Source organism: Salvelinus alpinus, chromosome 20, assembly GCF_045679555.1.
Source record: "Salvelinus alpinus chromosome 20, SLU_Salpinus.1, whole genome shotgun sequence".
Lineage (NCBI taxonomy): Eukaryota > Metazoa > Chordata > Actinopteri > Salmoniformes > Salmonidae > Salvelinus > Salvelinus alpinus.
The window spans coordinates 43,783,069-44,071,426 of NC_092105.1; the positions used below are offsets into that span (position 1 = coordinate 43,783,069).

At 42.5% G+C, this 288,358-nt stretch overlaps 3 protein-coding genes across 4 annotated transcripts; 1 reads left to right on the plus strand and 2 right to left on the minus strand.

Annotated features, from left to right (window-relative positions):
• Nucleotides 1-9,721: 9,721 nt before the first annotated feature.
• Nucleotides 9,722-38,411, minus strand: LOC139546952 (protein Wnt-6-like). Its single transcript, XM_071355943.1, has 4 exons — nucleotides 37,802-38,411; nucleotides 30,486-30,706; nucleotides 14,534-14,844; nucleotides 9,722-13,392 (listed from the first exon to the last, which is right to left on the minus strand). The coding sequence occupies exons 1-4, from the start codon at nucleotides 37,879-37,881 to the stop codon at nucleotides 12,931-12,933; spliced, it is 1,074 nt and encodes a 357-aa protein (XP_071212044.1). The 5' UTR covers nucleotides 37,882-38,411; the 3' UTR covers nucleotides 9,722-12,930.
• Nucleotides 38,412-45,544: 7,133 nt separating this feature from the next.
• LOC139546953 (chondroitin sulfate synthase 2-like) lies at nucleotides 45,545-57,281 on the plus strand. Its single transcript, XM_071355945.1, has 4 exons — nucleotides 45,545-45,995; nucleotides 51,427-51,991; nucleotides 54,513-54,695; nucleotides 55,311-57,281. Exons 1-4 carry the CDS (start codon nucleotides 45,715-45,717, stop codon nucleotides 56,571-56,573), a joined length of 2,292 nt encoding a protein of 763 aa, XP_071212046.1. The 5' UTR covers nucleotides 45,545-45,714; the 3' UTR covers nucleotides 56,574-57,281.
• A 6,413-nt stretch (nucleotides 57,282-63,694) lies between these two features.
• LOC139546954 (acid-sensing ion channel 4-A) lies at nucleotides 63,695-169,523 on the minus strand. Of its 2 annotated transcripts, XM_071355946.1 has the most exons (11): nucleotides 168,372-169,523; nucleotides 76,889-77,033; nucleotides 76,268-76,395; nucleotides 76,009-76,162; nucleotides 75,166-75,219; nucleotides 70,922-71,075; nucleotides 70,317-70,408; nucleotides 70,006-70,085; nucleotides 69,436-69,543; nucleotides 68,309-68,462; nucleotides 67,143-67,274 (listed from the first exon to the last, which is right to left on the minus strand). In XM_071355946.1, exons 1-10 carry the CDS (start codon nucleotides 168,945-168,947, stop codon nucleotides 68,331-68,333), a joined length of 1,623 nt encoding a protein of 540 aa, XP_071212047.1. In that variant the 5' UTR covers nucleotides 168,948-169,523; the 3' UTR covers nucleotides 67,143-67,274; nucleotides 68,309-68,330. The 2 variants fall into 2 exon arrangements, with proteins under 2 accessions (XP_071212048.1, XP_071212047.1); XM_071355947.1 differs by lacking the exon at nucleotides 68,309-68,462 and having other exon boundaries at nucleotides 63,695-67,274; nucleotides 168,372-169,517.
• Nucleotides 169,524-288,358: the final 118,835 nt, after the last annotated feature.

Here is a 288,358-nt window from a genome sequence, read left to right on the forward strand (position 1 = left end):
ACAGGCTCTGCGTAATCAATGGAACGCTCTTCTGGCAGAAGCCTCCATGGTGGCAAATGAAATGGGTGTAACTACTCAGTTTCACAGTGAACAGAGGAGCCGCCAGAAAAAAATAAAACGTTTCCCTGATGAGACTGAAGATGACGTAGCAAATTAACAGTCAGACACGGGATTTCGCAACACAGTGTTTTATGTGGCTTTGGATAGTATAATCAGTCATTTGGATGTGCGGTTCCACACGATTACAGCTATATGCGAGGAGTTTTCACCAAAACTTACATTTAGGAAAATGACTGAAAACCAAATTTGTGTATCTTGCCACAAATTGAGAAACAAGTACTCCAAAGATCTCACAGATGGATTTGAAAATGAAGTGCGACGTCTAAAGGCAAATTATGGTGCCACTTTTTCAGATGGTCTTTCTCCTGTAGAGCTCCTAAATGCCATCCACAAGATGCAGCTACAGAGCATTTTTGCAGAGGTGTGCATTGCGCTGTGAATCTTCTGCACAATGCCTGTAACAGTTGCTGGAGGTGAACGTGCCTTCAGTAAGCTGAAACGTATAATGAACTATCTAAGATCTACAATGTGCCAAGACAGGTTGAAAAGGCCTTGCTATCCTTACAATTGAAAACCAGTTAGCTAGAAAATGTAACTTTAAAGACATTATGAGTTTGCTCACAAGAAGGCTCGACGCTGGGCTCTTGGTGCAGTGTAACCTCTGAGTTTTGTTTACAGGGAACAAACGCAAGGACAAATGCCTTAATTTAACCTGTTCTACCCAAGCCTGCCCAGGGATGGGCAAAATACTGTTTCAGAGTATTTTCTGCTATGGTTTATCTCCTGTTGAACTTACTCAGGAATGCCCACACAATGTCTTGACACTACAGTTGCAGTTTCATAGATGCTTGTCCTCTGTAGGTACCACATGTATGCCTGCAGTCCACAAAGTTCAGGATTTATTTATTTATTCTGGGTATGTTATTTAGGCATATATTTATGAATTATGCGTAGGGAAGAAGAGGGTTAGCCTTGTTTATAAGAATTGGTAATCGATTCTTTAATCTGTGTAACGGCTCTCTTTCGGTGAGTGAGTAGACCAAGGCGCAGCGGGTGATGAATACATAATGACTTTATTGTAAGACGAAGACAGACACGAAATACACTTGACTAAATATACAAAATAACAAAACGAACTAGACAGACCTAAACTACGAACTTACATGAAACGAAGAACACATGAACAGGAACGACCGAGACGAGACAGTACCATGTGGTGCAACAAACACAGACACAGCGACAATCACCCACAAACAAACAGTGAGAACAACCTACCTTAATATGACTCTCAATTAGAGGAAAACGCAAAACACCTGCCTCTAATTAAGAGCCATACCAGGCAACCCAAAACCAACATAGAAACAGCAAACATAGACTGCCCACCCAAAACTCACGCCCTGACCATCACACACATACAAAACAGAAAACAGGTCAGGAACGTGACAGAACCCCCCCCTCAAGGTGCGAACGCCGGGCGCACCAGCACAAAGTCCAGGGGAGGGTCTGGGTGGGCATCTGACCACGGTGGTGGCTCAGGCTCCGGACGCTGTCCCCACACCACCATAGTCACTCCCCGCTTCTGTATCCCCCTCCCAATGACCACCCTCCAACTAAAACCACCTAAATGAAGGGGCAGCACCGGGATAAGGGGCAGCACCGGGATAAGGGGCGGCAGGTCCTGGCTGAGGGACTCTGGCAGGTCCTGGCTGAGGGACTCTGGCAGGTCCTGGCTGAGGGACTCTGGCAGGTCCGGGCTGAGGGACTCTGGCAGGTCCGGGCTGAGGGACTCTGGCAGGTCCGGGCTGAGGGACTCTGGCAGGTCCGGGCTGAGGGACTCTGGCAGGTCCGGGCTGAGGGACTCTGGCAGGTCCGGGCTGTAGGGCAGCTCATGACTGTAGGGCAGCTCACGACTGTAGGACAGCTCACGACTGTAGGGCAGCTCACGACTGTAGGGCAGCTCACGACTGTAGGGCAGCTCACGACTGTAGGGCAGCTCACGACTGGCTGGCGGCTCTGGCAGCTCCTGACTGGCGGCTCTGGCAGCTCCTGACTGGCTGGCGGCTCTGGCAGCTCCTGACTGGCTGGCGGCTCTGGCGGCTCCTGACTGGCTGGCCGCTCTGGCGGCTCCTGACTGACGGACGGCTCTAGCGGCTCGGGACAGACGGGCGGCTCTAATGGCTCGGGACAGACGGGCGGCTCTAATGGCTCGGGACAGACGGATGGCTCAGAAGGCGCTGGGCAGACAGATGGCTCAGACGGCGCTGGGCAGACAGATGGCTCAGACGGCGCTGGGCAGACAGATGGCTCAGACGGCGCTGGGCAGACAGATGGCTCAGACGGCGCTGGGCAGACAGATGGCTCAGACGGCGCTGGGCAGACAGATGGCTCAGACGGCGCTGGGCAGACAGATGGCTCAGACGGCGCTGGGCAGACAGATGGCTCAGACGGCGCTGGGCAGACAGATGGCTCAGACGGCGCTGGGCAGACAGATGGCTCAGACGGCGCTGGGCAGACAGGCAGTGCAGAAGGCGTTGGGCAGACGGCCGACTCTGCCCTGCTGAGGTGCACAGTAGGCCTGGTGCGTGGTGCCGGAACTGGAGGTACCGGGATGACGGCACGCACTTCAAGGCTAGTGCGGGGAGCAGGGACAGGGCACACTGACCTCTCGAAGCGCACTATAGGCCTGGTGCGTGGTACCGGAACTGGAGGTACCGGGCTGAGGGCACGCACCTCAGGGCGAGTGCGGGGAGAAGGAACAGTGCGTACAGGGCTCTGGAGACGCACAGATGGCTTAGTGCGTGGTGCCGGAACTGGAGGCACTGGGCTGGAGACACGCACCATAGGGAGAGTGCGTGGAGGAGGAACAGGGCTCTGGAGACGCACAGGTGGCTTAGTGCGTGGTGCCGGAACTGGTGGTACTGGGCTGGGGCGAGGAGGTAGCGCCGGAAATACCGGACCGTGTAGGCGTACTGGCTCCCTTGAGCACCGAGCCTGCCCAACCTTACCTGGCTGAATGCTCCCCGTCGCCCGACCAGTGCGGGGAGGTGGAATAACCCGCACCGGGCTATGTAGGCGAACCGGGGACACCATGCGTAAGGCTGGTGCCATGTAAGCCGGCCCAAGGAGACGTACTGGTGGCCAGATATGTAGAGCCGGCCTCATGGCACTTGGCTCAATGCTCAATCTAGCCCTACCAGTGCGGGGAGGTGGAATAACCCGCACTGGGCTATGCACCCGTACAGGAGACACCGTGCGCTCTACTGCGTAACACGGCGTCTGCCCGTACTCCCGCTCTCCACGGTTAGCCTGGGAAGTGGGCGCAGGTCTCCTACCTGCCCTCGGCCCACTACCTCTTAGCCCCCCCCCAAGAAATTTTAGGGTAGTACTTGCGGGCTTCCAGCCTTGCTTCCGTGCTGCCTCCTCATAACGTCGCCTCTCCGCTTTCGCTGCCTCCAGCTCCGCTTTGGGGCGGCGACACTCCACTGGCTCTGCCCAGGGTCCTTTACCGTCCAGGATCTCTTCCCATGTCCAATCCTCCTTTTCCCACTGCTGCTGTCGTGGCTGTCCGTTAACCCGCTGCTTGATCTGGGTTTGGTGGGTGATTCTGTAACGGCTCTCTTTCGGTGAGTGAGTAGACCAAGGCGCAGCGGGTGATGAATACATAATGACTTTATTGTAAGACGAAGACAGACACGAAATACACTTGACTAAATATACAAAATAACAAAACGAACTAGACAGACCTAAACTACGAACTTACATGAAACGAAGAACACATGAACAGGAACGACCGAGACGAGACAGTACCATGTGGTGCAACAGACACAGACACAGCGACAATCACCCACAAACAAACAGTGAGAACAACCTACCTTAATATGACTCTCAATTAGAGGAAAACGCAAAACACCTGCCTCTAATTAAGAGCCATACCAGGCAACCCAAAACCAACATAGAAACAGCAAACATAGACTGCCCACCCAAAACTCACGCCCTGACCATCACACACATACAAAACAGAAAACAGGTCAGGAACGTGACAATCTGAAACAGGATCATTGGTAATTTCTTCATTAAAACTGACTACAATAACATTCTATATTAGAACATAAGTCACCAATTGTGTAGTTATTTATAATAAAGCATCATAAAAATGACATGACAGACAGGTTTTGTTAGGAACCAAAAATTAGGTTTTATTAGGAACCAAAAATGTTTGCAGTACTGTTAATATAGGCAAAGGACGAAGGCGGAAACTAGAATCTGCACAATTGTAGTATAGAGCAGCAGAAGCTTATAGTTAGTACATTTAATAACACATATTGTTCGGTATGTTATTTTAATCTGAAACATTCTGATTTCTATGTTAGGGGCTCTGTAGTTTTTTTTCTTCAATTCTGGCAACGCCCCTATGGATCCTAATAAAAATAATAAATTGCAGATGTCCTCCAGAACAGATAGTCTCCAATGAAGACTGACGTCAATAAAGGTCTGTTGGCTGTACAGTTTAAATTAGGGTCTTATTCAAAGTTGGCTTAATATCTATCAATATGCTCTATTTCATAAAAAGGTAAATAGTACTCGAGACATTGGAATCATTTACAAATGTCAATAACTTGAATGAACATTTATTTCACAGTATAATTTCAATGTGATGGTGAAAGCGTACTAAAAAGGTTCACACCAAGTGTGATGTTGATTTTTTAAATTCAGAATTAAATTGTAAGGAGGATCAGCTATCAGCCAAACAACAATCAGCTAGCTTGTCTAACTATCTTAGCTGGCATACCTTCTGGCAAGGTTGGTAGACTTTAGAAAAACAAGCAATTACTAAATGTACTGAATATGACTCACATTCCTTTCAATCTTTTACCCAGATTTGAGCTGAGATGAAGAGAAGCATATTTCATTTCTTTAAAAACTAGTCAGGAGGATACAGACAGTTCGAGAGGTATGCTTAGATACGCGGAAAAATAAACATAGCATTAAGCATAATGATTATGGCGCTAGATTGCAGATTTTTTTTTTTTTTTCATGTCTTTGAAACATTTAAAATTATCCAACTTCCTGAAAGAGGGACCACGGACCACCTCCAGCCATCCTCACGTACTGTGTGCCACTTCAGATATTTGCGTTGCATGACGCTCCTGCTCCACTGTATCATGTCTTGTATGGAATGGATTTTCATGCTGGTAAAGTAAAATTCTCTTAAAAACAAAAAAGCTAAAATGTCCACTATTCTATTCCATCATTTATATTCTACCGCATTCTATTATATTCCGTTCTATTCTATACTGTCTGGGTATCCTCAGTTATTCCCAGATATTCCGTGACCAAGTAGTTTATGGTTTGAACTAAGCATTGGATGTGTTATTAATTCCTGGAAGGCAATATGCAGGGAATCTTCTGTGCTGGTGTTTACCTATCAGCTGGCTCAGGCTCTCCAGAGCCCATTGAGGAAAATCAGAACATCGCTTATTTTCGTTACCGCTTGAATTACTCCTGAGTATCCCTAATTGGGCATAATTACATGTTTGTTTGATATTGTTATTGTGTAATTCTGGAGATACGACCAGAGAAGTATGTAAGACAGAAAACATCTCAGCAAACATGACCCCATTGGCCCCATGTGGGTATTTGGTAGGCAGGGTGGGCACGGGCTAGCACACACCAGGCCCACAGCAATACTGCATCAGCCCAACAGGTCTAGCCCACACCAGTACCAACACAGGCTAGCCCACACCAGCCCAACACAGGCTAGCCCACACCAGTCCAACACAGGCTAGCCCACACCAAGCCCGCACCAGCCCAACACAGGCTAGCCCGCACCAGCCCAACACAGGTCTAGCCCACACCAGTCCAACACAGGTCTAGCCCACACCAGCCCAACACATGATAGCTCACACCAACCCCAACACAGGATAGCCCACACCAAGCCCAACACAGGATAGCCCATACCAAGCCCAACATAGGATAGCCCATACTAAGCCCAGCTAGAGAAGGGGGCTCATTCGATTATTGTGTGGTGTGCACACAATTATTTTTATGCAACCGTTACTGAGAGTGTCGTTCCAGTTTAAACATTATGTTGTGCGATGCCCAATTTTTGGGATCTTGTACACAGCCAATAATGAAGTCTTTAAAAAGACTTCAAAAAGTGCATGTGACATGAGAAACTTAATAGTTTCTCTTGTAAAAAAATATATGTATGATAGTAACAACTTGGTTGTCTTTCTGATACAATAATGTATCACATTCAAAAAATACCTTTAACGCTTGGAAATTATGCAATTTATGCATTGAATTAAATTCCTAATAAATGGCAAAGATGCATTGGTCCAATGTGGGCAGCCTACACGGGGACAATATTTTAGCCTGCATTGGGCCCACATTGTGCCAATTTGGAAATATTTGCTAGTATTTCTTTTTTGATTATTTCAGGCAAAGTGAGGGCTGCCTTCATCAGATATGGGCTACTCACATAGGGCCACACGTGGCAAATGCCTTGGGGGCTAATGTCCAGCCAATGAGCAAAGGTGCATTGGCCCAATGTTGGCAGCCTATATGGGGCCAATATTTTTGCCTGCATGGGGCCCAAATCGAGCCAATGTGGTCATGTTTGCTGGGATAGAATAAGAATTTTTAAATCTCTGCTGTTTGTTGCTGTGCAATTATGCAAATAATTGCAGTTGCTGGCTAATTGCATAAGTATCGTAAATGAAATTACAAACACAAACACATGCAAGCACACACGGCCAGTCTCTCCGAGCTTTGCTCTACTGTGGGAATATTGTAGTGGGATCTTACTCTCTCTCTCTCTGCTATAGATGGTGGTCTCTCTCTCTCTCTCTCTCTCAGCTATAGACAGTGGGCAGTGCTTACCCAACCATCTGGACTGTCTCTCTCTGTGGCCTCCTGTGAATCATCTACCAATGTCTTGTTTATCAAGACAAAGGATCACAACAAATTACGGAGCGGAACTTTTACAGCTTTACGTAAACTGAACATAAACCGCAGAAAGGAGGAGAAAGGAGTGGCTCGAGGCATTATCGATGAACAATCTGAGGAGAGAAATGGGGTGAAGATAGAGATCTGAAGATATGCTGGGCCTGGGCATCCTTCAAAACCTTTAAGTGGAGTGATCTCAGGTGACAGAGATGAAGATAAGGATGAGAAAGCAGGGATTTCAGTCTGTTGAAGCACCTGGCCCACTAGGTCTGGTCAGCTCAGTGCACTAGTGTCTCCATCCCAAATGGCACCCTATTCCCTTTATAGTGCACTACATCTGACCAGGGCCCATAGGGCTCCTCTGTTCAATGTAGTGCACCATATAAGGAAATAGGGTGCCATTTGGGACGGAGCCATTCGTGCACTGGGCTGACCAGGCAAAAAAGAAACTACAGATTACTATGGCTGGCCAGTGGCCTTGAACAGAGAGTTATACTGAGTGGAGGATTTGAAAGCCACACAACAGTCAACAAAAAGCTCCAAACCCATACGTATTGGTGTTGCAAGCCATCCATCGCAATTCACCAGCTATTTCACGACACAACATTTCGAGTTGTCTTTGAAGCATGGCTCAGATGGGAGAGGAAAAAAACACCCTGTTCAAACAGCGCCATCTTGTGTCAAAAGATCATACTGTCCTCTAAATTGGCCCTGAATCTCAGTGCCGATTTTAGGTCAGTTTTGCCTTTTCGATCACAATGAATAAGATTGCATAGACAGGGGGACCTGATCCTAGATCAGCACTACTGCTCTGAGACGCATGACACATACGGCCCCAGGACTCCATACAACTGAACCATATACTGTATCATAAATACTCAACAAGAGGGATGTACTCAAACAGTGAAATCAACATTTGATTCCGGACAGAGACAACTACATTAGGGAATTCCCGTATGGAGTGTTCCCAAACAACATTGTTTATTGACACAGTCCTGGAGTGACTGTCCTGAAGCCTGTTTTCTTTTGAACAGGCATTGCCAAGTCAACCTAAAACAGCAGGTTCCTCAATCACCCCCCGACCAAGCAGCAATGTTTTTACTGCAAAGGATAACAAGGAGGTCTACTTTTACTAAACAAAGAGTGCTCAATTGTATGTTCATCCAGCCAAAGTAATGATACAATGTAGGTAATTGTGTTACTCACATAGTATAATGCCATGGACCATGATGGGCCCCTCTCAGTCAGTCCACCAGGCAGACAACAGCTGAACTTCCAGCTCCAGCGGGACGTCTCGCTCGCGAATATCATTGTTTCATCCAAAAACAGCGCTCACACACTGCTAGAACGGAGGTTTACACTCTGTGGGTTATAATTAGATTGGTTAGGATCAGATCAAATCTCACACAACGTTTGTGAGTAGATTTATAGTCGATAGCATCTCAGTGAAGAGAAATTGACAAAAGTTCACCGAACATTATGGAGTTATGTTGTAACAGTTACTCTAGCTCTCACTCTACTCCTTTGTTCTTAGCAACGGTTCGAGCTGCCTGACAACAGAGAAAGATCTCCCTGATGAAAGGAGCGAACAAGAAGAGATTCACATTTAAGTCAATTTAACTGGCTTTGAGAGGATTCCATGTTGACAGCTACTCTCTGTGACAAACATGTTTCCCAAATGACACCCTGTTCCCTATTTAGTGCACTCACTACTTTTGACCGGAGCCATATTGATCCTGATCAAAAGGTAGTGCACTAGATAGGGAACAGGGTGCCATTTGGGACACGGACAAAAGTTCTAGTATCTAAAGACCTATGCACCTTTAATGATAACCTCTAAGCTCAGTGACTAGACCACCGGGAGTTCATTCATTGCCCTTACGATAAGCAGACGCTGCCCCAGGAGGACTCCTATTGGTCTGATTGATCCAAGGAAATGACTGTCTGCCTCATGACATATATCCACTTACAGTGGCAGGCCTTCATTAATGTCTCTGTGTGTTTTACAATCAGCGGGCAAAGACAGACAGATCTCCGAATACACTGCATTCCTCAGGGCACTGTTTGGAGGGGGACATGTGGAAAAGTACACCTCTTCATTGAAACACGGCAGGGAGAGCGAGAGAGGCAGCCACATTAATACCAGAGCTTCTATAAATCTATCCACTGTCTACGCAGTTCCTCTGACTTTACCATTGCTGAGCCGTGGCAGCTTGAGGAGAGAGCGCCCCTGGCGCTTTCCATGTCTGTGGCCTACCTCTGCCTTCAACACTGCTGGCTCCGCTGCAATGTGAATTCCTGGAAAATATGAACTTGTGTCGACTTGCACGGCTCAAACTAATACAGCGGGAGTTTTTTCCCCAACACCATAAATAACTAACAACAACACCTTTGTTGCTGAGTGGCAAAAGGATATAGTTGAAGCAGAAGTGTCGAACGTATCTTTTAGAGAATGGTCATTGGGAGTGAGGTGAAACCCTCAACCCTGACCCAGTATGAAGCCAGTTAGAATAACACTTACACGATGTGTTGAAGGTCAATGGAAGGAAAAAGTGACATACGTTTCTATAAATCTACCAGTTTATACAAGGGTAATGAATCTCAAGCTCTGCTTTATCTGGGTCTAAAAAAGTTAGTTGATGTTGTAGTTCACATCAAATACAACAAAAATATATTTTTTAAATGAAATACCCCAAAAATCAAGAGCAGAGAGAACAGTTGACTTTTTATTTGTATAGGAAGTGCAGAAACTCACTTGTCAATTCATTCCAATTTCTACACATACTGTAACTGGAAAATAACAACATGGTTATGAAATTAACTTTGTAGAATACAAAAGTTTAATCAATGAACAAGCAATTATGAAAGTCAAAATTCTGTCTCTGAATCCAAACAAATGCGGACGAATTCTCTTGAGATCATTCAACGTGCCCTGACAAAAGTCACGTTTTCAAAACTTGGAAATTGGGTCTTGCCTTGAATCAAGAAAACGTCAAAGCAGCTTTCGTCCAGTTTGACAAGGGCTGTTTAAACATACATACAGTAACAACGAAAAACTCCTGGCAGCCCAACAAGTCCTAAAGTAGTTCTATGAGGAAAATATAATGGCCAGTGTTTTAGGTACACCCATCTAGTACTGGGTCAGACCCCCTTTGCCTCCAGAACAGTGTGAGTTCTTCGGGGCATGGATTCTACAAGGTGTGGTGTTCAAACGTTGCTAGGAAAACATTTCACACACCATTACACCACTGCCACCAGCATGTACCGTTAACACCAGGCAAGGATGGACCATGGACTCATAATGCTAACGGCAAATCCTGACGCCTCAACAGGAAACGGGATTCGTCGGAACAGGCAATGTTTTCCCACCCTCAGTTGTCCAGTGTTGGTGATCGCATGCACACCGGAGCCGCTTCTTGTAGTTTTTGACTGATAGGAGTGGAATCTACTGCAATAGCCCATCCGTGACAAGTTGTACGTTACGTGATGCTGTTCTGCACACCACTGTTCTACTGCGCCGTTATTTGCCTGTTTGTGGCCCCCCTGTTAGCTTGCACGATTCTTGGCATTCTCCTTCGACCTTTCTCATCAACAAGCTATTTTACCCAACAGGACTGACGCTGACTGGGTGGTTTTTTGTTTGTCGCACCATTCTCAGTAAACCCTAGATACTGTTGCGCGTGAAAAACCCAGGCCGGCAATTTCTGAGGTACTGGAACTGGTGTGTCTGGCACCAACAATCATGCCACACTCAAAGTCGCTTAGGTCACTCGTTTTTGCCCATTCTAACGTTCAATCGAACAGTAACTGAATGCCTCAATGCCCGTCTGCCTGATTTATATAGCAAGCCACGGCCACGTGACTCACTGTCTGTAGGAGCGAACCATTTTCGTGAACGGGGCGTACCTAATAAGCTGGCCACTGAGTGTATCTCACATAGGAATAGCCGCATTTGGTCTGATTTCCTGATTTGGTAGACTGCAACCCAAACTTAACGTGGTAAAGTGGTCAATTCTACTGCTTATGTAAAGAATGCCTAATATTGTTGCAGAGCTCAGTCAGAATAGTTCCATTATACCAACTTTTTCTCCCTTAACGTGATATGCTTTTGTACAAAAACTACATTTAGGTAAATGAAAAATCTAATGGTGCTGACTCCACAGACAGGACTAGTAGCTCCGAGGACAGAGTAATCCTGTGCAGTGTGTATCCACTGTCATGGTAACAATATTAACGATGAACCCTCTGGCAAGGAATAATCTGGTCATAAACCATGACATATTGGCAATAAATTGTAGCGATGTCATCCCTCATTGTACTCTCTCTCTCTCTCTCTCTCTCTCTTTTGCCCAACAAAAGATCTTAAGGATCCCTGAAAGGTAAGTAGCAACAAAATCACACTCTAAAAGAAGGGTAAGACACAGTACACTTGAATACCTTCGACCTATACACGTAAAAAGTGAAAATGTACAGCGCGTTTGGGTATAACACGCTTCGTAAGTAATTGTTATTATTAATGACGGTGAAGATAGGTTTTGTCCCCCCCCCATCCCCCCCCCAAAAAAATAAGCAGAGATCTGATCTGCCTATTCCGAAGAACGTAGGCAGAGAGTCAAAAGAAATGGGCTTCCTGACATCCAACTCACTTCAGCGAGTTGACTTATCAAAGAGACAAATGGATGGATTCGTTGTCAGCATTGTATGTGATTGTGGAATGGCCATTCTGCACAACATGACTAAATGTAACAAGTCTATACGCAACAAATGCTTTAATTGAAAGTGCATTACAAAAGCCCTGTATATTAAACAGATAAACCTAATATTATACTTTCTCGATACTGCACCTCATACGAGAAAAAGTCGTCACACGTTTCCCCATTTGCAAACGACTCAAACAACAACCAATGTAACATATGGTTTACATAGATTGCTCCCATATCCAAAGTGCTTTTCAGAGAGATGGTAGGCACGTTCCTCACCGTATCACTATGAGTAGTCTTGTCATAAAATGTTCATAAATAATAGTCTCGGGTGTCAGTTCAGCTCCTCACCATGAAACATGATGGGGTTCGTCCTCCAAACAAATAACCCCCACATTTCCCTTTTTTCATACGTTTTGTGCTTGATACCTGTATTCCACGTTGTGCATGTCCATTTTCCTTTTTCAGAACATTCCAGTTACTGTATATAGAAACGTAGCATGCTGATGTGCTTACTATCTTATTACCAAGACCATCGTCTTATTTCCCACACTCAGACGTCATTATGCTTTTGTTACAATAGTCCCCACTTGTAGTTACATGGTTAACTGACTATGAAGAGTGTTTCCCTAATTGTGGGTTGTAGCATGTTCCTAGACGGTATTGGCATTGGGTTTGAGGCTAGAAACAGTTGCTGTGCTATTTTCTGGTTCAATGGCTAAAGGCTTGAGGTGGGTCACTGTGCAAACACGTTTGGGAACCACTGCTTTAGAGGCAACGACCTCCGTACCGACGACGGAGAATGGTACCAAGCTATCTGATTGTCTTCTATGAGATGGGACCAAGCGTTCTGTTCTAGAGTGTTCTCGGAGCTGAAATTGAACTTTTAACCTCAGATGTGACCTTCAATATTCCACTCTGGAGAGCTGGAACAGTTGTTGGGTAAGTTCCTCCAGTGGGTTTCTAGAAAAAGAGCCGAAAAGAGCCAGTGTTTCAGGGTCATAGAGCTCTATGTGGTGAGCACTGGAGTAGTGGCCATTCTGGACTGTTCTGCAGCTTGAGAGAAGAGTCACTGCAGCTGTCTGTCCAAGATGATCCTAGATAAGACACTAATCTCTCAGTGTGCTCCTGAATTGAACTGTGGGAGCATGATCTCAGTGCATCTTTCGTGTGAGGCAGAAGAGGCCAGGCCTGAAACCAACCCAGCTTCACTGTGGTAATGCTAGTGACAGAGACTGAGCTCTTTCCTCACCGAGCACTTCTTACACTGCACCACGCAGCACCAGTGGAAGCGGCAGAGGCAGTTCTCCTCGAACACCACCGTCTCGTCCCGGTAGCCACGCTCACAGCACAGCAGGTCACAGCCGCTCACGTCCATGGCTGTGCTGTTGCACATGCGGCCCCGCGTGCCCAGTGAGCCCGTCTTCCTATTGGGCGAGCAGAAGTCGGGCGACTCGGCCGAGTAGATCAGGTCCTGTTTGTCCGGAGGCTTGATGTTCTGGCCTACGGGAACCAGGGTCTTGCCATCGTTGCCTCCCATCACCTTGGAAGCTCCATTGAACCGCTCCAGCAGGCGATCACCCACCTCGCGAAAGTGAGGCATCTTTTTCCAACAGGTCCGGAGTGTGCAAGACCCGGACAGGCCATGACATTTACATTCAGTCCTCATATAATTCCTCACCGCCTGTAGTAAAGACACAGAGATAGATAGGTGAGATTAAAGCAGACACTATTCAGAAGGAATTTATCCCCTCCCCCACCGGCCTCTGGCCTTCCCAGAGATCACAGGCCTTGACATCAGAACAGAGATCATTGAGTTACAATTGAGGTAATTAACCCATTTTGCATGCAGAGTTCCAAGTCTTTAACCTCACTTTGTTGTTATTCTACATGTGTGCAACCTTTTCTTCTTCTTGTTTAATTCAAAACCTGTCTTCCTGAGACTATAATTGGCCCAACTACACAGCCACTCCTCCCCATTTACCTGTCTCTGACCCCTTGGGAAAGGTTTTGGCTTGTGTGCCAATGTAACATACTGTGATGAAGCAATACTGACAGGGGTGAGCAAAGTCCCAGGAAATTCAAAGCAATAACCTGTAATTAGCTTCTCAAAAGAGCAGACAACCTCCTAACTGAGTGCAATGCACCTCTCTTCCTATCAACAAGGAGGCCATTGTGAATCCAATATTTTACGTTTTTAACATACATGTACTGTATTGAGTCTGTAACAAAGACCTGAAAACGTTAAAGTTTTACAAGGAGCAGCTACTTGCCTTAAAGCCTTGAAAACAAACTGTGAAGCTCACACTTGTTTTCTTTTATCCGAAATATGATTCTTGTTAAAATATCAGTTTACATTGTTACAGAACTATAGCTAGAGGCTGTCTTGGATGATGCATTTGACGAAAAGAGGAACATTCAGCTACACAATGAATACTTTCAGCACTTAGGCCTAATTTTCAACTTTGTTTCTAAAGAAAGCCATACAAATAAATGAAAGAATTTCACTTGATGATAGTGAGCATAATAAAAAACATTTCCCATGTATGCTTGCTTGTACTTTTGCTTAAAATCAGCACAGGTAAAATAAAAGATTGAAGATGAGTGTGTTTGGGGGGAATTATAAAAAGTTAATTCACAGCCTGGGATGGTCTAGTGTTCTAAGCTGCTGCCTCTGGAGCACGTGTACTGTACATTGTACCGCTGGCAGCAAGGGGCCCTTTCAGCTTAATTTCCTTTCTATCTCTACCCTTTGTAATAAAGGATTAAAAAGTACAAAAGGAGTGCAACAATCCTTATTAAAAAAAGAAAAGTTAATTCACTACCAGTCGTCCTGCTTCGTTGTTGTGGAGATCGATCAACGTCCTGATGTCACTCTTGCCCTTTTTCCTCTTGGCATCCATGAACTGCTTGGACTTCTCGTAGCCAAACTCCACGTCGTCTCCGCAGCCACCCCACTCCCACTTGACTCCCTCGCCAGAGGTGGTGGTGGAGGAGGAGGCTGGCCGGGGGGGAGCCCTGCTCCTGGTTGCCTCACAGCCACACTGCAGCAGCTCCCCCATACTGCAGGCCTGAGTCACCGTGTGGGTCACCCCAGCCGCTGTGATGGCGTACACAAACGCTGTCTCCCGGATGTCTGAAAGACACACACACACACACACACACACACACACACACACACACACACACACACACACACACACACACACACACACACACACACACACACACACACACACACACACACACACACACACACACACACACACACACACACCCACACACACAGGGGTGTCATCAGAGGAGTGAACAGAACAGTGACCCAGGTCACATACCGTGCTGATACCACTGGTATCTGAGATAGTGGGGGCTAGTACACAGCTGCAGGACTATTTGTGTAGTAGGGGAGTTTACCACTCTAGCCCAGAGGGATGTACGGCTGCAACTGCAGATTGATCCTCTGTCTTTATCTTAGGGACCACAACATCATTCTAGTTTGTATTGTCCTTTGTTGCTTTGGAAAAGACATGTCTATGCCGTGTTCCTAGCTGCTATAAGGGAGAAGAGGAGGTAGGCAGTTAGCGGTCCATTGTGTCGAAGCTGAAATGAATGACATTTATTTTCTGGAGCTGGAAGACATGAGCGTGTAGTCACCGCTTAGCCCTGTGCCAATTCCATATCGCATGATTCAGTGAATGGGATTCATTAAATCTAGTGAAACGGAATCGGTGCCGTGCGAGGGCCCTTCAGACCAGCACCCTGTGATATTAATACCAGCTGTCCGTCTGCACACCCACTGATGGCTCCATACAGGCCGGTTCTGTGTGTGTGGCGTCTCCCTGCCAGCCCAGACCCAGCCTCATCCCCAGCCCAGCTTGGACCAGCACCTGAACACACAGTCCTCCTCACATACTGCTCCAATAAAGCCCTTCCCTGCCTGCCTGTCGTGCGCATTGTGAAGGCCCTTCCCCATCACACACCATCCCTGTTTCATCTCAGGTTTAGACTGCAATAGATCTGGGGGGGGAACAAATGTTCTCCTCCCAGGACAATTGAGTGTACAGAAGGGACAGAGCTGACTAACTCAATAACTTCTGTTGAGACTTCTCTTAGACAGGCCAGTCATGTCTGCTTTTGCAGGAAGTTTCATATAGTCTGCGTCCTAAATAGCACAATATTCCCTTTATAGTGCACTACTTTTGACCAGGGTCCACTGAGTGTACAGAACATTAAGAACACCTTCCTAATATTAAATTGCGTTCACCCTCTGAATGGCACGCGTACACAATCCACGTCTCAATTGTCTCAAGGCTTAACAAATTCCTTCTTTAACCTGTCTCCTCCCTTTCATCTGAGAAGTTCATTTAACAAGTGACATCAGTAAGGGATCATAGCTTTCATCTGGATTCACCGGGTCAGTATGTGTCATTAAAAGAGCAAGTGTTCTTAATGGTTTTGTACAGTCAGTGGATATGGGTCATTCTACAGAAGTGATGCAAATTGGTGGTTAAATGTTTTTCGTTCACATTTGTATCCTATTTCTCCAAAACTTTAAGCACGTCTTACAACACACTGTGTGTCAGATAGACATATCTACCAGTGGAGGCTGCTGAGGGGAGGACGGCTCATAATAATGGCTAAAACGGAGCCAATGGAATGGCATCAAACACATAAACAATGTGTTTGATGTATTTGATACCATTCCACTTATTCCGCTCCATCCCTTGACATGAGCCCGTCCTACACAATTAAGGTGCCACCAACCTCCTGTGATCTCTACCACTCACACACTTTGTTTGTATTGCATATTTGGAATAATGTACTGAATTCCAGCCCACTGAATTTGTCACTACCGAAACATAGTGATAGTTGCAGCAAAGGGAGAACCACGCACAGTAGTGATCATTTTGATTAACCTTCTATTACAGAATCATTTTTTAAACGTTATTTTCAGACAACATTTACTAAACAGGGAAAAAAATGATTTTTAACCAGATTTTCAAAACCTTTCAATTTCATTTATAGAAATATAATCTCTATTATTCTCTGTAAAAGGTTCAATGTCGATTTTATGAATCTGAAACCTATTGATTGATTGAATTACTTATGCATCTAATTAGTTATGTCGTTAGATGTTTAAATTGTCACTTTGTCTCTATTGTGGAAAAATATCAGCCGTTTCGGTAGTGACCAGGCGTATACATTCGGAACATAATTGCTTACTTAATTGATACCATATCAAATGTCATACACATACATTTCACTCAATAAATGTCTTTCTGTTTCTTTCTGCATTTTCACTGCTGCCCTGCACAGTAAAAATAAAAGTATTAATTTAACTCCGATAGAGTTGAATTCAACACTGTTTCAGATAACATTTGGTCCCAGTCCACATAGTGTTAAAGTTACTCTACAGGTAGTGTCACACTTTCAAAATTTATTTGACTCACAATGGTGTTAAAATTCACACATAAATGTGTAATATGTGTAATAATATTTAACACTGGTTTAACATCAATAGGCTATCACTCTATAATTAAGTAAATGTCAAAGTGAAAACTTTGCTATTAGTTGTTGATCTTACTTACCTGATTATTTGAGGATGTGCAGGAGCAATTGTGTTGACAAGTAAGTTGAAATAATGATCATCCACAACCACAGCAGAGGATTGGCATGTTTTTTCATTCCACTGAATTGAGTTGAATTACACTGCAATGACTGCATAATTTTACACTCCGACACTATAGCTCATTGACTCCTCATAATGTTGAAAATACTCATCCCGGGTTAAAATAAGTCAACGCGAATTTTTACACCCACTTTTTTACTGTGTAAGAATGTTGTTCATCGACTACAGCTCAGCCTTCAACACAATAATGCCCTCCAAGCTCATCACTAAGCTCAGGGCCCTGGGTCTGAACCCCTCCCTGTGCAACTGGGTCCTTGACTTCCTGGCGGGCCGACCCCAATTGGTGAAGGTTGGCAACAACACCTCCGCCACACTAATCCTCAAACACGGAGGCCCCACATGGGTGCGTGATCAGACCCCTCCTGTACTCCCTGTTCACCTATGACTGCGTGGCCACACACGTCTCCAACTCAATCATCAAGTTTTCTGACGACAACAGTGGTAGGCCTGATTACCAACAACAATGAAACAGCCTACAGGGAGGAGGTGAGAGACCTGGCGGAGTGACACCAGGAAAATAATCTCTCCCTTAACGTCAACAAAATGAAGTAGTTGATCGTGGACTACAGGAGACAGCAGAGAGAGCACCCCCCCATCCACATCAACAAGGGCTTCAAGTTCCTCTGCGTGCACATCACTGACAACCTAAAATGTTTTTTTCACACAAACAGCTTGGTAAGAAGGCGCACTACGCCTCTTCAACCTCAGGAGGCTTGGTCCCTAAGACCTTCACAAACTTCTACAGGTGCACCATTGAGATCATTCTGTCGGGCTGTACCACCGTCTGGTACGGCATTGCACTGTCCGCAACCGCAGGGCTCTCCAGAGGGTGGTGTGGTCAGCCCAACGCATCACCGGGGGCACACTGCCTGCCCTCCAGGACATCTACAGCACCCAGTGTCACAGGAAGGTCAAGAAGATTATCAAGGACCTCAGCCACAATAGCCATAGCCTGTTCACCCCGCTACCATCTATAAGGTGGAGACCGTACAGACGCATCAAAGCTGAGACCAAGAGACTGAGAAACAGCTTCTATCTCCAGGCCATCAGACACCGCTAGCCTGCCTCCAGTACCCTGCCCGCCTCCAGTACCCTGCCCGCCTCCAGTACCCTGCCCGCCTCCAGTACCCTGCCCGCCTCCAGTACCCTGCCCGCCTCCAGTACCCGGTACTCTATTCTGCACCGGTACTCTGCTGCCCTATGTACATAGTCATTAAACACTGGTCAATTGAATAATGTTTTACCAACTTTATATGTATACACTATATTCTAGTCATAGCTCATCCTATATAACTACTGCTGTACACACCTTTTCTATTCATATACTGTCCATACGGTCTTTACACACAATTATACTGTATGTATATATTTATATTCCGGTCTCTGACATTGCTTGTTCTGATATTTCTTAATTCCTTCAAAAAACATATTTATTATTTTATTCTGGATTATGTGTATTGTTTTTTAATTGCTAGATATATTACTGCTCTGTTTCGCTAGCGTCCCACTAGCGAAACGCTAGCGTCCCACCTGGCCAACATCCAGTGAGATTGTAGAGCGCCAAATTCAAATACAGAAATACTCATTATAAAAATTCAGAAAACAAAACATATTTGACATAGGTTTAAAGATTAACTTCTTGTGAATCCAAACACGGTGTCAGATTTTAAAAATGCTTTAAGGCGAAAGCATACCTTACGATTATTTGAGAACATAGCCCAGCAGACAAATCATTACAAACAGTAACCAGCCAAGTAGAAGAGTTACACAAATCAGAAATAGAGATACAATTAATCCCTTACCTTTGATGATCTTCATATGGTTGCACTCAGAAGACATTCATTTACTCAATAAATGTTCCTTTTGTTCGATAAAGTCTCTCTTTATATCCAAAAACCTCAGTTTTGTTCGCGCGTTTTCTTCAGTAATCCACAGGCTAAACACAGTCACAGCAGGCAGACAAAAAATCCAAATTGTATCCGCAAAGTTCATAGAAACATATCAAACGATGTTTATATTCAATCCTCAGGTTGTTTTTAGCCTAAATAATCGATAATATTTAAACCGGACAATAACGTCGTCAATATAACAGGTAAACATGAAAGACACTCTCTCGGTCATGCGCATGAAAAAGCTCTGTGACACGGCAGGGTCCACTCATTCAGAATGCTCTTCCATATTTTTCAGAATACAAGCCTGAAACAATTTCTAACGACTGTTGCCATCTAGTGGAAGGCATAGGAACTGCAATTTGAGTCCTAAGTCAATGGATACTGTAATGGCATTGAATAGAAAACTACAAAACCAAAAATAAAACTATTTCCTGAATGGATTTTTCTCAGGTTTTCGCCTGCCAAATCAGTTCTGTTATACTCACAGACACTATTGTAACAGTTTTGGAAACTTTAGAGTGTTTTCTATCCAAATCTACCAGTTATATGCATATCATATCTTCTGAGCCCGAGTAGCAGGCAGTTTAATTTGGGCATGCTTTTCATCCAAAATTCCAAATGCTGCCCCCTACCCTAGTTGTTTAAGGTAGATTATTATTTATTTGTATAAGTGTAAAAAAAATACAGTGGACTTTTTTAATGTATTTTTATTTCACCTTTATTTAACCAGGTAGGCCAGTTGAGAACAAGTTCTCATTTACAACTGCGACCTGGCCAAGATAAAGGCTGTAGTGGCGAAGTAATAACAATTTAGAGGTGGATCAGAGAATCACCAGCAGCAAGAGCGACATCACTGACGTATACAGAGAAAAGAGTCGGCCCGAGAATTGAACCCTGTGGCACCCCCATAGAGACTGCCAGAGGTCCAGACAACAGGCCCTCCGATTTGACACACTGAACTCTGTCTGAGAAGTAGTTGGTGAAACCGGCGAGGCAGTCATTTGAGAAACCAAGGCTGTTGAGTCTGCCCATAAGAATGTGGTGATTGACAGAGTCGAAAGCCTTGGCCAGGTCGATGAATACGGCTGCACAGTACTGTCTTTTATCGATGGCGGTTTTGATATCGTTTAAGACCTTGAGCGTGGCTGAGGTACACCCATGACCAGCTCGGAAACCAGACTACATAGCAGAGAAAGGTACGGTGGGATTCGAAATGGTCGGTGATCTGTTTGTTAACTTGGCTTTCGAAAGGCAGGGTAGGATAGATATAGGTCTGTAACAGTTTGGGTCTAGAGTGTCTCCCCCTTTGAAGAGGGGGATGACTGTGGCAGCTTTCCAATCTTTGAGGATCTCAGACGATACGAAAGAGAGGTTGAACAGGCTAGTAATAGGGGTTGCAACAATTGCGTCGGATAATTTTAGAAAGAGAGGATCCAGATTGTCTAGCCCAGCTGTTTTGTAGGGGTCCAGGTTTTGCGATGCTTTCAGAACATCAGCTATCTGGATTTGGGTGAAGGAGAAATGGAGGAGGCTTGGGCAAGTTGCAGGGCTGCTGACCGGGGTAGGGGTAGCCAGGTGGAAAGCATGGCCAGCCATGGTTATTGAAATTCTCAATTATCGTGGATTTATCGGTGGTGACAGTGTTTCCTATCCTCAGTGCAGTGGGCAGCTGGGAGGTGGTGCTCTTATTCTCCATGGACTTTACAGTGTCCCAGAACTTTTTGGACTTTGTGCTACAGGATGAACATTCTTGTTTGAAAAAGCTGGCCTTTGCTTTCCTAACTGCCTGTGTATATTGGTTCCTAACTTCCCTGAAAAGTTGCATATCGCGGGGGCTATTCGATGCTAATGCGGGACGACACAGGATGTTTTTGTGCTGGTTAAGGGCAGTCAGGTCTGGAGTGAACCAAGAGCTATATCTGTTCCTGGTTCAAAGTTTTTTGAATGGGGCATGCTTATTTAAGATGGTGAGGAAAGCACTTTTAAAGAATAACCAGGCATCCTCTACTGACGGAATGAGGTCAATATCCTTCCAGGATACCCGGGCCAGTTCGATTAGAAAGGCCTGCTCGCTGAAGTGTTTTAGGGAGCGTTTGACAGTGATGATGGGTGGTCGTTTGACCACAGACCCATTACGGACTAACAATCAAGTGTCAATCATAGAGATAAATAGAGGACTCTTGATGGATATGACCCATTTAAGTATGGACATTGCAATTGAGGGCTTCCACCATTTTAAAGAATTTCAAAGTTAGTTAAATACTGTGACTTACTAAGACATTTCGTAGAAAGAAATCCCATCTTCAGCTAGGAATCAACTCTTAAGATTCAGTATTTTTTTAAGAGACTGATCAGTTACTGTACTTCCGAGAACACACGCATCTTTCATAGCGAGCTAGTGAGGGACGGAGTGAGAGGGGAGCGGCACAGTATAGGCAGGTCGCCACCAGGCAGACGGAGTCAGAACCGTGTACTAGGCCTATCCATCGGCAATCAAAAGCTGTATCACACAATGGAATACTGTATTTCTCAATTTCTTGGCTTGTAATGTTTCTCAACTTCAGTAAAAACAGGGCCTATCATCAATGATTATGCTCGGATATTCTACACGCAACAGACCCAAGACTGAACACACACTTGCTTCATTAGCGAAGAGAAAGAGCAGGCGAGCCAGCTGCACAGTGATTTTAATATTGTGAAAGAAAAAAACTAAAAACATTGTTTTTCCATTAGGGATTTTTCTTAACGTTAAGGATCCCAATTGAATTGAAAGTTTTAACATTTAAACGTTCACACCCCTACCCAAAACCATACTTTACATATCTATTGAAATATTAGATGTTTCGGTAGTGACATTTCTTAAAAATACATGAAGATTTACCAATTTTTCTCACAAATTTTCTCTAAAATGTTTGCACATAACTACTCACCATGTGGCCATGCTGGAAAGGGGTGCGATCCCATCACCTGGTGATATTTGTAGGGGTGAGGCTTAAGGCACATTATACAAATGGTGGGTCTAATCCTGAATGCTGATTGGTTAAAACAGCATTCCAGCCGGTGTCTATTCCACAAGTTACCACCAGCTAAATCTATGACGTTAAAATGCCTATTTACTCTGTTCTATCTGACTGCGCAATTCACTGTCTCATCAGCCCAGCCAAGCAATTTATAAACTTGATCTCGACATTATCTCACATTTCTTTTAGACTAACATTTCGTTTTCAACAGCAGAGATTTGTATAAACCTTGCTGTCTGTCTCAAAGACATTTGCAACATTGTTTCAATATTCAAATTTGATCTCCAGCTGTCCTATAGTAATGAAAGTGTCAGTGGTTGGGACGATTGTGTTAGCTGTGTTGTTGGCTAGCTCCTCTGAACAACAGTGACCTGACTAAAGAGCAAATGTTCTATGCCAGGTGAAATCGTGCCTCATTAGCTCATTGTTATGGATGTATCCAATTAAATGTCAATAGAAAACAGCTTAAACAAATGCAAATGCAGCTAATTTCCTGTTATTCTGGCTGCACTTTTTTGACGTGGCTGTAAATTAGCCGTCGTTGGCTAGCTAGCAAGCAAGAGATAAGAACGTTGCCAGCCAGTATGGCAATGGAACATTTAGAATGAACGACTGGGTCGCGTCCATAGATACAGAACAAAAAGACTGAATGACTGGGTCGTGTCTCTGGCAACTGAAACAATAGAACGAATGACCAGCCGGCTTGGGTAACAACCCTAGATTTGTGTCGGGACTATATATTGAGGAAGGATGAAATAGTATGAAGAAATGAATCAAAATAACGTTTTTAATGAAAATATGTCAATCATTATTTGAATGTGTTGTATAAAAGTGATAATGCCCCTTGAAGCCAGTGTTTGGAGGATATATTGGCACTTCGTCTCGGGCCTAACAACACCCATGCCAATATCCTCCAAACACCGGCTTCTCGGGCATTATCACTTAATTCATTCTGCAGTCTTTTAATGTGTATGTTTCGGTAGTGTCATCAAAAGGTGGGACGGCATTTTTTGGGGGGAAAGATCTTTAAAAAACAAACAAAACTACTGATTAGATCAGCATCTTTCAATGTAATTATAGAACTACTCAACATGTTCTTTTGAAATAATAGCTGGTAAAAAAAAATCATAAATCATGATTTGCTTTATTTTCAAACATGAAGTTTAGGAGTCAGGGTGTGGGACAGCCACCTCTCAATAGACATAGGTGTAGACACAATGACTTTATACTATATTAATGTAACAATATGTTTGTTATTGCCTTGGAATGAATTAAAGCATTCCAAGGCATAACTTTCTTTTTAAATAGTTGTTTTTGGGGTGGGACAGCAATGTACCCCTCTCCTGTAGAATCACCCATTTATGGGATAGGATGCCATTTGCGACGCAAATGGAGGGATTATGGGTAATGTCTAACAGTCATGCCTGTTTACTGTTTCAGTTGGAGAGGCGGAGATTAGAACGATGCAAAGAGAAAAGAACCGTAGACAACTAATCAGCCTCCACAGAATCTCAGAGGAGGTCGATGTCTAGACGAGCTACAGTAATAGGTGTTTCAATAATGTCCCTCGGGCTCGCTCGTCTTTATCATGAGCAATGCAATCATCGTGTCTATATTGGACAGAAGACATTCAATTCATAGAGGTGAAGTGAAAAATTATAACACAATCAAAAGGTATTTCTGTTCAGTTGTATAATGTGACCCATCCCCTTGACTAAGATAATAAAAACACGCTTACATGACTAAGAGAGAAGAGGTTATGTAAAAATATTTAAAAAAATATCTTGTTTTGAATGAACACCATTTTCTATTTTCCTCAGAGACACAAATTCCCCAGAATTCTCCAGCAGCCTACGCCTGGGCCTGCCTGGGAGATAACTTGGTGCCAGAAGGGGCTTCGCAAGGAATTAGACCATCTTTTTTTAATACTCAATCTTTGAGTCAATGATGCATGCATTCAGGTTAAAAAGAATCGAGGAAACCCAGGGCCCCTCTATGTAGCAGTACATGTGACACAGCCTGATGAGTGTGAATCATTTTGATGATTGATTTTGCTGCCCTGTGCCACAGTCCAGGAGAAGTTCAAGTCTTGTACAGCACATGTCCATTCTATTACCTTGAGACGTACAGAACAGCGAGTACACCAGGTAATCCCTAAACATGCATCAAACAGACAAACACACTTACTCAAAACGACACACATTCCACCTTAAAAATGATGCGTAGCCTTATATCGCACAGATTTGACTATAATCCGATAATTGACGAAATGCAGCTGCTCTGTTGATCTCTGAATCAACACATACAGTATTTCTTTCATCATGCAGAGTTCAAGGCCATATGACCCACTCAAGCCCTCAACTTACAACCAGAGGAATGTTTAAGGGTGCATAGATTGTAGCTGAACATTGGTGTTCAACGGACGCACACTACTGTGCCTTAATGCAGGTGTGAATAAAAAGATGACATTGAGGAAACAAGAGAGACGATTAGCTACAGTAGCTTAACTCGTGGAGCAACTGTCTGCCCCAGTGGACTCGTGAGAGTGTAATCTAAAGATTGACGGTGTTACCTGATACAACAAAGCCATTACACCCTCTTTATCTGAGTTTAGAACAGAGGGAAGAAGCAACATCTCCACTTTGATGGTATCAGTGTCAGGGCCTGACACAGGATCAGGATCAGCCCTGTGTAATTAACACTTCAGGGCTAATCGGTTCTAACATAACAGAGATTAAGGCAATTACGGTGTTAGATCATTACCAAGAAAAGTAATTGCCTAAAAATAAGTGGATAGTACATGACTTTAATGTTCGCAGTGGTATGTAACGTTTTGTTATATTCATATTTGTCCACATTGTAATTTTTTTTTATCTAGGTGTTTTAACTAATTATTATTAAGTAACTGGTTCCACAGCCTTTTTTAATTTACTGAACGTTTCGGTCCAAGTCTTACCTGAACTAAAACATTTAGTTGGCCCAAATTTAGCTCCAACTTGAGAAAACTGGCAAAAATGGTGTTTGTTAAACTTGTTTTTGGGGGGCAGCTTAACTAAAAAAGGGTGTGCAACTGGTTACACACAGTGCTTTTAACATACAATGTTTTCAATGTACATATTTGACACACGTTGACATACATTTCGCATGTTCATTCATACACTAATTACGATTTGAACTCACAGCCTCTTGGTTGATGGCATTCCGATCCTCCTGCTACACCACCATGTCTTTGTGAATTATCACTTAATCTGACTATTCTCTCATCGTTGTTTCGATTGACTTATTTAAGTGATTTTTCTTTTTTTCGGTATTGTTGTCTGACGTTGGCGGAACATATTACTCTGTTTTAATGTTACTCCTTAATCACTATGATAAATGTAATAGTTTTTCTTGAGTGTACTTTTAACAGAGCTGAGATTTACTCTGAAGTGCAAAGTGTAGCAGTACAGGTGAAATCAGTCGTTGACACAGACATGATGGTGTAGCAGGAAGATTGTAATGCTGTGAACCAAGAGGTTCTGAGTTCAAATACCAGGTTGAGGACATGTTGAATACTAATTACTGTATACGTGCACAATGTAATCAAGTACGGCAATGTGTGTCAAATCTGTACGTTGAAAACATTGTATGTTAAAAGCACTGTGTGTAACTAGTTCCACAGCCTTTTTTAAGGTAAGATGTCCAAATAATAGTTTCTAGTTCAAATCAAATGTTATTTGTCACCGAATTTGTCACCGAATGTGCCGAATATAACGGTGGTAGACCTTTCAGTGAAATGCTTACTTACAAGCCCTTACAAGCCCTTAACCAGTTTTAAGAAAAATACCCCCCCCCCCCCCCCAAAAAAAAGAAATAAAAGTAACAAATAATTAAAGAGCAGCAGTAAAATAGCAATAGTGAGGCTATATACAGAGGGTACCGGTACAGAGTCAATGGGTGGGGGCACCGGTTAGTCGAGGTAATATGTACATGTAGGTAGAGTTAAAGTGACTATGCATAGATAATAAACAGAGAGTAGCAGCAGCGTAAAAGAGGGGGGCAATGCAAATAGTCTGGGTAGCCATTTGATGAGATGTTCAGGAGTCTTATGGCTTGGGGGTAGAAGCTGTTAAAAATTATTTTGGACCTAGACTTGGCACTCCGGTACCGCTTGCCGTGCGGTAGCAGAGAGAACAGTCTAGGGTGGCTGGAGTCTTTGACAATTTTTAGGACCTTCCTCTGAAAAATTGTCAAAGACTCCAGCTACCCTAGTTGAATGAACATATGAGACAATTTGAGCAAACACATCACTTTAAGTTGACTGAATTCTTGCCTATGTTTTCTCATGCTGGAGCCAAATTTGTTAAGTTCAGGTAACACTTTGACCAAGAAGTTGAGTAAACAAAAAAAAAAGACAGCGGAACAAGTTACTTAATCATATTTAATTGAAACAACAATTAATTTTTTACAGTGCAATTTATCCCATGTCTAACTGGGATCATTTCATTGACATCATGACATTATGCCGCAGTGTCTCACCTCATCCAGAGAGTTTGGCCAGAGTCCTATGGGTCCTGATCAAATGTGTTACACCATATAGGGAATAGGGTGCTATTTGGGACATAGACTAAGTGTGTCACATTCATAAAAAAGGACAGATACTGAAAGACCTAAAATGTGTGGTGTTTGTTTTCTCTCCAGGAGTCTGGAGAAAACCTCTCCGCCCCCCTCCGGCCAGACGATGCAGAGCTCCCAAATGATGATTGACAGAGAAGCAGACAGAAGCAGGACCATTTTAACAGAGCTAATAACAAGCTGCATTCCTGAGGTGGCAGAAGAATTATGATTATTCTATCTTGTCACAACTGCATACTGTCTCCGAGCACGTCTAATTACTTCATTACAACCATGAGACAACATGTCGAAGCAGCCAGCATAGCGCACAGCAAACCCCTGGCAACCCCTGGCATTGATAAGTCAACACAACAACAGCTCTGGTTTATGTTTGAATATAGGAAGAAAAAGGCCTCCAGTTATTTTTGCAAAGGGAGAAAGATTTAAGCTACTTTGAGCAGCACCCCCAGCCCGCCGCGTGCATGTGAGGAAGTGAACCTGTCCTTGCAGATCTTCCTGCACTGACAAATGGTCATTAGAGCTACATCTTGGTAATTGTTCGGAATGCTTCAAAACATAGGAGCACTTAAGCCATACCTATAGACATGGAGGAATTTATGATTAATTGCCATTTTGGCAAGGAGTTTCACTGAGTTCTCCAGTTCTCCGGTGAAAGGAGTAGCTAACGTTGTAATCCTTATACTGACAGCAAAAACTCTTCACTAAATTTACACTCAACTAAAGCTACGAAGATGCTACTTAGATCCGTCTGTCTGGGAACAAATCAGAGCCTGGGTTCCCAAAAGCATCTTAAAACCTCTTAGATGTAAAGTTCCCTGTTTAGGGGTCTGCGTTGTTCCGCTACCGCTTCCAATCAAATTTTTGGCTTACGAATTGATCTGTGGACACTGTCGATCAACATGGCTTGCATTGAGCGATAGCCCTGGTTCCTACAGACACAGTAGTATATTTTGTCTGCCTGTGTGACAATGTGTAGGATGTGAAATATGAAACCACTTGAAGCTGGGATGTCCCTCCTACCATTTCATTCGCTCTTCCGACTGTCCATCAACTCCTGGCTGAACCCTACGTCGCAGCCACTGACAAAGCACATGACTGCAATCCTTACATCGTAGTGCAGCAGGAGAGATTTCGTCACAACAGCACATTCAGAGATCAAAATAGCCATTAATCAAAAAATAATTCATAGATTTTAAACAAAAAACACGTTCTGTTTTCTTAGATGAGATGAACTCCTAAGGAGTCCAGGAAGCCAAGCTAGAGCTCGGTGAGACGTTCACAGCCGGGGAGGCAGATGTTTTGATCTCTAACACTAAACACACAAATATGTATTTTACAGTTATTAGAATGGTGAAATCTTATAGTTAGTCATTTTATAATTTCATTATACTATATTTAGAAAGCATTTAAGTCATTTTGAGCCTTATTCATACAGTTTTGTTGAATACAAAATAGATACATATTTTTATCGTATTTGTACTGTGCTTGAGCTTGTGTCCTCAAAATTGGCTACACCTCAGCAATTTATAACTATTTTTACCAGAAAGGTGAGATATTAAATTTTTTGGGGAGTATGCAGCATTACTAGTTATTGTTTATGGCTCTCTCGTGATAAATAATTACTTTTGGAGATTACGTAAATTACATTTTCGATTACATTTAGTTACATGTAACTGGTTTTCGTTAGAACCTTCGTAGGAGCATCGTTAAATATCCGAGTTGTTTCCCAAAACCATCATAAGTAAAGTTGCACTTGAAAACACTTGTTATTTACTGACTGTCTCAGACCACTCATAGAACAGCTAAGGTAGGTGTTAGATAATTTTTTGCCGTTCCGCATCACTTTATACACAGAAGATCTCTGCTAAACATAGAATCAAGCTGTTTACAATACACATTTGTCTTCGCAATTTAACAAGCGAAGAATAAAAAGATGATTCAAATGAAAATGAGATGACTGCATAAAAAACAAATACAGCAGGGCTATAGGCAACATAGGCCTATATATATATATACATATATATTTATTGTTCAGTCAATTGAGTTCTATTTGTAGGCTACACAGTCTGTAACACCTCAGTATATTTCATGATGTGTAACAACATGTGCAATGAAGTGCCAAAGTAATCTGTGATTTAGTGCATTATTATAGGGTAAGCATTAGAATAAGCCACCTCAATATTTGCAGCCATATGGTGATATCTCTCTAGGAGCTGATCTGTTGTCAGTATTGTGGAATAATTAGAATGTTAAGGTAAGATTTGAATGGAGAAAGCTGATCAGAGAGCTGCGCTGCCGTTCTTTCCTTCCTCCCAGTGTCAACAAATGGTCCAACGATGCACCTCGCGAACGTTCTTTCTGCCTGGTGTTTTGGGAAAGTCATGTTACATCTTCGGCCGTTGTAGGAAAGATGCATCGTTAAAACACTTTTGTAAGCATCATTTCCATCGCTATCGGGAAACCGGGCCCAGTCCAATAAGAGCGGTCACATAAAACCAGGTCAAATCAATGTTCTAGCTGTTCATCTGACGGTTGGATTCACATCTGACCAGAGGAGACCAACCGCACCACAGGCACTCTGCCCTCTGCTGACTCTCAGCAACAAAACAGGAACGTTGCAAACCACAGTTTAAAGGAAGAGGATGTATATAATCTAGCACTATAGAAGGTATCGTCTTAATACCCACATATTCCTCACCCGAGCGAACAAAATAACTTTAAAGCGCCTGCAGAATACTTAGCTTTGCCTCAAGAGATTAAAGGCTTCATCTGTAATGACTTATTAAATGGCTATGGCGAGAGATAGTTTCTACTCAGGTTCTTCGAGACAAAATCTTTCAGGGAAAGTTAGAATGGACACTTCTCGTGTCAGATTAATGACGGTAAAGGACAGGAATTCTGTCAACGCCAGCAGGATGCTTGTAACGGTACTCTAATTGCTTTGAATATGAAAGACCTGCTCAAAAGGTTCTTCAAACAACTGAGGGCACGCATTAGCTAGATAGTAGAAGATAAAAACCAATAATGGATACACTATATTGGAGCTAAACGGTGGTTTGTTGACAAAACACTTCCTTGTTGGTACACACTGAACGGTCTCTATTAACCAAGCATAGAAAAGTGCCACGGGAGGAGACAACGTACAAAAAGCAAGACAATAATTGCATAGTAGCAGGGCCTACATTCGTTTTATTACTCAGTTCAGAGCCCCGGCCATGTTGGAGATCAATGGTTATATGAGAAGCAATTTAGGAGATCATTTTGAGTTTGCAATTTGATGCAAAAGAGGAGCAGTCGAGTGTAAATCTGTCTTGTTAACATACAACAGCTGGCCTTGTTCTCCACTGCACTTTGGATCAGAGTAAAGTTGAAGTGAGGCCATTGGCTGTGCACTCAAAGGTCAAGGGGTCACGTCTTAAGTGAGACACTGTTAAACCATTTGAAAGGCACTTAGATTATTATTTTCTATGTCAGGCAGGCAGTGTGTATGTAGAGTTATTGGGAAAATTAGGGGGAAATTATCATAGGGTCCTATTTTCCATAATGACAAGTCCTCACTCACCTTGTTGGAGTATTTTGCCAAAGTACTTGTTCTGACTGGTGCAGTTCCAGCGGCGAAAACGAAACTGGTACTGGCACTCCCGCACACCCAGCTTGGCACCCTTGGCGACCTCGTGGACGATCTCTGGCTGGTTCTGGCACAGCTCAGCCTGCTTGCCCGCTAGTCGCTTGGTCTTCCGACAGATACTATTGGGGTCCATGACCAGAGGGCTCCCCACTGCCCTACAGGGAAGCATACAACAGATAGACTGTGACTACAAATCACACTACAGTGGCATAACATGATGATGTGTTCGTGTCTTACTCTTACTACATATAAGTATCACTGAAGCTAAATGTATGTGTTCTTCCATTAGGCAGTTTGATTACTTGACATCGGGTGTGGAGAGAAATAGTAAAGCTGCAGTGATGCGGAAACATGAAAAGGAGCTAGAGAGCTGCATCTTAATTCCCGGGTTTCTTACCTAGCGTTGACAGATGTATGTTTACCCTTAGGAAAATTGTTTATTTCAATTCCTAATGGGAGTACGGGCCTCAGGTTCAACACTGTGAACTCTTGCCAGTACTTCTCGTGACAGTTGCTATGACATAATGTGAGAACAGCCCTATCCCCCTGTTCCCTCTATTCAATAACCCTGCATCTGACTCCAGTTGAGCTGGTGTGATCCGTAAAGCTCGAGTCAGTTTTTATCATTATGTGGGAGTAGGAGTGTGTGAGAATACCTCCTTGCTTTTCACTCACCCTTGTCACAGCTAATCTTCCTGACTAATAACGTTCATCTGCCTTGTGAGTTTGTTTTAACAAGTCCAACAAGCACTCTTGCCAATCCCTAGCATTTGCGGTCTGATAAGAAGCATGAGACACAGGACCGTTGCTCTTAAAATGGAATGCATCCCATCTCCAGTAAATCAATTACATTATTAAGTCGAAACCATTTATATACCAATGTCCGAAATGTCACTGTATATCTGTGATTCAATCAAAATACCAATTATTTGTACAGTTAGATGCACCTTTTTATTTAGCCATAGCGTCATGGAAAACTAAAACTGAACTGCCAACATACTGTACACAAAATAGCATAATGGCTGCACAGATTAAGTATCGAAAAATGATTGAAAGCCTAATAATTCACACTGTCCTAAAAGCGGGGAGTGAACAGTAGCTTAATGCCCACAATGTGAGCTATCTTCACTAAAGTGTGAGAACTTGACTCCGACAGTCCGGCGTCACCGACTTCCGGGATCCTGACATCCTTCTGCCAGCTACTGATGATGTATTGACGACGTCTCTATAGAAACGGATCACAGGGGAACACATCTCCGGCGCGCTATAGTATACCCACACAGATCTGACTCCAATGATTCCACACCCCTGTGTAAGTAACATGGGCAGATACAGAACTTAGCAGACACACCAAGTCTTTACAACCCCTGATTGTCTGATGTGTCATGGCCTTCAAACCTGGGGGAATCTGTGAGCCAGGATCATAGCTTTGAAATTGGCTCAGCACGCTGCTCACAAAAAAAGGGACCAGGTTTTACAGCAGGAGGTGTAGACTCGTAAAAAAAAGAAAGAAGAAGCAGACCATGTTTCAGAGTTTCTTCTCCAAGTCCTGTGTCGTTGTCAAAGTGAAAGGCAAACCCTCCTCGCCCAATTCAAAAGCCAGGCTTTTATATCACACGAGCAGCCGAAGCAGCTCGAACACTGGCCAGGACGAATCGTGTGGTCTGAATACGGCTCCGGCAATATGTAGATGAAGACATTTCTCTGTCTTGAACACCATGCTGTGTTCCAGTGTCAATACAAACCAGGACTGACCTGAACAAAACACTCACTATGAGGAACACAGTGTTATCAGTGTTGAATATAAAGGATAGGAATCTCTGTAAAAGCACACTTATATAGGAACTACAAAATCAGATAAGCAATCAATCTTCCACGTCCATGCAATGTGTCATTATTCCTCTCCTTTATCAGTCACAGTAATGCTCCTGGACACGATAATGGTGAAACAGAGTCTAATCATAAGAGAAAGGAGGATGCACTACCATCTACGCAATCAAGAGCCCTCCGAACAGTGCCTCGCATGAAACATCACAGAGATAACCAGAGACCAAAATAGAAAGGGAAACACTGATAAAGGACATGTATCCAAATAGTCAGTCTCCATGTAGGCCATCATGATCTTTTGGAGATAAGCTGTTCTTCTAGCTTTGTGTGGACCTCAAGTGACATTATGAAGTGCATGGCCATAGATATATGGGCTTTTTTGTCACTTTGCAAACAATGCATTTCATCCTCCTAATTCTCTATTCCGGCTATGGTGGATATGAAGTCAGTCATGACAAGGCTGGAACGCTAGCTAGAGAGTGGCTTGTGTTCAGCTCTCTGGTCCGTGTCGCCAGGACCAGAGAGCTGTCTGTCACATGTTTGTCTTGCAATAAGTGAGGACAACATGAGGTCTACGCGCGCACTGAAAAATCTCAATGTCTGGAAATTGGTGGAGGCCACATGCTCTGTGGTGAAACAGTGTACATAGTAGCCCCGGCCATGCCCTGTCATTGGATCTTTATCTGATCCTTCTGGCCTTGAATGGAAATCATGCGAAATTCCAGAAATATGCATGGCTTTGAAATGGGAGTGAGAAATGTCACAAACATGTGACAGACAGCAGCGGTGCATCAGTGTTGTGCACGATTTGATTTAATGCTGTGATGGCGCCAGAGGGGAAGGCTGCCGTCTTATCAGATCTTAACCAACCATGCTATTTTGTTTGTTTTGTACATAATGTTGCTGATATAGTCTATTATGACTGAAAAGAGCTTCTGGACATCAGCACTGGGATTGCTCAACTCAAACTGGACGAAGAGTTCATCTCAATGAGTCGGACGGGAGGAATATAATACAGACACCCGACCAGGCCCAGATCCCCGTTATTCGATGGAGAAGGAAACTGAGATTTCGCGGAAAGAGATCAGGGTGCCTTGTGAGGATCAGGCGACGAGTGTCTAATCTGCCCATGCCTTCCGTCCTGCTAGCTAACGTTCAATCGCTGGAAAAATAAATGGGACGAACTGAAAGCACGTTTATCATACCAACGGGATATTAAAAACTGTAATATCTTACGTTTCACTGAGTCATGGCTGAACGACGACATTAAGAACATAAAGATGGTGGGTTATACACTCTATCGGCAGGACAGAACAGCAGCCTCTGGCAAGACATGGGGCGGGGGCCTATGCATTCATGTAAGCAACAGCTGGTGCACAATATCTAAGGAAGTCTTGAGGTTTTGCTCGCCTGAGGTAGAGTATATCATGATAAGCTGTAGACCACATGTATCTACCAAGAGAGTTTTCATCTGTATTTTTTTATAGCTGTCTACATACCACCACAGACCAATGCTGGCACTAAAACCGCACTCAATGAGCTGTATACCGCCATAAGCAAACAGGAAAACGCTCATCCAGAGGCTGCGCTCCTGGACTTTAATGCAGGGAAACTTAAATCAGTTTTACCTCATTTCTATCAGCAAGTTAAATGTGTAACCAGACCACTAGACCACCTTTACTTCAAATACAGAGATGCGTACAAAGCTCTCCTTCGCCCTCCATTTGGCAATTCTGACCATAATTCCATCCTTCTGATTCCTGCTTACAAGCAAAAATTCCAGCAGGAAGCACCAGTGACTCGGTCTATAAAAAAGTGGTCAGATGAAACTGATGCTAAGCTACAGGACTGTTTTGCTAGCACAGACTGGAATATGTTCTGGGATTCTTTCGATGGCATTGAGGAGTACACCACATCAGTCACTGGCTTTATCAATAAGTGCATCGAGGACGTCGTCCCCACAGTGACCGTAAGTACATACCCCAACCAGAAGCCATGGACTACAGGCAACATCCGCACTGAGCTAAAGGCTAGAGCTGCCGCTTTCAAGGAGCGGGACTCTAACCTAGAAGCTTATAAAAAATCCCGCTATTCCCTCCGACGAACCATCAAACAGGCAAAGCATCAATTCAGGACTAAGATCGAATCGTACTACACCGGCTCTGATGCTCGTCGGATGTGGCAGGGCCTGCAAACTATTACAGACTACAAAGGGAAGCACAGCCGAGAGCTTCCCAGTGACACGAGCCTACCAGACGAACTAAGCTCTATGCTCGCTTTGAGGCAAGCAACACAAACATGCATGAGAAGATCAGCTGTTCCGGATGACTGTACGATCACCCTCTCCGCAGCCGATGTGAGTAAGACCTTTAAACAGGTCAACATTCACAAGGCCACAGGCCCAGACGGATTACCAGGACGTGTACTCCAAGCATGCGCTGACCAACTGGCAAGTGTCTTCACTGACATTTTCAACCTCTCCCTGTCTGAGTCTGTAATACCAACATGTTGCAAGCAGACCACCATAGTTCCTGTGCCCAAGAAAGAACACTAAGGCAACCTGCCTAAATGAATACCAACCCGTAGCACTCATGTCTGTAGCCATGAAATGCTTAAAAAGGCTGGTCATGGCTCACATCAACACCATTATCCCAGAAACTCTAGATCCACTTTAATTTGCATACCGCACCAACAGATCCACAGATGATGCAATCTCTATTGCACTCCACACTGCCCTTTCACACCTGGACAAAAGGAACACCTATGTGAGAATGCTATTCATTGACTACAGCTCAGCGTTCAACACCATAGTGCCCTCAAAGGTCATCACTAAGCTAAGGACCCTGGGACTAAACACCTCCTTCTGCAACTGGATCCTGGACTTTATGACGGCCGCCCCTAGGTGGGAAGGGTAGATAACAACACATCCGCCACACTGATCCTCAACACAGGGGCCCCTCAGGGGTGCGTGCTCAGTCCCCTTCTGTACTCCCTGTTCACTCATGACTGCACGGCCAGGCACGACTCCAACACCATCATTAAGTTTGCTGATGACTCAACAGTGGTAGGCTTGATCACCGACAACGATGAAACAGCCTATAGGGAGGAGGTCAGAGACCTGACCGTGTGGTTCAAGGACAACAACCTCTCCCTCACCGTGATCAAGACAAAGGAGATGATTGTGGACTACAGGAAAAGGAGGACCGAGCACACCCCCATTCACATCGACGGGGCTGTAGTGGAGCAGCTTGAGAGCTTCGAGTACCTTGGGTCCACATCACCAACAAACTAACATGGTCCAAGCACACCAAGACAGTCATGAAGAGGGTATGACAAAACCTATTCATGCTCAGGAGACTGAAAAGATTTGGCATGGGTCCTCAGATCCTCAAAAGGTTTTACAGCTGCACCATTGAGAGCATTCCGACTGGTTGCATCACTGCCTGGTATGGCAACTGCTCGGCCTCCGACCGCAAGGCACTACAGAGGGTAGTGCGTACGGCCCAGTACATCACTGGGGCCAAGCTTCCTGCCATCCAGGACCTCTATACCAGGCGGTATCAGAGGAAGGCCCTAAAAATTGTCAAAGACACCAGCCACCCTAGTCATTGACTGTTCTCTCTGCTACTGCACGGCAAGCGGTACCGGAGCGCCAAGTCTAGGTCCAAGAGGCATCTAAACAGCATCTACCCCCAAGCCATAAAGCTCCTGAACAGCTAATCAAATGGCTACCCAGACTATTTGCTTTGCCCCTCCCCCCCCCCCCTTCTACGCTGCTGCTACTCTCTGTTATTATCTATGCATAGTCACTTTAATAACTCTACCTACATGTACATATTACCTCAATTACCTCGACACCGGTGCCCCTGCACATTGACTCTGTACCGGTACCCCCTGTATATAGCCACGCTATTGTTATTTACTGCTGATCTTTAATCATTTGTTATTCTTATCTCTTACTTTTTGGGGGGTATTTTCTTAAAACTGCATTGTTGGTTAAGGGCTTGTAAGTAAGCATTTCACTGTAAATACCTGTTGTATTCGGGGCATTGTGACAAATAAAATGTGATGTTTGATTTGATAACGATAAAGATCTGGTATAATGAAGTGCTTCTCTACAGATGATGCAGAGCTGAAGCTTGGCCCAGGACCCATTCCAGGAGCAGATGAGTGGAAATGGCACACGCTATATGCACACCTGTGGGCCACACTCCTGGCTGCCTGCCAGACTATGACCCACACACAGCCAGGAGGACCGGGAGTTTACTTGTCCTGAAACTTGCAAAGGCATTCCAAATTCTCTGGTCTCACTGCTCTCTGCCAAAATGATTAGAGCCTAATCAAAGAAGCTCTGAAAGAAGAGGTTTATCTCAGGGACGTTTCATCTACCCCCACAAATGGCATCCTGTCTGTCTGGTCAGGCTGACAACCATTTGCTTTAAAAGACAAGGGGCAGAGAGACAGGAGTGAGATGGCATGCACAGCTCTCAACAGAAAGCATCTTTGTCCTGTCAAACTGCAGGACCTCCAGGTGTGCTCACCTGAGTACCCCAATTTAGTCTTTGGGGAGAGAGGTTCACAGTTTAGCAGTACTAATAGCTGGCCTTCAAACTTGAAAAGGTTTGATTTAGTTAAACATCCCTCTTCAAATGTACGTGTCTCAAATTAATTGTGGAAATTACTTCAGGAAAAAAAATCTGTCTGTGTCTTTTTAAGTCTCATACATCTCAGAGTACTGAACAAATAATTGTTTTATGATGACATATCCACTGCCTCAAGGTCCACAGGAAAAAATTCCAACTCTGACCTCCCTAATATCTCTGTTTTTACAACAGGCAATTGCAGACCTCCACAAACTGAGGCTGAATCTTTTTTGGCTAGCTGAGTCATAACATTCGGGACTTTAGTTTTTTATTGTTGATTTCATTGAGTTACTTAACCACATTTTAGATATGAGTTTGTGACCAACAATAAAAATGCTGTATTGAAAATAAATGTTGTGGTTCGTTAAGACATTTTTAGAGATAGTTTGATCGGTCATTCCAATTGTTTTGAGTGAGTTTGCAGTAGGAAGGTGGTGATAGATAAAGAACACCAAAACGTTTAATTAGTATGTAATTGTAGTCTAAGTAGTACCAAATGCTTCACAATGCGGTCAAGGTCATCAAAAGTGTTACCATGTTATTACACTTGTCAATACGAGGCTCTTTGAATAGAGTTATATCAATAGAGTCAAATGCAGAATTGCATATATGTTAGTACATCCTGACATCATGCCAATCTTTAGCCAGATATCAACATGGATGCGTGCAAGGTTTAACCTACATAACATCAGATGACAAAAACCACCGTATTCTAAGAAACTTTATTTACATTAGCAACTAAACTTGACGCACTTTTGAATTGTTTGTTGCATGACTTACCACCATAACCCAATGATATTGACCGGACACAAGAGGATGAAAAACAGGGCTAGTTGAGTCCGAGATAATGGAATCGTCATGATGAGAGTGTCCTTCAAAAAAAAAAACGTTAAATTAAAAAGTGAGAGCCGCCAATCCCCAATTCAATTAAGGTGTTGTTGTTTTCATTGGATGTCCTGCAGAGTTCGTAATCTGCAGGATTCAGCACACCCACTAAATGCTCAAGAAGTCCTTTGAAACCCTCTTTGGATGCACCACTAAAGTTCGATTACACGGTCAGGAGGGAAGAGACATCGTGATGAAATTTGTTAACCTCTTCATAGTCGTCTCTCTGGCAGACAGATTCAAGACTGAAATACCAGAGGCAGAGGTGACAAGCACGTCCTAACTAAAACACCCAAATTCCAATAGCACAGCGATTTTAATCTGGCAGCAAGGTACTACAGCCCGGGGGTGATGGAATGTAGCCAGACCTTGGGCAGAAAAGTAAACCCAAGGACCAGCAGATTCCGTGAGGACAATCAATGCTAACGTTTTAGTGCCAAAGTAATACAATCTATTGGCCTTGGTAACAACCGTAAAATTTTACTCGGCATCGAAGTGTCGGTACTTTTCGATTCACAGGTAGGCGCAAAGCCCACACATTTATCCGGGTGTCGGAGCTCTAATGCACTTTTCAAGTGGGAATGTACTTCCTTTGCATAAGATATGGGCTCATCTCCCACCTGGTATGATGTCGCTTCGGGCCAAGTGAAAACCTATTTTGTCACTCAGAAAAACGGGATAATTTGTTGGAAGAACCTGCAAAAATATATTTTACATCAGAATGGCAGAAAAAGGGAAACATTTTCCCCTGCGTGTTTATAGTGAAGAAATAAGAGCTTTCAGGTGTTGCATACCTTTGTCATATTTGCATTATCTGTTGATAATGTGAACATGCATACTTCTGGGGAAACGATGTAGACCCAAAGTTGTTTTTCCGAAATAAAGTAGACCAATAGACCAGTAAAGCCAACTTTCATTGCAACTCTAACAGTTGTGGAAAGGCAATAACTTATTCATCAAAAATATTTATTGAGTGAGAGATAATATATTTCTGCTCATCCATTCATCTATATTTGTATTTATTTATTCAGGACAAATAGTCTAAGGTAATCTTTGGGCTATTACCTCCATCTGTGCTGAAATATATTTTATGATTTGTTTACATTATACTGTATGGAAAAACCTTCTCAGTGCTTTTTCTTTGCTGAGCTCACATTCTATTTTTTCATATTAGTCGTTATTAAATTATTTACAATCTTTTCACACTTTGTGCCCGTGTGTCATACATGTTTTAGATAGGATTACCATCTACTTATCTCCTTTTAGAGTTGCCAAGGGCATCCCACTTGAAATTCAAGATCTCTGTCTTCATGTAGCCCATCAAAGATTCACCCCTGCATTCCAATACAGTGTTCCAATCAATCACAATATAAACACAAGCAAACAGGTAATTTCACTCGTCTCATTTGCATTTTTCATTTCTCTCTCTTATGGCCCTGAGCGGCTAAGAGGAAATAAGAGGAGCTTTGTCTGCTATCTCATGTCCGGGTCTCTTTGATTCATACCTTTTGTTTTCCCTCCAACTTCAAAGGTGAGATATGGAAGAGTTTTGTCTAAGCCGCAGGCATGTCACGGTAATGATAGTTCAATTTATCATTAGATAAAAAATAAGTGATATCTGGCTTAGCCTCAATGTATCATCATTGGGTCATCATTGGGTCATGTGACAAAGCAGACATTGAATCTAAAGTTTTTTGTTGTTGTTGTGTGACCTACAGTAAACTCAAGATCACATGTAAGGACACAATTCAAAGTAGACTGAACTGTGTATTTTTTTTGTGCACTTTTGTATCAAGTTTGAAGTCTCTCTTTATTAACCACATGCAGACAGTTCATGTTCCAGCTTTGAGTGCAATACCCTTACAATACCCTTACATTACCGTTACTACCCTTACATTTTTGGAATTCCTGCAAAAAAAATGCTCTGCTATTTATATGAATTGCACTCATAATCATATAAGAAAGTTATGAAGATTAAGTTATCACTCCTCGTCTATATTTAACTGAGGCATAATTGCAAGCATGACTACTCCCCTTGTAGTCCCCCCCCCTCTCTCTCTCTGTATGGGTGAGTGTTTTTGTTAGGGAAGACTGATTCTTCATACTTGGCTTAAACTTTATGGACAATAAAGATCCCATTTCAAAGTACAGCAGGGTGTTGAGCCTGGGGCCTTGGCTGAGTGTTCCTGCGAACAGCCCTAAGCAGAACTAGTGTATGTCTTTAGCTGACAGTGCTTCAACAATCCCTTGTACTGCTAGCATGTGCTTCATACTTCGCCCTTGCAACGTGGTTCAGCGTACTCACCTTTTCACACTGCCTTCATCCAACCATGAAATGGCTACCTACTCTCTGCCATGGGATTGCACCTCCTATCTCTGGTTGCCAGAGCTTCATCTTTCTACCACACATTAGCCCTTTGTTTCTCAAATCTTAAAATCCCCTTAATCTGGCAAAAAGTCAGTCAATACATTCCCCTACGATTGTCATCCAAAATGATTCGAAATCCCATCACACATCATATTTGATATTACATTTCAAATTAAATTTGCCGCTAAGTCAAAAACACATGATGTATATGTGCATTAACCTTTTTTAAACAAACCACAGTCCTTTTTTTCACAACCGGAAAGGAAATTGTATTAGAAAACATCGATATTGCCACATGATACCACATATCTGTAAACACTACGTCTGTTTGGATAAAATAAATTGTGTTATGTCATATGATATGATGCCCTGACTACAGCAAATGAGGGAGACGGATGCAATATTTTCATCAAAATTGTGTAAATGTTTTAGGAAAACAGTAAATTGCTCAGAGAAAAAAAAGTATTGTCTCGTATTCTCACATAGGCAAGGCCCGTTGGTGTTGACACCTACAAATCAATGTCACTTGTCTGCACTGTCACCTATGACCCTTTGCGGTGAGTCCAGACCGCATGCTTCCTCAACACAAACCTAATTCCCGTGCAGATTACGCATTCTGACTGTAAAAACTTGTTACATTTTTTACTGATCATGAGATCACCCCCTCAGCAGCAAATTGTCCCCTTAGAATCGGGCCAGCCTATTAGAAACATAAGTAATTCCAGCAGTTTTCGCATCTTCCAAGTGCGTCACTTTTAATACTCCATAATAGCATCACTGTTGAACTTTTGTTTATTAGATTAGGTTTGGTCCAATCAATTGCGTGAAAGTGAGACCCACTGTCTCTCAGATAGTGTCTATCTGATAGTGTGTCTATCACTTATATGCACAGCTGCTTTTATATCACCAAGATCTGTCCTATTGGGCAGGGTCATTTTACACGAAGCCATGGAACTACAGATGTGTTCTTATCTTGGGCCTGTGTTTTAAAAGACAAAGAGACAAAAGGAGATAAGTGGCGCTGCTTCTGAATTTCCGTTCACTGAACATGTGTCTCCATGTGCTGCCTTGCATCAACGGTGTCGGTGTCTTACAAAGGAAATACAGTATTTATGTACTACTAGTGAATCTCTCCTGGGAGAGAATACTCAGAGGTCTTTTGTTGTGTTGCACATTTTGCAGGGAGGTGATCAGAAGTTGACAGGCCACACACTGATCACTGGAATGATAAATCCAGTTCATGCACAGTGCTCACAATGAGATGTACAGTAGTAAAACATTGTCGTCCACAGTGTGCAACCATGGGAGAAATGCATTCCCTAGCATGTACAACAACATTGATGATAATAGTTTCTTTACTTTTGAAAAAACATTTCCTTTATTACTTTTCTTTTCATTACCTTCACTACATTATTGTTCATTATGATACCTCATGATGGTATGTACAGTAGGTACACTACATAGTCAAGCCCTGCTACTTTGGAAATATTCGTTTTGACTGATTTGTAGGCCTGTTGAATGAAAAGAAAACTTGAGAAGAAATGTGTTCCTATATGAAAAACACTGATATGGTTTATTAGTATATAGCGCCACATTGTGGAAATATATGTAAAGAACGCTTCAGAGAGAAGAGAGGAAAGAATTCATGACCAGCCTTGGCTACACTGTAGTGTGAGCTTTGATGTCATCAATTATTTAATGAGATGTGCCATGAATTTATAAACATAGAGATCATATTAAAACACTATACGATTCGATTCCATGCAGTATTACAGTATTCTACATTAAGGATCATGTGGATGCTACAATAATTTCCAATATGCTACATGTAATCTCTCTGAACGTTCTGCGCCCCCTGAACCGGTCTCTGGTGTCACAGGTCTGAATCAGAATGAAAACCAGTAGCCTACTGCTGCGGCCGTCCAGGGGACCATAATTCATGTGATGATCGTTGCTTGCGAGTGCGACTTTGTTAATCAGCGGTTGAGTAGTTGAGCAGCCTCAGTGGCGAAGCGAAGCCCCACTCCCGTCAAAATCTATCCACGCGAGAATATAGCGATAATCAGACCATGTGGGGATTTTTTTGGCATGGAGGTATTTGAGTGTCGGATTTGGTCAACAAAAATATGTGATGGACGCACGTGGCATTTTGGCAACTTTGAGAAAAACGACTTTATATTTGAGTTGTGTCTGTCGTTCACACACGAGTATCTGCCCTCTCATTGGCTACAATGTTCCCACCTGATCTCACCTCCTTTTCCTGTCTTTGCAACGACTCCCATTGTTAGAGCGGAAACAAGACCATCTCGTCATTATATATATATATATATCATTTTATTTAACCTTTTTTTAACTAGGCAAGTCAGTTAAGAATTTTTTAGATTTTACAATGACGGCCTGCCCCGGCCCAACCCCCCCTAACCCGGACAAAGCTAGGCCAATTGTGTGCCTCCCTATGGGACTCCAGACAACAGGCTGGTTGTGATACAGCCCGGGATCAAACCAGGGTCAGTAGTGACACCTCTAGCACAGAGATGCAGTGCCTTAGACCGCTGTGCCACTCGGGAGCCTAAACACATTATATAGAGTATCTCTGATAGCATACTCAAAATATGTTAGTGCCGGAAGACACATTTCAGTTGAAGGCATTCAGTTGTACAACTGATTAGGTATCCCCATTTCCCTTTTCCTATTCAGAATCCTACCCTAAACCCTTACCCTAACCCTTACAATAGCCTTAAAGGCCCATTGCAGTCAAAAACATGATTTTCTGAATTGTATATATATTTCCACACTATGTGGTTGGAATAATACTGTGAAATGTTGAAATGTATGATGCCCTTTTTAGTTTAAGAGATGTTTGAAAAGACTGCCTGACATTTCTGCCTGTTTTGGTGGGATGGAGTTTTGGCCTGTCTGGTGACATCACTAGGCAGAAAATGTGTTAACCAATAAGGAGAGTTTCAAACCTCTCTGCCAGTAACAGCTACTTTTCAGTGTTCATCTCCCCACTCAGACCACTCCCACTCAGACCACTCCCACTCAGACCACTCCCACTCAGACCACTCCCAGACAGTCCTAGTAAAAAGCTCTTTTTGTATATTTTTATTGAGAAAATTCACAGTAAGGTACTTAATTGTTACCCAGAAATATTGATATTGAGATAAAAACGGCTGCATTGAGCCTTTAACCACAACCATAACCCTTACCTAACCCTAACCTTAACCCTTACCGTAACCATTTAAATTTCAAATTCAATTGGGTAAGGGCGTCCCAAGGATCCCGATAGCAAGGAACACTCAAAATAGGTTGACCTTCCGGTGATTTGGTGCACGTCTGCCTCGTGAGAATGTTCTTGATTTAATTTGCATACCGCATCACAGATGCATTTGGAAATCTTCACGAGCAATGCATGTATGCAAAGTAGCCAAGGTTACTACCTGTGCTATCTGCTGCTTCAACGGGGAAGTGAAGGGCAAAAAGTGAAAATATGTGTCAAATGACATTGTGCATTTGGTCGCATGTTGGATCTTGCCAAGAGGTGGACCATAAACAGCTATTGGGAGAGGGTGAAGCAGATCATTTTGCACAACCCAAAACCTCTAATTTCTTATATCCTAAAACAAATGCACCAAGTGGTTAACAAGGTCCATTCATGTATAGGCTCATGTATAGGCCGGTGACTTTTATCAGCACCTCCCAAGCTGAACACTTCACTCCCCATCCCCCACGACCCAGAGCCCGAGGGTCTAGGCTACCTTATAAACCAGCCTCTCAAACTCTCTCTGACCTGTGTGCCCTGGCCCTGATTGGTGGTTGCTGATAGGTTATTAGGGGGCAGGTAGGTTATTAGGGGGCAGGACACCTGGCAGCTCTTCAGACTGTGCAGGCCACAGTCTCCTCACTTCTTCTCTGAGTGGACTTGTGGGATGGGGGTGCGTGGAGTAGTGAGTTGTTACTGTTATTATAACTTGGTGTGTTTATTGTTACTGTTGGGTGTAGTTGCTGATAGATGCTTCCATATTTAGCTCTATTATACAGTCCTTTGCTATGAGTGTTATTATTGCTCCAGTTGTCCTATTGTTGTTCGTAGTCCATTGCGTTCTGTGTTATTCTGGATCCATGAGCTTATCCTGTGTCACAGAACCACATCCTTTCCACGCCCCTATCTGTTGTTTGTGTGTCTATATGGCAATAAAGTGTTCTTGCGTCTAACTTTGAGGTTTCCTTATTCCCCTCTGACCGGGGGAGGTACTAGTGGGTCACAGATCAGCCCAAACGGAGAGTCGCTCTCGTTCAGGTAGGTTAATGCTACCCCAAGTTGATATGTTTGATATTATTTTAAATGGGCCTATTACAATAATATATTGGAAATATGGCCTATTTTGCAGTGTACCATCTACAAGTTTGTTTTGTAGTGTCAGATCTAACTGAGTGTCCACTATCACCGTTTATGTGCCCTAGTTCCCATAGCCTCTAGTAAGGTGTCAGGGCTTATAGGACAGTGACCTGGAGAAAGATATGCAGTGTCATTCTAAACACACGTAACGATTTCTTTCTAATCTAGGGCCTTTTTAGGGCCATTTTTGCAAGGTAAAAAAAAAGTGACAATCAGAGAGCATTATCCTCTAAAATTGCACATATCCTCATAGTCCTCTATTTAGTCTCTTAGGGACAGTTTCTCAGACACATATTATGAAAAATACATACATAATCATTATTCTATTATTTAATTAGCATTTGTAGGCCTGTGACACCCCAGGCCCTTCATAAAACCAGGCCAAGGTTTCCAAGTCAAGAAGACAACAACAATATTCTTCTTGTGGGGCATGTTTGAACAGTCATGCAGCTGAATATTTGTTTTATTTCACACACTAACCGTGTATCATGAATTCATAGTAACCGTGAATCATTATTATTTGATTTTGTCTTAACCCGCAAATCTGGGCTTTGTGTTTGATTGAATGTGACTCTAGGATGCCCTCTAGTGTGACAGCGCACCTCTGTAAATAGGCTTTTCAGCTGAAGCAAGGATTTACTTAAAAACAGCTCCTTTTTTTTTGAACCAACATTTATCTAGGCCACAGTATTTTGATCTATTTAGCCATGGGCGAGGTCGGTGGATTTTATTTGACCAATTCTGCGATTCAGAAGGCTACAGAAAGAGTGCTGGAAACGCCTATGCTAATGTATTTCTGACGTTGGTGTGTTTTATTGGGGCGGAGCTAGAGACCACTGACACGTAAGGATCCTGCATTAATTCCAAGGGAGAAGCTACATAGGCCTACATCTTTTTAGTCGAGAAGGATGTCCTTTTTAAATATAACCAGCTGCTAATATTTTCTATTTGGATTGATGTATATAATTACCCAAAGAGTCACACATTAGGGTGGGTGTAGGCTGGCGAGAGGACCGACGTAGTCTATAGTCAACGTTGAAAATGAGATTTGCAATGTTTATTTCTCTGCTGAGGCCGATCGGGCCGGTTATTATCGGTGTTTCTTTGGGATTTACCTTAAGTTTACTTAGTGTGAATTGGGTAGAGGAAACTTGTGTCCTCGACGGGAAAGCGAGTGAAGAAATACGTTTGGCCCAAAATGGGAATTCAAAAGGAGCGAGGAGACCCAATTCGATATCGACTGTGGATGCCGAGGAAGATTTTGAGCCAAGAATAGTGCCATATAAACCAGTCCAACAAAGCCAAACAAAGCAACTTTTTCGGTAAGCATTCAAAAGAGATGTTTAAAACCCGAAAAGGTCAAATGTGTTATTATAAACATGCTTCAACAGTGTAGCCTACTTAGATCTTATTTTTCCAGTTGATTTCTACAGTCTGTTTTACTGTCTGACGCTATTGCCCCACAACTTTTTTCAGAATGGATATTTTATTGTAAGTTTTCCCAGAAACTCCTTACAATGTTGCCAATTGTCCTTCAGCGGTATATTACGAGCCTAGGTTAATTTAGGCATGTGGTTGTTTTCACCTCTTTCTTCGTCAGTTGTTTTTTTTTTGCATTATTTTCAACTCATAGATGTCAAGCACACTTAAACAACATCAGTTAGCAATTGATGAACAATATAACATTACATTGGAAATCAGTCCGTCTTGGAGTCTACTTTTATTATGCCCACTAAAACAGAAACATCTGTGAAAGGCCAACATTCCTGAAACTAAGTCACAAATTTTACAACCTTCACCATATCTGTGCCCTTCAGTCTCCAGCTACCAGACTACAGTATTTTTGGCCATAACAAATTATAGTAAAGTTGTATTGATGTAGTCTACCTACTGTATGTGAAAGAATATTTGGAGAATAGCTTTTAATATGGTGTCATGTGCTTGCCTAACCTTGTGTAGCATGCACAGTCAAGTTTTGCACCATGGTGTAGTTGTGTATTACCCTGGATGTAGAAAATAGTCAAGTTTAACAAAAACCCTTGAATGAGTAGGTGTGACCAAACTTTTGACTGGTAAATATATATATATATATTTAGTGAAGACATCAAAACGATGAAATAACACATGGAATCATGTAGTAAATGATTTTTGAATGAATAACCCTTCATCTGTGCCCCATACATACTACATCTGTATGGTCCCTCAGTGAAGTATTGAATTTCAAGCACAGATTTAACTACCAAGACACGGGAGCTTTTGATAAGCCTCATAAAGAAGGGCAGTGATTGTTAGATGGGTAACAATAACAAATCAGACATTGAATATCTCTAAGCATGGTCAAGTTAATAATTGTGTGGGGTTTATATATTAAACCACCCAGACACATCAAAGATAATCGTCCTTCTGCTCAGGGATGTTACCATGAGGCCATTGGTGATTTTAGAACAGCTACATTGTTCAATGTCTGTGATGGTAGAAAACTGAGGATGAATAAACAACATTGTAGTGACTCCACAATAATGACCTAAATATTCCAAAACTTTCATCTTGTATGCAACGAGGCACTAAAGTAATCCTGTAAAGGAATAAAAAAAAATGCCAAAATGCAAAGCCTTATGCTTGGTGCAAATCCGGCACATCAGAGGAACTGCCTCTTTATTTTTGAGCATGGTGGTTGCTGCATCATGGTATGGGTATGCTTGCCATTGGCAAATACTGAGGTGTTTTTTAAAGGATAAAAATAAATGGAATGGCGCTAAGCACATGCTAAATCCTAGAGGAAAACCTGCTTCAGTCTGCTTTACACCAGAGACTGGGAGAAGAATGTACCTTTCAGCAGGCCAATCGCCTACAACACAAGGCCAAATCTACACTGGGATTTCCAAGTCGACAGCGAATGTTCCTGAGTGGCCAAGTTACGGTTTTGGCTTAGTCATGTGAAAAAGTAGGCACAGCCCCTGATTTTCAATATTTTTTTAACATATTTGGCAGATGAATATGTAATCTTCACTTCAACACTATTGACAGATAAAGGTAACCTAATTTACAAAATACACCGAAAGATTATACTTTGCAATCATCTATTCATCAAAAATCAACAAATGTACACCCCTAGCTTCAATAGCTTGTGTTTCCCCCTTTGGCTGAAATAACTTAATGTAGCTGTTTCTTTTAACTGTCTATCAGTCTCTTACATTGCCTAGGAGGAATTTTTGTCCACTCTCCTACAGTACTGCTTCAACTGTCATGTTCCGAGGGCTTTCTTGCAAGCATGGCCCGCTTCAAGTCCCCCTACAGCATTTCGATAGCATTGAGATCTAGGTTTTGCCATTCCAAACCCCTCAATTTCTTATTTTTGAGCCATTCTGTTGCAGCTTTGCTTCTGTGTTTTGGATCATTGTCCTGTTGCAAGATCCATGTTCGGTTCAGCTTCAGCTTTTTGACAGATGGCCCAACATTCTCCTCAAGAATTCTCTGGTACAATCTAGAATTCATTGTTGACTCAATTAGAGGTCGACCGATTAATCGGAATGGCCGATTTAATTAGGGCGACTTCAAGTTTTCATAACAATCGGAAATCTTTTTTTTTTTTTTACACCTATTTAACTAGGCAAGTCAGTTAAGAACACATTCTTATTTTCAATGACTGCCTAGGAACGGTGGGTTAACTGCCTTGTTCAGGGGCAGAACGACAGATTTTTACCTTGTCAGCTCAGGGATTCAATCTTGCAACCTTACGGTTAACTAGTCCAACGCTCTAACCACCTGCCTCACGAGAAGCCCTCCTGTTACGCGAATGCAGTAAGAAGTCAAGGTAAGTTGCTAGCTAGCATTAAACTTATCTTATAAAAAACAATCAATCAATCATAATCACTAGTTATAACTACACATGGTTGATGATATTACTAGTTTATCTAGCGTGTCCTGCGTTGCATATAATCGATGCAGTGCACATTCGCGAAAAAGTACATTCTCTTGCGGTCATTGTACGCAGAGTCAGAGTATATGCAACAGTTTGGGCCGCCTGGCTCATTGCAAACTAATTTGCCAGAATTTTACGTAATTATGACATAACATTGAAGGTTGTGCAATGTAACAGGAATATTTAGACTTATGGATGCCACCCGTTAGATAAAATACGTAACGGTTCCGTATTTCACTGAAAGAATAAACGTTTTGTTTTCAAGATGATAGTTTTCGGATTCGACCATATTAATGACCTACGGCTCGTATTTCTGTGTGTTATAATTAAGTCTATGATTTGATAGAACAGTCTGACTGAGCGATGGTAGGCACCAGCAGGCTCGTAAGCATTCATTCAAACAGTACTTTCGTGCGTTTTGCCAGCAGCTCTTCACAATGCTTCAAGCATTGCGCTGTTTATGACTGCAAGCCTATCAACTCCCGAGATTAGGCTGGTGTAACCAATGTGAAATGGCTAGCTAGTTAGCGGGGTGCGCGCTAATAGCGTTTCAAACGTCACTCGCTCTGAGACTTGGAGTAGTTGTTCCCCTTGCTCTGCATGGGTAACGCTGCTTCGAGGGTGGCTGTTGTCGATGTGTTCCTGGTTCGAGCCCAGGTAGCGGTGAGGAGAGGGATGGAAGCTATACTGTTACACTGGCAATACTAAAGTGCCTATAAGAACATCCAATAGTCAAAGGTATATGAAATACAAATCGTATAGAGAAATAGTCCTATAATTCCTATAATAACTACAACTTAAAACTTCTTACCTGTGAATATTGAAGACTCATGTTAAAAGGAACCACCAGCTTTCATATGTTCTCATGTTCTGAGCAAGGAACTTAAACGTTAGCTTTCTTACATGGCACATATTGCACTTTTACTTTCTTCTCCAACACTTTGTTTTTGCATTATTTAAACCAAATTGAACATGTTTCATTATTTATTTGAGGCTAAATTGATTTTATTGATGTATTATATTAAGTTAAAATAAGTGTTCATTCAGTATTGTTGTAATTGTCATTATTATAAATAAATAAAAATCGGCCGATTTTAAACGGTATCGGCTTTTTTGGCCCTCCAATAATCGGTATCGGCGTTGAAAAATCCTAATCGGTCGACCTCTAGACTCAATGATGGCAAGTTGGCCAGGCCCTGAGGCAGCAAAGCAGCCCCAAACCATAATGCCACCGCCTCCATGCTTTATGGTTAGTATGAGGTTCTTTCGTTTTTGCCAAACGTGGTGTCTGGCATTGCGGCCAAACAACTTCACCTTTACCTCATCTGTCCAGAGCACATTGTTCCAGTAGTTTTGGTCTTTACCCAGGTGTTGTTTGGCAAACGTCAGTCGTGTCTTGAGGCTTCTTCCTTCCTGAACTCCCATGTCAGCTCTTGGGCTGAATTTGGTGGGATGACCTGTCCTAGGTAGATTGCCAGTAGCCTGGAGTTTTCTCCATTTGTAGATGAGCCGTCGGACAGAGGAATGATGTACTTCAAATTGCTTGGAAATGCATTTGTAACCCCTCCCAGACTCATGGGCATTAATTATTATTATTTTGAGGGCCTCGGATAGTTATTTTGCTTTTGGCATGATGTGTTACCACACACCCATATGGTTATGACCGAACCAGACCAAGTTTCTAATCTTAATGGAAGGCTGGACCCTCCTAAATTTCTCTCCAATGATTTTCTAATCACTTGCACCTGGTTCTAATTTTAGCTATTTTATATGATGGTAAAGGTAGGGGTGTACTAACTGTTTCTGCATAAGGAAAATGCATTTGTGTATTTTAATTGCGTAACATTTTCAAAGTGAATTTTCTTGTGTGTGGTTTGTTAAATTGGGTTACCTGTCAACGAATGTGGTGGGAATTTAGCTCAAATATGCATGTGTCCAATTATGTAAAAGAAAAATATCTATATACTTTCTAGGGCGTGTACGTACTTTTCACATGACTGTATATCTGCTTAAATCTTTGATAAGACTTGAAATTGACTGTCTAGCCATGATCCCCAAAATTCTGCCAGCTTGAATAATTTAGAAAATAATAATGGGCTAATATTGTACAATCCAGGTGTGCAAAGCTCATACAGTATAGACTTACCCAAGTTGACTCGCAGCTGTAATCGATGCCAAATGTGTTTCTAACATGTATTGACATAGGGAGCTGGATGCTTATGCAACGACTATATATTTGCTATTTAATTTCTATTAATATATTAAATGTTCAAGTTTTTCCTTCCACTTGGACATTAGTATTTTGTATAAATTGTTGCCAAAAAAGAACAAATCAATTGTAATCTCACTTTGTAACACACAATGTGAAGAAATCAATGGTTCTGAATACTTTTGCGAGGAACTCTTAAAAATATGTACAAAATCTCTATATAGTATGTTTTTTTTGTACTTGATTCTCTAGATTGAACTTTTCCCATTGAAAATAGTAGCAATCGCTTAACGTACCGATTCATTGTTGCACATACATTTTTGGATTGATATGTCCCATCTGATTCTTGAAGAATATAACGTAAATGCCTCATGAGCTTAGTACAACTGTCGTACCCCAAAAAATAAACTCCAATGTTTTGTAAACAAAGTAAATGTAAACGACTGCTGTTTTAAATCCATTTTGATATCATGGATGATTGGTCCTTGCATCCATAGCCTAGGTTCCATTTCTCCAGTCTCATCCCTCAACTTTTTCCTGAAACTGTGTTTTGGAATGACACTTAATGTTTTCAATTTAAGGATCGCGTCTTCTTTTTTTAATGAGTGTGTATGCTTTCCAGGGCTAAGTACATCAGTACAGAGCTGGGGATCCGGGAGCGCCTCTTTGTAGGGATCCTGACGTCCAAAAGCACCATCAACACAATGGGAGTGGCCGTGAACCGCACCATCAGCCACCACCTGGACACTGTGGTCTTCTTCACCGGCATGCGCAACCGCAAAGTGCCCCACGGCATGTTCGTGGTCACCCATGGGGACGAGAGGCTCATATGGAACATTTTCCAGACCATCAAGTACATCTTGGAGCACTATGTCCATGAGTATGACTGGTTCTATCTGGCCCAGGACGACACCTACACAGAGGCAGACCGGATCAAACAGCTGGTGGATCACCTGAGCATAGACCGGGAGCTTTACATGGGCAGCCCTGAGGAGTTTATAGGTGGGGAGATGGAGGGGAGGTACTGCTACGGTGGGTTCGGATACCTCCTGTCCCGTACCCTGCTGCTCCGGCTCAAACCCTTCCTGGAGAACTGTAGGAATGACATCCTGAGCGCCAGGCCTGACGAGTGGCTGGGCAGATGCATCATTGATTATGCCAACACCAACTGTGTGGATGAGCATGAGGTAGGCTATGTATTGCTACTGTCTTGTACAGACGAGTTCCATGAAGAGAGTTCTGTTCCATGGGTTTATGATCCCTTTGTCCAAGAGAATGTTTCCCGTAGATAGATTAGGCCTAGTCCTAGAAAAATAAGCATGTTTAAAGGAGATTCTCTATTCAGTAAGGAGATTCTCTATTCAGTGTTTTTTTTAGGCCCCGACTAGGCTTAATCTGTGCCCGAAAAAGCATCCCCAAGTGTTTCTCAGTAAGTGAATGTTTCTTGTGTCAACAAACCAGACCCGTGTTGAATACATAATATGTCAAATACTTGCGCTGCGCTTCATTTAGTTCGTCCAGTCCAATAGAACCAATGTATAGTCACAAAAGTGGACGTTCAAGAATTGAACATGTGTATTTGGCCCAGGTCTGCTCTGAATAGAAACTACAAGTCAACTGCCTCTCACTGGCATCTCCCCCCCCAAAAAGATGAAACGGAGCCTGACTTTATGAAGCCTCATAAACTTGACTCATTATCTGTCGGTGTAGTCGGCTGGTTCCTGCTCCGTAAACGCTTGAGACACACGCACACCATATAGTAAAGATTGAAGGCCATCTACTACAACATCAAAACATAAGAGCCATCTTTCAAGATCCACCAGCCTCACGTTAGAACACTTTCTTTCCAAACTACATCTGTAGTTAAAAAGTAGCCTCCGTAAAGTGTATACTAGTGACATCTATAGAATAAAGCATGTTGCACCATATTAGTGCTAAAACAGAGTTATAACACCAGTGTTTTAGCACTGCATTCTCTGTAGAGACAGAATTGCCTGTCTTCACACTGTGGCCCCTGAGGGTACTTGTCCCCTCTGCTGTGACGGGGAGCTTTGCTTCTCCTGTTCTGCACTGACAGTCAGGGACCCAGTGGAGCCCTGTCACAGTCACACTGCTTGTCCAAGTGACAGTTTAAAGACTGTGCACCTTAGATAACTACATTGATTTAATCTGTTTGTATATGTTACCAGTTTTGGCCCATAGTGTGGCCGCATGCACATTACACCTGCATTTGTTCCAACAATATCACCAGTTATATATACACCATTCTACCACAATACTATTTAGAATATTTTTTTACATAATGAGTAGTTAATGCAAGACAGTTTGAGTTTGCCTAAACTTTTTTCTGTGGCATGTTACGTTCTATACCCTCTTTAATTGGGCTTCCATTTTTATTTTATTTTCTCCTGTGGTCTGGCATTTGAGCAGGAAACCATCTTGTTTAAGAGTCTGTATTGGAACAGAAACGGAGGGCCTATTTCACTGCTGCGTGGTCATCTTGCCTCAGGGCCAGCACAACTCCAGGAGGGAGAAAGGAGAAGTAGGGGAAAAGTCAGATGAAATAACATGGGAGAGTGTTATGTGGAAGTACAACTCACATCGTGAGACTGCTTTGAAATGAACTTTAAATCACCCAAAGCTTTACTAAAAGATCAAATTTGGAAGCAGCAAAACAGTGAGTGGATACCTTATTTCAGCCAGCTCACATTATTATTTTGGACGTGCATAAAACCTCCTATGTCCATATGCCCATAAGAAATGTGCCGGTCGGTGATCCTCGTATTTATATATCTTAAAAAATATATATATATATATTTTATTAGGATGATTCAACGTCCTTGGCTTCATGGTGAGAGCGTCCAAGGCTCGCATGCAATTTAGGAGCGGTCTGCTATTTCTGGAGAAGTGCGAATACGATCTGTGGAGCGGATGTGATTTATAAAACATAATATTTGGTAGCAGCAGCCTATAATGATGAGGGGACATCACCCCCTCTTTATATTGAATTTGAATCTTTGCTTGGATCTCCTGTGAAAAGTTTGGAAGTGCGTAAAACCCTCCAGTCTACATTGCCTATTATGTCCTCACAGGGAGCGGTTGTTGTGGCTGTAACTATATTTAGACAGCCTATTTAAAACGAGCTGTTTTGATTTTTATAATCATTCACTCGCTTTTTAAGCCGTATCAATAGTGACTTTAATCTTGCTTATTGACAATGTTTGGCATGTCCGTCGTTCAGACATGGCAGACAATGCAATTTTACAGTTGGCCTAGGCCCATATATCAATGAAAAATGCTATGGTAAACAATACATCTCCATATTGAAGCCGTCGCAATTACTACTTAGAACAATATGCCTTGCAAACATGTTCAACATATTTAGCAAATATGGGACAGGCCTACATACATTTTGTTATTTTGTTTCTGTAGGCTATAACAAACTACATTCAAATCAGCGTTGATGACAACGCAATACATAAAAGACCGTAAATACACAACTTGAAGCAACCACATATTTAGCCATGGAGCAGGTTCTGATTGGCCAGTGAGGGGTCAAGTCTCCACCTACACCTGATTCCATGCGTTATTTCATAGTTGATGTCCTCACTATTATTCTACAATGTAAAAAATAAAGAAACTCTAGAATGAGTAGGTGTGTCCAAACCTTTGACTGGTACTGTATGTACATTTTTGTTTTGTTTTCAGGGGCTGCAGTACTACCATTACGAGATGGGCAAGAACTCGGATCCGAGTAAGGTGGAGAATGTGCAGTTTAAGAATGCCTTGACTGTCCACCCGGTATCTGACCCTGAGCAGATGTACAGACTACACAAACACTTCACTGAAATCGAACTTCAGAGGACATACGATGAGATCGAGAAGCTGCAGGTAAACGATCTGATCCTGAACACCACAAAACATCCTTTGTTCAGTGAACACCGACGGTCAGTCTCCCCTGTCTGTTTTCATTTAACATCAAGCGCTGAAGGCTTATTTCAGTTGAATATTTGTTTTGTGAATGACTGTTTTCTTGGTTGGACATAAGGGGCAGTTAAAGATATGCTTGGGAACTTTGCCAACTAGTATTTTTTAAACCTCCTGCTTTGGGCTGGATGAGTTGTGTAGTTCATTCATGCAGAATTCCCTAGTCTGAAAGTTTTCTGGAAGCCTTGCGGTGCCATTTTCCCCAAAATGTTCCCCACGTGGGCCAGCTCCCTAGCAATTTGAGTTCATGCCAATGAGATTCAGCCCCTCGCCATTTGAGTGACAGCTAACAAGATGTACACACAGCAGAGGGAGAGAGATGATGTTGTGCAAATATCTGCATGTGACGTGGTATGCAATTTTCTGAGACCACTTTTGGCTCGTGAGCACTACTTTCAGAACTACTGGCTGAAACATATACGAAAGTACTGGAGAATCTCTTCAATTGTAGCCGTACAGTATCACTGTCAGTATGACTTTAGAGGTATTTTTATATCTGTACATCTCATGTGTCCACAGGCAGAGATAAAGAATGTGAGCAAAGTGGCTTTTGATGGCAACCGGAGCGCCCAGTGGCCCATTGGGATCAATCCTATGTTTGAGCCGAAGTCTCGTTTTGAGGTCCTCCGATGGGACTACTTCACAGAGGAGCAGGTGTATTCATGCATTGACGGCTCCCCCAAGTGTGAACTGCGTGGCATTGATCGGTTGGATGTTGCCGACGTCATCGAGATAGCCATGGGGGAGCTGAACAAGAAGTACAAGCCTGTCCTCCACCTGAAGAAGCAGCAGCTGATCAACGGTTACCGCCGCTTTGACCCCACTCGGGGCATGGAGTACACCCTGGACCTACAGCTGGAGGTAGTCAACCAGAAGGGCCACAGTCGCTCCATCACCAAGAGGGTCCACCTGGTGCGTCCTCTGAGTCGCATCGAGATCATCCCCATGCCTTATGTCACAGAGGCCACCAGGGTTCATATCATCTTACCGTTGACTTTTCAGGAACGGGGTGCCGTCAACCATTTTCTAGAAGTGTTTGCCACCAATTTGTTTGAGACCAGTGAAAACGCCATCTTGACTTTACTGTTTATCTACGACCCATTCGAGGCCCAGCAGGTCAACCAGAATGACATATTCACCGGTGTTAAAGCGCAGATCAATGCATACGAACGCAAGTATCCGGCAGTGAAGATCCTGTGGATAAGTGTCAAGACAGAAACCCCTTCTCAAATCAAATTCATGGACATCATTTCCAAGAAGCACCCAGTAGACACGCTGTTCTTCATCACCAACGTCAACACCAACGTCAACTCCGAGTTCCTCAACCGTTGTCGCATGAACTCCATCAACAACTGGCAGGTGTTCTTCCCAATCCACTTCCAGGACTACAACCCAGACATCGCCTTCCACAACCAGGAGCCCCCACCCACAGTAGACCTGGTCAAGGACGCCGGACACTTTGACCGCAGTTCTTTCGAGGAGGCGTGCTTCTACAACTCCGACTACATGGTGACGCGCACGCGCATGGCCTCCGACGTGCAGGAGAACGAGGAGATCATGGAGACCTTGGATATCTACGACATGTTTGTCAAGTACTCCATCCTGCATGTGTTCAGGGCTGTGGAGCCGGCTCTGCACCAGAAGTACCGCCACCAGGCCTGTAACCCGCAGCTCAGTGAGGGCATCTACCACAGGTGTGTCCAGAGCAACCTGGATGGCCTGGGATCCCGTTCCCAGCTCGCCATGCTGTTATTTGAACAAGAGCAAGGAAATAGCACTTGATCACCACCCTCCTTAGAAACTTTACCTAGTATGTGTGCGATTGTGTGTTTGCGTGAGTGTGATTTGTGTGTATGCGTGCTTGTTTGTTTTAAAACCAATGCAGTACATTCCTAAGCGGGAAACCTTTTTTACTAAATGTTTACAATAAAAATGTGCTGTCCGTACAGAAAACGACGATGGAACCAAATGTGGTTTAAACCTTCGGATTTGGTGGTCATGTTGGTCATCTCATTATTTTAACATGTTACAAAAGTTCTACATACCTTGGTGGCTCTTGAGGGTATGGCTTCAAACCTGCACAACTTTTGATACTTGCTCATTTTGCAGTTTAGTAATCACTACTAAAGCACATCTGTGTGCCTTTTTTTAAATGTCTGTCAGTCCTCTTGTATTTTCATGTCTGTTATCATATCAAGCAAAATAAGTAGAGATTTTTTACATTGTATACATTTGATCAATATTTGAGTCCCTTACTTTCACATAACACTTCTCACATTTGAATGAATGAGCTGGCATCTGCAATATAGATTCACTCTACTCTAAGCTTTATGTCACTGACGTCATCAGATGCAGAATGAGATTACTGTTGGGTTGGGAGGATTGGATGGTATGTGTTTGTACTGTAGGTCCCCATAGGTGACATCACAAACACGCCTGTAGATGTAGAGCCTCTTCAGGGGGTAAAAAAAAAAAAAAACGATATGATTGTCTCATACTTAGAATAGGGAATTATGTCATCTTTATCCATTACATTTATATCTGCTACGTTCTGAATGTTTTAACTCGGAATACACCCCTGGTCAGATACGTTTTGTCTGAAGATATTTTTGGGAGAGTCCTTGTTGAGGCTAACGCACAGTTCAGACTCTGAATTTTTTGGTTAATCGAACTGAATAGAAATTAAGAGGTTGAGAGTTTTTGCTTGACATACTGATTGGTATCACTTCCACCCGCTTTCAACACTGCAGACTTCCTTGTAGGCTTTGGGTTGAATTCAGGCACAACACCTCTTGTTTTAAAGAAGTTCATTGCACTAAAAGGACAAAGACAGACGAATCCCACACCTATGCAGCGCGGAAGTTAATGTTTGAAACGGTGAATATGATCGGTTTAATGTGTATGTTATAGGGATGGGCATTTTACAATTGAATGTTCGTGGACCCCTTTTTTTCGAGTACTCAAATAACCCAAATCCTAATTGACCAAAATGTATAGTAAAACAAAAATGCAAGTGCCATTTTAAAATGAATTTATTGAAGCCGTAATATTAACTGGTTATATTATGGAACACAATCTTCAAAAAGGCAGTAACCTCGGCAGTGGGCTTGCTTGTAGAACGCTGTGGCTGTTCAATGGCTTAGCCTTTTGTTAATTTAGCAGACAATACGCTCTTATTTCCCGAGCCCTTATCACAGTCAAAACACCTATTTCATAGTTTAAAAAAAAAACATGTTGTAATATAACAGAATAAAATGGAACGGAATATTTTTCCAAGTGAAAAAAAGTTGCCAGTGCAAAGTGATGCGCATTGCATGTCGAACAGTTATCATCAGTGATCATTTGAAACGTTTCTAAATGGATGAACACTCACATTGAACACTGCATGGTGATGAATTATGGCCACATCTGTTTGTTGAGTAGGCATATACTTATTTATTCAGATGAAAATACGCTCTTTGTCTTCATCAAACTAATGTTTTTGCATATGTTAAGTGTGGAACCTGTATGTTTATGGGGGTTATGGCCTAGGCTAACCAATTCTAAATGGCACTAACAGTTCGCAAAGTAACTTTAGCGGAAATAGTCAGGACACAATTATTCTAAAACTGCAGCTCGTTGCTGGAACACATTTTCCAACTTCAATCAACCAGTCCATTTTGAATTTAACTGTATTCATTTGGCATGGAATGTAGCTTGTGTATCCAATCCGTTAGATACGTGTTTATAGGCATTTGTTTCTGTAGGCCCAACGGGAGCTTGTGTGTGCACGTAGCACTTGTGTGGAGGGATCGGTCAGAACGCAATTGCGTGAATGAGACATGGAGGGGAAAGGGAATTTGGAGAAGAAAGGTGTGATGCTTGGTTTCTTTCTCCCCCCCCCCCCCCCCCCAGCAAATGCACATGTTCAAGAACGCAATTGCGTGAATGAGACATGGAGGGGAAAGGGAATTTGGAGAAGAAAGGTGTGATGCTTGGTTTCTTTCTCCCCCCCCCCCCAGCAAATGCACATGTTCATATGGAACACAGGGGTCGAGGCAAATTTGAACGTTGTCCAATAGACAAAATGTCACTTGCCCGTTTGGGCAGCCACAAAGCACATTCCACCAAATAGTTTTACAGTGGGCTATTTGGAGGAGAAAAAAAAGTGATCTCTGGTTAAAGATTGAGCTTTTACGTCCGTTGGAGTACTAATTTACTCATGCCTACTCGGTTAACGCAACGTGTCTTCAGATGTCCTGTCTCATCAAACTTAAAATAAACAATGATGTTGGCGTTAGCGATATTACTGTGCAACGTATGTTATATTTTTTCCCCAGATATTGCAAATAAATCTGTACGTTGCAGTGCCCATCGGTTATGAATGTTTCAACCTCTGTGTTGAGAAGGGACACACTCTAAAGTGATTTTCGTACCAGGTTAGGAGAGTATTTTCGCTAACCCTTTTCCTCAGGCTCCTAACTTGCTGCGTAAATTCTCCTAACCTGCTACGAAAAAGTAATCTAAGTGGCGTGAGAAGAATGTCCAGTGTTGAGAAGTTGTGTTTTTGCCGTCTGTTCCGGGTTTCAAAGATCACCAAAAACTACTAACCATGAGCCTTAGCGTTTCTGCCGCCACAGAAACAGACCCTGGATCTGTTCTAACGTGACCAACAACCTGTGAATCAGAGGCCATGATTGTGCTTTTGTTGTGCGTGGTAGCGAAGCAACCTTTTTATTTGCATGCAATTAACATATGAATATGCGTGCCCATTTCTCCCGATAGGGGAATAATTGCTCTTGCGCTCCATGAGACGAATACGCTCTTCACCCGCTCCGCGCAGAAAGAGAGGCAGAAAAGTCAGACGGAGCGGCAGGTAGCCTAGTGGTTAGAGCGTTGGGCCAGTAACCAAAAGGTTGCTCGATCGAATCCCAGAGCTGACAAGGTAAAAATCTGTCGTTCTGCCCCAGTTAACCCACTGTTCATAGGCCGTCATTGTAAATGAGAATTTGTTCTAGTTTTCAGATGGCACTCCATACCCGCTCTTCCAAAGAGAAAGTGATGTATTTTTTTGTTTTGTGCAGCGATAGAGCAGTATTTGAACTTGGGCTAGCTGTGACTGGACTAGTTCACAGTAGTTGTTGGTTTCGGTGTGTTACACATGTAATCTCAATATATTAAAGTGCGTATTTGAAATCAGTTGAACAAGACTGCAGTTATTAAAGGCAAACATGATTGTGGTATGTACTGTATTACATCAGAATATACCTGAATATACACTACCGGTCAAATGTTTTAGAACACCTACTAATTTTTACTATTGTCTACGTTGTAGAATAATAGTGAACACCAACTATGAAGTAACACACGTGTTAAACAAATCACAATATATTTGAGATTCTTCAAATAGCCACCCTTTGCCTTGACAGTGTTGCACACTTGACTTTCTCTCAACCAGCTTCACGAGGTAGTCACCTGGAATGCATTTCAGTTAACAGGTGTGCCTTTGTTAATTTGTGGAATTTCTTTCCTTAATGCATTTGAGCCAATCAGTTGTGTTGTGACAAGGGAGGGGGGTATACAGAAGGTGGCCCTATTTGGTAAAAGATCAAGTCCATATTATGACATATTATGACAAGAACAGCTCAAATAAGAAAAAACTCCATCATTGACTGACCTTTTGTGTCTGAAAGTAATCTGGAAAAGAACTTTGAAAGTTTCTTCAAGTCCAGTTGCAATAACCATCAAGCACTATGATGAAACTGGCTCATGAGGACCGCCAAAGGAATGTAAGACCCAGAGTCTGCTGCAGTGTATAAGTTCATTAGTTACTAGCCTCAGAAATTGCAGCCCAAATAAATGCTTCTGAGTTCAAGTAACAGACACATCTCAACATCAGCTGTTCAGAGGAGACTGTGAATCAGGCCTTTCATGGTCGAATTGCTGCAATGAAACCACTACTAAAGCACACCAGTAAGAAGAGACTTGCTTGGGCCAAGAAACACAAGCAATGGACATTAGACCGATGGAAATTGGTCCTTTGGTCTGGAGTCCAAATTGGATAATTTGAGTTCCAACCGCCTTGTCTTTGTGATGCATGGTGTGGGTGAACGAATGATCTCAGCATGTGTATTTCCCACCATAAAGCATGATGGAGGTGTTATGGTGTGGGAGTGCTTTGCAGGTGACACTGTCTGATTTATTTAGAATTCAAGGCACACTTAACGAGCATGGCTCCCACAGCATTCTGCAGTGATACACCATCCCATCTGCTTTGCGCTTAGTGGGACTATAATTTCGTTTTTCAACAGGACAATGACTCAACAAACCTCCAGGCTGTGTAAGGGCTATTTGACCAAGAAGGAGAGTGATGGAGTGCTGCATCAGATGACCTGGCTTCCACAATCCCCCAACCTCAAACAAGTTGAGATGGTTTGGGATGAGTTGCACCGCAGAGTGAAGGAAAAGCAGCCAACAAATGCTCAGCATATGTGGGAACTCCTTCAAGACTGTTGGAAAATCATTCCAGGTGAAGCTGGTTGAGAGAATGCCAATAGTGTGCAAAGCTGTCATCAAGGAAAAGGGTGGCTACTTTGAAGAATCTCAAATATTGTTTAACACTTTTTTGGGGGGTTACTACGTGATTCCATATGTGTTATTTCATAGTTGTGATGTCTTCACTATTATTCTACAATGTAGAAAATAGTAAAAATAAAGAAAAACCCTTGAATGATTAGGTGTTCTAAAATGTTTGACCGGTAGTGTACATAGTTTGAAATTACATTTGATATTGACATTTCCCTGCAACATTTATGGAAGTTTTATTTTATTTTGATAAGTATTATTATGTATTTAAATGGTAACACATTGTAGCCCTCTATCTAATGGTTTGCTATCAAACATAGCTGCACACCCCAATTCCCGCTCAGTATTGTGCAACCAGAGGCCTTTTGAGCGGATGCAGCAGGTACGAGAAAAATATGTGCAATACTGTATAGATTATAACAAAAATGTACTCCAATCAAGAACAAGGATTACATTTTTGTGCCGTGTTGCAAGTTGAATACATGCTCTAAATTATATTTATTTAAAACTTATACCAAGGAAATATCCTGTGTAACAACACTGAATGTGACAAGAACTACATTAAGACTTAACTTGCATTACTGTTTTGTGTGTTAATACACCACATTAGATTTATATTGTATTATACTGACAAACAAAATGGACACAATCTATCATGACATGAAAACCTACTTAAAATAAATAACTTTATTCCCTTAAGTCTTGAATTTTAAATCTATGTCCTGATTTTTTCCAAGTGGTTTTGTAATTGCATCCACAATTCTTAATGCGTGTCTACTTCACCAGTGACTATGAGGTTACATTATGCAAATTCAGAAGGCTGAAGCTCAAATAGAGATTCCAATTTGTTTGCTTTGTATCTCTGTGTGTGATATATTTGTTCTGTTATTAGCTTTGTTTACACATGGTAATAGTGTGCGTGATAGACGTTTCCTATTTTTGTATTTTACACAATGTATTTTCTTTTTACTACCACTGTAATTCCATGTATTGGATTCAGAGTTTGATCAATCATTTTATTTACCAGTAATTTGAAGTGTCCGGTGCACTGTATTATGTTTCTAATGGTAGTGTTAACCAAAGCCATTACTCATTGAATTGAGAAACCGTGGCAGGTTAGAAATTCAAACCATATCCTCCCTTTTTTAAAGCAGCTGGCCCAAGGCTATCCAGATATATATGAAAAGGTCCTGTATACAGTACAAACTGATGTTTTGCCCCCATCTTAGGACATTTGTTACACAAATGCAGAACAGTTCTTCTCTACCAACAGAAAGCCAAAATACTATATTGGTAAGTCTTCTGTTACAAAGATTTTGCATGTCATGTTAATCCAAATGAGTTATGTAGATAAAACACTCAATGGTATACTGAAATCTTCAATGAACTGTGAATTATTGTAATAAACTATTTCAGTATGAACATTTTGTCTTAGTTCCTTTTTTTCAAATGTGTAGTTTGGTGATGAACTAGCGTGGAGAAATGGTGAGCGGAACATTACATTGAGGCAGTGGAGCCAACAAAGCCAACGTTGTCCTTTAGGTGTCAGCAAAACAGCACATAACCATTCAGCCACGGCCAAACGTTGGCTGTTTGTCAATATTGCCAAAAGTATGTACGACGACCAAGTTTCTTCTGTTAAGTGTTTTAAAACCACACACTTTCAAACTTTCAAACCCAGTACGCTATATTTGGTATATTCTCAATCTTATTTTTACTTTGTCTTGTATCAAATGTTCTTTTCAAATTTGGTTGGGGAAAAATGAGAAACGCTAAATGATATGTATAGCGGGTGTATTTCAAGGGCCCAATACATACTACCCCCAGGCATGCTGTGAAACCACCTAACTATATGGCAGCTGGGATCAAATTGTATGTCATTATTTTGCACTCCATTTTGGACTTTCTCCTCCCACAAGGGAGGGTTCATCTGTAGAATTCAGACTTGAGGGTTGTGTCCCAAATGGCAACCTATTACCTATATAGTTAATTACTTTTGACCAGAGCCCTATGGGTAGTGCAATACATGGGGAATAGGTTGGCCATTTGGGATGCACCCTTTTAGGTGAGCTGAATTACTAAACTTTTGCTGTTCAACTTTCACATTAGTTACACCAACTTGTTATCGAAAACGCTCGTGTTTTGTTCCTGTTGATGCTCTGCAGAGAAACGGTTGAGTCACACTCAACCTGTTGTAAATGTATGAGCAACGTAAGTTGTCTTCTCCTTTTATCTCTGAAATGATTTTGACGACAGTCGCAGTGAGTATTAATGAAAACACCTGACGGCTAAGCTTCTTAAAGCTCGAGAACAAAGTGAAGAAGGCAAGAAAGAAGAAGTGAATTTACAATAGACCATATAGGAGGCATTTTAATGTACCAATCTAAACTTTAATATTTGTACTTACCATAACATTTATAAAATGTGTTCTAACAGAAGAAACAGTTACAATAGCAGACTTCTGAACAAAATGTCTTCAGCATTCTCCTGTAAATCTTAGTGAATTTCCATTGGTGTCATACTGTTTGATAGAATTGCTCTGATCCGTTTTTCATCTTGAGCTGTCGACAGTGTGACGGTGCATGCTGCATTGCCATTTCACTCAATGAAACCCCTATTGCTGTCATGTGGAACATTCAGACCAAAATGAGAAATTCGCAATACACATTGTTATTACAGAGAATTGATTTTGATTGTGTGAATATACAATATGTCAACAGTATTTGCGAAACTGAACAAGCAGAGAAGAGTGAAATTCAGGGAAAGAACGAGCAGTGGCAAATTTAGTAATGGTAATGTACAGAATGTTGTCAACTGGGGAAATCAAGCAAGGTCAACTCCAGCTCCACAGCCACCATTTAGTTCCACTGTAATATGCACAGATGTAATATTACATACCAAATTATTTCAGAATTCTATGGACACATTCTCAGACAAGCCAAACATGTATGCTATACACACAGGAAATCACAGGCCGACTCTGAGGCTTTCCTGTATCTATACATGCATGACCGCCTGTACATGACTGTAACAAGTGAAGTCAAGCTTTACATTGATCATTTGACCCCACATTCACCCTAGTACAGCATCTCCTCAGTGTGTGACCTGTCCTTCAGTGTTATTGATGACAGAGGAGAAACTTGGTATAGGGTACCATCAGAGACCATGATTGGGAACTTTTGAAAATGTCATAGTGACACATGATTATGAATATTTTAAAAGCCATGTATGGCCCATGATTACTTGACATGGGCAAGAGTAGATTCTATTTACGCTGATGAATGGGTCATTTCATTGTGGACTTGTCAAACAAAGCACAGCTCGGAGCACTCAGCAGGGTTACCGATATTAAAGGCCCAGTGGGGTCAAAAATTAGAGTTTCCTGTGTTTTATATTTCCACACGGAGGCTGGAATAATACTGTGAAATTGTGAAAATGATGATAGTGCCCTTTTAGTGTAATGGCTGTTTGGAAAGACCGCCTGAAATTTCAGCCTGTTTTGGTGGGATGGAGTTTTGCCCTGCCTGGTGACATCAATTACTTCATAGACTAATAAGAAAGAGTTCCAAATCTCTCTGCCAATAACAGCTAGTTTTCCCCTCTCCACTCCCAAATTCTTGATTGAGAAATTCCTATTTGCTAAGAACCTTTTTCTTTATTTTTGACCATTTTAATTTAAAGCAATCACAGGATGGTACTTAATTGTTATCCAAATTATTTGATATTGAGATAAAAACTGCTGCATTGGACCTTTTTAAGATCACAAGCAAAAAAAATAAAAGAATAGTTATATTCAAACATCTTTATCTATTTATGTGATCATGTGCTGTAATGTGAGGTATAAATAAATAACCCAGCAAAATACAAAATTGTATACCTACAGTCGATTTTCAGATAGTAGTCAAAGTGATAGGCCTTTCACTGAGGCTGTTCTACACGGGAGTGGACAGCAGTTTTAGTCCAGGATAAACCTTTACTGTAACAAATTCACTATCTAAGCCAAGAGATTGTGCAGGAGACATAAAACTATTATTTTGGAAACAACTTTGCTTCCAACAGGTATTTATGGGAAAGGACTCTTCTGGCCCTTTCTTTAAATAGAGGCGCTCAGCTACTACAGACTGTGGAATGTGCTCAATTATGTGTATTATGATTCATCCATGTCAAGGGGATTCACAGCACAGCTTGTTGCTTGCTATTCATTGCCTTTTTGAATGCTGACCTAATATGGACACCGTAATTGTTGTAAGAACTTCACTCATGCCCAAGTCAGTAAATAAAATTAAAATAATGACAGTAATATTAACCATATCTATGTGCATTTTGTTGCTTGGAGCTAGACAATTCCAATCATCTTTCTGACTGGTTTCGCTAATAAACAAAAATACGTCAGTGTGATTACTACAATCATAACGGCTATATATATATATATTTTATCATTTTCTCTAAAATATATAAATCAATTACAAAAAATAGTATTAGTGTTATATTAAATTAATCATTATCCATTTAAAACAGTGCTTTCTCTTTGTGTTCAGGTTAAACCTATGTAAATGTATAATGCTACTCTCTAAAACACCTTTCCCATAAACCAGACATGTCAATCTCTCCTGGCTCAAATTAGAGGAGAGATTGACTTCCTCACTGCTTGCCTTTGTGAGAGGTATTGACGTGTTGAAAGCACCGAACTGTCTGTTCAAACATCTAATACACAGCTCAGACACCCATACATACCCCACAAGAAATGCCACCAGGGGTCTCTTCACAGTCCCAAAGTCGAGAACAGACTCTGGGAAACTCACAGTACTACATAGAGCCGTGACAACATGGAACTCTCTTCCACACCAAATAACTCAAGCGAACACTAAAATCAGATAAAACAACACCTCATGGCACAACGCGGACTGTGAAGAGACACAAACACGTACACACAATCTAACACACTCACTCTATACACACACACACATATTTGTAGTGGTGTTGTGGATTTTATATTGTACATTTGTAATAAAAGAGTAATAATGTAATATATTGTATGATGTGTTTTATTTATGATTTAGGCTGTTGTGTTTGGTTGTGATGTAATTGTTTTAACCCTGCTTGGACCCCAGGAAGAGTAGCTGCTACCTTGGCAGCAGCTAATGGGGATCCTAATAAATACTAAATAGTGTATAGCTGGTACGCAGTATGGGCCCTATCATCAAAGCGAGGGTAGTATGGTTTTAACACGCTAAAAGATCAATGTAATTCCTCTGATTTTGTTTGATATCTCAGTATAATGGTTCGATTGAATATGACCACCTGTCTCATACTCATCTTGTATACAATATAAAGGGGAAATTAAATTAATTAAATAATTACATATTTTACAATGATTCAAAACAGTGAGCTGAGTGAGAACTTATTAAGAAAAGTACAGAAATCAAGATACTGGAGTTGAGTATAAATGAATCAAGATGGCTCAAAATGACATGCAGTCCTTGTCTTGTTCCCATGTGGTGACCATGTACCAAAATAACCAGTATAGAAATCGCAGAAAGGCCAGCTGTCAATTGGAGGAAGATCGAAGGTGGACGTCTCCAGCTGGACAGTAATGTGGGGTCCAATCTGTGCCTACATACAAGTGGTCTGTTTGCAGCACAGGTTTGGTGTTCAACTTTGGCTGTAGCTTTTTCACTGGTGACAGCAAGAAATATATAGAACTGAGGTCCCAGGGTCTGTTTTGATGCCCGATCCAGCCCAGAGAGGACAACTTTTGTTGTCATCAGGATGGAAAGATGGCCACTGGCTTTAGCAGGCAAAGTCCTCAAACACTCCATGTGGCTGTCCTTGGTGGTGGGGGAGATGGTGGTTCGGTAGAATCGTATTGGCGTAGGCTCCTTCAGGATGACTTCTGGTCATGGTCATATCACTGGACTCCTGGTGGCCACAAAGACCACAACACAATAAGATATACAAAATGGGCCAGTTTCCCAGACACAGATAAATATTAGTCTTGGACTAAGGGCTCTATTCAATTCGTATCGCGGAAGATCCACGTATACATTTTAAGGTAATTTCCAATTGAGCCAAAATATGCAGCGCTTACTGTGAATGCAGTCTCAGCGACCGCGAGTACATTAAGCATCTCTACTGATCGGTGTCCCACCCACGAGACGGTTGAGCTAATGTGCGCTAATGCAATTAGCATGAGGTTGTAAGTAACAAGAACATTTCCCAGGACATAGACATATCTGATATTGGCAGAAAGATTAAATTATTTTGAAACTCACTGAACTGTTCAATTTACAGTAGCTATTACAGTGAAAGAATACCATTATATTGTTTGAGGAGAGTGCACAGTTATGAACATGAAAAGTTATTCATATTCCAATTAGGCACATTTGGGCAGTCTTGATCCAAAATGTTGAACAGAAATACAATGTTTCATTGGATCAGTCTAAAACTTTGCACATACATTGCTGCCAATAAGTGGCCAAAAACTAAATTGTGCTTGGGCTAGGATAATACATTATAGCCTTTCTCTTGCATTTAAAAAATGATGGTACAAAAAAATACTAAAAAACTGTTTTTTTTCTCCTTTATATATATATTTTTTTACCAGATCTAATGTGTTATATTCTCCTACATTAATTTCACATTTCCACAAACTGCAAAGTGTTTCCTTTCAAATAGTATCAAGAATATGCATATCCTTGCTTCAGGTCCTGAGCTACAGGCAGTTAGATTTGGGTATGTCATTTTAGGCAAAAATTGAAAAAAGGGGCGGATCCTTAAGAGTATCAATGGCGCTCTAAAGCAGATCTTCAGCGCTACGGATTGAATAGAGCCCTAAGAATGTTCAATGGAGGCTTAGTCTGTGTCCGGGAAACTGGCCCTAACTGATGTACAGTTTAACATTGGCTCAATAAACCAAAATTACAATGCCTTTGAATAAACCAAAATGATAATACCTTTGATGTAATGGTAGATATTTCATGTAGATGATTTTTTTACATCAAGGGAAAATGGAGGATTTTGGATGATTTTATATGAACTCGAGAAGTAAATTTGTTCCTCATGAGAGAGGGACCTGGGTATTGGAGTTGCCTCTGGGGGGATGTAATCCTGTACAATGGGATAAAACAATATTTTTAACAGGAGACTAACCTGATGTCCTTGAGAAAGACATGCAGTGATATAGCTTGTAGTGATATATACAGATGTATAGTGATATAGCTTGTAGTGATATATACAGATGTATAGTGATATAGCTTGTAGTGATATATACAGATGTATAGTGATATAGCTTGTAGTGATATATACAGATGTATAGTGATATAGCTTGTAGTGATATATACAGATGTATAGTGATATAGCTTGTAGTGATATATAAAGATGTATAGTGATATAGCTTGTAGTGATATATACAGATGTATAGTGATATAGCTTGTAGTGATATATAAAGATGTATAGTGATATAGCTTATAGTGATATATAAAGATTTGTAGTGATACATAAAGATGTATAGTGATATAGCTTATAGTGATATATAAAGATGATATATAAAGATTTGTAGTGATATATAAAGATTCATAGTGATATAGCTGGTAGTGATACATAAAGATTTATAGTGATATATAAAAGATTTATAGTGATATAGCTTTAAGTGATATATAATGATGTATAGTGATATATATAGATTTATAGTGATATATAAAGATTTATAATGATATAGCTTGTAGTGATACATACATATTTATAGTGATTTATAAATATTTATATTGATACATAAAGATTTATAGTGATATGTAAAGATTTATAGTGATATAGCTTATAATGATATTTAAAGATGTATAGTGATATATAAAGATGTATAGTGATATAGCTTGTAGTGATATATAAAGATGTATAATGAAATAGCTTGTAGTGATATTTAGATTGACAACCGTTGTGCCAAATTGTCGTACATCACGGCTAGAGTGAACTGAACCACCCCATTTTTAGGAGGTTCATTCTCCCTTCATGCACATACTGTAGATGTGTAGGCCCACAACATGCCTGATGCATCATGCCTACCCTCCACAAGCAACACACTCACCTTACTGGCTTTCATATCTTGCAAATCCACAGTTGCAACAGTGGTCGTCTGTTGTTTCTTCTCGTCCTTCGGTGGCCTCAGCAGACGCTGCAGCCTGTGCTTGATCACCTGCATGAAGGGATAGAAGAGAGAACGTCAGGAGTTCACTCCATCGGCACATCTGACATATCCCAGTGCTCAGCGAGCGGAGGCTATCCATATCATTAGCCTCGTATAACACGAGTGAATACATTCACGCTCATAATTGACACATTAGCAGGGATCGGAGTCCTCACGTAAGAGTTGAAAAGGTCAAAGTCCCACTGACACTGATTAAGGCTGCCATTTTAGAATGGTGTCCTTGGGGTTTACAGACTAAGAACAGCTGGAATGTGTGTAGGGTTGTAAAATTCCGGTAACTTTCCCGAAATGTACAGCATTTCCAGAAATCCCGGTTGGAGTCAGGTGGGTATAAAGCAGGAAATCCGGAATCCTCCAACCAGAATTTCTGGGAAAAGTAACAGAATTTTGCAACCCCGAATGTGTCATCTTTTGTGAGCTTCATGCATATACACATATAAGACAATGTACCTCGTAAACATAATCCAAAATTTCTAAGATTGTCAAAATACTGGCTCCAATGAACAAGCCCATCTGGCCTCCAATGTCACCTGAAAAGGAAGACATCGTATTAAGATTCCTCCTTCTGGTATGGTTCCAGGTGATACCAATGATTAACTCATATTTCAAAACCCATTATCTGATTCCAAATTCCATTTATTACTAGAGTCAAAGTTCTATATTAAGACTCATCTTAAACCACATGAAACACCAATTGTTGAAAACTTTGAATAAAACAATGGCGAGAGAGAAAGGGGTCATGGCAGAAAAGAGAAACTCACCTAGTAAACCTGCAACATCGTATGCTTTTTTTTGTTCAATTGTTTCATAGTTAAGAGCCTCAAAGAAGATGTCCAACACCAGAAAGTTGTCTCTGGAGACGGAGAACATTTTAACATTAAGAAAAGATAACTGCATATGTTTATTATACGTTGTTATAACCAATAGTGAAGTGTTATGAAAAATAATACAACTTGCGCTTTCTTTTTAACCTCAACCACAGCACTATAATATTAACAGGATAATACGTCAAAACATATACTGTACCATGTCATTTTTATGGCCATCATAAATTGTCACGGTGGCACTTTCATGCCTTAAAGCAATTAAAAGTAATCAAGTTAATGACTGTCAGATTATGCGGTCTTTAAGATTTTAACAGCATTGAGCAGTGAACATGAAAAGCATGGGCTGCGTCTGAAATAGCAACCTAGTACCCTACTTTCGACCAGGGTCCATAGGTCTCTGGTCAAAAGTAGTGCACTATATATGAATAGGGCGACATTTAAGATACACATGATCTGTAGCCAACCCCTGGGGATATCTCCAATTTCCAGCGCTGATCTCTTCCAGGTCTTAGTAATATAAATCGTCAAGTTAGATCTACCTGATATATTCCTCAGACTTGTCGTATTTCCTGGACAGGTAGCGAGCGGAGCCTTTGCTGGGGATCTTAACCATGGAGAGCTCCTTGCCGTAGCGGGTCAGGTTACATGGTGTCTCACAGGGACAGGTGTCCCCAGTGCTCTTCTGGAGAAGGGCTGAAACACAGAGCAGATTGTTACATCCTGGGTTTGAGACATAGCCTGGAACACAGAGCAGAGTGTTATAGCCTGGGTCTGGAACATAGCCTCGAACACAGAGCAGTGTGTTAGCCTGGCTCTAGGATATAGCTTGGGTCAGTAGGCCAGTCTAAAGCCAGGTGATCCTAAATGAGCTATAGGCTCCAGTGACGATAGAACAGCTGCCATGCACAAAGTGAGGCCCTTGTTCTCCTGCATGGGCACCATCAAATAGGATGCAGGTGTGTTTGGGTTCCATCTTTGCCTCCCTAATAACCACTGTTGATGTATTTCAGTTAGCAAGTTAAAGGGGAATTCTGTTACTTTTTATCCTCATATTCATTATCTCCAGTGTCTATGTGCTGGAGATAATGAATATGAAAATTGGTGGGATTTCCATTTCATATAATTCAATGTCTACTAGTTTCAAGTTTTTATTGTCACATGTACTGTACTAGTACTGTGAAATGCCTTTCATGCTCTCTCTTTCCCAACAATGCAGTAGTTCTATTAAAAAAATGAAGTAGACCAAAAAAAGAAGAACACGAAAGAGTAACTCATCTATATACAGGGTTAGTTCCAGGGTCAGTGCTAATATCATATTTACAATGGGCAGGGGTACTGGAGTGATACGATTAGATATGTATAGGGGTAAGGTGACTAGGCATCAGCATATATGATAAACGGAGTAGCAGCAGCGTGTATGATATTTGAACGTGAGCGTGTGTGCGTATGTAGAGTCAGTATGAATATGTGTGTGTGTGTGTGAGTGTGTAGAATGTGCATAGAGTGAGCGTGCATAGAGACAGTGCAAAAATAAAAGATTTTGTTAGCTATTTAGCAGTCTCATGGCTTGGGGATAGAAAGCTGTTCACGAGCCTGTTGGTGTCATACTTGATGTTCTGATACTGCTTGTCGTGCGGAAGCAGAGAGAACAGTATATGGTTGGGGTGGCTGGAGTCTTTAACAATTTTCCGGGACTTCCTTTCAACACTGCCTGATATAGAGGTCATGGATGTCAGGGAGGTCAGCCCCAGTGATGTACTGCCTGTCCGCACCACCCCTTGTAGCTCCATGCGATCGAGGGAAAGGTGCCGTTGCCATACCAAGCAGCGACGCAGCCAGTCAAGATGCTCTCAATGGTGCAGCTGTTGAACTTTTTAAGTATTTGATGGCCCATGCCAAATCTTTTCAAACTACTGAGGTGAAAGAGGCGTCTTCTTCATGACTGCTTGTATGTGGTATGTGGACCATTTTAAGTCCTTAGTGATTTGGACACAGAGGAACTTGAAGCGCTTGACCCACTCCACTGCAGCCCTGTCGATGTGAATGGGGGTGTGTTCGCTCCACTCCTGTTTCCTGTAGTACACGATCAGCTCCTTGGTCTTACTGACGTTGAGGTAGAGGTTGTCTTCCTGGCACCACACTGCCTGGTCACTGACTTCCACACTGCCAGGTCACTGACTCATTGTCGCTGAGGATCAGGCCTACCACCGTTGTGTTATCAGCAAACTTGATGGTATTGGAGTCGTGCGTGGCCATGCAGTCATGGGTGAACAGGGAGTAAAGGAGGAGACTAAGCACACATTCCTGTGGGGCCCCCGTGTTCAGGGTCAGTGTGGCAGAGGTAATGTTACTACATGCTTAATATACTTACTGAAATCATGGCTATTTCATTGGGTGCACACGCTAACACATACAGTGCATTGACTCTTTCCACATTTTGTTACATTACAGCCTTATTCTAAAATGGATTAAATTGTTTTTTCCCCCCTCGTCAATCTACACACAATACCCCATAATGACGAAGCAAAAACAGTTTTTTAGAAATATCATATTTACATTTGTATTCAGACCCTTTACTTAGTACTTTGTTGAAGCAGTCTTGGCAGTGATTACAGCCTCAAGTCTTCTTGCTTGGCACACCTGTATTTGGGGAGTTTCTCCCATTCTTCTCTGCAGATCCTCTCAAGCTCTGTCAGGTTGGATGGGGAGCGTCACTGCACAGCTATTTCAGGTCTCTCCAGAGATGTTCGATCGGGTTGAAATCCGGGCTCTGGCTGGGCCACTCAATGACAATCAGAGACTTGACCCGAAGCCAATCCTGCGTTGTCTTGGCTGTGTGCTTAGGGGTTGTTGTCCTGTTGGAAGGTGAACCTCCGCCCCAGTCTGAGGTCCTGAGCGCTCTGGAGCAGGTTTTCATCAAGGAACTCTCTGTACTTTGCTCTGTTCATTTTTCCCTCGATCCTGACTAGTCTCCCAGTCCCTGCCGCTAAAAAACATCCCCACAGCATGATGCTGCCACCACCATGCTTCACCGTAGGGATGGTGCCAGGTTTCCCCCCTATGTGACTCTTGGCATTCAGGCCAAAAAATTCAATCTTGGTTTCATCAGACCAGAGAATCTTGTTTCCTATGGTCTGAGAGTCATTGCCTTTTGGCAAACTCCAAGCGGGCTGTCATGTGCCTTTTACTGAGGAGTGGCTTCCGTCTGACCACTCCACCATAAAGGCTTGATGGTGGAGTGCTGCAGAGATGATTGTCCTTCTGGATGGTTCTCCCATCTCCACAGAGGAACTCTGGAGCTCTGTCAGAGTGACCATCAGGTTCTTGGTCACCTCCTTGACCAAGGCCCTTCTCCCCCGATTGCTTAGTTTGGCCAGGCAGTCAGCTCTAGGAAGAGTCTTGGTGGTTCCAAACATTTTCAATGTAAGAATGGCTATTGTGTTCTTGGGGACTTTTTTTTGGTACCCTTCACCAGGTCCGGTATCGGAGATCTACGGACCATTCAATCAACCTCATGTCTTGGTTTTTGCTCTGACATTTACTGTCAACTGTGGGACCCTATATAGACAGGTTTGTGCCTTTCCAAATCATGTCCAATCAATTGAAATGACCACAGATGATGATCATTGGAAATAGGATACACCTGAGCTCAATTTCGAGTCTCATAGCAAAAGGGTCTGAATAGTTATGTAAATAAGGTATTTCTGTTTTTCTTTTTTAATACATTTGCACACAAAAAATATTTGACCTGTGTTTGCTTTGTCTTTATCGGTTATTATGTGTAGATGGATGAGAAAAAATTATAATTTAATCCATTTTAGAATAAGGCTGTAATGTAACAAAATGTGGAAAAAGTCAAGGGGTCTGAATACTTTCCGAATGCACTGTACATTCAAGAACATTTTCTCATTCACAGCGATAAAAGCAAATATTTGCACAATCAGAAAGAAACTCACATGCTACATAAACATAGACCACAATACATGGCTTACTCAAGCATCCCTCTTTTCAAGACAAAATTAAATTCAGTTGGACAAAATGGCCAGTGTCTATGACCTGATAACAGTAATTCCAATTTTATAACTCTTATAATGAGGTTATTTGTATGCAGGGGCAACACATAATCTATTCTTGGACTGAGGCACACAAAAAAATCAACTATACAATACAAATATATAAATAATGTTTTAAGTTATTACCTTTCACAATGGGTGAATTTATTCAGATTATTTGAGTGGAGAATATAACCGATATAAATATGAACAGTTCTTGTAAGATATATCTAGATTTAGCTCACCCACCCATTAAATGGGCTTGGATTCTTTTTGAAGAAGATGATAATTAAATGTCTGGCTTATTAGGCTTGAAAATCCTAATTGTACTAATATATCTCTCATCACACAATAAAGCGTCTCTTTTATGACCGCCATAATATCTTTGAGACAAGGCACCTCTGCACAGAGATAACCCGCACCAGCCAGTGGGGAGTCGGCCGCACCGTATGGAGTTGGTTCGGTGAAGGAATATCAATGTATTGTGAAAGCTCCAACGTGAAGTTGAGTAAGGAGTTGGGTAACATCGGTGTCACTCACAGCTTGCGCATTTCCTTCTCCTACAATTGACATATCAACATGGAGGCAATTTCATTTTGAAATCTTTACCCAGGCTATCTCCACCCATACACTGAAACCCAATATTTCCTTATAAAGTGAGTCAACATTCTGAGTTACTGATTTCACTGTCGTTGTACTCTATTATATTAGAAAATAAAAACATTTCTTACCAAGCGCCTTGTCAACACACTTGATGTTACTGGGAGTGCAGATATCGGCAGTTCCTGGAGTACAAAACATGAAATGAGTTTGATCAATCAAAAACAAAATGGTCGCCACCCGTATCTCTGCCAACATGGAAGATTCTCATTGAGAACAGAACACTAGCTTATCATTCATCTACGAACGCAGACATGGGAAGATGAGTTCCAGGGATAGGGTGTCCGCCTCTGATTGCATCGAGAAATGGAGCACCGGGGCCCCACCCCAAAGGCATATTTAGAAAGTCCAAAAACCAATCAACGATTTACCTTCTCACCGTGACAAACACAGCGCAGGGGGCACTAACGATAGGAATTCATCAGGAGCACAATTAATCGCGGGAAATATGTGTGGCAACGCAGATGACAAAATGTTCTTTGAGTTAATGTTTTGAGAACAGTCGCCTTTCCAATTTGCATTAGGGAAGATTGATTTGGTGACATTAAAGTCGGGGGCACAGAGGAGCAGAGTCGTCATTATGATCAGGGTAGCAGGAATGCACAGGAAATCTTTTCACCATATTTTCAATGGAGAGAGGTCAGGTGTGTCTGTACAGGGGATTTTCATCAAGGAATTAAAAGAAGCAGATTGGTATACCACATAGGACTCTAGTCATGCCTAGACATACATATTGACACAGTGTGTGAACATGAAATGGTTAACAGGGGAAAATATCTAATATCAGTGACCCACTGGTTGAATCAACGTTGTTTCCATGTAATTCCAATGAAATTAGGTTGAACCAACGTGGAATAGATGTTGGATGGATGTCTGTGCCATGTAGGGAGTGAAGTTTACAGTAGACTACTTACCGGGCATGTGCACCATCCTGCAGTTGCACTCCCGGAGCACCTCCTTAGTTTCGCAGCGCAGGCGGCAGGCACTGATGCTGTAGGTGTCGTATCCCGGGATCATCTGGTCACTGGTGGAGCGGCAGTTCCCCCAGGGCTGGGGCAGGTAGGTCAGCTAAGCACAGAGTGATTGATTAGAGCCGTGTCTGAGCCACAAGGAGGAGAAGTGGGTAAAGTACTGAGGGGTGGTAATCTGGGAGAAAGCAGTGCCGGGGCCTACCCTTTGTTCCTGACATGAAACAAAGGTCTGGAATCCCGGGGAGACTCCGAAGCCCAGCTGGTGGATGTAGGGAGGCTCATCCTGGCTGTGGATCTGCACGCGGATCCCTGCCTCTAACGACGTCTCATCTTTCGGGATAAAAGAGGCACGCGCAGGCAGTACAAAGACACACATACAGGGTGGATTCATTCAGCCTTTTATTCATCAATCCTAGGGGAGGGCTAATTTTCACTACGCCTATCTCAGTCATGAGAAAAATGAGACACTGACAATGTGTGTGTGTGTGTGCGTGTGCGCCTGTGTGTGTGTGTGCGTGTGCGCCTGTGTGTGTGTGTGTGTGTGTGTGTGTGTGTGTGTGTGTGTGTGTGTGTGTGTGTGTGTGTGTGTGTGTGTGTGTGTGTGTGTGTGTGTGTGTGTGTGTGTGTGTGTGTGTGTGTATAGTATATGACTAACAGCGCTGTCAACAGATGTATCCCTTCGAGTAATCATTTTACGAAAACATTATTCAGGATGGTGGTGCCATTGCAAGAATGTATCGCTAGGGTCCCATACAAACATGATTCAGAGATTTATGACAACAGAAACAGGATCCCGCAACATCACATAAGATTTATGGCTTACTTGTCTCTTTCCAGATGGGGAGATACTCGTCCTGTTGAATATCCAACATAATCTCCAGGCCATTTCCCATTCCACCTTGCTTGGTTTTCCTGGACGTCGACTTGTTCCCGTTGAAAGTATAACATTTTCCATATCTGGTGTAGACCTACAGGAGAATATGTTCATATCAGAAATGTCACAATAAACGTGCCAATATCCATCTCTACTATGACAGACATACTCGTGAGGTGTCGTAATGAAGTTGAAGATATGGCCTGGAAAATGAACAAGATTGTCTACGTGGTTTACATTCTCTGTCTGTAATAAACCTAGGAGATGTGTTTTGAGGGGAGAGTTATATACCAACAGTCTTGATCTTTACTGATAAAAACATATCAAAAACACAAATTGTAACTTGTACCTATATTTTACATACTTACTGTATGACTACGATAAAATTATCCATTCAGGATTCCACAGAAATCCACAAAAATCCTTTTAATCTACGTGAATAAGAAAATATAAAAAAAACAGAAGCATTTGAAACTGATATACAATATCATTCGAAGGCTTGACAGCAGCCTTTTAAGAAGTGAATTTTCTTTGTTTATGGGCCTCATCTCACTACAGTACAAGCCAAAGTGACACATGTCTATTATTTTGACTTGACACCATAAACCTTGTGAAATGAAAGAATGACAGATGAGAAAATCACATGACAAACAAGATGAGCAGATGAGACAGCGGGGTTGACAGTAAAATAACAACGGTGTCAAATCCAGAATGTTTCTGTAAAAACAAGCCTGTTTTTACTTCAATATCACCCCACTTAGAGTTGCATAATTCCAGTAACTTTCTCAAAATGCCCTGGTTTTCCAGAAATAGCAGATGGAAGATTCCCGGAACAGGAGGGAATAAACAGGAATTCCAGAAATCCTGGGAATTATCAGAATTTTGCAACCCTAAGCACAAGCCTTATAATGACTGGTGTGACGACTAAATTAGGGACAAAAATGAGACAACACTGATAGTTACACACAAATTAAAGCCACGGTTGAGCTATAAAACCTGTACACTGTCATCTGGCTCTGCAGCTGGCTGTTGTACACCATCCATAACAGTCATTAAGACCAGTTTTGTTGTTGTTTGACTCCCAGATTGCCCCTTTAAGCACAAATCAAAGTTTATTGGTCGCCTACACAGATTTGCAGATGTTATCGCGGGTGCAGCGAAATGCTTATACAGGCGCTTACAGTTGAAGTCGGTAGTTTACATACACTTTAGGTTGGAGTCATTAAAGCTCATTTTTCAACCACTCCACAAATGTCTTGTTAACAAACTATAGTTTTGGCAAGTCGGTTAGGACATCTACTTTGTGCATGACACAAGTCATTTTTCCAGCAATTGTTAACAGACAGATTATTTCACTTATAAATCACTGTATCACAATTCCAGTGGGTCAGAAGTTTACATACACTAAGTTGACTGCGCCTTTAAACAGCTTGGAAAATTCCAGAAAATGAAATACATCAACAGGTACACCTCCAATTGACTCAAATTATGTCAATTAGCCTATCAGAAGCTTCTAAAGCCATGACATAATTTGAGTCAATTGGAGGTGTACCTGTTGATGTATTTCAAGGCCTACCTTCAAACTCAGTGCCTCTTTGCTTGACATCATGGGAAAATCAAAAGAAATCAGCCAATACCTCAGAAAATAATTGGAGATCTCCACATGTCTGGTTCATCCTTGGGAGCAATTTCCAAACGCCTGAAAGGTACCACGTTCATCTGAACAAACAATAATACGCAAGTATAAACACCATGGGACCACGCAGCCGTCATACCGCTCAGGAAGGAGACGCGTTCTGTCTCCTAGAGATCAACATACTTTGGTGCGAAAAGTGCAAATCAATCCTAGAACAAAAGCAAATGACCTTGTGAAGATGCTGGAGGAAATAGGTACAAAAGTATCTATATCCAGAGTAATACGGGTCCTATATCGACATAACCTGAAAGGACGCACAGCAAGGAAGAAACCCACTGCTCCAAAACTGCCATAAAAAGCCAGACTACGGTTTGCAACTGCACATGGGGACAAAGATTGTACTTTTTGGAGAAATGTCCTCTGGTCTGATGAAACAAAAATAGAACTGTTTGGCCATAATGACCATCGTTATGTTTGGACGAAAAAGGGGGAGGCTTGCAAGCCAAAGAACACCATCCCAACCGTGACGCATGGGGGTGGCAGCATCATGTTGTGGGGGTGCTTTGCTGCAGGAGGGACTGGTGCACTTCACAAAATAGATGGCATCATGAGGCAGGAAAATGTGGATATTTTGAAGCAACATCTCAAGACATCAGTTAGGAAGTTAAAGCTTGGTCGCAAATGGGTTTTCCAAATGGACAATGACCCCAAGCATACTTCCAAAGTTGTGGCAAAATGGCTTCAGGACAACAAAGTCAAGGTATTGGAGTGGCCATCAAAGCCTTGACCTCAATCCTATAGACAATGTGTGGGCAGAACTGAAAAAGCATGTGCGAGCAAGGAGGGCTACAAACCTGACTCATTTACACCAGCAGCTCTGTCAGGAAGAATGGGACCAAATTCACCCAATTTATTTTGGGAAGCTTGTGGAAGGCTACCCGAAACGTTTGACCAAGTTAAACAATTTAAAGGCAATGCTACCAAATACTATTTGAGTGTATGTAAACTTCTTCCCCACTGGGAATGTGATGAAAGAAATACACGCTGAAATAAATCATTCTCTGTACTATTATTCTGACATTTCACATTCTTAAAATAAAGTGGGGATCCTAACTGACCTAAAACAGGGAACTTTTACTAGGATTAAATGTCAGGAATTATGAAAAACTGAGATGTAAACTTCCGACTTCAACTGTATTACCAAACTGGGATGTTTACTAAAACATAGTACACACCTACCATACGGTTCCTTTGACAGAAAAAAGTCAACATTTCAAATCTACTGTATGATCGTTCAGTAAATGGGTACACATATAGAATATGTAGCCTAGTATGTAGGAACAAAACAATGTTGTCAAATGATTCAAAGGCATACAGTATAATTGTGGCTAAACCAATAGTGTATGAAGAGAACAATGGTGTGCAAGCCGCCCTCTTTGACTGACGTGCTGTTAGTGTAAATTGGTTTAATCTGTGGAAGGCTGGCACAGAGCAAGCAGAGAAGGTAAGCTGTACCTATCATTGATTTAGCCTGCTTCATTGACATACTTAAGCCTCCACCGCTGCACTCAATCTGATCCAGCAGGCTACAGCGGTAGAGGGATTCAAGTTTAGAAATGTAAAAAAAAAAAGGGGGAAAAAAGTAAGAATACTCTCTTACAGAGAGTCCCCGAGTTCTGCTCTAAAACTTTGGCTGTTTTGAGAATGCCGGGGTGTTCACAAATGATGTCCCCAGAGAGCAGGGGAAGTTTTCCCATCATCTCAGCCTGGAAATCGTTGCTGGCAGAGCCTCCACTGATTCATTTCTCAGCTTTAGAGCCTCTCTCTCGTCGCTCCAGGAGTCTGTGTGATTGATGGTGCATTTTCTCCGTGTTACATCTCGCACCAAATTTAGCAAAGTAACAGCTCTGACTTTGTCAATTCCAAGGAGGAACAAAGTATCCTCAAATCACACTGAGGGAGTTCTAAAAGAATCCCTCAAAGGCATCTATAGCTATACACCTTTAAGGTAAACCATGCTGTGGACTAGTGTTCTTGGTAACTTTTAATGAATGTAATAGATAGGTACATTCATGACAAAACTTCTACAATGTTCTCTGTCAAGGTATTGGTTATATTTAACAGATAACCCTGTAAGCCAGATGTCCAGTGACACAAATTTCCTAGGTGGCAAAGGTCCGGATGGATATCGTCCTTTATCAGCGTTGTGGTACAGCGTAGGAACAAACACAGTCGTCTACGACTTAGGGAACATGTTGTTATATAAAATGTACATTTAAAAACATTAAATCAGACAAGACACATTTGAATTAATTACAACTTTTTTCTTCAGAATGTAAACATGTGCATCATTGCATCAACTTTGCTGAAGAACAAAAGTGATAATTGAAAACGTGGCATAATTGTCTATGCAAAAAAAGTGTACTGTGAACCATTGTAGATGGGCTTTGAATAAAAAACAAACACATTTAAATAAAATAAAATGCATGTTTTCTGGAGAACAAAGGAGAGTTTAACACAAATAACAATTTGAATGTCTCTGTGGGCCGTGCAAACTTAATGTAGAAGTCACTCTGGGCCTTGCATCAATGAGAGAAATGACACTTTCTGTCTCTGTCTCCTTTGGCACAAATGGTGTGAGAGCAACTCTGAGACACTGGTGCCGTTGTTCATTGCTGAACATAGAGCGGTATTTGTTTTAATAAAGTTCATTGTGGAGAAAGCTGATTCACAGCTGTATGTGGAGCCAAACATGGTCAGGATGTATAGTGCCAGTTTCTTGAGAACAGGGACATCAGCTGCAGGCACCATCTTTCCCCAGAAAGTAACAGGGTCACAGTCACCAGTCTGCTCCTTCAAAGACACATTTTCTTGCAGCTCAATCAACTCCATTTGCAGTGAGGCAACATCTACCCATCTGAAGATCTGTTTTGCTTCTTCTGACAACTTTGTCACATTTGTGACCAAGAAGGGGTTCTGGATGAGCAGCAGCAGTTCTCTTCCAACAGTGAAGTCATCAAAGCAAGCCTTGAAGTTTTCCATCAGCTTCTGGATGAAATCAACATGGTTTGGGAACATCTTTGTCTCCCTGCATTTGCACCAGAAGATTGGGGATGTGGACAAGTTCTCCCTGGAGATCATTCTTGAAAAGCTCCAATTTCTTCTGGAAAACCCGGGACTGCTGTTATCATATCACACACTGTGTTGTGCCATCCCTGCAGTTTAACATTCAGTTAATTAAGGTGTGCTGTAATGTCTGTCAAAAATGCAACTGTTCCCATCTTCTCCTTATCTTCCAAAAACTCAAAAAACTGAGTTGCCTTGTCACTCTTTTGCTCTGATAAGAAAGCTTTGATTTCTTCCTGAATGGCCCAAAAGTGTTCCAAAACCCTGCCTTTGCTGAGAAATCTTACATTGTTGTGCAGTAGTAAGTCAGCAAAATTGGCGTTGACCTCTGTCAGAAAGCCTTGTAGAAGGCGGTGTTGTAGGGATGATGTTGCTCTCAAAAAAATTGATAAGTTTCATTATCGTTGTCATGACCTCAGGATACTCTTTTCCCAGACTGGCACACAGAACAGATTGATGGATGATGCAGTGGTATGATGTCAGGTCAGGGTGGTCCTCTTTCAAATGTGCAACCAGTCCCCTCCCTCTTCTTATCATGGCTGGAACTCCATCTGTGATGATGGAGACCACAGACTTCAGATCTATCCTGCTTTTTGTCAGCCTCCCTTTGATGGCCTCATGGGATATCCTCTCCCCGTGTGTGTGTGTGCTTCTAGATTTGTTAAGCCCAACAGCTCCCCACAGAATTCCTTCCTTGTTTCATTATAAAATATGAGAAACACCAGAAGCTGGGCATTATTAGTGTTATCTGTTGATTCATCCACAGCTAATGAAATGCATGGTGAATTCTGAATGGCCTCATCAAGTTGTGAAGTTATTAAATCTTCAGCTAATATTTCAGTTCCCCTCATTGCTGTGGAATCTGACAGTGAGCTCTGTTTGATATTTTCCCTGAGCTCATGTTTTTGTTAACCTTCAAGCAGAGTGTCAGCAACTTCACACATGCCTTCTTTAACCATCTCAGCATTAGATATTTTTTGGGGGTGGGGGTTCCCAAAACCCAAGATATTCCTCAGTGAACACTCCATTGCATGTTGTTGGTCTGTCAGGCAATTGACAAGGACTTTGGTGGGCCTCTCATATTGGGATTTGAGTTGATTAATCTGGTTTGTTCTCACCTTCGTGTTCAGTGGATACGTCTCATCCAAATTTCTTGGGGTCATAATCGCGCTTAACATTGGCACAACATTGGGCTACGGACTCGCTGCAAATCAGGCACATTGGTTTTGTGCTAGTTGCGGTGAGAGTTAGTATATACTTTTCCGTCCACTCATCTTTGAATATACAGTTTTCAGCGTCAACTATTTTATTATTTATTAAAAAAGATACTGGTAACTAAGCTCCTGCTATCTGTGCATTAACAGTTGAACCTCGGTCAAATCTTTCTGTTTCTTTCTGCCTGCTTATCCCAAGTTTCTGCAGAGGATATTTGCATTGAAGTTATTGGGTAAGACGCGGCCTCTTGTATTTGCATTTAACCATGCGATTGGATTAGACAGGGTTGTGAGTTAGAGAGGCCGGGTTGATTTTTAAAAGCTGTCTAAAAATTATTTATTTAATTTTATATAACAAAATGCAATGTTGTCCAGTCCGTATTGACCCGTCTCTGGGTCCGGACCCACACCACGGTCCGCCAGTTGAGTTTGCCTGCTGTAAGCCAATCATAGACAAGTACATAAACAGATGTAAGGGACATACTGCACGTGTAATCCAGAAGGTGCTGAATTACTGACCTATGCAGCTGCTGCTGCGCTATGCATGATGTGACATGTCTATTTTCTCAATGAACAAGTGAACCTTATCCAGGTCGTTGGTTCATTTGACATGCTGTCAGAAGCAGTACGGTAAAAGGGGAAGAAGCTGGACAAAATAACAGAATCCGGAGTTTAACCTGCTATAAAAAGTTGACTGAGTGTCCAGCGGACTGGCCCACGTGGCGCCAGCAATTTCACGTGTTACAGAATATCTACCAAGCTAAGTGAAGAAAACAGTGACATCTAAGTGAGCAGACTCATGTACTCTATGCGCCCAGAGGCCAAAAATATTTTGAAGACATTCACATTTGACGAAAATGAAAAAGAGGACTGCAATATAAATGCCAGCTAGGTTTGAAGAGAACTTAGTGGCTAAGAAAAATGTCATCCATGAGAAGGCATGCTTCTACTAGCGAGTCCAGAAACTGGGGGAAACGCTGAAATGTTCATCAGAGCACTCTACAATTTCACAAAGAACTGTGACTTCGGTGAGCAGAGAAATGAACACATCAGGGAACATACAGCGTGCAGGAGGTATTCCACCGACGTTCGGCACGGAGGAATGACACACTTCTGTAAAGAAAGAGACACGACAGAGGCAATAGGAGAGAGAATGCCTAGTCAAAGCACACAAGCAGCAGATGCGTAAAATGTGGTAAAGCTCAGCACAAGGTGGCATCTAGGTGCCCAATGGCAGTTTCGATGTGCAGGAGATGCAACAACAAGGGACACTGGGAGCCACTGGGACGTTACAAACGATTACGAGAGTGAGAATGCATACTACCTAAGTGCCGTTGATACAGAAAATAATGGAAGAAAACAACATAATTGAGAAAGTGACACAACCCACAGACTTGTTCGCACCAATGGTGACAGTGATGAAACCGAACGGTGAAGTATACATTGGTCTGCAGAAACTTAATGAGAATGTGAAAAGAGAGCGATTCATATTTCCTACTACTGAGGAAACACTAGCCAAACTAACAGGTGCCATTGTGTTCTCATGAAAACCACGCAGCAAGTGGTTTTTGGCAAATACCATTACACAGCGAGAGTAGCCTTCTGACGACGTTCCTAACGCCATTCAGACGATACGGTTTTAAACATCTCCCTGTTGGAATTAGTATAGCACCAGAGACAATCCAATGCACAATGACTGAACTATTGATTCTGTAGGGCTGGAGGGCGTTTCAGTGTAAATGGACAATGTCATTGTTTATGGAAGTAGCATGACAGAGCATGATGAGCGACTGAAGCCTGTCCTGGAATTCATCGAACAGACTGGTTTGAAGTTGAACAAGGACAAGTGCGTGTTTAGGAAAAGTGAGCTACACTTCCTGGGACACATCGTTAACAAGAATGGGATCCGGACAGATCCAGAAAAGGTATGAGCCATCTCCGATCGACCCAACAACAAATGAGCAGGAGCTGAAAAGAGTCCTGGGCATGATAAAATACATGGGGAAATACATTCCAGACCTGTGGACAGTTGGAGGTTGACTGCGGTGTCAGCTGATGCGAGCAGTTATAGAGTAGACGGAGTAATGCTACAGCTCAATGGGGACAGCTGGAAACCTGTTGCACACTGTTTGGAGTTTGGGCATGTGAACATTTCCAAAAGTTGGCATTGACACATTCAGTCTAATAACAGGCCGTAAACCCCTAATTCCATTGATAGATAGCAAAGACTTAGATGCAGTGCCGATAAGATGTCAGAAACTTTTACTGAGATTGATGCAATTCGGGGCAACAGCAGAATATACACCCGGTAAAACATTGGTAGTGGCAGACACTATCACGCAGCCCACTGTGTCACTGGTCACGACAAAACACTGTGATTGACAGCCTACCCTGTACAGAGACTAATAAATCAAGGCTGTCCAGAACATTCTACAAGTATACCAGCAACAGTGTTAGACTACTATCCTATGAAAGATGCTTTATCAGTCATAACTAATGCAATGAGACTACTAGATTCTATTCATGATAGGCATGAGGGACTAAATGAAGAGAAAGAGCAAGAACATCAGTGTGGTGGCCAGGTTTATCATCGGATTTCAAAAGCAGAGTACTGTCATGCAAGTTTTGTTGTGAGACACGCAAAACACAGCAGAAAGAGACACTCAGTCCGACCCCACTCCCAGAGCGACCAGGCAGCGTATAGGCCCAGACTTGTGTGAGTATAAAGGTCAAAACTACCTCGTAGTGTCAGACTATTATTCACGCTACTTAGAGATACGACATCTGCCTACTACAACAACAGGGCAGGTTATAGCTAAACTGAAAGTGACATTCGGCAGGTTCGAGGTTCCGACCCAAATAGTCAGTGATAATGGACCCTGGTAAACCAGTGAAGCCTGGATAGTTTATTAAACAGTAAAACTTTGAGCACAACCTCACAAGCTGCATTGGAATGGACATGCTGAACTTGTGGTCCAGACAGCAAAACAGATCTTACAGCAATATGACCCACTGTTGGTTCTCATGAGATAGAGCGACACCAGCTACATCTACAGGTGCGAGCCCGGCAGAGCTGCTGATGGGACGGAAAATCCGCACAACACTACCTACACTGGAAAATAACTGGAATCCGAAATGGCAAAACAGAGCTGTTATCAGGCAATGAGATGCGGCAGCAAAACAACATGCTTTCTCCTCTAACAGACGTCACGGAGTACGAGACCTATCCACTTTGAGACCGGGGAATCCGGTACTGGTCAAGCTGGAAGGGGGAAAAGATATGGAAAGGCCCAGCTTTGGTAGTGAGAGAGAATGTGACCCAACGTTCTTACCTTCTGAGGACTCCGGTTGTGGGAGAGAAGAGGACAAATCGCCGGCATCTTCAAGCACTGCCTGTGTCAGGTTCCCAAGAAATGGAACAGAGACTAGCTAGCCCTGAGCTAGATTCGCAAGAGAGGGTGGTGCGGTCAGCCCAACGCTTCACCGGGGGCACACTGCCTAGCCTCCAGGACATCTACAGCACCAGGTGTCACATATTGGCCAAAAAGATCATTAAGGACCTCAGCCACCTGAGCCACGGCCTGTTCACCCATCTAGAAGGCGAAGACTGTACATGTGCATCAAAGCTAGAGACTGAAAAACAGCTTCTATTTCAGGACATCAGACTGTTAAATAGTCACCACTAGCCGGCCTCCGCGCAGTACCCTGCCTTGAACTTTACTCTGCCCTGCACCTTAGAAACTGCTGCCCTATGTACAGTGCCTTCGGAAAGTATTCAGACCCCTTAACTTTTCCACATACATTTTTCTTACGCCTTATTGTAAAATTGATTAAATATATTTTTTCCTCATCAATCTACACACAATACCGCATAATGTCAAAGCAAAAAAAGTTTTTTAGACATTTTTGCTAATTTATAACAAACAAAACAACTTAAATATTACATTTACATAAGTATACCCTTTACTCAGTACTTTGTTGAAGCACATTTTGGTAGTGATTACAGCCTCGAATCTTCTTGGGTTTGATGCTACAAGCTTGGCAAACTTGTATTTGGAGAGTTTCTCCCATTCTTCTCTGTAGATCCTCTCATGCTCTGTCAGGTTGGATGGGAGTGTCGCTGCACAGCTATTTTCAGGTCTTTCCAGAGATGTTCGATCGGGTTCAAGTTTGTGCTCTGGCTGGGCCACTCAAGGACATTCAGAGACTTGTCTCGAAGCCACTCCTGCGTTGTCTTGGCTGTGTGCTTAGGGTTGTTTTCCTGTTAACAATTTTTTGGTTACTACATGATTCCATGTGTTATTTCATCGTTTTGATGTCTTCACTATTATTCTACAATGTAGAAAATATAAAAAATAAAGAAAAACCCTGGAATGAGTAGGTGTTTCCAAACGTTTGACTGGTACTGTATATAATGGTGTGTATAGACAGTATGGACAGTATATTTATAGAAAAGGTGAGTACAGCAGTAGTTATATGGGATATGTCATGACTAGAATACAGCATATATATACAAAGTGGGTAAAACAGTATGTAAACATTATCAAAGTGACCAGTGTTCAATTACTTTATGTACATAGGGAAAAGCAGCCTCTAAGGTGCAGGCTAGAGTACCGGGTGGTAGCCAGCTAGTAACAGTGACTAAGGTTCAGGGCAGGGTACAGGGCGGAGGTTGACTAGTGGGGACTGTTTAACAGTCTGAATAATAGTCTGAAGAATTGTGGAGCTACAAGCAGGCAATGCAAACAAACAATGTACAAGAATGTTTATTGTGTTACAGTTGTTCAAGTTGTGTTAAACGAATGATCAGCAGAGTACGGAGAGGTCGGTTAAACGAATAGAAAGGATGTCTAATGCTGATAGACTTGCTTATTTTGGAAGTCACTATAAGCAACTTGAAGTTCGAGTTGAAGTGATACCTTAATGTTGACATTACAGATTGCATAGTACGCTTGACAAAGCAGGAAAAGGGTCATTATCTTCAAGGAGGAGGTGTCAAGGTATTAGCCATATCTATTAACAGACAACCCTGTAAGCCAATCATAGACAAGTATGTGAACCAATGTAAGTAACACACTGCACCGTGTAAACCAGAAGGTGCTGGACACTGATCTATGCAGCTGCTAGGGTGCTATGCATGATGTGACATGATCTATTTTCTTAATAAACAAGTGAACCTTATCCCGGTCGTTGGTTCATTTGACATTCTCATCCTCTGCGGAGGGACATAGGTTAGAAAGTAAAAAAGGATACACATTCATAGGGAAACACCCACATGAACAGCTGGATAGTTACATGTTGTCCACATTAAAATGCAACCCAAGTCCGCTGCAGTATCTTTGCTTTGGAAAGATGCCTAGCTACGTCTCATTTGCATAAATCTATCCTGTTCTAGCACCCAACTTAATTGGGCTTAATGTCAGGCCATTAACAGTGTTTTGGCATTGTTTTATCCTTAAATTGCTTTCTTTCTCCCCTTGTCTCTCCATTTTAAATACATTAAGAGGCTCACCACTTGCTTTATGACAGTCCCGGGCACTTTCCTTTTAAATAACCCCAAAACAATCGCTTGCGCGCATCTCCAGAGGACATCCATTTCCTAGCATGTGGCCGTGTGTCAGCGGCCTCTTTTCGTGTGTGGATGAGGAGGAGGATTGGAATTAATTTCAGAGGGTAGTGGAACATGCTGCATGGCTGATTGGCAGTTGAGTCCCATTAAAGGCAGCTCACGCAGGTTTAAGGGTGAGACAGAACGTTTTCTCGTTTAATGGCTTCATTACAGACCTCTGGCAAAGTGCTAGGGATCACACAGTGGCATACATTTATGGAATATTTACATGAGTGCTGCACAACCCTTGGATACATATCTTGTCTTTTGGTTGGTTGCTCTCGTGTTAAGTTGCAAATAGGGTTGCAAAACACTGGTAACCTCCCAAAACTTTCCCAGGTTTTCCAGAAATCCCGCTCGGAAGATTCACGGAATCAAGAGGGAATAAGCAGGAAATCTGGAATCCTCCAACCAGGATTTCTGCGTAACCTGGGAATTTTGGGAAAGTTTGTGGAATTTTGCAACCCTATTTGGAGACATGTCTTGGTTGGTAGCTTTTGTGTTAAATTGCAAGGCAGGGATGATTAAGTAAGGACTATCTATGAAATCTCACAACCGCCTGAATAGCACATACAGTAGCTAGGTGCCAGAGGAATTAAGGAACTAAGGGAGGCGGTTCTACCTCACTGCTTAAGGTGCAGTGGCTGCTAGACTGCAGTTTAATCACTTAATTCTCAAATAATCCAGAATCAAAGTATGCTATTAGAGTCTATCAGAGGCAACATGAAACATATGAGATTTGTCATGGGTCAGACACCCAGACACTGGTTAAAAAGGAGGAGACATCGAAACATAAAGTCTAAACAGTGTGGATAGGAATGTGAGGCACGCAAGGTTCTGCACCATTAGCTCCTGTCTCAGGGGTAAGCCACTCAACTCGGTGTCTAGGGCACACTTTGGCACACTATCAAACACATTACATTTATTGTATAGCAATTCCTAACTTCCTTAAACAACTGACTGGCAGCATCTCTTGAGTGGTGGCCTATCCCTCTCGCATACACCGCAGTAAGTAAAGGCTTGTCATCAAGGACTTGTTTGCACCACTTTAAAATCAGAGTGGATTATGACGGTATTATAAATCATTATTTTAATTGGATATTTGTAGTAAATGATGTAGTTTAAGGACAGACGCCACAGCGGTGAGATTATCCTTTATCAAACTATCGAGTCTATAATCACTGTTGAAGAGAACCAAGAGGAAGAACCATCTATATTTTCAAACGTTTCGTTATATTTTCTTTTCACAGTTTGGTTTATCATCAATATCCTGGTAAATATACAGTATATTGGGGGGGGGGGGGGGGGGGGGGGTTGGAGGTGGGTAATTACAAATATATATATGTACTGAAATATCAATTACTGTATTGTTCAACAACAACAAAAATTCTGGGACTTTTATTTTTCTTCTTATCTCCTTCACTCAATCCCAGAAATAGGAATGAAGGGGGAAAAAATGCACTATACTCCTTAGAATACACATATTGTCAAAGGGCTACTTCAGGATTTTAGTAATATTTGGCCCTTTACCTACTTCCCCAGAGTCAGATAAACTTGTGGATACCCTTTTTATGTCTCTCTGTCCAGTATGAACAAATTTAGAGGTAGTTTTGCGAGCCAATGCTAACTAGCGTTTAGAGCAATGACTGGAAGTCTACGGGTATCTGCTAGCATGTTAGCACATACCCAGACTTCAGTTAGCAACTGCACTAGCACTAGTTAGCAACTTCCGTCAAACTGCACGCGGAGACATTAAAATGGTATCCACAACTTCATCAGGAACTAGCAGGCTGTATAGCACTTCTCCCTCTCCTCATGTTGGATTATAACAGGCTAATGGAGCAGCACATGAGCACTTGACAAAGCTTGCGTCCCAAATGGCACCATAATGCTCTGATCAAAAGTAGTGCTCTGTGTAGGGAACAGGAGGTCATTTTGGACGCAAGCAACAGCTCAGACAGATGGGGGGGAAATCTACCTTGACAGTGTTGACAGAGTGTGCCAACATCCAACAGCGTATACACGGGCACACAAATGAGCCATTTGGAAATGTGATTAGATACCACTAATATAACGGAGATCTATTAATTTCTATAACCAGAGGCATACAATTCTCTAAGCAGTCTTTGCCGGTAATGGAAATGAGTCCTCCCTTGCTTGTAAAGCTTTGTTAAATGTCTTGGAGGACTGAAACAACTGATTGGCCACCGAAACGATGCCCCCTGATCTCCTCTATAAATCAAATGATTAAATCTTCCCATTTTTAAAACACCCAAAGGCTTCTATACATGTATCATTGGGAAACATTTGATGCAGTATGTGCTTCATTTTTATGTACTTCTGTAGTCATATCATTCCTTCAGATCTGTATTCAAATTAGCACATTTGTTTACTGGATTATGCATCATGTGTCTAAACTACACTAACCATTTGTGACAGTTGACTTATGTGCCTTTTCTTGCCCATGGCATTATAGCTACAATCTCTGGCTCTTTTTTCCACTTGAATGGTCAGGATCATAGAGTGGATGAAAGGACTGGGGAAGATTAGTACAACAGCACTGCTGACTGCATGTTATCGTAGGTCACAAGGGTCCTCACCAATTTATAGAATCCACGTTTATCAAATATGTGCCAGGCTATTCCCTTTGGGTCAATTTGCTCTTTGTTCTTATCAGTGATTCTGTTTGGTAATATTTGATAGAGCTTGAAGGGGAGAGGAGAAATCGGCCCTGGGCATAGTGCGCAGAAACAGCCCTGCCTGAGGCATTTGTCTAACTGTCGACCTTGTTTTCTTGCTGCCGTTTAGATTTTTCTATTTTAATTAAGGCACCTCTCTCGTTAACATAGACCTTCATTTCCCCAGCTCTCAATCTTCCACCTCTCTCTCCTCCAGACTCCCTGGTGCCAACGCTAGAAAGCTACTCCCACCGTCGTCACCGGCGTAGCCGGGCTCCACTTTTTTGCCTGGCAAACATTTTATTTGGTATTAATCAGGTGTGAGACACTGTCGCGGTTGTTTTAATTTCTCTGGGAAGGAAGTCTGGGAAAACAATATTTGTTAAGTGTCACGTTCCTGACCTGTTGTCTGTTATTTTTGTATGTGTTTAGTTGGTCAGGGCGTGAGTTGGGGTGGGCATTCTATGTTTTGTGTTTCTATGTTTAGGGTTTGTAATTAGCCTTATATGGTTCTCAATCAGAGACAGGTGTTTGACGTTTCCTCTGATTGGGAACCATATAAAGGTAGGGTGTTCACACTGTTTGTTTGTGGGTGGTTGTCTTCCGTGTCTGTGTCTATGCACCACACGGGACTGTTTCGGTTTGTTCGTTCGTTAGTTGTAGTCTGTACCTGTTCGTGCGTTCTTCATGTTATATGTAAGTTCTCATGTTTTAGGTCAGTCTACGTCGTTTTGTTGTTTTGTAATTTTCCAAGTGTTTTTCGTGTTCGTCTTCGTCTTTAAATAAATTCATGATGTATTCACAACCCGCTGCATTTTGGTCCTCCAATCCTTCTCTCCTCTCCTCGTCCGAGGAGGAGGAAGATCTAGACACCCGTTACATTAAGACTGACAATTCCATGTTGGAAGAACAGCAACTATCAAATTACCACCACATAACTCATCAGTATAATCAGTATATCAGCATAAACATCATATACATCAGTATAAAATATATGGTGTTCATTGGTTTAGTGTTTTTTTCCGTTCACCAGTCAATGGTCCTTTTAGAGTCTAGACCTAGACTGAACACATTAACTATAAACGTAAGGATTATGGTCATTTGGGAAAATGCCCTCACCCAGCATTATTACACATCTATTACAAATGTTGTTAAATAAGTTATACATATAATACTTATAGATCACCATAGCCCATGTTATGATATTCCAAATGAGACATGCAACACTACCTTTATTCACAAGGTGGTGCAATAAGCGCAACATATCAGGCTTACCCAAACCTCTTGTTTTGGTGGGCTTAACACAAACAAGGAAACAATGTTTACCTTGTAATATTGATGAATCTGGGGACCAGTGTGGTACATGGTCTGTGAGTCAGCAGACTGTGCCTCCGAGCAGCATCTTTACTCGGGCCTATACACTTGTTCTTAGAACGTGTGGAAGTTAGTGGATGACACATTTTGCACACTTGAATTACTTTCTTTGGTTAGCATGATTGTGGGGATCTAGTGCTAGCCACCACTGTGATCTTTGTGAACACCATAGAGTTAGATGGAGGGTGCACTTTCCACAAAGCCCAATCCCAAATGGACCCCTAGACCCTAAGAGGATTTGATTGGTATAAGCAATATGGTGGAACTTCAACCTATCAGAGGACAAGTTGGAGCTATTACCATATTGATTGCACCGGTCAAATCCTCTCAGATCTCCACAAGTGCATAGGGCGAAAGGTCTAGGGGTCCATTTGGGATTGGGTTCCTCTTTTAGCATGGCCAGCGCCATTGATTACTTTCACCATTTTGAAGTAGACAGCTGGGTGGGACTTCCTCTGGGTTAAGCCATAAAGCGAAAGATGCAAAGACATGCTCTCTATCCAACTCTATGGTCAACATATCAAAGAGTGGTGGAGGAGCTGTCCAATCCAACCAGGTCCAGATATATGATGGGCTATTAGCAGCAGCGCCGGGTGCCATCCTCACAGATGTTTGGCATGTGGACTCTTGAGCTGCCAAATTGGGTCATGAGACACAAGGATATTCTCCAAGAGGCCTGTGATGCTCCCAAGATGCTCCCATCAAGGGCAAGTCTGTGGTCAGTCAATAACACCCCAAGGTGGCTAACATTCTGGGAAAAAGGATACTACTTCTTACATGTCAAGTCTCAGAAAGCTCACCCCAAAGCTGTTGGACTTAAATATAACCAATGCTGTTTGGTTTTCTGTGCCAGACTTCTCTGAGAGGATTAGTAAGGTAAATATGTGTGAACACTGTATATTTTGTTCTAATGGCAACCCCATACTGGTATGAATGTTGTGAGGTGAGTAGACTACTAATGTCAGGTGAAGGACTCGTTTGGTATACACAGGTCTACACATATTAGAAGGGCTCCTGCAGTTACAGCGCTAACTGTCAATGTGGATTTGATCTCGCTGGTGTTGAGCAATGATGACACACATTTGCTTTTATTTACAGCCAAACTCAGAGCTAGCGCTGATGTTGTTCTGCTCTTGGGGGAAGATGAGTTGGAGGTCAAACTGATGCCAGTGCACGGGTCAAGTGAGGGGAAATTACTTCTGAGTGAAAAGGATCCACTGTGTTGTACCAACACCAGAGATGATGATCAATGATGATGATACAAACACATAAGCAGTGAGACCCTGCATATAAGCAACAATTCTTTTTACAGTTTTTTAGTTCCCTCAAGGTAAATGGGTGTAACATTTTCTGTCAAATCCATTTTAAACTGGATATTAGGGTAGAACATTTTTGGTGAGCAGTGGAGATGCTATCAAATCCCATACAGGGAATAAAACAAAATAGCCTTGTCAGAATAAGCATTCAAAACAAAAATTTCAATGATTTTGTATTATTTACAGTATAATGTCATTGACAAATCGATTTGTACGCGGTTAACCTCTGACTTAGACTACGTCCTGTGGATTCAGACTGTTGAAGTTACATGAATTCCCTAGGAAATGCGAGTAGTCCAAATCACTGCAATTTATTGTCCTATAATAGACACCAAGGCGAGAAGGACGTTACTAAATAACACTAGCGCAATTGCTAACTAGCGTTAGTGCAATGATTGAAAGTCTATGGGTATGTGTTGCTACCTCTACCTTCCTTCGTACTGGACACAGAGACATACAAATGATATCCACAAGTTCATCTGACTCTGGGGAAGTAGATAAAGGGCCTCATTGGCAAAATCCCAAAGTATCCCATCTCCCTCTCCATCCCTCTCTTCCCTTTACTATAATCACATTGCTAGTCACCATAGGTTGAAAAGCCAAGTCAAACATTTTTGTTGTTGCTAACATTGACCTACTATATGACCAATTTGGGCCCTGTCAGCCACCTCGGAAATGTCCCAAACACTTTCCTTTAGTCTGAGGAAATCTACAATCACTCATTTACAGTGTTTGTTTTTTTCAAGATCATTTTTAAAGATGGAATGAAGGAGCCAGAACAAAGACAAATGACTTATGTTGGCCTTGACGCCTTGATGCCCAGCAAGGATTCATACGGGGATGGAAAGTCTTCCGCTGAACTTGTCTGAATAGCAGACATCTGATATTGAGGTTTGAAGGGTGCCTGGTGTTAAGAAAGACCCTTAGAAATGCAATGGTAATGGATTATGTAAGCAACCATGCCCCTCTGCTCAGTGAAACACTCCGGCTTCCTCCTTTGGCCTTGTTAAAACAAGGGTAAACATGCCGTCTCCCAGACGCATCATTCACCCAAGTTTCGTCAAAATCGGGCCAGTGCTGTCTAAGATATCGTGTGACTAACAAAAAAACGTACTAACTGACGGAGGCAGATCCACGGTCCCCATCGTCGACAACAAAGCAAGGGATGGACAAACAAGCGGAAGAGCTGTCAATGACCAGTCGTTAAACTCACACTTTTTCCCCAGGCGCTCTATCTACTGGAAAGCAGTATGAGCTACACGTAGTGTATCTTAATTGTGTGTGATCAAGCATAAAAAACGACTATTATAATTCAAGGAAAAAAGAGCCACAACTTCACAATGCAGATATAGGGACCGATTTTCAAAATGGCTACCGTACATTCAACCGATTTGCTGCACTTCAAGGCACGTTTTTGAATGTTGCCTTATTTCCTCTATTAAATGAGAATAAGTGTTGTGTAATGGCTGATTAACAGGTGTCAGGTTAATAAAGTAATATTAATGCTTAGCGTAGGGTAAAGGCAGACATTCATTATTTAGAGTTCAAAATGCTTAATAAATCAATGAATCAACCACGTCGGCCATGTGCAGTAGATCACCTGTTGGGTTTCAACCAACGTGTAGAATCGTCAGGAAATGAAGATAAAATGAGGGCCGATGTTCTGTCGTTACTGGCGATATAGGACATACCCACTGTGTATGGCTGATGTTTGTGTTGGTCCTTCGTGACCCTAAAATCAACCGTGAACGCATGCTTCACAGCAAACATACTGTAGACATCAAGAGGATAATTATGAGTACCTGATTATACAGTATGTAATTATTCCACACACACTTTCATCCCACTATCATTCAAGTATTACCCTGAATGTTTTCCCACTTTTTGTGCTACATTTTTTTGTAACTACCCACAAGCTTATTGTCTAACTTCTGCTCCAAATGTTTAAACTTTGCCTAAGAATGAAGAGGTACCTGTGAAATGAGATGATGAAGTCCGACGTCGATGTCCCACGGACCAAAATATTAAATTAGCTGGGAATCCTTTGTGATGCAAGATATCAAAGAGAAAGGACAATGTGCCCCCCCCAAAATATTTGTCCGAACCTTTGTATGCTTTATTTTTTACTGTATCATCTTTCTTCATCTTATCACCTGACGTTATTGCAACACACAAATCACTTATTGCGCAATCCATGGGGGGTGACCAGTCCCCAAAGTGGTGACCCTAAAAGTCTGAACATGCTTTAGGAGTTCTAACAAAGAACATAAACAGATAGATATGAGAGCTTGACCCGTCCAAATTCCCAGTTTAATTAAAGACAAGTCCCCTGTTCAGTCATTTGAAGTCTCCTTTATTAGAAAATGTAAAAAGTCTCCTCCCCAGAGAGTCTCCAAGTCATAGGGAAACTGTGCACAATATGATTTTAATTTCCCAGGAGACCACAGCGCGGTAACTATTTAACGATGGGAGGTGCGGCTCTACTGAGCGAAACAAAACGGGGGCGCTTTCTTTTCTTTGTCATCAAATGTGTCCTCCTCTTCATGAAATATTTGACTGATTCAGTTGACATTCAATTGCCCTTTAACTATCATTCAACTCCAACCTGGGCCTCATTGCACTCATCACCTAACTCAGATATAGTACAGTGTTGGGTGGCGGTGGGCACTGGGTTTGGCACTGTAGGCCTATTACTGGAAGATCAAATGGACAAACCTTATCTGTCACCATAAACGTTTGTCTAAAAAAATATATAATTTGCCATTCCTCCAGAAATAATCCATGAATTACTCTTCTTGCGGGACTAAAATGTCCATTGAAGTGTAGCATGTAGGAAAAATGCTGGAGGGTGGAGGCATAGAAGACCAGCAGTCTGCCAGTGGTACCAGGGATTCATTTTCCGATAAGAAAAGTTGTGGGACTGATAAAGCAATCACCAGCATTGTACATCTAACTGTTAAGCGCCTGGAGAAGACTGTTATTTGTTGATTTCAGTTCAGCATTTAACTCGCTACAGCCACATGTCCTACTCAGTCAGTTAAAGCAAATGGGTGTTAAGCCGTACACCATTAGCTGGTACCACTCATTCCTGATTAGCCAAACTCAGCAGGTTAGAGTTAACGGTACACTTGCTGAGTATAGAGACATTAGCACTGGTGGCCCCGCAGGGTTCTGTGAGTTATCCCATCTTATTCATACCTTTTACACAAATTAATGCACCAGCAGTAATCCTGATAAGTATATTGTCAAGTTTTCAGATGATCCCGCCATTCTTGGTCTGCTGTATAATGATGCTGATACTATCGTGTACAGGTCAGAGATCCAGAGGTTTGTCCAGTGGTGTGATGAACACCATCTCGTCCTTAATGTAAAGAAAACGACAACGCGCCTGTGGTTGTCCACTATTCCAACACAGCACAGGTTTGTCCAACAACGCCGCTATTTCCTACGTAAACTCAGGGTTTTTGGAGTTGACCAGAAAAGCATGCTACTGTTCAACCATGTGGTCATTGAGAGATATGACATCACAGTCTGGTTTGGTAGTGTATCCGTCCAACTAAAATCTCAAATTGCCCACCTGACACAAACTGCCATGAAGGTTATGGGTGTCAGGCAGGAGTGGAGGATCCTCAGAGGAGGAAGTGGACGACCAGCCTCCCCAGTGAATTTCAAGAAAAAAATGCAATAAGTGAAAAATTAAAAAAAGTTATCCTTTTTAAATAAAACTATACTAATTATATTCACGTAACTACATAATTGATTAAAACAGATTGTTTTGCAATGAAGGTCTACAATAGCCTCAGCAGCACTCTGTAGGGTAGCTGGATGACAGCTAACTTCTGTCCTCCTCTGGGTACATTGACTTCAATACAAAACCTAGGAGGCTCATGGTTCTCACTGACTTCCATAGACTTACACATTAATTATGACATCCTCCAATTTATCAGAGCTCTTGCAGCATGAACTGACATGTTGTCCACCCAGCACTGCAGAGCATAAAATGTGCTAAGTAGTTGAATCAAAGAGAGAGATAGAAAGTAGTTAATGCCAGAGAGGGAGACATCTAGCTATATTTCGTAGTAAATATACTTTCATGTACTTAGCTAGCGTCGAATGCAGCTAGCTAGGTTAGCCTACTCAAACACCCGGCTCAAATAGAGAGGAAGCCAATGTTAGCTAGCTGGCTATAGCTATCCAACACTGGAACTCTTCCAAGTCAAGGTAAGCTTTTGGTCTTATTCATTTATTGCCATTGTGGGGCCCTCCGGTGTAACTGCTAAACTGCTTGCTGCTGGCTGTACACTGTATGGCATGATTGTAGCGGGATTGCTAAAGCGTTAGTTCTAGTAACTACACTACATGACCAAAGGTATGTGGACACGCCTTCAAATGAGTGAATTCGGCTATTTCAGCCACACCCTTTGCTGGCAGGTGTATAAAATTGAGTACACAACCATGCAATCTCCACAGACAAACATTGGCAGTAGAATGGCCCGTACTGACTTTCAACGTGGCACCGTCATAGGATGCCACCTTTCCAACAACTCAGTTCGTCAAGTTTCTGCCCTGATCAACTGTGCTGTTGTTGTGAAGTGGAAACGTCTAGGAGCAACAACGGCTCAGCCGTGAAGTGGTATGCCACACAAGCTCACAGAACGGGACCGCTGAGTGCTGATGTGAATAGAGCTTAAAAATCATCTGTCCTCAGTTGCAACACTCAAATGCTCCGAATACAACAGGTACAACAGGTAACAACCTTAGTGAAATGCTTACTTACGAGCCCCAACCAACAATGCAGTTTTAAATATGGATAAGAATAAGAAATAAAAGTAGCAAGTAATTAAAGAGCAGCAGTAAAATAACAATAGCGAGACTGTATACAGGGGGGTACCAGTACAGAGTCAATGTGCGTGGGCACCGGTTAGTTGAGGTAATATGTACATGTACTGTAGGTAGAGTTATTAAAGTGACTATGCATAGATGATAACAACAGAGATTGGCAGCGGTGTAAAAGAGTGGGAGGGGGGCAATGCAAATAGTCTGGGTAGCCATTTGAGTAGGTATTCAGGAGTCTTATGGCTTTGGAGTAGAAGCTGTTTAGAAGCCTATTGGACCTAGACTTGACGCTCCGTTGACGCTTTCCGTGTGGTAACAGACAAAACGGTCTATGAATAGGGTGGCTGGAGTCTTTGACAGTTTTTAGGGCCTTCCTCTGACACCACCTGGTATAGACGTCCTGGATGGCAGGAAGCTTGGCCCCAGTGATGTACTGAGTTGTTCGCACTACCCTCTCTAGTGCCTTGCGGTCGGAGGCTGAGCAGTTGCCATACCAGGCAGTGATGCAACCAGTCAGGGTGCTCTCGATGGTGCAGCTGTAGAAACTTTTAAGTATCTGAGGACCCATAACAAATCTTTTCAGTCTTGTTAGTTTGTTGGTGATGTGGACACCAAGGAACTTGAAGCTCTCAACCTGCTCCACTGCAGCCCCATCTATGAGAATGCAAGGATGCTCGGTCCTCTTTTTCCTGTAGTCCACAATCATCTCCTTGTCTTGATCATGTTGAGGGAGAGGTTGTTGTCCTGGCACCACACGGCCAGGTCTCTGACCTCCTCCCTATAGGCTATCTCATCGTTGTCGGTGATCAGGCCTACAACTGTTGTGTCATCTGCAAACTTAATGATGGTGTTGGAGTCGTGCCTGGCCGTGCAGTCATGCGTGGACAGGGAGTACAGGACGGGAATGAGTACAGGACGGGAATGAGCACCCACCCCTGAGGGGCACCCACCCCTGAGGGGCATCTGTGTTGAAGAACAGCATAGCTGTAGTCAATGAATAGCATCCTTTTGTCCAGGTGGGAAAGGGCAGTATGGAGTGCAATAGAGATTGCATCATCTGTGGATCTGTTGGGGCGATACGCAAATTGGAGTGGGTCTAGGGTTTCTGGGATAATGGAATGACCAGCCTTTCAAAGCACTTCATGGCTACAGATGTGAGCGCTACGGGTCGGTAGTCATTTAGGCAGGTTACCTTAGTGTTCTCGGGCACAGGCACTATGGTGGTCTGCTTAAAACATGTTAGTATTTCAGACTCGGACAGGGAGATGTTGAAAAACTCAGTGAAGACAATTGCCAGCGCATGCTCGCAGTACACGTCCTGGTAATCTGTCTGGCCCTGCGGCCTTGTGAATGATGACCTTTTTAAAGGTCTTACTCACATCGGCTGCGGAAAGCGTGATCACACAGTCTTCCGGAACAGCTGGGGCTCTCATGCATGTTTCAGTGTTATTTGCCTTGAATTTCTGCTTGTAAGCAGGAATCAGGAGGATAGAATTATGGTCAGATTTGCCAAGTGGAGGGTGAGGGAGACCTTTGTATACGAAAATTTTGACTTTTTGGCCTAAAAACTACAGGTTTGGGTCAAATCCAAAACAACACATCACAGAGTGAAACCCTCTGTATTTTCAAGTATTGTGGTGGCATAATCAGGTTATGGATATGCTTATCACCGGCAGGGACTGGGGAGTTTGTCAGGAGACCCAGGCGACCCTGAGTCTTCTGAAAACCTAACCCTGGGATAGATTTTTAAAAATTCAACGGGACAATTACACATATTGTAATGCCAAAGACACAGCAGAATGGCCTTCCAAGAGGTGTTGAGCGTTCCAGTCTCAGTCCCGACTTACATTTGCTTGAAAATCAGAGACGAGGTTTGAATAAAAATTCAATTGAATCCCTTTGTAGATTTCATTTTAAGGAAAAAACATGTGAAGACTGTGCAAGGGGTGTGTAGACTTTCACTAGGCAATGTATGTACCACGTTGCATGTGTAATATATAGCAGTGTTTAGACCACCTGAAACGAGACCGATTCAAGACCAACCCTGGAGCATTTCGACTATTTTGCAGCGGCTGCGGCAGGTGTTATCAAAGAGGATGTTGTTGCTCATTTGTTAGCATCTCCCTTTTCAAGAATACCTTTCAACAAGAAGTTCAAATGATCACCATCTGGTGAGTGGAACTGCGGTTTTATTGCAGCGCGCTTGCTGTTGTTAGCCATCTCTTTGAAAATAACTTATGTGTGTGAAACATTGTTGCATTTAAAGTGGAACTGACAGCATTATAGAAACATGAAATCGTATTCAAATCTGTTCATTTAGACCCCCAGGAAGTATATTACACTTAGATATGGTAATTTTCACGTTTTCATGAATTCTTAGTATGTTTGGGAATTACGCATACTAAGGCATTTGCTGGGGAAGCGGCCGTGTGTTTGGACAATTAATAGACATTGCAGTAAATAAAACAGAATAAAAACATCTGTCTTGTCCAGGACCGGAGTCTACACAGACCGGTGCACTATAGCCAATCAGAGCTACAGTACGCCTTTATACAAACAGCCAATCAGAGCTACAGTAGGCCTTTATACAAACAAGCCATTTGCCACACAGGCCTAACATCATTCACTTTGAACTGGACTGTGTGTTTACAGGCAGTTGTGACAGCGCGACTTTAGATCATTAGAAGTCATTCGCCAAAAGCCACAAAATATTATACAATCCTATTGATCAAACAACCATGAAAAGGTAGTTTTAGTTTAGTTTATTAATTCGACCATTTAAAAAAACAAGCACACATAAAACTTAAAAGCCATACATTCACATGAATAAAATCATCGAGGATAACACAAATAACGTATTTTCATTGTGGTCCTCTTGAGACAAGATGGCTATACAAGATCAAACACAGTATGGCAGTGAAATAATAAAACAAAAACATAGAAGAAGAACATCTATCTCATCATTCCAGTTACATCATATGGGTTATTCATATGGGCACAGAGGACATCAAACATATTTTTACTTTATTTTTAAAGCTGTCCAGAGAGGACGTTGTTTTTATAGGCAGAGGCAACTCATTCCATTCTGAGGCTCCAGTATTCTAGAAAGTACCTTTCCTAGCATTACTCCTGAACCTGTATAAGCACACATCAGCAACACCTGATCTGGTGCTGTGATTGTGTGCATCCCTATCACGAGGAAAGTAATCACTTTGGTAGGCTCTCTCCCCCGCAGTTATGCACATCAACAACAAAAAGATCAACAACTAGCCAGAGCAAGATGAGCTAAAATCTAACAAAGAAACATTAGATAAACGCTCTCAAACTTTTTCAGATAGTTGGCTGTCAAATTTGCACTGATAATTGATGGGGAATTATAGTGTCATCGACCTTCTGCAGCTTGCCTGCCAATGCATGCTTGTATCAACCAAGCACCCAAGCTGACTGGCTAAAGTTGGCTAGCTTGCTAGCTTGCTACTTCCAGACACAAATGAGAGAACACCTCACTCTGAATATTTTTTGCCTACGTTTACTGACACGGGTCACATTCAGCGAGTGTTGCGCGTTCGTAAATTCATCAGTTGTTCTGCGCTCTGGCCCAGTCAGAGGAGAGTGCTCTGAAATAGGAGTAGATAGCCAGAGTGAATTTGCGAACGCAAGAGATACAGTGCCTTCGGGAAAGTATTCAGACCCCTTGACTTTTTCCACATTTTGTTACGTTGCAGCCTTATTCTAAAATTGATTCAAATACATCCTCAACGATCTACACGCGATAACCCATAATGACAAGGCAAAAACATTTTTGGGGATGTGCATATTTATAAAACATTAAAAACAGAAATACCTTATTTACATAAGTATCCAGACCATTTGCTATGAGACTCGATATTGAGGTCAGGTGCATCCTGTTTCCGTTGATCATCCTTGAGATGTTTCTACAACTTCATTGGAGTCCACCTGTGGAACATTCAATATATTGGACATGATTTGGAAAGGCACACACCTGTCTATATAAGGTCCCACAGTTGACAGTGCAAACCATGAGGTCAAAGCAATTGTCCGTAGAGCTCCGAGACAGGACTGTGTCAATACACAGATCTGGGCAAAGGTACCATAACATTTCTGCAGCACTGAAATTCCCCAAGAACACAGTGGCCTCCATCATTCTTGAAGGGAAGACATTTGGAACCACCAAGACTCTTCCTAGAGCTGCCCGGGCAAACTGAGCCATCGGGGGAGAAGGGTCTTGGTCAGGGAGGTGACCAAGAACCTGATGGTCACTCTGACAGAGCTCTAGAGTTCCTCTGTGGAGATGGGAGAACCTTCCAGAAGGACAACCATCTCGGCAGCACTCCACCAATCCGGCCGGAAGCAACCACTCGCTTGGAGTTTGCCAAAAGGCACCTAAAGACTCTCAGACCATGAGAAACAAGATTCTCTGGTCTGATGAAACCAAGATTGAACTCTTTGGCCTGAATGCCAAGCATCACGTCTGGAGGAAACCTGGCACCATCCCTACGGCGAAGCATGGTGGTGGCAGCATCAGGCTGTGGGTATGTTTTTCAGCGGCAGGGACTGGAAGACTCCTCAGGATCGAGGCAAAGATGAACGGAGCAAAGTGCAGAGAGATCCTTGATGAAAACCTGCTCCAGAGTGCTCAGGACCTCAGACTGGGGCGAAGGCTCACCTTCCAACAGGACAACAACACTAAGCAGACAGTCAAGACAACGCAGGGTTGGCTTCGGGACAAGTCTCTGAATGTCCTTGAGTGGCCCAGCCAGAGCCCGTCTTGAACCCGATCGAACATCACTGGAGAGACCTGAAAATAGCTGTGCAGCGAAGCTCCCCATCCAACCTGGCAGAGCTTGAGAAGATCTGCAGAGAAGAATGGGAGAAACTCCTCAAATACAGGTGTGCCAAGCTTGTAGCGTCATACCCAAAAAGACTCGAGGCTGTAATTCAACAAAGTACTGAGTAAAGGGTCTGAATACTTATGTAAATGTAATATTTCATTTATTATTTACTGGTAGATATCATAAGTTGAAACGTCTTTCCTACCGATGTCATTCGTCTGTGAGCTGCTCCATTCCAAAACCAGTTGAGAGCTGCACGCTCTTGCTGCCTGCAGATGATATTCTGCTGAAACTAGGCTTTCTGTGCGACGTGCATGTGAATATATGTCACGTATTTTGTGCATGATTTCTCTATTGTACTACATAATTGATAAGTCGTATACCTCCACGACACTACTTTGATACAAATCAGTAGGGATTAAGAAGTGAGTACACGCAATCCTCACTGAAAAAAAACTGGGTATACGGTTTATACCTGCGTAAACCCTACACCACTGGCCCTTTGTGTTTGACAAAAAGTGCACTCTCCTACAGGAGTGCGCTGGTAATTTGGTTGCTGTCCTTTCAGAATCAGAAACCTGTCACACACTGAAAGCCTATAGGTTCGCCACTGCGCAAAAATGTCTAGAATAGATAATGCTGTTAAGATATTCATATTTCAAGAAAGAAGTGTATATATTTGGCCTGGCAAAGCAGTTTTCTGCGATGACTGAATGGAAGCTGAAAATTATGAATTTTTTACTCCGCTGGTCTCGGCTGGTCTCAGGAAGAAATTATGAGTCCTCACTGTCTGAGTCAAGACCGAGACACTCAATATGTGGTCTCGAGTACTACACACTGATATATAGTGTCTACTTTGTATACAGCAGTACTGTGTGTCTAAGACAATTTTCCCCTTGGGGACGTTAAAGTTCATCCTATCCAATCCTATCCTATCAAATGCATCATGGTAGTCTACCTTTGATCCTGTTTGGCATGTGTGGCATCTGTACTGCGCTTCACTGAGACAGACGGACGGACCTGAGAACGCCTTGGCCGGTCTGCATGGGACAAGTTGTCAGCACTTTGTCAGGCCTCATGATTTCCAATCCCCTACAGGGCCACGGAGAGGACACAAAGTGTGCTGGGGTCTCCAGGACAGGTGGGACTCCATTTGAAGTCAAATCACCCTGACAATTATTGTCATGCATTTCTCATTTCAAAGAGCTTGTGCAAAACCAGCCTACTAGGAAAAGGCCGAATGACTTTCAATATGTAGTGTCATGAGGGAGAGTGTCAAGTTTTTGATCTTTGCTTACGAAACGAAGTGGGAAATTCCAATTCGATTTTGTAAATCGCAGAGCCTATTAGAGATCTGTGAAATCGGTCAATGTAAATGTATAACAACAAAACACTGTTTAATTAATGCCCAATTTCCTTTATAAAGAAACAATTTCAGATCCCTGTTCATACAACTGCAATAACATTTACATTTACATTTAAGTCATTTAGCAGATCTGCTCAGAGGCAATACATCTCAGAGTAGAAGATATTTAGCATTGCCCTGGATTTACCCATGTTTTTTTCTGTAGGGCAAGGTCAGGTGGGGGCAAATCTACCCCCTGACTTCCAAGAAGCCTCCTGTTTGAAGCAGCTGTTTGAGAGACATGCAAGTCCTTGACCACCCTCTTTGCCTTTCATTTAAATGTTGACAGATACTGTCTAACTAATCTGCCTATAATACACTGCATGTAGCTGGTGATGACAGAAATCAATAGACACTTAAAGGACGTTCTAATCCTATTGTATCCAGTCAGGCAGTCTTTTATCCTTAAGGATTTTCACACACTAACTTAAAATCTGTTGAGTGGTCTTCAGGGCGGAATTCTTATTCCTGTCAGCGATGGGGGGATTATGGGTAAGATTTAAAGCTTCTCCCTCCAACTTTTGCCAGGAAAGGTGGGCGAAAAAACAAAGGAGAAAGGAGTTTTACATTTTGAGTGAGCCGACACCCCGTTGCATGGCGTAAAGAAACAAACAAAAATCACCCATCAAAGTGGCAGATGAAAAGCCATCTGCTATCCTTTATCCCAGACATTGTTCGACATCAGTCATGAAAATATAAAACTGTTCTCCGTGGAGAAGAAGCTCTGTTTCAGGATTCACAACAATCTACAGCGGAATATACCTTTGACAATAAAATGGAACACCTGCCTTTTTCCCAAGGATCGCTTGATACAACATATGCACGTTTGATAGTGCCAGTGTGATCTACTGGTGTGTTTGCATTATTCTTAAGCAATTCAGTTAGCCCCAGTCCCCATTACACCTGGCTAATAGCAAGATTCTGCATGCAGGTGATTATCTGGAAAGGCTTTAGAATGCTCAGTCAATTTGGACAATTACAGAGTGCAAGCTATAAATGTGGGAGTGTGGCTTTATGTTAAAATCATAATTTTCCGTTACATTTTCATTGTATTACGATAAATGTTCCCACTTCCCATTAAATAGTGGGCAAAATTCTTTATGCAGGGGGGCTACTTTGATTTGTTTAACACTTTTTTTTGGTTACTACATGATTCCATATGTGTTATTTCATAGTTTTGATGTCTTCACTATTACTCTACAATGTAGAAAATAGTAGATATAAAGAAAAACCCTGGAATGAGTAGGTGTGTCCAAACTTTCTACAGGTACTGTATGCTGAGACCTTCTTTCTGCTCTTTAATGGAATGATAATAATACGTAATAATTACAGAATATGTGTGGTATAATCCACTACTGTGTTTGCCCTAGTGATCCTCTTAGCTAGACTTACTCCACATTAGGGCTATTGTTGTGTCAAAATGTCCCTGCCTGCTCCCTCTTCACATCAATCTCCAGCTCAAACGCTGGTCTTTGCTGCTATTTTTAGGATGAAGCAAACTGGGTAAAAAAAAATAAACATGATTGACGTTAAATTATTCCCCAATCCTTGAACTGTGTAGCAAGGCATGGAGTTATGACTCAAATCACAACTAAGAGAGGATCAGATTGGCACAGTGGAAAGTGTTGGTGGGTAATTGAATTGAAAAGCACAAAGCCGCTGCAGATCACACTCAAAATTCCTCAAGCCCTCGAATTCAAAACCAAGTCACGACCCTGGTCGCCATAAGTGCAATCCAAGTCAAATCCCAGTTGGTTGCATGTGTGTCTCTCTGTCACGAGCAATCCAAATTCCCCCATCAATCGGGCAGCGGAAGACACGATCCCTGACAACTTTTCACATCAGCCAGGGATTAGGAAGAGGGGTTTACGCTAGCCTTGCCAGAAACACGGATAACATTTTTTGAATCAGCAATTTAAACTAATTTCAAGGCTGGCTCCGCAGCAATTTTCTGGATCAATGGAACGTCATAGCTCACTTGGTCACTAGCCCTCTTATCACAGGTACCTACAGCAACGGGTTGTAGGGGGGCCTATGCTAATCACGGAGTCTGGAGGGGTGCAGGGGGCATGTTCCTCCAACAGGGCATCTCTGCCCCTTTCCTGCCCAGTTCAAAATCCTAAACACATTTGATGTTTCTGTAATTCAAAGTTAACAGTTATTTTATCCTAAAAAGTGACTTTTAGGGACAGAAATATAAACATTTTGCAAACACTAAATGTATAAATGAAATGTACAAATTCATTTGCTTTATTTTGAACAAGAAATGTGTGCATTTGATCTTTCATTGAAATGAAGGTACTCTTAAATGAGACTTATAAGAACATTACAGCTACCACTCTCCTTAACAATCTTTGTGAGTCAAAAGTCAAACAATCAGATTACACTACAACAGTGGGTATTGGTCAAAGCCTCCAAGGGCCATCTCAGAATATAAATGATGTAAATACAAACCATTCCATTTTAACAGGACGCATTTAACATATATTATTGTGATTGCCATTCAGTGGTCATGAAACTAAGCACATCTGAGGGCTGGAGACATACTGTATACTTTTGTAGAATATGGTTATGGGGGGGGGGGGTAAAGTAAGTATCTACAAATAATTTCTGTTGTGTGGCTTCAGGGTGGCACAGCTGAGGACAGCATTATCACAGCCACTATTTATTGGTGCTGCTGGCAACCCTATTCCATTGAACACGAATAAGTCAGATGTGCGACTGAATTCCCAAAGTTATTAAATCTGGCAGAGTGAAAAAGAAAATCATCAAAGATCATTCCATTGTAATCTGTGGATTACTCTGCAGTGCTTGCACTTTTTCCAATGTCCCCATGCTTGCTCATGTCAAGTCTGGGACAACGGGAGGGAATACGGGGAAATAAAACACAATGAAAGATACTTTGAACTCTCCAAGACTAACACACCATGCTACTTTTGTGTTTAGTCAGTGTCAGTTCCATTTGTTTTTATGCTTCAATTACCAGAGAGGGAGTGCCGCAAGGGGTTAAAAAGCAATTTCCCCCATCATGACATCTGTACAAATAATGGTGCCAAATGTTGGAGGAAAAAGGGGGCCAGATAAGGGGTGAAAAAGCAGTGGTGTTGGAGGAGAGAGGTTAATCCGCCTGTTTAATCTGTGGAGGTATGGGGAGGCCTTATCTCTGCCTCCTGCTGCCTCTGCACACTCCTTCAGCACCCAGGCAGTCTGACTGTCTGAGATCACTCAGTACTGAGAGGCGGGCGGGCCGGGGAGAGCTAGGGGGGAACCAGGGACAGCATCCGGGGTACTGCCATCCCAGCCCTGCCTAACTCAGCCCAGACATCCCCCATTCAGCTTTGTAAGGGACATAGAGAGGGAGCGGAGAGTACCATACCACTGATTCTATCGGACACCCAGGGGTTGGCCACTCATTCTTTCCTTCCTCTCACTGTTTGTTTTATAGAGGGTGTGATGAATCTGGGCCACCGGAGCCTTGGCACTACACTCCAGCTCATTCGCCTGGTTCAGTGGGCTGCAAAAAGACTGCAAATTGTGTTTGTAAACTCAGCAGCTGTCAACTACCAAGAGGCTTAGTACAATGTGGGAAAATCCAACAAACATAAATATCACTACAGTGATAAAAAAGGCTATGGACTATATTTTAACAAACCTAACACAATGGTAAATCTTATACAGTGAGGGAAAAAAGTATTTGATCCCCTGCTGATTTTGTACGTTTGCCCACTGACAAAGAAATGATCAGTCTATAATTTTAATGGTAGGTTTATTTGAACAGTGAGAGACAGAATAACAACAAAAATATCCAGAAAAACGCATGTCAAAAATGTTATAAATTGATTTGCATTTTAATGAGGGAAATAAGTATTTGACCCCCTCTCAATCAGAAAGATTTCTGGCTCCCACGTGTCTTTCATACAGGTAACGAGCTGAGATTAGGAGCACACTCTTAAAGGGAGTGCTCCTAATCTCAGTTTGTTACCTGTATAAAAGACACCTGTCCACAGAAGCAATCAATCAATCAGATTCCAAACTCTCCACCATGGCCAAGACCAAAGAGCTCTCCAAGGATGTCAGGGACAAGATTGTAGATCTACACAAGGCTGGAATGGGCTACAAGACCATTGCCAAGCAGTTTGGTGAGTAGGTGACAACAGTTGGTGCGATTATTCGCAAATGGAAGAAACAAAAAAGAACTGTCAAACTCCCTTGGCCTGGGGCTCCATGCAAGATCTCACCTCGTGGAGTTGCAATGATCATGAGAATGGTGAGGAATCAGCCCAGAACTACACAGGAGGATCTTGTCAATGATCTCAAGGCAGCTGGGACCATAGTCACCAAGAAAACAATTGGTAACACACTACGCCGTGAAGGACTGAAATCCTGCAGCGCCCGCAAGGTCCCCCTGCTCAAGAAAGCACATATACATGCCCGTCTGAAGTTTGCCAATGAACATCTGAATGATTCAGAGGACAACTGGGTGAACGTGTTGTGGTCAGACGAGACCAAAATGGAGTTCTTTGGCATCAACTCAACTTGCCGTGTTTGGAGGAGGAGGAATGCTGCCTATGACCCCAAGAAACCATCCCCACCATCAAACATGGAGGTGGAAACATTATGCTTTGGGGGTGTTTTTCTGCTAAGGGGACAGGACAACTTCACCGCATCAACGGGACGATGGACGGGGCCATGTACCGTCAAATCTTGGGTGAAAACCTCCTTCCCTCAGCCAGGGTATTGAAAATGGGTCGTGGATGGGTATTCCAGCATGACAATGACCCAAAACACACGGCCAAGGCAACAAAGGAGTGGCTCAAGAAAAAGCACATTAAGGTCCTGGAGTGGCCTAGCCAGTCTCCAGACCTTAATCCCATAGAAAATCTGTGGAGGGAGCTGAAGGTTCGAGTTGCCAAACGTCAGCCTCGAAACCTTAATGACTTGAAGAAGATCTGCAAAGAGGAGTGGGACAAAATCCCTCCTGAGATGTGTGCAAACCTGGTGGCCAACTACAAGAAGCATCTGACCTCTGTGATTGCCAACAAGGGTTTTGCCACCAAGTACTAAGTCATGTTTTGCAGAGGGGTCAAATACTTATTTCCCTCATTAAAATGCAAATAAATTTATAAAATTTTTGACATGCGTTTTTCTGGATTTTTTTGTTGATATTCTGTCTCTCACTGTTCAAATAAACCTACCATTAAAATTACAGACTGACCATTTCAATGTCAGTGGGCAAACGAACAAAATCAGCAGGGGATCAAATACTTTTTTCCCTCACTGTAGTGGTAGCTATACTGTAGGCCCGGGGGTGTGTCAGAAATATTTTAGCTATTTTCACAGTGAGAATTGTGTGTGCAATAGTTGACGGTGGTGTTAAAAAAAACGGGGTTTTGATGAATAAATAAGTTGTAGGTATGACGAGGGCTTGACCGTTCACTGGCCAATCAGCGTGTTCCATGACTTAATACTTGATGATGTTGTCTCGATGCGTTGTCATCAACTCCAATTCGGCTTGGGGGGCACAAAATATTTGCGTCCTAGTCCATTGTATATTGTTACCGTTTATTAAATACGTTATAGTGACAAATAAGTGACAAATCAAATTGTTTTTGTCACATGCTTCGTAAACTATAGGTGTAGACTAACAGTGAAATGCCTACTTTCGGGTCCTTTTCCAACAATGCAGAATTAACTCATTACCAAGGTGTTCCTAATGTTTGTAGGTAGGGGTAAAGTGACTAAGCAACAGGATAGATAATAGACAGAAGCAGCAGCGTATGTGGTGAGTGTGTGTGTGTGTGTGTGTGTGTGTGTGTGTGTGTGTGTGTGTGTGTGTGTGTGTGTGTGTGTGTGTGTGTGTGTGTGTGTGTGTGTGTGTGTGTGTGTGTGTGTGTGTGTGTGTGTGTGTGTGTGTGTGTGTGTGTGTGTGGCGCCAGTATGCATGTGTGCACATGTTATGTGTAGGTGTAGGTGTAGGTGTGTGTGTGTGTGTGTGTGTGTGTGTGTCAAGATGATCTCAATGGTGCAGCTGGATAACTTTTTGAGGATCTGAGGGTCCACGCCAAATATTTTCAGCCTCCTCAGGGGCTGTCGTGGACCATGTTAATTCCTTAGTGATGTAGACACCGAGGAAGTTGAAGCTCTCGACCCGCTCTGCTATGGCCCCATCGATGTGGATGGGGGAGTGCTCGCAATAGTAAAATACATGCATTTTTTTCGAAAGATGTTTGGAGTGTTGGTAGTCAACATTGTTGTCGTTGCTTTAGTTGTAGTTGCTATACATGTCTTTACGCATCGCACTTCTCCTAAAATAAAAATGACTGGGCTCCCCTTAAAATGTAATGTGTTGTATGTGTGAGGCACGTTTGCAATATCCACTGTAGATATTATTATAGGACTAAATCATTCAAATATGTTTGGAGGAGCACGTCTTTGGTAACCGGACAAGAGGTGCTCTTTGGAAATGGGGATGGATACAAGCGAAATTGGTTGGCATATGTGAACTGTGAATAATGCAAAAGCATGACGGCAAAAGCCTCACAAGTAGACCATTTAGAAAACCTTTTACAGGTAGGCTACTTTGCTAATGCATAGCCAGGATTAGACTCATTGCATAGCCAGGATTAGACAACCAAAGCACTGCTGTTAAACTAACTTTAGTTATATTAACGTAAGCTACTGAGGGCTTGGTTTTTAATAGAATAAAATGGAAAACAACCAATTGTTACAGAAAAATGACTTAAATGTTTCTAGATATGAGGGTCACAGGCATCATGTCATCTGTCGTTCCATGTAGCCTACATGGAGGGGGTTTTACACAACATCCAAAATAATAACAGGAGCTGGCTAAAATAATGTTCAATACATAGATACGAGGTTCAGGGGCACAAAAAGCACATATTTTGTTCCTGTGCAAATGGACACTGTGCGTCACGGCTAGATAAGCTGCACTTTCACTGTCAAAATCTATGGCTTAACCAACCGCGTTACCGCTAAGAGCTGCTTTTGGAGAGTCTTACATCTCCCTATTTGCACTGAATGAAATTGACACTTTTGCACTTGTTTTAAGGACACACCTGAAATATTAACACCCCTCCCACTTCAGCTCAAGTAAGTTGACGTTAGACAGATACATTCCCGAACCTGTCGCAAGGGGTGGAGCGCCAGTTTTAACATGCCGAAATTGACAACTAACGTGCATTTGACACTTGCGCCGCCTTATCGCCAGCCGAAAAATAGAGCCTCACGTCTATTCACAGCCTTTGCATTTATTTTGTGTTTTTTATTACAGTCAGGCTCGGTCTTCATTTGTCAAGCATTGACTTTTGAAAAGAGATACATTGTCAAAAGTAGTGCACTATGTAGGGAATAGGGTGCCATTTGGAATGAATGCTAGATCTGCCCTCACTCAGAAAAAGCCCAGCCCACTGAATCAGGAACAGGACTAATGACTATATGATTTAAAAACCTTTGTTTCTTGTCGTACCTCACTTGACCTTACCATGAGCACTTTGTTTTAGCCTTGGATCGAATGGGTCTTTCTAGTGGCATATTTGCTAAGTGTCATGTCAAAATGCTCCGTATAGCACTGAATGGGGAGGCACAGCTTGAGACTGACTTCGCTTACTGCACAGCTGGGAAAACTAGTCAACTGCCACAAATAACAGGAAACCTAAAATGTTTATCCCAATTATTTTGCTAATGCTCTGAACAGCAAAATGATTGTGCAGACATTGATCATAACATCTTATTAAACAAACTAGTCCGCGGGTTATCCATGATGAAACCATACACAGAATGGCATCACTTCTAGGTAGACATTAATTTAATTAATCAATAGTGTAGATATTTACTAGCTAGGTTCTCTGCTGTTTTATGAGCTGTATCCCAATTGTTCATCAAAGTCTTATAACAACCAAAGGCTAAGTGATCAGCCGTAGAATTGACTGAGCATGACACTGCATCGGGATGGGCTGTATTTGAAATATGTCATTAATATTTGAAAGGCTTGGAAAATGGGTTTGTTGTTTTGAAGATGCAGTCTGCCCATCCCTGACCAAGCAAGAGCAGAGGAGAGAAAAAGAGGTGACAGAAAATTATTGACAGGTGTTCCTTCTTCCAAAGAGAAGGATAGGCTGTGTTTCCGCTGTCAAATTCCATGCCTTAACCAACCGCGTTACCGCTAAGACCGACTTTTGGTGACTCTTATATCTACCTATTTGCACTGAATGAAATTGTCACTTTTGCGCTTGTTTTTAAGGACAAATCTCAACTATTGCCACCGCTCCCACTTCAGTGCAAGTGAGTTGATGTCGGCCAGGTACATTTCCGAACCTGTCGGAAGGGGTGTAGAGCCAGTTTTAACATGCCGAAATTGACAACTAACGTACATTTGACCGGTGCCGCCTTATCGCCTTCCGAAGAATAGAGCCTCACGTCTATTCACAGCCTTTGCATTTATTTTTTATTACAGTCAGGCTCAGTCTTCATTTGTCAAACATTGACTTTTGAAAAGAGATAAATTGTCGAATGTAGTGCACTATGTAGGGAATAGGGTGCCATTTGGAATGAATACTAGATCTGCCCTCACTCAGAAAAAGCCCAGCCCACTGAATCAGGAACAGGACTAATGACTATATGATTTAAAAACCTTTGTTTCTTGTCGTCCCTCACTTGACCTTACCATGAGCACTTTGTTTTAGCCTTGGATCGAATGGGTCTTTCTAGTGGCATATTTGCTAAGTGTCATGTCAAAATGCTCCGTATAGCACTGAATGGGGAGGCACAGCTTGAGACTGACTTCGCTTACTGCACAGCAGGGAAAACTAGTCAATTACCAAAAATGTTTATCCCAATTATTTTGTAAATGCTCAGAACAGCAAAATGATTGTGCAGACATTGATGATAACATCTTATTAAACAATCTAGTCTGTGCGTTATCCATGATGAAACCATACACAGAATGGCATCACTTCTAGGTAGACATTAATTTAATTAATCAATAGTGTAGATATTTACTAGCTAGGTTCTCTGTTGTTTTATGAGCTGTATCCCAATTGTTCATCAAAGTCTTATAACAACCAAAGGCTAAGTGATCAGCCATAAAATTGACTGAGCATGACACTGCATCGGGATGGGCTGTACAGTACAATCGGAAAGTATTCAGACGCCTTCCAATTTTTCCACATTTTGTTACGTTACAGCCTTGTTCTAAAATGTACTTAATCGTTTTTTCCCCCTCATCAATCTACACACAATACCCCATAATGACATCACAATACCCCATAATGACATCACAATACCCCATAATGACAACTGGTTTTTTGATTTTTTTGCAGAAAAAGTACTTTCTTGAAGCACGTTTGGCAGCGATTACAGCCTTGAGTCTTCTTGGGTTTGATGCTACAAGCTTGGCACACCTGTATTTGAGGAGTTTCTCCCATTCCTCTCTTCAGATACTCTCAAGCTCTGTCAGGTTGGACGGGGAGCATCGCTGCACAGCTATTTTCACTTCTCTCCAGAGATGTTTGATCGGGTTCAAGTCCGGGTTCTGGCTGGGCCACTCAAGGACATTCAGAGACTTGTCCCGAAGCCACTCCTGCGTTGTCTTGGCTGTGTGCTTAAGGTTGTTGTCCCGTTGGAAGGTGAACCTTCGCCCCAGTCTGAGGTCCTGAGCACTCTATTCAGGTTTTCATCAAGGATCTCTGTACTTTGCTCCGTTCATCTTTGCCTCTATCCTGGCTAGTCTCCCAGTCCCTGTCGCTGAAAAACATCCCCAACTACCACCATGCTTCACCGTAGGGATGGTATTGGCCAGGTGATGAGTGGTGCCTGCTTTCCTCCAGACGTGACGCTTGGCATTCAGGCCAAAGAGTTCATACTTGGTTTCATCAGACCAGACAATGTTGTTTCTCATGGTCTGAGAGTCCTTAGGTGCCTTTTGGCAAACTCTAAGCGGGCTTCAATGCTGCAGACTTTTTTTGGTAAACTTCCCCAGATCTGTGCCTCAACACAATCCTGTCTCGGAGCTCTACGGACCATTCCTTTGACCTCATGACTTTGTTTTTGCTCTGACATGCACTGTCAGACCTTATATACTGTTGATAGGTGTGTATGCCAAATCATGTCCAATCAATAAAATTTACAACGGGTGGACTCCAATCAAGTTGTAGAAACATCTCAAGGATGATCAATGGGAACATGATGCACCAATTTTGAGTCTCATAGCAAAGGGTCTGAATAATTATGTAAATAAGGTATTTCTGTGTTTTATTTTTAATAATTTGCAAACATTCTCAAAACCTGTTTTCACTCTGTCATTATGGGGTATTGTGTGTAGATTGATGAGGATTTTTTTTTATTTCATCCATTTTAGAACAAGGCTGTAACACAACAAAATGTGGAAAAAGTGAAGGGGTCTGAATACTTTCTGAAAGCACTGTATATGAAATATGTAATGTGTTTGTTGTTTTGAAGATGCGGTTTGTCCATCCCTGAACAAGCAGAGCAGAGGAGAGGAAATGAGGTGACAGAAAAGGATTGACGTGCTCCTTCGTCCAAAGAGTAACTTCACATTTCAGTTTGGTCTAGTCTAATTAAAGTGGCAGAAGGAACCGGTCTTTTCGAACGATATGTTGAAATGGGCTACCTTTCTCTTTGATATTCAGAGAAATAAACAGTCCTACTAAACGATTCCGCATCTCTGGCCTCCAGCTACAAAAACAATTACCAGAAAATCAATTTCTACATACAGCTACCTATTTTTTTATGAGTCTGTTAATGAGAACATTCCATTGACTTGCTATGGTCCTAACAACACCGACCACCATTTTTAGTTTTTTTGTTTATTGTCCTTAGCTTCAAAGTTGTTCAGAAGAAAATTGATTTTTGTCTTGCCAAAGGTAAGTGTGAGATCCTTAAAAGAAACATTTTCATTTCCCATTTATTCACACATTGCCTTTACTTGCCTCAAAGTTTCTAACATATTGTAATAACAATCTGAGGTGTGGCCTATTGTGTTGGATCTCTGAAGCAGGCTTTTGAGGCGGCGGGTGCGTCCCAATACCATCTTCTTTCTCCTAAGATGTACACACGTGCACTACTTACCACACTTTTAAACACATTGGATTGGTGGAGGCATGGGCTAGCTAGAGGGAGTTTTCACCTTATTTCTTACACCAGTAACTTCCTTTAAAATCAGTGAAGGGAAGTGAACAAGTGCACACTTTGGGAGGAAGGAGAGATAATTGGGATGTAGCCGAGGTTTCTATTAAGTTCTGTATTCTCCTGGAGCAAGGGCCCGATGATTTGCACTGTTAATGGACAGCCGATGGCTAATGACAGGTGTATTAAGTGATCATAGGATTTTAATGGGCACTTAGCCCCGACCCTTGAAGACAGAGTCAACACAGAGCTGCCGAGAACCATCAGAGCAGCTGTCGCACTGTCAAACATAAAGGGAGCTCACTCAAATGATCTACTTCCACTCTCTTTCTATTCGTCTTTTGCACTCTTTTCGCTCTAGACTCAAACTTCAAACATGACGCAACGTGACATTTGTTTCAAAACAAATGTGGCATTTAACAACATGACTGCATCATGTATCTACTGTATCTACGGAGGTTCATTTTACAACTGCAAATGTCATTGGCGTCATCTTGGATGTCGCACAACTAGAGGATGGGAGTAATATGAATTTATATTCCATTTTGACTCTACTGCCAATCACTGTGTAATATAAGGTCTGTCAAAATGGACGTCCAAAAAGGTAATGGATCTACTGTATACCTTTTTACGTTCACAATCTCGCTCCTCTAAGATGAATCATTTTTATCTGATGCAAACATCCGGGGTGAAATTCCAACGTGATAACAGAACAGAATGGGCAGAGTTGAACACTTTTTACTTTTCACATATTACAATTCAAACAAAGAACATGTTGTGCCTGAATATGAATTTGTTTCTCACATAAACATTGAGAACAAACGTTGTGGGCACGCAACAGAAAGAGATTCACAGTAAACATTATTTCCTCTTTGATTGAGTTCTCACACATTTGTATTGAAATTGTCACGTCTACCCCCGCTCCGGCGCTCGACGTCACTGGTTTACTAACCAGCGGTCCTGGAAACTCATCATGAAGCACACCTGGCAACCCTCATGACTCTCGTTCAAATATTTTTTATTGAACACATACAAGAATGGTGTATCGGTATAAAAGCCAGGTATACAGTTCTTATCTATACATAAAATAGCAGACAGAAACAAAAAGACCCAGGGTTCCGGGTACAAAACAAATATTACAAAACAAGACATACAGAACATGGACAGGTATAAAGAAAGAGGGTAGGTGTCCCCCCTTACCCCTCCCCCCCTTTATCCCTCCCCCCCTTCTTCCCCCCCTTTATCCCTACCCCTTATTACCCTCCCCACTGCTCGGGTGGCGGTGCCAGCACACGCTGACCAAGGGTGGATTAAAATATTACAGTTGAGAGTGCGTTAAAAAGTACAAATTCAAAGCGCCACATGGTCTAAGTAGTAGAGGAAAGGCTGCCAGATTTGATCAAATGTTGATAATTTATTGTTCAGAATATATCTAATTCTTTCTAAGTGTACAGTGTTTGCCAATTCGCTGAGCCATAATTTGGTAGTGGGCGCTTCCCTCTTTTTCCAAAACAACAAGATTAATTTTTTTGCTGAAATGAGACTGTAAGAGATGAGTTGTTTTTGGGGGTTGGTTAATCCGTTTAGGGAATCCGACACTCCCAGGATTATCAGAAGCGGGTCTGGATCAATTGAAGTCTCCAAAACTTCCGAGAGGATCCTAAAAATTCCACTCCAGTACCCATACAAGCTAGAGCATAGGGCAAAGCAGTGGAGTAGTGTACCCTGTGCAGCCTGACATTTATCACACATAGGGGATGTATCAGGAAATATCCTATGCAGTTTGGTTTTGGAATAGTGTAATCTGTGTAATACCTTGAATTGTATGAGACGGTGTCTGGAGTTAATGGAGCAGGTGTGGATGTACTCCAAGCTATCTTCCCAGTCTGACACTGAGATGTCAGTCCCTAGTTCTTCCTCCCATTTTGCCTTAATGGCATCTGTAGAAGGTGTGCTAACAGATTGAAAAGCATCATATAAACGAGATATCAGTTTGTCTGAGGTGGGGGATGTTTTTAGGCATCCGTCAAACATGGAAGGCTTAGCGTTCCCGAATGTTGGGAGGTGTTTTCTAACATAGTCTCTGATTTGTAGGTATCTGAAGAAGTTACTTCTGGGAAGATTATAAGTTTCCCTCAGCAACTCAAAGGAAGCAAAGGTCCCTTCTATATATAAATCCCCTATGGTACTTATCCCCAACTCTCCCCATTGCTCAAAGGTGTTATCAAGGTTAGAGGGGGCAAAGGAGGGGTTCCTGGCAACAGGGAGCATGAATGACATTGGTCTAAGCTCGAAGTGGGTTTTGATTTGCTTCCAGATTCGGACTGTGCTATGTATAATAGGATTGTTACGATAAAGTGACCTCACCAGATTGACAGGCGACAAAATCACAGCACCGATAGAGAAGGGGTGACACTCCTCACGTTCCATACTAAGCCAGCTGGGTGACGGACGTGCGTCATCCAGCAAAAACGTAACTGCGCGGAGGTTAGCGGCCCAGTAATAAAATATAAAATTTGGGAGAGACAATCCTCCTTCCATCTTGGATTTGCAGAGGTGTTTTTTACCTATCCTGTGTGTTTTATAATCCCAGATGAAAGGATTGATAATTGAGTCCAGTTGTTTATGAAATGATTTAGGTATGAATACTGGGATGTTCTGGTATAGGTAGAGTAGTTGTGGGAGGAAGACCATTTTAATGGCGTTAATTCTTCCGAGCAGGGAAATTGGGAGAGTTCTCCAAAATTGTATGTTTGTCTTGAGTTTTTGCATCAGAGGGGGGAAATTCTCTTTAAATAGTAAGGAGTATTGTTTGGTAACTACAATTCCTAGATAGGTAAATTTTTCTGAAGATAACTTAACTGGAAGATGTTCTAGCCAGGAGGTGTTTTGTAACCGTATGGGCATTAATTCACTCTTGTTCCAATTTATTCTGTATCCCGAGAAGGTACCAAACAAATTAATCACATCAAGAATAGCTGGAATACTAGCTTGGGGTTCTGTTACATAGAGGAGAATGTCATCTGCGTATAGGGAGATCTTATTTAGAGTATCTTTAGTATTATAGCCGTGTATTGCTGGATCAGATCTAATCGCCTGAGCGAGAGGTTCAATGATTAGGGCGAAGAGCATAGGCGACAGCGCACAACCCTGCCTTGTCCCTCTGTAAAGGTTAAATCGGGGCGACAGTGATTGGTTAGTGAGTATTCTCGCACAGGGGTTCCTATATAAAAGCTGGATCCAATTTATGAACCCATCTCCAATATTAAATTTCTGTAAGACTTTGAACAGATAGGACCACTCAACTTGGTCAAAAGCCTTCTCGGCGTCAAGAGATATCACGGCAAGGTCCATGTTGGTTAACCTCTGAGAATACATAATGTTGAAGAGGCGCCTGAGATTGAAGTATGAGTTTCTGTTCGGGATAAAGCCGGTCTGGTCCGAGTGGACCAATTTGCCAATTAAAGTGCTAAGCCTGTTAGCCAGGGTTTTTGCTAAAATCTTTTGGTCTGTATTAAGGAGGGATATTGGTCTGTATGACCCTACCTCTTCCGGATCTTTACCCTTCTTATGTATAACTGTAATGAATGCTTCATCCAAAGTAGACGGGAGAGCTCCCTCCTCCTTGGCCTGAACCAACATTTTGTGCAGGTAGGGAGAGAGCATGTTGCTGAATGTTTTATAGAATTCACCAGGGTATCCATCTGGGCCCGGGGTCTTGCCACTCTTTAGAGATTTAATTGTTTCTCGAATTTCTGCTAGAGAAATTTCCTTATTCAGGAAGTTAGAATCTTCCTGGTTCAGGGCAGGAAGATTACAGTCCTCCAAAAAGTTTTGCATAATTAAGGGGTTAGGATCTGCTTTAGATGTATATAGAGTCTCATAAAACTGTCGGAATCTGTCATTGATGTCTTTGGGGGAAGAGAGTAATTCCCCAGAAGTCGATTTAACTTTGTGAATCATTCGGTCACTCACATTTTTTCGAAGTTGTCTGGCGAGTAATTTGTGTGGTTTGTCACCAAACTCAAAATATTTTTGCTTGGCGTAGAGAAAGGATTTAGCAATTTTAGCTGAGAGAATCTGATTATATTCAAATTTTAAAGAGGTAATTTTTTTATGTTTCTCCATAGATGGATGTCTAGCATTCTCCCTATCCAGTAAGTGAATTTGTCCCTCCAGTTCTACCAATTTTCCCCTGTTTTGCCTACTCCTGGTAGTCTGAAAGGAGATGATACAGCCTCTCAAATAAGCCTTCAGTGTTTCCCACAATAATGTTGGGGAAGTCTCTGTGTTGTCGTTGGTATCAAAGAAAAATGCAATTTGGTCTTTAAGATGTTCACAGAATGTTGGTTCTGTGAGGAGCTGAGGATTCAACCTCCAGACCCTCTCGTTTGGTACGATGTCAGCCAATCTCAGGGAGAAGGTGAGTGGACTGTGGTCCGAGATTATAATATCATGATACCTCACATTACAGGTATAGGGGAGTAGTTTAGCATCAACCAAAAAGTAGTCAATTCGAGTATAAACATTGTGAACATGAGAGTAAAAGGAGTATTCCCTACCCGTAGGGTTAGTGATCCTCCATATATCAAATAAGTTAGAATTCTTTATGTAGGTATTCAAGAATTCACTTGAATAGGAGGTGGGGGTTCGCCGGGTAGAGGATCTGTCCAAGTATTGGTCTAGCACACAGTTAAGGTCCCCTCCGATGACCAGGTTAGTGTGGGAGACATCTGGAATCAGGGCAAGGACTCTTTTGAAAAAAGAGGGGTTATCAATGTTTGGCCCATAGATATTTAGTAGAGTTACAGAAGTAGAGTGGATCTCTCCTATTACGATCACATAACGACCCTCTTTATCCACAATAGTGGTTTTATGTAGAAAGGGAATTCCTTTCCGTACCAGAATCGCTGTGCCTCTCGTTTTGGCAGAGAAGTTAGAGTGATACACTTGCCCCACCCACCTACATTTAAGTCTGCTATGAGAATTATTTTTCAGATGGGTTTCTTGCAAAAATATAATATCAGACGAGAGTGCTTTCAAGTGGGCTAGGACCTTGCCTCTCTTAATTGGTTCGTTTAAACCCTTGACATTCCAGGAAGTGAATGTGAGCCCCGCCCCCCTCTCATTTGTAGTTCCTATGGTGGCCTGCATAACATGTAACTCAGTAAAAAGGTAAGCAAGCGCACCAAACCGTCACGATCAGCATATGTAGCACCTACACCCGAGCAGTGTCCAACCAGCCCCCCCCCCCTACAAGCACCTTTACTTCCCACCCTGTTCCCCTACTTTCCCCACCATTTACCCCCCCGATCAACCCACCTTTAACAGGCATACACAAATAGGAGACAAAAAAATATAAAAATAAAAATAATAAACACATTGTCTGGCCGATGCCAAAAAAGCACGGCGCGACCTCGAACAAGAGGTGAAACAAAAATAAAATCCCAACTATACGTTCACCTCTCACTATCCTAGAACTTCTACTAACATATGAACTGAGGAGGCTCCCGCGAGTAAAGTGTTCAATTAACATCTAATAAACCTAAAGAGGATAAGTTGCAACTTAAACATATTGCGCACTTAAGCGTCATCTTGGGTCAATCCCTGAGATAAGCAAGATATAGCAGCACAAGATTATATTGCTAAGCAATGCCGGTCTAAACATGAACCATCAGCAACCGACAGACAGCAGAACATTTACATATTGTGGGTTAGATAGGAAACAAGAATTTTTCTAAATTAAACGTACCCCCAACCAGAAAATAAAATAAAAAATAAAAAGGTTATATATATATATATATATATACATACATACACACATACATACACACATATACACATATATATACAGTGGGGAGAACAAGTATTTGATACACTGCCGATTTTGCAGGTTTTCCTACTTACAAAGCATGTAGAGGTCTGTAATTTTTATCATAGGTACACTTCAACTGTGAGAGACGGAATCTAAAACAAAAATCCAGAAAATCACATTGTATGATTTTTAAATAATTAATTTGCATTTTATTGCATGACATAAGTATTTGATCACCTACCAACCAGTAAGAATTCCGGCTCTCACAGACCTGTTAGTTTTTCTTTAAGAAGCCCTCCTGTTCTCCACTCATTACCTGTATTAACTGCACCTGTTTGAACTTGTTACCTGTATAAAAGACACCTGTCCACACACAATCAAACAGATTCCAACCTCTCCACAATGGCCAAGACCAGAGAGCTGTGTAAGGACATCAGGGATAAAATTGTAGACCTGCACAAGGCTGGGATGGGCTACAGGACAATAGGCAAGCAGCTTGGTGAGAAGGAAACAACTGTTGGCGCAATTATTAGAAAATGGAAGAAGTTCAAGATGACGGTCAATCACCCTCGGTCTGGGGCTCCATGCAAGATTTCACCTCGTGGGGCATCAATGATCATGAGGAAGGTGAGGGATCAGCCCAGAACTACACGGCAGGACCTGGTCAATGACCTGAAGAGAGCTGGGACCACAGTCTCAAAGAAAACCATTAGTAACACACTACGCCGTCATGGATTAAAATCCTGCAGCTCACGCAAGGTCCCCCTGCTTAAGCCAGTGCATGTCCAGGCCTGTCTGAAGTTTGCCAATGACCATCTGGATGATCCAGAGGAGGAATGGGAGAAGGTCATGTGGTCTGATGAGACAAAAATAGAGCTTTTTGGTCTAAACTCCACTCGCTGTGTTTGGAGGAAGAAGAAGGATGAGTACAACCCCAAGAACCCATCCCAACCATGAAGCATGGAGGTGGAAACATCATTCTTTGGGGCTGCTTTTCTGCAAAGGGGACAGGACGACTGCACCGTATTGAGGGGAGGATGGATGGGGCCATGTATCGCGAGATCTTGGCCAACAACCTCCTTCCCTCAGTAAGAGCATTGAAGATGGGTCGTGGCTGGGTCTTCCAGCATGACAACGACCTGAAAGACACAGCCAGGGCAACTAAGGAGTGACTCCGTAAGAACCATCTCAAGGTCCTGGAGTGGCCTAGCCAGTCTCCAGACCTGAACCCAATAGAAAATCTTTGGAGGGAGCTGAAAGTCCGTATCGCCCAGCGACAGCCCCGAAACCTGAAGGATCTGGAGAAGATCTGTATGGAGGAGTGGGCCAAAATCCCTGCTGCAGTGTGTGCAAACCTGGTCAAGAACTACAGGAAACGTATGATCTCTGTAATTGCAAACAAAGGTTTCTGTACCAAATATTAAGTTCTGCTTTTCTGATGTATCAAATACTTATGTCATTCAATAAAATGCAAATTAATTACTTAAAAATCATACAATGTGATTTTCTGGATTTTTGTTTTAGATTCCGTCTCTCACAATTGAAGTGTACCTATGATAAAAATTACAGACCTCTACATGCTTTGTAAGTAGGAAAACCTGCAAAATCGGCAGTGTATCAAATACTTGTTCTCCCCACTGTATATATATACATACACACACACACACACCACACCCAAAATACATGTAAAAGAATATATAAAAAAAAATATATACATATATATATGCATACATACACATACCTACACAAACATTCATGCCCCAGAATAATAATCTACACTAGTTTAAAATATACACATACATTATGGTAACATGCTAAGAGAAAATAATTATAAAGTACGAATAGTAATTATATGTACACACACCTATACAGACACTACCGAGGGCTGGTGGGGGTCTAAATCGGGAGAGCGGCCCTCGGCTAAGACAGAGGCAGAACGGCACAAAACTTCAACTTGCTATCCAGGTGTCTGTGTCTGCCCCTTCCCAACCGTCACCCCCAGTCCCATGCAAGCAGTAAATAAATGGTATTGTAATAACAATAAATGTAAGAATTGAAAAATAAATAACGAAACCAAACAGCAACAAAAAATGGGGGAATATAAGTATGTTCAACCGAAAGTGTCAATGGTCAAACCTGGAAGGCATCGCTCTGAACACAGCCAGAATGAAAGTGACTTTAACTGACCGCCCTCCACAGCATCTTACATGTTCGGTAGCCCTCGTTGAGACCGTTCATTACGGTTTCACCCGTTATGGTATAGTATGGATTCGATTCCATGAGCAGACCCTAACACACAATGACAATGCACTCTAACCTGTACGGGGGATTGGCGTATGTTCCCGGATAAACTTCTCTGCGTCCAAAACCGAGGAGAGCCAGATCTTCTCACCGGAAGGCGGGGTAATTCTTAGTCTTGCAGGGAAGAGCAAGGCTGGGCGAAGATGGAGTTTGTAGAGCTTGGTCATGACATCTCTGTAGGCGCCGCGGTCCTTTGCCACATCGGGCGCATAATCATCATAGACACGGAAGGGGTGCCCTTTATGTAACAGGTTGCCCCTCATTCGGGCCTCGCGCAGGACAAGATCCTTGGTCTTGAAACTGTGACAACAGATGATGACTGGGCGAGGACGTTGGCCCGGTCCAGGCACCGGAACAAGGGCGCGATGTGCACGGTCCAGCTGGGGGTCCGAAGCCAAAACATCCGATCCCATTGCATCCTTCAGTAGCTTGGCGAAGAAGTCGGTGGGGCGAGAGCCCGCCTCTACCCCCTCTGCCAGACCAACAACGCGAAGATTATTACGTCTGGAACGGCCCTCCAGGTCGACCACTTTCACAGAGAGCCTCTGCACCCTACCCTGCAGTGACGAGCACAGCTTCTCTAACTCGTCGATCCTACCAGCGTTGAATTCAGAAGCCCTCTCAAGGTCCACAATACTCTGGCCCTGCGACGCGACAGTTCGAATGGTGCCCTCGATTTTGGTGTCCAGTTCAGCAATAGTAGCCTTAAGATCCTCAGCTAAAGCAACACGTAGTTCTCCCAACGCCCGGGTAAGTTCTGTAAGTGTCACGTTTTTGCCTGTGCCTTCCGCCATGTCTGTCTCGTTGTTTGGTGAGGAGTAGGCCTCCGATAAGGATTTATTGTCCTTTGGTCGCTTATTACTCGGCATTTTTACACAGAAAGTTACAATGTTGTATTAGAAAGAAACGTTTGTTGTAAAAAGTGTCATAAAGTAGGTTAAGTTAGATTATTTCACAAAAAAGTTGCAGGAGCCTCTCACACACAGCCGTTCACTCCAACATGCTAGCTCCGCCAACCCTCATGACTCACACCTGCGCCCCATCATGAGGCACACCTGGCAACCCTCATCATGCACACCGACACACCTGGACTTCACCACTACCCTGATTACTTCCCCTTTATCTAGCACTCCCTATTATCACTCTTCAGGCAGTATTGGTTCAGCTCATGTCCAGACGCTTCTCTTGTTTTGTAACTCTTCATGTTCGTTATTATTAAACTCACCATCTGCACCTGCTTCCTGACTCCCTGCGTCTACGTTACAGAAACATGATGAATACATTCACCAGAAACGAACACTCTAGGCAATCTACCCTAAGTTACCAGGGCATTTTGGCATTGATAGGAAGAGGTAGACATTTCCTATCATCATTTATTCATTTGTACTGGAAATTTCAGCTCCTACGAGTGGCACAGCTAGAGACAGCACATGTATTAAGACATTACAGGAGCAGGCTGCTTTAGACTAGACTGTAGTAGCGTCATTTGGAGACTTAAACCTGCACCTATCAATCATATTAAAACTTGATTTATACCGTCTGCAAAAAAACTGCACCTCAGGGAAACTACAGGATCCTCCCTCGGCGAATGCTGTTACCACAGCCAAAGGGGATCTCAGTCAGAAAGGTAAACAGTTTAATACCCTGCCATAAACAAACAGCTAGATTGACATTGCAACACGTCGGCCTGTACTTTATACAATAGTTATCAAATGGGGGAAGGTCATTTGCATTGAATTGTATGCTTGAGAGAACAGAGGTAAACTGTGTCGCTTGTCACTCTCTATCCCTCTTCTTGCACTGCGTCACTGGCAGACAGTATTATGTGATTGTAATTTGTCTTAATATAGTGCATCCATCTTCTAAGGTTTTAGCCAGGCGCCTTAGGGCAGTGTCCCAAATGGGACCCTATTCGCTTTATATTTACCTACTTTTGTAGTCAAAAGTAGTGCATTATATAAGGAATAGGGTGGCAAAAGTAGTGCACTAGATAGGACAATAGAGTGCCATTTGGGATGCAAACCAGGTTCCCTTGGACAACAGTGAGGTAAAGCCTAGGTCACAGAATCAGGAGTCCCACAGAGTAAGCACAACAAGCAGGGGCGCACTGTGACGTTCAGCCGTCAGTGTGCTTACTCTCCTGATCATTTAATTTCCTTTTCTCTTGGCCACTTCACACATTTCATCAAGCCACATTTTAAATGCCAGCGGTTTCATTGATTTCCATTAGAGCAGCTCACATCTCTTGGCTGAGGCCACGGCAGGGATATTTTAGCATTCCACTTTAACACACTCCGCTGCCTCTGGATATCATTTGCCACAGCCTTCTCCTCCGCCTTACTGAACAATGTAAGTTGTGTTTAATTGAACAGCTGAAAATGTTCAAATCACATGAAATAGGGTGGAGGGCAACAAAAATGGAACAATTGGATACAGGAGAATAATGACCTGTGTTCATGTTTCGTTCCCCCGTTGACATTTTCACACACCTTTCAGTGCACTCCTCCGCTGAGGTTTTAGCAGTACTCGGGCCCTCTGTCTCGCCCCAGGGCTCACCCTGAGACCAGCAGACCACTGGTTCAATCCCTGTCTGACGGGCTGTAGCACAGACCAGAGAGAGATGCATCTCTGTTCCCAAACAGGCACTAAGAGCAGGCCTTCGATCCAGGGGACATACTTGAATGTCACCTTAGATCCCATCACAAAAATCTGCAGAAAAGGTCAGCATCCATGAGCTATTATTGAGAATCCCTTACAAGCAGAGCTGGAAATAACATGAGGGTGCATTAGGAACACGGAGGATATGTGCCAAATGGCACACTATTCCCGATCTAGTGCACTACTTTTGACCATATGGACCCTGGTCAAAAGTAGTGCACTCGTTAGGGAATTGGGGCTCTGATCAAAATGAGTGCACCATCTAAGTAATAAGTAATAGGGTGCAATTTGAGATGCAGGCAGTGACAGAGGCACCCCATTTGTTCCAGTATGCTTTGCAGGGAGGGAAATGTGTGTACTTGACTACAGAGGCCACCCAAGCAGAGGCGAACTCAGCCTGTGCCACTAGTGTAATTCTCAGAGTGAGGGCTTTACCATAATTGGCCTTGGCATTAATAACAAAACAAAAAACGAATCAGAACTGGTGATTAACATGGCACGGTCAAATGTATTCCTCCGCCATGAGTGACCGAAATACTCTCCGACGCAACACCGTCTCCATGGCAACGGACAAAACAGGGCGATAGTGGCCAGCCTCACAAGTCTAGTTTTAATGGGATCAATATATAGAATATATTACTCGGCTCGGAATTTGACAAATAATTGCTCATAGCATTGGCCTGATGAGAACATGAACATAGTGAAGGAGCAAATGTTTGTCACACAGAAAACACAAATGTATAATCATTTCCCAATCAATGTCTTATTCAGATCGAGTTCTGAACATGTCCGAATCCTAATTCAAGTTAGGAGTTGACCGTAAAAAAAAAAAGAAAAAAAAAAAGATTTTCTTTGGCCTATATCAATGTTGACAGGGGAAAGCAAGCATTGATGTACACCTTAGGTTTCACCCAGTCTCTGCCGAGCAACGTTATTCAACTGGTTAAAAAAAAACGTGCTATGTCAACATAAAACCCAACTCCCTGTTGGATGCCTTTATCTCACCTGCGAGCTCCCACTGACCGCTCAGGTGACAGCATTTGTGATGATGCCTCAGAGCTGCACAGATCAAGGGAAACCTTGCCTTGGCTGTGCTACCTTACCATCCCTATATGTTCCCTATATAGTGCACTACTTTTGACCAGAGCCCTATGGCCCCCTGTTAAAAAAATAGTGCACTACATAGGAAATAGGTTGTGCCATTTGTGATGCAGACCGTTTTTACAAAATGTCAGCTAACAAAGCTGTTTTCAGTGGACATGCACAATCTCAAAACAAGCTCATTAAGGTGTGCTGTGCTCAAGTATTATCTCTCGGCCCTGCTGCATGCCTCCAGGTCTATCAGTAGATATTGTTATTGGAAGAATTTGGACGTTCGTGAGCGAGAAGGTCAATGAGCTGATGATGAAAATGAGTCCCCTGCTGCAGCTGATAAACTGCTATTGATTTGACCATGAGAAATGGCAAACGGAGGGAAAAACATGGCTGCCTGTGTGAGAGAAACTGTCTAAGGTATGGGCCAGGTACATTTCCAGATGACAAATATAGGAAAACCTTTATTCCGTTTTAAGCTCTGATATCATACAGTATATTTTGAAAAAGGAACTCCGGTGCACAGGTATTCTGATGGAGCAAAACGCTGAACACAACATTGTAGAGACTGAGAAAAATTCTAGGCTAAACTTAAAGGATATTATAGACCATCCAAAAAAGACCTAGGCGTTGCATCCATGTAGGAAGATTGAGACATTGTAGAGAATTGCCACTTCCAGCGTGTGTTTACTGGTAACACTGAGGCTCTACCCGCTTTAAGTTACAGTTTTAACAGTGGCCAAGTAGGCTACTGTGGCTATTTGATCATAATATAGTCCTACCAGAGTGTTGCCTACCATCAAAAACAATGGAGAAAATGCATCCCATATCATTTTAACATGGAAATAGCTGTTCTACCATTCAGCCACAGTAGCAGCCAATGTGTGGTGTTCAATATAGGCCTACATTCCATGAGACTTTTGAAAATAAACATGCAGGGCTTGATATTAACCTATTTATCCATTTGACTGAACATATTGTGGTGTTGATTGATGCAAGAAACCACTTTACAAAATAAAATGCATTATTATTCCAATACCATTATTACAGAGAATCAGACAAATGATGCTACCCTCTGCCTATTGGCTACTTAGCTTATTCAAGCCTGTCTCAAAATACAACACTGCCCCTTTAAGAAGAAAAAAAGCTCTTTACCTGACTCACTTTTCAAAGAGGTCAATAAATGTACATGTTCTGTGCTCTTGTAGGAAGCAATCAGTCCCCTATTGCTGACTACAAATTATGCATAACTGGGCTAATAACTCACTAACTAGCAAAGGATAGAAACAAAATGTGCCCACGTGGCTACATGAAGCTCTCGCTTTGATCTCAAAACAAGCGCATCTACTCACAACCACTCATGCTGTAAACAAAGTCCAGTTCAAAGTAAATGGCACAGATCCATATATGGTAATGGTCTATTTGCATATAGGCCTACTGCAGCTCTGATTGTTTATGCCGCATTGGTCTGTGTAGAGTTGTCGTGCGTGTCAATGCAATAGAATCCTAATCCAATGCATTCTTCCTACAACAAAATCTCTTGCATAGTTCATTTTGTTTTGGTATGTTGCATTGAAATTGGATAATATTGCGTTGATTAGATCACAGTTGCCAGAGTAAAGGGAAACGTTGATAGTGTTAACAGGGAAAACTCGAGAACATTGGTCACCAACCTTTTCTAAGTCAAGATTACTTTCTAAGTCAAAATGCAAACCAAGATCTACCTCACAGACTCAAAAAAAACATGAGCCTATGCAACATTAACCAATTAAAAACAGCACTGTAGCAATGAGGTTTGTGCATTAAGCTATAGGCCCAAAACATTATCACCGCATATTGGTTTTGTTTGAATTGCACTGCCAATGCATTGTTGTTCGGGCCATTATATATTTTTAAATGTGAGGTAAGCTGTACAGTATGATCACACAGGTAAAATATCCATTGTTGTATTACTTGTGAGACACAGCAGAGTGAGCATTCATTTAAAAAAAAAAAAGCTTTATTTTTATTTTACTGGGCTGATGGTGCCTGCATCTGATGGTCAGTCTCAGCCTGGGGGTCTGCCTCTCAACATCCCTCCATTCTCCCTTTCCTCCACTGACACTGACTAGAAAGGGACACCGTCTTCCAGCTGATGGTGAAACTCGAGGTGCACCACATTATTTCTGCCTCATGTTGTTAATCCTATGAACACAGAAAGTGAAATATTCCTTGATATTAAAAAAGACCCAAGCCGCTAATAATAACAACAACGCAAGCCTATAGATACACTTTCCTACTCATTCATTACTGCTGCCGTGCTTGTTGTAGCGCTGAGTGAAAATAGGAAGAACGCTCATTTTATGGCTTATAAAAGTGTTGACTACAGAGTGTTGACAGCGCTGAGTAAGAACTTAAACATGAACTCACTCATAAAAACAGCAGCTCTTTGCTGTATTCATTGACAGTCTCTCTCTAGTCATGGTTTTAAACATTTGTAAATCTCACAGCATGAACTCTGCTGTAGCTTCCTTTTATGTCTGCTACATTACTGCACACACGGTAATCGGAGTCTTCCGATTGGCCAGCTGTAGGCCTACAGTGCACTTGATTTGCTCTCCGGGGGAATGTAGATTTTGTACCTTCAGACACATAAATTCAAAATGGCAACAGTTGCCTTCCCGGTTGTTTTTTACAGGAATGTTTGGCGATCGACTAGGAATGACCTGTTGATGGCCACTGCTCTTGGTCTGTTGAACTTCTGCACGGCTGCACGGAAGTCTCGGGCGCAGCATAGAGGCAACTACCACCCCTGCAACATCAAGAAATACCGTACATTTGAGTCATTTAGCAGACGCTCTTATCCAGAGCGACTTACAGTAGTGAATACATACTGGTCCCCCGTGGGAATCCACAACCCTGGCGTTGCACGCACTACGCTCTACCAACTGAGCTACACAGGACTAGAGAGCTGAACCACTCTCCATATTTAGTAATATGTATGAGCAGCTGGCCAGTTCATTTTTCACAAGAGTAGGAAAAAGAGAGGGCTGAGACCGGGGTGTTAGCAGATGAACTGATGGCCTTTGCTGTGTTCTACAGGACCTCAGTCAGTTCGCTAGCATTGTTTACCTCCTCCCAGAAGACACCGGTCCATTGCTGCTGCAGGCTAATATTAATTAGTGCTTGTCAGCAGAGCACTCCTTTAAAGCAGGTCATGCGCAAGGTCAATGTGTTATATTATAATTACCTTACATGTTGGAACAAGATCTTCCCTTTGAAATTGGCTGGTACACATAACTGATCTGATATTCCCCTTTTTCTCTCTGCTATCAGCAGTGAAGTGTTACTGAATTCCAGTGGTGTGTATCTGTGGATGTCAAGGGAAGCCAGGCTTCCCCAAATATTTGACCAATCAATTTTTTTAAATGACAAAATAATGTATATTTTTGTCTCTGTTTTTGTCTTTTACACTTTTTAAATCAATTTTATGATTTTATAATTTTATTTTAAACTATGCTCACATGCCCCTCCATCACTTCCATTGATTGTTAGCTTGTGGTGCCTAAGGTTAGCTGAAGTTTGTAGTGGCTGTTTAAAGAAAACTGAACCATGGATTAGAGTTTCTCTTTGCACATCACGTTGTAAAATAGTGAACTACTCCTTTAAGAGCATTGGGCCAGTAACCGAAAGGTCGCTGGTTCGAAACCCCGAGCCTACTAGTTGAAAAATCGGGCAATATGGCCTTGAGAAAAGCACTTAACCCTCATTGCGCCTAAATGACTGAAATGTAAATGTAAAATATCTCTACATTACAGCAAAGTTACAGTGTATTACCATGTCTGATCTCTAAGGTATACAGTATGACAGCAGTGGTACATCCTGTGGCTGTGGAGGCTGCTGTGGCCTACACCCTAGTGGCACACAACTGCCTGTCCCTGTATTGACCTTCTAAATGTGTGTGTGTCCCTGATCTAGTTCATCTTCCCTTGCAGTGGCAGACACAACTCTCCAGAGGCCAAACACCGAGCAACGAGTGCATCCGCCCCGTCTCTGATCAAACATCCCTCCTAATGTAACCATCTGAAACCACAGCTTTCTCTTCTTCCCTCTGGTAAAGCCCCACAGACAGGTAGACAGGTAGGATGTGTGTCCCGCTGCAGGACATTCATCACATTTGCTGTGGATCTGCTAAACAAAAGTCCAAGAAAATAAAGCATTTGTGTCCTCACCATCATTGTGACATTTTGTTACGCCTCAGAGGGACAGGCGCTGATCCAGCCCATGTTTCAACATCACGTCTGTAATCTGTGTAAATGAGTCAAAGGCCAGTGTGGTTTAGGAGTGGTGAAGGGGCATTACTCAGAGAAAGACACAGAGGGGAATTGGGGAATATAGTGTATTCTGGAGATGATAGTGTATTGCCATATCAACAGGAAGCAAAACAGTCCTGCCCTCTATTTACATGTACCTCTACTGAGGGTGCATCCCAAATGGCACCTTATTCCCTATGTAGTGCACTACTAAGGGTATAGAATGACATTTGGGACTTGGTCTAAGCCTTGACAATGCATAATCCAAGACGAGAGTCCTTCTGAAACGAGAAGAGCCCAGCTCAGATCCTCAATCATGGGCCATATATCGCGAAACAGTGTGTGACGTTTGAAAATGACATTTTTAATCTGCAGTCCGTTGCCCCCTGATGTGATCTACAGTACCATCGCCAAGGACTAAGACAAGCCCCGTAAATCTGACATATATTTTACACAGCATCAAGACACCAGATCGATTTGTATCCCTTCCCCTTGAAACCAATAATGAATTCCTGATAACTCATTACCGGTTGGTGGCAATTTACAGCACAAATATCAAAGTGGAAGTTCAATTCAAAGTTACTGTATATTAACGACACATCACAGGCCGCTGGTTGTAATTTCAAGATGTAAGAGACAACACGCAACTCTCTACGGTTCAATCATACAATTGCACAGCTGTTAGGAAAAGACAGAGAAAAACAGTGAAAGGGTCTGTGAAAAATAGGTACATAAGTAATCTGACTCCATTTCTCTGGAGACTTCCAAGGCGTAATTTATTTAAATCAAACTCAAAATTGTTTAATCATCCATGCACGGCTTAATTGAATAATTACGAATGTGCCTAAATGGACAAAAATAACCTTCAAAAATAAATGTTTCCACAGACATTTCAACGTGCAGTAGAGATGTATTTATACAACTTCATACTAAGACTTAGGCACGCACGCTAACAAAACAGCAAAAACATCCAAGCATGATGTCCAAGTTACAGTTGTTCGTATTTCTTTGTCCAGACTGAGAAAATATTGACATGCATAATAGTATATTCTCTGTACTGCGCTTTCAGAAGTGCGTTTGATTTGTGCGGGCCGGACAAAAACACCATCTAACAATATTGAATTCTGAGTTGAAACAGCTTTGCCAGTGCAGAAAGAAGGGGCGTTTGTTGTCCTTACTGCACATGATGTGCCAATGCTGTTCTCAAAATATGAGCATAACGAGGTTGTCGGAAACTTCGTGTTCTTATACGCAGAGGGAGACGGAAGAGTCGAGGTAAAAATCCCCGAGGGCTTTAACATGAAAGTCATTCCCTCCCACACCTCAACCTCTACCGCGCGGGAGAAGAACACACACACACACAAGCTGCATCTCTTCTTCAAAAGCAGTCTTCAAAAGCAGTCCACGTGATCTTGTCGCATAGCCCGATCACAATGAGTTCGTCCTGAATGGCCCAAACTAGCTACTTTTAGCGATCTTATTGAGCTCTTATGAAGTACTCTTCCAAAAGCACAAAAAAATGCCTTCGCCCAGAGAGGAAAATACAACATGCACACAACTTCTCTCTTTTGAGACAGAATTTATGAGCTGCAATATTATTTGCGTGGTTTGCAAAGGTCAGGGAACCTACATTTACGAAGTCTCTTTGGCAACCGTTGTTCAAAATGGCCTAATTATGATGATGACAACATCAAGTGTCCCCCTGAGCCCAATGTCCATTCCTCCTGAATTGTGTGAGCACCCTACTTATGCAGAGTCACAGTTGTCCACCGCTGGGCGTGTTAGATCAGATGGGAGACATAGGTCACAGAACACTGGAGCTTAGCCTTGACAGTGAGCTTCTTAATTAATCTCAATCCTCTCCAGGTCCAACATTTCCATGATGACAACAACAGGTTATAGGTCATACAAGTCTACAGGTCTCCACAGTGCAATAGCCAGGGCGGATGTAGTTTTATGGGATACTTCTCCATTGAGAGGTGATGCATGGACCTCATATTGGTCCATGCATCACAAATCAAATCAATCAAATCAAAAATCTTCGTAAAACAACAGGTGTAGACTGACAGCTAAACGCTTACTTAGGGATCCTTTTCCAAAAATTCAGAGTTAAAGATAAAGATACAACAATTTAAATATAAAGAGTGACACGAGGAACAAATACACACGAATAACAATAATGGGTAAAAAAATAACCCGGCTATATACAGGAAGTAACAGTACAGAGTTAATGTGCAAGGGTATGAGGTAATTGAGGCAGCTATGTACACTGCGGGAAAAAATAGAAACGGAGCATGCAACAATGTCGACGATTTTAATGAGTTACAGTTCATACAAGGAAATCAGTGGATTGAAATGGATTCATTGTGCCCTAATCTATGGATTCCACATGACTGGGAATACAGATATGCATCTGATGGTCACAGATACCTTAAAAAAAGGTAGGGGCGTGGATCAGAAAACCAGTCAGTATTTGGTGTGACCACTGTCTGCCTCATGCAGCGCAACACATATCCTTCACATAAATTTTACCAGGCTGTTGACTGTGGCCTGTGAAATGTTGCCCCACTCCTCTTCAATGACTGTGAAAAGTGGCTTGATATTGTCAGGAACTGGAACACACTGTCGTACACGTCAATCCAGAGCATCCCAAACATGCTTAATGGGTGACATGTCTGGTGAGTATGCAGGCCATAGAAGATCTGGGACATTTTCAGATTCCAGGAATTGTGTACAGATCATTGCGACAAGGGGCCCTGCATTATCATGCTGAAACGTGACAGGTGATGGTGATGGCGGCGGATGAATGGCACAACAATGGGCCTTAGGATCTCGTCACGGTATCTCTGTGCATTTAATCGGCTACAGAGAGCGAGATGACACAGTCATCCAGAACAGCTGGTGCTCTCATGCATGGTTCAGTGTTGCTTGCCCCGAAGGTAGCTTTTCTGTTAGGCTCACATCGCTGGGCAGCTCGCGGCTGAGTTTTCCTTTGTAATCCGTGATAGTTTGCCAGCCCTTCCACATCCGTCGAGAGTCAGAGCTGGCGTAGTAGGATTCAAACATAGTCCTGCATTTACGCTTTGCCTGTTTAATGATTCGTCGTAGGTCGTAGCGGGATTTGTTATAAGGGTGGATTTCAGTTTCCCTGCATTAAAATCACTGGCCACAAGAAATGCCACCTCTGAATGTGAATGTGTGAATGCGTGAATGCCACCTCTTTTCTTGTTCGCTTATGGCCCTATAAAGCTCATTGAGTGCGATCTTAGTGCAGCTTCGGTTTGTCGTGGTAAATAGCGAGTTACGGAACATATAGGTGAAAACTCTCTTAATAAATAGTATGGTCTGCAGCTTATCATGAGGTATTCTAACTCAGGTGAGCAAAAACTTGACACTTCCTTAACATTGAGACTTCATTAACATTAGAGATCGATAAGACCCCCCCCCCCCCCCCTCGTCTTACCCGTGTCTGCCGTCCGGTCTTGATGATGCATAGAAAAACCAACGAGATGTACAGTATATTCATGTCCTCGTTCCTCGACTCTGAGAAACATAGGATATTTCAGTTTTTCAGGTCTCGTTGGTAGGATAGTCTCGAAAAGAGCTAATCCAGTTTGTTCTCCAGTGACTGCACGTTCGCCAACAGAACAGAGGGTAATGGTGGTCCGTTTGTTCGCCGACGTAATCTCGTCAGGATTCCGCCTTGCCTGACTCTTTCGCATCCCGGGGATTAGGGCCTGGTCTGGAGTAAGCAGAACGTCCGGAGCTTCCGACTCGTTGAAGTAGAAATTGTCATCCACACTAAGGTTAGTGTTCACTGTTCTAATGTTCAGAAGCTGTTTTCGGTCATTGGAAATGATGGCAGAGACATTATGTACAAAAACATTTAAGATCAGATAAAAATAAAACGCAATACAGAACAATTGGTCAGGAGCCCGTAAAACAGCTGCTATCCACTGCAGCGCCATCTTGGAAAACACGTTGGATATGCTGAGATAGGTTGTTATGAAGATGAGTAATAATCAGAACCCCATGAGATCATGTCATATAGATTACCCATGTAGTTTGCCTGGTAAGGAGATTCAAAAGTGTTTTACAAATAGGACAACAAAAAAATCGGAACAAAAACATCAAGTGTTGCTAATTCCAATTTTCTCTCTCTATATATATAAACTTTTCATTAGATGTATTTGCCACGTATGTGCTGTGCTCTGGTTGGTTAAAGACAAATCACGTACCGTTTTGAGTGTGGTGCGGAATGATTCAGGACACTGTTCAATCAGTTTGAATTGGTTATTGCCTGCATCGATCTGAGTCATTTCTGCTCTACGAGAAAATGTGCCACTCACTGAACATTTAAGTGCCCAAAGGTCTCATTGATTCTAAAACAACAAAAGATCAGGCAACTCAAAGCTTTTGATAAAAATGAGCAGCGATACATCTTATTAATGACATTTTATTATGAAGCTCAGACCAAAAACATCTCTAAGATTTGTCACATTAATGTGTCATTCGTGGGTGGCAGGTTTACAACAAGTAAACATTAGATCTTTTGTGTGTCTCTTCTTAATAGGGTCTCATACCAGGGCAAGAGGAAGAAAATATGCACTTGACAAGCACAAGGCGGCCAGGGCCACAGAGAGCTAATCATATGCACACAGTGTACAAACACTAATTACACAGTGCAGTTAAAGCAGCAGCTAAAACCAATACGGGTCCTGGAAGTTATCAGTGTATGTTGATAACCACCCAGACAATTCCGACCATCATTAACCTCTCGACGACCCTAATTCAGCTCCACAATCCCTGGGATTCTGGGGGATTAATGCTACATTTACATAATTAGGGTCAGGAACGGACAAACCGCGTATTATTAACAACTGGGCTGACATGATCCTCATTGAACTTAATAGAAGTCTCCCGCTACAATAAGCTGTCATCATAATACAAAGCTGGTTCGGAACAATGTGATAATAACCTCAACAAGCAGCCGACATCGTTGATTATGTAGAGAGGCACGTGATATGACGCGGGAATAAAACATGCAGCGCTATTTAGATACACATTTGATCAACTGTGTACATACAGTACACTGTGGACATTGCAGCAACACAACCAATACTACAGTTTTTACCACCGAAGAACACGTAGAGAATACAAAATCCAACGCATCATTAATTGTAGCACCACAAATGTCATATACATTCTCAAATGTGTCTGCAGGGTTGCTTACATTGGTCAAACTAAACAAGCATTGCAACTCTGCATCGCAGAACATAAGGCTGCTATTTGTAGTAAAAACACGGACTATGCTATTGCGCGCCACTGCATAGAAGCCACTGGCGTAATACAGTTTCTCTGGTCACCCGCAGAGTCAGAGTTGCAGACACCCAATTATCACCTATGTATATACTTTATTTGGATATGGCCTATAGATTAATGAGAAAGATGGTTAATCTTATTATTAGTATTATTTTGTGCTATAATATGCCATTTACCTTAACATTATTATTATTTTCTTACATCGGTGTGTCTCAATGGGCTACTAGGCTATAAATAGGAGCTAAGTGCAATGGTCAGGTCACTGAGGAAGATGTCAGCTTGGAGTTGAAACGTCAGTCACCTGTTGTAACCCTGTACAATGGATTAAAGTGAGCTAAAAGAAATCAATCTCTGCCTTTTTTGTTGAGTGCTCTTACTCCTTTCTGCCTCGAATAAGTCCTTTTTGAAGTTCTTCTTGGAAAGCCCTTCTCAGGACTTTTGTCATTGTTGTTGAGCACCCCTCCTTTCCTTTGTTTGCTGAAGTGCCTGACCTGAACTCTGTGCATAAGTATATTGAATTTGAACTTTAGCGAAGGGAGTGCAAGACAAAAAAAAAAATATGAGTAATTTAAACCCAGGATTTTATTAAATTGTGTTACTTGACTGGCTAATGGCCAAAAGTCCTGCGTTAGATGTACTTTTTTGAACATGAAATCACAGCACCTGCTTATGCAAGTCATGTCACTTTTCTTCGCCACACCTCTGGTGTTTCTTTACGCTGCATCTGTTTAACACCTGCCAGTCCCACATTGGCAAGGCATTAGTCAAATTAGAAATGTCAACATTCATATCAAGCCTGAGGCCCTATCCCTGCTTGCAAATGAAGTGCTATTCTTCTTACTAAATTGCCTATTTAGCCAAAAAGGATGGAAAGTGTAGGGTAATTCCACGGTAACGGAATTGTGCTGTAACTCCGATTTTTCACTTGATTAACATGTATGCCAAACAAAAACTATTGATTTCAAAGTTTAAGTCCAGGCACCACTTACTAATAGGGATTTTCCCCCCTTAATTATATCACAATCAACTTTTACCGGTTGACGTAGACACAAATATAATACTGTTTTGTATTACAATTTTTCTAAAATATTGTATACAAATATCAAAATGAGGCTATATCTCATTAAATATAGGCACATTTGCAAATCACACAAATACATTTTTCAGGACACTGGATTATGTCAGCCTAAATGTTTTGGTTGTATTTTAAGACAGACCAGGACTGAATTTACTCAGAAATATTTAAAAAGTATTTATCCACAATCTTCTATCTGTATTTTGGCAAATTTTTCTAAAGAAAATGTTATCTAGAATTAAAAAAATTACAACATATCAACAATTCCCTCTGGGCATGTCTAGAGAATATATCTAAAGATAATCACCCCAAATTTGATGAATGTGGCTGCTTCTGAAGCTAAGGAAAATTAGTTGGCAAGTGAGAAGAATCTGACTTTTGGGAAATGGCAGTTAAAGATCCTGAAGTACACTGAATTTAGATTACCAAATGCCAAACACCTATTTTGACCCAATCACAATCTCTTCAGAGTAAAGTTACTACATATAGTCCAGTTTGTTACATTTTCTATGAAATGGCCTTTAAAATGATGTGTAATTCAATATAGTGAGCTTTGAAATTATGGATGTAATGTATGTCCATTTTAAAGGGGTAAAATTAATGAAATTTTGATGACGGTAGTATGACAAACTAATAAAATACATTTTACATTTTGACGTTTACTTTTTTTAAATACTAATATTAATGGACCAAACGTTTTGTTTTTTGCCCTAGCACTACACAGCTGATTCAAATAACAATCTCATCACCAAGCTTGGATTATTTGAATCAGCTGTGGAGTGCTGGAGTAAAAACCAAAACATGCACCCAGAAATGCATAATTATGGATATGAATGTCATTCTCTTCATGGTGATGTATCCTAAATAGGTCCACAAAGGTCGAAATGTGCAATACCCTCCAACCATAGTTGGGTATTATTCTACACACTGGCTATTCTTTTAATGAGCTCTGCCACCAAACAAGACCAAATACTTTTCTTTACTGTACTCTACTGTATTGTACTGTATAGTTCTGTATAGAACTATACTCTATTTTTTTTTTTTACTGTTGGCACTGTGCTGTCCAAACATGTGAAACATAGACATCTACGATTGGTTCAGATTTGATCCTGTCCAGACAATTGTGGCCTGGACCAAATCTGAACCAATCATGGACGTCTATGTGTGGGCTAAATTAAGTCCAGTCCAGACGTTTGGGGACATTGAAATCAAGGCTGGTCTGGACCAAAAAATGATGTTGTGGACGTTGAAATCAAGGCCAGGCCGGACTGACCACATTTCAACTACTTTTCAACACCCATTGACATCAGGTGTCATTCAGTGCTCGGTGGTTGAGGATGCTGGTTACAGTAAATGGAAATAGAAGGGGCGAGAGAGAAGAGAGAGAGAGGGGGAAGGGAGGGAGGGGTTTTCCAGACTTTTCACACTCTTGCTTTGACCACCAGATGACAGAAAGAGAAAGAAAACAGTTATGAGCTGAACATAACAGCATGCCAGTGGAAGGGAGGACAGTAGCAGGTGACCACTCTGTGGTTTATGACTATTATGATTTCCCATTGTAGAAATTCCGTTACCAATTGTTCGGAAATTCTGTTACCGATTTGGTAACAGCATTTTGAGTTTTAATCACTTAATAATTCATAAACAAAATTGATATAAGTAAAAACACTACTTTACTACCTTTACTTGTTACTTCTGTGAACTTTCATTATCCTCCCTCCTCATGAGGGAGAGAAATTTGGAAATATCTTACAGATATGTGTTTTTTTTTGGTCATGGTATATTAAGGCACATGTCACGCCCTGACCTTAGAGATCCTGTTTATGTCTCTATTTTGGTTTGGTTGGTGTGAGTTGGGGTGGGTATTCTATATTCTATTATTTGTATTTCTATGTTTTGGCCGGGTAGGGTTCTCAATCAGGGACAGCTGTCTATCGTTGTCTCTGATTGAGAACCATACTTAGGTAGCCCTTTTTACACCTGTCTATGTGGGAAATTGACTTTGTTTATGGCACTTAGCTTTTAGCTTCACAGTTTGTTTTGTAGTGTCTATTGTTTTGTTCGGCGTCTTTTCTAAATAAAAGAACATGTACGCTCACCACGCTGCGCCTTGGTCCTGTTCACTCAACAGCCGTGACAGCCTCAACAGCCGTGACAGCACAAGGCAATGTTTCTTCAATTTACAAAAATGTGCAAAAGCATGAGATGAGCTATACAACAGCAACAAAAAAATCTCGACACCATGGCAAAAAGTGTAGAATTGCAGGAAATTAGCTTTAAATCTGCAACATTTTCTCTTAGCCTCATGACAAATTGTGTAGAATAGAATTATAAAACATATCTTTTTTTTCTCTCTGCACATTGCCAAAATTTGTTCAAATATAGGAAGTTAGCTGATTTACCCAAAATAAAAAACTCCTGAAGCCCTAAATACAGTAGTCCGGTCCTGAATACAAAAACTCCTCTCTTTGCTTAATAATTGAATAATTGATCTGCTTAATGTGGACAGATTTTGGGCGGAGTAAGCCCTCTCGCTTCGCCTCTTCCTCTCTGCCTGTAGTAATCTGTTGTTGGGTTAAGACAAAATGATAGCCGGTGCAAAATAAGATAAGAAAGATAAGTTATACAGTGCCTTCGGAAAGTATTCAGACCCCTTGACTTTTTCCACATTTTGTTACGTTAAAGCCTTATTCTAAAATGGATTTAAACAAATGTAAATCCTCAGCAATCTACACACAATACCCCATAATGACAAAGCAAAAATAAGTTTAGACGTTTTTGCTAATTTATTAAAAATAAGAAATCAGAAATACCTTATTTACATAGGTATTCAGACCCTTTGCTATGAGAATTGAAATTTAGCTCAGGTGCATCCTGTTTCCATTGAACATCCTTGAGATGTTTCTACAACTTGATTGGAGTCCACCTGTGGTAAATTCAATTGATTGGACATGATTTGGTAAGGCACACACCGATCTATAAGGTTGCACAGTTGACAGTGCATGTCAGATCAAAATCCCAGTGTATCAAGGCACAGATCTAGGGAAGGATACCAAAAAATATTCTGCAGCATTGAAGATGCCAAAGAACACAGTGCCCTCCATCATTCTTAAATGGAAGAAGTTTGGAACCACCAAGACTCTTCCTACAGCTGGCTGCCCTGCCAAACTCAGCAATCGGGGGAGAAGGACCTTGGTCAGGGATGTGAATGGTCACTCTGACAGAGCTCCAAATGGTCACTCTGACAGAGCTCCAGAGTTCCTCTGTGGAGATGGGAGAACCTTCCAGAAGGACAACCATCTCTGCAGCACTCCACCAATCAGGTCTTTATGGTAGTGGCCAGATGGAAGCCACTCCTCAATAAAAGGCACTTGACAGCCGGCTTGGAGTTTGCCAAAAGGCACCTAAAAACTCTCAGACCATGGGAAACAAGATTCTGGTCTGATGAAACCAAGATTGAACTGTTGAATGCCATGCGTCATGTCTGGAGGCGAAACATGGTGGTGGCAGCATCATGCTGTGGGGATGTTTTTCAGCGGTAGGGACATGGAGACTAGTCAGGATAGAGACAAAGATGAACGGAGCAAAGTACAAAGAGATCCTTGATGAAATCCTGCTCCAGAGCGCACAAGACCTCAGACTGGGGAGCAGGTTCACCTTCCAACAGGACATTGACCCTAAGCACACACCCGAGACAACGCAGGGGTGGCTTCGGGACAAGTCTCTGAATTTCCTTGAGTGGCCCAGCCAGAGTCCGGACCTGAACCCGATCTAACATCTCTGGAGAGACCTGAAAATAGCTGTGCAGCGATGCTCCCCATCCAACCTGACAGAGCTTTAGAGTATCTTCATAGAATAACGGAAGAAACTCCCCAAATACAGGTGTGCCAAGCTTGTTGCATCATACCCAAGAAGACATGAGGCTGTAATCGCTGCCAAAGGTGCTTCAAGAAAGTACTGAGTAAAGGGTCTGAATACTTATGTAAATGTGATATTTCCATTTGTTTTTTAGTTTTTTTTGCAAAAAAAACTTTTTTTGCTTTGTCATTATGCGGTATTGTGTGTGGATTGATGAAGAAAAAATACTATTTAATCAATTTTAGAATAAGGCTTTAAATGTGGAAAAAGTCAAGGGGTCTGAATATTTTCCGAAGGTACTGTATATACAGTATATCACAAAAGTGAGTACACCCCTCACATTTTTGTAAATATTTGAGTATATATTTTCATGTAACAACACTGAAGAAATGACACTTTGCTACAATGTAAAGTAGTGAGTGTACAGCTTGTATAACAGTGTAAATTTGCTGGCCCCTCAAAATAACTCAACACAGCCATTAATGTCTAAACTGCTGGCAACAAAAGTGAGTACACCCCTAAGTGAAAATGTCCAAATTGGGCCCAAAGTGTCAATATTTTGTGTGGCCTCCATCATTTTCCAGCACTGCCTTAACCATCTTGGGCATGGAGTTCACCAGAGCTTCACAGGTTGCCACTGGAGTCCTCTTCCACTCCTCCATGACGACATCACGGAGCTGGTGGATGTTAGAGACCTTGCACTCCTCCACCTTCCGTTTGAGGATGCCCCACAGATGCTCAATAGGGTTTAGGTCTGGAGACATGCTTGGCCAGTCCATCACCTTTACCCTCAGCTTCTTTAGCAAGGCAGTGGTCGTCTTGGAGGTGTGTTTGGGGTCATGTTGGAATACTGCCCTGCGGCCCAGTCTCCGAAGGGAGGGGATCATGCTCTGCTTCGTATGTCACAGTACATGTTGGCATTCATGGTTCCCTCAATGAACTGTAGCTCCCCAGTGCCAGCAGCACTCATGCAGCCCCAGACCATGACACTCCCACCACCATGCTTGACTGTAGGCAAGACACACTTGTCTTTGTACTCCTCACCTGGTTGCCGCCACACACGCTTGACACCATCTGAACCAAATAAGTTTATCTTGGTCTCATCAGACCACAGGACATGGTTCCAGTAATCAATGTCCTTAGTCTGCTTGTCTTCAGCAAACTGTTTGTGGGCTTTCTTGTGCATCATCTTTAGAAGAGGCTTCCTTCTGGGACGACAGCCATGCAGACCAATTTGATGCAGTGTACGGCGTATGGTCTGAGCACTGACAGGCTGACCCCCCACCCCTTCAACCTCTGTAGCAATTCTGGCAGCACTCATACGTCTATTTCCCAAAGACAACCTCTGGTTTGAGTGCACGCTGAGCATCGTGCACTCAACTTCTTTGGTCGACCATGGCGAGGCCTGTTCTGAGTGGAACCTGTCCAGTTAAACCGTTGTATGGTCTTGGCCACCGTGCTGCAGCTCAGTTTCAGGGTCTTGGCAATCTTCTTATAGCCCAGGCCATCTTCATGTAGAGCAACAATTCTTTTTTTCAGATCCTCAGAGAGTTCTTTGCCATGAGGTGCCATGTTGAACTTCCAGTGACCAGTCAGTATGAGGGACTGTGAGAGCGATGACACCAAATTTAACACACCTGCTCCCCATTCACACCTGAGACCTTGTAACACTAATGAGTCACATGACACCGGGGAGGGAAAATGGCTAATTGGGCCCAATTTGGACATTTTCACTTAGGGGTGTACTCACTTTTGTTGCCAGCAGTTTAGACATTAATGGCTGTGTGTTGAGTTATTTTGAGGGGACAGCAAATTTACACTGTTATACAAGCTGTACACTCACTACTTTACATTGCAGCAAAGTGTCATTTCTTCAGTGTTGTCATATGAAAAGATATACTCAAATATTTACAAAAATGTGAGGGGTGTACTCACTTTTGTGATATACTGTATATATTTTTACTCCGGACGCTGACATTGCTCGTCCTAATATTTCTATATTTCTTAATCCCTTCTTTAACAAAAAAAATTTTTTGTGTGTATTGTTGTGCATTGTTAGATCTTACTGCACTGCTGGAGCTACATAGGAAGACAAGCATTTCGCAACACCCGCAATAACATCTGCTAAATCTGCTAAATCTGCATCTGCTGTATGCGACCAATAAGACTTGATTTGAATCATACACTTTTTTCCAGGGGAGATTACTTTCATAAACTGACTGGCTGAATACTTCTGAATACTTTCATAATACTTTCATAAACTGACTGGCTGAATACTTCTGAATACTTTCATAATACTTTCATAAACTGACTGGCTGAATACTTCTGAATACTTTCACAATACTTTCATAAAGTGACTGGCTGAATACTTCTGAATACTTTCATAATACTTTCATAAACTGACTGGCTGAATACTTCATAATACTTTCATAATACTTTCATAAACTGACTGGCTGAATAATTCTGAATACTTTCATAATACTTTCATAAACTGACTGGCTGAATACTTCTGAATACTTTCATAAACTGACTGGCTGAGCTGTGGGACAGTGGCTGTGCATTGATCAAATATAAAGGAACTCTTAACAGGCATTACCCGGAAAATGTGCGTATTGTGGTGAATAATTCCCTGCTATCAACCAATTGGCATCCAGGATCTAAAAAAACTGATTCATAAATATATACAGTATATCTACACAGTATATAAGTAGGCAACAAAAAAAATCAAGATAGCAAGTTTTCACGTCTTCCTAAAGACCACGGTGGATACTGCTGATGCACAGCAAAAATAAGCAGTGGGAAGCAGTGGGATAGGGCTGAACCTACACATGTCCCTGGGAGACTCAGGAGCCTTCATTAGCAAGTTACAGGGTGAGAGTTACTGTAGCGTTATTAAGTAAGACACTTCAAACAGCCAATTGATCAGTGAGGTTGAAAATATAATCTCAAACTCTGATGACTACTTTGGGATGCTTCAGATGTGCTAATTAGGATTATCGATCCCATTTCATGTCACAGTTTAAGATGATAAAGAAAAACTCCCACATAATTTACTGGGAGTGCGAGGTGTGAACCTTGCAACTTTCACGAAGGGCACAATCTAAAAAAAAATATTTATCCGATAGATGCATTTTAATGGCTCGAGAGGAAACAATGAGAGAGAAAAAATACTCTCACTGTAGGAGAACCTTGTATCATTGGGAGTGGAGGCAATGAGTGAAAAAATGATCATGATAGGAGAACCTTACATCCTTTATTTTTAGGGAGATAGTATGGCCACTGAAGAAGTGTTTGAGGTTTATAATTAGGGCTGCCTCCTAACTTCAGTGCCAAGTGAGTGACAGAGCAGTGACAGAATACAAATGTGAACCTTCATTGCACTGGGCATCCACATAAACATTCGCAACCCCCGGGCCCCACTTTGAATTGCTAATGTAGTTGTGATGAAGCTGACGGGAATGTGTTTTGAGAGGGAACCATGGGTTATACAAGTGGTCCCGCCTCCCTTTACAAAGTCATCCATTTAGTCCGTTTTTCACTTCCCCACTGCTCCCAGACAGAATGGACAGTCCACTATTTTCAACAACATTGATCAGCCGGGTGTGAAGCCGGGCCTGGGATATTAGAGGGAAAATGATCAGTTAGGGCCGGAGAAATAACTTACTGCAGGGAGACTTTGATTGACTTCCCTCCGGGAAGACACTGCGTTAGGACTCCATTGGGGTGGGAGGCGGTGGTTTACAAGGCTGTTGAATGGACAGCAGGAGAGTGGAGCTAAGTTAAGTAGAGGGATGTTGTTGTTGTTGAAAAGAGAGTGAAGTCACAAAAGAGAGCAACAAAGGACAACGCCAAAGAGGGAAAGGTGAAGATATGTCTAACCGTGTCTGTTTGAGATGCACAGGGTTGGAATAATGTATTACATTTCCATACACCCAGATATGACCTGTCACCCTCTCGAAGGAGGCAGCATGAAGGCTTATGTTAGAGCTGGTCACATAAAGACATGTCTAAGGGGTTAACAGATAGTCAACTCCTTGGCATACTTAATCCACGCAATTACATCCGTCTCTTTTTAAGTAGACTTACACAATCAATGCCATGCAATGCTCTTACAAAATGATGCAGATAATAAGAGAGGAAAGTGTTTGTTCATTTGGTGAAAGTTCTAATGCAACACATCGATAATGAGATATGAACCGCGAATGCAATCAAGGACAACAAAATCCAATTCTGCTGAAGTTATCCATTATCACATTGACTTTTTTTCCCATTCTGGAGGACGTAGTTCGAGGAAATAAGCCTGTGCCTTTAGTTGCACGGCCACATGTCCGACCGCAAACCAATCAATTTCTACACATCTCCTTTCGCATTCTGCGCTAATGTTAGAGGATCCCTTGAGGTTGAATGTCTTTTCCATCTCTTGGCCAATTGTGTAGAATATCGTTCACATCTTCTGTACTGCCAGTGTCCCTTATGAGTTGTTGAGGCAAGCTTACTAAATGTGTGTGGATCTCCAGATAGGTCCCAGAACACACTTCTTATGTGGAAAATCTGGTCTGTTGTCTGTATAGAATTTTATATTTCTTGTGCTAAAAGATTTGAATATTAAAAGGACTAGAACTGTTGATGTTATGTTGATGGATGGAATATTAAATACATATCCATCTGTTCATTTAAGGAGATTTTCTGTGTTCTGCATTGGTCACTATCAACACGACATAATATGAAAGCTTGGTTGAATTTGGGGGGTGGACTGTATTCCTGTAAACATATATAATATTCCTGCAAATGCACAAGTACAGTGAAATGCCTTTCTTGCAAGCGCTAAACCCAACAATGCAGTAATCAAGGTAGCCAGGTGGTTAGAGCGTTGGGCCAGTAACCGAAGGTTGTTAGATTGAATCCCCGAGCTGACAATGTAAAAATCTGTCGTTCTGCCTCTGAACAAGGCAGTTAACCCACTGTTCCTAGGCCCGAAGAATTTGTTCTGACTTGCCTAGTTAAATAAAGTTTAAAAATATCAATTCAGAATTATACTGCATGACTCATTTTTACATATTTGGTGTAAAACCCAAGAAGCTTAATAGTACATGCATTAAAATAATGGGGGGTTTTTGTACTATTTTTTACCAGTATTTTACCTCCACCGCCCTCAAAATGCCATAATAGCCTGTCGAAAGAAGTATTCCTTTTTGCAGAGGGCTTCTCAGTAGAGAACAACATTGCCCTGAATCTTCTAGATCTCATTACCAATGGAGATTATGGGAATGTGGCCAGGCTGATGTGGTAAAAAGCAATAGAGGTACCCGAGGATGGAGTAGAACGCTACGTTAAAGAGATTCCGACAGGCATTTCAAGTCTTCTAAGCAACTCCAGGCATGGTGGGGAGAACCAAACAGAATGCTAAATAATCAACTATCCACCCTCTTTCTAATCTCCATGACTTTCCATGCCAAAGCTGCTAAATAGCTTTAGACTGAACTTAATACATTGAGACCTGACACAGGCACAGCCAGCATGCAGCCTCTGAGGTTCAGGCGTTGCAGTTTACCCCAAACAAAGGTGAAAGGAGGAACTGAACTCTAAAGATGGGCGGAACACACCGATCAGGTAGTTCTATAACATAGGGTGAATTCCGAAAGAAGTGTGATGTCATATAAACTGGGACAGCTTAATCCTGATGTGTTCAGTTCTTGATCTGACGAGGGAAAATCAAAACTATTGTTACTAACCCTTGCAGAGAAATCACATGATAAAAATCACATTACTTCATTGGTGTGACATCATAGAGGTGGGCAGAGCAAGCTTCTAACAGGGAGCTCACCCTGCGAAGCACACGAATAGGTCAGTGACATAGTTTCATAGAACATCAAAACAGAACAAAGCTGTCATAAATAATGCACAATGCTAAATTGTGATGTAAATGTACATATGTACTACATATGTACTGGTGCATCAAAATAAAACATTTAAAAGATACAATTTTATAAATGCATTTTGTAATTCAGTCATTTTTTTGTTGTTGTCCCACTTCATAGCTACAGTTGAAGTCGAAAGTGTACATACAACTTCGCCGAATACATTTAAACTCAGTTTCAGAATTCCTGACATTTAATCCTAGTAAAAATTCCCCATCTTATGTCAGTTAGGATCACCACTTTATTTTAAGAATGTGAAATGTCAGAATAATAGTAGAGAGAATGATTTATTTCAGATTGTATTTCTTTCATCACATTCCCAGTGGGGCAAAAGTTTACATACACTCAATTCATATTTGGTAGCATTGCCTTTAAATTGTTTAACTTGGGTCAAACGTTTCGTGTAGCCTTCCACAAGCTTCCCACAATAAGTTGGGTGAATTTTGGCTCATTCCTCCTGACAGAGCTGGTGTAACTGAGTCAGGTTTGTATGCCTCCTTGCTCGCACACGATTTTTCAGTTCTGCCCACAAATGTTATATAGGATTGAGGTCAGGGCTTTGTGATGGCCACGCCAATACCTTGACTTCGTTGTCCTTAAGCCATTTTGCCACAACTTTGGAAGTATGCTTGGGGTCATTGTCCATTTGGAAGACCAATTTGTGACCAATCTTTAACTTCCTGACTGATGTCTTGAGATGTTGCTTCAATATATCCACATAATTTTCCTGCCTCATGATGCCATCTATTTTGTGAAGTGCACCAGTCCCTCCTGCAGCAAAGCATCCTCACAACATGATGCTGCCACCCCCGTGCTTCACGGTTGGGATGGTGTTCTTCGGCTTGCAAGCATCCCCCTTTTTCCTCCAAACATAACGATGGTCATTATGGCCAAACAGTTCTATTTTTGTTTTGTCAGACCAGAGGACATTTCTCCAAAAAGTATGACCTTTGTCCCCATGTGCAGTTGCAACCCGTAGTCTGGCTTTTTATTGGCGGTTTTGGAGCAGTGGCTGAGGGGCCTTTCAGGTTATGTCGATATAGGACTCGTTTTAGTGTGGATATAGATACTTTTGTACCTGTTTCCTCCAGCATCTTCACAAGGTCCTTTGCTGTTGTTCTGGGATTGATTTGCACTTTTCGCACCAAAGTACGTTCATCTTTAGGAGACAGAAGGTGTCTCCTTCCTGAGCGGTATGACGGCTGCGTGGTCCCATGGTGATTTTACTTGCGTACTATTGTTTGTGCAGATGAATGTGGTACCTTCAATCATTTGGAAATTCCTCCCAAGGATGAACCAGACCTGTGGAGGTCTACAAAACTTTTTCTGAGGTCTTGGCTGATTTCTTTTGATTTTCCCATGATGTCAAGCAAAGAGGCACTGAGTTTGAAGGTAGGCCTTGAGATACATCAACAGGTACACCTCCAATTGACTAAAAGTATGTAAATTTGCCTATCAGAAGCTTCTAAAGCCATGCCATAATTTTCTGGAATTTTCCAAGCTTTTTAAAGGCACAACTTAGTGTATGTAATCTTCTGACCCACTGAAATTGTGATAGAGTGAATTATAAGTGGAATAATCTGTCTGTTAACAATTGTTGGAAAAATGACTTGTGTCATGCACAAAGTAGACGTCCTAACCGACTTGCCAAAACTATAGTTTGTTAACAAGAAATTTGTGGAGTGGTTGAAAAATGATTTTTAATGACTCCAACCTAAGTGTATGTAAACTTCTGACTCAACTGTAGCTTAAGTAGGACATCACTGAGTAGCTAAAGTGGTGATAATCTTATAGGTTTTTCCAATGGAAAGAGATCCAGTTTACATTAAGGACCCCCTGTACTTAGGTTAGGCAGGGCTCTGGTTATTTTAGTACTGTTATCATGTTCATTTTTGGCACCAATGGCACCAAGCATAACTTTTTGCACTTTTGTCTTCTGTAACCTCTTTCAACATCCATCCAACATATTAGCCCAACACATGATCAAGATGTTTCCTAATCACACACAATGTAATTGAATTATCGTTAGGGTACAATTAAGACTATCCCATTTTATCTAACCTGCTGTCCCAGTTAACCAAATGCAAACTGAAAATATGGTTTTGGCTCAGTGTACCCAAATGGGTGTGAATATAATATCAACATTAGTCCTTTTTGTGTGATTAGGAAAAAATCTTGAGGATTTCAGAAATGTATCATGTGTTGGGCTAATATGCTGGATAGATGTCGTAAGAGGTTACAGAAGAATGAAATGCAAAAAGTGTCCCACTTTTTCCTAATTCACCCTACTCTATTTGACATTCAGATCAATTAATATCCCTTCCACTAACAAGAGACTACCTTTCTGTCTATTCCATCTTCATTTCTGCCATTGATTCAAAGTGTACGTTATATGAGTCATAAAATATTCTAAAAAACCAAAGAGAAGAGTTCTGACATAATATAAAAATGCAACATGGAAAAAATGTGCAAAATATAAACAAATGAATAATACGGATGAATTCAAAACATGCATTCACAGGGGTGTAATCCCTGTGTAATTCAAAGTATGTCTCTCCCACTAGTTACTACCTGGAGTTGAGCGGGACTCTGGTTAACATTCAAATCATGAGGCTGCTGGCTAGTTTAAAAAAAATAAATGTCAGGTCATTATAGATTGCAATTTTTGCCAGAGTAAAATGAATACATTAAATCTTTATTACCCGCAAGACGATGTGAGAGAGGCAGGAAAGACACCTTCAGAATATTTCAGACTTTTCCTGGTTTACCCGTCAGATCAGAAGAAATGGGTTTTTTTCCTTCTTTTTTTTCTTCTTTTAAAAGTTTCTGGGGCCTGTCATGTCAGGGTCAGCGTCTAATCACATAAGGGTTTGATCAAAGTTCCAGTATCTAGAGGGAGAACACAATACCTAATTTCTCAGTGTGGGAGATTAATCTACCATCAACTAAACCAGCAGCACCAGCAGCACCCCGCCCACACTACCCACCTCTGCAACCCACCCACCCCCACAAAGCCTTCTGCTGACTGCTAGCAAGGCAAGACAGACAGCGCCTGAACCTGTTGTAATCAGGAAGATAGAATAAACAGGCAGAATCCAGACTCCATATCCTAGCATAAGATAGATGATCGTAGGGATAAAAAAAGAAGGGTAAATCACGGGTTGGACGTCTCCTAGGTGGGTGATCAAAAGATCTTAAAGTTGAGAGCGTGGGGAGAATGCTGGAGTAATATTCCTCACAAATCCCATCGTCAATATTTTAAAAGGAGCAGTTGCCAGTCTTTCATACCTCATCGGTCTTTGGGATCTAAAGCCCTCGTCGTCGAAATCTAGTCTAGACCAAACCAGGGCTGTAACTACATATGAAGAACCCTCTGTAATTTAAAATATATATATATTTTATATATATATATATACACTGAACCCAAATATAGATGCAACATGCAACATTTAAAAGATTTTACTGAGTTACAGTTATATATAAATCTGTCAATTTAAATACATTAATTAGGCCCTAATCTATGGATTTCACATGATTGGGAAAACAGATATGCATCAGAAAACCAGTCAGTATCTGGTATGACCACCATTTACCTCACGCAGCACGACATCTCCTACAGATAGAGTTGATCAGGCTGTTGTTTGTGGCCTGTGAAATGTTGTCCCACTCCTCTTCAATGGGTGTGCGAAGTTGATGGATATTGGCGAAAATTGGAACATGATGTTATACGCGTCGATCCAGAGCATCCCAAACATACTCAATGGGTGACATGTCTGGTGAGTATGCAGGCCGTGGAAGAACTGGGACATTTTCAGCTTCCAGGAAGTGTGTACAGATCCTTGCGACATGGGGCAGTGCATTACCTTGCTGAAACATGAGGTGAATGGCGGCAGATGAATGGCATGACAATGGGCCTCTTGTCACGGTATCTCTGTGCATTCAAATTGCCATCAATAAAATTAAATTGTGTTCGTTGTCTGTAGCTTATGCTTGCCCATACCATAACCCCACTGTCATCATGGGGCAGTCTGTTACAAACATTGACATCAGCAAACCACTCTCCAGCACGACGCCTTACATGCTGTCTGCCATCTGCCCGGTACAGTTGAAACCGGAATTCATCCGTGAAGAGCACACTTCTCCAGTGTGCCAGTGGGCATTGGAGGTGAGCATTTGCCCACTGAAGTCGGTTACGATGCCAAACTGCAGTCAGGTCAAGACCCTGGAGAGGACAACGAGCACACAGATGAGCTTCCATGAGACGGTTTCTGACAGTTTGTGTCGAAATTTTAGGTTGTGCAAACCCACAGTTTCATCAGCTGTCCGGGTGGCTGGTCTCAAACAATCCCGCAGGTGAAGAAGCCGGATGTGGAGGTCCTAGGCTAATGTGGTTACATGCGGTCTGTGGTTGTGAGGCCGGTTGAACTTACTGCCAAATTCTCTAAAACAACGTTAGAGGCTGCTCTGGTGGACATTCCTGCAGTCAGCATGCCAAGTGTACACTCCCCAAAAACTTGAGACATCTGTGGCATTGTGTTGTGTGACAAAACTGTACATTTTGGAGTGGACTTTTATTGTCCCCAGCACAATGTGCATCTATGTAATGATCATGCTATTTAATCAGCTTCTTGATATGCCAAACCTGTCAGGTGGATTATCTTGGCAAAGGAGAAATGCTCACTAACAGGGATGTAAACAAATTGATGCTCCAAATTTGAGAGAAATAAGCTTTATGTGCGTATGAAAAACACTTTACATGTTGCATTCATAATTTTTGTCCAGTCTATATATATATATATAGATTGATTTTCTTTATTTTGTACTATATATATATATATATATATACACTGTATATATAAATAGTACAAAATAAAGAAAATCAATTAGCCTATGGGTCAACATCTAAATAGTGCTCCCAGCGTTGATCAATGCTCAGAATGTTTATATTCTTGATCTAATCGCATATGCCTCTTTGTGAACGAGTGGAATCATGAACAGTGGTTTGTTCGTTACGTTCGCCTGCGTCCCCTGGATTTGCCTCCCAGATTTGCCTTTTTAGCAGCACTTTCACCACTCTCTCAAATGGCTAACTCCACCCTTTCGTGGCGCAGACCTCGAGGGCCTGAGATATGAAATACGAACTACCAGCTCGGAGCGGGCTCAAGTAGGCAACTAGAGACGCTGACAGTTTGCGAGACGTCGGACAAAAAGCAATTTTTAAACCGTCCCTCGACTTCCTCCTTGTCTACAGCCATTCCTTAAAACAAACAAAAAATACTTTTGGAGAAGGAGTGCACAACTAGTAAATAGTCGCTTACAGTCAGGTGGCTATCAGCCAGCAGAGACTTCTATTGCAATAACTTTGAAGGGCTCTGGCTAGTATTACTTAGGCTCTGACTTCCTCCTTCTAGCTGGCTCATGTTAAACAAAGCCTACAGACATGAATGTGGCGCTCAGTGGTGAGGCTGAGGCAGGCTGCATGCAGCAGGAAGCAGAGGAGACAGATATCCCTTTCATACACCGACCAAAATCCCACTAATGTACTATGCCTGCTTTCATTTTGCCTGTTTTTATTTTTATATCTGAAAGGGGAAGGTGGTAAAAAAAAAAACATTGAAAATAAAACCAACCTAAAGACCTAGTCATGATTCATGCATTTTCACAGACCCTTTAACCAAAATACTGGTTTCAGGTCTATGTGAATGGTTCTCTGCTTTTTTTTGCAGGTAAATTCATTAACACTTCCATTGTTTCTCCCTAATTTGAAATGCAAACACCCCTCTTGGTTAAACAACGCCCCCCTGCCCCCACCAATCCCAGTGTGCCTGTTACCTACTGATATGTATAAAAGAAAGTGATAAATAAGGGGCTGTTTGAAAGGGGATCATTTAGACATTGCCTTAAAAAAATTTTACAGGTAATAATCCCACATCTTCTGTTCGAAATGGGTAATAGAGAGAGAGGAACCAAGCAGAGAGAGAGAACGGTGGTTCCCAAACTTGGGGTCAGGGCCCTCCTGTGGGGTCCTCAGAGAAAATCTGTAGGCCTACTAATCTTATAAAACAAGTTAGGAACAATTTTTTGTTGTTGTTGATGCTTCAATATGAACATCTCCACATGTTCCCTTTAGGCCTACATTAAAATGCAAACAATACAGTTGTAAAAATGTCATACGTTTTTGTTTATATCAGTGGTTGTTTGTCTCATCTCAATCGTACACTGGAGTTTATAATTTACCCATTACCCAGCTTTTACTACTACATCCCTTCATTTGAGCTCCCGAGTGACGCAGCGGTCTAAGGCACTGCATCTCAGTGCAAGGGGCGTCACTACAGTCCCTGTTTGGAATCCAGGCTGAATCTCATCCGGCCGTGATTGAGAGTCTCATAGGGCGCCGCACAACTGGCCTAGCGTCGTCCGGGTTTGGCCGGGGTAGGCCGCCATTGTAAGTAAGAATTTATTCTTAACTGACTTGCCTAGTTAAATGAAAGTTAAACTAAAACCAAATATATATACTATATATATATATATTAATACAGAATTGTAAGTCATATTCTAATAGTTCATGCGAATGTGATAATAGGACAATCTGTGTACTCCATTAATTAGTAATGCCTAGGAATACAAATGTGAATGCTATGTAATTTGACAAAATAGATATCTATGTAAAGAGTTGAGGATTTTATGCAATTCATCACTACAACTGACTGAACAGTAGCTGATGCTACGTGCCCGTGTGAATAATTTCTCATATTTCCCATCTTTCAGGGGTATAACATTACAACTGTATAGCTAATAGGTTATGTGTTTGTAGATTGACCGAGGTGAATGAACCTACAGCAGCCAAGGTGATAATGGCTGGGGTCATTTAAATAATAAAATCTCGACCGACTAAAGCAATATTAATAAAAAAGTGTATCCTGTCAGTGTTTACCAAGGTCATCACCAATATTCTGCATTCCCACCTGTAATCCTACACACTAAATGCTAGTGAATTGTCGGGGGATTAAGGAATTATCCACCCCTGCAGGTAAACATGTTGCTAGAATGGGAGTTGCTGTGGGGAGGAAATTTAAGAAGTACAGTGCCTTCGGAAAGTATTCAGACCCATTGACTTTTTCCACATTTTGTTAGGTTACAGCCTTATTCTAAAATTGATTAAATTGTTTTTTCCCTCATCAAACTACATACAATACCCCATAATGACAAAGCAAAAACAGTTTTTTTTAAACATTTTTGCTAATTAATAAAATATAAAAAACGGAAATATCATATTTACATAAGTATTCAGGCCCTTTACTTTGTTGAAGCACCTTTAGCAGCGATTACAGCCTCAAGTCTTCTTGGGTATGACACTATAAGCTTGGCACACCTGTATTTGGGGAGTTTCAGGTTGGCTGGGGAGCGTCGCTGCACAGTTATTTTCAGGTTTCTCCCGAGATGCTCGATCTGGTTCAAGTCCGGGCTCTGGCTGGGCCACTCAAGGACATTCAGAGACTCCTGCGTTGACTTGGCTGTGTGCTTAGAGTCGTTGGTCTGTTGGAAGGTGAACCGTCAACCCAGTCTGAGGTCCTGAGCACTCTGGAGCAGGTTTTCATCAAGGATCTCTCTGCACTTTGCTCTGTTCATCTTTCCCTCTATCCTGACTAGTCTCCCAGTCCCTGCCGCTGAAGAACATCCCCACAGCATGATGCTGCCACCACCATGCTTCACCATAGGGATGGTAATGGTCAAGTGATGAGTGGTGCCTTGTTTCCTCCAGACATGACGCTTGGCATTCAAGCCAAAGAGGTCAATCTTGGTTTCATCAGACCAGAGAATCTTGTTTCTCGTGGTCTGAGAGTCTTTAAGTACCTTTTGGCAAACTTCAAGCGGGCTTTCATCTGCCTTTTACTGAGAATTGGCTTCCGTCTGTCCACATTACCATAAAGTCCTGATTGGTGGAGTGCTGCAGAGATGGATGTACTTCTGGAAGGTTCTCACATCTCCACAGAGGAACTCTAGATCTCTGTCAGAGTGACCATCGGGTTCTTGGTCACCTCCCTGACCAAGGCCCTTCTCTCCCGATTGCACTCTATACAACAGCAGATAAGTACAGCAAGGTAAGCCATCATAGGGAGAAGACAGACACGGACATATTCCTACATCTCCAATTCTGCAGCTTTGTGGAAGAAAACTCACCCTCACTCTAGTGGTGTATTCTGATCCATACATTATAATTGATGTATCACAGTTACTGATATACCCTGGTTCCATTGTGTACTGGTCAACACAACTCACTCCCCATTCAATGGTGAATTTTTTTTTGCTTAGAGTCTCTCAGATGCAAGTGTAACGTCACGTGACCATGCAATTTAACTCACTTTGTGAAGTTCCTGTTTGTATCACTTGAAGTGGTGCAATGGGACGCCGTCTGTCACTGAGGCCATCTAGGATTTCACTCCTACCCTTCCCACACACTGCCCTGAGACATCTGCCTACCAAATTAGCCAGGATACAGGATAGTGTGGCCCTCGTGGGGAGTGGAGCAGCGGAGTCTGAGTAGACCCACTTCCAAGTTTCATCAAACAGTTGAGAGGAATACAGACTGGAGGTTTTCCCATAAGCAACTTGAAAATAAGATAGAACTGCATCATCGCGCTGCTTTATCCATGTAACTATAAACACAACACACTACAATATCCAAATTAGGGAGAGCGTATTCGTTGTCCTTCAGAATCAGATGCAGCGTAGCTACTGTCAATGAGTCGCTTGTCTACCGTGGTTTGCTGCACGACTGAGCATGTACACTTATCAGTGGGGAGTGGAATCAAGGGCATTTCCATGTTCATGGCACAGAACGCAGACTGGCCAGCAGCAGAAGACTTGTAGCTTTTGCCAAAATATCTCTGTGGCAAACTGTCTCGCCCAACGTCTCAAGAGTAGTGTTGACTCAAACAGCTCACACAGTTTAGGTTGGGAGACATTGCTGTGAAATATCCAACCTGGATGCACCACCTCGGACGGAACTAAGCAGGGAGTGTAATCATGTCTCACAGCAAGTTTGCCGCAATAACAGAACCATTTTTGGCACATTTTCTCTGTTGCGCTGTCAATCCATAGTCAATGCATGTTTATCCAGCACTCCCGGGAGGAACCCAGCGTCCACGACCTCTTTCATATTCAGAGAGGGAACTCTCCCAGTCCCTCTTTTGCTCCCTCACACCCCTTTGTCCACAATTCACAGCACTCCTTTGTAACGAGATGCTAATCCTCTGCAACTTATTCCAGTGTTTGGGAGAAAGAAGGCTTTTTATTTATTCAGTGTCTATCTGTATACATGTTTCGTGTAAAGAGGTCTCAGGTCTACATCCGACATTATCTGCATTTGAACGAGGCGCGTGGTTAAAGGTGACTTCTCCTGAGCATCATTTTACCTACTTGGTACGTTGCTGGTTTCAGATTTAGTTTCCTTCCTTAACTCAATTTATCCAGCAGGACGTTTAATTATTCAAGCAAAAAGTACATGATATTAATCTTGTGGACGGCAGAATAATTCATTTGTGATTCGTTGTTCATTTGCGATCCAAATCTAAAATAAATATTATGCTCCCAAATGTATAGTTAAAAAAAAATGCCACATGCCACAAACAGGCCCGGTTTTTCCTGAAAGATGCCATGCACCTTAACATAGAGATAGAGAGCAGTGACTGGCAGTGACTGGCAGTCCAGTTCTGTCGGTGCCGTGTGATTTCTACCTACTAAAGGGTGAATCCATTGTGTAAAAGGTGCTCTTTCTGAGTAGGAAATCTGCTTGACTTCATTACAAGCTGAGTCAGAGGGGCAGGAAAGGAGGCAGATAACGCCCCCGTTTGGAACACTCCAATAGCATACGGAACGTTGGCACACGGGGTGGCTCCAATTTAGCCCCCGAACCAACTGGTCCAGCACAGAAGTGGACAGCAAGGGACAGACGCAATCTCGCTGACCACTCTGTTTCCCACTGAGCTCACTGAGTACCACTTTGGGAAGAAAAAGCTGTGCCAAGGGGCGTGGCGCTCATTCAAATCCGCCTTTCTCCTCTCCTTTATACTATAGCTGGAGTGTATAGTCATAATATAGTCATGTATAGTACTCTGCTGATATCGATCCATAGCTGTTGCGCTTCCCCAGGAGCTGTCAAGTAATACCCCAAGCTCTGTTCAGAAAGTATGATAATACCTAATAGATCATCAATATTCCAGAATAAAATGGATTCACGAGCATAAATGATATTGTCAGGCCTCTTTCGGCACAAGGAGCAGACAATTTTTTTCTATAATGACAAGTCTCGTTCAATATATCTCCATCTCACTCCTTTATCTCAGGTCCTCTTGCACATTATCTTCCCTGATGTCCCTCAATGTCGTGGTGATTATTTATATATTAGCGTATTACCTCAACTTGCTAATTAATTGTCAGTTAAGAGGCATTATAGCTAATATGGAAAAAGTATACAAGCAGTCTCAGGGGAGAACTTTCATTATGGTACACATACTAATGAAACATTAGCATCCTGTTAATTTCCCGTAGAACTGAGTCGACGGTGAAGGTCAAAGACGAAGGGAAAAAGCGTGGTGATTTGTGAGTGAAGCGGCGTGACATTTATTTCTTCCCTGGACATTGGAGATCTGTTTCGATGCATGCTATTATACCTTCCTTCCTTTACTCTAAAGCTCTGTAACCAAATGGCAACCTATTCCATGTATAGTGCACTACTTTTGACTACAGCCCTATGGCAAAGGCCATGAGCCCTGGTCAAAAGTAGTGCACTACCATATAGGGAATATGGTGCTATTTGGGATGCAGCCTCAGAGAGAATGTCAAGGACACACGTAAACATGGACAGGAAGGGATGCCATACCTCATTAATGGCCATATTTATTCTAAGTGATGCCCTTATCACTGTGTTTGTAATGAAATGGATGAGATCACAAATTTGAAAGGATCTATCTTTTTTTTTGGTGTGTCCCGAGGGCATTTAGAGGAAAAGCGATTTACATTCTTCTCCCAGGAATGGACATGTAATCTTAACTTATCTTTAGATGAGAAAATCACAAACGGAGAAGCTCTAATTAGAGTATTTACATTCAAGTGCTCCGATCAGCTGCACACGCGCACACACACTCACGCACGCACGCACACACACGCACACACACACTCTGTGCTGATCATCAAAAGTGCTGTGAATTTTGCTGTTAAAATAAGTGCTTCGTTTTATGCATCTCACCGTCAACAAAATACAAGGTGCTTCTTCTCAGAATCTGCTCTGATCTTTTAAAAGAATAGTCAGGCAGTCATGGGTATTGGATTTCACCTACAGTATCTAACTGGTGTGATGTTGATGTTAAAAGTAGAAAAATATATGATAAAGATATGAGCAGAGACTAACCAGTAAGCTCTTCACTTGGCATACGTTTTCAGCAACAGTGTTTGGTGGTGGGCAGGACTCTCCCATGTCCAAGTATCTCTTTACCCCCTTTTAGACTTCCAACTTAGGTCCTCATGAAGAAGAATGTTCCTATGATCATGAGGGGAACCCAGGACATGAGGACAGTGTTGCTATCAATGGCCAAAGGGACTTCCCTCTAGGGACAGCAGTGTTAATCGGAGCCACTAGGTCCTCTCCCCACTGGATCAATGTCAGCAGACATTTCCTGATGCGTGCCAAGTTATCTGTGTTTCAACTTTAATAGGTTATTGAACGGAGACGTCATTTAGGGAGCAGGGCCGTATTTCACGTTATTGACAATGAAATGCACAAAACCTTCTCAACAGCATGCATTAGGATTAACAGAATAAATCTTGACAACACTGTTAGGGAGGAGGAGTACAATCCCAAAGACAACGAATAAAACTCTAGCAACATCAAACACTGCTATTAAAGCGAGGAATGCCGCGTCTCTGACTCATTAAGACAACAAAAAAAAAACATGTACAATCAGAAAAATGTGGTATAATTAGTTTAGGTAATAACATATGGGGAGGTTGATTAGCAGAACTGAATAACTATTTCTGAAGGACATGTCCTCCTACTTCAGCCGGGTTCATATGAGTTCAATCTAAATCATTTCTGAACGTCAACACTGAATTAAAGACCATCCTCCTAAATGCTGCTGGATGCCCTTGCTCCATCACACACGGTCACAACCTTGGATCCAGTCATGATCAACAGCATATCAACAAATGTCACTTCAAAGCTCGAGACGGTAATCCAGGAGCAGCGTCCTAAATGACACACTATTTCCTATATACTGCACTTTTTTGGACCAGGGCCCATAGGGACCTATAGGGCTCTTGTCAAATGTAGAGCACAATACAGGGAACATGGTGCCAGTTGAGACGCAGACAAGGTGAAAGCCCTGTGTCAGGCAGAAGACAAAAGGACAGGAAGAGTAGATCAGACCATCCCACCACAGCCCAGAGGGACACAGTCCGGCCCTGTCCGGCCCACCCAGGAACCAACCAAGCACAGTTATGGTCTAGGCTCCAGTCGTGTAATCTGCTGCAGCACCAGAATTAAACGGTTTCACAATGTTTACTTTAAGTTGTGTAAATGTGTGTATATCCACAAAATGCATTTATTAATATCATATTGGAATCTAATAGGAAGTAATTTGGTTGCTTTTTAGTGCAGTTCATTACACTGTAATGTATTTCCTGCACCTCAAGCACTTCATAAGTGAAATGTACTAGCAGGATGACAAAATGAGAGGTGGCAAATCAAGCACTGGGAGATAAATCAGATGGCATTTTTGTGCGTCTGAAGGTCGGGTGGTTTGTCAACATCACATCTCCACATCTGGCACATGAGGAAATTGTCTGTCTGGAAAGATTAGCCAATGTACAGAAATAGAAATATATCAACGATCATGAAAATGGTCTTGGCATAACTTTATTCAAGGTACTGTAAAACCTTGTTCAAGTAACTACCTTCAGAAATTCTCTCTTTACTTTGTTTGAATATATTCAATCCCTTTTAAAAAAATTATTGTTAGGTATTAGAAACTAAAGTACCTTCAAAGGTTATTTCCATCTTTACCTTGTTTAAATATAATCCCTCTTTTTCCACTCAACGTAACAGATATCAATTTACAGTTACCGTGCACCACCACATAAATCTGGTGTTCTAAGTGAGGGGAGGAGGGGACAAAGCTAAATCGTCACTATGTTTCATTCCCTTCTGAAACTAAAAAGGGGCAAACTTTGCACTATAGTGCAAATGCTTATTAAATCAGGCCAAATGGTTTCTAGAGTCTAGCCTATATTGCACGATACGTAATTGTAGGAATATTTCAGGCACACATTTGATCACATCTCTTAGCAAAGGATTGCTACGATGGAAACTGGGGGGCATCCGCATTACCGTAAGGCATTCTCCATTACACTACGTCCTATATCATTCAGAGAGCTTTAACATGACTTAAAAGGGATTTCTATGATCACACAAGACATCTGTGGGGGTGTCAACCTAAGGCAGTGTGTTTGCAGTTGGCTCAAATGTAACCGTCATGAACCATTCCACAATTCGTTACAGCCATTTCAAATGTAGCCACGACACAACGCTTTACCAAACCTCTCTCACGGGGAAAGAGGTTCTAGGTTCTGTGTCGTCTTCAGGACACTGTTAGGATTTAATAGATCAAGACAGAATACCACACCTGACACCCAATGGCACTGTGCGTCAATAGAGGTCATACCTGGTTTGCGTCAATCTTTTGAGCAATAGCGGCAAATATGCAAAGAATGATATAAAATTGGCACAGCAATTGAAATCCCGCTCGATAATGTATTGCAAGTGTGGGGCCAGGCCACACTCGAAAGATCAGCAAGGGGCCGAGCCAAGTGACATTAGACATAATTCAGGATGCAAGCCAATTCTCCAGCCAAGCAGATACACCAGGCACAGGCAGTTCCTCGTGCAGATACAGATAACGCTGGGGGTAGATATGCTACCGTGACATTTGTGCTCCTTGTTATTTCCTGCCGCTGAATGGTAGTCCAAGTGATCAATGACATTTCCATGCAAATCTCAGCCACAATGGCTTCTACAATTGGAATCTCTTTGAAATGTTCAAATATGCGGTCTCCTTCAAGGTAATTAAGTGATACTGGTAAAAGGAAACGAGAGGCACACATCCATTATCTGGTGTGGTCTAAAAGCAGGCTTGATTCATTTTTCACAAGCATTTCCACTAATGTGTTCGGGGACTCTCACGGCTTGCTCCCCGGGAAGAAAGGAAAGAGTTTACAGTGCACCTTTGGTCAGCAGCTTTCGTCATCATCACCTAGGCTGCGACCCAAATGACACCCTATTCTCTACATCGCGCATTACTTAGTGCACTATTCCCTATAGAGTGGACTACTGCTCACACAAAGGGAATAGGGAGCAACTTGGAATGCAGTCCTACTGTATTCCAATGGAGACTGTAAACACAGTTTTTGAAAACATACATAGAGAATGCAGAGTGTATTTTCAGCCCACTATTGTATGAGGTGTGGAAATGGCTGCTCGTGGTTCAATACGTAGCAGTACTAGACCATTGGAGCACCCTTTACATGTAAATGAGGAAAGGTCTGACATATTGACCGAGTTCGGCCAACAACTCTGTGTTTCTTCTAATAGAAATGTTCAAATCTAACTCGAACCCTGGGCTCTGGCAGCACTAACAAATGCAGCAGAGACTCGGCCCAAAACACAGCAACCAGATAATTAGTCACACCAGGCTTAAGGGCTGGGAAGCAATCTGACTGAGGGATTTATCGATCCATTGGAAGGGGGAGGGGCCACAAAGTTAGGGGTTATTATCAATCTTGTTGAATCAAGTCCTTCAGCCTGTGATGAAACACACACACACACACACACGCACACACCACCAACAGCTTGGTGTACTAGTTATCAAAAGAAGACATATGTGTATGTGAGTAAAGACTCCCAGGGGTTAGCGGGGGTTAACTGCACCAGAGCATTAGAAGCCTTTATCGCGGAGTTAAAAGCCATCCCTAAGCTCTAGCTTCATCTCATATACAGCCTAGTGCTACGAACATTGCAGAGGTAAGACATTTTAAATGTGATCAGAAATGATTAAAAAAATGCCAAATCCCCCCCCAAAAATAAACTGTTTGGTTTTGTATTATACAGTAACTGGTCACAGGTGGGATTTATCTGATTAGATGTTCATGATGCATATCGAGTAAAGCAGCCGACCAATTTTACTGTAATTCATCTCCAGTGAGCGTGGCAGCGTGGAGGAGGAGGACAGTGTGTGGGACAGGGCTGGGAAAGGTTCCACAGCCAGTACTCTTCACATATCCCCCATCAGAGCAGCATGATGTGGGATCAACTGGGGTATTCTTTACACGTGTAGGAGCAATAAATATACAGACTGTGCATTGGTCTGGCGAGCTGCTCATATCCTAACCGAAGATGGGCTCTGAATTCAGAGTGAATCTGTACATCAAATGTGGAGTAGCATGGTAAGCTGTGAAGACTGGAGGGAAAGAGGCCCACCGCAGTGGAACTGTATGGCTAATTGACAGGCTGTTTCAGATGGAGCTCCAGAAAAGCGGTCACTTTCACGGTCCCCAGTCCTCTGTCTCTATCAGGGGGCTGGAGGGATGCGGGGAGGGAGGGGGGGCAGATGCTGAACCCACTGGGGGAACTGTCATTCACATACTCCTGCGCTCATGTGCAGCACTCACTCCAAGACAAAAGAGACATGCCACCCCGGGAGAGGGTGGGTGCCAGCCACACAGAGACACAACACAGAGCACCTGTTCATGGGAAAACTTTTCACAGGACGACACAAAGGAATCAGATCTAGAGAGTGCCTTTTGTTGTTGACTGGGAGTTTTTGCCTATAGGAAATTCACTGGAGCTTGTATGAACAAAGCCCCAGATCTCTAGTTAGGCAGTTGTCAGCCTCGGTAAGGATCAACAACAGCATCACCATACATGCTTGCCGAAACCTTCTGCATACTATTGAGTTGCATCATCCTTGTTCCAACACAACACATATGATCAAAATAGATGAGGTGGAGATCAGGAATAGTCAACCATTCAGGTTCACGTCGTTAAATTTTAAATGATCTACTAAAACACAGCAGCCTCTCAGCAAAGACTTAACACGCAGAAATGACAAACTGCAGACGGGGGACCTTTGATGGCGACTGCGTTAACCCAGGTTTCATAGGTTGCTGCACACCATTACAAGTCCAACGCCACTTAGTTAACCCCATGAATATATGCAGAAGGGTTCTGTCCCGGCTGAGAGATAAATCTGAGAATGCAGCTGCAAACAGAGCCGACAGAGAGCAAACAAATCCAAAATATCCTGTTTAAAAAGCCAAAGGCTCTCTGCCAGATCTACACGATAGCGCCACACAATGAATGAACAATTATCCTGAGGTTACAAAAAATGAACAACAAATAAAATGTGGATATTTTTTCAAGGCATGTCGAGTTAGCTCTATCTGGTGCTGATTAATTCAGTCAATAATATGACTTTTTTATTATTAAAAATTGCATAAAATGCTAGTCAAACAATGCTACCAATCAGCAAAGGTATTAAAGAGAAACAAATCATTTTGATGCATAATTATGTACGATCGCATCCTAAAATAGATCATCTATTTGTTTTTCTATTTGTTGACCAGTCAACACATTCTTAGATTCAATATGAAACAACAAGACCTCTATGGAAAACAGGTTGGTGAATTGAATATGGACTGGGAATGGCTAACATTGGGTATCTGTACAAATAAAACAAAACGACTATGCTGGTAGCTGCCTTTTTCTTTGCATGTTCTTTTCAGTGCAGAAGAACCGCTCCTAAAAATACAACTATCAATCTTCTGAAAAATAACAACAGGTCTTTGATAGTCCACTTTCATCAGAGGTGTTTCTGACGATACGGTTCCATGGAGCTACTGTGTTTGGATGACAAAGACACAGGTTTAGAACTATGTCTATTTCCCTTCAACAATCATTTCACCAGACTGTATAATAAATTGCTATGTATCTCTATCTTGGTAGGGTCTTGAGTGCCTCGAGCGCAAATGCATGGTTTGAATTCCTTTTTCCCTTTCCAATTATTGCATTTCAAAGCACACGATTCAGACGCACAGTGACACACTTATTTTTCAATAAAATGTTGTGTTGTGTCTAACTTGAGACCATTCAAGTGTTGTGAGAGACCATTTCTTAAAAACAGTAGAAAAATATTTTTTTTAAATGGCAGTTTCAAGGTACTATCTCTTTCCTGCAATCAAATGACCTAGTGGCTTCATGGGTGGAATGTATTCATATTTTTCATAATTTCATAATTAATCAACATTATTTCAAAAATTGCGCTGAAAATCCGATGTTTCTATGTCAAACGGTTTTGTTATATTTCAGTCTTCTTTGATGTATATACTGTAAAGTGTAATATTGGGATGCAAACTCAAAATTGAATACATTTCAACTCCATATCTGACATGGTACAGATTAGCCCATGTGAGTTGAGTACACTTGTTTCAAAGTAGATTTGTTCAAGACTACCAAGAAACACTCTACGTGACCCTGATTTACCCGACTGCAGTAAAAGGATAAAGACAGACGGAATGTTTCTTGAGGTAAAAAAAATGAAACGACAAGGGCCTTGCGATGAGACCATTCATCAGACACTTCTCCTGAGCACCATCTTAGTCATTACCTGAACAAAACATCTGGAGTCCTCCAAACCATCCATTGAATCTCACGACGCTGTGCAACAAGGCAATCCCGATAAATGCGAATCAATGAGAAGAAGAAGAAGAATGAATGTGTGTACAGAGAGAGCCGGAGAGCGCACGTGTGTGTGTGTGTGTGTGTGTGTGTGTGTGTGTGTGTGTGTGTGTGTGTGTGTGTGTGTGTGTGTGTGTGTGTGTGTGTGTGTGTGTGTGTGTGTGTGTGTGTGTGTGTGTTAGTGTATTAGTGTGTGTGATTGATAGCATTTCAACTGTAATAACCATGCTTCTATTGAGTTAGATTAGTATTCAGCCTCAGCTACTGTGGTGCACACTTCTGTTGCTCCACGCACCTCAGAGGCACGCACACATGAAAAGTAGAGTAAATGCCGTGTGAAAGAGACTCTGTGGCTGGGCTTAACATCTGTTAGCTAGCTAGAGCACATCCCTCACATCCCATCCCTGTCTGCCCTCACTCAGAGCTCCCAACCCAGGCTGGCTGGCTCCTCACACGGACGCTCCCTCCAAGTTCTGCTGCCCTTGGGGGTGCAGTAAATGACATGTCATGCGTGGAGGCAGTAGGAAGCCTGTAACAAATCTAACTGACAGCCCCCCCCCCCCCCCCCCCTTCCCAAAATGCAGACCACAGAGCTATACAGAGAGAAAACAGCAACTTAAGGATCTTTCTACGGGATCTTCATCTGTGCTGAAGTCACTCCCCATCCAAGAGAACTAGCGAGGTTTCAACAGCTGACACGGGACAGTTCCCCGTTCCTGGGCGTCCACGATCCTCCCCTAATTAACGGACCGCGAGAGAAGTGACTGTCAATGTGTCAGAGGACATTCTCATCAGCTGGTGTAGAAATACTGTAGCTTGAACCTGAGTGCATAACAAACTTTTGGAATCACATCTCCACAGCTGCCAGTGTTTTGCCATCTCTTTGCCCATCTTTTTGGTCCCCTAGGATGCATGGCATTTTCCTTGGCATGTTAAAATAAAAAATGTAAATCTTACTAAATGTACATGTCAGGGTTAGTAAAATGTCTATGTGTGTGATTCTTTAGGATCAGAATTACTACAAAGAGGAAAAAGCTGCCTATACATTGCAACAGCCAGAGAAATCAGGGAGGACACGTCATTATTACTTCCTTGGTCTGTAACTTGGCATATCAAAGGTTAAAACTGTGTAATACCACGATAACAGAGAATCCCTGGGTCTCAGGAAGGTGAGCATATCAATGTTCAACAGACCCTATTAACACTTGACACCAGTACTTTATCATCACTAAAGCAATTGCATATTCCTGTTCCTCCTTGAGAGAGGGAGAAAAAAATCCATCTCCTATCAGGACTGTGGCTTTAATAAATAGTGCACAACACACACACAGAGAGAGAGAGAGAGAGAGAACATTCCTGACTGGATGTGAGAGAAGCTTATGGAAATGGTTTAATTCCTTTTAGTCAATCTGGCTAATGCAAAAATCATGTATGTCTGTCTATAAATATTTAATCTTAACAGCAGCGAGATTGAAATACAACATTGGTGGAACATTACTCCTTCCCTCCTGAAAGGTACAAGAGCTGTGAGAGCTAGGGAGCCACAATCCCAGACAGAGAAAGAGCGAGAGGGCGTGAGGGAGAGAGAAGTTAGCTTTTAAAAGGTGATTTTGTGGCCGTGTACTCTCTCAGTTGCAAACAATTTTTCTCTTAAGAGCAGCCAGAGCCGTTGTTCCATGCCGTTACATTCTCAAACGCTAGGAAATCATCAGAGAACTGTTGCTCCCCTGTATATGATGAAAGATAACAGAGACACAGAGCTCTGAATCCTATTTATTTAAGCTTTTCCCAGTAAAAAGCACATGGCTCTTGAAGTAACACTAAAACACAGAGAATTTAAATTACACTGCCTTTAAAGTATATAGCCGACTCCAACATTATCTTTCATGCATCCAGGTGTTTTGCAAACACAAGAAAAGTGTCCAAGGATCTATGTTTTTGATCAAATGCAGAATATTTAACTTCCAAACATATGTGTACTTATTTTTCTAATGCCCTGTGTTTTCAGTGTCTGTAATGTTTTAGTTCAGAAGAACACTGAATTAAATGTTTTTTCTCAGAACAAGAAACAGGTATGTCAGCTACTTTGGGAAACTTTTCAACTTACCACAGAGAAGTCCTCAGCAGAGCAGTTCTGTCCACTGAAGTTGCAGCTCTTCAGCATCTCTTCCAGCTGATGTCCTGTCCGGTTGAAGATGTCCTGCATGTCCGGTGCAGGATAGTCCAAATCAGTGGGCTTGTGGCCATCCCGGTTTTTTGGCGGTAGACCTGTGAGGTTAGCCAGGTGGTAGATGTCGGCGTCGGTGAGAGCGGAGAAGCGGAAGCGGTTGATGTTGCAGATGGTCACAGCGGGAAAGACCATCTCAGGGCTCGCTTCCTCATTCAGAGCGGTGACGTGGGGATGCTCCAGGTAAGAGATGGCACACTTTGCTGCCTGGTACAGGAAGAGTGCCAGAGAAGCCAAAAAGGCAAGTGCCCAGAGGGTCTGCCTAATGCCCAGGCGCCCCGAGACAAAGATGTGGTTAATCCCGTGGAGAGAGCTGGATTTGGCGAAGCCGACCAGGTCCTTAGCTGGAGGTGTGCAGCTCTCCTCAATCAGGCTCTCCTTGTCCCCATCCTGCTTGCCTTTCTGCTTCTCATCCTCCTCTGCAAATTTGATTTTGCAAACAAATTCGATCGGCATGTGGGCAGCCAGCTCTGCGTTTGGGGTTGTTTTGATGACAGCTGTCAGCCCTGATCCACTTGTCCCGTCTTCTCTGGCTGTTGTCCTCAGAACAGATTACAACTCCACAAAGAAGAAGAAAAAGGCACGAGAGAGTTGCTGTTGCTGCTGCTGCTGCTGCTGTTAGTGCTGCTACTGCTCCTGCTGCTGCTACTGACTGCCACCGCTCGTAGTGAATAGTGCTGCTGTGCTGCTGTTCTGGATGCGTGTCTCAGTACTTGATCATCTCGCAGAGTCTTGCTTATCAGCAGTAATACAGCTGTCAAAGAAACACCCTTGCTCTCCGCTTCAGACCCACAGATGAAAATGCAGCATTTTGAGTCAAGCTAAAAGAGGCAGGGGGCTACTTAATAATTAATGAGAAGGCAACATTGTGATTATTTCCTCCTCACTGGCGCGAGCCGCAACTTCCCCCGTTGTACGTCCCTGTGCTTCCCACAGCCCGCTCCTGCTTAATCCACTTGTTTGAAACAGTCTTACTCCTTGACCGTAATACGTTAGGGTCAAAGGTTGTTCTGCCAAACATCCGGTGCTCTATGTGAATTGCAGGGTGTCACTAATTTTGAACCCCCCCCCCAGAGAATGCCTAATTGGAACAATAATGAGGAGTGAGAGAAGTGGAAAGGAGGACCAGGCAACTCCTAGCAATCAATCTCCTCTTTGGAACAAAAAAAAAGTAAAAGACTATCGATCCGGCTGAAGCGTCCGTCAGAGATTAAGGAAGGCAGTACAACGGTCCTTTCTTATCAGGAATTAATGGTAGCGTCACAGGCTCCAGCACGAATTTGAATTAGTGGACGCCTTCTGATCTGGGACCATGATGACGCTGGAGATGTTGAAATAAAGTATTGATTTCCCCCACTTCACCCCCACTCCTCCTCTTTTACAGTGTGCGCCTTCATGTTATTAATGGCCAAACAAAATGATGTAAATAGGAGGCACAAAAGTGGGCTCCCTAATGCATGTTATTCCCCTTTAAATTGGATTAGTCATGTGATTCACATCACACAGGGCTGGGACCTGTAGAGGAAAAAGGCATATTTGAAGATGAATTAAAACGCTTTCAACACACGTGCCAAGTCCTCTCAAGTGGAGATGGTGAGTGGGTAGAGAAATAGGATAATTACAGATTGAACAAGGAACTACTGGGACAATGAGGCTTTTAAAAGCTTCATAAAATACATATTTCCGCTGACCCTCCCCTTTCTTACTCACTCACTATATAGACTGGGGGGACTAAATAAAACTGAAACAGCAGGAAAGTTATTTTTGACTTTTGAAAGTTAATAACCGAATAGCATGAAATCTTGTCAAATTATAGAAAGAAGAAATTATCAAGAATTCAGATATTGATTGAAAAGACAAGAACAATCAATATACGCTTAGTTTGTGCGAGCCAAGGAAATTCCCACCCACAGTGAGAGCTGACAAAGTGCCCTCGAGTAACTGCTGAAGCCATATCCTTGACCCTTCTCCCTTGATCAATGTCATGGTAGTCACTTCAACAAGGGGTTGTACTCCTTAAAGGGATGGACCGTTGATCATAATTCCGTACAGATACATTGAGATACTGTATCTAAGGAATATTACATTCACTTGGTGGGAATGATGTTTAGATGGATTAACCATGCTTCTGGCAGTGAGGTCTGCCGGACATGAAGTATTTTGTTTAGAAATACCCCGAAGATGCTGAGGTTCTTTACAACAGCCACACGGACGACTGGGCAGATCATCATCCCGGGGGAGGGGTACAGCCCTCATTCTTGCCTACAAAAAATATAGCAGCCACATCTGGCAAATTCAACAATTTCACATACTGTATTGGAGAGAGTTATATTTGTATTCAGCCAAGACAGTTTTTTTCATCTTACAACCCAAAAAAACACAGTCCACTAACTGATTTTTTTTCATAAAGCTCAACAATTTCAACGATGTTAAAACTTCTCTGGGATATGTGGGACGCTAACGTCCTACTTGGCCAAAAGCCAGTAAAAATGCAGAGCGCCAAATTCAAATAAATTACTATAAAAATCAAACTTTCATGAAATCACACATAAAAGACACCAAATTAAAGCTACACTTGTTGTGAATCCAGCCAACATGTCTGATTTCAAAAAGGATTTACGGTGAAAGCACACCTTGCGATTATGTTAGGTCAGTACATAGCCACAGAAAAACACAGCCATTTTTCCAGCCAAAGAGAGGAGTAACAAAAAGCAGAAATAGAGATAAAATTAATCACTAACCTTTGATGATCTTCATCAGATGACACTCATAGGACTTCATGTTACACAATACATGTATGTTTTGTTCGGTAAAGTTCATATCTATATCCAAAAATCTGAGTTTAGGCGGGACGCTACTGTCTCACTTGGCCAAAAGCCAGAGAAAATGCAGCGCGCCAAATTCAAATAAATTACTATAAAAATCAAACTTTCATTAAATCACACATGAAAGATACCAAATTAAAGCCGCACTGGTTGTGAATCCAGCCAACATGTCAGAATTCAAATAGGCTTTTCGGCGAAAGCAAACGATGCTATTATCTGAGTTAGCACCATAGTAAACAAAGACAGATAAGCATATTTCAACCCTGCAGGCGCGACACAAAACGCAGAAATAAAAATATAATTCATGCCTTACCTTTGACGAGCTTCTGTTGTTGGCACTCCAATATGTCCCATAAACATCACAAATGGTCCTTTTGTTCGATTAATTCCGTCGATATATATCCAAAATGTCAATTTATTTGTTGCGTTTGATCCAGAAAAACACCGGTTCCAACTTGTGAAACGTGACAAAATATCTCAAAAGTTACCTGTAAACTTTGCCAAAACATTTCAAACTACTTTTGTAATACAACTTTAGGTATTTTTTTACGTAAATAATCGATAAAATTGAAGACGGAATGATCTGTGTTCAATACAGGATTAAAACAAACTGTAGCTAGCTTTCTGGTCATGCGCCTCTAACTAACAGGACACTTCCAGTGACCCTCGTTCAAGATGGCCATACTTCTTCATTACACAAAGGAAAAAACCTCAACCAATTTCTAAAGACTGTTGACATCCAGTGGAAGTGGTAGGAACTGCAAGAAGGTCAATTAGAAATCTGGATTCCCAAAGAAAATCCATTGAAAAGAGAGTGACTTAAAAAAAAAAAAATCTGAATGGTTTGTCCTCGGGGTTTTGCCTGCTAAATAAGGTCTGCTATACTCACAAACATGATTCAAACAGTTTTAGAAACTTCAGAGTGTTTCCTATTCCTATTTCCTACTAATAATATGCATATCTTATCTTCTGGGGATGAGTAGCTGGCAGTTGAATTTGGATGTGCTTTTCATCCAAACGTGAAAATGCTGCCCCCTATCCAAGAGAAGTTTTAATGAGTTACAGTTCATACAAGGAAATTACGCACAAATCTATGGATTTCACGACTGGGAATACAGATATGCATCTGTTGGTCACAGATACCTTAAAAAAAGGTAGGGGCATGGATCAGAAAACCAGTCAGTATTTGGTGTGACCACCGTTTGCTGTTGATTGTGGCCTGTGGAATGTCGTCCCACTCCTCTTCAATGGCTGTGCGAAGTTGCCGGATATTTGCGGTAACTGGAACATGCTGTCGTACACATTGATCCAGAGCATCCCTAACATGCTCAATGGGTGACACGTCTGATGAGTATGCAGGTCATGGAAGAACTTGGACATTTTCAGCATCCAGGAAGTGTGTACAGATCCTTGCGACATGGGGCTGTGCATTTTCATGCTGAAACATGAGTTGATGGCGGCGGATGAATGGCACAACAATGGGTCTCAGGATCTCATCACAGTATCTCTGTGCATTGAAATTGCCATCGATTTAATTAAATTGTGTTCGTTGTCTGTAGCTTATGCCTGCCCATACCATAACCACACCACCACCATGGGGCACTCTGTTCACAACGTTGACATCAGCAAACCGCTCACCCACACGGCGACATACACGCTGTCTGCCATATGCCCGGTACAGTTGAAAAAGTGATTCATCCGTGAGGACCACACTTCTCCAGTGTGCCAGTGGACATCAAAGATGAGCATTTACCCACTGTAGTCGGTTACGACGCCAAACTGCAGTCAGGTCAAGACCCTGTTGAAGATGACAACCACGCAGATGAGCTTTCCTGTTTCTCACAGTTTGTGCAGAAATGCTTTGCTTGTGCAAACCCACAGTTTCATCACCTGTCGGGGTGGCTGGTCTCAGACGATCCCGCAGGTGAAGAAGCCGGATTTGGAGGTCCTGGGCTGGAGTGGTTACACGTGATCTGCGTTTGTGAGGCTGGTTGGAGCTATTGCCAAATTCTCTAAAACGACATTGAAGGCGGCTTATGGTAGAGAAATGAATATGAAATGATCTGGCAACAGCTCTGGTGGACATTCCTGCAGTCAGCATGCACAACATTTTAGGAAAATAAGCTTTTTGTGCGTATGTAAAATGTCTGGGATCATTTCATCTCATTAAACATGGGACCTTTACATGGGACCTTTACATGTTGAATAGAATTTTTGTTGAGCATAGATTATAAACAGCCTTTTTGCTGTTTTTATCACATTATTAAAATATTTTGAGAGCTCAAAAATAAGGAGGAATGGGTACATCCAGCGGTACTGTAGCTCTAGTATTTGATAGCAGCTAGTAGCTGTAGTCTTTTTATCCCAGTAAAAAGGAAAATGGTGCTACTGATAAGCTGTGAAAGGAAGCACCTGCCACTCCCAGCAGCATGGTAATTCCCTGCCGTGTGTTGTACCTTAGTTCAGCAACTTTGTGCTTTTTGTCAGACCCTTCTTTATGTTGAGATGCAAAAACTACAAACCTTTCAGCAGCCATTGTTCACGCACAAATCAAACATGGAATATAGGGTGTTTCTGATTGGTTGGTGTATTTCAAAGACGTGGGGTAAAAATCATAAAATCTTAAAGAAAGTTATTGTGATGATAGGATTCAATAGAACTCCAGTGAAGTGACTGAGTGAACCTTAGAGACTATGGTAAATATTAGGGATTAGGGAAAAAATCTATACATTAAGACATCACAATATTATTTTTGGACGATATTATATCGATTCTTTGACTCCAAGTATCAATTTGTTTAGATAGCATTAGCTAGCGCTAGTCAGCTGTATCTGTCCCAAAACGCCGGTGTTTTTCATTCTATAACTTGTTCTCCAACTACTTTTTAAATAGTGAGCCGACACTATTTCATAGTGTCTTTCATTTCCATGACTGATCAAATCCCATTTTGTCATACGCTCTCTGCAGCAGACATAAAGTGAACAATATGATTGGAACATCAAATATCAATAAAATAAAATCGAATCGCAATACATATAGAATCGTACGAATCACAGTACATACCGCATCGGCACTTAAGTATCATGATAAGATGGTATCGTGAGGTTCCTGGCAATTCTCAGCCCTAGTAAATATCATATTACATTTAATATATTTTGGTAGCAGCAGCCGAGCAAATGCCACTCGTTGGCTTCAGGCTATTCAACACCTCTGTCAATTTAAAAAACTATTGTGATGGAAGGAATTACTTGATACTGTATGCAACATACAAAATCAACAACATGTAAGTATACTGAACAAAAATATGAACACAACATGTAGAGTGTTAGTTCCATGTTTCATGAGCTGAAATAAAACATCCCGGAAATTTTTCTACACCTGCTGGATCATCTGAGACCATCCAAATCAAATCAAATGTTATTTGTCACATACACATGGTTAGCAGATGTTAATGCGATTGTAGCGAAATGCTTGTGCTTCTAGTTCCAACCATGCAGTAATATATAACAAGTAATCTAATAATTTCACAACAACTACCTTATACACACAAGTGTAAAGGAATGAATAAGAATATGTACATAAAAAATATATGGATGAGCGATGGCCGAACGGCATAGGCAAGATGCAGTAGATGGTATAGAGTACAGTATATACATATGAGATGAGTAAAGTAGGGTATGTAAACATTATATAAAGTGGCATTGTTTAAATTGGCTAGTGATACATTTATTACGTCCAATTTTTAATTATTAAAGTGGCTAGAGATTTGAGTCAGTATGTTGGCAGCATCCACTCAGTTTTTGGTGACAAGCCGAATTTCTTCAGCCTCCTGAGGTTGAAGAGGCGCCACTGCGCCTTCTTCACCACGCTGTCTGTGTGGGTGGACCATTTAAGTTTGTCCGTGATGTGTACGCCGAGGAACTTAAAACTTTCCACCTTCTCCACTACTGTCCCGTCGATGTGGATAGGGGGTGCTCCCTCTGCTGTTTCCTGAAGTCCACGATCATCTCCTTTGTTTTGTTGACATTGATTGTGAGGTTATTTTCCTGACATCATACTCCGAGGGCCCTCACCTCCTCCCTTTAGGCCGTCTTGTCGTTGTTGGTAATCAAGCCTACCACTGTAGTGTCGTCGGCAAACTTGATGATTGAGTTGGAGGCCTGCATGGCCATGCAGTCATGGGTGAACAGGAAGTACAGGAGAGGGCTGAGAATGCACCCTTATGGGGCCCCAGTGTTGAGGATCAGCGGGGTGGAGATGTTCTTTCCTACTTTCACCACCTGGGGCGGCCCGTCAGGAAGTCCAGGACCCAGTTGAACAGGGCGGGGTCGAGACCCAGGGTCTTGAGCTTAATGACGGGTTTGGAGGGTATTATGGTGTTAAATGCTGAGCTGTAGTTGATGAACAGCATTCTTACATAGGTATTCCTCTTGTCCAGATGGGTTAGGGTAGTGTGCAGTGTGATTGCGATTGCATCGTCTGTGGACCTATTGGGGCGGTAAGCAAATTGAAGTGGGTCTAGGGTGTCAGGTAGGGTGGAGGTGATATGTTCCTTGACTAGTCTCTCAAAGCACTTTATGATGACAGAAGTGAGTGCAACGGGGCGACAGTCATTTAGTTCAGTTACCCTAGCTTTCTTGGGAACAGGAACAATGGTGGCCCTCTTGAAGCATGTGGGAACAGCAGACTGGGATAAGGATTGATTGAATATGTCCGTAAACACACCAGCCAGCTGGTCTGCGCATGCTCTGAGGATGCGGCTAGGGATGCCGTCTGGGCCGGCAGCCTTGCGAGGGTTAACACATTTAAATGTTTTACTTACGTTGGCTGCAGTGAAGGAGAGCCCGCAGGTTTTGGTAGCGGGCCGTGTCGGTGGCACTGCATTGTCCTCAAAGCGAGCAAAGAAGTTGTCCACCCAGACAGCTGATGGAACTGTGAGCATGCACAACCGAAGAATTTCTGCATAAACTGTCAAAAAAACGTCTCAGGGAAGCCCATCTGCATGCTCGTCATCCTCACCAGGGTCTTGACCCGACTGCAGTTCGGCGTTGTAACTGACTTCAGTGGGCAAGTGCTCACCTCCGATGGCCACTGGCATGCTGGAGAAGCGCGCTCTTCATAGATGAATCCTGGTTTCAACTGTACCGGGCAGGTGGAAGACAGCGTGTATGGCGTCGTGAGGGCTAGCAGTTTGCTGAGGTCAACGTTGTGAACAGAGTGCCCCATGGTGGTGGTGGGGTTATGGTATGGACAGTCATAATCTACGGACAACAAACACAATTGCATTTTATCAATGGCAATTTGAATGCACAGATATACCGTGACGAGATCATGAGGCCCATTTTCGTGCCATTCATCCGCCGCCATCACCTCATGTTTCAGCATGATAACGCACGGCACCATGTCGCAAGGATCTGTACACACTTCCTGGATGCTGAAAATGTCCCAGTTCTTCCATTGCCTGCATACTCATCAGACGTGTCCCCCATCAAGCATGTTTGGGATGCTCTGGATCGATGTGTATGACAACGTGTTCCAGTTCCCACCAATATCCAGCAACTTCACACAGCCATTGAAGAAGAGTGGGACAACATTCCACAGGCCACAATCAACAGCCTGATTAACTCTATGCAAAGGAGATGTGTCGCGCTGCATGAGGCAAGTGGTCATCACACCAGATACTGACTGGTTTTCTGATCCACACCTCTACCTTTTTATATGGTATCTCTTACCAACAGATGCATTTATATATTCCCAGTCATGTGAAAAATCTTAAAAATTGCTGAATGTTGCGTTTTTATCTCTGTTCGGTGTAGAACTGGAGAATTATCTTCACTTTTCAGTTTTGTGCTACATAATAAATCCAGAATGTTGCGCTTCCGTTTTGCAGTTCAATATATTTTTGATTTATCTTGGGAAGAAATATATTTTCTTTTATCTCTGTTGAATAAACTTTTCCTTGGGGTGAATGTTTTCCACACAGGCATTTCTATTCATTCCCAAGAGTGCAACTATGAGATATGAAGTTTGACATTCTGACAGACCCTAGCCAGCCTTGCTGCTACACAAGCAAATTAACTTTGAGACTCTGAGGCTATGTAATTGTTGATAGAGAGGTATTAATTCTCTGACAGTTGTTAAAAATGTTCCTTGAATGCAGGTGAGGTAACAAGCAGTAACAAAGGTGTTTATCTGCACCAAACAGACAATCCAACTGCCTGAAACCGGCCAGGGAAATGTCAGATTTACATTTCATCAAAACAATATTGTATTTCTAGTTGGTTTTCCTCATTTGAGGATAGGAGACTGTGAGAAATGGAAGGATGTGTTGATATTTACCATTCTTTAAGGAATAAATAGCATAGATCCCAGTTTGGGAGATTAAGGTGTTAAATTAAGGTAAGATAACAACAACAACGAAAAGATGTCACTAAAGCTGTGTTTACACATACAGCCCAATTCTGATACTTTTTCCACTAATTGGTCTTTTGACAAATCACGTCAGATCTTTTCACATCAGATCTTTTTCAGAGCTGATCTGATTGGTCAAAATAACTGTCTGTCCTATATCTGAGAGAGTTAGAAAGATCAGGAAATTATATATTTTTTTACATGTATTTGACCCCTCCATATATCCTTCCATAAACTTTTTAAACTGGTACTGGGGAACCTTCAGACAAGTCTTGTGAGGTTTGTGGTTGTCCTAGAGCAAAACAACCGACGTGTACCTGTTTGGAGCCCAAACAGTTCCGACGCTACAGACAGAAGTTGTCAGTACAGCTGATCTGCCGAGTCCCAAGACGCTTGTGGGGGTCGTAGCAAAACGTCTCATCTTTCCATAGAGGGGTCATAGTAGTTTGTATACCAAACTGTTCAGACGCTACAGATGGTTTCGTGAGAAAACCAATTTTCACGATGTCTCATGGTCTGACAAACGCTGCTCTACCTCTGCCACCTTTCACACAAGATGCAGATGTGGAACTTTGGTGGATGGGGCGTATTGAGAAGCATCCATTGCAAAAAACGACGGATATCTCTAGTTTAAACTGACGGATCGTTGTGGGGATTTCTTTCTTCGTCTTTATTTCATTTGAGAGATTACATCATGCATCGCAGTGCTTGAGGCGTCGCTACAGATCCGGGTTCAATCCCGGGCTGTGTCGCAGCCGGCCGAGACCGGGAGACCCATGAGGCCGGCTGGGATATCCTTGTCCCATCGCGCTCTAGCGACTCCTGTGGCGGGCCGGGCACAGTGCACGCTGCCACGGTTGCCAGTTGTACGGTGTTTCCTCCAACACAATGGTGCGGCAGGCTTCCGGGTTAAGCGAGTATTGTGTCAAGAAGCAGTGTGGCTTGGCAGGGTCATGTTTCGGAGGACGAATGGCTCTCAACCTTTGCCTCTCCCGAGTCCGTACGGGAGTTACAGAGAAGGGACAAGACTGTAACTACCAATTGTATATCACGAAATTGGGGAGAAAAAGGGGTAAAAATTATATATATAAATAAAAGAGGTAATATTGTTACATCAGGTAATAATGGAACAGCGGGAGGGGACACACACAAACAGACACACTAACACACTATTATTTTGTTGTATTGTTTGTATAACGTTGTATTTTATATTTCTGTGACTGTCCTTGTCTAGCAGTGTATTAGTGTTTTGTTATATGTCATGTTTTGTGTTTTTTGTGGACCCCAGGAAGAGTAGATACTGCTGGGGATCCAAATAAAAAAAGACATACACTGCAGTGAATGTATTAACATATTGCCCTGATATTTGTACTGAGGCCAACCTTGCTGCTAAGTATAGAATTGGAATTTCGGCTTTACATCCGGTTCACAATTCATTACAGATTGAGACTTTTTTTCCTTTTAATTCCTCTGAAATTGCTAAAATAACTGGTATGACATTGAAAGCCACACACCAGACTTTTCCCCACATTTATGCTGAGATTGGACACGGTACGGATCAGTCGCATAGTTCAGCCTTGGCCAGCACAAATCCTGCTACCATGGTCTAATACAACATGAAAGTCCAAAGTGCCAGGGCCTAGTGAGAGCTCTCATTATTAAGGTTAGACTATCTACTGAAGGACCATATGGATACTCATTTTGCTGTATGTATGAATGGAGCCCATTGCCCAAGGGAGAAAAAGAAAGAGTGTAACCAACGCAGTGGACTGAGGAATTGACATGCTCTGCACACATGAGCAGAAAGCTCAAGGTTCACTGATTATTTTCAGAGCCCCGAGGATCATTTTTATTCAAGAAGCAGTACACTGCTTTATTTAAAAATGCACAATGTCTTACTCATGTACACTACTGTTCAAAAGTTTGGGGTACTTAGAAATGGCTTTGTTTTCCATGAACACATACATGAAATGAGTTGCAAAATGAATAGGAAATATAGTCAAGACGTTGACAAAGGTCATAAATAATGATTTTTAATTGAAATAATAATTCTGTCCTTCAAACTTTGCTTTCGTCAAAGAATCCTCCATTTGCAGCAATTACAGCCTTGCAGACCTTTGGCAATCCAGTTGTCAATTTGTTGAGGTAAACTGAAGAGATTTCACCCCATGCTTCCTGAAGCACCTCCCACAAGTTGGATTGGCTTGATGGGCACTTCTTACTTATCTGAAACTGCTCCCACAACAGCTCAATAGGGTTGAGATCCGGTGACTGTGCTGGCCACTCCATTATAGACAGAATACCAGCTGACTGCTTCTTCCCTAAATAGTTCTTGCATAGTTTGGAGCTGTGCTTTGGATCATTGTCCTGTTGTAGGAGGAAATTGGCTCCAATTAAGCACTGTCTAGAGCAGGGGTGGGCAAACTTTTTGACTCGCGGGCCACAATGGGTTCTAAAATTTGACAGAGGGGCCGGGCCAGGAGCATTTGGAGGGAGTGTTTGGGCCGGATATACTAAAGCATTAAATGTAGTGTGTGCAAACCTCATAGCACAGTAAGAACACTACAACCCAATTTATTAACTGTCTTTCAAATGTGAAAAATAGCCCTTATCAGTTAATAAACGTGAAACGAAGTGAAAATTAAAGTGAAATAAAGAGAAATACGCGCCACTCCAACAACGGTCAATGTGTTTTGAGTGCGCCATCTATTGGGGAAACGTGGGCATTGCAGGGAAAGGGGAAAAAAAGGAGGTTTTTACTATAATTTGGACAAGTTCGGCGGGCCGGATTAAAAAGCCTAACGGGCCGTATGTGGCCCGCGGGCCGTAGTTTGCCCATGTCTGGTCTAGAGGGTATGGCATGGTGTTGTAAAATGGAGTGACAGCCTTCCTTCTTCAGTATCCCTTTACCCTGTACAAATCTCCCACTTTACCACCACCAAAGCACCCCCAGACCATCACATTGCCTCCACCATGCTTGACAGATGGCATCAAGCACTCCTCCAGCATCTTTTCATTTTTTCTGCATCTCACGAATGTTATTTTTTGTGATCCGAACACCTCAAACTTAGATACGTCTGTCCATAACACTTTTTTCCAATCTTCCTCTGTCCAGTGTCTGTGTTCTTTTGCCCATCTTAATCTTTTCATTTTATTGGCCAGTCTGAGATATGGCTTTTTCTTTGCAACTTTGCCTAGAAGGCCAGCATCCCGGAGTCGCCTCTTCACTGTTGACGTTGAAACTGGTGTTTTGCTTGTACTATTTAATGAAGCTGCCAGTTGAGGACTTGTGAGGCGTCTGTTTCTCAAACTAGACACGAATGTACTTGTCCTCTCGCTCAGTTGTGCACCGGGGCCTCCCACTCCTCTTTTTATTCTGGTTAGAGCCAGTTTGCGTTGTTCTGTGAAGGGAGTAGTACACAGCGATGTACGAGATCTTCAGTTTCTTGCCAATTTCTTGCATGGAATAGCCTTCATTTCTCAGAGCAAGAATAGACTGACGAGTTTCAGAAGAAAGTTATTTGTTTATGGCCATTTTGAGCCTGTAATCGAACCCATAAATGCTGATGCTCCAGATACTCAACTAGTATAATGAAAGCCAGTTTTATTGCTTCTTTAATCAGAACAACAGTTTTCAGCTGGGCTAACATAATTGCAAAAGGGTTTTCTAATGATCAATTAGCCTTTTAAAATTATAAACTTGGATTAGCTAACACAACGTGCCATTGGAACACAGGAGTGATGGTTGCTGATAATGGGCCTCCGTACGCCTATGTAGAAATACCATAAAAAATCTGCCATTTCCAGCTACAATAGGCGGCAGGTAGCCTAGTGGTTAGAGCGTTGGACTAGTAACCAAATGGTTGCAAGATTGAATCTCCCAGCTGAAAAGGTAAAAAATATGTTGTTCTGCACCTGAACAAGGCAGTTAACCCACTGTTCCTAGGCTGTCATTGAAAATAAGAGTTTGTTCTTAACTGACTTACCTACTTAAATAAAGGTAAAATCAAAAATGTACAACATTAACAATGTCTACACTGTATTTCTGATCAATTTGATGTTATTTTAATGGACAAGAAAGGTGCTTTTCTTTCAAAAACAAGGACACTTCTAAGTGACCCCAAACTTTTGAACGGTACTGTATATCTTCAATGTTTCAGTCCATAAAATCCATGGATATGTGAATAACATGGGGAGAGATCACGGAAAGTGCACATCCCTTCCTAGTAGTGCTCTCACAGAGAATGTTGAGGACCACAGTATATTAGTTCCCTGGCAGTGTATTGCTGCCAATCTGCTGCTCTCAGCTACAGTTCAGATGAAAGACTACTATTCTTAAGGGAACCAAAACTAGACCAAGGCTAACAAATGCAACATTATTGACAAAACCTCAAATAAAAAAACAGAGGTTATTGACAATATGCAGGGTTTTCAAGTCTTGACAACCAAAATGGCAGAGCTCTGCATCTACAGTTAGTGAAGGACACAGCCAGAGTAGAGCAGACTAACTTCCCAACAGTATGATATTTTGTGTCCTCACCCCTTCCCCTCCCTACACCCTTCCCCCAAGAAAGAAAGGCACTCTCTCCCATAAGCAAGTGGAACAAAAGCTAAATGTCACAGGCTGAATCTCCTTTCACAAAAATCATTCATGCGCAATTTCTACAACACATAGCTTTTTGTAAATAATACATGCACTTTCTTTTTAAGAGCTTCTTAATAAAAATCCCTCTCCCTCTTCGAGAGTTCATGGGAGTGTCAGGTTTTCTGTGGAGGCCGGCCAAAATAGCGATGGCCTGTAATGCCAGGGGAGAACGTTGACTGACTGACCCTGATACGTTTGCATCCGACACACAGAATAACAGTCCAGTTGAAAACAATGGATGACAGAAGACAGCAGGAGGAAAAACATGATACATGTGAGGGGGGGGGGGACATATATTTACAAATGAAAGATTTTTGGGGGTTTACAAAGCAAAGTTTACACTGATAAAGCCAAGTTGTGTGTGTTGTAAAATGAATAGCAAGGAGCTCCGAGCCATCTTGTGATAATTGCTTACTTTGTACTTGGAGACATTGTGATTAAGTGGACTGATACGGCTATATTTCACATGGGACACCTCTCCCCCTGCCTTGATTATCTATATGTTTGTGTTTGATGTCTTGATGCAGAGTGGGAAGCCTCATTAGAGGACAGATGCTGACTTGTTATTGGGCTCACAGGCTGTCAGTGCAGGACAGATGGGATGTGGAGGGAAGCCTGGGAGGGACCGCTGACCCTCTTCCCCTCCCCATCAGCATTACAAACAAGACGGGCATCACACACCCAATCTTTCCCCTGCTCTGACAGAGCCTCACCTGCCCTCCAGCCCAAACAACAACAGGGCATGTTCTGCCGCCAGCTGTGTACCTCACCACCACACATGCCTCGGTAGAGTCTGTGTAAACTCACTCCAGCCCTGTGAGGCTCACTAGGATTTCACACAACAGAGAGTCAGTGACGATGATAATGATTCTATTCTGTTTTGGGGGAGGTTGGTGGTGGTGGGAAGAGAGTTAAAAGTTGAAAACTGTCTCTCTGGCTGGATCTTATCGCTAATCCAGTTATTTTGAGAGGTAGAATCATTGTGTTTGTTTGTGCCGTCTTGGCTTTCAGAGGTGGGGAAACAGCTCATTAAATTGCCTTAACATAGCAACTACCGAATGCAAGACAAACAAACGGCTGTAAGAGAAGGGGAGAAGAAGAAAAAACAGTCCTAGAACAATAACTTATTAAATATAAATGACGACAATTTCGAGACGGTGTAAAAATTCATCAAAACAGCCCGGGCTCCCCGCTAAGTGAAGAGTGTCACAGCCACATCCTGCGAGAAAAGTTGAGGTTGCATTTTGTAAAGAGGTTCTGATCCTCCCGATGATGAAAGAACAACATGCTTGGAGAACAGCATCCTCAGGGAGAGGCCCTGACACAGGGTATTAGAGGCAGAATAAATCATGTAATGTTGCTGTATCATCTCTGGCCTGATCAATCTACTCCAATCAATGAGCCCGTCTCCAGCCATGATATCTGAGGGACAGGAGAGCAGGCACCTAAGCTGCTCATTAGCATTGGGGAGTGATTGGATAGCTGAAGGAGGTACAAGGGGAGCATGGATGGATCAGCCAGGGGGCAGAGAGGGGTGAACTGAATAAATATTGCAGAAGAGTCACCCGATAATGGGATCCTCACAAAGGCAATGAAAGACAGATCAATTTTACACAATTTGGCAAGGTCTTGCTTCAAACATCTGTTGGGCACAAATGTGTTGATGTAGTTGTAAGCTGTAGACGTTTATTACTTTCCAGAACAAGACACCCTTCTGGTTCAAATGTGTTCAGTTGTTCCAAACTAAATTGGATTGACGGTACACTTGAGCCATTCAGAACATGCTGGTGTGATCTTACATGAGCCAGAACTTCATATTGTTCAGTCGCTATGAATGGGAGTCGGTTTTATTTCTTCTGAATGAAAACAGGAAGTTAGAACCCACTCGATTGAAAGTATATCAACGGCTTTGAGTACTTCAAAAGGAAAATGTAATACAGTATAAGAGTACAATGTGCAGCTAGCTACTTGTTGATTACCGTTATTCACATTGTACGTGACTTTCATTCTCACCAAGGAAAGTCCCGTTCTGCCCAAACAGATCCAAAATGTCTTTATCATCAGCGGGGGCAGGAATCTATTGTGATGTGAAAATGTACTGCAATGCTCTGTCATTTGATCTCTTCATAGGTGCATTTTGGTAAATTACCAAGGTTGCAAATGAAAGAAGTCCAATGTGAATCAGGCATCAGTGTAAAACGTAACCAAGGTGTGAACATTAGGTAACCTTCGTGGCTCTGAGATGACCTTTTGCATCTGATCATAACACAGAGAATTCAAACATTAGCATGAGAGAAAAGCAACGAATCAAGTCTGCATGGCATTGCTATGGATACGATGTAATTTATGTCTTCAAAAACTATGACAAAACAGCAATTCACCACAATAAAGCAGTTTGTTTATTATGCATAGACATTAAAATACAGAATATGCCAACAAGGGCTAGGGCTACATAAAAATACATTTTCAAACAGAGACCAAAATAGCTGCTTTCAGGTGACACATTAACTCACTTTTTTTTAAAGAGAGAATTTGTTTCACTTAAAAAAAAAGGTTTTCGACAGAGTAAAACAAATAATATGACTACATCCAAGAAATATTTTGGAATTTGAATTAATGGAGTCCTTGTGAGGGATGGTAGCAATAATTAGATCAGCAGCGGAACACATAATGGTGTCTGACCTTTCCTAGTGCTCCTGGCTTCAACCTCCAGATTGGGACATTTAGCTGTCGCTGTGGACAATTATCTCTCAGGTACTTCCTGCTGTGTTGGATAATAATACTTAATTAGCCAAAGAGCAGAAAACATGGGGAGGACTCTCTCGATCTGTTAGAACTGCAACTCTCGGCCAGAGTGTGCAGCATAGTCAATCATGTCCACTCTATTGCCTCCTCTCTCACCTGCACAGTGGGTTTTCCAGGCCCCATGCAGGCTGCACTGGTCTTAATCAGAGCCCTTGGTGGTATCATGCTTTCAGGGGACGCAGAGGTCAGGCCATCAGTGGAGAGGGAAAGATGAGGGCCCATCTGCCTCTCCAGCCCCAAAACCACTCTCATCCCCTAACATGGGTGGAAAAGGAGCATCCTTGCCAAAAGCTATTGAAATACGCGTGTTCTCTACTGAGAAACGGTGAGAAAGGTGACTTTCAACAACTCTGATGCATATGCATGCATGCGGTACACGTGACATGAACAGGGAATGGAAGATTATCACCACGGTTTTAGGAGATTATGCAGTTTTATTTAGATCTATATCTTGTCATTAAATTAATTGATCAATTAAAATGCTTGCTATTACATGCTACTTACGGTAGTTAACATAGCTTGAGGCATATTTGCACATTGTTTGGGCCATCCCATTCTGTCCATGATGAGCATAAGACAGAGCAGAATTCAATTGCTTCTTCCCTTATGGAGGATAGAGTGTACTGCTCTCCTTTGTAGCATATTGTCCAAGATACCAAAATAACATGAGTGAAAGTACTTTTAGATTCGTTTGTGTTCCATACCCACTTTCCCATATCTTAGAAAAACATATTAACCACTATCTCTGGCCATATCTGTACTACTGTACTACTGTCCCCATGTACTGTCCAAATGTACATGCATCTGCATGCATCAAATAAAGATCTCACAACTGGTTGTGAAAGCTGCAATCAGTGGAAAATGTTCCCCCGAAGTATAAAAGGGGAGTTACAAAAAGAAGAGTCCAGAGGAATGGCTGACAACACATAATTTCATGTGAATACATATCATTCATAGAGCTTTTTAAAAGGTCAGGGAGTCCACGCTTCAATATGATGTAGGCATTTGTGCAACAAAAATGACATTTGTCATCCATCTCCTGCCTCCATATTTGTTCCAAGATGTTGCCGGGGAGTCTATCATATCTGTACGGCCATACTGGATAAAGAAATACAGAATATACTTTAAATTAAGCACAAAAACACCCTTTTAAGTGAGAAGTTAGGCTGGTCTGACAAGCAACGCGAGGTCTAACTTCACACATGCACAACTTAGGTTTAATAGACTCACAGCTTTGACCTACTACAATAGCTATGTTAGTCTATTGTACTTCAAACAACATGTACTGTAGGCTTCTCACCACAAGGCAGACTCAAACCTTCTAGCTGTATCTAGCTGGCTTACCTTAGCTACCCCAAGATTGTTTGATTATGGAGTAGATAGCTATCAAGTAGCTACATATGTAGCAAGCTAGTAAGTTAAGTAATACACGTGAGAGTTAGCAGTGCTGCAGTTTCCCAAAGTTTGCTTTTAGCTTTGAACTTAGCTGCTATCTGCAGTATATTTTGTGGAAAATGTGGGATATCGTCAACATTTAGTTATGGTGCACAACATGTCCATATATACAGTCGTGGCCAAAAGTTTTGAGAATGACACAAATATTAATTTTCACAAAGTCTGCTGCCTCAGTTTGTATGATGGCAATTTGCAGATACTCCAGAATGTTATGAAGAGTGAGCAGATGAATTGCAATTAATTGCAAAGTCCCTCTTTGCCATGGAAATGAACTGAATCTCCAAAAAACAATTCCACTGCATTTCAGCCCTGCCACAAAAGGACCAGCTGACATCATGTCAGTGATTCTCTCATTAACACAGATGTGAGTGTTGACGAGGACAAGGCTGGAGATCACTCTGTCATGCTGATTGAGTTCGAATAACAGACTGGAAGCTTCAAAAGGAGGGTGGTGCTTGGAATCATTGTTCTTCCTCTGTCAACCATGGTTACCTGCAAGGAAACACGTGTCATCATCATTGCTTTGCACAAAAAGGGCTTCACAGGCAAGGATATTGCTGCCAGTAAGATTGCACCTAAATCAACCATTTATCAGATCATCAAGAACTTCAAGGAGAGCAGTTCAATTGTTGTGAAAAAGGCTTCAGGGCGCCCAAGAAAGTCCAGCAAGCGCCAGGACCGTCTCCTAAAGTTGATTCAGCTGCGGGATCGGGGCACCACCAGTACAGAGCTTGCTCAGGAATGGCAACAGGCAGGTTGGCCTGGTGTCAAGAAGGGCAGCAAAGAAGCCACTTCTCTCCAGGAAAAATATCAGGGACAGATGGATATTCTGCAAAAGGTACAGGGATTGGACTGCTGAGGACTGGGGTAAAGTCATTTTCTCTGATGAATCCCCTTTCTGATTGTTTGGGGCATCCGGAAAAAAGCTTGTCCGGAGAAGACAAGGTGAGCGCTACCATCAGTCCTGTGTCATGCCAACAGTAAAGCATCCTGAGACCATTCATGTGTGGGGTTGCTTCTCAGCCAAGGGAGTGGGCTCACTCACAATTTTGCCTAAGAACACAGCCATGAATAAAGAATGGTACCAACACATCCTCCCGAGAGCAACTTCTCCCAACCATCCAGGAACAGTTTGGTGACGAACAATGCCTTTTCCAGCTTGATGGAGCACCTTGCCATAAGGCAAAAGTGATAATTAAGTGGCTCGGGGAACAAAACATCGATATTTCGGGTCCATGGCCAGGAAACTCCCCAGACCTTAATCCCATTGAGAACTTGTGGTCAATCCTCAAGAGGCGGGTGGACAAACAAAAACCCACAAAGTCTGACAAACTCCAAGCATTGATTATGCAAGAATGGGCTGCCATCAGTCAGGATGTGGCCCAGAAGTTAATTGACAGCATGCCAGGGCGGATTGCAGAGGTCTTGAAAAAGAAAGGTCAACACTGCAAATATTGACTCTTTGCATCAACTTCATGTAATTGTCAATAAAAGCCTTTGACACTTATGAAATGCTTGTAATTATACTTCAATATTCCATAGTAACATCTGACAAAAAAATTTAAAGACACTGAAGCAGCAACCTTTGTGGAAATTAATATTTGTGTCATTCTCAAGACTTTTGGCCACGACTGCACTCTTGTTTGGGTCATTTTGGCTAGCTAGCATTACGAGATGCAGAGAGTTGATTGTGGACCTCCATCCAAGTAGATTTGCTGAGTTTTATCGAAATTGGTTATACTGGCTTAGATGTGATAGTAGGTCGATTTGGTTTTAACATTAATTCATGCGTAACTAGGAATATTGCAGAATTCTTAATATATACTATTATAGAACAGAATATAGATAAACTCCTCATGTGACACAAAATTTTCCAACACAATATGAGCCCAAATTCAGAGCATAAAGGAGGAGTGAAATAGCGAATTGCTGTGTTTGCAATCAATCACTGTAAAATGGCATATGCCACTGCCTGGAATCAGAACAATAGCACAGACACACACTAAATAGCTTCAGTCACTCATCAATTACTAGGGGACAGTGCGGAACATTACAAAAGCTCCCTAATTACATTTAATCTTCACTCTAGATGTAGAACAGGAGGTTAACATAATATCACTTAACCAATCTTCATGGTTCAATAGCTCTAAATGACTGATATAATGAAAGCCAGTCTGCTTCACTAACACTTTCTGACGGGTCATTTTTTTAGCAAGACAAGGCATTCTCTAAAATCCAATTTTCTCCAAGCTTGGTTTCTTTTTTATGTCTGTTAACTTGACATGTCTTATGTCTGGGAGATTTCCAATTTTTTTTGTTGCCATTTTGTCAAATCTCTCCAAATCTATTATTTACTGCAGGTACAATGGTTGGATAGGGTAAATCCCTTCTGCATGAGCTCCCCTCTGTGCCAAGGACTTGAAAAGGGATTCTAGTTCAGAATGAGTGAGTTCTGGGATTTAAATATGTCATTTGGCTTCCTATTCTCAAGAGGTGGAGTAGAGTAAACTTTGACATTTAAGTGTCTAATGCTGCATTTCAAATGGCAACCTATACCCTACCTATACCCTACTGCACAACTTTTAACTACTCTGTTTAAAAGTCGTGCATTATATAAGAAATATGGTGCCATGTGGGATGCAGGCTAAATTATTGGGAATAGTAAACCATTTGCAAAACACTTTGAGGAAGGTAACAAACAGATCCCCCAGCCAGATGGGACCTCAATTTACCCCCAGCCCTCGGAACTACAGTTGAAGTCGGAAGTTTACATACACTTAGGTTGGAGTCATTAAAACTCGTTTTTCAACCACTCCACAAATTTCTTGTTAACAAACTATGGTTTTGGCAAGTCGGTTAGGACATCTACTTTGTGCATGACACAAGTAATTTTCTCAACAATTGTTAACAGACAGATTATTCCACTTATAATTCACTGTATCACAATTCCAGTGGGTCAGAAGTTTACATACACAAAGTTGACTGTGCCTTTAAACAGTTTGGAAAATTACAGGAAATTATGTCATGGCTTTAGAAGCTTTTGATAGGCTAATTGACATAATTTGAGTCAATTGGAGGTGTACCTGTGGATGTATTTCAAGGCCTACCTTCCAACTCAATGCCTCTTTGCTTGACATCATGGGAAAATCAAAAGAAATCAGCCAAGACCTTAGAAAAAAAATTGTAGACCTCCACTAGTCTGGTTCATCCTTTCCAAACGCCTGAAGGTACCACGTTCATCTGAACAAACAATAGTACGCAAGTATAAACACCATGGGACCACGCATCCATCATACCGCTCAGGAAGAAGACGTGTTCTGTCTCCTAGAGATGAACGTACTTTGGTGCGTAAAAGTGCAAATCAATCCCAGAACAACAGCAAAGAACCTTGTGAAGATGCTGGAGGAAACAGGTACAAAAGTATCTATATCCATAGTAAGTTGAGTCATATGTCGACATAACCTGAAAAGCTGCTCAACAAGAAAGAAGCCACTGCTCCAAAACCGCCATAAAAATGCCAGACTATGGTTTGCAACTGCACATGGGGACAAAGATCATACTTTTTAGAGAAATGTCTTCTGGTCTGATGAAACAAAAATAGAACTGTTTGGCCATAATGGCCATCGATATGTTTGGAGGAAAAATGAGGAGGCTTGCAAGCCGAAGAACACCATCCCAACCGTGAAGCACTGGGGTGGCAGCATCATGTTTTGGGGGTGCTTTGCTGCAGGAGGGACTGGTGCACTTCACAAAATAGATGGCATCATGAGGTATGAAAATTATGTGGATATATTGAAGCAACATCTCAAGACACCAGTCAGGAAGTTAAAGCTTGGTCGCAAATGGGTTTTCCAAATGGATAATGACCTCAAGCATACTTCCAAAGTTGTGGCAAAACAACAAGGTAGGTTGGTATGAATTAACTTTTTGCTCTAAATGTGGTTCTCTCAGAGTTCTTTAGGTACCTCAGCTGGGTTAATGGCTCCATCTCCTCCTTGACTCACGGTAGGACAGGTAAGTCTATTGATTAGCGTGGTAGACCTACTGTATGTATACATCTCACTGTGGATGACATTTCAAGTGGAGTCATGAAAGTTTCACTCTTGTCAAAGAAATCACGAAAACGATTTTCATAAAAATAAAAAAATAATATGAATATATTTTTTACATGCACTACCGTAAAACTGGCCTTCCTTAGACTAGTTGAGTATCTGGAGCATCAGCATTTCTGGGATCGATTACTGGCTCAAAATGGCTAGAAACAAGAACTTTCTTCTGAAACTCGTCAGTCTATTCTTGTTCTGAGAAATTAAGGCTATTCCATGTGAGAAATTGGCAAGAAACTGAAGATCTGGTACAACGCTGTGTACTACTCCCTTCATAGAACGCCTACAGAACGCCTACAGAACTCCCTTCACAGAACGCCTACAGAACTCCCTTCACAGAACGCCTACAGAACGCCTACAGAACTCCCTTCACAGAACGCCTACAGAACTCCCTTCACAGAACGCCTACAGAACTCCCTTCACAGAACACCTACAGAACTCCCTTCACAGAACGCCTACAGAACTCCCTTCACAGAACGCCTACAGAACGCCCACAGAACTCCCTTCACAGAACGCCTACAGAACGCCCACAGAACTCCCTTCACAGAACGCCTACAGAACGCCTACAGAACTCCCTTCACAGAATGCCTACAGAACGCCTACAGAACTCCCTTCACAGAACGCCTACAGAACGCCTACAGAACGCCTACAGAACTCCCTTCACAGAACGCCTACAGAACTCCCTTCACAGAACACCTACAGAACTCCCTTCACAGAACGCCTATAGAACTCCCTTCACAGAACGCCTACAGAACGCCCACAGAACTCCCTTCACAGAACGCCTACAGAACGCCCACAGAACTCCATTCACAGAACGCCTACAGAACTCCCTTCACAGAATGCCTACAGAACGCCTACAGAACTCCCTTCACAGAACGCCTACAGAACGCCTACAGAACGCCTACAGAACTCCCTTCACAGAACGCCTACAGAACTCCCTTCACAGAACGCCTACAGAACTCCCTTCATAGAACGCCTACAGAACTCCCTTCACAGAATGCCTACAGAACGCCTACAGAACTCCCTTCACAGAATGCCTACAGAACTCCCTTCACAGAACGCCTACAGAACTCCCTTCACAGAATGCCTACAGAACTCCCTTCACAGAACGCCTACAGAACTCCCTTCACAGAACGCCTACAGAACTCCCTTCACAGAACGCCTACGCCTATGTAGATATTCAATTTAAAATCTGCCGTTTCCAGCTATAATAGTCATTTACAACATCAATAATGTCTACACCTTATTTCTGATCAAGTTGATATTATTTTAAAGGACAATTTTTTTTGCTTTTCTTTAAAAAACAAGGACATTTCTAAGTTACCCCAAACTTTGAACGGTCGTGTATATTTTTGCAGCCGCCCTGCAATACCTCTGTGGCCCCTTATGGGACGCCCAGTTGAATACCCCTGGGCTAGATAGTTCCTTGTAATGGTTCAGCTCGGTTAATGGTGGAAGGGGTAGAATGTGACAAACAAATGGGCCACTTTCTCTCAGGTCATATCAGACCCACCACTGTCCAATATGCTGTGTACACTCATGAGAGACATTGCAAAATATTTTGTTTTTGTTTTGGACAGTACATTTACAGTATAGGCAACCATATTGATAGAGAGAATACTGTTAAAGACCAACTCTGACATTTTTATAAAAACTACATAGAAAGAAGACGAGTAGGTGGCCGGTACTTTGCAATAAACTTTAGTGAACTATTAACAGAAAATATTTACAAAAGGATACATACGTATATATTGGAGCAGTCAGCATAGTACATCAGGAAGCACAACTGCAGTCTTCCTCAGGCAGCGTTGTGAAAAAATACATAAAACTGAAGAAAGCAGTCTGCATATAATAACTCTCAAAGGACAAACATATCAAGCTATATGATACACATGACGATTTTTTGACAGAAGTATAAACGCCGAACACCACAACAACAAAATCAAATAAGTAACGTGCTGACAAGAAGTTTTCCACTTGACCCAGTTGTCATCACTTTATTATATACTAACGTACACCTATACATACTGCCATGATTACTCCCTTTAATGCGGTCTTCCATTGTCGGGGTTCTCTAAACAATGGCTAGCCAAACTGACAGAATCCCACTTCCTGATGATTCCTGTTTGAGTTAAGGGATTTTTATTTTATTTTACTTGGGCTAGTCAGTTAAGAACAAATTCTTATTTCCAATGACAGCCTACCCCGGCCAATGCTGGGCCAATTGTGCACCGCCCTATGGGACTCTTATCACGGTGGATGTGATACAGCCTGGATTTGAACCAGGGACTGTACTGATGCCTCTTGCACAGAGATGCAGTGCTTTAGACCGCTGCGCCACTCAGGAGCCCAAGTGGATAAAAGAGGGGTCATTTAGGTCACCTTGTTTCAATACAATTCAAAGTCAATTCTACATTAGCTGCTGGCCAGGGTTTATTTAAGCTGTTGGGGCTGAGCTGGTATTTATTCAAATGAAATAAAAACTTTTTTTATTTGTCACATGCACCAAATACAACAGGTGTAGACCTTACAGTGAAATGCTTACTTACAAGCCCTTAACCAACAGTGCAGTTTTAATAAAATACCTATAAAAAAAGTAAGAGATAAGAATAACAAATAATTAAAGAGCAGCAGTAAATAACAATAGCGGGGCTATATACAGGGGGTACCGGTGTCGAGGTAATTGAGGTAATATGTACAGAGTTATTAAAGTGACTATACATAGATAATAACAGAGAGTAGCAGCAGCTTAGAAGGGTGGTGGGGCAATGCAAATAGTCTGGGTAGCCATTTGATTAGCTGTTCAGGAGCTTATGGCTTGGGGGAAGAAGCTTATTAGAAGCCTCTTGGACATAGACTTGGCGCTCCGGTACCGCTTGCCGTGCGGTAGCAGAGAGAACAGTCTATGACTAGGGTGGCTGGAGTCTTTAACAATTTATAGGGCCTTCCTCTGACGCTGCCTGGTATAGAGGTCCTGGATGGCAAGAAGCTTGGCCCCGGTGATGTACTGGGCCATACGCACTGTACTCTGTAGTGCCATGTGGTCGGAGGCCGAGCAGTTGCCATACCAGGCAGTGATGCAACGCGTCAGGATGCTCTCAATGGTGCAGCTGTAAAACCTGTTGAGGATCTGAGGACCCATGTAAAATCTTTTCAGTTTCCCTTGTGGGGTAATAGGTTTTGTCGTGCCCTCTTCATGACTGTCTTGGTGTGCTTGGACCATGTTAGTTTGTTGGTGATGTGGACGCCAAAGAACTTGAAGCTCTCAACCTGCTCCACTACAGCCCCGTTGATGAGAATGGGGAAGTGCTCGGTTCTCCTTTTCCTGTATTCCACAATCATCTCATTTATTGTAAAACACATTGAGTTGATTTCCTCTTAAAGGGATACTTTGTGATTTTGGCAATTAAGCCCTTTTCTACTTTCCCAGAGTCAGATGAACTTGTCGATAACATTTTTAAGTCTCTGTCTGCAGTTTGAAGGAAGTTGCTAACTAGCAATAGCGCAATTGCTAACTAATGCTAGCTGCTACCATAGACTTCCATTTTAGCTGTTACCATAGACTACAAGTCATTGTGCTCGCTAGTTAGCATTGGTTCACAAAACGACCTCTAACTTCCTTCAAACTGGACACAGAGACAGAAAAATTGTATCCATGATTTCATCTGACTCTGCGGTAGATAAAGGGCCAAAAACCCAAAGTATCCCTCAAACGCAACAGCCCCCTTAAGTAATCTATTGTTCTTTCCCAAATGATTGAATACCATTATTTGACTACTTCATAGATAATGATAGGTTATTATTGCAGTGAGACTGCTCTAAGACAGATGTGTTAAGACAAATGTGTTATTACATTCTAGTAAATGTTTGTTTCAATAAATTATTCATTAAAGGTAGTAAAGACATTTGAATTACAAGTATACAGTGCATCCGGAAAAGTAATCAGACCCCTTGACTTTTTCCACATTTTGTTACGTTACAGCCTTATTCAAAAATGTATTTAAAAAAAATCCCTCATCAACCTACACACTATACACCACAATGACAAAGCAAAAACCGTCTTTACACAGTACTTTGTTGAAGTGCATTTGACAGCGATTACAGACTCAAGTCTTCTTGGGTATGACGCTACAAGCTTGGCACACCTGTATTTGGGGAGTTTATCCCATTCTTCTCTGCAAATCCTCTCAAGCTCTGTCAGGTTGGATGGGGAGCGTCGCTGCACAGCTATTTTCAGGTCTCTCCAGAGATGTTCGATTGGGTTCAAGTCTGGGCTCTGGCTGGGCCTCTCAAGGACATTCAGAGACTCCTGCATTGACTTGGCTGTTTGCTTAGAGTCGTTGGTCTGTTGGAAGGTGAACCATCGACCCAGTCTGAGGTCCTGAGCGCTCTGGAGCAGGTTTTCATCAAAGATCTCTCTGTACTTTGCTCTGTTCATCTTTCCCTCGATCCTGCCTAGTCTCCCAGTCCCTGCCGCTGAAAAACATCCCCACAGCATGATGCTGCCACCACCGTGCTTCACCGTAGGGATGGTGTCAGGTTTCTTCCAGACGTGACACTTTGCATTCAGGCCAAAGAGTTCAATCTGGGTTACATCACACCAGAGCATCTTGTTGCTCATGATCTGAGAGTCTTTAGGTGCCTTTTGGCAAACCCCAATTGGGCTGTCATGTGCCTTTTACTGAGGAGTGGCATCCTTCTGGCCACTCTACCATGAAGGCTTAATTGGTGGTTTGCTGCAAAGATGGTTGTGCTTCTGGATGGTTCTCCCATCTCCACAGAGGAACTATGGAGCTCTGTCAGAGTGACCATTGGGTTCTTGGTTACATCCCTGACCAAGGTCCTTCTCCACCGATTGCAGAGTTTGGCCGGGCAGCCAGCTGTAGGAAGAGTCTTGGTGGTTCCAAACGTATTCAATTTAGGAATGATGAAGGCCACTGTTTTCTTGGGGACCTTCAATGCTGCAGACATTTTTTGGTACCCTTCCCCAGATCTGTGCCTCGACACAATCCTGTCTTTGAGCTCTACAGACAATTCCTTCAACCTCATGGCTTGGTTTTTGTTCTGACATGTACTGTCAACTGTTTCTAAAAAAAATCTTCTAAAAACCTGTTTTCCTTTTGTCATTATGGGGTATTGTGTGTAGATTGATGAGGAAATGGTTTTATTTAATCCTTTTTAGGCTGTAACGTAACAAAATGTGGAAAAAGTCAAGGGGTCTGAATACTTTCCGAATGCACTGTACATAAATCATGCACGTGAATGTAATGTCAACTTATATTCACTGAGAGCATTTACTAAGCCACAGTAAAATAGATCGCAAAAACAAAAATGTAATTACCCACAGATAAGTATTTTGCCATTTTATCCTATTTTACATGTTGTGGCCTTATATGTTAAGTTGTGTTTACTGTTGCCTAATCCTTCCTCCATCAGTTGTTGTGCCACAGTATCGACAGATAATGAAAGAGTAATGTGTTCTCTGGCCTTACCTACAGCATAAACCTCTCCTATAATTCAACCTCCATAGTTTACGGCCATGTGTTCATGTGAAGGGAATACTAATCTTATTCTGAAGGCCTAATGGCTTTGAAGTGGGCTCTAGAGCTAAGAAAAAAGTGCAAAACCCTCATACTGACATTTTCTGCCTGGCCTAAATGGACATAAACAGGTTTTGTGAAATACAAAACTGATATTGTGGGCAGAGTGTGTCTTTCTGACAGTCTAAACCTATATGGATTTGGTTATTGTTCAACCCTATCACTCATTCCTGATTGAATAATCTACAGGAAATAATGATGACAATTAGACATTAGTATATAGGAAATGCCTTTTCGTCTCTTTTGAAAATAAATGACTCATATCCTCATCAAAATGCAACTATGTTAATAATTGGATCATTTATCTACTTTAACCCGGGCAAAATTGCGACTGTGGTTTTGCCATTTCTCTAATTCCTGAATTATGGTCGTTCTATAATTACTACATTGATTCCTGCCAATCTCCCAGATGGGGTTTATTTAGCTATAATCCAGTAGAGTAGAAAGGCATTTTCCCTTCACCCAAGGAATCCCCTTGCCATTCAGAGGCTCTAGCAGTGTGTCTTGGGAGGATAGTCCCAGTAGGAATTAGATAGAACACCTGCCACCTGTGGGGAAAACAACCCAATTGGCACACAGCAAAAACTTCACCTTTTTTTCCGTGTCCTCTTATTATTATTTTCAACATTGCCATCTCCCGAGCATTCTCACTACTTAGAAAAATGGCATATTGTCGGGCTTCCCACATGCCTGTATTCTTGACAATGCTAGCAGCCACGTGAGTGCTAGCCAACTACTGACCGGAACATCAAGCTAGCCAAGATCAACAACACAAACAAGCGGACTATGCTGGGGAAAAATATCGATGCAACGTGCAACAATTTCAAAGATTTTACAGTTCATAAAGGTTCATAAAAGGAAATGAGTCCATTGCAATTAATTCATTAGGCCCTAATCTATGGATTTCACATGACTGGGAATACAGATATGCATCTGATGGTCACAGACCCCTTTAAAAAAGGTAGGGGCGTGGATCAAAAAAATCTGTCAGTATTTGGTGTGACCACAATTTGCTTCATGCAGTGTGACACATCTTCTTCACATAGAGTTGATCAGGCTGTCGATTGTGGCCTGTGGAATGTTGTCCCAATCCTCTTCAATGGCTTAGCAAAGTTGCTGGATACTAGCGGGAACTGGAACATGCTGTCGTACACGTCGATCCAGAGCATCCCAAATATGCTCAATGAGTGACATGGCTGGTGAGTATGCCGTCCATGGAAGAACAGGAAAAAATGTTAGCTTCCAGGAATTGCGTATTATCATGCTGAAACATGAGGTGATGGCGGTGGATGAATGGTACGACAATTTCTTTGTAAAAATCATTTCAACTTTATTTAACCAGGTAGGCCAGTTGAGAACAAGTTCTCATTTACAACTGTGACCTGGCCAAGATAAAGCAAAGCAGTGTGACAAAAACAACACAGAGCTACACATGGGATAAACAATCGTACAGTCAATAACACAATGTACCTCAGGATCTCATCACGATATCTCTGTGCATTCAAATTGCCATTGATAAAATGCAACTGTGTTCGTTGTCTGTAGTTTATGCCTTGACCATACCATAACCCCACCGCCACTGTGGGGCACAACGTTGACATCAGAGAACCGCTCGCCCACACGACGCCATACACATGGTCTGCAGTTGTGAGGCCAGTTGGAGGTACTGCCAAATTCTCTAAAACAACATTGGAGGCGGCTTACGGTAGAGAAATGAACATGAAATTCTTTGTGCACTAAATTTGAGATGAATTAGCTTTTTGGGCGTATGGAACATTTATGGGATCTTTTATTTCAGCTCATGAAACATGGGGCCAACACTTTACATGTTGCATTTATATTTTTGTTCAGTGTAGCTACTTGTAGCCTGCTTGGACACCGGGTCCCCACATTTCCGATGCCGAAAAGCCTGAAGCCACAGGGCTGTTCTCGCAGGCTCTATTTCCCAAAGTCTGAGCATTGTGAACCATAGGTCGGGATTTATTACTGGTTTCGTGTATATTAAACAACTATTAAACAACTTTTGCTATTTCTGTATAACAAAAAAATCGACAAAGTTGGTTCTTTTACAATGGGAAAGAATGATTGATTTCCCCAATCCTCAATTTGTGGTTGAGGGGAATTCCTTCTTATGACATGAATATCAACTCAGAGCATAGGAGCATCATAGAGATCCTTTCATTTATTATATATGTAATTATATGGGGAGCATTAAACATGGTAGAACCTACATTCTATGAAGTAACAGGGTTGTGTGTATGAGTGTTCCTGGTAAGGTGTGCCTGTAATTCAAGTCATTCTAAGTACAGGGATGTCAAACGTTGAGATTGCTGCATGAACACTATGGATGCTCTAGTCTAGAGCGCATGGTTACATTGTTTGAGAGCATTTAACTCTGGTTAAATGCTGAGAAATAGATGCCTTTGTTGCAATAGTTTGAGTGGGCAACATACAGCGTATTTGAAAGTATTCAACCCCTTGACTTTTTCCACATTCTGTTACGTTACAGCCTTATTCTAAAATGTATTAAAAAGTCATTTTTCCTCATCAATCTACACACAATATCCCATAATGACAAAGCAAAGACAGGTTTTTTTAAATGTTTGCTGAAATATCACATTTACATAAGTATTCAGACCCTTTACTCAGTATTTTGTTGAAGCACCTTTGGCAGCGATTACAGCCTCGAGTCTTCTTGGGTTTGACGCTACAAGCTTGGCATAACTTTATTTGGGGAGTTTCTCCCATTCTTCTCTACAGATCCTCTCAAGCTCAGTCAGGTTGGATGGGGAGCGTTGCTGCACAGCTCATTTCAGGTCTCTCCAGAGATGTCCAATTGGGTTCAATTCTGGGATCTGGCTGGGCCACTCAAGGACATTCAGAGACTTGTCCCGAAGCCACTCCTGCGTTGTCTTGGCTGTGTGCTTAGGGTCGTTGGCCTGTTGGAAGGTGAACTGTCTCCCCAGTCTGAGGTCCTGAGCGCTCTGGAGCAGGATCTCTCTGTACTTTGCTCTGTCATCGTTCCCTCGATTCTGACTAGTCTCCCAGTCCCTGCAGTTGAAAAACATCCCCACAACATGATGCTGCCCCTACCATGCTTCACCATAGGGATGGTGCCAGGTTTCCTCCAGACATGATGCTTTGCATTCAAGCCAAAGAGTTCAATCTTGGTTTCATCAGACCAGAAAATCTTGTTTCTCATGGTCTGAGAGTTCTTTGGGTGCCTTTTGGCAAACTACAAGTGGGCTGTCATTTGCCTTTTACTGACGAATGGCTTCCGTCTGGCCACTCTACCATAAAGGCCTGATTGGTGGAGTGCTGCAGAGATGGATGTCCTTCTGGAAGGTTCTCCCATCCCCACAGAGGAACTCTAGAGCTCTATCAGAGTGACCATCAGGTTTTTGGTCACCTCTAGGAAGAATCTTGGTGGTTCCAAACTTCTTCAATTTAAGAATGATGGAGGCCACTGTGTTCTTGGGGACCTTCAATGCTGCATCCAATTTTTGGTACCCTTCCCCAGATCTGTGCCTCAACACAATCCTGTCTCGGAGCTCCACGGACAATTCCTTTGATCTCATGGCTTGGTTTTTGCTCTGACATGCACTGTCAACTGTGGGACCTTATATAGACAGGTGTGTGCCTTTCCAAGTCATGTCCAATCAATTGAATTTACCACAGGTGGACTCCAATACAGTTGTAGAACATCTCCAGGATGATGAATGGAAACAGGATGCACCTGAGCTCAATTTCGAGTCTCATTGCAAAGGGTCTGAATACGGTATTTGGTATTTCAGTTTTGTATTTTTTATAAATTAGCAAAATAAAAATGAAACTTGTTCTCACTTTGTCATGATAGGGTATTGTGTGTAGATTGATGAGGAAAAAAATTTATGTAATCCATTTCAGAATAAGGCTGTAGCATAACAAACTGTGGAAAAAGTCAAATGGTCTGAATAGTTTTCGAATGCACTGTATATCATTATCTTAAATTGACATGTTTAATTATTTTGCTGTATTAAATTAAAGTATATTGTGCTAATTTACCTAATGTGGACAGTTTGTGTTACTACCTTACACAAGCTTGCATTTTCACCCATAAAATTTAGTGGAATTACACATCCTTTTTATCTCAGATTGGTGGTTTTAGTATAAAAGTTTATAGTCATTAAGATGACTTAAGACTGATTGCTTCAAACAGTTCAATATCTTTGGTTTTGTACCGTTGATTTTGTCACATGCTCCCGGATGCACAGGACTTCAGGGTGGTCTCTCTATGAAAGTCATTGACCACACACCAATACATGGGCTTGACAGTCAAACTATCACTTAAATAGCAGCCAACCGTTCTCACTGTTGATATCTTATGCCGCGTTGTGATTCGTTTAAGTTAACTAACAGAAAAAGCAGTCTGTTCCCGAAATCAACATCTGACATTGCAAAATATAGATATAAGCCTTCTACAAGTCATGAGTGACGTTCATGTGCTTCACTGGCCACACTAAAGGGTGACATAGCAACCACTTGCCCCCTGCTCTATTGATTTCAGCGTGATATCGATGGAAGTTATTAACTAAAAAACGTTGCTTTACACTTACCGCGTTGGCGACCCACTTGAATCAAAATGTAACACTTCAAAATGTGGCTATCTGTCTTCTACAAATTGTCCTCTAACCGGTGATGAACACATTATTCCCAGATTCCGTGTGGTTTTTGAGCTGTGTTCGTTTTAGCAAGACGTGCAACCTCATCTTCCACCTCTAGGACAATTGATTTCAACATGATATCGATACGAGTGATTGACAAATAAGTCTTGCTTTTCTCTTTCTGTTTTGCTAACCCCTAAATCAAAATGCATCACTTCAAAATGTAGCTGACTGTCATCGGCAGGTTGTTCTCTAACCAGTGATGTAAAAAAAGATATCCAGTTTCCATGTGTTTTTTTGTTTTGTTAGTTTCATCAGCACCTACGACCCTAATCGATATCAGTGATTTATTGCCACTTGTCAAAACAACAGGGTTTTGGTGCTTGTGCAGTTTATAAGGTGCTTGTTTTAAAAATACAAAGTAATATGATTACTATTGTGGCACATGCACAGTATGTATAGATAGTACATTGTATGTTTACGTTCTCAACATATCACAAACTGTTTCTGCATATCGGTTATTGATTTGGACACGTTAAAACTGTGTTTTGACATTGGGCTATTTATCAAAATGTCTAGTCAACGGGAATCAGCGACGACATTTTCAAGTTCTAGGAATATGAGCGGAACTTTTCAACATTCATTTCCAATGGTAGTGTACTTAATCAGGTAAAAACTGCTGAATGAGTCCAAAAATGTGCTGCGATGGATTTATTTTGAAGATATACCAGAAATCACCAAAACGGGTTTGCCCTGCCTACTAAGTACACCGACATGAATAGGGCTCTGATTTGACCTCATGACCATGGGACCCCAATCAACTTCCATTGACCGGAGGAGCACTGTGGCCTACACAATCTCCTAGCACGCTTCTAGAACTCTGCTGATCATCAGGGATTCTTTCTCGCACCAGTGTAGGAGTTATAAATGCCATTTCTCCACAAGTCACATCACAGAAGGAGAGTGCGGTAAGATAGTGGAACGTGCAGAATAGGAATGAGCCAGGCAGAGGTTCACATACACATGCAACCATTAGCAATAATGCATCCCATGCATGCACACACAAGCAAGGGTTATGACACCATTCTTATGTGCACAACTCGATACCTTGAACTTGGGCACAGTCCATTACACTCACTATCCTACAGGAAATATTACATTGGGACTGGATGTAGTGTAATTTGCCTCCTGCATCACAGGTCACTAGCATTACAAGGAAATACTGTGTTGTGCCCTTACTGGACTAGCATTGTTGACTAAGATTATTAAGTGGAACAGAATATAAATAACGTGGGCAAACTTAGGCAGCTATGCCACTCAATCTCACCGCAGCCAATGTCCTCTCCCTTTAGCCGCAACCTCCAAAGATCTGCTCTCAGTCCAACTTGAACATGCTGACACATCGAAGAGTGATTCACCTCCCCTTGCCATATTGTTCAGCACAGAATGCATGTGTCACTAGCCGTGTATTTCTTTCTTTTATAGACACAGACTTTGAAGAGAGAACACTTAAATCCCCGTCTCTGAAATAGTTCTTCTGCATTCTCATTAGCACACAAAGGAGCACTAGTAAAAAAGCTGACCTTGGCACCGTGGTTTGAGGGGAACCTGTGATTTGAAAGTCAAGGTCTTTAAAGGAAGATAAGCAGCAGTGCATTTTAATCCCCTCTCTGCTGAGTGGGGCATCTGGTTAAATAACTGCCTTTTTGCCCCTTTCCTTATAGTGGGGATTTCTGTTACATCTGTGCTTTCCACCGCAGATTTCCCAAGACTTCAGATCCATCTATTGTATGGCCACATTGTGTCAGACTTAAGCCCTTATCCTGAATCGCCGTCCCTAGACTAGAGCAGCATATTCCTGTACATGTCAGGAATGGAGTCCTTATTTTCTGTGAGGCCTCAGATTATAAAACTTTCGAGAGGTTTTCTTTTCCTCTCACAACAGCAACTCTTGGTCAGTTATGGTTCAATCTCCAAAACCAATTAACTTTTTTTTCGCCCTGTGCTGATGCTCCTTTGAACATCCAACTTTGCCCAGTGCTTGGTGCTTAAAATCCAAGGTTTCCAAGGCAACCAGCAAGATGCTGCCGCTTTACCCATCTTGGATAACTCCACCAGCTGCTCTTCAGCCAGGTTAATTAAGTATTAAAGATAACAAGTTGAAGCGGTAATGGTCAAGACGTATCGTGACAAGTGGGTGGATTCCTATAATGAAGCTCATTATTCTTCCCTCACTATGTCCTCGCATCTTGATACAATGTGAGAAAAAAAGAGTGCAACTTTTTAAAAAAGGCCTGCGCTGAACGTTTGACTAGACTAATGGAAGAGATCACAAGAGGGTTGTCTATCTGTGACAGCTTCTTTTCTCCTTACTTTGGTGAGGATGTCATCCGGATTCCCTTCAGGTATGGGATATCTGCTCATATGGACATGTGGGCAGAGTGACAGACTAGCGGACACCTCCTTGTACAACTAATATATCCTCGTAATTAGGTTGACTCACGATGGGAAAGCCTTTTCACCAAACTGGAATCCCCATAAATATAAGGTGCAGAAACACCATCCTGCCAAGCTCTCATCAGTTCCATTTCATTGTGAAGGAGGGGAAAAACCGTCTATGCCGTCCAGACAAGTCGGTTAATCTGCATCATAGCCAGGACTGTGATGAGGGGGCATATGGAGAGTTAATACAGGGCATGTTTATGCAGCCAAGGCATTCACATGGACGCTTTAAATACCTCCCCTACCGCATTTTGATGCCGAATCGTCTGGAAGACGAGATACATCACTGAGTTTGGGGATTATATAAACCCTGAAATGTGTTTTTTTTTAACCCCCAAGTCTTGTGCTGGGATCAGCCTGTTTTGACCTTTCTGCCAGATGGCATTACAGTAGGAGAGGACTGGAGCGATGTTGACGACGTGAGGTGCAAAGCCCCGGGCCCTGACGATTGGCATACTCATCTTCCTCTCTGCAATGAGTTTGACACCCAGCACCCCAGATGGATCTGCGGAGAAACATGCTTATAACAAAGAGCACTGCAGAGGTCTGTCCGTTACTGTTCTCCCAAACCCTTTCAATTCCAGACCAACGGGCTGGAGGGAAATGTCTAAAAAGGAATGTCAAAGTTGTTTACGGATGTATGCGTTGTGATTACAAAAGAAAAACACAATGACAAACTAGAGGGACATTTATAATGCGAGCAACATTCTGAACGTTATCAAACTGAAGCAATTACTGTTGTGTATCAAAATCCTGTTTGGGGATTTGGTTAAGGAAAGGAAATGTTGGGAGAGATGAAGTACGTTACTGTTCATAATTGATATAGCCATTACTATTAGAGTATTACACCGGTAACAAATGCTATTCCATAAATGTTACATTTCAACCACACGAACTGCATAAAAATATTAAAGATTGCATCATGTAGGGTCACTTTGGTAACAATTGGAACACCTAAATGAAACAAAAATGACATACTTCCCAAGTCGGTTAACGCTGCTCATCGTAAGAAACATTGAATATGCACACAATTCTTATTTTGAACATTTTACCCATACAAGTGAATAATGATTCATTTGGCTCAATATGGAACGCTGATCTTTAACAGTGTAGCTAGTCCTATGCATTATGCAGTAGCCGAGTGGGTGAGCTGAGAGCAGATATGGCATATAGACAGCAAGCATCCCTGTACCAACCTAATGAGCGCATACACTACACTCCACAATGCATGTCGTCATTCATGATGCTGGCACATTCTGTTTATTTCGCTCAAACTTGGCTGAACAATCATGTGCGGGGCAATTCCTTTTCGTTCATGGCAAATTTGTGATGGGAATATAACTATGTGGATCTCCAATGCCATTCTGGAGAATAAATTAGAACACTTTCACTGGAGCTTACAGCACATCATTTAGAATGGGTGTAATGAGAAAGCATGAGGGAAGGCAATTAACATTTAAAAGAGGGGCCCGGCTCATTCGTAATGGGGATGATCCCATGGCTTCTGTGTGCCTTGGCACTCTGCAAATATTTAACAAGGCCCTGCCTAAAATGGATGAAGGTAAAGGGGGAGACAGATATCTTATGTCTACGACTAAGGGGACAGCCTGTCTATATTCCAAACTGTGTATTTTGCTTGTAAGTAGCAACATGAATGCGTATCTTCTCAAATGAAAGCTATGTTTATAAGGAAAAGAGGCAAGGGAGTCTTGTCACTTTTAGATTACCATAGTTTGCTTCCAAAATAGAAATGAACGACAACTGTTTTCATGATTGTGGCAGGAGAGGATTTTACTATGACATAATTACATGTTCACATAAACTAGGTGTAATCAAACAAGTCTACTAATGTACAACATGATAAATGGTGGAGCTGAGGGGAGTATTGGCAGTTCCATGTAGGCTCCATGGACCACATTACTCTGAGTAAATGGGTTTTGATAGCCCTGAGGAACAGCTTGGGCCAAAGAGAATCCGTCACTACTGCTGGAGAACTACAGGGAACTAGAGGAACACAAGGGGTAAGAAAAAGACACCACAATATTGTTCAGTACAGTCCTTGCCCCCAAATTTGTTTTATTATTCATATACCCGAGAGGTTGTTATATTGTCAATGCTGAATTACATTATGTAGTCAATTTCTACATAAAAATTATCTGGGGAAAAATATATAACGAAACACTTCAATATTTAATACTAAATTGACTTAACAAGACTGAACTAAAGTCACTGTACTGTGTGCACACCGACTAGGCCAACTGTAGGTGTGGCCCATATGCGTTTTGTATCCTGCCTTTGTTTCTGCCAAGTTCCTACAGAGACATTTTGCTTGCTGTCCTTCGCTGGCCATTGTGAAGGACATTCCTATGGTCGTGACTGCCCATTCAATCAGACTCCAGCAGCGAGAGGGAGGATCCCCATCCTTGTCAGGACGAGTCATTGCAGTGCACTACTGACGTCACACTCTCAACAAGCCATACTATTCCCCCTCAAACTAAACTGTCTCTAAAGTCATGACAGTACCAAGGAGAGATATTTAGTGGGAGAAATATTTAGTGGGAATGGTGGAAAACCCTGTTGATTGAACGATATGGAATTTCCATACCTATATATATTTTTTAAATCCCTGCTATTTGACAAGCTATGTGACAGGCGACATGAATCTTGTTGCTATACCACTTTATAAAAGCAGTTTTTCAAAACAATACATTTATGCAGGAATCAATGTGACAGCCCTTGGTCTATAGGGGCATGGTCCCAGAATCTCAGGGTTTAAAACGTCTAGGTGGGAGAACCACCAGTCAGTGATGTGGCGAAATCTCTTGAGAGATAAGCCATGGGATTTTCAGCCATAGAAGTGATGCAAGAGACAGAGCAACAAAGAAACATTTACAAAGTGAGAGGGTGCTTTTAGTGCTATTTCGGTCCTGCCTGGATCCAGGTGAGCAGTGTGAGGCTGTGGCTGGCTTGTCTGCACCACTAAACCTCAGTCTCTCTTCTCCTTTTCTTCCCAGTAACAGTAAGAATTGTCAAATGAGGCGCTTTGTTAGAAACAGGTCCTTTTGTTATTTAAGTTCAAACTAAATAATTTTCTGAAAATACTGTGCTTAAAAGTCAGGGAATATGAGTGTCTTGAAATGTATGGGGGGGGGTATAAATGAGGAGAAAAAATACTATTTCAAATGTAAATGTTCCTGTTCTGCAGCTACGAGAGTCACTTTCAATGCATTATGTCTGTGAGTGTCTAAGTGTCATTAAAGTTCTGAAGTTTCCCTGCAGAAACCCAATTATTAGCATGTTATTCCATGACAACCATGGAGAGGCAACACAGATAGAGTACTTGGAGATTGAACTTATTTATGACACCCATATTGACTTCTGGTTGTTCCCCTCAATACATTTTCCTGAATATATGCTGTTTCCCTTTTTTAAAGACGTCAACAAAAAAAACAGGCAAAAAGAGAGCCACCCCAGTAAGAACCACAGAGGCATTGGGGAACACTACAGTAGACTGCGGAGAGAGAAAGAGAATTATGATCACATCAGTACTGTTCTTGTTTACTGGCGGTCCAGTGAAAGCCGAAATGAGTTTTCGGGCTGAACTATTTTCTTCTTTTGGCTGGCTTTGCATGTCATACAAGAGGCATCGCTAAGTTCTAGGTAACCTTGATTGCATATCAGCCGAGAAATCCTCCTTTATCACAAGTAATATTTCCTCTGAGGCTGTAATAATAGTAGAATGGCTTCGGATCTTGGCCGTGATAGATTTTTCTTTGGCGCTGTGCAAAGAAAATGTCCTCACTATCAGGATTCCATCTGTAAGCGCAAACAATGCCAAGATGGGTCGGCGTCTGGTTTATTTGTTTCACGTTTGTTCTCCATTCCCGGTGGGTAATAGTTTGTAGAGAAGTGTCATTGACTAAAACAGACAAACATTTAAGCTGAGAGGTGCCCTGACTGTAAAATAGTCTCTGAAGCCGGCAGTATCGATTTCTTGTCCTGGGTACACAAACAGAGGAGCAGGGGAGAGTACCATCGTTACCTCTCCTTTCCATCGCTATTGTTTCTGATAAGCTTGCAGAGAAGCTGGACCCGTAACATTGTCCTCCTCTCACGCCGTGCCTGCCCACGGAACCTGTACTTAAAGTCTGGAACAAATGGACTGATGCTATCTGGTCCTGCAATACAGTGACTTCAACAAAAAGCAATTCAGAGGGACATTCGACATTTATAAATGTCAACTTAAGTAAAAAAAAAATAAGGTTCCAGGTCATGAACGTTTTGTAATTAAAGGTCAACATCCATGATAAAACAGTTGTATTCTGAGATTCTTCAGGGGGATTTGTCCTCAAAGAAAGGGGGTGGGGGGGGGGGCAGCAAAATTAAACAAGGGAAGATAAAGAGGGAATGCTCTGAAAATCTCCGTAGCAGGAATTGAGGAGAGGAGTTTAGTGAAAGATGCAGGCTGGACTGTAAATCAATACAGGCAAGATGGATGACAGATCTGCTATGGACTCTGAGATCTGACAGGAATATTAAGAAAATGTAGACAAGAAAAAAATGCATACTAAAATAATCTCTCTCAAATGTAAATATCCCACTATCCAACTACCAGTGGAGGCTCCTCAGAGGAGGAAGGGGAGGACCATCCTCCTCAGTGAATTTCATAAAAATAAAATAGTGAAACATTAAAAAAGTTATCCTTTTTAGATAAAACTACACAAAATATATTCACGTCACCAAATAATTGATTAAAACATTGTTTTGCAAAGGTCTACAGTAGCCTCAACAACACTCTTTAGGGTAGCACCATGGTGTAGCCGGAGGACAGATAGTTTGTCCTCTGGGCACATTGGCTTCAATACAAAACCCAGGAGTCTCATGGTTCTCACCCCCTTCCATAGACTTACACAATAATTATAACAACTTCCGGAGGACGTCCTCCAACATATCAGAGCTCTTACAGCATGAACTGACATATTGTCCACCCAATCAAAGTTTCAAAGAATGAATCTAGTGCTGAAAGCATAAGCTACAGCTAGCTAGCACTGCAGTGATTAACATGTGGTGAGTAGTTGACTGAAAGAGAGAGAAAGACAATAGTTGAACAGTTTGATCAAAAACATTTATTAAAAATGAAGGAGAAGCAAAAGAGAGAGGGAGATAGCTATTTTTCGTAGTATTTTTTTCTTTCACTTACTTAGCTAGCTAGATTAGCCTACTCAGAAACTTTCTGTCCAAAAATGATGCAGAAAAATGTATCAATGCTTTTGTTACTTCTAGGTTAGACTACTGCAATCCTCTACTTTCCGTCTATACGGATAAAGCACTAAATAAACTTCAGTTAGTGCTAAATACGGCTGCTAGAATCCTGACTAGAACAAAATAATTTGATCATATTACTCCAGTGCTAGCCTCCCTACACTGGCTTCCTGTTAAGGCAAGGGCTGATTTCAAGGTTTTACTGCTAACCTACAAAGCATTACATGGGCTTGCTCCTACCTATCTTTCCGATTTGGTCCTGCCGTACATACCTACACGTACGCTACGGTCACAAGACGCAGGCCTCCTAATTGTCCCTAGAATTTCTAAGCAAACAGCAGGAGGCAGGGATTTCTCCTATAGAGCTCCATTTTTATGGAATGGTCTGCCTACCCATGTGAGAGACGCAGACTTGGTCTCAACCTTTAAGTCTTTACTGAAGATTCATCTATTCAGTAGGTCATATGATTGAGTGTAGTCTGGCCCAGGAGTGTGAAGGTGAAAGGAAAGGTTCTGGAGCAACGAACTGCCCTTGCTGTCTCTGTCTGGCCGGTTCCCCTCTCTCCACTGCGATTCTCTGCCTCTAACCCTATTACAGGGGCTGAGTCACTGGCTTACTGGTGCTCTTCCATGCCGTCCCTAGGAGGGGTGCGTCACTTGAGTGGGTTGAGTCACTGACGTGATCTTCCTGTCTGGGTTGGCGCCCCCCCTTGGGTTGTACCGTGGCGGAGATCTTTGTAGGCTATACTCGGCCTTGTCTCAGGATGGTAAGTTGGTGGTTGAAGTTATCCCTCTAGTGGTGTGGGGGCTGTGCTTTGGCAAAGTGGGTGGGGTTATATCCTGCCTGTTTGGCCCTGTCCGGAGGTATCATCGGATGGGGCCACAATGTCTCCTGACCCCTCCTGTCTCAGCCTCCAGTATTTATGCTGCAGTAGTTTATGTGTCGGGGGGCTAGGGTCAGTCTGTTATATCTGGAGTACTTCTCCTGTCTTATCCGGTGTCCTGTGTGAATTTAAGTATGCTCTCTCTAATTCTCTCTTTCTTTCTTTCTTTCTCTCTCTCGGAGGACCTGAGCCCTAGGACCATGCCTCAGGACAACCTGGCATGATGACTCCTTGCTGTCCCCAGTCCACCTGGCCATGCTGCTGCTCCAGTTTCAACTGTTCTGCCTGCGGCTATGGAACCCTGACCTGTTCACCGGACGTGCTACCTGTCCCAGACCTGCTGTTTTCAACTCTCTAGAGACAGCAGGAGCGGTAGAGATACTCTTAACCTTTCTAGCCCAGGGGTTCCGCTAGCGGAACACCCACAACATTCCGCTGAAAAGGCAGCGCGCGAAATTTAAAAATATTTTTTTGAAATCTGTAACTTTCACACATTAACAAGTCCAATACAGCAAATGAAAGATAAACATCTTGTTAATCAACCATCGTGTCCGATTTTTTAAATGTTTTACAGCGAAAACACAACATATATTTATGTTAGATCACCACCAAATCCCAAAAACACACAGCCATTTTTCCCAGCCAAAGATAGTCACACAAAAGCAGAAATAGAGATAAAATGAATCACTAACCTTCACTAACCTATCACTAACCTTTGATAATCTTCATCAGATGACACTCATAGGACATCATGTTACACAATACATTTATGTTTTGTTCGATAATGTGCATATTTATATCCACAAATCTCGGTTTACATTGGCGCCATGTTCAGAAATGCCTCCAAAATATCCTGAGTAATTACAGAGAGCCTCGTCAAATAACAGAAATACTCATCATAAACTTTGATGAAAGATACATGTTTTACATATAATTAAAGATACACTGGTTCTTAATGCAACCGCTGTGTCAGATTTTTTTTTTACTTTAGGAAAAAGCATACCATGCAATAATCTGAGACGGCGCTCAGAAATACACAACATTTCTCCGCCATGTTGGAGTCAACAGAAATACGAAATCACATCATAAATATTCCCTTACCTTTGATGATCTTTCATCAGAATGCAGTGCCAGGAATCCTAGTTCCACAATAAATCGTTGTTTTGTTCGATAATGTCCATTACTAGTGTCCAATTAGCTACTTTTGCTAGCACTTTTAGTGCTACGTGTCCAAACGCTAGCGCCGGTCCAGGCAAACTCGGGCGAAAACTTCAAAAAGTTATATTCCAGGTCGAATAAACTGGTCAAATTAAGTAGAGAATCAATCTTCAGGATGTTGTTATCATATATATCCAATAACGTTCCAACCGGAGCATTTCTTCATGTCTGTATAAGTAATGGAAGACATGGCCATATCATGACTAGCGCGCATGACCAGGAACTAGCATTCTGCCAGACCACTGACTCAAATAGCTGCCATCCGGCCCCACATCACACTAGAGGCTTCATTCCACGTTCTACAGACTGTTGACATCTAGTGGAAGGCGTAGGAAGTGCAAACAGATATATTACAGGGAATTGAATAGGCGATGACTTTAACATCGACCCTTCTCAGAATTCTCAATTCCTGTTTGGAAGTTTGTCTGTATTCGTTCCTCCGATTCTGTTGAAAAACTTTTTTTAAACAGAAGCAAAGGGAATGAAACGGGAATAAACATACCTGAATTTGTCCAATAGAAACTCTCGTTTGCAACTGTTGGACGAATGATTAAGCCCTAGATCAGCTAGATGCAGGCAAGAGTGTTCAAGGCGGTATTGAATTTGTCACTGTCTGTCACCTTGATTACAAAAAAAATTCTCGGCCTGTTGTAAACTAGGGCTAGGCGTCCTGCTAGCTGGACAACTTCCGGTGAAACTGGAGGGCGCACAATTCAAATAAATAATCATAAAAATGATGGATATTAAACATTTAGGTACATACAAGTGTCTTATATCAGTTGAAAACGTATATTCTTGTTAATCTAACTGCACTGTCTGATTTACAGTAGCTATTACAGCGAAAGCATGCCATGTGATTGTTTAAGGACGGCGCCCCACATCAAAATATTTTTCCACCAGAACAGGTTTCATAAATTCACAAATAGCGATTAAATATTCACTTATTTTTTGAAAATCTTCCTCTGATTTGTCATCCAAAGGGTTCCAGCTGTAACATTTAGTGTTGTTTTGTTAGATAAAATCCTTCGTTATAGCCCAAAAAGTCTGTTTAGTTGGCGCTATCGATTTGAGTAATCCACTCGTTCAACATGCAGAGAAAGGAATTAGAAAATCTACCCCTAAACTTTGTTTCAACAAGTCAAAATACGTTTCTATTTACTCCTCAGATAACCTAAAATGTAAAGAAAGAAGTATGTTCAATAGGAATCCGATTTTAGCAGGTGCGTCTTGTCTTCATGGCACGCGCAAAACACAAATTTCCAAGACTGTGTCCCTGTACTAAAACTGATATTTCTTATTCGTTTCTTATTCGTTATTCGTTACAAGCCTGAAAGCTTGAACATAGACTGCTGACACCCTGTTGAAGCCATAGGAATTGCATCATGGGAGCTAGAATTGAGTATGCCCTTATAAGAGCATGGTCTCTCAACAACAAAACAATCTTTCTTTGGATTTTCTCCTACCATATCTATTGTGTTATATTCTCCTACATTATTTTAACATTTCTACAAACTTGAAAGTGTTTTCTTTCCAATGATACCAATTATATGCATATCCTGGCTTCAGGGCCTGAGCAACAGGCAGTTTACTTTGGGCATGCCAATCAGGCAGAAATTGAGAAAATAGAGGCCTAGCCCTAAGAAGTTTTAATTCATAGACTAGGTTGTAGCAACCTCATGATGGGTATAGGGAAATTCGAGTATCATGTAGTAGCCTAAATCTATTGATGTTACATTGAGCTGGGTGAATAGAATATGAATGACCAATATGATGTAATAGAAATAAGGCCGTACTCATAACAAAAATATATTGTCCTCCTTCACCAAATGCCACTGCCAACTACCCCTTTAAAAATGAACACGACAATAACTAACTCTGAGAAAGCAGGCCTACTCGAACTTGTCCCAATCCTCTGGGTGTGTGAAACCATGTCTAATACCGATCAAAGCATCCCCAGGACCTCTCAAGAGCTGTCAGACATTTCCTGTAAACCAGCAGTGGGGGGGGGGGGGACAACTCCATTTGCAAACCAGGACCATCAGGAGAATTTAAATAAATAAAGAAGGTTACTGGGGAGCTGGAGAGCATCGAATGAGACACCTGTTTCCACTTAACACAGTGACAGGTAAAGAGGGGTGGCCTCCCTCGGTGGGACAAGGCCTTTAGATTGGGCACATCATGACAGAGACAGTGACAGCTTGGCTGCAACAGGAACCCGTCTTGGTGGTTCCGATGCCGTTCCACACCACCAATACACGACTGCTCATGAATTAGCCATCACGCTGGCTCTAAGTTGGACAAGTTAATTGTTCTGAACACACATCGCTGAGAGGTTCATGTTTTACAGCTTGTAAAAATCAACAGTAACATTACACTATCATGACAAATGGACCCTCAGCTATGTGAAATAGTGTCTTCCCCGTGGCTGGAGTGGAGTTGATAAAGAAAAAGAAAAAAAGTGTCTCCTGTCGCATAATAAAGAGACTCCGATCTGTTCACTCTGCCTAATTGCACGTGAAATGACGTCTACTATTCACTGTTCTACAAGCATCGCCGAGTGTGACATTAAGTCTCATAATTGTTGGTACTGTGCTATCGACATACCTGAATACTCTGATAGACTGACTACTTTGCAACTATGATATGGAATTACTCAATTAAACGTACCGATTTTAAAAAAGGCGGGCGAATTGATTATGTAACCATTTTTTAGTCATGTTTCATGAGATCGATTTATTTACTGTAGCGTGCACCATTCCCCCATGAAATGTGAAAACATGAAAGAATTGTCCGGAGGAATCAATATTAATAAACAAAAACAAAAATACATTAATTACTGCCTACAAAAGAGCAAGATAATCCATAGTGGGAACTCAGTATAACCTCAGTTCCCGATATTTAATATTCATAAAATATTCACCCTAATAGATTGTAATGAGTTAAACTAGACAAACGAGTGCCTTGGGAGAAAGCCTTTGTTTTCATTCAAGGTAAACGGCGCCAATGGGGCTTACGACAGATAGCTCTTCACAACCGGAGTCAAATCTACGGGTTATACACTTACCACAACAATGTCGGGTTTGTTATTACTCCAAGCCAAAAGACTCTGATTAATCATAATATTCATGAGTGTGCGGCTGGCGACAGAGTGGGAGTGACCTTGACTTCTTTGCTCAACGCGCTTATGCACGCCCCGGAGTCAGGGAATATCAAAGGGGACACACTCCCGGAGATCTGGGCCAGAGACATCGCACTCATCCGTCACAGGCCCACAGGCTAAACCAACACTTAGAAAGAAGGCTGCTTTGCACTGCAATGCTCTGCTCTCTGGAGAAGAAACTAGACATTACTGGGCCTTCTTACTGGGTCTTCTTGACTCCGGGTATAATCCTGAGTGACTAAAGCTGTTGCATAAACAAGTGAAAAACTTCAAGAAAAAAACTGTCCAAAAACTATAATGGCAGTATAGCTCAACTTCACATAGCGAGGACTTCCAGAATATCTGTGAAACAAAGCGTAGAAACAAAGCAGTAACTGCTAAAGACGTTGCGAGACAAATGGTCTTGTCTTAAATGTTTTTTTGAAATAAAATCAAGACGTGAGTAAGAACTCCTTTTAATGATGGGTAACTGTCACTAAAGCTCTCCTACATAACCCTTGCTCACTAGGCTTTGAGGGAAGAGGAAAAGAGAGGTGAGGGTTTCTCTGTGACTGGTAGAGGTTTGATATGGTGAAGCTGGTGCTGCGGGACATGGGCCTACTGTACAACACGCCAAACAGACAGCGACTAGTATTGAATAGTGTGGCAATACTTTGTCAGTTCTGCTGTTGATATGTACATAGCACAAAAGAAGAGCTCGTATCAGTTATTATTGGTTTCAGAGAGAGGGATTTGTTACCCATCATCAATACCATCATCTGTTTTCAGGTTTATCAATATGATCAAACGGGATTGATAAAGACCATCTATTCTGAAGCCATAAATTAGTTCTAAAATGTATTCTGGACAGATCTGAGGAGGTAAAAAGATTGTTTTGTGTGATGTGGTAACTCATTTATTTCTCAACCCTCCTGTAGGCTATCAGATCTCCCCGTTGGACACATTATTAGGGAACGTTTGTCACTCAAGCCATCCCATTTATTCTGCACTGTCTCCCATTCCTGTCAATTTATGGCACTCCAAGGAGTCCACCTGACCAGACAGACCAGCTCAGCCTTTCCTAGGGCAACCTTTCTGCAGCGCCAGCATTGGCTGTCAGGGACATTTAACGCCAAATTTACATTATTTATGAGCGTACCTTTGAAACGCTTTCCTTAATTATTTTCCAAATTTCCATAAAATACTCTTGCAGGCCCACTTGCAACATTGCAGATACATAAACGTAATATGGGGAATACAGAAATAGGGCACAGTGTTCAAACATATTGAGCTGTGCCTCATCACTGATTGATCATGTTTACTTCACCAATGTTGCAACTCGGATTGCAGTTAAATGGCTTTAAACCAATTCAGGACACGTTAAGCACTGTTGTTTCCTTGGTTACTTTTTCTCATCCAATCACAAAGCAGAGTGCCTATTGCTTTCCTCGCTCTCACTTTCCTCTACCTCTCAGCCTATAAATGGAAGATTCAGTTAGAAGACTTAAATAGACCCATTCAAAATAGCCTTGGGTAACACGACAACAAGCACAATAAGGAAGTAAGTAAATTACGTTTGTTTGTGCCTGAGCATGATAAATCAAAGACACCTCCGATGCCCAACAAGCAGACATAAATCAAGCCTCAACTCAGACGCCATCTTACTTATGTGAAAATCATGCCGTTGTCTTGAGAACCCAAATCAAGGGTGTCTTAAACGTAGTACGTTAACACCGCCAGATCTCTTTAGTCAGAAAACAAACAACCCATCGTCTCTGCAGCACCAAATACTCAGTAGCCTAATCAAACTAAAAGGGAGCAACAACCTGCATGTTGGAGGAAAAGAAAAACAAAGAGACAGCCCAGCCATCCATGGATGGGCTGCAAAAACTTGGTTCGAAAAGTGATACATGTGCATTAGTAAAATTGACTCTGGGGGCTGTAGATAGACAATCATCGCTCATAGAACTAGAACAGCATCATCCAAGATATTTGCCATTCAACCATTTCCCTTGAAACATATTTCCTGACTCTCCAAAAGGCAACTGCTGTGTATCTTATGAAAAATAATGCTCTTTATCATATATAATCATTGTCAATTCTACTTTCTGTCTATTCTACTGAAGCAGTGATACACAGGATAAGTGACCTTGATGGTCATTTCTATGCCAGTGCCAAAGTCATTATATTGTAGGTACTCTTTAGCAGAGCAGTAAACTGACTAGCCTAATTTTTAAGCATTTATGCATCAAAATGTGATATGGTGATTCTTACCAAGGACCCCATTAAAATGGAGGATATATAACTTTTATACGGTCTTAAAGCTGTGGCTGCGCTGTGAACCCTTCCCCACTTAACTTATAAATGGCATGAATCCAAGCCATGCCCTTGACTGTATAGGGCTGTTCCATGTGATTTCAATCACTTTCTGACCGGACACCTTTTGATTTGAACAAAACCTTCCATACATGTTTTCTCATGGTAGAAGTGGTCGGAAAGTTACTTTGTGGACCTGAATGCACATTCAGGCGATAGGGGTGGTCAAAGTTGATCCGTTTTGCATACCCCACCCTGCCGTGAGACTTCCATGTCTTCATCACTGAAAAAGATAAAACATTTGAGTTTGATATCATTTGAAAGCTTGCAAACATAGTTGTCAAACTGTTTAATGATTTATTGAAATAAATTTTTTTAAATTATAAAGTTGTCTTTTTTTTTTTTAGCTTTTACGCCAATTATAAAAATAAAAAAAAGTTAAATCAGATTTTTTTCATGTTTATATATGTTGCATTTTAGACCCTATTTTACATAATCTGATGTGTTTGTGTTGTGCCCACTATCTTGTTTTGCACACTTTGTACAAAATAATAAAATGCAGTACTACAGGATGTTTCTTAACGTAGCTCTTTATTAGCTAGCTATAACTGGCATGTTCACGTATCGCCAACCAGGATCAAACTGACCATCACCTAACCATTTGGGTGGTCTTAACCAATCATAGCACAGTATGATATGGCGGTAAAATGCATCCAATTACAATTCAGTATGTTTACACATATGAATATTACACCCACCATCAGTTGAGACACAGCATACTATTGAATACAGGATAGGTGTCATGAATTAGCAGTGAATGTACTAAAATGTGAATACATTTGAAATTTCAACTTTGAGGTCTACACATCAAATAATGTTGACTAAGGTGACAATATCCATTGTTATAGAATTAAACTGGCATTGAAATCATAGAAATATAGATAATAGAATATAGATGCCCATTCAAGTTGACATTCGACGGTGGGTTGACCGGCGGCAGTGGCGGCCTGTCATTCAGGACAGGTGGGGCTCCACCAGGGCAGCTTTGAGCCCCACCTGTTTAGCTATATATATATATATATATATATATATACAGTACCAGTCAAAGTTTAGACACAGCTACTGATTCAAGGGTTTAACTTTATTTTTTACTATTTCCTACATTGTAGAATAATAGTGAAGACATCAAAACTATGAAATGACACATGCGGAATCATGTAGTAAACAAAAAAGTGCTAAACAAAATATATATTATATTGGAGATTCTTTAAAGTTGCTTTGCCTTGATGACTGCCCTGCAAACTTTTGACTAGTACTGTATATTTATATATATTTTTTTATTATTGTTTTTGCCAGTTTTGCATATTATTTTGGCATTAATATGTGACACATATCAGTTAGCAAACAATGTAAAAAAAAATATAGATTATTGAGTTAATAAAGCCACATACAAACATGGTCTCTTTTTTGTGTCACGATCGTGTGGAGGAAAGACGGACCAAGGCGCAGCGGGATATGAATACATCTTCTTTTATTAGAACGACGAAGATGAAACACGAAACGAAACACTTATACAAACTATACAAAACAACAAACGACCGTGAAGCTATAAACGTAGTGCACACACACAGGCTACAAACGTTCAACATAGACAATTACCCACAAACACCTAAAGCCTATGGCTACCTTAAATATGGCTCCCAATCAGAGACAACAATAACCAGCTGTCTCTGATTGAGAACCAAATCAGGCAACCATAGACTTTCCTAAACACCTACACTCAACCATAGACATACCTAGACACATACACTCAACACAAACCCATACACTACAACCAACACCCCCTATACCATATAATCACCCAAAACACACACATACCCCATGTCACACCCTGACCTAACTAAAATAATAAAGAAAACAAATAATACTAAGGCCAGGGCGTGACAGTTTGCTTTCTTGAGTAAGGCAGCTCCAAAATGCAGGTGCTTTATTCTAGCTCAGTGCTTTTTATGGTGGTGGGACAGCCAGCAGAAAATATGGTGCGGAGGGGTTGGTAATGTTCTCTAGTTATGCCACGATTGGCTCCGTTTTCCGACACTCATGGGGACACTACAGTACATCACTGCAAAATATACGGGGAGAGCTCGAAAATTCAAGCCCCTTGGGTGCTGCCATAGAGTTAGAAGTGCCCATCCAAGAAGGCTCAAGGTCATTGGCCACAGATAAAATGACATCAAATAATGTTATATCTACCATAGCTTTGATTTTACTGATCATGTCAACATCATACTTTCAAAATCCTGGGTGGCGCGCAAATTAGTTGGTCAGTGCAGATTACATTTTTGGTAGCAGAAGGAATTATTGTATTTCCTTACCCAAATATGACCATTTGGTAATTTCTAAGGTCATAAAACCTCGTATGAAAATGGTTTAGTTTGTTTATCAAAGTAATTGATTACTTTCTGCAAGTTATTCCCCTCTATAACAATTAATTTAGCGATAACACTAGATAGCCAGATCAGCTAGCTACAATAGCTCAAAAACGAGCTTGTCTAATTTTACATGGAAACTTCCACGACCAGAACCAAAAGAAAAGAAATGGAGAAATCATCAGATGGACAATTAACAGTAAAAGATGGTATGGTTTTGGGTACTCCTCTTCAAAATGTAACTGTGGGGGGAAATACTGCTATGGGTGATGAACATTTGGTGAACACAGACAACAATGCTCACAACTTGCGACCCTCCAGTCCCCAGCTCAGGCCGTTACCTTATGACCCCAGCACTCCAATCAAGCCCCAGGGGGGGGAAATGAGAGGCCAAGAGGGTGTGTCACTTCTTGAGATGCAAAACAATATTGTAATGCTTTTGACAGCAAAGCTAGATGAAAGGGCAAATGGCTTGGAGGACATGGTTCGGGAGAATACGATGAAAATTGAGGCCATGAAAAAATCTGTTGACTTTATCTTTGGAGAAGTGAGAACCATCAAAAGTGACATGAAGAAAGTGGAACTTATCTGCCAGGAAAATGAAAAGAAGGTGGCTGAACTCGAGCAAAAGGTGAATGAGGCGGAGAGATACCAGCGCAGGTGAAACCTGAGGCACCATGGAATTCCAGAACAGACTGGTGAGGACATCAAATGCAGAGTTGTTGACATCTGTGGAGCTGTCATTCCCCAATCAAAAGCCAAACTTCAGGAAAATGTGGACATTGTTCATCGTTTGGGAAGACCCAAGGATCAAGACAAGAGACCGAGAACCACCATCATCCGGTTCACCAACAGATCCACACAGGATCTTAACTGGAGGCGAGCGAAGAGTTGTGAGTTTCTCATCAAGCAACAATTGAGGTTCACGGAGGATCTGACCTCAGCGGACAAAGTGACACGAGAGAAACTGTGGATGATGGTGGCTGCAGCTCGAAAGGCAGGGAAAACGGCATTTTTTGTCGGTGCAAGAGTGATCATCGACGGGAAAGAAATGCGGCCAAATCAGAACATTTGAGAGAGAGCCAGAGTCTAACTCGGACAGAACTGGTAGGCCTAAAAACTGCCTAATTGCCAGGTGAAACGTAGCCTTTTATTATAAAACATTTACAAAACGACTTGAATGAGAAAAGGCTGACCTGAGAACTGGTAAACTAAACACTAACTATGGGTGAATAACTACTTATTGTAAAGTCTACCAATGTCTCTCCCTTGTGGTGGTAAGAATACTTTGGTAACTTTATGACCAGTATTTGTTCGTTTTTTGTTGGAGAGGTTAATAATGGGATGGAAATCCTTTTGAGTTACATATCCTTAGGAAAATATTATATTAGCATAACAAGGTTGTTGGTTGAAGTTTGTCTTTATCTCTTTGTTCAACAAATGTCAGGGGTATTTGTAATTTACTCAAAATGAAGGCTATTTTTGTGTATTGCAAACGGTTTAATGCAGACTTACTTTCTACAAGAGACTTGTTCTTCCGATTTAGTTTAAAAAAAAAATCTATTTCAGTAACGATATCTAGTTATCATATGGCAACAACCAACCTGCAGGTGTAGCAGTTTTAAGAGGTGCATTTAAAGGGAAAGTCATCAGTAGTAAGACTCACCACTCTGGACGTTGTTTAATTTTAACAGTGATTTTCAACAGTGAAATGTTTTTATTAGGGAATATTTATGCATCCAACAACTGACAAAACAACAGGATACTATTTCAAGAATTTGAAGAAGAGAGTTATAGGTGTATTTCAGGATATCAAAATTATCTTAGGTGGAGATTTGAATTCTGTATCTAATGTGATGATTGACAGATATGCCCCTCCTAACAGATCCAGCATTGTTAATCCTATATTTAATCATCAATGTCTTGGTCTTGGATTAGTCGATATTTGGAGATCTAAATATCCTGATAAAAAGGACACATGGAGAAACAGTACATCCTGCATTCACTGGAACAGGCCCAGGTCCACTCCTTTTGCATGAAGAAAAGATGCCGGAAAAGGGGACACAGATCGGGGATCCTTCTGAGAATCCAGAGGCGAGCGAGTAATCGCCCAATGCCTTTCATTCTTCTTGCTAACGTGCAATCATTGGAAAATAAAATATTTTTCTACTACAGGAAAAGGCAGGCCGAACAAGCCCCCATTAACATCGACAGGGCTGGAGCGGGTCGAGAGTTTCAAGTTCCTTGGTGTCCACATCACCAACGAACTATCATGGTCCAAACAAACCAAGACAGTCGTGAGGAGGGCACGACAAAACCTTTTCCCCCTCAGGAGACTGTAGAGATTTGGCATGGGTTCCCAGATCCTCAAAAGGTTCTAGAGCTGCACCATCGAGAGCATCCTGACCGGTTGCATCACCGCCTGGTGTGGCAACTGCTCGGCATCTGACCGTAATGCGCTACAGAGGGTAGTGTGAACGGCCCAGTACATCACTGGGGCCAAGCTTCCTGCCATCCAGGACCTATATAATAGGCGGTGTCAGAGGAAAGCCCATAAAATTGTCAGAGACTCCAGTTATCCAAGTTATAGACTGTTTTCTCTGCTACCGTAAGTGGTACCGGAGCGCCAAGACTAGAACCAAAAGGCTCCTCAACAGCTTCTACCCCCAAGCCATTAGACTGCTGAACAATTCATAAAAATCGCCGCTGGACAACTTACATTGACCCCCTCCCTTTTATACACTGCTGATACTCACTGTTTGTTTGTTACCTATGCTCAGTCACTCCGCCCCACCTACATGTACAGATTACCTCAACTAGCCTGTACCCCCGCACACTACCGGTGCCCCCTGTATATAGCCTCGTTATTGTTATTGTGTTACTTTTTATTATTACTTTTTATTTTAGCCGACTTGGTAAATATTTTATTTTTCTTGAACTGCACTGTTGGTTAAGGGTTTGTTAGTAAGCATTTCACGGTGAAGTCTACACTTGTTGTATTTGGCGCATGTGGCAAATAAAGTTTGATTTGCTTTGATTTGATTTGACATGTCCAGACAGTCAAGAATTGACTTCTGGTTGATTTCTAATTCATTAGATAACACTGTAGTCAAGGTATCAATTGAACCATCAATTCTTACTGATCATAAAGTTAGATTCTTACCTTTAAATATTAATGGATCTGAAGTTAATAAACCAAATCAGAGTTATTGGAAACGCAATAATAGACCGTTGGAAGATGATTATTTCAAGACGGATGCCAAAGATATTATACAAGAAAATTGTAGGAAGCCCAACTATTTAAGTCTTATGGAAAATATTGGGAATTAATGAAGTATGAAATAAGACAAACAGCCATGAAGATAGGTAAAGAAATTGCTGAACTTAGAAGATTGAGGGAAGATGAACTTGTTAAGGAAATACTTTCTCTAATCTCTATGGAGGACCTTGATGAAGAAGGAAAGGGTCAGTTATTTTCTTTACAACTAGAAATGGACCGAATGTATGAAGAGAGAGCAAAGGGTGCATTTGTAAGATCAAGAAGGAGATGGTTGGAGGAAGGTGAAAAAAAACACAAAATACTTTTACAATTTAGAGAGAAAAAAATCTGAATTTACATCTATTCATGAACTTAATATAGATGGCAAAGAAAAGGAAAACCCCAAATATATTTGAAAATATTTTTCAGAATTCTATGGTTACATTTATACCAGTAATGCCTGTCCTACTAGTGACATATCTGCCTTTCTAGACTCTGTCAAAGACAATGCAAAATTCATAGGTGAAGACCTCCAACAGTCGTGTGAGTAATTTATTTCTATTAATGAACTAAAAAAATTCATCAGCAAGTTAAAAGAGAACAAATCTCCAGGGAATGATGGCATTATTAGAATTCTATAAATATTTTTAGGGGGATATTGTGTAATTTGTATTTAATGTTTTTAAGGGGGCAATTGATTCCGGGGTCCTGCCTGTTTCTATGACACAAGGCCTCATTTCTGTAATCCCCAAACCAAACAAAGATCCTATGATGTTAGAAAATTGGAGACCAATCACATGAATGAACAATGATGGAAAGCTACTTGCATCCATCGTTGCAGAAAGACTTAAAACAGGTATTGACTAAATCATTGATGATACCCAGTCTGGTTTTATGACGGGCAGACATATATGTAATAATATTTGACTAGTATTGGTCTTGATAGACAACAATGAGCACATTATGGAAGATGGCTTTATTTATTTGTAGACTGTTACAAGGCTTTTGATACAGTTGAACATTATTTTATTTTTGAGACTCTTCGATATTTTGGTTTTGGTCAATATTTTCAAAGTGTAATTAAGACACTTTACAATAATAGCAACAGCTCTGTTAAATTATCCCATGGAACTTCACAGAGATTCGACATTAGACACGGAATCAAACAAGGATGCCCAATATCTCCTTTCTTATTTTTATAGGTCACACAAGTTATGGCACTTCATATACATAAGGATAGTTTTAGGGGAATTCAGATACAAGACAAGAGATCAAATGTTCACAATTGGCTGACGACACCACTGTTTTCTTTGAAAGATCATAATGACGCCAGGAAAGCTGTTGAGTGTATTAATACCTTCTCACGTGTATTTGGTTTATCTCCGAATATTGGGAAATGTGAATTATTTGCGTTGAAAAGATGTGACTTAAACTCAGTATGGAATATCCCTGTAAAAGATGTGATCACATATCTTGGTATTAAAGTTAGCAAAGATCAGAAAGAAAGGGCCAACTTAAATTTCTCTCCTATTGTAGAGAGAATTGGAAAGAGATTTAACTCCTGGTTATTAATTAAGAGATCTTTCTTTATCTGGACGTGTACTTTTATCAAAATCTGAAGGTCTGTCCAGATTAGTTTATACCTCATTTGCCTTGGATGTTGCTCTGTCAGTAACTAAAATGGTTGATACTAAATTATTTAACTTCACATGGAGGAATAAACCTCATTATTTAAGAAAAGCGGTAATATGTAGCACCCAAAGTGAGGGAGGGTTGAACGCTCTGGATTTCAAAACGACTAAGATAATCTTTAAGATCAAATGGACACAAACCTATTTAAGAAATAAGGATTGCATTTGGAATATAATCCCTAATTTAATATTCCAACAGATTGGTGGTCTAGAATTCTTACTCAAATGCAACTTTGATGTGGGTAAAATCCCTATTAAGCTTGCTGACTTTCATAAACAAGTACTTCTAACTTAGAAACTCATGTACAAACATCATTTTTCCTCACATAGATATACAATCTGGAATAATAAATAATTCTTTGTTTTTCTAGAACTGGTTTGACAACAACATCATCTGAGTTAAACAATTATTGAATAATGATGGACAACTATGTGATTATCCAGAATTCATGAGAACACACAATGTTACATTCAGTCCTGAGAAGCATCACATTTTTGTTAGAGCTGTCCCTAAAGGTGCTATTCTTCTTTTAGGAGAATATAACAATACTCCAAGTGCAACTGTTGAGAATTCTGTAGCCTCAATACAACTAGAAGGAATTGACATTTTAAACTATAAATGTAATAACATGTATATAAGGAAACTATGTCAATATGTTACTATTCCCTCTGCTAAAATGTACTGGAATGCAGCCAAAGGACAAGTTAACTGGAACAAAGTCATGTTGTTGTCTGGCAAATGTTGTATATCTAATAAGGTGAAAGAATTATCTTACACACTCATTCATAGAATCTACTCTGTAAAGACCTTCAATATACACAGATTTAAAATAGCTATTGACAACAAATGTGTATTTTGTGGTTGTGACCCAGAAACTGTTGACCGTTTATTTTAGGACTGTTCTTATGTCAGAAGATTTTGGAGTGAGTGAGAAGATTTTATTGGAAAAAAAACGACTATTAATGTTAATCTGAGAGACTCTGATATTATGTTTTATTTTGGTCCAAATGATATGGACCCTGATTTAACTTTCATTGTTCATTAGTTTTGGAAGATTCTTTATCTATAAAATGAAGCAGAAAACAAACCCCTATTCACACTATTTAGACAGAATTGAAATATTATTTTGAAATTATCAGTAAATGTAAAAACAAAAATGCAATACGCACCCTCAACCTTTTTGACAACTTGAAAATGTATTCGATATGTTAGGTTTATGTACTCGTGTTTGTATATTTCTGTTTTTGTATTTGTTGTGTTCATAATAAAACATAGTTTTTTTTAAAGACATGAAAAAAAATAGATACTTTCAAAATCTTAACTAGCAAGGTAGACAAGCAGTCATCATCATGAATCACGTCGGCAATTTACTGGCAAATCCTTTTCAATCCTTGTCATATGAACAGAAATTATAGATAAAACATATCGGTGCTCATCGGCCATTGTACCTAAACATTACACAACAAGTTGGAAATCGAAAATTCAACAATGAGTGGTTTGGAAGTAATCAGTGGCTAATGCAATCGTTGCAAAGCAATCACCAGCCTGCTATTCAGTGGAGTGGGTGGTCCAAGTTTGGCTTTATGGGTCTCTTGTTCAAGCTTAAAAGGATAAACATTCATGCTGTCAATCCAGGAAGACTTCTGTCAGGTTTCAAAACAACTGAAACTCAGAACTGGGAAATCTCAGACTTCAATGAGTTCAAGACAACTGGGAACTCTGAAAAAATGTTGCTTCGACTGGGAAAATACATTTTAAACGGTCATCCAACTCAGAATACCAAGTCGGGTACTCAGGCCTCTTTCTAGAGCTCTGATCTGAAGACCACTGACGTCATGATTCAACCTTGTTTTTTCCCAGTTCCAAGTTGTCTTGAAAGCACCATAAATCCAGAGAATGCCAGACTTTGATGATAATTTGCCCACAAGGATCGCAGTGCCACCTTCCTGTATAAGTGAGCACAGCAGAACAAGGTAAGTCCAAAAATGTATTATATGCTGCTGTATAAATGATGTAATATGCTAGCATTGAAAGTCATGCTAAGTGTGTGTTATGTAGTAAGCCGTTGGTAGCCCATGTGTCTCACCCTAGTGTGTCTCCATTTACCCCTCATAACTCCTGTTCTGACTTGGTGGTGCACACGTAGCCTATAACCTGTTTTAGAGAAATGTAATCATCAAATATTGTAAGAGTTTTCATTTTCTGCTGATGTGCCCCCTTTATTTATCCTACTGTTCTGACTTGGTGTACAGGGAGAATACTGTAAGAACGGCCCATGTTCTGAGTTCTGTCGCTGTACATTTCAAAAGTGCTGAACAAATAGTTATATTGACTACATCTGTCCTAGCTCGCTCATTAATGTCTTGCCTCTTATCCACTCATCGTCCCCTTATGCCATAGTTTGTACATCTCAATTATCAGTAGAAACCACATTTGTTTAAACAAGTCAGCCATATCAGCTATGTTTTTTTTTTAAGGCAGTAAATGAAGCTGAATTAACTGTTTTGCTGCCAGACTAGGCTCCGCTGATAGCCAGGTGTAGAGGTGGTAAGGATTCACTCCATGGTGCAGAAAAGAAAGCTCTGCTGTTGGGACAGCTTTATGTAAGCCCTAACAATGTGTGCACCATTTGTCACAGTTATAGTGGAATTAATGTATTGTTTAGTGTTGTGTTGTGTTGTGGCTTTGCTGGCTTGCATAAAAATAAAAAATAATTATTTGCCCCACAAAGATTTACATTCTAAAATCGCCACTGACCGGCGGCCATCTTACTGGTAGTAATTGGAAGTTAAAGTTTCAATTAAATGTAAATGTCAATAGTGCACCAGAGGTCTGAAGCCATAGGTCCATTCTATGAATTCTATTTCTATAACTGAAATGACACTCACCGTGTATTCAATAGTATGCCGTGTCTCAACAGATGATGGGCAAAACACAAATACTTCAGATGATGTAAAATAGGGTCTAAGCTAATTAGAGTTTTAGATCATTTACATTAAAACTTAAAACATGACATTATAGTTTGAGAATCAAACTCAACCGTTTATTTTTTTCAGTGATGAAGACATGGACGGCTTACGGTAGGGTGGGGTCTGCAAAACGGGTCAACTTTGAGCAGCTCTATCTGCTGAATTCTTTGGCATTCAGCTCCAAAATGTCACTTTCTGACCACTTCTACCATGGGCATGTATGAAAGGTTTCATTCAAGTAAAAAAGGGGGCAGTCAGAAAGTGATTGAAATCATATGGAATGTCCCTAAAGAGCTCCGTGGCCTAGGTGCAATTATCAACAAACAGTGAGGATGGCAACGGAAAGAGATGCTCTGTAAAACTTACCAAAGCATGAGCCCTGGCCTTAACGGCTCCATGAAGGTCTAGTGCGATACGACAAACAAACTATATGACACATGAATCAGAGTAGTACATCCATCTCAATCTTCAAAATAGCAGATTTGAAATAAAGTGGCATAATTATATATTTTTTCAAAATAAGTGGATGACTAATACAACAAAAATAGCTAAATGTGCAGGTGTTTGATAAAATAATTGTGCATTTGTCAATGGGAATGTGTGGCTGCATTCCCCAGACGTAGGCTTTGAAATAATGCCCCCGTTACTGGTCACGCAGTGGAATAATCAGTCCCCCCTTCAGCAGAGCTGGTAGAATGATTTATTCTCATTTTGGTGGCTAGATTGGAGTTTTAATGTATTTAACGAATTGCATCCCATTGGGAAAATGATGGAAGAGGGGGAGGGAGGAGCGTCTGATTTGGCTGCATGACCAAATTGTGGAATTTACAATCGAATCCCCATATCTAGACAAGAGCACAGGGATGGCTTGATCTCGGGTTTGGGTCAGGTTTGGGTTTGGGGGTGTGTCACTGTCACATCAGCAGCAGACCAGAGGCCATCTCGCTCATCATTTCTTGAGCCCAAACACTAGGGCCATCCACTTCAGCCACCTCCACGGTGCCTGAGAGCAAATGCCTCAACATGCGTGAATTCACAGCTGATAAGATTTTTATTTTATTTTTTATTTCAACTTTATTCAACCAGGTAGGCCAGTTGAGAACAAGTTCTCATTTACAACTGCGACCTGGCCAAGATAAAGCAAAGCAGTGCGACAAAAACAACAACACAGAGTTACACATTGGATAAACAAACGTACAGTCAATAACACAATAGAAAAATCTATATACAGTGTGTGCAAATTAAGTAAGGAGTTAAGGCAATAAATAGGCCAATAGTGGCGAAGTAATTACAATTAAGCAATTTACACTGGAGTGATAGACGTGCAGATGAGGATGTGCCATTAGAAATACTGGTGTGCAAAAGAGCAGAAAAACAAATATGGGGATGCGGTAGGTAGTTGGTTGGATGGGCTATTTACAGATGGGCTGTGTACAGCTGCAGCGATCGGTAAGCTTCTCTGACAGCTGATGCTTAAAGTTAGTGAGGGAGATATAAGTCTCCAGCTTCAGTGATTTTTGCAATTCGCTCCAGTCATTGGCAGCAGAGAACTGGAAGGAAAGGCGGCCAAAGAGGTGTTGGCTTTTGGGATGATCAGTGAGATATACCTGCTGGAGCGCGTGCTACGGGTGGGTGTTGCTATGGTGACCAGTGAGCTGAGATAAGGCGGCACTATACCTAGCAGAGCAAGTGGGTTTGGCGACGAATATGTAGCGAGGACCAGCCAACGAGAGCATACAGTTCGCAGTGGTGGGTAGTATATGGGGCTTTGGTGACAAAACGGATGGCACTGTGATAGACTGCATCCAAATTGCTGTGTATAGTGTTGGAGGCTAATTTGTAAATGACATCGCCGAAGTCAAGGATCGGTAGGATGGTCAGTTTTACGAGGGTAAGTTTGGCAGCACGAGTGAAGGAGGCTTTGTTGCAAAAAAGGAAGCCGATTCTAGATTTAACTTTGGATTGGAGATGCCTAATGTGAGTCTGGAAGGAGAGTTTACAGTCTAGCCAGACACCTAGGTATATACAGTCAGAACAGTCCAGAGTAGTGATGCTAGTCGGGTGGGCGGGTGCGGGCAGCGATCGGTTGAAGAGCATGCATTTCATTTTACTAGCTTTAAAGATCTCAGCAGCAGCACTTATGAAAGGGGAAGAGCCAGGACAAGCCAATCGACTTAGAGAGCAGAAGGTGGCCTTTGGTTAAGAGAGAGAGATACTGTACGGAGGAGTGACATTGTCTGCAGACCGCATTTAATATTTCTACATTCAGCTACAGCCCTGTATAGCAGGAGCCTGGTGAAATACAACTTCCTAACATATTCAGCAGGCAGAGCTGAGGAGAGCCCTTGGATTTACAGTGCCAAAGACTATCATATAACATTCTGCCTGTGTCATGAAGATAAATGCTACATCTTATTTTGCTATTTTCCCGGTTGTTCAAAAGGAAACAAGTGCATAACAATAAAGTACTCTGATTTAGAACCTCTGTTCAAACTGGTGCTTTAAACAACAAATCAGAGCGTGGAGATAAAGTCCCTAGTAAACATTTATGGGAGATACATAAAAAAAATTGCTGTAGTTGTTAGGGAGGGAGACAATGCATGTCTATAGGCTTTTCAGTATTGTAGTATTGCATATACTCGGTGGGCCAGTTTCCCGGACACAGATTATGCAGAGTCCTGGAGTAAAAAGCTACTTCAATCGAGAATCTCCATTGCAAACGCTTTTAATTCCTGGGCTAGGCTTAATTTGTGTCTGGGAAACTGGACCTCAATGCATTACGTCGGCTTATTTTAACTAGGTTTGATGATAACGCCATTGTACAATTAGATATGATCTGACCCGTAAGAAACTGTTACAACAAGAATGAGATTAATGTTTTTTTCAGTTTTAGAAAACAAATGACTTAGCACATGAGCCAGTAGCTTCCTATGGAAAGAACGTCAAAGAAGATGCATTGGGAACAAAATATGGACAAACAGGAACAAAAATGTTGGCGAGCAATGAGAGGCCGTTATTAATCAAGTAAATGGCATCTAATGAGCTGCCCTTTCAAATTCCAGCCTCGTCTGGAGGGAACTGATGGCTGTTAATATTTAATACATACACGTGTCATCATGTCACAAATCAATCTGTCCCTCCAATTAGTTCAAATTAATTAAATCGATGGTCAAGAACCACTCCTGTTTAATGCGAATTGCTGACATCAGTACAGTAATGATTTATTTGGGACTGTGAATGAGCTTTTTAGTAAGTCAAATAGAATAGGCAGTTTTTCTTCGACTGTCCAATGCACGGCCTGCTGTTGAGCAATTTCTCTCATCCTAACTTCAACTTCAACTTCCAAATGAAGCAATTTCAATGACAGTCATTCTCGGGGTTCTACCGACCACCAGTGAGGCGGTAGAAGTATTAGCACTAAAAGTGGGCGTTTACTGCCAGGACTGCCTGGGTAGGCAGCCAGGCAGGGTGTTAAACAGATATTTCCACCACGCGTCAAGGCAACGGAACAGCCAGCGGGTCATAAATATGCATGCACCGAGGGTGTTCATGGAAAGCAATACGGCATCATCATCTTCACAGAGAGCACCCTGCTGTCACTCTGCTCCGCAGTCACCATTAATAAACACTGACAACATGACCGCTTGACCTGTCCCTGTGGCCATGCGGGTGAAAGATGCCTGCCCCACCCCCACCCTCAATGAGAGTGGGTGCACAGCTAACTATGTGCGTGTGCAAAAACAGAGTGTTGAACATACGTTTTTATTTGTATTTTTTTATTTAATCAGGGGAGCCCATTGAGACCAGGGACTCATTTTCAATGGAGCCCTGAGGACAACTAATTCAACACAAACATTCCAGTGAAAAAAAGACATGTACTGAATGTAGCTTAGTAGCTACCAGACCTGTGCTACCCATGTCATGCCATTACATCCTTCGGCTAAGGTAAAGCAGCAAACATGGATGCCTGCATACAGTATAGACCACCCGTACTCAACTGGCAGACATCGAACCGGATCCGTACACCGACCGGAGTCAATACAGACCGCAGGTCGTGAAAAAAAATAATATATATATTAAAAATATATAATAATTGTCGGTCAGGCTTCGACCCGTGGACTCATATAAACCCACATAAGACATGGAAGAATGCATATAATTTCAGGAAATTAGCTTTAAAACAGTAAAGAAAATCTCTGCCCCATGCAAAATGTGTGGAATTGTGGGAAATTAGCTTAAAAACTGCAACATTTTCTATCCGCCAACAAGAGGGGTGTGAACAGTTCGGGGTCGCATGGGTTGCGAGGTGAGGATTTGTTACTACGCCGATAAATTACATTATCCATCCGGCCCTTTGCCACCTAGGAAATTTGTGTGACGGCACCTTCTCAAATAGTACTTGAGTACCCCTGGTATAGACGATGCGGACTACAATTCTGCTAACATGCCATGCGTCTAATGACAGAGAGACAGACGTAATGGTGATGCTAGTATTACGTAACGATACTGCATGTTACATCTCTATTCACTGCAGGAACCTAGTGATTTATATTTGAACAAACAAACACAGCGCCATGGTGACGCTGGTCTAGCCTCAGGTTGCAGAGGCGTTGTGGACAAACAGAACAGGGGAGGGCTTGTCACACCTGAGCTGCTGTTGCTCCTTGTCTAAGAGGATTAACCTTTGCATGGACTTGTCTCCATTAGAAGTGTTCTGCAGCAAAGCGGGCGCCTGGGAGCAAGCTGTTGAACTGGGGGATTTTCCTTAGGAAACCACCCATCTTGTTTGATCTCCACAAGAGGAGAGGAGAGGAGAGGAGAGGAGAGGAGAGGAGAGGAGAGGAGAGGAGAGGAGACAACCAGCAGCAGCTGGGGGCTGGCTTGGTATTTAGAGAAATACACTTCTCCACCAGACAGACAGACAGCAGCAGCATTAACCTAGATTCGATTCTAACTAACATAATAAAAAAATCACAATCAAAATGTGTCCGTTTAAGCTAGACATATCTTTTTTTGCATTAGATGCATCTCAATCCACTGTATCCGCCTATGTCGCACTTCCGCATCTGTGGTAAAAGGTGGCAGAGCTAGAGCGATGTTTGTCAAACCATGAGACATTCTGAACATCGGTCTTCTCACAAAAACGAACAGTTTGACCTACAAACTATTGACCCCCACAACTGTAAGGGGACTCGTCTGAAGTCGGTGACCACACTGTGGAAAGGGGAGATTCTCACAAATACGATGATGTTCTCCATTTTGTTCTACGACCCCCTCAAGTGTCACGGACTTGTCTGAAGGTAACAGTGACCGGAAATAAAAATGTAACTACCCAGAAAAAGTGGTTAATTTTTTTTTTTTTTAAACACACAAAAAATTTGTTATATATATATACAGTGTGTATGTATATATACTGTACAGTACAAGTCAAAAGTTTGGACACACCTACTCATTCTGTCACGTAGACGCTGGAAGTTGAGAAGCAGGTGGTAAGTGTCGTGGGGAACAGCATCAGCCAGGGACAAGGAACCACCGGTCTGAGAAGGGAGACATGAAAAGAAGGTGAGATATGGTAACCACTGGGAAGCTGTAACCAATAAGTCACCGCATTGACCCTCCGGAGAACATTGAATGGCCCCACAAACCCGGGGGGGAGCCAGACGCGATCCCCTGGATGGAACACTGGAGTCTCACTGCGGTCTATTTGCTCCTTCTTACGGTGGATGGCACACTGGAGTCTGACGTGAGCCTCGCTCCAGACTTCTTGGCGCCTGAACCACTCATCAAACGCAGGAGCGTCGGTCTGGCCCGGGGTCCACTGAGCCAGGGCCGTCCGAAAACCCAGAACACACTGGAAGGGAGTCAGCCCGGTGGGGGAGTGACTTAACAAATTCTGGGCGTACTCCGCCCATGGAAGGAGTCACCCATGACCCACTCACCCCACTCACCCATGACGGTCTCTTTTTCCATTTATGAATGTGTTATTCAATGCATTTATCTGGGCTATAGTAGTAAAGGCCAAATTCAATATTCGATATTTATATATGTTTGATACCTAATGGGTCCAACATTTTTTTAATGAAATAACTAAATGATCCATAGTATGACCATCTTTGTCACAGGTTCTGTTTTTTTGTGTTGTTTCCTCAGGTTACTGCTGGAGGGCACCCTTACCTTTCTAGTTTCCAGGTTACCCTGATTATTTCTTATTGGTTTCACCTGTGTTTAATTACCTTCTCTGTTCACCAGGTTGCCTGGTTATTTAGGTTCGTCAGTTGGCCTGTATCGTTGCTTTGGTCTCATGTTTTGTAAGTGTGCTCTTGCCTTGTTTCTTTTAAGACTCTAAGTAAAAGTTCTGGATTTACCTCTGCTTGCTGTGTTTCTCTGCGTCTGGGTTCGAGTTCGTACAAGCATTACTGTCACAATCTTAAAACAATTCCATATGTCAGTTTAGAACCCCCCTTTAGAATTACAGGGGTTAAAGACAGGAGGTGACTAACTGTTTGTAAAGGCTCTCTATACACTCTATCCTTTGCTGAAAGGCTAAAAATGATGACCCTGTGTAGGTCATTTTAAAGTATTTACTGAAGCACTGAAAAAAGATCCCAACTCAGTGCAATTTCATACAGAGTGCTGATGTAATCAACAACGCATTTGAAAAACGAAAGTAAAATTATGTTTCAACTTCCCGTTTAGAAATTCCAATTCCAATAAGTTCCAATAATCAAAGTCCACACCCGATGTAATGAATTCACTGTATTGGAAAACCCCCAGCTAAATGACTGTAAGGTCCATAAGTCTGTGCTCCTTACACTCCACTACAGTCTAGGCCCTATTAGCTGTGATTTATGGGTTCATAACTTTAATTGCTGAAGGGCAGCTGCTCTGTTTCATGATTCAACCCAGTTTTCCAGTGTGTTAACTGCATCACCTGCTGTGATGCAGGACGTTTCTGATAAATAACCCGCCACCTCTGGCTCTATTCAGGAAAACCCCAGCCAGAGATCGCTTGATCTGAAGACAGAGGATGTGTCCTAAACGGCACCCTATTCCCTGTATATGCCCATAGGGCTATGGTCAAAAGTAGTGTCCTAGGGCATAGGGTGCCATTTGGGACGTAATCAGATTCATTCATCACTTATGAGGCGGGGACCCCTTACATGGTGCTTCTAATTTGGACGGGGGTAATTCGTTCGATTACTGGAAGCATTCTAACAGGAGGAGGAGAATGTGGAAGATCTGTCCCCGCTGTGTGCAGTCAGACTACCAGCATCTTGTTCACTATTATAAGAGGTTGTTGTTGCAGGAGAAGAAACTACCGGGTACTCATCAGTCCCATAGTTTTAGAGCATCCTCACTGTTTTGCATTTAAAATCTAATCAGTCACTCCGGTGTACTTGATTGGCAGGCAGCGTTGACAGGCAGATCAAGAGCAAGGTGAGAAAAGCTACATATTAAGATGCCGTCTAATCAGTTATCATTGTAATCACTTCCTTTTGGTAAATTGCTTGATATTTGCCGTATTGATGACTAAGGACTAGAGCTGGGACGGTAAACTTGTCACGTTCTGACCTTAGTTCCTTTGTTTTGTCTTTTGTTTTAGTTGGTCAGGGCGTGAGTTGGGTGGGTAATCTATGTTTTCTATTTCTGTGTTGGTTTTCTGTGTTTGCCCTGATATGGTTCTCAATCAGAGGCAGCTGTCAATCGTTGTCCCTGATTGGGAACCATATTTAGGTAGCCTGTTTTCTGTTGGGTTTTGTGGGTGGTTGTCTTCAGTCTTTGTGTGTCTGCACCAGATAGAACTGTTTCGGTTTTCACTTTTGTTGTTTTTGTATTTGAAGTGTTCAGTTTTGGATTTATTAAATTAGGATGAACACTAACCACGCTGCGCTTTGGTCCTCTCCTTCCACCGACGAAAGCCGTTACAAAACTGAAAATGATTGACACCGACTTATCGCGGACATTTTGCTGATGTCGTACATTACAATAAATAACCTATAGGGACCTACTAGTGAAATGTGACGTTTTAAATTGAATATATGGATGCGTTTTAAATCTGACAATTGACAGCAACCAACATTCAAAGTAGTAGTAGCAGTTGAACTGATTTTTTTTTTAAACAACTGTGGTGCACATTATCGTTTAACTAATTTGTTATCGTAAAAATTCTGTCAATTTATCATGATATGAATTTTGTCCATATCACCCAGGTCTACTTAGTACTACTATTACTACTAAGTGTAAATCAAATCAAATTGTATGGGTCACTTACACATATTTTGACTATAAACATAGGGCAGAAGTCTCTAAGGTGGTGCAGGATAGAGTACAGAGTGGTAGCAGGCTAGTAACAGTGACTAAGGTTCAGGGCAGGGTTCTGGGAGGAGGCTGGCTGTTGGTGACTATTTAACAGTCTGATGGCCTGGAGATAGAAGTTTTTCAGTCTCTTGGTCCCAGCTTTGATGCACCTGTACTGTCTCCACCTTCTAGATAGTAGTGGGTTGAATAGGTTGTGGCTTGGGTAGCTAGAGGTCCTTGATGATCTTCTTGGCCTTCTTATGACATCTGGTGCTATAGATGTCCTGACGGGCAGGCAGTGTGCCCCCGCTGATGCGTTGTGCTGACTGCACCAACCTCTGGATAGCCCTCCGGTTGCGGACGGTGCAATTGCCGTACCAGGCGGAGATACAGCCCGACAGGATGCTCTCAGTAAGGATGCTCTCAAGAAGTTAGTGAGGGTCTTAGGAGCCAAGCTGAATTTCTTCAGCCTCCAGAGGTTGAAGAGCTGTTGCGCCTTCTTCACCACACTGTTTGTTTGAATGGACCATTTCAGGTTATCAGGGATGTGCACGTCAAAGAACTTGAATCATTTCACCCTCTCCACTGCGGCCCTGTTGATGTGGATGGGGGCGTGCTCTCTCTGCTGTCTCCTGAGGTCCATGATCAGCTAATTTGTATTGTTGATGTTAAGGGTGAGGTTATTTCCCTGACACGACTCCGCCAGGTCACTCAACTCCTCCATGTAGGCTGTCTCGTCATTGTTGTTAATCAGGCCTACCACAGTTGTGTCGTCAGCAAACTTGATGATTGAGTTGGAGACGGGCGTGGCCACGCAGTCATGGGTGAACAGGGAGTACAGGACGGGGCTGAGCACGCACCCCTGTGCCCTAGAACACTAAGGTAACCTGCCTAAATGACTACCGACCCGTAGCACTCACGTCTGCAGCCATGATGTGCTTTGAAAGGCTGGTCATGGCTCACATTAATGCCATTATCCCAGAAACCTTAGACCCACTCCAATTTACATACCACCCCAACAGATCCACAGATGATGCAATCTCTATCGCACTCCACACTGCCCTTTCACACCTGGACAAAATGAACACCTATGTGAGAATGCTATTCATTGACTACAGCTCAGCGTTCAACACCATAGTGCCCTCAAAGCTCATCACTAAGCTAAGGACCCTGGGACTAAACATCTCCCTCTGCAACTGGATCCTGGACTTCCTGACGGGCCGCCCCCAGGTGGGAAGGGTAAGTAACAACACATCTTTCACGCTGATCCTCAACGCGGAGGCCTCTCAGGGGTGCGTGCTCAGTCCCCTCCTGTACTCCCTGTTCACTCAAGACTGCATGGCCAGGCACGACTCCAACACCATCATTAAGTTTTCCAATGACACAACAGTGGTAGGCCTGATCACCAACAATGATGAGACAGCCTATAGGGGACAGGTCAGAGACCTGGCCTTGTGGTGCCAGGATAACGTGTGTTAACAAACCTCCAAACGAGCTTCAATGCCATACAACACTCCTTCCGTGGCCTCCAACTGCTTTTAAAAGCTAGTAAAATTAAATGCATGCTTTTCAACCAATCGCTGCCCGCACCCGGCTTTCAACCGATCGCTGCACGCACCCAGAGTATCATCCCTACTCTGGACGGTTCTGACTAAGAATATGTGGACAACAACAAATACCTAGGTGTCTGGCTAGACTGTGAACTCTCCTTCTAGACTCATATTAAACATCTCCAATCCAAAATTAAATCTAGAATCGTCTTCCTATTTCGCAACAAAGCCTCCTTCACTCACGCTGCCAAACATACCCTCGTAAAACTGACTATCCTATCGATCCTCGACTTCGGCGATGTCATTTACAAAATAGCCTCCAACACTCTACTCAGCAAACTCAATGCAGTCTATCACAGTGCCATCCGTTTTGTCACCAAAGCCCCATATACCACCCACCACTGCGACCTGTATGCTCTTGTCGGCTGGCCCTCGCTACATATTCATAGCCAGACCCACTGGCTCCAGGTCATCATATAAGTCTTTGCTAGGTATCTCAGCTCACTGGTCACGATAACAACACCCACCCGTAACACGCGCTCCAGCAGGTATATCTCACTGGTCATCCCCAAAGCCAACAACTCCTTTGGCCTCCTTTCCTTCCAGTTCTCTGCTGCTAATGACGGGAACGAATTGCAAAAATCGCTGAAGTTGGAGACTTATATCTCCCTCACTAACTTTAAACATCAGCTATCTGAGCATCTTACCGATCTCTGCAGCTGTACACAGCCCATCTGTAAATAGCCCATCTGTGATAAGGTGCGTCTCGGTGAGAGGTGTAGGAGTCAGGCGCAGGAGAGCAGGGATACTGAGAAGCGTGTTTAATATAATAATTATATATTCATAGTCCACCAATACAAAATTGGCACAGATCCCTCTATATAAGGTCCCACAGTTCACAGAGGAGATCAGTAAAACAAAACCGAAACTCGTGCCAAACGCACGAAGGAACAAACTCAGTTCCGAAAATAAACTACACGTGCGTAATAACGAGAACAAGAAATATCAACCATAAACGAGCGCAACAACCCCCACAAGCTTAATCCCGCACGAAATAAGGCAGGTAACAGGTGCCCTATATACACACAGAAATAAACGCAATTGAAACCAGGTGTGAAAATGAACACAGACAAAAAAAACAGAAAAGGAAAAAAGGGATCGGTGGCGGCTAGTAAACCGGCGACGCCGAGCGCCGAGCGCCGCCCGAACCTGGAGAGGGGTTATCTTCGGTAGAAGTCATGACAGTACCCCCCTCCTGACGCGCGGCTCCCGCAGCGCGACGACGCCGGCCTCGAGGACGACCCGGAGGACGAGGCGCAGGGCGATCCGGATGGAGGCGGTGAAACTCCTTTAGCATAGGTGGATCCAGTACGTCCTCCACCGGCACCCAGCATCTCTCCTCCGGACCGTACCCCTCCCAGTCCACGAGGTACTGAAGACCCCCCACCCGACGCCTCGAGTCCAGTATGGACCGAACTGCATACGCCGGCGCCCCCCCGATGTCCAGGGGGGGCGGAGGGATCTCCCGCACCTCATCTTCTTGAAGCGGCCCAGCCACCACCGGCCTGAGGAGAGACACATGAAACGAGGGGTTAATACGGTAATAAGGGGGGAGCTGTAACCTATAACACACCTCGTTTATTCTCCTCAGGACTTTGAATGGCCCCACAAACCGCGGACCCAGCTTCCGGCAGGGCAGGTGGAGGGGCAGGTTTCGGGTCGAGAGCCAGACCCGGTCCCCCGGTGTGTACACGGGGGCCTCGCTGCGGTGGCGGTCGGCACTGGCCTTCTGCCGCCCTTCGGCCCGTTTAAGGTACCCGTGGGTGGCCTCCCAGGTTTCTCTTGAGCGTCTCACCCAATCGTCCACCACAGGAGCCTCGGTCTGGCTCTGATGCCATGGTACCAGGACCGGCTGATAACCCAACACACATTGGAAGGGCGACAGGTTCGTAGAGGAGTGGCGGAGTGAATTCTGGGCCATCTCTGCCCACGGGATGTACTTCGCCCACTCCCCTGGCCGGTCCTGGCAATACGACCGCAGAAACCTACCCACATCCTGGTTCACTCTTTCCACCTGCCCATTACTCTCGGGGTGAAACCCAGAGGTAATGCTGACCGAGACCCCCAAACGTTCCATGAACGCTTTCCACACCCTGGACGTGAACTGGGGACCCCGATCAGAAACAATATCCTCAGGCACCCCGTAGTGCCGGAAGACGTGAGTAAACAGGGCCTCCGCCGTCTGTAGGGCTGTAGGGAGACCGGGCAAAGGGAGGAGACGACAGGACTTAGAAAACCGATCCACAACGACCAGGATCGTGGTGTTGCCCTGTGATGGTGGCAGATCGGTCAAGAAGTCAACCGACAGGTGTGACCAAGGCCGCTGTGGAACGGGAAGGGGTTGTAACTTCCCTCTGGGCAGGTGCCTAGGAGCCTTGCACTGAGCGCACACTGAGCAGGAGGACACATAAACCCTCACGTCCTTGGCTAAAGTGGACCACCAGTACTTCCCACTAAGACATCGCACCGTCCTACCAATCCCCGGGTGACCAGAGGAGGGGGACGTGTGAGCCCACCAAATTAGCCTGTCTCTAACCTCCAGCGGAACGTACACCCGTCCCGCTGGACACTGTGGTGGAGTAGGCTCAACACGCGATGCTCGCTCAATGTCTGCGTCCACCTCCCACCTCACAGGTGCCACTAGACAAGAAGCCGGGAGGATGGGCGCAGGATCGATGGCCCGCTCCTCCGTATCATATAGTCGGGACAGTGCGTCTGCCTTAGTGTTCTGGGAGCCTGGTCTATAGGAGATGGTAAACCTAAATCGGGTGAAAAACATGGCCCACCTTGCCTGACGAGGGTTCAGTCTCCTCGCTGCCCGAATGTACTCTAGATTACGGTGGTCAGTCCAGATGAGAAAAGGGTGTTGGGCCCCCTCAAGCCAATGTCTCCACACCTTCAGAGCTCTGACAACAGCCAGCAACTCCCGATCCCCCACGTCATAGTTTCGCTCCGCCGGGCTGAGCTTCCGAGAAAAGAAAGCACAGGGGCGGAGCTTCGGTGGCGTACCCGAGCGCTGGGAGAGCACGGCTCCAACCCCAGCCTCGGATGCGTCCACCTCCACTATGAATGCCAAAGAGGGGTCCGGATGCGCCAGCACGGGAGCCGAGGTAAAAAGAGCCTTCAGGCGACAAAAAGCCCTGTCCGCCTCAGCCGACCACCCCAGACGCGCCGGCCCCCCCTTCAGCAGTGACGTAATGGGAGCAGCCACCTGCCCAAAACCCAGGATAAACCTCCGGTAGTAGTTGGCAAACCCTAAGAACCGCTGCACCTCCTTTACCGTGGTTGGAGTCGGCCAATTACGCACGGCTGCAATGCGGTCACACTCCATCACCAACCCTGATGTGGAAATGCGATACCCAAGGAAGGAGACGGCCTGTTGGAAGAACAAGCATTTCTCAGCCTTGACGTACAGGTCATGCTCCAACAGTCGCCCAAGTACCTTGCGCACCAGAGACACATGCGCGGCGCGTGTAGCGGAATAGACCAGAATGTCATCGATGTAAACCACCACACCCTGACCGTGCAGGTCCCTGAGAATCTCGTCTACAAAAGATTGGAAGACTGCTGGAGCATTCTTCAACCCGTACGGCATGACGAGGTACTCATAATGGCCGGATGTGGTACTAAACGCTGTCTTCCACTCATCTCCCTTCCGGATACGCACCAAGTTATATGCACTCCTGAGATCCAGTTTAGTGAAAAACCGTGCTCCGTGAAATGACTCAATCACCGTGGCAATGAGAGGTAGCGGGTAACTATACCCCACCGTGATGGAATTTAGACCTCTATAGTCAATGCACGGACGCAGACCTCCCTCCTTCTTCTTCACAAAAAAGAAACTCGAGGAGGCAGGTGAGATGGAGGGCCGAATGTACCTCTGCCCCAGAGATTCAGATATGTATGTCTCCATAGCCACCGTTTCCTCCTGGGACAGGGGATACACGTGACTCCTGGGAAGTGCAGCGCCTACCAGGAGATTTATCGCACAATCCCCTCGTCGATGAGGTGGTAATTGGGTCGCCTTCTTTTTACAGAAGGCGATAGCCAAATCGGCATATTCTGAGGGAATGCGCACGGTGGAGACTTGGTCTGGACTCTCCACCGTTGTAGCACCGATGGAAACTCCTACACACCTGCCTGAGCACTCCTCCGACCACCCCTGTAGAGCCCTCTGTTGCCACGAAATCCTGGGGTTGTGACGGGCCAACCAGGGGATCCCCAGCACCACCGGAAACGCAGGAGAATCAATGAGGAAGAGACTAATTCTCTCCTCATGACCCTCCTGCGTGACCATGCCCAGTGGAGCCGTGGCCTCCCTGACTAGCCCTGACCCTAATGGTCGGCTATCTAAGGCATGCACTGGGAAGGGTTTGTCAAGCTGAACAAGGGGGATCCCTAACCTGTGCGCTAAACCGCGGTCAATAAAATTCCCTGCCGCGCCTGAATCTACTAGCGCCTTATGCCGGGAAAGAGGGGAAAATTCAGGAAAAACAATCCATACATACATGTGACCAACAGGGGGCTCTGGGTGAGCCTGGTGCCGACTCACCTGAGGTGTCCGAGCAGTGCTCGGCCTGGCGTCTCGACTCCCTGGAGGACCCCCCCAGCACCGGTCAGCAGTGTGCCCTCTGCGACCACAGTTGGCACAGGAAAGGCCCCCTCCTCCGGTCGCCCTCGCTGCAGCACCACCTAGCTCCATGGGTGTTGGAGTGGTGGAGCTGGGGAATGGAACTGACAGAGCCCGATCTGGACGTCCGCGGGTCGCCAGCAAGTTGTCCAACCGAATGGACATGTCGATCAACTGGTCCAAGGAGAGGGTGGTGTCTCTACAGGCCAGCTCCCTACGGACGTCCTCACGCAAACTACACCTATAGTGATCGATCAAGGCCCTGTCGTTCCATCCCGCGCCAGCGGCCAAGGTCCGGAACTCAAGAGCAAAGTCCTGAGCACTCCTCTTCTCCTGCCTCAGATGGACCAGCCGTTCACCCGCCGCTCGACCCTCAGGTGGGTGATCGAACACGGCCCGAAAGCGGCGGGTGAACTCTGGGTAGTGGTCCCTCGCCGAGTCAGGATCGTTCCATACCGCGTTGGCCCACTCCAGGGCTTTACCTGAGAGGCAGGAGACGAGGGCGTTCACGCTCTCACCTCCCGAAGGAGCCGGACGAACGGTCGCCAGGTATAGGTCCATCTGGAGTAAGAACCCCTGGCACCCTGCCGCCGTCCCATCGTACTCCCTCGGGAGGGCGAGTCGAATCCCACTGTGCTCAGGCAATGAAGGAGAGGGTAGTGGTACTGATTGGGGTGTGGCTGAGACAGGTGTGGGAAGGCCACCTCTCTCCCATCTCTCCATCGTCGCCATCACCTGATCCATGGCGGTCCCCAGCCGGTGTAACACTGCCGTGTGGTGTTGAACTCGCTCCTCCACGGACCCTGGAAGTGCATCTGCTCCTGCTGACTCCATATTTCGGGTGCGGGATTCTGTGATAAGGTGCGTCTCGGTGAGAGGTGTAGGAGTCAGGCGCAGGAGAGCAGGGATACTGAGAAGCGTGTTTAATATAATAATTATATATTCATAGTCCACCAATACAAAATTGGCACAGATCCCTCTATATAAGGTCCCACAGTTCACAGAGGAGATCAGTAAAACAAAACCGAAACTCGTGCCAAACGCACGGAGGAACAAACTCAGTTCCGAAAATAAACTACACGTGCGTAATAACGAGAACAAGAAATATCAACCATAAACGAGCGCAACAACCCCCACAAGCTTAATCCCGCACGAAATAAGGCAGGTAACAGGTGCCCTATATACACACAGAAATAAACGCAATTGAAACCAGGTGTGAAAATGAACACAGACAAAAAAAACAGAAAAGGAAAAAGGGATCGGTGGCGGCTAGTAAACCGGCGACGCCGAGCGCCGAGCGCCGCCCGAACCTGGAGAGGGGTTATCTTCGGTAGAAGTCATGACAGTACCCCCCTCCTGACGCGCGGCTCCCGCAGCGCGACGACGCCGGCCTCGAGGACGACCCGGAGGACGAGGCGCAGGGCGATCCGGATGGAGGCGGTGAAACTTCTTTAGCATAGGTGGATCCAGTACGTCCTCCACCGGCACCCAGCATCTCTCCTCCGGACCGTACCCCTCCCAGTCCACGAGGTACTGAAGACCCCCCACCCGACGCCTCGAGTCCAGTATGGACCGAACTGCATACGCCGGCGCCCCCCCGATGTCCAGGGGGGGCGGAGGGATCTCCCGCACCTCATCTTCTTGAAGCGGCCCAGCCACCACCGGCCTGAGGAGAGACACATGAAACGAGGGGTTAATACGGTAATAAGGGGGGAGCTGTAACCTATAACACACCTCGTTTATTCTCCTCAGGACTTTGAATGGCCCCACAAACCGCGGACCCAGCTTCCGGCAGGGCAGGTGGAGGGGCAGGTTTCGGGTCGAGAGCCAGACCCGGTCCCCCGGTGTGTACACGGGGGCCTCGCTGCGGTGGCGGTCGGCACTGGCCTTCTGCCGCCCTTCGGCCCGTTTAAGGTACCCGTGGGCGGCCTCCCAGGTTTCTCTTGAGCGTCTCACCCAATCGTCCACCACAGGAGCCTCGGTCTGGCTCTGATGCCATGGTACCAGGACCGGCTGATAACCCAACACACATTGGAAGGGCGACAGGTTCGTAGAGGAGTGGCGGAGTGAATTCTGGGCCATCTCTGCCCACGGGATGTACTTCGCCCACTCCCCTGGCCGGTCCTGGCAATATGACCGCAGAAACCTACCCACATCCTGGTTCACTCTTTCCACCTGCCCATTACTCTCGGGGTGAAACCCAGAGGTAAGGCTGACCGAGACCCCCAAACGTTCCATGAACGCTTTCCACACCCTGGACGTGAACTGGGGACCCCGATCAGAAACAATATCCTCAGGCACCCCGTAGTGCCGGAAGACGTGAGTAAACAGGGCCTCCGCCGTCTGTAGGGCTGTAGGGAGACCGGGCAAAGGGAGGAGACGACAGGACTTAGAAAACCGATCCACAACGACCAGGATCGTGGTGTTGCCCTGTGATGGTGGCAGATCGGTCAAGAAGTCAACCGACAGGTGTGACCAAGGCCGCTGTGGAACGGGAAGGGGTTGTAACTTCCCTCTGGGCAGGTGCCTAGGAGCCTTGCACTGAGCGCACACTGAGCAGGAGGACACATAAACCCTCACGTCCTTGGCTAAAGTGGACCACCAGTACTTCCCACTAAGACATCGCACCGTCCTACCAATCCCCGGGTGACCAGAGGAGGGGGACGTGTGAGCCCACCAAATTAGCCTGTCTCTAACCTCCAGCGGAACGTACACCCGTCCCGCTGGACACTGTGGTGGAGTAGGCTCAACACGCGATGCTCGCTCAATGTCTGCGTCCACCTCCCACCTCTCAGGTGCCACTAGACAAGAAGCCGGGAGGATGGGCGCAGGATCGATGGCCCGCTCCTCCGTATCATATAGTCGGGACAGTGCGTCTGCCTTAGTGTTCTGGGAGCCTGGTCTATAGGAGATGGTAAACCTAAATCGGGTGAAAAACATGGCCCACCTTGCCTGACGAGGGTTCAGTCTCCTCGCTGCCCGAATGTACTCTAGATTACGGTGGTCAGTCCAGATGAGAAAAGGGTGTTGGGCCCCCTCAAGCCAATGTCTCCACACCTTCAGAGCTCTGACAACAGCCAGCAACTCCCGATCCCCCACGTCATAGTTTCGCTCCGCCGGGCTGAGCTTCCGAGAAAAGAAAGCACAGGGGCGGAGCTTCGGTGGCGTACCCGAGCGCTGGGAGAGCACGGCTCCAACCCCAGCCTCGGATGCGTCCACCTCCACTATGAATGCCAAAGAGGGGTCCGGATGCGCCAGCACGGGAGCCGAGGTAAAAAGAGCCTTCAGGCGACAAAAAGCCCTGTCCGCCTCAGCCGACCACCCCAGACGCGCCGGCCCCCCCTTCAGCAGTGACGTAATGGGAGCAGCCACCTGCCCAAAACCCAGGATAAACCTCCGGTAGTAGTTGGCAAACCCTAAGAACCGCTGCACCTCCTTTACCGTGGTTGGAGTCGGCCAATTACGCACGGCTGCAATGCGGTCACACTCCATCACCAACCCTGATGTGGAAATGCGATACCCAAGGAAGGAGACGGCCTGTTGGAAGAACAAGCATTTCTCAGCCTTGACGTACAGGTCATGCTCCAACAGTCGCCCAAGTACCTTGCGCACCAGAGACACATGCGCGGCGCGTGTAGCGGAATAGACCAGAATGTCATCGATGTAAACCACCACACCCTGACCGTGCAGGTCCCTGAGAATCTCGTCTACAAAAGATTGGAAGACTGCTGGAGCATTCTTCAACCCGTACGGCATGACGAGGTACTCATAATGGCCGGATGTGGTACTAAACGCTGTCTTCCACTCATCTCCCTTCCGGATACGCACCAAGTTATATGCACTCCTGAGATCCAGTTTAGTGAAAAACCGTGCTCCGTGAAATGACTCAATCACCGTGGCAATGAGAGGTAGCGGGTAACTATACCCCACCGTGATGGAATTTAGACCTCTATAGTCAATGCACGGACGCAGACCTCCCTCCTTCTTCTTCACAAAAAAGAAACTCGAGGAGGCAGGTGAGATGGAGGGCCGAATGTACCTCTGCCCCAGAGATTCAGATATGTATGTCTCCATAGCCACCGTTTCCTCCTGGGACAGGGGATACACGTGACTCCTGGGAAGTGCAGCGCCTACCAGGAGATTTATCGCACAATCCCCTCGTCGATGAGGTGGTAATTGGGTCGCCTTCTTTTTACAGAAGGCGATAGCCAAATCGGCATATTCTGAGGGAATGCGCACGGTGGAGACTTGGTCTGGACTCTCCACCGTTGTAGCACCGATGGAAACTCCTACACACCTGCCTGAGCACTCCTCCGACCACCCCTGTAGAGCCCTCTGTTGCCACGAAATCCTGGGGTTGTGACGGGCCAACCAGGGGATCCCCAGCACCACCGGAAACGCAGGAGAATCAATGAGGAAGAGACTAATTCTCTCCTCATGACCCTCCTGCGTGACCATGCCCAGTGGAGCCGTGGCCTCCCTGACTAGCCCTGACCCTAATGGTCGGCTATCTAAGGCATGCACTGGGAAGGGTTTGTCAAGCTGAACAAGGGGGATCCCTAACCTGTGCGCTAAACCGCGGTCAATAAAATTCCCTGCCGCGCCTGAATCTACTAGCGCCTTATGCCGGGAAAGAGGGGAAAATTCAGGAAAAACAATCCATACATACATGTGACCAACAGGGGGCTCTGGGTGAGCCTGGTGCCGACTCACCTGAGGTGTCCGAGCAGTGCTCGGCCTGGCGTCTCGACTCCCTGGAGGACCCCCCCAGCACCGGTCAGCAGTGTGCCCTCTGCGACCACAGTTGGCACAGGAAAGGCCCCCTCCTCCGGTCGCCCTCGCTGCAGCACCACCTAGCTCCATGGGTGTTGGAGTGGTGGAGCTGGGGAATGGAACTGACAGAGCCCGATCTGGACGTCCGCGGGTCGCCAGCAAGTTGTCCAACCGAATGGACATGTCGATCAACTGGTCCAAGGAGAGGGTGGTGTCTCTACAGGCCAGCTCCCTACGGACGTCCTCACGCAAACTACACCTATAGTGATCGATCAAGGCCCTGTCGTTCCATCCCGCGCCAGCGGCCAAGGTCCGGAACTCAAGAGCAAAGTCCTGAGCACTCCTCTTCTCCTGCCTCAGATGGACCAGCCGTTCACCCGCCGCTCGACCCTCAGGTGGGTGATCGAACACGGCCCGAAAGCGGCGGGTGAACTCTGGGTAGTGGTCCCTCGCCGAGTCAGGATCGTTCCATACCGCGTTGGCCCACTCCAGGGCTTTACCTGAGAGGCAGGAGACGAGGGCGTTCACGCTCTCACCTCCCGAAGGAGCCGGACGAACGGTCGCCAGGTATAGGTCCATCTGGAGTAAGAACCCCTGGCACCCTGCCGCCGTCCCATCGTACTCCCTCGGGAGGGCGAGTCGAATCCCACTGTGCTCAGGCAATGAAGGAGAGGGTAGTGGTACTGATTGGGGTGTGGCTGAGACAGGTGTGGGAAGGCCACCTCTCTCCCATCTCTCCATCGTCGCCATCACCTGATCCATGGCGGTCCCCAGCCGGTGTAACACTGCCGTGTGGTGTTGAACTCGCTCCTCCACGGACCCTGGAAGTGCATCTGCTCCTGCTGACTCCATATTTCGGGTGCGGGATTCTGTGATAAGGTGCGTCTCGGTGAGAGGTGTAGGAGTCAGGCGCAGGAGAGCAGGGATACTGAGAAGCGTGTTTAATATAATAATTATATATTCATAGTCCACCAATACAAAATTGGCACAGATCCCTCTATATAAGGTCCCACAGTTCACAGAGGAGATCAGTAAAACAAAACCGAAACTCGTGCCAAACGCACGGAGGAACAAACTCAGTTCCGAAAATAAACTACACGTGCGTAATAACGAGAACAAGAAATATCAACCATAAACGAGCGCAACAACCCCCACAAGCTTAATCCCGCACGAAATAAGGCAGGTAACAGGTGCCCTATATACACACAGAAATAAACGCAATTGAAACCAGGTGTGAAAATGAACACAGACAAAAAAAACAGAAAAGGAAAAAGGGATCGGTGGCGGCTAGTAAACCGGCGACGCCGAGCGCCGAGCGCCGCCCGAACCTGGAGAGGGGTTATCTTCGGTAGAAGTCGTGACACCATCCAATCTACCTACCTCATCCCCATGTTGTTTTTATTTACTTTTTTTGCTCTTTTGCACACCAGTATTTCTACTTGCACATCATCATCTGCACATCTATCACTCCAGTGTTAATTTGCTAAATTGTAATTACTTCGCTACTATGGCCTATTTATTGCCTTACCTCCTCACACCATTTGCACACTGTATATAGACTTTTTTTCTATTGTGTTATTGACTGTATGTTTGTTTATTCCATGTGTAACTCTGTGTTGTTGTTTGTGTCGCACTGCTTTGCTTTATCTTGGCCAGGTCGCAGTTGTAAATGAGAACTTGTTCTCAACTGGCCTACCTGGTTAAACTAAGGTGAAATAAAAAAATATTTTAAAAAATTACAACCTCTCCCTCAGCGTGATCAAGACAAAGGACCTCTATACCAGGCGGTGTCAGGGGAAGGCCCCAAAAATTGTCAAAGACTCCAGCCACCCTAGTCATAGACTGTTAGGTCCTGTTAAGTAGACTGTTAAGTCTAGGTCCAAGAGGCTTCTTAACAGCTTCTACCACCAATCCATAAGACTCCTGAACAGCTAATGAAATGGCTACCCAGACTATTGGCATTGTCCGCCCCCCCCCCCCCCCCCCCCCTTTTTATGCCGCTACTACTCTCTGTTTATAATCTCTGCATAGTCACTTTAGCTCTACCTGCATGTACATATTACCTCAATTACCTCGACTAACCGGTGCCCCCACACATTGACTCTGTGCCGGTACTATATTCTTATGTTCTTAATTCCATTCCTTTACTAGATGTGTGTGTATTGGGTATATGCTGTGTAATTGTTAGATATTACTTGTTAGATTTTCCTGCACTGTCGGAGCTAGAAGCACAAGCCTTTCCCTCTACCTGCAATAACACCTGCTAACCATGTGACCAATAAAATTTCATTTGATTTGGTACCCCCTGTATATAGTCTCGCTACTGTTATTTTACTGATGCTCTTTAATTACTTGTTATTCTTATCTTTTACTTATGTATTTTTTACTTAACACTTATTTTTCTTAACTGCATTGTTGATTAAGGGCTTGGAAGTAAGCATTTCACTGTAAGGGTCTACACCTGTAGTATTCGGCGCACGTAACAAATACAATTTCATTTCATTTCATTTTGTGGGGCTCCCGTGTTGAGGATAAGCGTGGTGTTGTTTACCTTCACCACATGGGGACGGCCCATCAGGAAGTCCAGGACCTAGTTACACAGGGCAGGGTTCAGACCCAGGGCCCCGAGCTTATTGATGAGCTTGGAGGGCACTATGGTGTTGAAGGCTGAGCTGTGGTCAATGAACAGCATTCTCACATACTGTAGGTATTCCTCTTATCCAGATGGGATAATGCAATGGAATCACCGTGGATCTGTTGGAGCGGTAATCAAATTGTAGTGGGTCTAGGGTGTCGGGTAAGGTGGACTACAGGTTTAGACTGTGGTTGTACAGTAGCTGTCTGACATACTGTATACTAAAGCAATAAGGCCCAAGGGGGTGTGGTATATGGCCAATATACCACGGCTAAGGACTGTTCTTAATCCTGACGCAACGCGGAGTGCCTGGATACAGCCCTTAGCCAATGGTATAATGGCTACATACCGCAAACCCCCGAGGTGCCTTATTTCTATTATAAACTGGTGGCAAACGGAATAAGAACAGTAAAAATACATGTTTTGTCATACCCGTGGTATACGGTCTCATATACCACGGCTTTCACGGTGAAAAGGCTAAACGTCCTAGTCATGGTACATGATCTCACATGCAAAAGTCTGAATGCTGTTTTAGCCAATCAGCATCTAGTATCCAAACTACCAGGCTTATAAAATTCCATATAGGGCTTCTGACGACAGATCATTTCAATTTGCTGTAAGGTATGACTAGAACGTGAGTCAGTGTCTTATAAAATGAATTGTTTTCCTAGAAATGTCCATGTTTAATAAAAATAATAAAACATGTCTATACATAACAGCAAGCAGTAGATACAGCATTACACTGTAAATAAAAGCTGAAACCTGTAGGTAACAACTCTTTATACTCAGGGAAATTGTAATTTCTGACTGCTAAAAGCTTCAGTAGCAGCCAGGTAATCCAAAAGAGCACTTCCCCAAACTAGAAAGTATTTTTTTATCATCAAACAAACACGCTCTGCAAAAGCAGAGCGAGAGGGAGCCATGTTTGTTGGGAAAATAACATGTTAATATCAAATTGATGTCTTAAGGAACGTTCCGACTGTGAAAGTGGGCTGTAGCTGAAGCACATTCGACAGAGAGAGACAAGGCCAATGCCCATATATTTCCAAATCCGCCAGTCTACCCTGTGGTTACCGTCTATGCGCCTTTCTTCATGTGAAACTTCTAGGAACCCAGTACGATTTCCTTTTTCAGTTAATCTAACATTGGATTCCTTGCTTCCAATACCAACATTTCCCTTCGGTTATGTACCAATTAGTTCTCCTTCCTCCCAAAGTGTTCACTTGCTCACTTCCCTTCACTGATTTGAAAGGAAATGGCTGGTTTAAAAAGTATTGTGGAAAGTCCCACTAGCCCATGCCTCCACCAATCCAATGTTCTTAGAATTATGGTAAGTAGTGAACGAGTGCACACTTCAGAAAGGAGATATCATTGTGATGCACCCTTAGATTGCGCATTGCTCACCTTCGATCATAATGGCATCAGCAATGTGCTGTGTGGCATAACAAAAGAATAGGTCTGCAAAATACTGAATATAATTAGCTTTTTCCACAATCCTTTAAAGTCACAACAGCATGTGATGTATAGGTGACTGACTATGACTGCAAGGTATGAAGTCTTAAAACGGCATAATTGCTAAATGAACACATGAAAAAATATGAATACCCAAGCAAAAATGTAGTCTTGCCAAATTAGAAAAATTGCTGCTCATATTTTTTAAAATCCCAGTATGTGAAAAAAATATTTTTAAAATGATGGGTCAATGCACACTGCCCTCTTACTGTAGCAGAAAATAAAGACATATTTTGTGCATGTTGATAGACTTATGTTAGACAACAAAATTAATCACTGTGGCCTGCTTGACGAAAATATACAGTGCTTTCAGAAAGTATTCAGACCCCTTCCCTTCCTCCACATTTTGTTATGTTACAGCCTTGTTCTAAAATGGATTAAATAAACCATTTTCTTCATCACTCTACACACAATACCCCATAATGACAAAGTGAAAACAGGTTTTTAGACATTTTTGCAAATAAAAAACAGAAATACCTTATTTACATAAGTATTCAGACCCTTTGCTATGAGACTCAAAATTGAGCTCAGGTGCATCCTATTTCCATTAATCATCCTTGAGTTGTTTCTACAACTTGATTGGAGTCCACCTGTGGTAAATTACAATTGATTGGACATGATTTGGAAAGGCACACACCTGTCTATATAAGGTTGACAGTGCATGTTGACAGTGCATGTCAGAGCAAAAACCAAGCCATGGGGTCGAAGAAATTCTCCGTAGAGCTCCGAGACAGGATTGTGGCAAGTTACAAATCTCGGGAAGGGTTCCAAAACATTTCTGCTGTATTGAAGGTCTCCAAGAACACACTGGCCTCCATCATTCTTAAATGGAAGAAGTTTGGAACCACCAAGACTCTTCCTAGAGCTGGCCGCCCGGTCAAACTGAGCAATCGGGGGAGAAGGGCCTTGGTCAGGCAGGTGACCAAGAACCCAATGGTCACTCTGACAGAGCACTAGGGTTCCTGTGTGGAGAATGGAGAACCTTCCAGAAGGAACACCGTCTCTGCAGCACTCAGGTCAGGTCTTTAAGACCAATCAGGTCTTTATGGTAGAGTGGCCAGATGGAAGACACTCCTCAGTAAAAGGCACATGACAGCCTGCTTGGAGTTTGCCAAAAGGCACCTAAGGACTCTCAGACCATGAGAAACAAGATTCTCTGGTCTGATGAAACCAAGATTGAACTCTTTGGCCTGAATAACAAGCGTCACTTCTGGAGGAAACCTGGCAGCATCCCGACAGTGAAACATGGTGGTGGCAGCATCATGCTGTGGGGATGTTTTTCAGCAGCAGGGATCGAGGGAAAGATGAATGGAGCAAAGTACAGAGAGATCCATGATGAAAACCTGCTCCAGAGTGCTCAGACTGGGGAGAAAGTTTACATTCCAACAGGACAACGTCCCTAAGCACACAGCCAAGACAATGCAGGAGTGGCTTCGGGAAAAGTCACTGAATGTCCTTGAGTGTCCAGCCAGAGCCCGGACTTGAACCTGATTTATCAGGTCTGGAGAGACCTGAAAATAGCTGTGCAGCGACGCTCACCATCCAACCCGACAGAGCTTGAGAGGATCTGCAAAGAATGGTAGAGACTCCCCAAATACATGTGTGCCAAGGCTGTAGAGTTATACCCAAGAAGACTTAAGGCTGTAATTGCTGCTAAAGGTGCTTCAACAAAGTACTGAGTAAAGGGTCTGAATACTTACGGTGTGTAAATATAATATTTCCGTTTTTTTTTATACATTTACAAAAAAATCGAAAAACCTGTTTTTGCTTTGTCATTATGGGGTGTTGTGTGTAGATTGATGAGGTGGGGAAAAAACTATTTATTCAATTTCAGAATAAGGCTGTAACATAACAAAATGTGGAAAAAGTCAAGGGGTCTGAATACTTTCCGAATGCACTGTAAGCTCAACGTGGTGGCAAATGCTTATTGTGTCGATTGCAGAAAGGCCAAGCACTCTATGAAAGACACAATGGATTAGTGCCAGAAAATGACAACCCTGTAATACTATGCCATATAATTTGGAAATGTCCCACCAACGTTGAGTTGAATGGTGCCCCAGGCAATATGTCAGCAAGACCTTGGCATTAAACGAGTATTTACTCCACCTGTGCATAACAGATGAATAGAAGCAAGGCTATGTGGGAGATGGTGTTAAAATGTTTAGTTACATGACCTTCGTAGTTAGCATATAGCCTGATGTTCCTTCTCTGCACACCAGTACGAGGACTGAGACTTCAAAACATACTCCTGACCAAACTGTGAGCATTATCTTAGAGCAGAGACCCCTAACGATACGAGCCATTTCAGCTGTGCCCAAGGTATTGCATTAGACCAGCTACCAGGCTATTAATGTGTCCCTTCTACAAAAAAATAACAGTTTTTCAGTATAGTAAAGAGTGTCTGAGCTGTAATACACCTCATCGATTGATTCCTGGACGCTCGGGCCTAGTGTTTAAACAATAATTGATTTCTCTATTCACAATGTTTCTGGAAGCATTGATTCTAGCACATCAGCAGCTGCTGAGCTACATATCAGTTTGGGTGGAGTTATAGTCAAAATGGACTTATGGGTGTTAAATTGGGAAACAGTGCTTTTGGCAGAGGTGTGTAATTTTCAGAATAAATGCGATCTATCTGAATTTCTTTCCCATTTACAGAGTAGTCCAATTCTCCATTGTATCAGTGATACTGAGGACACTGACTATTGTGACAGTGAAAACAATCGTTAGAGCATCACAAAGCCACGATTCTTGCACAAAGGGACAGACAATTGCAAACAATTATTAGAAAATGGCAGAGAGGCAAATAGGAAATGAACTGTTAAACCTACTTCCAGGTACTTTGAAGTGGTCTGGAGCGGCAAAGGTCATTCTAAACAAATGCTGTTTGTCCTTTTTGTGACCAAATTCAAATTTCAGTGTACAAAAAGCCCACCGGCTACATTCATAAATACAACTCTGTGGATTCTCGGTCTTTTATTAAAAGGAGTGTTTCCTCATTTTGCGCCTGACCTTTGTATCTTGAAATGAGGCCTAGGTCTGCCTGGGATACGATTACAACAAGCTTTTTCCTAGGAAAGCTTCGGCTTGTTCAGAACGGCGTCAACGCATTCAGAGTGGCTCATATTACCACTGCTTCTTTAGACTGGTGAAATGCCTCACAGCCAGTTGAAGGGAGGGAAATCTTTATTGTTCATCAATACTATCATAGTGGGAACAGCGACGTAAACAGCTGGCAAGTGAAATGGCAAGATGAGCCTACAATAGCGTTGTGTGTGTGTGTGTGTGTGTGTGTGTGTGTGTGTGTGTGTGTGTGTGTGTGTGTGTGTGTGTGTGTGTGTGTGTGTGTGTGTGTGTGTGTGTGTGTGTGTGTGTGTGTGTGTGTGTGTATTCAGTTCGATCAGAGTAACAACAGTGTATTTTTGGAGAACATGCCCCATGCTAGCGTTGTCTAGTTGTCCTAAATGGTTGCTAGATGAATATGTGCTAATGTTGGGAGGCAGGCAGCCTAGCGGTTTAGAACTTTGGGCCAGTAACCGGAAGGTCACTGGTTCAAATCCCCGAGCCGACTAGGTGAAAAATCTGCCGATGTGCCCTTGAGCAAGGCATTTAAACCGAATTGCTCCTGTAAGTCGCTCTGGATAAGAGCATCTGCTAAATGAATAACATGTAAATGTCTAATGGAGACAGCAGCATGAGTGACTGCGTGATGGATATGGATGGTTTGCTAGAGCAGGTTCACAGAGAGGGCGTCCAGTTCTGTTTAGGGCTCATTTGAAGGGATATAGAGCCATGGAAATACACTTGGATTTACATTATTACATTTGAGATGCAAGATTCTAATCAGATCCATATTTTCTAAAGTATGGCAGTCTTTGGCAGTCTCATTAACCCTTTATAGAATGATGAGTATCAATACTTAGGCTATACAGTATAAGTACTATCCTAAGTTCTAACAAGTTGCAAGGGTTAAAATAATCACTGCCATGTTATGGTTAAGGTTGGGCTCTCCAGATATGTTTGAATTTACTAAAGTTGTTTTACCTCATGTCAGTGTTGCTAGAGCTGCCCACTTATCTACATAGATATTTGGAAATAGGATATTTTTTGTTGTTGTTGTAGTAGTGTTACTGACAAAAAAATACATTCATCATTTTGGCGTTACACCAATTAAACCCTGGAGAAAGCAAAAGATTTAAAATCAAAAGGTTTCGGAGGTGATATTTAAGGGTATGACCAAACCTCCTCACAATTATAAAATCATAAAAAAGAAACATTGTTATTGTACATGGAATGATGTAGAAAATCAAACATATAATGTATAGAATTAGTATTTCATCCATTCATGTCAATTCAGATTGGCCATTGTAACCTGACCCTAAATGATTTTGGTCACACTAATTAAAAATGACTGTAAAAAAAAAAAAACGGTATGTCATTCAACCAGACGCGTATCTATTCTGCATATTTAATAGCATTGTGCACATTGAGATTTCCTTTAAGACTGGACTGAAACAGTGCCATTTTCCTGTTGCAGGGGGGTTGCCTGAACTAGCCTCCATCTCCGCCATGTCAGGTCTTTAGTGCTTTGTGGTTTGTGTGTAGAACAGAAACGGAAAAGAAGCAGCGGGAGAGGATGCCTGGGAGTGTGCATACAGCCTACAGCCCTCAAACAGTAAACAATGGGCAGAGCAAGTCACTAATTGGAGCATATCCAAAGGAGATGTTTTATTTAGTCAACAAATACCACCAAAGGAAGAGGAAAAAGCAGTGTATCTGAACTGTAATTACGTGTGAAGTGTGTGAAGCTTAACAACGGAGAAGGGGATGAGGGAACGAGTGGCATTTCACACTCAGCCAAAGCAAAGGCCATTTGTATTGCGGGTTTCCGTCAAATAGTCCTGTAATTCTACTGGTTGCCTGTCCATCAACCTGCACTCATTTGCTCCTCAGCATATGTATAAATAAACAACAACAAACTTGAAAGATATCAAGGGCTGTGAGAAAATTGAGCTAGGGGAGATATATTGTGCATCCTCCACATCGATAATGTCCGCCATATCGTTTAGCTTCTCTGTAGATGGGTCTAATCCGTCTCTACATATGAAGATAATATTGATGATTGAGATTACACTGGACACCCACTCTGACAAGCACACTCTCCTCATGTCGGTCCTCACAAAGGCAGCATTCATTCTGCTGAAGAGAGAAATGGGTTCGGCTGAACAGCCACTACAGTTCTTGAGAACATGAGTACACGCTGTCATTTTGGGCTCCAGCTAAGTGCACTTCACAGTGTCCCTCTGGATCTGAACAGAGGTTTATTTTGTTAATTCTCTCCTCGATAACAGCTTCTTTAAACACCGGCAGAGACAGCGTGTGGAGGACTAATTATTATTTGGTAAGAGGGCAAGGATACGGATATGATTACATCTCGGTTCTACTCTCTGGGATTTCAATGGTCAAAGGCCCAGGGCTCGCTTTTTTATCAACGATACGTTTTTAACGGAATAACGGCATTGTGAAACCATGCAACCTGAGTACAAAGCCATATCGACGGATAAGCGTGGCGTACACTATGGTATTCGTACACGGCCGGAGACTCATGGAGGACTTTACATGATGCTGTGCCTCAGAGGAACACAAAAAGAATGACCAAATTGAACAGGGGAGGGGAAAAAAGCATTTAGCCTTTGAATAAAGATTCAAAACATGGAATTTTGCCTACCTTCAAACTTTGTGGAATTGAATTTCCCATCTTGCCACAAAGAGGAATTTGTTGGGAGGAATCTAATTGCTTTGGACAGTGGCCAGGAGGAGGAGAGTTGTGGAGCTGGGTTTATTATTTGATGTGATCCACCATGGCAGAGGATCAAATGGGAGACAGAGATTGAAGTTGCTCCAGTGACTTCAATAGCCAAGGTTTTTGAGGTTAAATATCGTTCCGGTCCAGTCAGTCAGTAGATACATTTTAACACAAACACTGACAATGGCAACAACAACCAAATATCAACTGCATTGAGGAATAATTGCGAACATTGCTTTTACAATGGCATAACCAGGAAGTGAAATGTGCCGTTCCATGCTTAGGGAACTCAAGTGTTATACTTTTGTCACATTTGAATTTTGTATTCCTTAAATACTTCATTTTGGAATGTCTGAGAAAGGAAATCGATAAAAGCAGTAAATTGGTATGGTGTCTATGCCAAAGGACGTCAAGTTTTCAACAAATCCGTTAAAAATGGATCACCACAGAAGGAGAGCCTGTCAGAATGTGCCACTCCAAATGTTAATGCCTAAGCATATGTCTATGCATGCATCGTTGCTCATGATGCAATCAGTAAGATTAAAAGGAAAGCCAATGAACGCGATCAAATTGTCCTTCATTTGACAGGCCCATTCATCAGGCTGTGTCAGATCCCTCTCTGTCACCACCAGCAGCCCCTCGTTCTGTTCTGTTCTGCTGCGCCGCTTTGATGGGAAAATGAAAAGTGTGGCTCAGAACTGTCTCCATAAGTGTTCCACCGTCTAATAAGCAATATCGTTCTTCCTGTGAACCTTCTTTCAGACATAAATGTCTTTATTTTGTCTCGAGAGTCTCAAGAGTGTTGTGAACTTCAATCACATCCTCTCAAGTGAAAGTGTATGTTTTTCTTGCCTCACAAATTGCCTCTGTGAGGCTGTGACAGAGCTAAACTAATAGGCGCCGCAAAAATAACATTTGTAGCTAAAGTAGATGTTTAAAAAAACATTATAAACAGGTGTTGGACAACCTTATGTGACGATCACATGCTGTTGGAGTTATCAGAAGTTACGACTGGGACGTTTAACATGAACTACCCTCCAAGTCGTAACTACAAGTGGGAAACTCAGAGAAAATGTTATTACCAGAGTTGTGATGTGTCACCACTCACCTTTTCAACCAGAACAATGCAGCAAATATGTTTTTGACATTTACAGACGTATCAATGTGGCTAATGTAAATAGTTTGACCATATTGTCAAAGTTAAGCAAACTAGCTAACTTTATTGTTAACAACATTAGCCATCTTATCAAGCTAGCTAAAATCTTATTGGCTGAAGAATTTGTCGGACTTCTGACTCCCCACAAGCACGATTGCCCCATATGCCTACAATGTGGAACTTATTAGCACAATTCTTTACTACAGACTGTCACCCATCATAAATGCCTTCCATAAATTCAGCTTTCGGGTTTCTGACACCGAGATTCATTCCTCAAATCTAACCCAGGTGACTCACAGCTTCAAATAAACAATGGTTATAAAATAATTTACTCACAGTCATCCTATCCTAATTAGGCATATTTACTTTGGCAATAATCATTTTCAATTTCACGCCATTTTAACTTGAAGTTAATTAAAACAAGAATGTAAATTTCCAGCCCCTTCCCTTCCCTCACCGCCCCTTCCCCACGCCTCACCTGCATCATAATATGATAATAATGGCTGACACAGTCAGAAAAACTGAAATGTGCTTTTCAACATTTCTAGTTCTGCAATCCCCGAAAGGCAGAGTCAATACTAACACATCTACTGGAAGAAAAACACAAGACTAAAATGACAGAGCAAATGTACATTCAGAATGTATGATAATTAGTTTGACTAATGAGGCACATTTGTGCTTAAAAAAAGACATCTGAGGTTCCATTAAACCCTGCTTATGTGCATTTTTTCTCTCCTGATGAACCATGGCCACATGTGTAAACAAACACTGAGAATTAATAAAGCTCGGTGGTATTCACCTCCTTAATTGTTTCTGTGTTCATTCATTTTACTTAAATATTATTTGTTTCAAAATAGTCCAATAACTAAGAGAAACCAAGCAGGTGAGGCCTCTGGTAAGCTTGGGATTTCGCAACGGTTCTCTGATATGAGTGAGATACAGTATCTCACAGTGGGATTCATCAGAATCTCTAAGTAGCGATGCTCAGAGACCCCAACACTGTGGAGAGCATGCACCAATGAAGGTGTAGTGACATCTAGTAGACCCTCATAGAAGTATGAGGGGATGCCCCTACAAGCCGTATCGCAAGATGCCCTTGAACAAGAGGTAGCCATACCTCTAGTGGAATGAGCCCTCAGGCCCTCTGAAGGCTGTGACCCATTGCTATTATAGGCCAAAATGTCTTGCAGAGTGCACCAAACCTTGGATACAGAGCATTGGTAAGGGAGGATCTGTTTTGGTCACACCACTTCTCAAAAACGCACCACTTGTTTCCATACAGTGAGCATGTAGAAGGGGCTCTAGTACTCTGGGTAGTCTCAATGACAGGCAGGCCTCTCAATAGTCCAGGCCCAGATGGCAACGGCGTCCGGGTGAGGGTGGAAAATCTCTCTGTTCGCTTGGGTCAGCAGACTCCTGCAGAACGGGAATTGTCATGGCTCATTGTACAGCAGAATGATCTCCCCTATCCAGAGCTTGCCGTGCCGTGGAGGACCGACCAAGATGAGGGATAAGCCTTGTTCCCTCACTCTGGCTGGAGTGGGGAGTATGAGGCTGAGGGGAGGAAAAGCGTAAAGCAACGCCCTCGGGCCAACGGTGCGCCAGCGTGTCCACCCCACAGAGATGTGTCTCCTGCTAGTGCTGAAGAACAGCGGTCAGTGTGCGTTGTCTTGCGATGCAAAGACATGTATGGATGCTAGACCCTATCTCTCCAAGATCTGCTTCCCACCTTGGGGAAGGAGTCTCCAGTCCAGTTGATGGGGATACCCTCTGGACAATAAGTCCACTCCTAAGTTCAATACGCCCGGGACAAGCATTTCGCTACACTCGCAATAACATCTGCTAACCATGTGTATGTGACCAATACAATTTGATTTGATTTGACACGAGTCGCTTGTAGGGATAGTAGGTGTGCTCTGCTCCATGGAATAATCCTGATGGATAGTAAGTGTAAGCGCAGGTAGCGAGTGCCACCCTGGCGGTTGATGTATGCCACCACAGTCGTGTTGTCCGTTCTGGTCAAGACCTGACATTTCCGAAGGGAGGGGAGAAAGTAGGGGTGTGCTGATCTCGTCATACTCGTATTCGAGTATGATAAAGGCTAATAAGGCTAATAAATACACTAATGCATGCCTGGCTACTATTGCCTGCATTTATTACAGACACAGATTTAGAAGATAGGCTAATTCTCTTGCCCCATATATTGTTTTACTTCCAAGAGGAGCAGAGCTTTTCTCTCCCGACACTTATGCCACAACATTTGTGCAATCAATCAATCTGCATTTGTAATTGAATGTTTTAATGATCTGTCGCTCGGTCAACATGCCTGGGAAGAATAAACAATAATAGCAAGAAGCATGGGCTTGGATCACGACGTAACGGTAGACGTCGTCAGAAATGGAATAATTATACAGACAGACAAAGTAGGCCTACTAAACAATGCCAAGTAGACAGACAGAAACAACCATATGGCCTGAGCAAAGTCTACAGAAAATAACTAGATTGAACAACAATGACTAGTTGCGGATTCTGAAGGATGTTTGGAAAAAGGGAGACTTGTGCACTGAGAAGAGTGACTTACTGAGTGAAACAGCAACCTCTGTGTCTGTCTGGGGAAATGAGAGCCGACGGCGAGTGGCTTGTTCATATCCAATCATTGCAGCAGGTTCAACTGATACCCTGCCCATTTCTTTACAGACAGATTAACTAGTCAATAGTTGTTTAGAGCACACAGCGCATCACACTGTTTGAGTGGAAGATGCGGGCTGGCAGCTGAAAAAATTTAATAAAATAGATCACGGATAATTACAAAAGATACTCGTATCATAATCGTATTCGTAAAAATCTCCATATCCGTTACGATACTCGTTTTGACCGAGTTATCGGCAAACCCCTAGTAGAAAGTGTTTCAGTGAAAGAAACACTGTCAGCAATTCAAGATCATTTACGGGAGCAATGCGAAGTTCTGGGGTCAAAATTCAGTTTATTGCATTCTCCTCATGAACTGCGCCCCAGCCCGTGAGTGACATATCTGTCGTCACCACATTCCTCGTTGCCGTTATCCTTAGGTGAGCGCCAAAAACGATTGAGGTGTCATGTACAAAGACATAGGGCAAAAACCCAGTGCTGGAAGTCTCATCCTCAGTATGCCAAGAGGTACTACTGAGACGGTAGATACCATCAACCCCAGCACTCGGAGGCGGATCTTGAACATGACCAAGCGCCCCATGTGGAACAGGAAGAGGGCCCTGTCAGAACGACGAGTGTTGCTTACCGGTCATCCGAGAGTGTTGCCTGATAAGAGAGAGAATACAGCTTGACGCCTAGGCACTCTATTCTCCGCGTTGGCACCAAACAGCTCTTTTTCTGATTGATCTTTGAACCCTAGCCCGGGGAGGTGAGTTACAAGGGAAGTTGTGTCTAGTACCGCTTGCTCCCAGGATGAGGAGCAAACAAGTAATCGTCTGTGTAGGAGGAGATTCTCAGCCCCTTGTTTCTCAGGGGTTTGAGGGCTGCCTCTACACATTTGCTGAACGTTCGGGGAGCTAGCGCTAACCCAGAAAGGACAGTGAGGTATTCATAGGCTGTGCCTTGAAAAGTAAACCTTCGAAACCTCCTGAGTGCTGGCAGAATGCCTTTGTGAAAGTAAGCGTCCTGCAGGTCAACTAAGGAGAACCAGTCACCTCGAACGAATAGAGCGAGGCAGCACGTCGAACATAAGCTTACGGAACGTGAAATCCATCAGATATAGTGAGGGGGAAAAGTATTTGATCCCCTGCTGATTTTGTACGTTTGCCCACTGACAAAGAAATTATCCGTCTATAATTTTAATGGTAGGTCTATTTGAACAGTGAGAGACAGAATAACAACAACAAAATCCTGAAAAACGCATGTCAAAAATGTTATAAATTGATTTGCATTTTAATGAGGGAAATAAGTATTTGACCCCCTCAATCAATACCGAGTCTGGTCACTGCCCTCTTTAGAATGAGGGGAGTCTGTCCCTCATTCGCCACTCGACCTGTCTGTCTCCGACAGACGTGTATGATTAGTTAGTCGAGCTACAGCACTTAGAGATTCTGGTAAATCCTACTGTGAGATATCGAAACGGATAATTGAAAGAGAACATTTTTGTATACGAGACCATTTCTGCTTAGTAGACCATGACATTAGGTTTGTGTTAGGTACGAAAAATTACAATATTGTAACCAAATCCTCAAAAAGGCACAGTATTCCGTTCATGGTATATTTGCAGATACGCTCAGAGCTAATCTAGAGCCTCCCTGGATGTATTTTCCCTCCTGCAAACACAGTTTAGACGGTTAGGGCAGGAGAGAAACTATCAGCACCCTAGAACCCAGGATACATTTGTCAGCCTTACTTTAATGTGTGATTCATTTCCACTATTTGTGATCCCCCAGCGAGACAGCAAGTAAAGCCCTGGTTTTAGGCAGCATGGCCGTCTGAGATAATACTGCATGACTCAACAACCAAAACCATTTGAATTCATTATCAAAGGACTGTGAAATGGAGAGAGAGAGAGAGAAAGAGAGAGGGGGGTGAGAGAAAGAGAGATAGAGAGCGAGATAGAGAGAATGAGTGTGTGTGCATGTGTGTACATTATTATTTTTTTAATAAGCCTGCCTGGCCAGTCCTACCATTTAACCACAAGACCTCAGCCAGAACACCTATTAACCATCAATATTGCAAATGGTCCTCACTACAGTGTATGTGGATTTTGTGGACATTAAATAATGGGAGACATACAGTGCATTCGGAAAGTATTCAGACTAGAGGTCGACCGATTATGATTTTTCAACGCCGATACCGATATTGATTATTGGAGGACCAAAAAAAGCCGAGACCGATTAATCGGACGATTTTTATTTATTTATTTGTAATAATGACAATTACAACAATACTGAATGAACACTTTTATTTTAACTTAATATAATACATCAATAAAATCAATTTAGCCTCAAATAAATAATGACACATGTTCAATTTGGTTTAAATAATGCAAAAACAAAGTGTTGGAGAAGAAAGTAAAAGTGCAATATGTGCCATGTAAAAAAGCTAACGTTTTAGTTCCTTGCTCAGAACATGAGAATATATGAAAGATGGTGGTTCCTTTTAACATGAGTCTTCAATATTCCCAGGTAAGAAGTTTTAGGTTGTAGTTATTATAGGAATTATAGGACTATTTCTCTCTATACCATTTGTATTTCATATACCTTTGACTATTGGATGTTCTTATAGGCACTTTAGTATTGCCAGTGTAACAGTATAGCTTCCGTCCCTCTCCTCGCCCCTACCTGGGCTCGAATCAGGAATACATCGAAAACAGCCACCCTCAAAGCATCGTTATCCATTGCTCCACAAATGCCGCGTCCCTTGCAGAGCAAGGGGAACAACTACTTCAAGGTCTCAGAGCGAGTGCTGTCACCGATTGAAACGCAATTAACACGCACCCCGCTAACCATTTCACATCGGTTACACCAGCCTAATCTCGGGAGTTGATAGGCTTGAAGTCATAAACAGCTCAATGCTTGAAGCACAACGAAGATCTGCTGGCAAACGCACGAAAGTGCTGTTTGAATGAATGCTTACGAGCCTGCTGCTGCCTACCACCGCTCAGTCAGACTGCTCCATCAAATCATAGACTTAATTATAACATAAAAACACACAGAAATACGAGCCTTAGGTCATTAATATGGTCAAATCCGGAAACTATAATTTTGAAAACAAAACGTTTATTCTTTCAGTGAAATACGGAACCGTTCTGTATTTTATCTAACGGGTGGCATCCCTAAGTCTAAATATTGCTGTTACATTGTACAACCTTCAATGTTATGTCATAATTATGTACAATTCTGGCAAATTAATTACGGTCTTTGTTAGGAATAAATGGTCTTCACACAGTTTGCAACGAGCCAGGCGGCCCAAACTGCTGGATTTACCCTGACTGCTTGCACGGAACACAAGAGAAGTGACACAATTTCTCTAGTTCAAATATGTTATCATGCAATATTAACTAAATTTGCAGGTTTAAAAATATATACTTGTGTATTGATTTTAAAGAAAGGCATTGATGTTTATGGTTAGGTACACATTGGTGCAACGACAGTGCTTTTTTCGCGAATGCGCTTGTTAAATCATCACTCGTTTGGAGAAGTAAGCTGTGATCCGATGAGAAATTAACGGGCACCGCATCGATTATATGCAACGCAGGACAAGCTAGATAAACTAGTAATATCATCAACCATGTGTAGTTAACTAGTGATTATGTTAAGGTTGATTGTTTTTTATAAGATAAGTTTAGTGCTTCTACACCTGCATTGCTTGCTGTTTGGGGTTTTAGGCTGGGTTTCTGTACAGCACTTTGAGATATCAGCTGATGTAAGAAGGGCTATATAAATACATTTGATTTGATTTGATTTGCTTGCTAGCAACTTACCTTGGCTTATAGCTGCACTCGCGTAACAGGTAATCAGCCTGCCACGCAGGCTCCTCGTGGAGTGCAATGTAAGGCAGGTGTTTAGAGCGTTGGACTAGTAACCGGAAGGTTGCAAGATCGAATCCCCGAGCTGACAAGGTAAAAATCTGTTGTTCTGCCCCTGAACAAGGCAGTTAACCCACCGTTCCTAGGCCGTCATTGAAAATTAGAATGTGTTCTTAACTGACTTGCCTAGTTAAATAAAGGTAAAAAAAATAAAAATAATAAATAAACAAAAACTCGGTCACAATCGGTGTCCAAAAATGCCGATTACCGATTGTTATGAAAACTTGAAATCGGCCCTAATTAATCGGCCATTCCGATTAATCGGTCGACCTCTAATTCAGACCCCTTCACGTTTTCCACATTTTGTTATGTTACAGCTGTATTCTAAAATGTATTAGATCGTTTTTTTCCTCATCAGTCTACACACAATGCCCCATAATGAAAAAGCATAAACAATTTTTTAAAAATATCACAGTTACATAAGTATTCAGACCCTTTACTCAGTACTTTGTTGAAGCACTTTTGGCAGCGATTACAGCCTTGAGTCTTCTTGGGTTTGATGCTACAAGCTTGACACACGTGCATTTGGGATTTTTTCCCATTCTTCTCTGCAGATCCTCTCAAGCCCTGTCAGGTTGGATGGGGAGCGTTGCTGCACAGCCATTTCAGGTTTCTCCAGAGATGTTCGATCATGTTCAAGTCCGGGCTCAGGCTGGGCCACTCAGGAATATTCAAAAACTTGTCCCGAAGCCACTCCTGCATTGTCTTGGCTGTGTGCTTAGGTTCATTGTCCTGTTGGAAGGTGAACCTTCACTCCAGTCTGAGGTCCTGAGCGCTCGGGAGCAACTATTCATCAAAGATCTCTCTGTACTTTGCTCCGTTCATCTTTCCCTCGATCCTGATTAGTCTCCCAGTCCCTGCTGCTGAAAAACATCCCCACAGCATGATGCTGCCACCACCATGCTCCACTATAGGGATGGTGCCAGCATTCCTCCGGACGTGACGCTTGGATTTCAGGTCAAAGAGTTCAATCTTGGTTTCATTAGACCAGAGAATCTTGTTTCTCATGGTCTGAGAGTCCTTTAGGTGCCTTTTGGCAAACTCCAAGCAGGCTGTCATGTGCCTTTCACTGAGGAGTGGCTTCAGTCTGGCCACTCTACCATAAAGGCCTGATTGGTGGAGTGCTGCAGTGATGGTTGTCCTTCCTGGAGGTTCTCCCATCTCCACAGAGGAACACTAGAGCTCTGTCAGACTGACCTTCGGGTTCTTGGTCACCTTCAATGCTGCATACATTTTTTTGGTACACTTCCCCAGATCTGTGCACCGACACAATCCTGTCTCTGAGCTTTACGGACAATTCCTTCAGCCTCATGGCTTGGTTTTTGCTCTGACATGCACTGTCAACTGTGGGACCTTACATAGACAGGTGTGTGCCTTTCCAAATCAAGTCCAATCAATTGAATTTAATACAGGTGGACTCCAATCAAGTTGTAGAAACACTTCAAGGATGATCAACGGAAACAGGATGCACCTAAGATCAATTTCGAGTCTCATAGCAAAGGGTCTGAATACTTATATGTAAATAAGGTATTTCTGTTTTTAATGTTTAATAAATGTGCAAAAATTTCTACAAAACTGTTTTCACTTTGTCATCATGGGGTATTGTGTGTAGATTGATGAGGACATTTTCTCATTTAATCCATTTTAGAATAAGCCTGAAATGTAACAAAATGTGGGAAAACGGAAGGGGTCTGAATACTTTCTGAATGCACATAAGGTATTTAGGTAACATTTTGCTTTGACATTATGGGGTATTGTGTGTAGATTGATGAGGGAAAACATTGATTTAATCAATTTTAGAATAAGGCTGTAAAGTATCAAAATGTGGAAAAAGTCAAGGGGTCTGAATACTTTCTGAATGCACTGTACTTAATTGCTCCTCCAAACCAACTACACATCAATAGGACCCCCACAAACCAAGCCAGCTATATTGGATAGAATATTTTGATTTTTAAACAATAAGTATTTGTGCTGTAGCCTATGTACAGTAGTGTAGTGTACTGTACTGTAGACATGTGTGGTGTCAATGGAATTGTCTGAATACCCATACTTGCATACTAAATAGTAGGCCATTTGAGTATGCGGAAAAAAACAATGTTTAATAGTATGTGACATTTCGAAAATCTAGTATACCCGGATGTCATACTCATTTTGGCTTTGAAAACAGCTGATCAATTAGATATGGGGATGTGCTACCGAAATCAACGAATAGCGGGAAACAACGCAATCACACATGACGCATTCTCAATATGCGAAAATAGAATGTTTCATAGTATGCAACAAAAAAAAATGAATCGTATGGTTAAATTCCAGGATGTTATACTCATTTCGGCTCTTCATCTAGTAGAATTCGATGCACACTTTTTCACAACAAAACTAGGCTACCTAATTGCGATAATGCCCAAAGCTTCTGCGGTGGAGTTAAAATGTTTTCCTTAAAATGATCATGAGTATTGCATCGTGGGCTACATCTTTGACAAAATAAGTCTTGTTTTTAATTTTTTTAAGTGGATTTCTGTTTTCTCACGGGAAAGTATTTTAAACTAAATGCTAAACCATCTTTTGATTTCTGCCTGTCGGCACCGGGGACTCAGGATGTGGCTGCGTTATTGATGTCATGTTAATCAGGTCGTTTGATTCCAACATATGGATTGTTTAAGTTTAGTTATTACATTTCTGGATCAAGCCTTAGCAGTCATTCTGATCTCATTCCCAATGATCAGTGGTTTAGTTTATTATGTTGCTGTCCAGCGGTTCTGAATTTGCGATGCACCCAACTATGCGATACTCTTTTGATTTGAACGTTTGAAAAGTTTTGGTGTGTGTGTAAGCCTACGGCTATTTAATTTAATTAATATATGTTACAGCACTTTGGTTTCACAAATAAATATGTTGAAATGGAACCAAGTTATCTGTTTCTGTCTTCAGTTGTTTTAAAATAGGATAGATGGGCTATATGTTCTACTAAGGTATATGTTGAATGTGATAGTCTGCCTATAATCAAATTTCAAATCAAATGTATTTATATAGCCCTTCTTACATCAGCTGATATCTCAAAGTGCTGTACAGACACTAAAACCCCAAACAGCAAGCAATGCAGGTGTAGAAGCACGGTGGCTAGGAAAAACTCCCTAGAAAGGCCAAAACCTAGGAAGAAACCTAGAGAGGAACCAGGCTATGAGGGGTGGCCAGTCCTCTTCTGGCTGTGCCGGGTGGAGATTACAACAGAACATGGCCAAGATGTTCAAATGTTCCTAAATGACCAGCATGGTCAAATAATAATAATCACAGTAGTTGTCGAGGGTGCAGCAAGTCAGCACCTCAGGAGTAAATGTCAGTTGGCTTTTCATAGCCGATCATTAAGAGTATCTCTACCGCTCCTGCTGTCTCTAGAGAGTTGAAAACAGCAGGTCTGGGACAGGTAGCACGTCCGGTGAACAGGTCAGGGTTCCATAGCCACAGGCAGAACAGTTGAAACTGGAGCAGCAGCACGGCCAGGTGGACTGGGGACAGCAAGGAGTCATCATGCCAGGTAGTCCTGAGGCATATAACCAGCCAGAGTAGGCCTATAACTCCATTTCTATTTCCAAGCATAGTGGTGGCTGCATCATGTTATGGGTATGCTTGTAATCATTAAGGATTGGGGAGATTTTCAGGATAAAAAAGAAACGGAATGGAGTTAAGCACAGGCAGAATCCTAGAGGACAACCTGTTTCATTCTACTTTCTACCAGACACTGGGAGATTAATTTGCCTTTCAGCAGGACAATAACCTAAGACACAAGGCCAAATCTACACTGGAGCTGCTTACCAAGAAGACAGTGAATGTTCCTGAGTGGCCAAGTTACAGTTTTGATTTAAATCTACTTGAAAATCTATGGCAAGATCTGAAAACGGTTGTCTAGTATAGCAAATTTGACAGAGCTTGAAGCATTTTGAAAATAATAATGGCCAAATGTTGCACAATCCAAGAGTGGAAAGCTCTTAGAAACTTACCCAGAAATAGTCACAGCTGTAACCGCTGTCAAAAGGTGTAAATTAGCTCTTTTTGTTTTAATTTTCAATAAGTTAGAAAAAAAATCTAAAACATGTTTTCACTTTGTCATTATGGGGTATTATGTGTAGATGGGTGACAACGTTTTTTATTTAATCCATTCTGAATTCAGGCTGTAACAGAATGTGGAATAAGTCAAGGGGTTTAAATACTTTCTGAAGGCACTGTAAGTATGTAGTACGCTAGAATGGGTATTCGGGCACAACCAATGTCTTCATTAATCAACAGAAGGAAGCCCCTTCCCTCTGAGGCAGGCAGGTAGGCAGTGCTCCATGGTGCACAGTGCAGTGCGGTGTGAGGCGAGGGGTACCGCTGGTGTTTCACACCCCCGTTTCACAGGGAGGGCATGCTCTCTGATTGATGATTTTATAAGTAAGACCTTGCACCGCGTTCCCCCTGGGCCGGGCCTGTGCTTCCTGGCATCAATCACGTGTCATTTCCATTCCTGCACCACCGCGTGACAGAAATACTGTAAAGGTGATCTATGTGTGTGTTTTAAGTAATTATTAAGTGTCCAGCTACACTTATAAATCATTCACATCCACTCACCTCCCCCCTCAACACTCTCACATTCTCTCACTCCCTTTATTATACACCCACACACACACACACACACACTTTCTAAAATAATAACAACTCAAAGCTAAGGAGCTAGGGTTAGTGCTGTTTCCATCTCCTCTCAGTTTTCTTTCAGGGGTTTGTTTAATTGAGGTAGGTATGCTTGGCTTAAAGATGAGCTGAGAGGATGGGCTGCCGGCTGGGTTAGGCTGTATGGCTCTGGACGTGGCTCTGGCTGGTGTGGAGGCCTTGGCCTGGCGTTAATGAGAAGCCTGCCATCAATCAGAGGCTGCGGGATGGGAGGCGACTGTAAATAAGTTAGTGATTACAGGAGGCCAGTGACAGGCAGAGGCCAACAGGGGCAAGGCGGGGGCATGACCCTCCAATCCTCCACACTTGAGCTAAGTAAACACGTTTCAAGGTGACATGGGTCAGGGCACACCGCTGGACCTTTATTAGAACCTGACGCAGAAACCAAGATGCTCTCTGTCAGCATGGTGACCACACTGCTAATTGATGAAGCTGTGGGACCAATCTGTGGGAGGGGAAGGTTAGAGAGGGGTGGGGGGCCGGAGTGAGCAGGCGTTTAAATCTCTAGGCTTTTAAAAAGGGTTCTTGATGGACAACATATTCAAATTACAGAGGTAATGCAGACTCGATAAACGCCACAGATTCATCAAAATCAGTTGCTACTTCATATGTAGATGACTTGATCACAGTTGATCACACTATGCACAAGCAGCGTCTTTAAATCAACATGATACAGATGGCGACCAAGTGCAAGTCACTTGTGGAAGAAATATCTCCAAAATAACTGCTACGTGTGTGATGGAAAACAGATTAGAAATGTTAGCCAGCCTGGTGGTATTTGGGCCAGTGATGCGTTCACACACTCTTTTACTGAGCAATGGTTTTGTAGATTGCTCAGGCTTCCCAGAGCATCAATCAACTTAGCAAATGACATTCATTTTAAAAGAGCTGTCTGTTGGTTAGTCAACGAAACCTGTATCTGTTCAAAGCCTAACAAGGGGAATGTATGTAGCTCAACTCAACAGTTCAAACTATCACATCGAAGTTGAATATTTTTCCAACACAAAGTATACTAGTATACTAAATCTAGGCCTACTTTTTTCCCTTTACCTACTTCTGTCTTATACTTCTTCTAAGCAAAGTAGCTGAACGTCAGTATACTCAATTGCCTCCATTTTAGCATACCCAAGCTATTGTGGTACTCCCTGCTCCAATATGTTCATGCTACAAGCCCAGAGGCTGCTTACATGAGTGCGCCTGAACTTCATGACTGAAGGCACAGCAGCCCAGCCATTTTTTATGCCAATTAGTCGCAAAATGACTTATTTCATATTATGCATTACAGCGATTGCTAAATACCATTATGATTGTGTTTAACTATCTTTATTAAGATAAGGTATAGAGTTCAAATGTATCTTCAGCAGAGTAATGATTAAGCCTTCCCCCTTTACTAGCCATTTGAGAATGTAGAACTGGAGAATAATGTCCAATGTAATATCTGAAGGTGCTACTGGAAGAAGCCAAGTGGAGGAATGTTGTATTGTTTACACAGTCAATTACAGTACGTCAGGGCAATGGTTCAAATAGAAGCATGGCAGTAAACACTCATTTTACTGTAGGCACGCAAGGAAAGAGGACCTACATGTATTTCTACCTCCCCTCAAGCATCCTGTCCAGGGTGGATACTTGTACATCAAGCTGCCTCACGTTACGGAAACAGGAGATAGGGTCCTGTCCTATGGCCTGTTCTGGCTCGGACAAGGCTTAGGCTCACCATATACAGTACAGCGCAGCGTTTCCCCAAACTCTGTTATTGGGTGACCCCAAGGGCTGCACATTTTGTTTTTTTGCCCTAGCACTACATAGCAGATTAAATTATCGAAGATTGATGAGGAGTTGATTATTTGAATTGGCTGTGTAGTGCTAGGGCAAAAACCAAAATGTGCACTGCTTGGGGTCCCCAGTACCTAGTTTGGAAAACACTGGTATAGTGTATGTGTAAGAATTAAGGTGCGCAGACGGATTATCACTACAGCAAGCAAGGTACTTGGAGTCAGACAGACAGGTTTGGATTAGATCTTTAAGCAAGGGTCACTGAATCCTTTTAGACCCAAGCCACCCCCTGTACCTGGAGAAGATCTCAATTGCATACTCCTCGTGTCCTCTCTACTTGTCTCCTTATCAAAACCCATGTGAAAAGCAGAGGTCCCTCCCTTTTGATCTTCTCCTCCAATGGGTTTTGAGAAGGCTAGGAGAGAGGATGCGAGGAGTAGGCTATTGGGATTCTCCCCTGGACCTTGAACTACTCCCCTCTGGGTGCAGATATGGGGGCACCTCCCTGCAGGAAAGACAGATCCAGACAATCGTTTGTGCCATGTGTGATATCCCTCCTAAAAAGCTTGAGTTAATGTTGATATCAGGCTGGTGTATACTGTATATAACTGTTGTGCATTTGTTTGTTGTCTATGGTACTTTTCCTGTTTCTTAACGCCATTTTAAACGTGCGCATGATACTGCAACACATTTTCTCCACAGGGACAATGAAGTCCTTGTCAATGTTGGACCTTGTCAAACAATCTTTCATAGTGCCAAACTCTGTCCAACAACAAAAATGTATGCGGATGTATGACCAGAATAGCCAATAAATATGAAAACACACTACAGTAAATCGTAGAAAATGACTCACAGATAACTGAATATTCATTATTAATCTGGATCAATCAATTTAGTACAGCATATGCAACATGGATAACAAATCCTAATGGAGGGCTACTTCAATATTTAAAACAAGTCCTTAATCCAAATGTAGCTGGAACCCTTTCCAGTCCATCTGTCAGCCTGTGAGTCTCAGAGCTGGCATGGCCCCCTGTAGATTCCGGGGGAGTTTTGGATAAGAGTTTAGGGGTTTTGAGTTGTAAATTAGTCCATAATACGCTGGCCTATCTTCGAATGAGTGGGATCATAGTGAAAGTGAATGAAAGTGAAGGAGTGGGATCATAGTGGATGAAATCCGTCAACCCCAGAGATACACATATTATCCCTCCAGTCTTCCATCTCAGCTGTACGGGCCGCTGGCCCTGTCCTCACCTGAGAGGACCCTGGCATTGGAACAAGGACAATAAACCACATTTTGTTGAGATCAGATGAAGGATGCCACAGTGTGTCACAGTAAACTGAATGAACAGACTATCCGTGGAGAAGGATACACTTTGATAAGCTTTTGCTCAGACCGTCTTATTTTTCAGTAGAAAACAACACCGCTCAGCAAAACTATCGGAAACTTTTCATGTCAATCCCAGACGGCACCAATAGGACATTCTTATATCCTTTTCATATACAGTATTAGACAGTATACTCAGTGGAGGCTGCTGAGGGGAGGACGGCTCATAATAATGGCTAGAAGGGAGTCAATGGAATGGTATCAAACACATGGTTGTGGTTGATGCCATTCCAATGACTCCATTCCAGCCATTATTATGAGCCGTCCTCCCCTCAGCAGCCTCCACTGAGTATACTGTATAGTCAACAGAATCATATGCACTTCTTCCAATCTCCACAAGCAAATGCCCTGAAACAGTACCAATTTCAGATTTTCTTCTAGAATGACTTCCCATCTGAACATTCGTTTTTTTCAAGTGACTGTGCACCATTTCAGATGTGTGTTGGCTGTACAATGCATACACACCATGCCTTTCAACTCATCCTATAGTAATGAAATGGCTACACTTCATCCTACCGGTTTGAGACTGGAAGTGGAGAGGCAGGTGTTTTTAGTCACACCGCAGGCTTTAAAGCTTCTTCCTTTGGTGAGAGCGACAGAGTTCAGGTTGATCCCAGCATGTCACACACATTCAAACTCACTTCCATCGGGGTTGCCTGATGAACCATGAAGCCCAATATGACGCTGACCCTCAGCACAGCTAATCTCAGTGCGCCAGAGTCCTGCTGGGGGAACCTAGACAATCTCAGTCTACATGGTGGCCTTCCTGCCTCCCTGCCTGCATTCTTCAACACTTCTCCATAAACATGAGGCTGCTCTCTGGCCTGCTGGACACACACAGGAAGCCCCTGCTTCCCCCTTCCTCCCTCTCTCCTGCCTCTTCCCCTCTTCCACTGCCCTGTGTTCCTCACTGCCCAGTAGATCCATCGATTTTCTAAACTAGTGTATGATGCAGGAGGATGTCGCGCCTGCCCCCTCTCCCTAGTATGGACTCTGGGCCAGTGGGTCTGGCATGTCCAGCGGAGGACAGAAGGCCAGTCCAGGGTTGAATAATTCCCAGTGGCTGATGGGTTTGGAATGGATGAGACCTTGTCCGCCCTCGGTCTCCATGGCGGCGGTGGTAATGACGACAGCAGTGGCTGCGATAATGGCAACACACATGCAGACGGAATCCATACCGATAACAGTGAGATAACACTGATGGAGTCTTTCAATGTCATTAGTGTCCATCACGTAGAATTACAGGGCAAAACCTCAAAGCCATATCTGTAATTATCAGCATGGCAGCCTGGTGTGTGTTTCTCTTGAAACAAGACAGAGATTAGGCCCATCGAGCTGGTCAGGGAATCTAATGTCATCTACTCAGACCTGGAATGCTTCTACAGCTGGACATGAATGTGCCTCCAATACCCCTATGCCTTTTATTTTCATTACAGCAATTCTCTACATTCATGTCGACGTGCTCATACAAACCAACACAGACAATGCAGGGATAAAACCCATCCATGTCTCTCCAACTTTGTCCTAATCTTTAATAGAAAACTCAAACGTGGGATTAAATAATCAGCGCGTTGAAATGTTTCAGAAGCTATTGGATGTATTTTATCTCTCGCTACATTTTTAAGATAATTGTTTGTTTTTTCACCTTTATTTATACAGATAAGTCAATTAAGAACAAATTCTCATTTAAAATGATGACCTATTCAGGGAGCGAGCGCAGCACACACAACACACAAATAGATTAAACAATATCATTCAAACAACAGTCAAAAATACACAATGGACAGTCAGTAAAACGGTCAGTAAGACATTTAGTAATAGGCAGTATTTAAGAGGCAGGCGGTAACAAATGCAGTTATCTGTTCAAATCTCAGACAGTTTGTTTTTAAAAGCACCACTGGACACAAAATAGCTTAGTTTCAGTGTTTTTTTTTAAGGATGGTCCAGTCTCTAGCGGCGGATAATTGAAAAGCATTTTTCACCAAAGATACTGCATGTCTTGGAGATTGCCAGGTTTATGTACAGTAATTGCTGGATCTCAGGTTGCTGATGGTGGTGGGGAGTCTTCGTAGTGAGCTGAGATAAAGAGGGGTCTTGCTGAGGAGGGATTTGTATATGGATGTGAGCCAGTGGGTTTGACGTTGTACATGTAGGGATGGTCAGTTAATGGATGAATATACTATAAGTCACAGTGATGGGCTTGGAATGGAGCACTAGTGGCAAAGCATATGGCAGAGTGATGAAGTACATCTTGTTTGTTGAGGGCGGACTTTACCACGGAACGTAAAATATTAAAACCTTAAGTGAATTTTGGCAAGCATCAACACGTGTCGCTACTAACTTTGACACATTAAGAAAAAACGTTAAGAACGAACTTCTTCAGGATTGGTGTCCCGTCTGCGGGACAGTTGAGCTAACGTAGGCTAATGAGATGAGCATGAGGTTGCAAGTAACAGGACATAGACATACTGTATCTGATATTGGCCGAAAGCTTAAATTCTTCTTAATCTAACTGCACTGTCCAATTTACAGTAGCTATTACAGTGAAAGAATTCCATGATATTGTTTTTTATTTTATTTATTTATTTAACCTTTATTTAACCAGGTAGGCAAATTGAGAACACGTTCTCATTTACAATTGCGACCTGGCCAAGATAAAGCAAAGCAGTTCGACACATACAACAACACATAGTTACACATGGAGTAAAACAAACATATAGTCAATGATACAGTGAAAAAAAATAAGTCTATATACAATGTGAGCAAGTGAGGTGAGATAAGGGAGGTGAAGGCAAACAACTATATGTATAAATAAATAAAAATATAAAAAGGCCATGGTGGCGAAGTAAATACAACACAGCAAGTAAAATAAAAAATAAAAACACTGGAATGGTTGGTTTGCAGTGGAAGAAAGCGCAAAGTAGAGACAGAAATAATGGGGTGCAAAGGAGCAAAATAAATAAATAAATACAGTAGGTAAAGAGGTAGTTGTTTGGCCTAAATTATAGATGGGCTATGTACAGGTGCAGTAATCTATGAGCTGCTCTGACAGCTGGTGCTTAAAGCTAGTGAGGGAGATAAGTGTTTCCAGTTTCAGAGATTGATGATAGTTTGATGATAGTACACAGTTTTGAACTTGAAAAGGTATTAATAAACCAATTAGGCACATTTGGGCAGTCTTGATACAACATTTTGAACAGAAATGCAATGTTTCTTTTGATCAGTCCAAAACGTTGCACATACACTGCTGCCATCTAGTGGCCACACTCTAAATTGCAACTGGGCTGGAATAATACATTATGGCCTTTCTCTTGCATTTCGAAGATGATGGTAAAAAAAAATATTTTTTTCTTTGTATTACCTTTTACCAGATCTAATGTGTTATATTCTCCTACATTCGTTCACATTTCCACAAACTTCAAAGTGTTTCCTTTCAAATGGTATCAAGAATATGCATATCCTTGCTTCAGGGCCTGAGCTACAGGCAGTTAGATTTGGGTATGTCATTTTAGGCGAACATTTAAAAAAAAAAAGGGGTGGATCCTTAATTAAAAAACAATCTCTAACCAAATAATTGTTTATTTTATTTTTATTAAAATCACAGTGCAGTTATCACAAAACTACCACTAACAGGTCCCAACTATCATCATAACGGGAAAAATACAAATGAAACATACAGCACCTAACGCAACAACGCTGTGACGTTAGTAGGAGATATGCATCTTCCAAATGATTTACCACGGATATAAAGCCCTCTGCACGTCATCATCATTAACAGTTGGAAAAATGTCAGAGAGTGAGACAGGGAAGCAACAGCAGCTAAGTTCCATATGACAATATTTTGAGGAGTTAAATAAGAAGGTGGTGAAATGCAAACTTTGCGAGGTGGAATTGAGCAACTGTGGCAATGCAGGTGCAATGCTCAACTATATGAAAGGGAGGCACAGTGGGATCCAAACCGTTGCTGGCAGCAGCACAGGCCTCCAACAACAGACATTAGACAGGCTCTTCACACAAAAGAAGTGTGATGAGGGACGAAGTGATAAAATCACAATGCTGATTACAAGAAAACAAACAGCAACCCAGCATAGACCAGCATAGGCTGCTGACCAGCCTTCATACATGCAAAAACATAGATATTGAAACAAACATTTATTTTTTTTAAACTGCAAAAAAGCATGCTGGCAAATCTAATAATGATGGGCGTGGTTTTGCAGACCAGTTTGACCAGACAACGCTAGACCAGTATACACACAAAAAAAAAGGTTCTTGAGGGGTTCTTTGTCAGGGGTGAGGGTGATGTGTAACCATTTTTTTACATACCAGGAAGGGCTCTTTAGTGCTGTGATGGTTGTGAAGAACCATCCTGTTCTTTAACTCTGCACCATGTTTTCCTTTTATGCCATGTTATGCTACACTGTTAAAAAGTTCCTGTAATTTGACAGTACACTACAGGCTACTAGTTGCAGTGAAAGTAAGGTAAACATCAAGTTACTGCATTTTTACAGCTGGATGAAGGTGTTATTGCTGTAAATGGACAGTATGCTGCTTAATTCTGGTTACTTGAGACTATACCTCATTTTTTGAGCTTACAACCTCTTGGCTGCTAATAACCTGCATTTCCTTCTACACCACCAGGTCTGTGGGCATGACAGAGATTGGCCACACATTTAACGGCAAGAATACATTTCTACACTTTGCTAAAAGTTGCCCAGAATCAAGTCAAGTGCTCAGGCACCCTTGATGTAAAACGTGCATACATTCTTAGGGGATTTGAACTTGAACTTGCCAAAGTTTACAGTAATATAAACTTTGGTAACTTGCCAAAGTTTACAGTAATGTACTGTTAAAGCAAAGTTTCTTTGGAATTTACGGTAACATACTGTACCATTTTTACAGTAACTTACAGGTATATGGCTGTCAGTAAGTTACTGTAAAAACAACATTACTTTTTTACAGTGTGGAAGTTGCTCTGAATTGTACATTACCTAATTGGCAACCAGCTGTCAGTAAGTTATTGTAAAATTCACAGTAACATAATAGCCAGTAACTGCTAGTAACTCACTGGCAAAACTGGCAACCTAACTGGCAACAAGATGTCAATAAGTTATTGTGAAATGCACAGTAACGGCCTCCTGAGTGGCACAGTGGTCACAGGCACATTGCAGTGCTAGCAACATCACTACAGATCCAGGTTCGATACCGGCCGTGACCGGGAAACCCATGAGGCAGCGCACAATTGTCTGGGTTATGGGAGGGTTTGGCTGGATGGGATGTCCTTGTCCCAATGCGCTCTAGCAACTCATTTGGCAGGCAGAGCACATGCACGTTGACAGGTATACAGTGTTTCCTCCGACACATTGGTGCAACTAGCTTCCGGGTTAAGCGAGCAGTGTGGCTTGGCGGGTTGTGTTTCGGAGGACACATAACTCTTAACCTTTCCCAAGTCTGTATGGAAGTTGCAGCGATGGAACAAGACTGTAACTACCAATTGGGGAGAAAAAGGGGTAAAAAGTTAAAAAAAAATGTTTTTACATGCACAGTAACTCACTGTACCTTCACTTAACTTTTCTTATTACAAGAAAGCTTATAACATTGGGTGAAAACTACTAAGCATTCTTTGTGGTGAGCACACACGGGACTCAGCCTCACCAGGCCTCAACCTCTTGGTTGATAGCAAACTGACCTTCCTGCCACACCCTCAGGTCAGTGAGCATGACAGAAATCAGCCACAGTAAGTTACTGTGAATTTTACAATAACTACTTGCAGCAAGCTGACAGTAAGTTGAAAGTTAAATGAATTTCCCGATGACCAACTGCCAATAAAGGAAAAATTCACCCAAAACCACAAATTCCTATAATTTACAGTGTTAAATAACACTAATATGTGAGAACAATATTTTTGGTGAACAAATATTTTTTTAAATCCGTCATAATAAGGTTGGTAGCAATGTGAAAATCGTTGTGAAAATCTGTTCAAGTTCAAGTCGTTCAAGTTGACTACAAAACCCACAATGCAATGCTTTCTCTATGGGCTGGCTGGCTAGCTAGTTAGCAAATGTAGCTACATACAATAATACCAAAGCATGTGAAGTAGCTAGTTAGCAGTAAAATCGCCTAAACAAACAGCACTATCACCATGTTCAACCTGCAGATCGATGTGTCTTGCAGTTTGACATCCGCAACAGCAATGCAATGCACCCTAGAATGAAGAGGCAGACAAATAGGAGATTTGTGGTGGACCCTCTGTTAAATTACACATATTTTTTGCGATAGGAAGATCTAAAAAATATGATCTATGGCTCATTCGAGAGTAGACAACCTCCCGTGTTATGACATTGGCCAGTACTGAAATCTGACATGTATGATAGACATTTTTGCAATCTAAAAGTCATATTCCTATTAACTTCCAGTTTAGTAAGAGCAGCTTTATCACAATACTACGTCATACCAGACAAATTTTGGCCTGCTTGAACAGCAATAGCTCAGATACACATGAAAACATGAAATGACCCCGGGAATCAATAGAACTTTGCTCAGTGATACACAAAAACAATATAACACTCAAAATGGGTGAAGCTTTCCTCTCTAGGGTACGTGAGACGGTAGCGTCCCACCTCTTCAACAGCCAGTGAAACTGCTGGGTGCCAAATTCAAATACAGAAATACTCATTATAAAAATTCAGAAAATAAAACAGCTTTTACATAGGTTTAAAGATTCACTTCTTGTGAATCCAACCACGGTGTCAGATTTTAAAAATGCTTTACGGCGAAAGCATACCATACGATTATTTGAGAACATAGCCCAGCAGACAAATCATTACAAACAGTAACCAGCCAAGTAGAAGAGTTACACAAGTCAGAAATAGAGATACAATTAATCCCTTACCTTTGATGATCTTCATATGGTTGCACTCAGCAGACATGCATTTACTCAATAAATGTTCCTTTTGTTCAATAAAGTCTCTTTATATCCAAAAACCTCTGTTTTGTTCACGCGTTTTCTTCAGTAATCCACAGGCTCAAACGCAGTCAAAACAGGCAGACAAAAAATCTAAATGTATCCTTAAAGTTCATAGAAACATGTCAAACGATGTTTATATTCAAACCTCAGGTTGTTTTTAGCCTAAATAATCGATAATATTTCAACCGGACAATAACGTCGTCAATATAAAAGGTAAACAAGAAAGGCACTCTCTCGGTCGCGCGCATGAAAAAGCTCTGTGACACTTTAGGGTCCACTCATTCAGACTCAGTTTTCAGAATACAAGCCTGAAACAATTTCTAAAGACTGTTGACATCTAGTGGAAGGCATGGGAACTGCAATTTGAGTCCAAAGTCAATGGATACTGTTATGGCATTGAATAGAAAACTACAAAACCACCAAAAAAACTACTTCCTGAATGGATTTTTCTCAGGTTTTCGCCTGCCAAATCAGTTCTGTTATACTCACAGACACTATTTTAACAGTTTTGGAAACTTTAGAGTGTTTTCTATCCAAATCTATATATATATGCATATCATATCTTCTGGGCCCGAGTAGCAGGCAGTTTAATTTGGGCATGCTTTTCATCCAAAATTCCCGAATGCTGCCCCCTACCCTAGAGAAGTTTAAGATACTGGAAAATGCACAGCAGCCTCTTAATTAACAGTGCAGCTCTTGATTGTCACCAGATTTTACAAAGATTGAGTTTTACAAAGTGGACAAATGAGATGCTCAACTTTCATCAACATAACGATTAAACAACTTAAACTGGTACAACACTTTTAGACCATGCCCCCAAAAATGTTAATGGGCCCACACCAGTACATAGCTCCACATATATTTCAAAGTGCAGTGAAAGTAAGGTAAAACAATAACACCTTAATCCAACCGTAAAACTACTGTATTTTTACTGCAACTCAGTAGCAGGTAACTTACTGTCAAATTACAGGTAATTTGTAATAGAGTGTGCCATAAGCACATCTGAAGTATCCTATAAGTATAACTGTAGAACCTGTAATTGGTTCTACCTGGAACAAGAGGGTTCTTTTTGAGAGGGTTCTATATAACTCAAAAGTGTTTCCCTACAGGGACAAATCAAAGAGTTCTATGTGGCACCCAAAAGAGTTCCCCCATAGAGACAAATGAGAGAATGTCCATGGGTTGTATGCTTTTACAATCTTTATTATACCAACAGATCCAGTGACGTAGCAGAAAATTAAAGTTGCTCGCACCGAGAGGTTAGGAGTTCAAATCCCAAGTGAGGTTGACTCCCAACTAACCATAATTTTGCTGGTTTGCAAAACCACACCCATCATTATCATATTTACCAGCATGCTCTATTGCAGTTAGATTTTTTGAATTGTTTCTTGCAATATATGTGTTTTTGCATGTGCATTAATCAATCAATAAATTCATGTATCTTATGCTGCACAAATATACATAACATACACTTTTATAAACAAATCCAATATGTTAGTTGGATTTATTGCATCTGTTATTGAAATGATTGTTCCAGTTTAGATGGTTTAGGTAGTCTCATTAATTTATCTTTCTAACCCCGGTAGTTATTCTGTATGCAGATTGTGGGAATCTACTCTGGCTGGAATCCAATAGGAATTGAACAACATTGTAAACCAGCATAATGTGACTTGATGCTGGTTTAGTTTAGCTTATGCTGGTCACCAGCGTCCAAAACACAGCGAAGGTTGGTCACCAGAAAAAAACACAAAGAAGGCTGGTCACGACGTAAATACAATGAAGGCTGGTCTGCCAGCATAACCAGCTAGACCATGCTGGTCACCCAGCAGAACCAGCTAGAACATGCTGGTCAGACCAGCTTGACCAGCATCCAACCAGCACTGACCAGCATAGACCAGCATGGACCAGCTTGAAATGTATGCTGGTCTATGCAGTTTTTTCCAGCAGGGATGATTACAGTTGATATGCAGCCATTGTCAATGGTAGACGAGGCTTCAATACCCTGGTGGCATATTTAGAACGGGACTACAAGATGCCATGTCTAAAAACCGCGATGGCCCGGATGGAGAAATTGTACAATGATTGCTCTGCATGTACAAAGTACAAGCTCTCAAACACCCCCATACGTGGTTACAGATTATTGGACTTCTATGAACATGCTGTCATACATCACTGCATCGAGCCATAATATTGATGACAAGTGGGACACGAAGTCCCATGTACTGAGAACTGAGAACATGGAGGAATGGCACACAGCACAGAACCTAAAAACGGCATTAACTACCATTATTGCTGAGTGGGTGGGGGACAGCAGGAAGGTGAGCGTCGTCTGGTAGCCCTGACCGCGTAGATGGAACTAAATAGCCCCATACTGGTCATGAGCAGGACAATATCTGCATTGTGAATTCACATGTAATTGTAATTTTTTATTTTTTATAGTTTAGACAAAAATGGCTGTTTAAAAGTTAATACTGCATATTCCAACTTCACGAGGCGTACTTCAAACTCATGTTTGTTTTGCATAAAACAGAATGGTATGGGTGAGTAGCTGTAAAGGCATCATCCCCTTTTCCACCCACACTTCAATCTGAAATACACTACATGACCAAAAGTATGTGGGCACCTGCTCATCGAACATCTCATTCCAAAATCATGGGCATTAATATGGAGTTGGTCCCCCCTTTGACGCTATAACCGCCTTGACTCTTCTGGGAAGGCTTTCCACTAGATGTTGGAACATTGCTGCGGGGACTTCGATTCAGCCACAAGAGCATTAGTGAGGTCGGGCACTGATGATGGGCAATTAGGCCAGGCTCGAAGTCGGCGTTCCAATTCATCCAAAATGTGTTCGATGGGGTTGAGGTCAGGCTCTGTGCAGGCCAGTCAAGTTCTTCCACACCGATCTCAACAAACCATTTTTGTATGGGCCTCGCTTTGTGCACGAGGACATTGACATGCTGAAACAGGAAAGAGCCTTCCCCAAACTGTTGCCACAAAGTTGGAAGCACAGAATAGTCTAGAATGTCATTGTATGCTGTATCGTTAAGATTTACCTTCACTGGAACTAAGGCCTAGCCCGAACCATGAAAAACAGCCCCAGACCATTATTCCTCCTCCACCAAGCTTTACAATTGGCACTATGCATTGGGGCACGTACCGTTCTCCTGGCATCCACCAAACCCAGATTCGTCCATTGAACTGCCAGAAAACAGTTTCCACTGCTCCAGAGTCCAACGGGGGCGAGCATTACACCACTCCAGCCGACGTTTGGCATTGCACATGGTGATCTTAGGCTTGTGTGCAACTGCTCGGCCATGGAAACCCATTTCATGGAGCTTCCAACGAAAAGTTATTGTGCTGACGTTGCTTCCAGAGACAGTTTGGAACTCGGTAGTGAGTGCTGCAAACGAGGACAGACAATTTTTACACACTACGCGCTTCAGCACTTGGTGATCCCGTTCTGTGAGCTTGTGTAGCCTACCACTTCGCAGCTGAGTCGTTGTTGCTCCTAGATGATTCTACTTCACAATAACAGCACTTACAGTTGACCAGGGAAGCTTTAGCAGGGCAGAAATTTGACGAACTGACTTGTTGGAAAGGTGGCATCCCATGACAGTGCCAACTTTGAAAGTCACTGAGCTCTTCAGTAAGGCCATTCTACAGCTAATGTTTGCCTATGGAGACTGCATAGCTTTGTGCTCGATTTTCTATACCTGTCAGCAACGGGTGGGGCGGAAATAGCTGAATCCACTAATTTGAAGGGGTGTCCACATACTTTTGTATATATAGTGTATCAACAAAGCTGTGTATATGGGGATTTCCCGTTACTAACACAGGGGAGGGAGAGAAAGCAGGCGAAATAGACTATTCTTCATGAGTTTAACATTCCAGGCATGCAGCTACCCAGAGATGACGGGGAGGCTCAAAGGTTTTTGGGTGCTGAATAAAAAGGACTTGGGAGGGTAATATAAATGTTGAGGTTGCTCTATGATTATTAGTCAAATGATGGTTCAGTAGCTTTAATAATATTTTTTACAAATCAATCTTCATGAATATGAATGAAACAGACTGCAAGACAGACTATAAGTCATGCAAACCTCATTAGGCTTTCCTTTTGTAAATGTGTGTGTGTTCAGTAGTTATTGCATTTAACCATAATACAGATTACTTGATAATGGCTTATTAAATCCAAAGTTCACCGTGGTCCGGGAAATTAATTTCAACCGGAGCGCAGGCATTCCTGTAACATTTCGATTTGCCACCCCCCTAATTGCATGACAAACAGACACAGTTAGGACAGCAGATAAGCGCAAATAAAATCGTACCACTGTGGTATAGACATGTGAAAATTGGCACACTTGTATAATTTGTCAAACTAAACAATTATTGACATAGTACCATTTGATCCAGGCATCATCGAAGACGGTAGCGCCACCTATAGGCTAAACCTGCAAATGAATATCGACATTATCTCAGCTATATTTTAGATTCCTGCTTTACGTGTGTCAAATATTAACAGATGACTGTAATTACCAAAGATACCAGACATGTCTATTAATAGAGAGATTCCAATAGTATCCAAAAGAGATTCCAATAGTATCCAAAAGAGATTCCAATATTATCCAAAAGAGATTCCAAAAGAATCCAAAAGAGTTTCCAATATTATCCAAAACAGATTCCAAAAGAATCCAAAAGAGATTCCAAAAGAATCCAAAAGAGATTCCAATAGAATCCAAAAGAGATTCCAATAGAATCTTAATAGAGAAATCCTCCAAAGCAGCAGGGAGTCAAGGGGCGGACTGAAGTTCATTAATTCGTCTCATGCAAAGATCAAACACATAACTAACGTGATAAGATGGGTGAAATAATAAAAGGCATGCTCATTTTGTACCAGATAATAACACATCCAAGATAGGTTATTTATAGTACTTAAAAGAGTAAAAGACAGATGCAACCAGGTTTTTTTTTAAATCAGGTCATAGGTGCTAATGATGTAACAGACCATGGAGACAACATGGTCTGGAGCTCATTTGGGGAGAAATCAGAAGGCTGAATCTTTATTTTAAGAAATATTCTTCAGGGTACTAGAAGCCATAGAGTTGAGACCCTAGCATACCCATAATGCTAAGGATGTCCAGGTCTTTGGGTTCCTGGCCAGTTGATGATCCAGCCAGTTGTTGATCCAGCCAGTTGTCTGGTCCTGAGAATGATACACCCTGGTCCTGAGAATGATACACCCTGGTCCTGAGAATGATACACCCTGGTCCTGAGAATGATACACCCTGGTCCTGAGAATGATACACCCTGGTCCTGAGAATGATACACCCTGGTCCTGTTGACTTGCTATCTGGGAGGTTCTTCTCTCAACTTCCAGCGTAATCACTTGGTTCAATTCATGACTGCATGGCTTCCTAGAAACACATTAACTGATTCTCCCTGTAGGGGATTTAAAATAGCCAGGGTCTCTCTGGACTGCGGCTTTCCAGAGGCAGGCCTGCGAGATGCAGGTCCTTAGGGAGTCCCTTGGTACAGTACATCTGGCTCCATTAAGCCTGCGAGGCTGGCTCTCTGTGATCAGCACCCAACACACACATCGCCTCACACAAACTGCTTCACACACACGCCACCTCACACACACACTCTGCGGTGGGTTGCAGACGGGTGGTGTCAGATCGCCTCGCTCTGCAAACAAGCTCCGGAAGACATCATCATGCCAAAACACAGCTCATTAAACGCTATTAGCGAGTCATTTAAGTAAATTGAGTCCCCTCTCGACTCCTCTGGTTAGCAAACAGCTTTAGGGTCATAGCTAAAGATGAAGAAAAAAAAGCCGGACAAATGAAGCTACTCTAGGTCACTCACTGTAACGCCGCTTGTTGACAGAAATATCATGTTGTTAATGATCACAGACCAGTCTTTGACTCTAATGATATGCCAAGAGCAAACCAATGGGTTGGTTGAGGATATATCATATCCATGTGGCTAGAGTGAAAACATGCCCTCAAATAAAATCACAAACAGTTACTGAGAGAGAAACATATCAAATAAAGTAATGAAACATTTTGTCACTATCGTGTGAGGGACATGGACAGGCAAGTGTCCTCTTTAGAATGAAAACATATACTTTATTGATTCTCAGTGTGCCACCATGTTATTTTCCTTTTGAGATTGTGGTTTAAATGTGATAAATGCACAAAATGCTTTTAATCCAATAGGCTACATCTTTATAGAACAGCTGTAAGACCTTAGTGAAAAGCTTTTAAGGCCAGTGCATTTCCCAAAGATTGGGGGGGTGGAATCATGAACTGTGAGCTGTGGGGAAAGTAATTGCACATCAAACTTTGACAAAATGCTGTTTTGATACTAGAAAATTGGAAGCTGATGCCTTTTCCCTCATGCTGCCGGAACACATAGATAATCTGAGGATTCTGAATCTCTGATGATAAACACTACGGATTTCTGATGCATAGGAGGTAGAAGCAGGGTAGGAGGCATCTTTCCCTAACACTCTAAGCTACCAGCCCAAAACCCTGACAAGACAATTTTCTACTAGTCAGAGGATGGTAGAAGCTTCTCAAAGATTAATCTTCTATTAGTAATGGGTCTTATGCAAGTGTTCTCAACCAGTCTGGCCCAAAGAAGCATGTGGTTCTAAAATAGAATGTTCTAAACCAAAAACTCCACACGTGTCGGACTGTGAACAAAAGTTTGTACATTTTATTGAATTAAATAACTATCATCAATATGCCAATTCACTAAAAGTTTGAGTTTCATGCAATATTCTGAAAGCGTTGTGGGAATATTGTAAGAAATACAAGACAACGATGTTGCAATAATAAACTTCTAGGCTAGTTATAAAATCAGGTCTGAAACATTAGTTTATGTCCATGTCGATCCACTTCCTCCTTGATATCATTGCAAATGTTTTATCCACTTTCAGTGATTTACTGTCTTTTGTATTGGAAATGGAAGATGATCTAATCGAAAGTGAACTTAATGGCCGACAGGCCCTTCATAACCACTCAACCAACAGCAAAGGTTCAGTGACAGTCAGTTGTTTTCTTTCTTTCTGATAGACGGGATGAAATGATGACATTCACAGGCCTGTTTCGAAACCTGGTGTCTGGAGCCTGCCTCCAGACACTGCCATAAATCAGGATGACTTTGCAGAGTCAGACTAATGGCGACAAAACAGAAGATTAATATGACTCAAGGTTTTGATAAAGGTCAATTTGGTAAAAGAATGCATCCGTTTGAAGCAATTACCACCAGCGATCTGGCTGTACCTGCAGAATTAGGGTTGCCATGGATACCTGCTGAGCTGGAAATGGGAATGTTCCCCTGCATGACACCATCTTGGATTGGTTCATTACACTCCTATTTACCACTGCTAAAGCCAAACACGCAATACATTGTGCTAAAAACTTAAAGACACTGCCAGTCAGGTATAAAGACACTAGCTTTGCATTTAATTCATTAGATATACCAACTCTGTAAATATATTTCAGCTTGTGCATGTCTGGGAGATGTAAGCATTATTCTTTCTTGACAGGAAAGTTCATATTTTGTGGTTTATGCTTAAAGAAAAAGGGCAACAATTGTATTTTTGTATTTATTATTATTAATGATGATTGACCTCCATACTGGTACATAAGCTTGCATTTCCGACCTCTAAAACATAAATTATAACCCTGGTGCAATGTGCCGAGACGCCAATATCGAGCAGCCAATCTCAGTGCTGAGATTGTAAGGCCGCATTGATCTGATCATCAGTAGTAGCCCGGTACCTACCACTGTAATAGACAAATCGACACATCAAACCTCTAAAACAAGCCTAATCTAAGCCTTTTCTCCATATAGAGAGGGCGACAGGTAGCCTAGCGGTGAAGAGCATTGGGCCGAAATTATGCTGGTTCAAATCCCCGAGGCCGAGTAGGTGAAAAATCTGTCAATGTGCCTTTGATCAAGACACATAACCCTAATTGCTCCCGTAAGTCGCTCTGGATAAGAACATCTGCTATAAATGACTGAAATGTACAAATGTAAATGTATAGACAATACAACTTACCTAACAAGCCCATCAATCAATATTAGCTAGCAAGTCAGAATCGGTCAATACCAACTGCAAGGGACTCTGTTTACATAATGTCAGTTACTATTAGGATAAAAGGTCTGCAAGTCTAATCATGTACACTAGTAAATTACAAATCATGAATGTCTGTGCCGAGGCATTTCTGGGGGTGTGCTGTTTACACGGGTGAGAGAGAAGGATTTCCATATGTCAATTAGACTTGCTTGATGAACGCTCCATGACAATCAACATGAATAATCTAGAGACCAATTACTTGTCTACAGGCCACAAGGTTGCAGAGAAAAACAGTTCCCCCCCCACAGGCACTGGAACATGAGATGTGCCGGCATAAACTACACGTCCTACAGGAAACCTCAGATGCCGATTAATACAGAGAAGGAAACTAACTAGCCTACTTACTATACCTTTGTTTTTTCTCTGTATTCATCCCAGGGGCAAGTGGAGTAGCGTTGTGAGAAATAGTCCAATTGTCAAGTGTTGACCATCTGCTACTGGACATTGTACAAATGGGCAAACTGTACAAATGTACCCGCAATATCATCGTATCCAAGGACGAGTTCAAATAAAGCTTTATACATTTCTCATTCAGCTAACATGGCAAATTAACATTGTATTTGTAACGTACAAAATCCATCAAAGCTTTATTCCGATGTTTGTGTTTTATCCTCTCTTGGTAAGTTAATGATGGTGTTTCTCAAGTTGTTCATATTCCCTCCAGTGCAGTATGTCTAAGGTACTGTATGGCTTTCATTAATATGACTCGCCAACACAACAGTGCGACCGATATATTACTGCGAGGTTATGACAATCAGATTGATAAGATATAGCTGGAACCTCACCTTTTCGGGAGATATCTCGATGTGGTGACACACTCTCCTGAGTGAACAGAGTTTTAATTAAACCCCAAACACTGGAGCGGAGGATAAAGTCTTCACGACTTAATGCCTTGTCAGTCGCTGCCGTGGAGGTGAAGAGAAAATGGGGAGGTTATTTACACCAAGGGGAGAGTTAATCTGCCTTGATGATCTTAGATCTCTAATCACATAGAGAAAGATTGTAAATATCATTACAGAGTAATCCACCCTACCAACACACTGAGATACCAGATAAGGGCAAAAGTTTTGTGCAGTATGAGTACATCTAGCGAGAAACAGGTAGCTCAGAACATGTGTCTACGTCATGTAGCAGTGCAATTAATGACTTTATTTACTGACTGTGGGTTAATACGATGGTGTATGAAGTGTATTAGTACAGTATGGTATGTGGAAAAGGCTTATTCTGAGTACTACTCGTATCAGATAGGGAAGCTGAGCATGACAGACTATTCCGTCTGCAACAGTCTTACCAACAGCCTCCTTTAGCCCATATTTAAGGATTCATGTGCACTCAGGAATAGAAGACAGGTGGTCTAAAAATGATATGAACTGCTTTTGGAAATACCGAAGTAGAAAAAGGGACTTCAAACAGAATATATTTCAAGCTTTGATGTGTAGTTAGTGCCTTTATGGGCAAAAAAGCAAGAGTTTGCAGAGAGCTTATTTAAAAAAGGTAGTAGAAGTCGTGTTCCTCAATACTCAAAAGTAGCCATATATTGTTCTTTGACTATGAAATCACTTTTTTACAACAGTTGACTGGTCAGTTGGAACATCTCTGATTCATGAATAGACGGAGGCCTGTATGCATATTTCTTGGTTCATTGACATCTTCCATACACCCTGCAGGCCTCAGGCCAAACCTCCACTAAAATGATTAAGTTCAAAGGCAGGAAAAAAATGGCTCACTGACTCGGTCTTCGACCGTGCAGTGGG

Bases quoted from the DNA above. Each gene is read 5' to 3' on its own strand.
- LOC139546952 (XM_071355943.1), bottom strand. From the start codon at position 37,881: ATGACGATTCCATTATCTCGGACTCAACTAGCCCTGTTTTTCATCCTC. The intron at 30,707-37,801 runs GTAAGTCATGCA...GCTTCCCTGTAG, and splicing joins AATATCATTGGGTTATGGTG to GGCAGTGGGGAGCCCTCTGG. The intron at 14,845-30,485 runs GTGAGTGAGGAC...TGTGTCTTTCAG, and splicing joins TGGCAAAATACTCCAACAAG to ACATCCGGGAGACAGCGTTT.
- LOC139546953 (XM_071355945.1), top strand. From the start codon at position 45,715: ATGAGATTTGCAATGTTTATTTCTCTGCTGAGGCCGATCGGGCCGGTT. The intron at 45,996-51,426 runs GTAAGCATTCAA...TATGCTTTCCAG, and splicing joins CAAACAAAGCAACTTTTTCG to GGCTAAGTACATCAGTACAG. The intron at 54,696-55,310 runs GTAAACGATCTG...ATGTGTCCACAG, and splicing joins ATGAGATCGAGAAGCTGCAG to GCAGAGATAAAGAATGTGAG.
- LOC139546954 (XM_071355946.1), bottom strand. From the start codon at position 168,947: ATGCCGATCGAATTTGTTTGCAAAATCAAATTTGCAGAGGAGGATGAG. The intron at 76,163-76,267 runs GTAGGCCCCGGC...CTCTGTGCTTAG, and splicing joins TTTCATGTCAGGAACAAAGG to CTGACCTACCTGCCCCAGCC. The intron at 71,076-75,165 runs GTAAGAAATGTT...TCTGTGTTTCAG, and splicing joins GTGTGTTGACAAGGCGCTTG to CCCTTCTCCAGAAGAGCACT.